The sequence below is a fragment of the Chlorocebus sabaeus genome, chromosome 20, assembly GCF_047675955.1.
Source record: "Chlorocebus sabaeus isolate Y175 chromosome 20, mChlSab1.0.hap1, whole genome shotgun sequence".
Taxonomy (NCBI): Eukaryota; Metazoa; Chordata; class Mammalia; order Primates; family Cercopithecidae; genus Chlorocebus; species Chlorocebus sabaeus.
The window spans coordinates 65,827,124-66,115,481 of NC_132923.1; the positions used below are offsets into that span (position 1 = coordinate 65,827,124).

Consider the following 288,358-nt stretch of genomic DNA (forward strand, 5'->3'; position numbering starts at 1 on the left):
AAACTTGCAAAGATTGTGCAGACAGTTCTCATATACACCCACCAAGTTTCTACAGTCATTAGCATCTTATATTGCCATGTATGTATATTTCTCAAAGCCAAAACCAACATTGGTATATTACTATTAATTACAGATTTTACTTGAATGTTACGATTTTTCCCCTTAAGGTATTCCTTAATCTAGAGTACCATCTTGTACTACTAATATCTTCCTATTCTCTTCTGTTCTATGACAGTTTTTCATTCTTTCCTCATTTTTGATGATTTTGATAATCTTAGTACTAGCCAGGTATCCTCTAGAATATCCACCACTGCATTCTGTATTTCACTGGATTTTCTCATGATTAGACTGGGACTATGGGGTTTTGCAGAGAATACCACAGAGGAAAAGTGTCTTTCTCGTCACTTCCTATGGAGGGTACATCATAACCTTGTGACTTCACTGGGATTGTTAACAGTAGTCATTTGGTTAAGGTAGGGTTTGCCCTGATTCACCATTGCAGTTACTATTTCTCCTTTTATCTACTCTTACTCTTTCAAATCAGGTTATACTAAGTGTAGCCCATCATCATAGTAAGTCGGGAGAATTAAGTTCCACATCCTTTTCGGGTTAAGTATGTACACAGTATTTGGAATTTTTCTATAAGAAAGAATTGTCTCCATTTCTTTTATATATCTACTCAGGTATATTTATTTTATACTTGTTATTTATTTTTTAAATTGAATTTTGTGACCTTTGGCAAGCCTTTATTCTCTGATAGAGGGGAAAGTAGATGGAGAGAGGGAGGGAAAAATTTTTGGAGAGGTATCAAATAGGAGAAAACGTGGGTTCTAGAGCTGTGGCAAGGCGGTGGGGGGTGCCTTCAACATTAAATGAGAACCTCCACAGTTAATTACAGTATGAGGAGGGATGGGTCCAGATTGCATTACAGCCAAGTTTGTAGTCATTGAGAGTGAGCAGTAAACACTTAACGGGTTTTTATTCCCCAGCCACATTGAACTACCTGGCTGCTTAAATAAGGGTGTTGTAACATTACACACAGATACAAAAAATAAACATGTAGTAATAGTTGTTAAATATTTGTTTAGCAAAATAAAAGGTGCCGGGGTAAGAAAAATGTTAACATTAACTTGGTAAATTCTAAATACTTCAGTGTGTGATTAAAATATATCTAAAAAGATTTTGAGGAAAGCTATACTATTTTATTCAGAGAAATAAAAATACCTGAATTTGAAGCTAAAAATGCATAGGACAACTCCTCCCCCTAACCTCAATTTAGTAGGAGAAAGGCTCTTATAAAATACAGTTGTACTTAAGTGTCTGTGGGGAATTGGTTCCAGGATCACCCACAGATACTAAAATTCAAGGATGCTTAAGTCCCTTACGTAAAACAGCATGGTATTTGCATGTAACCTGTGTATGTCCTCTCATATACTTTAAATCATCTCTAGAGTAACCCTAATACAATGCCATACGTTACTTCACGTAGATTCAGCATAACACCATGTGGCAAATTCAGGTATTGTCTTTGGAACTTTGTAGGGTTTTCTTTTCCCCTGAATATTTTTAATTTGCAGGTGTTGAATCCATGGATGATGGATACAGAACCCGTGAATACAGAGGGCCTATTGTTCTTCAAGTTAGAGATAAAGCCTCTGATAAAATAGGAACAGTTTTGCCTGAATAGAGGCAAACTCTTAACGAGTTGACATGCAGTCTTGAAGGACAAGTTTATAGATGAGTAAGGCAAACTAAGGTTATTCTCTTCGCAACACTGAATATTTTATTTTTTTAGGGAGCTCAAAATACGATGGCTGTGGGAAACCTCGGAGAAGGACAGGGAACTTTGTAGTAATGATGTCGGAATCAAACTGGACCACAGTGAATATTGACTACAGAATATTGATAATTTGAATACCTAAGTGTTGAACACAGAACAGTGGGATTTTGCACCTGTCCTAAAATGAAACATCTATAACCTGTTATTGGTGAGGTTATCACAAAGGCTAAGTACCTCCAACCTAAAAGTAATAGGAACTAAAGTTTACTTAATGGGTGTGATGCAGTGGTAGAGTTTTCACTGATACTTGGTTACTATCTGGTTCTTCTGCTGACTTCAGTTTAGTTCATGGTAACTGAGTGACTCGGGACATTCTTTATGCCTAAGTTGTTACACCTATAAAATGAAAATGACTGTTTCTACCTTGTGGGAATTATTATAAATAATAAAGTGGCACATATGTATACAACAAATATTGACAGTTTTTATCCCTTCTCCATGTTTACAGATATTTCATATATATACACATGCACGTATATATATATATGTACATATATGTATACATGTGCATGTGTGTGTATATATTCTCAGATGCCTATTTCCCACTTATTCTTTCTAGAGCACCAGATCCATGTATGTAGCTGCCTCCTGTGTATCTCTAATTTATTTATTTATTTTTTTTGTCAAGATGGGTCTTGCAGTGTTGGGCAGGCCGGTCTCGAATTCCTGGACTCAAGCGATATTCTTGTCTTGGCCTCCGACAGTGCTAGGATTATAGGTGTGAGCCACTATGCCTGGCCTGTATCTCCCTTCACATGTCATACAGGCAATTTTACTGCATTTAAATTTTCCCTAAATCCTCTATTGACCAGACCTGTGTCTCATGTTGTATCTCGTATTGATAAACAACTGAAGTAAGTGTATTGGGGTGCATCATTGGCAAAATAAGCAGCAAATCAAAAAGTAATTTACCTAACTGGGAGGAGCAGATGATAGAGTTCAAAATGCTTTGTTAGGTTAAAATAACTATGAACAGGCATATCATGTACTAGGTAGAACCAAATTTTATAAGTATAGTTAAAAAGCTTTCAGTACAAGAAAATATAAAATACATAATTGCTTGATAACTAGACCAATAGATTTTTACTGACAAATGGTTTGGACATTTATTTTGGCTTATATAATAACACTAACTGTTAATGAGCTATTTCTGTGATAAGTAATGAAATAAACACCTAAAACTCAAAACCAAAATGGAAGTGTTCAGTTTGGATGAAGCAAATCCAATTAATTATAGTCTATCCTCTTATCTATTAACTCTTAGTGACACTGTTACCCCTAATCTAGCTGTTGACTGTGAACCTGTCAAAAATGTTGCTTTTTCAGCAGCTATTTCCATGTATCAGAATTCTGATCAGGGAAAGCAAATTATCTGTATTCTTATAAGTTGAATAATGTATTAGAGCCTAAGAATTTTAATGTGGTATCAGCAAATGTGACATGAGAATAGGAAATATTTCCACCTTTGTAAATGGTGCAGTTAGAATTACAAGATTATGTTGCCCTATATCACACTCACAATTATGTCTCCTATTAATAGATGCCTTAGAATCACAAAAAGGGAAAGGTTAAGGAGAATGTAGTTAATTCTACCAGAAGAGACTGGTAAAGTCTACATCAGTAGACTCTGATGTAATGAAGACTACATCAGTATTCTCAGGCTGCACACACCGTGCCTGTGGCACTAAAACCCTGGGATAGAAGAGTGCTAAGAAGGAAGAAAATAGAATAAGGAAAGTTATGTTTTGTGTTTTTTCTTCAAATTAGTGTTAATGAAAATGTGTTTAAATTCAGGCCTCCCATAAAGTGTTGCATATCATGAAGTCTAAGGCAGGTACCTGACCGTGAAAAACTACATTTTGACGCACTGATGACTGATAAGAGAGACATAAAATGTGTAACCTGTAATTTTGGTGAAGCCATTGGAAATTAGCAAACCTACACTATGTTTTCTCTACTTTTGGAGACTATTCATCTGTTGGTAAAGATTAGGAGGGAAGGAGATGTCAGGGTTTATAGTTAATGTAGTGCAAAAGAAAGTCTTGTTCAAGGACTCCAAAGACATTTAACACTTACTATAAGTTAAACATTGATCATTTATTTTAGGCACCACTGCATTCTGGTACCATTGCTTAGTGCCCTTTTGATTATATTTTCTGGGGCTATTTGAATCAGTATGGTCTATTTTTGTAAAATCCTTAATTTTTTTTTATTAGAGGGTAAGTTAGCACAGCCCTTTCAATTTGAGAGTATCTGAAAAATTAGAATATTCACAGTATGAACATTTAAACATACTAATGCATTATATTACTGCATGTTAGGCAGTGAACTAATGTTAGATACCTTGATTGAAGCAAGGATAACAATTCTGATTGCTATGAAGGATATAAAAGGGGTAGGTATATACTGCTCTTAGGACAGTAAGTATAAGACCTTGGGGTCAGGCAAATTATACTTGGTAGCTGAATTCTTAAGAGTTCAGTGGCAGTGGGGCTAAGTCTGCTCCTGGATATGATGATAAGCCAGTAAATCGCTTGGGGAAAAAAAATGGTCTTAAGACAGAATTGTAGAGTTAGGAGCACCTGTCATGCAAGCCTAGTAAGCCATAGAAGGGAATTTACATTGTGCGCGAAGAACAGTTGGAAAATAGTGAACAGTTTGAAGTGACCTGGTTAGTTTTAATACGAATTGCCCACTGCTTGGAGAATAGATCCTAAAGAACCATACTGAATGGTAAGGGAATAGTAAAAAGTCTTACTTAAGCAAATTAAAGTTATTACAAATCTGTATGATCAAAACAGCACTAAATTTTAGGATAACTACGTGACAAAGACCAATAGTGTTTTAAGAAGTTTAAAATGTGGAAATAAAAGAAGTGGAAGTAGGTAATTTGAGCCATTGTGAGATTCATTCCTCAGTAAATGGTAAAAGTAGTATTTAAGGTAGACTCTAATAAGTCATGGAACCATATTTTAATCTCCATAACCACTGAGAGAATAATAAAGGCATAACAAGAAGTAGAAAGGAAAAGTTGGAGTAATGAAAATGATTAATACCAATTAGTTTTTTAAGAGACAATGACAAAATAGCAAGCCAATTAAACTGTTGTACCTAGAAGTGGATTTTACACTCCAATTAATCCAGAGTATCAGACAGGGTTAAGATAAATTGACAAAACCAATTGTGTATTTGTAATATGTATTTTCAGTTTGGAAATAATGGGAAAAGAAAAAGTTTGGAATTAAACATCCCTATGGATCAGCAAATAGCAGTGGGATTTTTTTGAATGAAAATACAATTTATCAGGCCAGGTACAGTGGCTTACGCCTGTAATCCCAGCACTTTAGAGGCCGAGGCGGATGATCACGAGGTCAGGAGATCGAGACCATCCTGGCTAACACGCTGAAACCCCATTTCTACTAAAAATACAAAAAAGCCAGGCGTGGTGGCCCGCACCAGTAGTCCCAGCTACTTGGGAGGCTGAGGCGGGAGAATCCCTTGAACCCGGGAGGTGGAAGTTTCAATGAGCCGAGGTCGCACCATTGCACTCCAGCCTTGGTGACAGAGCGAGACGCTGTCTCAAAAAATAAGAAAATACAATTTGTCAACACCTGTGAGATGCAGCTAAAGCAGTGCTTGGAATTGTGTGACTTTGAAAGCCTACACTAGAGAAAATTAAGTCTTTATCAAGAATACAGGAAAATACTGGCAGATCAAACATAATTCAGAGAAAAAAAGAGCAGAGAACTGCTTCAGGCCAAGATTTACCCTTCAACCCGTAACAAACTAGACAAAATGTATCCGGCAGCATTTTTCAGTACATTAAGTGGAGGAGAGGTACCTGAGAAAGGAAAACAAGGTGAGTCCTATTAATGCTTCCAGCTTGCTTGAGAGAATTTCTAGGACACGTCGCAGGGAGTTACCTGGATAGACCTCTGCAGTCTCCCTGAGTTAAGATGAAACAGGTGGGTAGAAAGCCCAAGGCCACTAAAGGTAATACAGAAAGTACCAGAGAGGAGAGGTTCACAGATGTCTCTGGAAATCTGCAGAAGTTCCTCTTGAAGTCCAGATGAGTACTATCTATAAGGAAATCATATGCCTTTGAGGAAACTACCACAAAGGCAACAAACTTGAAAAACCCTAAGCATAGGAAACATAAAGATGGGGAAGAAAAAGGCAGTGATACAATCTTAAGGCAACCGCGGGGGGTGGGGGTGGGGAATAAGGTACTGTATAGAGGAACAGTTCTAAGGATGACAACCGACTTGTCAGAAGCAGTGCAAGCCAAAGGGTGGTGCCACCTCAACGTACTGAAAGAAAAAACTACCAGTCTAATATTCTGTACTCAGTGAAAATATTTTTCAAAAATGTATGTGAACTACAAACAAGCTCTTCAAAATCTGAAAGAATTCACTAACAGATCTAATGCAGAAAATACTAGATTTTTTTGGCAGAAGAAAACGTATCAGCAATCTGGTCCTACACAAGGTGAGAGCACAGGAAATGCTATGTGGATAGATATATTTAGAGTTTCTTTGGAAGATAATTGACTACAGCAAATAGAGTAAATTGTGGAACTTAGTACAAGTAAAATATACAGCAGCAAGAGCACATAGGCCAAGGGGAGAAGTGGAAGTACACTATTGTAAGGTTGTTATACTATACACAGATTGGCACATCATCTTGAAGGGTACTGCAAATACTCCCAAAGTAGGGAGGAAAATGAAATAAATACTTGATCCAAAAGAAACCAGAAAAAGGAAATGAGCAAATTAGAGAAACCCTACCATACTCATAATTACACTAAATGTAATGATTAAACACCCCAGTTCCGAGACAGCATTGTCACACTGGAGGAAAGAAGCAAGACCTATATGCTCTTATAAGAAACCTACTGGAAACGTAAAGACACAAATAGGCTACAAATACATGGAAAATGTAAACCATGATAAAAAGATCTGAAGAAATTAGAAGAAACCTAGAGTGATTATATTAATTTTGGAAAAATTTGAGCATTGAGGTTACAAAGGTCCTTTCATACTGATGGAGTCTATCAATCTCAAACATATATATACCTACTAAGCTTCAAAATACATAAAGCAAAAACTAACGGAATTGCATGACAAAAATAGAGGAATCCACAATAATAGAGATTTCTACACTTTCAGAATTGATGTAAGCCGTAGAAAATAAGAAAATAGAATTGAAAACCAACTTGATTTCATTGACATTTAAAGAATAATCTACCTTTATGTAAATAAGGTAGAAATGTAAAATAAATTTCTACATTTAAAGAATAACAACATAATGTGTGGAGCACTTATGGAGGTCAGCCATACGGGACACACGAACAGGTACACGGTCTGATTCTGTTTATGTGAAGTTCAAAGACTGCAACATTTAGCTATTGTGGCTGAAGTCAAAACAGTGATTACCTCAGGTCATGGTGATTATTAGTTGGGTTGGGACACAAGGGACCTTCTGGTTGTTAGAATTGTATATAGACATCTGGATGGTAATTAACAATTGTGTGTACATATGTTTTAAAAAAAGTTAACATTTTTGCACTTTGGTGTATGAATTTTATGCCTCAAAACAATAGAAGAGTGCCCATCTATAAATCCAAGTAATCTAGTTAACTAAAATAAGGAAATAGAAAAAAATCCAGGCATTTACGGGAAGGTTACAAAGTTACTTAGCTCCCCTACACCTCTCATCCAGTTTCCCTATTGTTAATATCTTACTTTAGTATATTTGCGAAAAGCAAGAATCCAATATTTGCACATTGTTAACTGAATTGAGATTATATTTGAATTTCACCAACTTTTCCACTTAGGTCCTTTTTATTCCAGTACCCAGTCAAGGGTGCCACATTACATTTAGTTGTCTCCCCATTGTCATTTTTCATTTTCTCATTTTGTTTTCATGACCTTGATATTCTTGAGGAGTCCTGGCCTGGTATCCTGTAGAATGACCTCCATTCTTGGCTCATCATTTTCACAATTAGATTGGGATTCTGGATTTTTTTGGAAAGATTATTACAGGTGTCAAGTGACTTTTATCATCACACCATAATCAGGAGATGTATAATATCCATGACATCACTCTTTATGTTAACCTCTTGATTAAGATTTAGTTTGTGTTGCTGCTGGAAGGGAAACCTCTGGTGGTTTTTGAGGGTCTCTCTGTTGCCCAAGCTGGGGTGCAGTGGCATAAGCACAGCTCACTGCAACCTCAAGTTGGCAGACTCAGGTGATCCTCCCACCTCAGCCTCCCAAGGACTTGGGACCACAGGTGCGCACCAACACAACCAAATAATGTTTTGCGCTTTTTGTATAGATGAGGTTTTGCCACATTGCCCAGGCTGGTCTCAAACTTCTGGACTCAAGGGATCCACCTGCTTCGGCCTCCCAAAGTGCTGGAGTTACAGGTGTGAGCCAGTGTACTTGGCCTTTTTTTTTTTCTTTTGGGGCAGGGTCTTGCTTTCACCTAGGCAGGACTGCAGTAGCACACTGGTCTCGAACTCCTGGGCTCAAGAGCTTAGCCTACCTTGACTTCCCACGATGCTGGTGTTCCAGGAGAGGCCAGCTTGCCCATTCTGCCTTCCTTTCTTTTCCCTTCCCTTCCCTTCCCTTCCCTTCCCTTCCCTCCCCTCCCCTCCCCTCCCCTCCCTTCCCTTCCCTTCCCTCTTTTTCTTTTCTTTTCGTGTGTGTGTGTGTGTGTGTGTGTATGTGTGTGTGTATGACAGAGTTTTGCTCTTGTTGCCCAGGCTGGAGTGCAATGGTGCAATCTCAGCTCACTGCAAACTCCACTTCCCGAGTTCAAGCGATTTTCCTGCCTCAACCTCCCGAGTAGCTGGGATTACGGGCATACACCACCATGCCCGGCTAATTTAGTATTTTTAGAAGACATGGGGTTTCTACATGTTGGCCAGGCTGGTCTCGAACTCTTGACCTCAGGTGATCCAGCTGCCTCAGCCTTGCAAAGTGCCATCCTGCTTTTCTTATTTATCCTTTACTTCTGGAATCTTCAGGAGAAGGTGATGTGGACATAAGTTAGAGTAGATGTTTCTTTTAAGAGGCAAAGGCCATGGATGGACCTTCCTGGGCCTTCTGCTCTCCATGGGGCAGTGCTGGTCTCTCTTCATGTAAAGGGAAAGCTAAATTTGCACAAACTCTAGGGGTGCTGACAAAGCCAGTGATCCCAGATATGTCACCTACTTGTGCACACAGGTCTTGGAGCACCATAGTTGTAAACTTTCCCACAAGGAAGAACTTTCCCAGAATGGCCAGATTTTCTCCCAGCAGCCAACCCTATCATACATGTATTAATATGACTTTTTTTTTTAAGGAAAAAAATGTATTAATGTTATAATTTCACATACTGTATAATGCTATCCTTTCATTAGTGTTTAGTTTGATGGAAACTCCAAACCATTAAAGAAAATTCAGGCCAGCTGTGGTGGTGCCATGCCTGCGGTCCCAGCTACTAAGGAGGCTGAAATGAGAGGATCGCTCAAACCTGAGAGGTCAAGTGAGCTGTTACTGTGTCACTGCACTCCAGCCTGGGCTGTAACAGAGCAAGACCCCCATCTCTAAAACAGAAAAGGGAAAAAAATCGTATCAGGTGCTACATTTGCGCTGAGAAGAATCCACAAGCAGAGATGACTCTGAGAACAGTGGTGTCCTCACCAGCATCAGTTCCCACAGACTCCAGTGAATTGGGCATAAGTCAGAGTAGATGCATGTGCGCCATGGGGGGTCCAGAGTGCCTGGCCCCAGAACAGCCGCTGAGTGCAGGGATCCTAAGGATGGGGGGGGGGGGGTCTGGGTGACAAGGCCAGAAGAGTCCCTGACACCCCTCACCCACCCCGCGGGACACCACAGTTGACACCGTGTGCCAGCAAAGTTGGGACCTGATGGTTTGGGGAATGTAGGTCATTGAAAGTGGCCTGCAGCAGGAGTGCCTAGGACTTACCTGGCTGGAACCCACCCTTGAAAACCACCTGAGGAGGTGCCAGAGTGTGGCTGTGGGCTCCAGACCACGTCGGCTTCACCTGCCAGGAACCCAGCTGCCACCAGCACTGGCTGGGAACACAGGCTTGCTGTCTTCGGGTCTTGGGAAACCTGTACTTCTTAGGACTCATTCAGGATCAGCATGTCCCACCCAAGGACTTCTTCAGGAAAGGCACTCCCTGCCCACTAAAGGAAGGCTCCTCAAAGCAACCTGAGAAGCGCAGCCCATCCACCTCCTGCTGGGTGGCCCACAGACACATCAGGCTCCTGCTTGCCTGTATTTTCATGCCCCACTGTGAAAAACATGGTGGGTATTTCTTTCCAGTTATGTCCTGAGCCAAATGTTGAGTTTTTCTGCCCAGGAAGGGCAAAATTCTAGCACTGGCAGGAGTGCAACCCAAGGGGTGGCTGGGGTTCTCATGGCTCTTGGCCATGGGGCAGGCTGGTCTAGACAGCAGGAGGATGTTTTCAGGGTTGAAGTTTCCCCCCACCTAGTCCTGAACCCATTGGGTCCTGGAACACCTGTGTTCCTATGAGGCCAGTGTGGGCCACGCATGACTTCAAAAGGCCCTTGAAGCTTGACTAAGTGTGGCAGTTTCATTCTGAACATGCTACTCTAAAACACATCACTGTAGCCACAGAAGGATCACATACTGTGAGCTTCTGACCTGTTGACGCTCAAGAGTCAGGGCGTGCAGGGAAGACTCCAGAAGTCCTAACTCTTCCTAACCTTACCTCTGGGATTCTTACGCCCTCAGCTGAAGAACTTGATGAATTTCAACTTTGAAGGGGTTCTTCTAACACTTGGCCATTTCAACCAGGCTTTGCTAAAGTCCTCTGAAATTGAGGGACTGAAAACCAATTACTTAGATCACAGGTTGCCTCTGAAATCTGCAAGGACCTGCTGTCAGGGCTCATCAAACCCCAAAGTATGGCACCTTGGCATGCGGACTACTCTGACCCAGAGGAGACTGGAAGGTCTCAGAAGCCTAGTCTTTGTCCTTCCTTCCTGGTTCCTGTCCCCTTTTCTCCCGCAGAGTGAGTCACAGAAACCAGAATTTGTTTTCCCCAAGGCAAGTCATGGAAACTAGAAATCATCTCTCCCAAAGCTAGCCATAAAACCTAGCAAGGTCACTTTCTTCCTTCTCCCTGGAAGACCTTCATTCCCGAGGGGTCCTGCCCCATACCCAGGGCAAGGGAAATTATTCAAAACAGCCTTGCTGGGTTTCCCCACTCCGTCCATCACCATTAGGCCACATCCTTTGTGTCCAGTCATGTCCAGCCATGTTCTGCATGGCTGTTCATACATCAAACCTAAATATAAAAATAAAAGCTTTTCCTTGGGTTTTGGGTTAAAAAAAAAAAAAAAAAAGACTTCATTTGCCAGGTTTCTGCACTGTAAATTTACTGAAGTTACTATTTTTCCCATTGTATAGTAGATTCATTTGGCTTATTCAATACTACCTTATACCTTATATATTTTGTTGTTCAAATGATTCCACCTTTGGTCTTTGAAATTTTTTTCATGTTGGCTTCTTTGTCCTTTTGACATGTCCCCAAATTCTTCTGTCTTCTGAACACTTCTTTAATTTCTGGCACTACAAGATGCTCTAGGCTCAGCTTGTATTTTCTCAGCCATAGATGCAGAATCAGCCATTTTTCCAAAGAACCCTGTTTCCTTTTAAAGAAGAACTGTATTTAGACACCAAGATCTGGACACTGGACTAAATCGAAATTTAGTATATGATGAAATAGGGTTTCAGTTAAGAGGAGAATTATGATTTACTTAAATGATGTTAGCTGTCTATGTGATAATCTGTAAAAAAGTTAAACCACCTCATTACCATTTGCTAAAAAGTACAAATTTTAACATCCATTTAGATTGAAAACATGAATATTAAAGTAAGAATATTCCCAAGTGCAACTTGGATATAGGAATTAAAGAGAGACTTGCTTAAGCAGGAATCCTCAAAACCATAAATGAAAAGATCATTTTCCTGAATAAATTTCTTACATACAGTAATAGACATGATACAAAAAGTAAAAAGGCAAATGACAGGAAAATTAGAAACAGATGGTACCTCTATACAAAGAGTTGCTACAAATTAATAGCATAATGGTATTCCAATAATGTATATAATTAATAGAAGAGGATGTTATTTAGCTTCACTGGTAGTCAAATTAGCATAACAATATATCTGGCCCATTGGGTTGTAAACATTTTAAACATGAGTGAAAATATATTTGTATGATTATAGAATAAAGTATGAAAGAATACACCCCATCCTATTAATATTAGTTAATTTGGAAGTGAAAATAGAGGGATCAAGAGATTATTAACATTTAAAATATAATCTAAATGCTCACTAAACTTCAATTTGTTACAATAAACATAGTTTAAAATTATAAGGTCAAGGCAATTAGAAATCTATTGAGGGCCAGGCGTGGTGACTCAAAGCCTGTAATCCTAGCACTTTGGGAGGCCGAGGCAGATGGATCAGTTGAGGTCAGGAGTTCAAGACCAGCCTGGGCCACATGGCAAAACCCCATCTCTACTAAAAATACAAAACTTAGTGTATCATGGTGGCACACGCCTGTAATCTCAGGTACTCGGGAGGCTGAGGCACAAGAATGACTTGAACCCAGGAGGTGGAGGCTGCAGTGAGCTGAGATCACGCCACTGCACTCCAGCCTGGGCGACAGAGCGACACCTGTCTCAAAAAAAAAAAAAAAAAAAAAATTATTGTGTCCAGGCATGGTGGCTGACGCCTGTAATCCTAGCACTTTGGGAGGCTAAGGCAGGTGGATCACTTGAGATCAGGAGTTCGAGACCAGCCTGGCCAAAGTGGTGAAACCCCGTCTCTACTAAAAATACAAAAATTAGCCGGACGTGCTCGCTTGAGCCCAGGAGGTAGAGGTTGCAATGAGCCAAGATCATGCCACCGCACTCCAGCCTGGGAGACAGAGCGAAACTCTGTCTCTAAATAAATAAATATTGCAGTAAATTAGGCAAAAGATTGTGGTAACTTGAATCCGGGTGGTGACGGTGGAGATGGACACAAATGAGTGTATATGAGATATATTTTGGTATGAAGTTGAAGTTCAAAAGAGAAGTGTAGACTGCAGGTACAAATCTGAGAATCATCGGCACATAACAGTCCACTTCTAATGATTTACCATGTAAAAATAAATCCCACAAATACATATACCAATATGTACAAGAATGTTATTGACTCACTGTTTCATTTATCAAAAGTTACAGGTAACCAGACATTCAGAAAGAATTTAATTGTTTTTAGCAGAGCCTGAGGAAGAGCCTCCAAGGTCACACTCACAGGCCACATACTGTTATGCAGCTGAGAGCCTAACTGTGAAATTGAAGGGGAATGGCTTCTCGGGGTGGGGGACTGTGTGGTGGACTGTGTGGGGCTGAGGTGGTGAGATTGCTTGTGGCCAGGAGTTTGAAAACAGCCTGGGGAATATAGGATGACCCTGTCTCTACAAAAAATAAAATTGTAAAATTAGCCAGACATGGTTGCATGTGCCTGTAGCCCTAGCTACTCAGAAGGCTGAGGTGGGGGAATCACTTGAGCCCAGGAGTTCCAGGCATCATGAGCTAAAATCATGCTACTGCACTATAGCCTGGGTGACAGAGTGAGACTGTCTAAAACAAACAAACCAAAAAAACAATGTAATTTCTATGCCTACCAACTAAAACAGGTAATCACATGTTGTTCAATACAACAACAACAAAGCTGAAGGAGTACTTGCAGTAATGATAGAGGAGAAAGAGGTCACAAGGAAAAGTCCTCTTTTAATCTCGGAGGTTTCTAGTTTTAACAGGTACATTTAAGTCTATTAAATCTATTTTGTTTTGTGGTGTAAGGTCTATGTTCATTTTTATATCCATACAGATATCTAGTTTATCCAGCACCACTTGTAAAAAAGGCTGTTCTTTTGAATCACCTTAACACATTTGACAAAAATCTGTTGAATATGAATGTCTGCATATGTGTACACATATCTATATCTCTATCTGTCATACACATATGTGTATATATGATGCTCTCTATAATACTCTCATTGATCTGTAGATGTTGTGTGCTGCTATAACAATACTACAACTGGGTAATTTAGAAATGGAAATTTATTTCTCAACATTTTGCAGTTTGGGGATGTTCAAGAGCAAGGCGCCATCATCTGGTCTCTGGTGAAGGCCTTCTTGCCCTGTCCTCACATGTCAGGATGACAAGAAAGGGACCAAACTCCCTCTGTCAAGCCCTTTTATAAGAGCAGCTAATCCCATTCACTCAAGAGATGTCCTCATAGCCCAACCACCTCTTAAAGGCATCACCTCTTAATACCATCATATTAGCCATTAAGTTTCAACATGAATTTTGGAGGAGACACATTCCAACCATACCATGCCTATCTTTATGCCAGTATCACACTGCCCTGCATATAACAATAATAAAGTATGGTTAAATTTGTAAAAACAAGTATTTGAATTTTATTAAAGTATTACATTGGAAAGCAAAGGCATACAGAAATCATAGAAGAGAAAAAAAAGACCTGCAAATTAGAGGAGTAAAAATTGTGACTTACTGGTTTTGGGATCGAGGATCTTGCCCAATCTTCATGAGTATGGCTGTGGGAAATACTGTTAGAAAAAAAAAGAAATCATAACCTTACTGGCAACAAGTGCCAGAGACTGGAGTTAAGACTTGAAAAGCCACTGCAAATTTAAGTAGGAAATCTTGGGAATGAGAACCAGAGAAGAAATGCGATAGAACTGCCCAAATCCATGTCTCACAGCAAAACTCTGCATGAGTGAAGGAGACCCCATGAAGCCTGAGGAAAAAGCAAGCAAAGACCAGATAGAAATCTAGTCTTAAAAGACCACTATTCGGCCAGGCACGGTGGCTCACGTCTGTATTCCCATTCCCAGCACTTTGGGAGGCCCAGGCGGGAGAATCATGAGGTTAGGAGATGGAGACCATCCTGGCTAACATGATGAAACCCCGTCTCTACTAAAAATACAAAAAATTAGCCAGGCATGGTGACGGGTGCCTGTAGTCCCAGCTACTCGGGAGGCTGAGGCAGGAGAATGGTGTGAACCTGGGAAGCGGCGCTTGCAGTGAGCTGAGATTGCGCCACTGCATTCCAGCCTGGGCGACAGAGCAGGACTCTGTCTGAAAAAAAAACAAAAACAAAAAATTATTCGAGATGTATAAATGTAAATTATACCTCTACTTTGATGCTTTACTTAAGGGGATGTATTCCTCCCTGTGCTGTGTGTACTTTGAGTGACAGAAAGCTGAAACTTCAGAAACTTGGTATGTCAGGGAATAGTCCTAAGTTGCCAGAACAGCTGGAAATAAGAGGAGAATCCCTAGAATGGAGGAACCCACAAAGAAGGTGATCTCCATTGCTAACTGACCAGCAAATTACACAGGCATAGGGAAATCAATCTCTAGGGAGCCAAGCTAAAAGAACATGGAAAACCATGAAAATGAAGCAGAGATATCAATAGCAGCATGCCCCAGGGGAGGCAATATTGGCAGTTTGAATCCGGATAAGTTAACTGTCAAACAGAACAAACAAACATAAAATCAATAATACTCAGGGAAAAAAAAAAACCCAGGAGAATCCAGAGTCATTACAATATATTACAATGTCCAGCTTTCAATAAAAAATTAACAGGCATGTAAAGAATAGGAAGAAAAGACAGGAGAAAAGGCAGTCATAGCAAGGGACTCAAGTATATCCAGATATTTGATTTAGCAAAGACTTCTAAGCATTGCTCTTATTTTGACACAGTAATTATATTGATTGATGTTTAAATGTTAAGTCTATGTTGCATTGTACTTCCATGGCAATCATTCTGAGAAGATAAAAGCCATGGGATCAGTGTTCTTTCTTCTGTTATTTGGCACTTAAATTCAGTAATTTTGCACTAAAATATAAACCCCATAGATGTAGGGACTGTTATGTATTGCTTTGTTATCCCTAATGACTGAAACAGTGTCTGACATAGATTGGGTGCTCAATGAATAGTTATTGAATGAATGAATGACTAAAATATAAACTAAAATTACTGGTTGACTCCATGAAGAAAGACTTTCAGATAGTCTCCATCCATAGTGAGGCAATCAAGGGTTGATCATGTGACTAGTTATTAATCTTATTTTGTATCCATATTTAAGATTTTTAAATAGATGTTTAATAGAAGTAAATAGCAAAATAAATTCATCATCACTAGCTAAATATTGACATATCTGTCATTGCCATTGAACATAGCTATTCATCACCAGGTAAATATTACACATTTTAAACTGTAAGGTACAAAAGGGGAACAATTAAGTAATCTGTAAATTTAAAACACATCCAGGGTAGAATTTCATTGAAAACATAATAGGTGAATATATACTTTAAATTTTAAAAAATGAATATCTGGTCTTTCGGTTTAATCCTCTACTGGTTTATTGACTGTTAAACAAAGTTGCCAATTTGTAACCTCAAAGGAAAACAAAGTGACCATAATTATGTACTAATAAGTAGATCTCTAGGAAAGAAATCAGAGATCCCCTAAGCAAAGCATCCATTGGCCCTTTAGAAATTCTCTTTAAAACAGCATAAAGCATGTTATTAGCCTTTTGATCACCAGGGGGCAGTGTTGTTTCAGACCAACACAATTCACACTCTATCTGTAGCAACTGTCCAGGAAGTACCAACCAGAATCCAACTGCCAGCTTCACACTGTTACTCCACAAAACCTCACAGTCACTTGTTTACAAGGTGAATAGCTAAAGGCAGACAATATAGGATGAAGCGAAATGCTGAAAGAAGAGAAATGTTACCCAAATTATCTGAAATGCAACACATTTTGTTCATTGCTGTAGAGGTTAGTAAGAGGCTAACAATTCTTTACTAATACATACCCTGATGCTTACCATGCTTATCAAGTCCAATTGGCTACAGCAAGCACTTCAGAGGGAGAAGTAAAAGTTTCAAAGAAGTCAAATATTTGTAAATGAAAATAAGAATAGTTTTTGTTGTAACTGGAAAAAGATAAGCTTTGCTTCCTTTGCTGTGCGAATGGCGAAATGGTCTTAAATTTTAAATATTGAATTACACTAGAATTTTACTAACTGCAGAAGGTATAAATTTGATAGCCACTTTCATCCAAATGCTTTGGATAAAGCTTTGTCTAAGAATAACCTCAAATATTATTTTATTTTCAAATAATATTAGGCTAGAAAAATACTATCCCAAATACAGGTTTGAGATTCATTCAGAATAATAAGACAAAAGTTTGGAGAAGATTTTAGAATTAAATCATTTCACCCTTCCTAGCTGTTGTTCCCATTGGAAATGTGACATTTTAGTCAATAAAATGCAAAAGTGCAAAACATTTTTAAATAACAGCAAAACACAAAATGAAATTCATGTTGTGATTAATGCATGTTATTAGAATGGAATTTAAATTGCATTCTTGCTTTGCCTTCTTTAAAAAACATATAATGTTATAGTGATATGTTTTCAAACTCTCATACAGAATCAAGACCATCGAGAAAGCATGCAGAGGGACATATCCCATTCTTAGCTCTTAACAGCAATTTAAAAGTTAAGAACACCCACACAGAACATCAGCTAAGCTAGGAAAGGCAAAACTGATTGGGCTTGTTCTGAAAGTCGATCTGTGTCAATCAGAATAATGGTCTTTATAGTGCTATATGATTAAGTCTAATTTCTTAAATATGAGGAAAAATGAACTTGGCAATTATTTTTAAAAATCTTTTCATTTCTTAGCCAGTGTGAAAAGGCAAAAAACAAAACAAAAAACACAAGACTTTCCCAAGATTAGGGGGAAATGACCTCACTGTTAATATTCATCTGCTGAGAGCAGTTATGGGACCCATGTCAGGAGTACATGCTTCAAATAAGATGGGACTTGAGAATTGCTGAGAGACTTCAGGAACATTCTTTAACTTCATGAGGCCTCAGTTACCCCACCTTTAAGGGGAATAGTAATAGCAATAGTACCTTGGAGGATTTCTGTGATAAAATGAGAAATGTTTGTGAGAAATACACAAAATATTGGCTTACTGAAAGATGTTACGAGGCAAGCAAGTATGCCTATTTTCATTCAATGTTTATTATTTCAAAGGCAAAGTTTCCATATAGATTAAGGCCTTCCTAACATCTAAATACCTTTTCTAGTTCTTATTGTATGAAGATAAGAAGGATGGTTGGGAGCTATGTAAGGAATACCTTTCTCTTCTGCTCCCCCTCACTCCCTCCCGTAGGCTGGTAGCAGCTGATTTCACTACCTCAGATATGCAAATTGATGCCACCTTCCTGTAGCCATTTTTGCCATAGCTGACTTATTTGTTGGGTGGTGGGGAGGGGAGCGGGCAGGATTAGGCGAGGGGTAGTAGTTGGGATTTATTGGTCTTGGAATTCAACCATCCGATGTATTTGTTTTCCTGTGTCTACTCCCTTAAGTCTGCAGGCACTGTCTAGTAATTTTATAGTTTTCAGTGGCACCCCAGGGGACAGGACACCTTGGCCTTTTTATAATCACTCTAGAGTCCCAAAGCAGAAAGGAAAAAAGTTAACGATCAGCTATGCAAAGGCTTGTGGGGATTGCTCAAAGACAGCCGATTTTCACTTTACCGGAGTTACTAAAGGACTTCAGGAGAAGGATCCCGTCCCTGCAGGAGCGTTTGTGGTTGAAGAAGCAGGCGAGCGAGCGCTCAGGTGCGCCTCGGCAGCTTGACTGGGGTCCGCAAGCCCGGTGCGACTTATTAGCTGCTTGCCGCCTACTGACACTCTGGCGGAGAACTGGAGGAGGCGCCCAGTGGGCTCTGGGTTCGGCCCGGAGCAGGGCGTTTCAGAGGAGCCGGTTTGGGGTTTCCCAACTCAGGCGATCAGGATAGGCAACAGCCAAGAGAGGCGCTCAGTTGCTTTGCACCCTCCTCCCACCTCGGTTCTGTCCACACCCACGGGCGCCCCGCCCCCTTGGCCTTATAGAGGGGACTCGGCACCTCGGCGCGCCTCGGAGCCAGAGGTTTCCCGGAGAGGAAGGCGCGGCTGCCTCCGGGGCCAGTGAGCCCTGGCGCCGCCGCGGCCGCGGTCCCAGTAGCGGCATAGGGCGGCGGCTGCGCCCCGCACCATGGAAGGCAGCCCAGCCACAGCCGCGGTAGCCGCCGACCTCCGCCGCCGCCCGCGCCGCGTCTGCCCCCTCCCGCTGCGGCTCTCTGGACGCTATCCCCTCCTCACCTCGAAGCCAACATGAAGGAGACCCGGGGCTACGGAGGGGGTGCCCCCTTCTGCACCCGCCTCAATCACTCCTACACAGGCATGTGGGCGCCCGAGCGTTCCGCCGAGGCGCGGGGCAACCTCACGCGCCCTCCAGGATCCGGCGAGGATTGCGGATCGGTGTCGGTAGCCTTCCCGATCACCATGCTGCTCACCGGTTTCGTGGGCAACGCACTGGCCATGCTGCTAGTGTCGCGCAGCTACCGGCGCCGGGAGAGCAAGCGCAAGAAGTCCTTCCTGCTGTGCATCGGCTGGCTGGCGCTCACGGACCTGGTCGGGCAGCTTCTCACCACCCCGGTGGTCATCGTCGTGTACCTGTCCAAGCAGCGTTGGGAGCAGCTCGACCCGTCGGGGCGGCTCTGCACCTTCTTCGGACTGACCATGACTGTTTTCGGGCTCTCCTCGCTGTTCATCGCCAGCGCCATGGCCGTCGAGCGGGCGCTGGCCATTAGGGCGCCGCACTGGTACGCGAGCCACATGAAGACGCGTGCCACCCGCGCTGTGCTGCTCGGCGTGTGGCTGGCCGTGCTCGCCTTCGCCCTGCTGCCGGTGCTGGGCGTGGGCCAGTACACCGTCCAGTGGCCCGGGACGTGGTGCTTCATCAGCACCGGGCAAGGGGGCAACGGGACTAGCTCTTCGCATAACTGGGGCAACCTTTTCTTCGCCTCTGCCTTTGCCTTCCTGGGGCTCTTGGCGCTGACAGTTACCTTTGCCTGCAACCTGGCCACCATTAAGGCCCTGGTGTCCCGCTGCCGGGCCAAGGCCACGGCATCTCAGTCCAGTGCCCAGTGGGGCCGCATAACAACCGAGACGGCCATTCAGCTCATGGGGATCATGTGCGTGCTGTCAGTCTGCTGGTCTCCACTACTGGTAGGTAGTTTCAGGGTTGGGGAAAGTCAGGATGCGTGTGCGAGTAAGCGGGAACCTAAGACTTTTCTAAGTGCTAAGTGGCAGCACCTGCAGGGGTGTGTTTGCAACCGCGGAGCGCTGGAGTGGCCTCTCCTCCTAGAGTTGAGCTCCTCACTTAGCTGAGCGCCTTCGAAGAGCCAGGGTTCACAATACGCGCTGGTTATGAGCACATAGAGATCACAGGGCTGCTCACATTCTAGTCGGGGAGGAGACAGGATGTGTCACTGAAATGACACATATGCAGAGATAGAGGTTAGTCCTGGGTGCATTAAGAGCAGAATGGCTATGATAACTGCAGGCTGATACTGTGGGGGTTTTCTTTATTTCAAATACCTCTCTCACGTTAATGAGATTTTCAGTCTGCAACCCCAGACAGTCACAGCCCTCCTGAGACGTATGGGCAGCCTTCAAGGTTCATTTTTGATGATGTAGGAGAACGAAAGATGCGAGTTTCCTCCTCAACCCTTCCGCGTGGTGCTTGGCTCTCTAGGAAGTGCCTGAAGGATAGCCAATGGGATCCGGAAACCCAGCAGGCCAGCATTTACTTACCCTTGTAGCAATCAAGCAGGTTTTGCTAATCCTGAGAGAGGAGGTAGAGGTTTCTCCATGTCCTAGCTCCTCACACCAGAGCAATGCAAAGGAGCAACGGATGTTTGCAAAGGCTCTTTGTCCAACACTTGACCTTACATGATATTTTTGAGGTTTTTTGTCTGTGTTACTTTTAGCTAGAAATGTCCGTGTGTGTAACAGCTGTTTACTTATTCTTGAAGAATGGATGCTTACTTAGGCCCTGGGGAATCTGGGCTAATAGATGTTGCAGAAAGAACCATTTGCTCACTGTCAAAAAGGTATAAGCAAGTATATTTATTACACAATTGTGAAAAACCTTTGAAACACGTGAACACAGTTGTTTTTTTTTTTTTTTTTTTCTAATTGTGGTAAAATATACAATTCAGTATTTTAACCATTATTGTGTGTACGGTTCAGTGGCATTAGGCATGAAGTACGTTGACTTTCTTGTGTGCCATATATACTTTTAAATCCCTTGCATTTGAAAATAGAAATGTAATTTCTTTCACCTGGTTTGGTAGATTGGAGCATAAACCTTGGCTCCAAATCAGTGACATGAGGGGACAAGTAGAGTTATGTTGAGTCCTAACTGCCTACAAGTCGCTGTATGGTCACAGTTCTTTATTCCAGGAGTTGGAACTCAGGCTGATGTCATCACTACGGCTTTTCAAAACCAGCACCAGTTTTAGATATAGAGTATTTACTTTTATGACTCAGGAATGGGGTGTACAGGAGGCCAACTAGGAAGGAAGAAAGAGTTCTAAATAGTAAACACTTTACTAAAGTGTGGTAATTAATATAACTTTAAAGACAAAAGGGTATCTGAATTTTTCACAAGTGTCATTTGAGCCCCACATCGTTGAGTTTGCTGTATCACATGATTTATATCCTAGGGGAAAAAATGCAGTTAAATCAATTGAACAAAATACCCACACAGTTAATCAGACTTATAATTTATTGTTTGTGTATTTTGTTTTTAAGTCAAAGAGAAACCATGTAGTGTGTTTTTGATGTAGACACTTTAATTCTAGTACCATGAATATGGTGGCCTCAGAAAGAAAGTAGATCAATCTTGAAAACTGTAATTTAGGATGGCCAAACTCACTCTTTCAAGAAAGACTGTATTTGAAACTAGTCTTACTTAATTTCAATTTATTTTCATTCGGATAATACTAATGGATTTATAGCATTTTACTGCACACTTTATTAATTCAATTATACAAACATTAAACAAAATAAATTCAACATGTGATCATATCAAAAAGGAGATTTTTTTTTTTTTTTTTTTTGACACAGAGTCTTGCTCTGTCACCCAGACTGGAGTGCAGTGGTGACATCTCAGCTCTCTGCAGCCTCCACCTCCCAGGTGCAAGTGATTCTCCTGCCTTAGCCTCTGGAGTCACTGGGATTACAGGTGCCCGCCACCACACCCGGCTAATTTTTGTATTTTTAGTAGAGATGGGGTTTCACCATGTTGGCCAGGCTGGTCTCGAACTCCTGACCTGAGGTGATCTGCCCGCCTCAGCCACCCAAAGTGCTGGGATTACAGGCATGAGCCACTGTGCCCAGCCTAGGAGAAATTGGAACTTTTAAAAGAAAATCGTTCCATCAACTGGGCGCGGTGGCTCATGCCTGTAATCCCAGCACTTTGGGAGGCCGAGGTGGGTGGATCATTTGAGGTCAGCAGTTCGAGACCATCCTGGCCAACATGGCCAAACCCCGCCTCTACTAAAAATGCAAAAATTAGCGGGGCATAGTGGCATGTGCCTGTAATCCCAGTTACTAAGGAGGCTGAGGCAGGAGAATTACTTAGGCTGGGGAGGCAGAGGTTGCCGTGAGCCGAGATTGAGCCACTGCATTCTAGCCCGGGTGACAGAGCAAGACTCCATCTCAAAAAAAAAAAAAAAAAAAAAAAAAAACTCCAAATATCTTCAAAAAGATTTACTGTACAAAGTTGGAATTATTTCAAAGAAAAGAAACTGACAAAGCTGCTTTCTTAATAGAGAATTGTAAGAACGAAAACACTAGATTTTAGTGAATTGGATTTTCAGCATATTAGTGTTAAAATGAGATTAACACTGTTTTTTTCTAACTATGGGTATAATATAGATTTCCTGTTAGCATATGTTAAGTTGGGTATAGGATACTGTTCTAATTGTCCAAACTTCTTACTTGAAAGGACCCCGAGTATATCCTGGAAGACGATCATGACTGTAACAAATATTCAGTTGTTACTGCAGGAAAACTTGGTAGGACAGAAATACCATAATAAGAAAATGTCCCAACTGCTACAAGTTCCCGCTACATAAATACTTAAATAGAGGCTTATGTATCCTTAAATAAAAGCTTTGTTTCCTTTTTCTTTTTCTCAGAAACTTTGCAAAATACAATATAAAATGTGAAATTAAGAGAGTGCAGTGGAAAACGATGTCACTATGATAGATGATCTACAGTTTTTAGTTACTGGTTATTGAAGACATCACATTGTCATTCTGTTGCAATCAGCCAGTTGATTCAGCAATGCAATCTATTTGACTTTTATCATTATTGTTTTATATTTTATGAATGATGCTCACCATAGCTCAGTTGTTTGACATGATAGCTAAATTTCCAGAAATGGGAATAACCTTAGGATTTTGTTCAAAGGAAGCTGTGAGTACATTTTGTACTTTTATAACTTGGCACTCCCAAACAGGTATAATGTGGCTAATACTGTAAGCTATCTCAAAAACAGTAAATATAAAGCCAGCTATGAACATTGTGAAAAGTGAGGTATGAGCAACAGTTTCTCATCATCAATCTTGGAACTGGATAAAAGCAGCCTTAGAAACTTTTGCCTTTAATCTTGAACCAGTGAATTCCCTGCTCAGTATCCACAAATACAAACAGAGATTTTCAGTTCAAGAAGATGTTTCACAATGTATTTGTGATTTTTTTTGTTTTAGTTAAGAATCACTGATATATTTTGACACGTGAAATTTGCCTTTAATATACCACATGTGGTAGATATGTATGATGAATTATTTTCAGAAATAATGTTGTTTTATAGCATATAAAAGTATTATTCAATTGCTAATCTCTTCTGCCACTAACTTTCTGCCATATTCAGGATGTTGTTTCAGAGAAAGTGATTAAACCTATGAATCCACATTATAGGAAAAATATTCTACAGTTTTTCTCTTTTGAAAAAGGTGTGAAGGTCAACAAAATATTCTATGATTGTAGAACTGATTATATTATAATCTGTTCAGAAAAGCAGAATTTACACATTTATGAGTGAAATATTTAAAGAACCCTAATCCAAGACAGGATGTAATTAATGCCTTTGGCTCTCAGAAAAAAGTCAGTCTGAATTTGCCAGAGGAGATTTCCAGGAAGAGGTGAATTGGCATAACCTGACTTCATGACTTTATGACTGAGACCAAGTGTGTCCGCAAACCCAGCCCAATGAGAACAAAGGGTGCACACTAGATCAATGGGAATTACGTTTTTAAAATGTTCAAGAAAACAAATTTAGATGGTTAGTCCCTGAATGACAAGATGAGGACTTCACTCTTTTGAGTTTATCAGAAAGAGCCAAGAATTAAACACTTCTTAAGCCATCACCTTTGAAGAAATTCACATGGTCTGAAGTTGTAATATAATTTTGAGTCACTGACCCTTCTCTTTTGAACAAGCTGTGAAGGTCAGCAATTAAAATATAAAAGTTTCCGCAGGTTTAGTTTTCTGGGACTAACGCTCAGGAATATGTTACAGGCATCTGTAACAGACTATGATTCATCTGAGGGTGCAGAGGGGTGGTAGGTGAGGGATACTGGGTGCTAAGTTTCAGTTTTTAGTTCTACCCTTGCATTGCAGTAAAGAAATGCGGGGAAGTCCCCCCTAAAACTCTTTACATCTGTGTAACACTTTTGCAACCTACCAGTGTTCCACATTTATCTCATTCATGCCTCTCAATGCTAAGACCTACAACTGTAACATGTCAAATCCTTACTCTCCCATTTTTTCCAATTGCTTTACAAAAAGATAGGAAGGAAGTTTGTATTTCAACTCCTGCCAGCTGTGCTTCTTGAGAATCCATAGACAATCTCTCAAGTCCTCCTTTTCCTTAGAAAATTCCAACTTTCATAAAGATGGTAACCAATGAAGGAGCCTAATTTTGGAGGGGGGTTGCTCTTATATCTTGTCCCCTAAGTTTATGGCAACATTTTACTGTAAACATAGTACAGTCTCTGACCTACGATTTTTCAACCTCATGATGGTGTGAAAGGAATGCACATTCAGTAGAAACTATACTTGGAATTTGGAATGTCGATTTTTTATCGGGCTAGTGATACGCAATATGATACTTTTTGGTGATGAATGCACAGCTCCCAGTCAGCCACGCAAACACAAGGTAAGCAACCAATACTCTGCAGTGGACTGTGTTGCCAGATGATTTTGCCCACTTGTAGGCTAATGTAAGTGTTCTGAGCATGTTTAAGGTAGGCAAGGCTAAGCTATGATGCTCAGTAGGTTAGGTGTATTAAACATATTAAATGCATCTTTGACCTTACAATATATTCAACTTACAACATTTTCAACTGACAATGAGTTTACCCAGATGTAACCCTGTTGTAAGTTGAGGAACATCTGTAATTGATTCTTATACAGAAATGACAGTTGGACGGCATATGACTGAGATACATACAACGTGGAATTTCTCTGTGAATTCCTGCACCATGCTCTCTTTACACAGAACACATCTTTCTCCATTTTTCATTGCCACTTTACCCCTCAACCATTCAGCAATATCTGCCAAGCACCCACCTCTCTTGGATTGGCTAAGATCTCAAGTTAGAAGCCATTTTCTAGCGAAGCCTTCCTTCATCCTCTCTAGGCCGTGGTTGGGTGCCCTGACCTTTTGATCTCATGATACCCCGCATTTCCCTGTCACAGTCTGAGTCACACTTCATTGGAGATATTGGTTTATTATCTTTCTGTTCTTTTAGTTCTGCCAAGATCAAGTATCGTGTCTGTCTTGCACATTATTTTTTCCCTAGAATCTATCATAATTACTTGCCACATAAAGTCTGCCCAGTATGTGCTTATTGACTGAATACATTTTTTTTTCTTTTGAGACAGAGTCTCGCTGTTGCCCAGGCTGGAGTGCACTGGCACGATCTTGGGCTCACTGCAACTTCTGTCTCCTGGGTTCAAGTGATTCTCGTGCCTCAGCCTCCTGAGTAGCCGGGATTACAGGTGTGTGCCACCACTTGCCCAGCTAATTTTTGTATTTTTTTACTAGAGACAGGATTTCACCATGTTGGGCAGTTTGGTCTCAAACTCCTGTCCTCCTATGATCCGCCCGCCTCTGCCTCCCAAAGTGCTGTGGCATTACAGGCACTGCACGGGCCTTGACTGAATCCTTCAGCAACCAAATCAGAAGACAGGGTCTGGCCCCATGTAGATAAGCAATTAGTTTTTGGCCTTAGACAATTCACTTGATACTTTCATGAACCGTCCCCGCCCCTCCCCTCCCCTCCCTTCCTCTTTCTCTTTCTCTCTCTCTCTTTTTCCCTTCCTTCCTTCCTTCCTTCCTCCCTTTCTTCCCCTCCCCTCCCCTCCCCTCCCCTCTCTCTCTCTTTTCCTTCCTTCCTTCCTTCCTTCCTTCCTTCCTTCCTTCCTTCCTTCCTTCCTTCCTTCCTTCCCTTCCTTCCTTCCTTCCTTCCTTCCTTCCTTCCTTCCTTCCTTCCTTCCTTCCTTCCTTCCTTCTCTCTCTCTCTCTTTCTCTTGAAATAAAAATGCCTACCCAGCTCATTTCACAGTATTAGAATGAAAACCAACAAGATTAACATATGTGAAAATAATGGGGTAGTATACACTACTATGAAAATACTTTATTACTGAGTCCTTTTAGCAAGCTGGGAATATTCCTTCCATATGAGGAATACCACTGTGATGTTTTACTGGATAGTAATATTGACTGTTGTGTTGAGATAGACCTTTCTCCTAGAAAACTGGAGAAAAGAGGCAAGTAGTGTTTCACAGCTTGATTAGTTAGAGTTTACTGGGAAAAAAATGTGGTAGAGAATGCAACTTTCAAAAACAGAAAGAAAGAAAAATGGTAAACGAAGTGTGCCTAACTTTTTTTGTTTGTTTGTTTTTGAGACAGAGTCTCACTCTGTCCCCCAGGCTGGAGTGCAGTGATGCGATCTCGGCTCACTGCAAGCTCTGCCTCCCGGGTTCATTCCATTCTCCTGCCTCAGCCTCCTGAGTAACTGGGACTACAGGCGCCCGCCACCATGCCTGGCTACTTTTTTTGTATTTTTAGTAGAGACAGGGTTTCACCGTGTCAGCCAGGATGGTCTTGATCTCCTGACCTCGTGATCTGCCCGCCTCAGCCTCCCAAAGTGCTGGGATTACAGGGTGCCTAAATTTTTATGAGGTATTGTAATTCATCCCTCCTTCCCTTCCCCTGCCACCACCTCTCCTCTGCATTCTCTCAGCCCTGTAATCTATTCCCTTTTAGAGCTTCTAGTTAGCTCTCTAACTCCAAAACACACTGATCCCATTTCCCCTTTCCCTTACACCCGAGGGAGGAGTTAGTACCTTGTGTCCTGAAGACTTCTGTCACAGGTCTGGAATGCTCTTTTCTGCTCTGTGGCCCTGAGAAAGGGAGGACTCATCTGCAGTGAGCAGTTCCCCTCCCCACCTGAACAGTCATTCCTCTGTGTTGGAGTTAAATGTGGGTCTTGCTAGCACCCACAGCCTCCCGTGTGAGCTCTTTCCAGTCAGGGTCTTCTTCCTGTTATCCTATATGTGCACAAACCTGTTCTACGGAATCTTGAGTTGAACTAATTGTGCATCTAACTGTTGTCTAGGATTAAGTCATTCTGCAAATTTCTTGAGAGAGTCTCTCCCTCAGTTGTCTTCATCTTTTCACAGGCAGTTAGAAATGTTGGGGCTGAACAGAACCTCTGCTGCTGACTGACAGCCCCGAATTGAATTTACACAAGCCTTAAATCAGACCAAAGGGTGTGAATCATAGAGTGGTAAACTGCTTCACACAGTTTGACCAGGTCCTGACAACACATTAATATTATTTGCAGCCTGCAAATAGCACAATATGTTATTTTCCTATCCAGCGGCCTTCCAAGATATTCTCTGGGACGACATTTTTAAGGAGGACATTTCAGTGACTCATGTGGGTGCTTAAAATCCAAATATTATTTTAGTGAACTGATTTTATGATAGATATTTGAAGGATCATCAATCTAAAATGAAAAATGGTAGCAGAAATGAAAGAGGCTTGAGTATTCCCACTTTATATTAGAAAAAAGAAAACACCTACTAATTTAGGCAAAAGTTGTGCATTATAAATAAAAGATAAATTCTCCACCAAATACCGTTACTGTGTAAAAACTCTTGGTAATACAAAAACAAAAGGCCATGTTGGAACTGGAAGCCTATTTATTTCAAGCAATAATTGGTCCCCAAATATTAAGTGTAATTTAAAACATATACTTTCCACTAAGTTTTGTTATATCCTGAAAGTAAATTTGATTTGTATATCTTTTTGTCTCTCTTTCTGAATACATTATAAATGTCATTTTCTATGGTTGAGAATATGCTGATGTTGTGATTCATAAAAATTTGGAAAAAAAGAAGTATGTGATTAATGTTGAAAAAGATGAAAGAATGATTGTAAAAGATTAGATTCATTCTAAGACATTCACAAGACAGTGAAGTGGAGCACTGATTACTGTTTGATGTATGAAATTTCACTGGAAATGTCCTGCTATCAACGACCTTATTTGGGTCAGAACTTCTGGCAGATCACACACTTGCATATTTCCCCAAATAGAAGAATGCCTCGACAGCCAGCTCCTCAGCCACAGAGTAGCATCAGTGATTAAGTGACCCCTGACTTGTGAGGACTCCTCTCTGCTTCATAAGAACAGAAGAAAGTTATTAAAGAAGCAAGTGAGTGCCACAGAGAGAACAAGGCACTAGATGGCAAGAGACCCGGATGTGGTCATGGCCTTGCCATGTGATCTAAGTCACTTTATCTTGCCGGACTTCCCTTTTCTAATCGGTAAGAGAAAACGATTAACGACTCCAATCTTCCTTTCAGTTCTCACTTCCTGTAGCTCTAAGTAGATTAAATGGTCCCTATTGGACATACTATTTCAGATATTTGGGGGGAAATACCTAAAGACTTATTAGGAAGAAGCAGAGAAATGTATGCAAATGGACAAAATAGATCACACATTCTTTTATCCAATGAGTCTATAAATATTTATTGAGAGCTTGTTATGTGCCTGCCACTCTTATCACTCTGGCAATATGGCGGTGGCCAGCACTGATTCATTTAGCTATACAGGTTAAATAGTTACGTTGCTCAAGAGAGTGCTATTCACATTATATTGTAAGATAATGACAATCTTTGGAGTTGAGCAGTAGGCAATCTGTGCAGCTCTACGTGGTAGCCTCGAGGGTAAACCAAATGGAATGCTGTCTTCCTTCATATAGCTTTCAGTCTATTAAGGTAGACAGGCAGTAGATAATCAGTCATTCCAATAAGCAAATTTAACTAGTCTGATGGGTCTTACTGTGGTTGCCCTTACTACCACACATGAGATTGGCCTCATGTGGGCAGGACAATGCTGGTCCACTCCAGCGTGATGGCCCTAATGGAACATGCTTGGCCCCAAATGTACTGGGTCTGTGCTTGGACTCCATAATTAGGGAGCACATTAATTCACACCTATGACTCCAGCCGTAATGCTCAGCTGCAGTTCTCCAGAGCACAAACACTGCTAGAGCGAGTACATGGACTCAAAGGGCTGCTGACCTCAGACCACATGCTGCTCTAGAATCAGCCTTACCTCTTGGGTCATTAGGCTCTGGCTGATACTCAGATTATCTCCTGACAAATGTGTCTTTCCCTTTCTTTTATTTTTAATTTTTAATTAATTTATTTTATTTTGAGAGAGGGTCTTGCTATGTTGCCCAGGCTGTAGTACAGTGGTGTGATCATAGCTCAATGCAGCCTTGAACTACTTGGCTCAAGTGATCCTCCAGCCTCAGCCTCTGAGTAGTTGTAGTATTAGGTGTGCACCACAACACCCAGTTTTTCCCATTCAATAAGTTTGCTTTGAAGGCTTTTATGTCTTTTGCCTGTAGTTAATGTGGCCAAATCCACTCTGCTCCAAGTTTCTTAGCTTCAAATCTTGAGAGAAGAGGTTCAGTTTCTTAGTCTCCTCTTTCACAGAAGGCCCTGGGCCCCTGAAGCACTGTCTACCTCTTCCCAAGTGACCGGCAGAGTCTATACCACAGAGTGTTGTGTGGGTTTTCCTTTGTCATACCACACAATTTCCACTATGTGAAGCTAATGATTCTAAATTTACCAAAATAAGTAATTCTTCTGAAACTTCTGCTCCAATGTCATTTGCTCTGCCCACTTGACCAGAGAAGTGCAGATGGATGCTGGCATACTTTTTATACATCAAAAATGAGCACTTTATGGAGGCAAGAGAAAGATGATTTGGGAGAGTGTCAAAGATCTCCTATTGGTGTATTGGGGTTAGGGAGGGCATCTCTGAGAAAAAGGTCACTGATGATGAGTCTTACAAGATAAGACTTCAAGGAAGAAAGAGCAGCATGTGAAGGCGTCAGTGTAGGAATATACTGGAAGCATTGGAGGAACTGAAAGAAGGCCAGATGGATGGATTAGAGTGAGTAGAAAAGAGATTGCCTGCAAGGCCAGTTAGGGAGGGAGGCAGGGTCAGATAATTCAAAACCTTGACATTTTTGTTTGGGAGTTTAGATTTCTACCACAAGTACAATGAGAAACAACTGAAAGCTGTAGGCGAATGATTTGGTCTGCTTTATGTTTTAAGGAGACCACTTAAGGTTGCCTAATGGATTAGATGGGTAGAGCATCAGAGCCCTTGAGTACTGAGGACAGACGGAGATGTAGAGACATTAATATAAAGAAAAACTTTCTTCCTTAAATATTGCTTTAAAAGAAGAGTGGGAAGTAGCTTGGCCTAGAATTGGTGAGAGAGGGGAAGCAGCAGTGAGTCTGTGCAGGTGCACCACAGAAAACACTGAACAGGATGTGCTGGGAATGGTAAGCAGATCTGTTTTTGTAGAAGTACCTTTGAGAATGTCAAGAACTATAGATACAGTCAAATAGAGACCGAAGGGAAAGGGAGAAACACCTAAGTAGGTTGCTTAAGATTAGGAATGAGAATTCATATTTCATTTTGGGCAAGTTGTATTGATTTTCTATACTGCTCTATATTTGTAAAATAAGAGAGTGTGAATTATAAAACCTGAATTCACAAAGCCCATTTAGGTAAACAACTCATCTAATATTTGATATCTTTCTAGAATATTCTTAGTGAAATTGTTTCAGCTTTGTTTTTGCTTTGTTGAACACCCTTAATAATAGGAAATTTTTTACTTTTCAAGAGCTCTAGGAATTTTCTTAGAGCCAAGATTGTGCCAGGCTCTTTCTCACACATAGTTTTTAAAAAATTTCTCGCAATAACCCTATGAGATAGGCATTTTTGTCGCCAAAGTTATTGATAATGACAAAAACTAAAACTGAGAGGAATTGAGTGATTTGGTCAAGGTAGCAGAGCTATTAAGTGGACAGGCTGGGACTGAAAGGCCAATAAATTTTCAATAAAGAAACAAAGCTGAGAACCATTTAGAATTCATTTGTCCATGTTTCCTCCATGCCATGATGCCTTAGAATACCCCAATTCAACTTGAACTGTTCTTTCTATTAGAAAAATTCATTTCCCTTATATTGAGTGAGTCAGAATCTGTCCTCGCTTTTGATTTCACCCTTTGGTGCTAATACTAGCTCTTGGATTAGTTAGAACAATACTAAATTCATTTTTATTTTATTATTATGTTTTATCACAAAGAGGTTAAATTTTTTGCTGACAACTCAGTAACTGCATACATACTTTATTGCACAAGTTTTAAGTGGATCAACAATTATATTAGCAATGTAAACTCATGTTCATGTACATAAAAGGACTGCTCTAGATTCTGGTGCATTTTGTGCCAGGTACGTTAGTAAATATGGCAGACATAAAGGGACTTAGCTACTTCAATTTATGTGAACAGAAAATAGCATATATGTCATCTTATAAAATACCTGTTATGTCAAATCCAGGAAAATCAATAAATGACAAAAGGAACACTTTAAAAGAAAATTTAGCGATACAAATGTTAGATTAAAATATTAGGTTTAAAAAACTTAACAGTTGGGCTTAGGAGCAAGAAAGCATACACATGTTGGGAATTTTTAAGAAAAGATTCCCATATTCCACTTCAGAATTATGACCGTATTCCTAAAAAATAATTCTGGGTTTCTACAATGTCTTCCCTGCTAGTGTAAATCATTGTTTTGTAGTTATTAATATGGTAACTCACATAAATGAGTTTTAAAATAACATTCTTCTCACTCAAAATAAAATAAGATAAAACTAATATTACCTCAACCAAATTACAAAGAAATCCTATCAAAATGCTGGCCAGATGAATCCAGATACAGACACATCAGAACAATACTAAATTTACTTAAAGACATCTTTCATTTTTAAAGTTTTTAAAAATTTTTAAATATAAAAATACTATACCTAATGCTAGTTATATAGAATAGTATTACTAATGCAGCATTATATTATTAGGTAATGAGGAGATCTACTAAGCTTATAGGCAGAAAAATAACAAAAAATTACCTTGACCATGGCAGAGGGAGGAGCCAGGATTTATAATTTATTTAGGAGACACTTACTGAATACTGATTGCGTGTGAGGTAGTGCCACAATGACGTGACCCTTGTCCTCGAGGAATGTGTTGTCTTTAAAATGATTGCCTGGAGAAACTTGAAATTGACTCAAAAAAAAAAAAAAAAGCTGCAGCATTTTCCATCTTTAATTTTCAATAAAGAAACAAAGCTGAGAACCATTCAGTATTCATTTATCCATGCATGCAATCAATATTTGTTTATTGAGCCCATACAATGTGTCAGCCACAGTTCTAGGTGTCGGAAATATAGCAGTGAATTAGGCTAGTTTCATGCTCTTAGGGAATTAGCATTCTAGTGGAAGGAGAGAGGCAATAAATAAACTAGAAGTCTGGTGATTGTGATAAATACCATGAAGAAAAGGAAGCAGTGTGCCAGAATAAAACCAGAAGCATCCTTCTGGCAGCTGTGTGGAGCTGGATTGCAGAAAGGTATGAGTGGGAGCAGGGAGACCAGGTGGAAGGCTGTTGAAGGCATCCAGGTAAGAGGCGGTGACAACTGGGATTGGAGTGGAGAAGTGCACATATTCACATAGCGTTTTGGAGACAGAGTTTACCAGACATTTTGAAATTTCTCTAATCCCTGTCCTATGACTCTGACAAGGCATGGAACCTCTCTCTTCCTCTCCGAGCCTTTGGTTTTGAGGTGGCCAGCTATCTACATATGGCTTTCCATTTGGCTCCCCAAGAAGGAAGTGACTGCTCTAAGCTTACAAAACTAGGAAGGGACAGAATTTGGAGGTAAATTTGATCTAATAGATGTTATTTCCATTTTTCTGAGACGTGAATCAGAACAGTCACATAGAGACACAGAAGTTAGCAAAGTTTGCTTATAAAACAATAGAATGTCATAAGAATCGTGATCCCCAGAAGATCTGGAGTATGCTGATTTCCAGGCCAGGTCTCAGAAGAAACTTTCTGTTGTTGTTCTTTTTAAATGGGCTTTGGTTATTGTTGGCCTCTTTTTCTCCTAAATGGAGAGCAGTTCTCAAGTTAATACTCCCTACTTTTAAAATCAGGATTGTTTGGCTGCAAATGACTGAAAACTAATGCAAACTAGCTTGCGCAAATAAATAAATACATAAAAATAAACAGGTAGGGGGAGTTGCTTGATTCACGTAAACTGCAGGAGCGTGAAGAGTGGAGGTGGGCTTATAGAAGATTGAAGCCAGGACTGTCTCTTTCTGAGCTGCTAACTTCAGCTTCTTGCTGTGTATCACAATCTCCACTTCAAGGCTCTGCTCCTAAGGAACCAGCCTAAGCCATAGCTTTGCAGCTCCTTGGCTAGGCCTTGTGTTCTTTTTTTCAAAGCTTCAAGTTAAGAAGTTTATATTTGCGGTCTACATGTGAGATTTTAATTTTGCTTTTATAATAATACAATATTTTACTGAATACATCATCTTGAAGCACTGTTTAGACATCACTGATTTTTTTCTATTGTTTTGTTTTATAAATACAAGAAACAGTCATAGATGACAAAGTTCCATTTTCAAAGACTAGTATGAGTTTTCTAAGCTATGAGAAAAGATTCAGGCTCAGAGAATTGTCCAGAAGTAAGAGTATAATGAGAGGTATCATTATAAGATGAAAATCTCACAAATACTCCATTAACACCATAGTGAGATGACTAGAGAAGAAAAAAGAAGTTCTTTCTTGATTTTTCCATAAAGGATGAGCTGTGGTCTGGGTTTTATGTTAATCTGGCAGCCAGCTTTTTCTTTATAAATCAGTAGCTGTGCTAACGGCCAACATGCTGGGTGGCAGACTTTTGAATTTATTTAATGGTAGTAATTTTCTCCAAGAATAGACTAGGGATTTGCCTGGATCCAAAAGTAAATTTCTTAATACTAGCTTTTGCTCCATAGAAGACATTAGGGAACAGTTTGAAATTCTTTTCTCTAGCATCTATTTCTGATTAAATTTTGCTACAGATCAATATCAGGAAGCATGGAATGTCTTCTGACTTCAAAATTCTACCCTCTTCCTTAGACGTGATTCTGGGTTGCAGACAACCAACTGTGACTCCAAGTGCAAAGGGCCTATGTAGAAGGATTTCGGGAGCTCACAGAGTCCAGAGAAAGCTGGCAGGTCAGGTTTGGAAAACAGGCAGGACCCAGGATGTTCTTGATGATGAACTTCAGGCTGTACAGCCAAAGTCCTGCTGGAAAAATGTTTGCTGCATGCCACTGTGATGAATCCAATGTCTAAAAACCCCCTTCTTCTTTGTGTTATGCTTGTAAAATTCAAACTTCTATTGCCAGCCTGACTGCTCTAGCTTGGGTTATTTAGCCCCATGCTATAACAAAGGATGAAGGGTCAGGCACCTCCAGCACTTGGTTTATGACATATGTGCTGGGATATCTCTCCCACCCAGAATACAAAGAAACGGTTATCCAAAACTGGAATATTAATAATAAAAGGTGGAGGTTCATTTTTACCATCTATCTAATTTATTCTTAGAAACTTTATAATAGTAACATTTTTGAAGCTTTGTGCACATGTGTGTGTGTGCACGTGTGTGTGTGCGTGTGTGTGTGTTTTCTTGCCACGTATCTGTTGGGAAATTGGGGTAGCAGTGAGACTGGTGGAGCGCAAAGTGAAGAGAGCCACAAATAATAAAAGGACTTCTATTTACTGAATGCCTATTATGTGCAGGTACAAATTTGACAATTACCCTTTCCATATATTATCTAATTTAACCTTCACAACAATTTTTGAGTTTGTTACTTTTCATTCCCATGTTTCAGTTGCAAATGATAAGACAGAAAAGATTTGATAACTTTCCCTAATCATATTCCTAGTAATGGGTAGATCTTAGGCTTTTTTATGCTGTAATGCTATGTGTCACATTGTTTCTCTCTTTCTTATTAGTTTATAAAAATATTTTCAAGTCATTTCATTGAAAATATTGTACAAAAAAGAACAGATGGATTGAGAATAGTAAAAATTAAAAATCACAGAAATGATCTGGGTCATATAATGATGGTGATGATTTCCTGTAGAATATCTATTGATTCATCAACTGATTGACCTTTGTAGGAGCTTGAGTATCTAGGGAACATATTCTGAAAATCCCTGTAGAAGGTAACAGGAGCTTTCACTTGTCTGACAGTAACTTGTTAAATGATTCCATTCACCATGATACCTGCAATTTAGGAGGTGTTTTTTGTAAAGGTGTGGCATCAATTTTATCTACTTCTGTGTGTCTTTTAGACTTACAACATTCACATTCAGTGATAAAGTTTTACTAGGCAAACATTTTTCAGCTAGTACAAGTCACATATATTATTCTTTTCACTAAACTATTTATAAAACAAATAAAACTGTATATTGAGTTCTTCTTGCTTGGTGGGAAAGTGTTTGACCACAGTCAAAATTAGAAACTTTGTTTTGACAGCTCTAAAGCCTCCAGTATGATCCAGTGCGATTGGGATTCTTGCAAACCTGCTTTCATCTTTTTTTCCTTGTAGTTATGGAAAAGAGAAAGAGCCTTAGAGAACCTCAGTGTGACCACGGTGACTCTCTAACATGGAATTCAGGCATGTTACTGTAGTAGCCTCTCACCCAGATTAAAAGGCTTCAGATTCCTTAGTCCTCAAGATCTTGGATTCGGCCACATTCACCACCATACCATTTTTTTCCATCCCTACCCCAGCATCCTTACCTTCAGTGATAGTTTGTAGCTCTTACAATGATTCACTCAATTTCACACTCAGAAATATGAACTTTGTCTCAAATACCTACGAAGCATCTGCTGTTTTGGGAGACAGGAGTTCCTCTGAACCTAGAAACTTATTTATTTATTTATTTATTTATTTATTATTATTATTATTATTATTATTTATTTGAGATGGAGTCTCACTCTGTCACCCAGGCTGGAGTGCAGTGGCATGATCTCGGCTCAGTGCAACCTCCATCTCCCAGGTTCAGGTGATTCTCCTGCTTCAGCCTCCAGAGCAGCTGGGATTACAGGTGTGTTCCACCACACCCAGCTAATTTTTGTATGTTTAGTACAGATGGGGTTTCACCATGTTGGCCAGGCTGGTCTCGAACTCCTGACCTCAAGTGATCTTCCCACCCAGGCCTCCCAAAGTACTGGGATTACGGGTGTGAGCCACCACACCCGGCCACAGAAACTGATTTAAATGTCCTTCCTCTTTACTCCATAGTGCCTGTGCATACCCTTACACTTAATTATACGCAGTTATAATTATGACAATGAGGATGATTGGCCTCAACAGGCAAATGCTTATTTTATAATTTATGTGCATTGTATTTCACAGGTATAATTTCATTTTGTCCTATTGATGACAACTTGAGGAGATCCTGTCATCTTCGTTTTCAGAATAGGAAACTGGTTTTGAGATGTTAAGTAACTTTCCTGGGGTCAAATCCAGATCTGCCTGATTTTATTGCCTATGTAATTAGCCACTAAGCTTTATGGCCTCCCTCTTGTTAATATCTATTTGTCTGATTCGTTTAAATTATGAACTGCTTAAAAGCAGAGATCTTGCCTTATTTGTCAATAAATCTTCCTATCCCAAAGCAATCACTCAATAAATGATTGTGGAATGAATGAAGAAGGGAAGTGTAATTAAGTGAAAAGGACACTAGATTAGGAATAAGAAGATCAAGGTATAAATCCTAGCTTTAAGAGTTTTACATATATTAGATGTTTTTTAATCTTCACATAAATCTTGAAATGTAAGCGACATTAATTCCTGTTTTTTATTTTATTTTATTTTACTTTTTCACTAGCTGAGTACGCAACTGGCTTTAAGGCCACAGATGATAAATAGTGTTGAGTGAATCAAACTCAAATCTTTTTCATTCTAAAGCCGTTAATCCAACTTGAATCTACTGAATCATGGGTACTATTGATACAGTAAAATTTGTTAGTATTTAAGATAATAGTACATGTTTTTCTTTATTCTTTACTTTTATTGTTTCCACTTTGTTGTTAGTAATAAAAATTCTAGGGAAGATTTAAACATACCTTTAGGGTAGATAATTATAAGAGAGACAACATTGTTTTTATAATGGAAGAGAGAAGTTAATTGGAAGCAATGGGAAGGAGCACAAGAAAACAGTTGCTCTAATGCCTGGTGTTTAAAGACGGAAAAAATGAAAGGGATATTTGGAAAGGTGCCCCGGGGATAACAATTAAACATGAGGAATTTCAGCAACAATAGGGAAACATAGTAAAAAATAAAAAACAAAGGAAAAAACATAATGCTGCAAAGATGCTCAAGAGTCTCACTATATTTACGTTGCCCTCAGTCATTATTGGAGATGATGTAATATAGTGGTTTGGGAAAAAAAAAAAAAAACAAATCCAAAGTTAGGGCAGCCTTCAGAGTTGGTTAATCCCAAAGCTCAGCATCGTCCTCTAGGACCAAGGTTTGCCCCATCTCTCTTTCGCAGTACAATATTGGCCTCATCCTACGGCTTGTTCTCTGCAAGTGGTAGTAGAGATGCTAGTACGTGCTTCCTGGTTAACTTCTAGCAGGAGAGAGAAACTGTGTTTTTCTATGACTTTCTTTTAAAAATGAGAAAACTGTTGGATCTCATTAGCTAGTATGGGGTCACATGATTATCCCTAACCCCGGCACATTCCTGTAGCTAGGGATGGGGTCAGCCCTGAAGCACGTAGGTTTCAATGAAAATAACTATGTCAATAAGCAAGGGAGATGGAAGAATGGATGCTGGGTAGGTGACCAATAGTGGACGCTGCACTGATGATACCTATGCAGTTTAATTGACAGAATAAAGGTGGGAAACCCTCAAAAAGAATAAAACACTGAAGTTTCATCTATACAGCTTAGTAGCCACTAGCCTCATATGGTTATTTGCCTCTTAAAATGTGATTAATACAAATTGAGATACTTTAAATGTAAACTACACAGCAGAGTTTTGAGATTAAATACAAAAGGTAAAATGTAAAATATTGCATTAATAATTTTTATATTCACTACATGCTGATATAACATTTCAGATATATCGGATAAATTAAAATTCAAAATGTTTCTTTTTACTTTTAAAATAAATCTGGCTACTAGAAAATGCAAAAGCATACATGTGCTGCAGATTTGTGGCCTGAATTACATTTCTTTTGGATAGTGCTGCATTAGACTGATGATTTTCCAATTGTTTTAACCAGGGGAACTATGTCAATACATCTTTTTAAAGAAATAGATGAAAATAGAGCTGTTCTGGTTAAATGGAATGGGGAACTGGATAGTTCCAAGTCTCAATAGATCTATTTGCCAATTCCTGCAAAACCATTCTTGAAAATATCTACTTCGGCTTGGTGAGGTGGCATAAAATCTTTTGTTTTTAATTCCAATACTTTGGGAGGCCAAGGCAGGAGAATCACTTGAGGCTAGGAGTTCAAGACCAGCCTGAGCAATGTAGGGAGATGCCTGTCTCTACAAAAATTTAAAAAGAAAAAAATTAACCTGGCTTGGTGGCACATGCCTGGAGTCCTAGCTACTAGGGAGGAACCCTTGAGCCCAGGAGTTTGAGGCTACAGTGAGTAAATTATGATGGTGTTACTGCACTCCAGCCTGGGTGACAGTGAAACCCGGTCTCTTAAAAAATAATAATAACAAAAGAAACTTACATCAAATATAGGATTTTAGGTGAATTCACCAAAAGCATTTTCCCTATGATAGTTGTAGGAACTGTTTTATTATTACTTGTTTAAGATCTTCCCTAGAAAGGCAAGTAGTGCAGTAAGAATTGCTTTCACTGGGCTCACACGTTAAGGAGAGAGGGAGTCAATGGAGTTGGGATCTGTTTATCTTTTTATAGGAGCTTGGGAGCCTGTGATTCTCATAGGAGTTAAGCATTTGAGTCATGGTAGGAACAGGCTTCTTCCTCATATTTGCTTCCTTCTTGTTATTATTTACTTTGCTGTTGGACCAACACAGAATATAGAGAAAAAGTTATCCAAAATTGGGATATTAATAATAAAAGGTGGGGGTCCATTTTTATCATCTATCTAATTTATTCTTAGAAACACTATAATAGTGACATATTTTTGAAGCCATGTCCAACAGCCATGTCCATGACCAAAGTCCAACAGCAAAGTAAATAATAATATAGTATTAATCTAAATAATATAATATTAGTAATAATACAGTATTAATCCAAATAAATCAATAGATGAGACAAAAGCAGCATAAGGGGGTAAACATAGAAGATGAACACATTGTAATTTTCCATTTTCCTGCATCGCATACAATACTAATTGTGTCTTATTCAAGCTTCCTTCAAACCTGGTATAAAATTGTTAAGTGCTAACCATTATTTAAGTTAGATTTTAAAGTCTGATTTCCTGAAAAAGAAAAGAAACATTTTTTTCATAAGTTTTGGAAACTAAAGTTTACAATGAGTAATATAAATATCGCATGGCACTTGCTGGTTTTCAGCTGCCACCTATGTGTTGCTTCCGTTTGTAATACATAACATCCAAATAATAGCAAAACAGCAAGTAGTACTTACATAGCACTTATATAGGTCAGGGACTGTGAGTATTACTCAGTCCCTATTTACAGTCAACAGGACGAGAGTTAGCTGTAAAGAAAGCTGGTAAATTTAGCCATGGGTGTGTTTTGTGTTGGGAAAAAGAAAATGAATGAATATAATGTTAGGAAGTTCCTGATGCCAATACTGAGTACAAGCCTAAATCTGGCAGGGAATTTGGCAAGTGCTAAATTAAACTGTTACTGATGTGTTATCTCAGATTCTGAGGGATATTTTAAATATTTATTATAATATAAGCAAGAGCTGATTAATCACACAATGCCAGATTCACAACTCAAGGAGCTGAAAGTGTCACACAATAGCATTGCTTTTTCTGTAACATTAAGAACAGTCTGTGATTTCCTAATCATGACAGGAAGTTTGGCCTTCAATGCCTCAACCTTTCCAAAGAGAGCCATGTTAACTGGGCTTCACCCACAATTTTGCTGCTTGACTCTTGTGAAGGGAAAAAGTTGCAACCAAATATTTCTGGTGACTTTCTCTCCTCTTGGGGCTACCAAGTAGCAGCATTGAAGACATCCCTGCAACCCACTCACCTCACGGTGAGTCTCTTATAGTAAGTATAATATAAGCATTAGTTGCTGTTTTGTTATTATTATTCTTCAGATGTTAAGTATAAGATATGGTCTTATATTTTTGGGTAAAACTTCTATAAGCAAGGAGTGCTAGAATCATATATAACACTTTTACAGTAATAAAAGGACTTTTGACACTAAGTATTAAAAATTTAATGGTATCCTCATTAAAGACTGTGTTAATATGCATAATATCTTCTTTTTTTTCTTGGGCTATATTTTTAAATAAATGTTATTAGATAAATAGTTAATAAAATATCTTCTTATAGATTCAATATATTTTATTTTAAATACTTGGTTCTCCTTTCATTCTATAACCCCAACTTACCAGCCTCAGGGTTACTACTGGCTGTCATCTGAACACCAGAACATTCCACTTAAAATCATGAGTGATAAGAAGATGTGCTTATAGTCCATTAGCACCTAGTTTGAAGCTGTTATCCTGGCTAATTATAATAACAAGAAGAAATGAAAAAAAAAAGGAAGGAAGGAAGAAAGGAAGGAAAGAAAGAGGAAAGGAAAGAAGGAAGGAAGAAAGGAAGGAAGGAAGGAAAGAAGGAAGAAAGGAAGGAAGGAAAGAAGGAAGGAAGGAAGGAAGGAAGGAAGGAAGGAAGGAAGGAAGGAAGGAAGGAAGGAAAGAAGGAAGGAAGGAAAGAAGGAAGAAAGGAAGGAAGGAAAGAAGGAAGGAAGGAAGGAAGGAAGGAAGGAAGGAAGGAAGGAAGGGCCTGGAGTCTTGAAAAGGGTTGAATGTTGTTAGATTTGTCCATTAGATGAAAACTCTAGAATCTGTACCCCCAAACGGGCAGGATGCACTGTACCCTTGCTCTCATTCACTTAGTTGTTAATTCAAAAACTATTTATTAATCTGCTGGGCTTGGCCCTTGCTGTGATATACCTAGAATATAGCATAGAATTGATCCCTACTCTTGTAACAATGTTCGATTATTGAGAGAGACCAACAATTAAAAACAAGCAGCAATATAAAATGTAGAGAAGTAGAGAATTATGGGAATCCACATGAAGATTGTATTAAGGCTTGCTTTTGTCAAGGGAAATATCAAATAAATTGATGTTTCAAGACCGTGCACAAAAGACGTCAGAATTTTTCAAGTAGAGAAAAAGAGGATGAGAGTTTTAAGACTTCCAGAGATCTACATTCGTAAAGCCTCAAAAGCAAGAAAGAACTGTCACTTTTAAAGACCTGCAAGAAGTTCAAGGTAATTGGATTATTGATGCATGAGAACTTAGGCTAGAGAACACAGCAGGTACTCACCAAGTAAAGAGGAGCCTTGAGTTCAAGTGTTTGGACTTTATACTCAAGGCAATGTGTATAAATTAAGGACTTTTTAAAGTGGAATAAGAAGATTAAAATTTCATTTTACAAGCATCTTTTGTAAGCGGCAGCATGGGCCAGGCCAGATGGAGGCCAACAAATCATGTCATAGATGATTGTGATAGTTCAGACAAGAGATGATGGAGGCCTCAGTTTATGGTCAATTGGGGGTGTAAATGAGAGAAGTGATAGATTTAAAAAAAAAAAAAACATAAGAGGTTAATTGGAGACTTCGTGATTGATTGGATGTGAGGAATATGGTGAATGTGGTGGAAGGTGGAGAGAGACAGAGAGAAGTAGAGAAAGACACACACAAATGAATCAAGGGTAACTCCCAGGTTTCTATTTTAGAGATGAGGATTTACTGTGATAGGGAAGATTAATGTAGAAACACCTGTGAGGAAAAAGATAAGAATTTCCATTTTGAAAATGTTGAATTTGATGTAAGAAATTTAAATAAAGCCATGCAATAGCAGCTAAACTAATCCATTTGGAACTCAGAGAAAAGGTATGGCCTATAGCACATAAATGGGTTTTGAAGCCATTGAGATGAAAGACCTCACCTAGTCAGTTTATCCACAGTAAGAAGATGAGGCTCCCTAAGATACAATCCATAAATGCTAACATATTTTGAGAGAGAGAGAAACAGGAGCATATACAGGGGACTGTAGAGGAATACCCAGAAAGGTAGCAGGAAAATTAGTAATAAAATCAGAACAAATGGTGACCCAAATATTAGAAAAGGGAATGTTTCAAGAGACAGCTACATTCAATTAGGTCTGATGTTACAGACAAGTAAGACTGTAGTGTTGATTCTGCAACCTTGTTGGTGGTCTTGGGAACAGCCCTGTCTGAGGATTTGTGAACACAGAGGTCAGGCTGTAGCAGGTTTTGGAATAAGTTTAAAGATAAGGATGGTAGACACCTCTTTTGGGGAATGTGGCTGTAACTTCTGGAGCAGTCTATATGTAGGTAGGTGAGAATTCCACAGCAGGTTTTATTTTCTCAAGGTGGCAAAAATTTGGACATGTTAAAATGTGAATGAGGAAATGCCAAAAGTAGGAGAAGTTAACTATAAAAGAGAAAGGGAAAACCTGAGAGTATACGGTCTCTGAAATTCAGGATGGATAGGATCCAGGGGATAGATAGAGGGTGTGCCTTAGATAGACACGGCACCTTTTCCAGTCAAATAAGAGGAAGGAAAGAATGGATGGCTGCAGATGCCGAAGTTGGTGGCAAGAACGTGGGAGGCCTCCTGAACAGATTCTGTTTGTGTGTGTGTGTGTGTCTGTGTATATGTGTGTTTGTGTGTGTATGTATGAGAGAGAGAGAGCACTGACTAGAGAATGAATTAAGATTGGGTATCATACATTTAAGGACACCCCAATCTGCTCATATTCACCTGGTGTCCATCCCGAATATAAGATACATCTATTTTGGATTCTCCTCTGAGATGAAGTCTTCATAGATTTAAAAGGCAGTGTCATTTTGACATAGTGCAAAGTTTAATAATAATTTATCATATCAGATTAGAACCATATTCATTACTCTGCATTGTGTACTGACTATGGCATAGGAAGGGATTCTTTTGTATGTCATGGCTGTATTGTCCATGAAGTCCATCACTGAGGCCAATAATTTATCACTAAATTTAGTAAGCTATAATTAATTTGTTGATGAAGCTGAATGTTTTGATCAATTATAGAGTGTCAGACTGCTCACCTCCTGTTAAATTATGTACACATTGACCTCTTAAGAATTCAACTTAAAGTGACCACATTGTAGTTCTAGGATTGCAACACTAACACTTTACCAACACGTGGATAGATGATTGTTTACTCTAAATTTAATGCTTTTTAAAGTGTAAAAAATAGCATGTGTATTGTAAAGAATTTGGGAAAAAATACAGAGGAGAAAATAGATATTGCCCTAATTCTCACTCAGAGAAAACTACTTCTAGTATATTTTACTATAAATAAGAACAGTTATTTTTTAAAATTTGGATATACTGTGCAACATTTATTTTCACTTTTCACATTCTGAACATTTCTTCATGTTACTAAATATTCTTCATATTACTAATATTCAACAGCATGATTTTAAATGTCAGCATTAGAATACCTATAAATTATGCATGTGAAGAATGGTCCGTAGTTTAAACAGTGCTCTGTTGTCAGTCATCTAGGTTTTTCTAATTTTCTATTTTTATATTGAGGTGATTATCTCTGCACAAAAGTAATTCACATCTCTGATTTTTTTTCCTTTAAATATTTAGCTGTTTTTGGTTGTCACTAATACTCTGGTTCTCTGAATGGATGAGAGTACGATTGAACATTTGGGGTTTAAATGAAACTATATTTTTGGAGGAAAAATCTCTTAAATCTAAGCATTTTTAAGGATTAATGTACTTTAAGCCTTGACAATGACATATTATCTAGACTTTCTTTTGACACCTGAGATATAAGTGTTTGAAATATAGTAAAGATAACTCTTCTTACTTGTGTGTCACGCAGCTAATCCATCATCTATAATCCAAGAAATGAATCCTTGTATAGAATAGATTTTGCCTTCCCCCTTTCAGCCAGAATTTGAATACTTACTTAGATATTGACATTCTGTGACTGTTCTAATAGAAAGATAAACATTTATCTAGACATATGTCTTGAGCTATACTGAGCCAAGTCACACAGAATTTACAGTTTATACTAATTGAAAGGGAAATTCTTATGTAGCAAATAATGTAGTAGCGGGCTGCTGGCTTGTTTATAATTTTGATTTTCCATATCCAGTAACTGAATAATGATTCTGCATTACTTAACATTTTTAAAGTGCAAATTTGAGGTGAGTTTTCTAGAACTACTTTATTAGCTAGAAATTCAAGGAAAATAGACACAATACATTTATTTCCTTGCAGTATTCCCCTAAGCATTTTCTGTTCTGTTTGTGAATGTCAAGGCATTTTGTTCTGGAAGCATATGCAATAGTGTGAATGCCTGAGGCATGGGAAGAGGTATGCTATGTAAATTGAAGGTATTCATTATTCTTATCACATTTTAATTTTTGCAACTGCTCTACTAGATGGAGACAATACACAGTAAGTGTGTGTGAATCGTCTTTGAGAGAAGGAAGAAGTTAAGAACCAAAATTAGGTAACTAGTCTCCAAACTAGAAGCAGAACTGAGTCAGACTTATGGAAGTTCTTTAACTCTTGGTCAGTATGTTTGCCAGAATCTGCTATTTCTTTTAATAAAAATACCCCCACCCCACTACACACACACACACACAAACACACACACACACACACACTCTGCTGACATACACCAAAGCTTCATGAATCTAGTCCCTTGTTCTCATACACTGTCTTCTAACTGTGTAATTTTCCTCTTTCCTCCATTTACCCCTTGGAGTTCTTTTGAAGAGGAGTTTGACTTTTGTTTCACACCTATTTCCTGTAGGTTTTAATTCTTTGCCAAATGAAATCCTTTCATTTTCCAGCTTTGCCCCAAAGATCGTCAGAAAAAAAACTGTAGAAGTGTATGCAGAGGCCATCCAGTCCAGCCCCACTGCTTACTAGTAAATTTAATAAAGTTCAGAGATAAATGACTTTTCTGAAGTTGTAAATGATGGCAGAACCAGCAATATAATTTACTTGATTCTTAATCCATTGTTGTTTTAAAAAATCTTATAAAACGACATAGTAGTAAAGATGAAATGGCACAAATTCTAGTAATTTTTTTTAATGTTTATGAGCTGTTTATTTGTTATGTTTTCAGTTTAAATAAGGCAGGGAAAGCTTTTGAAACAGTAGTCTGGGATCCAGAGATGACTTGACAACTGGAGAACAGGTGTAACTAGATTGTAGAGATTTCAATTGTTTCTTAATCTGCAGTGAAGTTTCTTCCCATGCAAATCCTTCAAATTATGTAATTAACTAGTTTAAAGGGCCTAGACTCGTTTTAGTGTATTATGATGAAATACACTTATCAAATTATAGGGGGGAATTTCCAGTCGAGCAGGTTATTCTCCCATAGCCTAACAACAGAGAATTATGGAAAACAAAACATCACAGATAAAAATTGGCTTGTGAGGAAACTTCTCTTAAACACTTGCATTAGGAATAAACTGCAAATGCAGAAACACCCCGGAATTGAGCCTAAGGGCGGCTAACCAATTTATTTCCTCCCCCAGAAATTAATTTTTCTGGGCTTCCTCATTTATCATCTTTAATAGATATGTGCGGCCTACAACCCAAGGCACTTTTAAACCATGAAGTACTAAAAGATTTTTAAGTGTGTGATTATAAATCCTGCTGCAATAGAATAAAATCCAAGTATAGAATATTAAAACAGCCTTCGTGATTAATGCTTTGAACACTTAAAAGAACATTATCACTGGGGAAAGGGTAAATCATTTTTTTCCTTTAGGATGGAACAAGGTAATTGTACTTGACGGTAGGTAGGGATGGCGAATTTAGAGGTCACTGATGTAGTTGTGTTCCTAGTTATCTCAAGTACATAAATAGCTCTCTATATTCCTGCCGATAACCAAGGGAGAGCTCTGCTAGAGGGCCTGGGAGAGTCACGTGGAACCCAGGGAAGCAGCTGACAGAAGAGCTGCAGCTCTGTTCAGCTAGAATTGGCCTCACCACTCCTTTGACCAGATCATTTGTTGTATGAGGCTGTTTGAAAGGAGAAATAGTGCAGGGTATATGTGTGTTTGCTAAAACCAGTAAATAGCCTCTCTGTTAGCTGAGCATCCTGCTTTTTCTTCGTCTCCTCTCTCTTGTATGATAGAATTGACTAATAGGAATAATTAATTCTACCAGAAATCTACATATTCATGCCTAAGGTTTTCTCTCAAAGTCTAAACAGTCTGAAAAATATTTGCAAACACATACACGAAACTTAAAATCACTGTGTGGCTGCTTAAATATAAAGACTCAACAGATGGATGCTAAGTTGAATTTATGTTCAAAATTGGATGAAGAATTTGGAGCCCCACTTTCATCTCTGCTGCCATTTGGAAACGGCAGTAGCATGCTCACTGTTTCTAATTCCGATTATCTCTGTATTGCACATCTCATGATTTCTGGGAAAAGCTAGAGTGTCTCTCCTCATGTGCCAGCTACTGCTTATAGAGCTTGTTTTTATAATTTCATAATCATTGCATTCTCAGTAGGAAATTTTAGTGTACTAAACAATGTAAGGCATATGAAACCTATATTTGCCTCGTAACAATAATTTTAAATTATTAGCCTCACAAAAATTATTTTTCAAATAATCAAGGAAGACTGTGTAAAATGACTGAAGTATCATTTTAATAATTAATTTTGTGAATTTTCCTGATCATAAAAAGTTAGAGAAATCCAATTCTTTATTTTATAAAGAATATACAAACATAATTTAAGTGAGTTTTTAGATAATTCTAGACCAGGCCCAGAACACTTTCTAGAGGATGGTAAGTGGTTAAATATATTTAACTATTGGGTGGGGTAAAGCACTGAAAAAGAGAAGCAAAACTTTTCTAATAGTTTATAAAAAGAGGGGAAAGGGATTAATAAGCTTTTTTTTTTTTATCATAAAGCCAACTGAGTTGAAAATATTAATTGTATACGTTTTAGTCAAACACATTAACATCTAACTGATGCCGCTAGAATAACAGGCATTTGGTTTTGCATGTTGTAAATTTAGAAACTGAGATAATTTGAACAGGAGTTAGAATGAAGTTTACTTTTACTTTATTCATTTATTTTTAAGTTTCCTAAGAAAGTAAAATATTTAAACAAGCTTCCTAGGCTATTTTATCTATGAAAGTGAGAAAATCGTTTTCAAACTCATTCCTTCCATTCCTCTTAACATTGGTTGAGAGCTCAGTGTGTGGGCATATTTGTTTTCTACTGCTGCTGTAACAAATTATTGTAAGCTTGGTGGCTGTATTCGTCCACCTGAGACTTGCTGTAAAGAACTACCTGGGGCCAGGCGGTGGTGGCTCATGCCTGTAATCCCAGCACTTTGAAAGGTCGAGACAGGTGGATTCCCTGAGCCCAGGAGTTTGAGACCAGCCTGGCCAATATGGCGAAACCCCGTCTCTACTAAAATACATAAATTAGCCAGGCCTGGTGGCACGTGCCTGTGATCCCAGCTACTTGGGTGTCTGAGGCACAAGAATAACTTGAACCCGGGAAGTGAAGGTTGCAGTGAGCCAAGATTGCACCACTGCACTCCAGCCTGGGGAACAGAGCAAGACTGTCTCAAAAGCACATGGTTCTGCTGGCTATACAGGAAGCATAGCTGAGAGGCCTCAAGAAACCTGTGATCAGGGTGGAAGGCAAAGAGGAGGCAGACACACTTTCACATGGCGGAGCAGGAGAGAGAGCAGAGAGGAAAGTGCTATGCACTTTTAAACAAGCATATCTCATGAGAAGTCACTCACTATCATAAGAACAGCAAGGGGGAAGTCTGCCCCCATGATCCAGTCACCTCCCAACAGGCCCCTTCTCCAACACTGAGGTTAGAATTGGACATGAGATTTGGGCGGGGACACAGAGGTAAACCATATCAGTGACTTAAGAGCAACACACATTTCTCTCTCTCTCTCTTTTTTTTTTTTTTTTTTTAATTATACTTTAAGTTCTAGGGTACATGTGTACAACGTGCAGGTTTGTTACATATGTATACATGTGCCATGTTGGTGTGCTGCATCCATTAAGTCGTCAGCACCCATCAACTCGTCATTTACATCAGCTATAACTCCCAATGCCATCCCTCCCCACTCCCCCCTCCCCATAATAGGCCCCGGTATGTGATGTTCCCCTTCCCATGTCCAAGTGATCTCATTGTTCAGTTCCCACCTATGAGTGAGAAAACGTGGTGTTTGGTTTTCTGTTCTTGCCATAGTTTGCTGAGAATGATGGTTTCCAGCTGCATCCATGTCCCTACAAAGGACATGAACTCATCCTTTTTTATGGCTGCATAGTATTCCATGGTGTATATGTGCCACATTTTCTTAATCCAGTCTGTCATTGATGGACATTTGGGTTGATTCCAAGTCTTTGTTATTGTGAATAGTGCCGCAATAAACATACGTGTGCATGTGTCTTTATAGCAGCATGGTTTATAATCCTTTGGGTTTATACCCAGTAATGGGATGGCTGGGTCAAATGGTATTTCTAGTTCTAGATCCTTGAAGAATCGCCATACTGTTTTCTACAATGGTTGAACTAGTTTACAGTCCCACCAAACAGTGTAAAAGTGTTTCTATTTCTCCACATCCTCTCCAGCACCTGTTGTTTCCTGTCTTTTTAATGATCGCCATTCTAACTAGTGTGAGATGGTATCTCATTGTGGTTTTGATTTGCATTTCTCTGATGGCCAGTGATGACGAACATTTTTTCACGCTCGTGTGTCAGCAACACACATTTCTCTAACTGTTCTGTAGGCTGGAAGTCTGATGGATCTCACTGTGCTAAAGTAAAGGTGCCACAGGGCTGCATTACCTTTTGAGTCTCTGAGGGAGAAGTGTTTACTTGCCGTTTTCAGTTTTTAGAGGAGGCCATCCTCATTCCTTACCTCCTGCATCCCTTCCTCCACCTTCAAAGCCGGAAACACTGTCTATCTCCGACCATTCTTCTATAGTCATGTCTCCCTCTGGCCAGAGCTGGGAACAGTTCTCTGATTTTTAGGACCCTTGTTTTTACAATGGGTCTGCCCAGATAATCCAGGATTATCTCCCCACGTCTGGGTCCTTTACTTTAATCACATCTGCAGAGTCCTTTTTGTCTTGTGTGGTAATGTATTCACAGATTCCAGGGACCGAGAAATGGGTATCTTTGTGTGTGGCGGGAGGCGCATTATTCTGCCTACTATGATGGGAGGTAGTAGTCAGCTCATAGGATGATAAGCCGGGAGGCATCAGAATATATTAATGTAAATATATTTATTTTAAGTAAATTCGGTGTATAATAGTCCATATTTATCAAAGAAGGGAATAATCATCTGCTTTCTTTAAATAAAAGACTTTCATTAACATCATTTGAAATGTTTTATTTATTTATTTATTTATTTATTTTTTGAGATGGAGTCTTGCTCTGTCACCCAGGTTGGAGTGCAGTGGCATGATCTCGGCTCACTGCAAGCTCTGCCTCCCGGGTTCATGCCATTCTTCTGTCTCAGTCTCCCGAGTAGCTGGGACTACAGGTGCTGGTCACCACGCCGGGCTAATTTTTTGTATTTTTAGCAAAGACGGGGTTTCACCGTGTTAGCCAGGATGGTCTCGATCTGCTGACCTAATGATCCACCCGCCTCGGCCTCCCAAAGTGCTGGGATTACAGGTGTGAGCCACTGCACCTGGCCGAAACGTTTTTATATACATACAATTTTTTTTTTTTTTTTTTTTTTTTTTTTTTTTTTTTTTTTTTTTTTTTTTGAGCCCGAGTCTCACTCTGTCGCCCCGGCTGGAGTGCAGTGGCACAATCTTGGCTCACTGCAACATCCGCCTGCTGGGTTCAAGTAATTCTCCTGCCTCAGCCTCCCAAGTAGCTGGGATTACAGGCACACACCATCATGCCTGGCTAATATTTGTGTATTTAGTAGAGACAGGGTTTCACCATGTTGCCCAGGCTGGTCTCAAACTCCTGGGTTCAGGGGATCCATCCACCTCACCCTCCCGCAGTGCTGGGATTACAGGCGTGAGCTACCTGGCCTGTGTACATACAATTTTAAAATTAAATTATATTGTTTAAAATTAAATTATTGTTAAATAGCAATAATTCCATTGCCTTCCACAAGTCTGCATATTTTAAATAATATAACAACAAAACTTTATTTATAAAAGTATCATCTGTTCTGTTTTTTTCACTTAATACTTATATATACTATTTTTGAATTGTTGTTTTATTACGCTTTACACCTGATGTTGGAGATGTATGTGTTTACAATTTCTTGCTAGTATATATAATGCTCCTCTGGACATTTATTTATTGTATAGCTACTATTTGCTTTTATTGGATAAATCATTTGGAAAAATTCCTGTGAAAGAAATTCCACAGGAGGATTGCATGAAGCCAGGAGTTTGAGATCAACTTAGTTAACATAGTGAGACCCGTCTCTATAAAAAATAAAAATATTAGTTGAGTGTGGTGGCATATACTTTTAATCCCAGCATCTCGGGAGGCTGAGGCAGGAGGATCATTTGAGCCCAGGAGTTCAGGACTACAGTGAGCTATGATTGCACCACTACACTCAAGCCTTGGTGATAGAGTGAGACACTATCTCAAAAAACAAAACATGAGTCAAGCCCCAGAGCTTGAGTTTGCCTTATAAGACAAAACTGGAAATTCCCATTAGCTTTGCCAGGGATTTGTTTAAGAATAAAAACTGTGACCAAATAAGACAAAAGGGAAATGGTTGGAGACCAGTGTCACACAGCCTTGTAAGAATTTTGGTGTATTATTTCCTCTCTTTCTGTCTGTCTGCTTAACCTGCTCTACCTGCTTTTTTGTTATATACTTGTATTTTTGAAATAAAATTGAGTATACATGAGCAGAATTGGCAGTACCAGAAATCCTATGACTCAGCTCTCTTTTCCTGTTGACTTATCAATACTAGGACCGGTCGTTATCAGCTTGGTGGAAAAAGACACAGAAGATGGGGAATTAAAAGAATCAAATATTTACTTATTTCAAACTAATATAGCCAATTACATCTTTTATCTCACAATAGTAGTCCATTTTGCCAACAAGAGTAGATGTATGTGTTTATAATTTCTTGCTAGTATATAACAATTAATTGCTAGTTTACAATTTCTTGCTGATGGTTAAGTGTTCTTTTTCCCAAAGCAAATCGAATTCAGATATGTCAGTACTTCGTTCAATTGCTTGTAGTCAAGTTCAGTAACCTGGGAGCCAGGTTCCTACATGCTGATGTTATGTCCACTTTAAATTATAGAGACCCACCTTTTCTTCCCTCATACGTCCAAGTTTTTGAGGGACATGTGGATGCCTGCTAGTACTGTTTATCTGTTTATCTACTACAAATATGTGTTTATCTCTCTCTCTGTGTCTCTCTGTCTCTCTCTTTCTCACATACACACACACACACAATTGTAGGCCTTCAGAGGACAGTGTGAAAGACTCAGATGGTCCTGAAAGACATGGAAATCTCAGAAGTAGAAATGAATACTAGGATTAAAAGTATTCCAGAAGTAGAAAACAGAAAGAATAAAGGCCAAGAGGGAAGAAAGAATAAAGGGATATTCTAGACCAATGGACTATAGCTAGAGTTTGGAGTCTGTGTAGGCAGTTAGTGGGAGACAAAACTGGAAAGAATAGTTTGGACAGTATTGTAGAGGGCTTTGAACACCAGAGTTAAATTTCTGTTCGATGGACAATGGGAAGACATTGATGATTTTCTAGTTAGAGAGGATTTGATCACAGCTGGGATTGGAAGCTACACCTGTGATGGGCAGATATCTGTATATACCGTCTTAATCTGCTTGGGCTGCCATAACAAAGCTATAAACTTGATGGCTTAAACAGTGGACATTTATTTCTCACAGTTCAGGAAGTTGAAGATTCTAAGATCAAGGTGCCCTCAGATTCAGTTTCTGGTGAAGGCCCTTTTCCTGGCTTGTAGACTGCTGTCTTCTTGCTGTGCCCCACATGGCTGAAGGAGTTACCTGTGGGTTCTTCACCCTCTTCTTATAAGGATAATAATCCCATCATAGGAGCTTTCATGACCCTATCTAAACCTAATTACCTCCCATAGGCCTCACCTGCTAATACCATCACATAAAGGGTTGGGGCTTCCACATATAAACATTCAGTCCGTACGTGTACCATCTGGATGTCTGTTATAACCATAATTCAAATGAGAGGAAGATCTGAACAAGGATGAGAGTGAAGCAAGAGCAAAAGGCATTGCAGAGGATGAGGAAAAGAAGAGTTCTCAGACTCTGAAATATTGAGCCAGGGTGAGTATAACAAAATGCTATCACTGGAGTTGTGGTTAAGTGGTTAGGGATGTTTTGGATGCTCAGGGATGTTGAATTCAATTTAAGTGATGTGACCTGAGGGCAGAACGTACAGATAAGTGTAAGCCTCGAGAGAGAGATTAGGTTCAATAGAAATGTACCATGAGCAAAAAAAACACAAGCCACATATAATTTAAAGTTTTCTAGTAACTGCATTTTTAAAAAGTCAGGGCAAACAAGTGACATTAATTTGAATAATATATTTTTAACACAACATATGGAAATATTAGTCCATTGTGTAATCAACATATTCTAACATTTCAATGTGCTTTGGCTATATGTCAAGTACTCAATAGCTGTATAGGTCTAGAATGGGAAACTTAGGAGCCAGTGACAAAGTCAGCTAATTTCTTTGCTTGGGAATGCGAACCCACGTTTGAGTTGTTCCTGCTTTTTTTGCTGTTATGAAATAGTCATATACACAACTCTTGGTGCAAGAATTCTGGATAGTATATTCCTAGGAGTTGTACCTCTGGGAAGTAGCAGGTGAAATAGTGCCAATTTGGTTTTTTTCTTTCTTTCCTTTTTTTTTTTTTTTTTGAGACGGAGTTTCGCTCTTGTTGCCCAGGCTGGAGTACAATGGCACGATCTCGGCTCATTGCAACCTCCACCTCCCAGGTTCAAGCGATTCTCCTGCCTCAGCCTCCCGAGTAACTGGGATTGCAGACATGCACCACTATGACCAGCTAATTTTGTATTTTTAGTAGAGACAGGGTTTCTCCAAGTTGGTCAGGCTGGTCTTGAACTCCCGACCTCAGGTGATGCACCTGCTTCGGCCTCCCAAAGTCCTGGGATTACAGAAGTGAGCCACCGTGCCTGGCATGCCAATTTGTTTTCTAAGATGGTTGTTCCAGTTTACACACCCACTAGTAGTGTGTAAAAGAGTCCTCACCTTATTCCACATCCTCAGGAACAGTATAGTCACATTTCTTCATTTTGATCAATCTAGAGAGTATAAAATTGCTTTGCATTTGTTGTAATTTGAATGTTTTCTGATGATTAATAATTTTGAACATTTTTCATATGCATATGAACATCTTTTTCATTCAAATATAAATACATATTATGTAACTCATACACTGTCACTTGTGTGTTGTATTATATATTCCTTCAAATATAAAAATTTGTTATCTCACAAATACTTATTGAACATCTGCTATCTGCTACGTATTGATCTAGGCACTTGGGGAAAAAAATAGCCCCAAATTCCTGCAATCATGGAGTTTACATTGTGTAGTATATATTGGGTGGGGGCAAAGAAAAGTAAAATACTGTACATCATATGGTGTTAGTCTAGCTCATCCATTTCACCTCATTCAGTCTTGGGTTCTGCAAATGTAAGAAGGAAGTGATAATACTACCTGTTTTATGATGTTTATTAAATACATATGAAGGACTTGGCACCATATCCAATAAATAGTAAGGATTCTGAAAATGCTAGTGGCAATAATAATAATAATAATAACAACAACAACATTATTATTTCCTCCTTTCTTGCTTCTACTTTTTCTGCAGTATTTTTTTAATTAGAACTACTGAAAATTTAAGATTAACATGTTTTTGTTATTGTTGAAGTGTTGGCTCTCATTTGGGTGAACTTGTGGTGTTTTCTGCAACAAGACATGACTTTGGCTCATTTTGAGATGTGTTATTTTCAAGCTTCTTAAATTCCAAGAATCAACAGCCTGAAGACATGCATGTTTTAAAAAGCTACATCGTGTTGAATAGCCAAAAATGTGGAGAAATACCTAGAAATGTCTTGTATAATTCAGGACTGTGTTATCCGAGTATAAATGTTGCTTGAATTAATCATTTCAATCCAACAACCAGTTTATTGAAAACCGACTGCGTGCAACGTACAGTGTAGAGGAGATGCATATGACCTTATTAATCTTTGAAACAATTATTTGTCCCCCTTTCTTAGATAATGATGTTGAAAATGATCTTCAATCAGACATCAGTTGAGCACTGCAAGACACATACAGGGAAGCAGAAAGAATGCAACTTCTTCTTAATAGCTGTTCGCCTGGCTTCACTGAACCAGATCTTGGATCCTTGGGTTTACCTGCTGTTAAGAAAGATCCTTCTTCGAAAGTTTTGCCAGGTAGCAAATGCTGTCTCCAGCTGCTCTAATGATGGACAGAAAGGGCAGCCTATCTCATTATCTAATGAAATAATACAGACAGAAGCATGAAAGAAAACACTTAACTTGCATGTGCACAGCTTTTGGTAACAAATATCGCTAAACCTTACTGTGAATTTAGGCATCTCTGGCATGCCACTGTTTATGCATTGAAGTGAAATTTTTGGTATAAAGCTAAATGGTCTTAGAAGCATAGAAAATCCCTATGTGCCAAAAGTAGTGAAACACAAACAAAGGAAAATATATTAATAACAGTCTAGTGTTTTTGTTGAGTCTGCCATTTGTAGCTGAATATGTGATTAATTATGTGATGAAAACATTTTTTATAAATGATCTTGGTCTATTGGGGAGCGGGGATAGTTAATATTCCAGTACACTGAATACATGAGGAATTTAACCACATATATCATTGAAGACAAGGGATAGCAGTTTGTTTTTATTCAAAGACATTGCTGTGTTCTCTTTCATTGCCTCTCTCACTTTCTGTCACTTTTTTCCTCCTTACATTAAAAAAAGTTTAATTACAGTTAAAAATGTATAATGTGTTTATAATATTCATCAATACTGTTATTCAAATATTGCTCAATATAGCAAATTAACTCCTAACCTAACAAAGTTTAAGTTTAGTTGGATTGATAATTAGATTTACTTTTTATCTGAGTAAGAACCAATTCCATTTGTTTGAAATATGGAGTTTGTGACTACCCAAATTGCTAATTATTCTTTCTTTTGAATATATTTTACATTTCTATGAGCCTAAGGAAGATTCATAAAACTGACCTATGGGAGTTGTGAAGTGGTTTTTCAGAATGCTATGTAAGGACAGACTTGAGCACTAACTATAGGTACTCTGAATATATAATTTCCCTTGATTTTTCACCAAAAGTGTTCCCCAGTCTTTGACTCATTACATTCCAATACTGAGTCCAAAACAAATAAATATTTTGAAGAGTCAGTGAATACTTTCCATTGTTTGGCCTATTTATATAAGAAAATTAATAACATTGACCCTTCACAGCTCTTCTGCCTGCTCCCCAAAGTGGCTCTATCTAAATATTTATTACTAAAATGTTTTTCCTACAGTCCACATGAGTACAAACCTCAATAGCTAAGCCTGACATATTTGTGCACCAGTAGATCACTACATTAAGTTTTGGGAATTGCACTTCTTAGAAATGTCTCCCCACCAAACATAGTAATCCTGTAGTTTACGCCTGCACAAAGCTTGTCGTATTCTTTGGTGCATTCATTTTGTAAACCCATTAACTTTTTATTGCAAAGATTTTCATTTGCAGTTTCTCGTACTGCTTTTCTAGTTTTTTAAAAGCTTGAGATTTATTTATACTTCTTGTAGTAACTGCATATTTGTGTGTGTGTTTAGTGGTCATTTGGTAAAGAATTAATTTCGGTAGGTACAATATGTCTTATCAGATTGATATATACACCAGCCTATGTCATCGGGACTAATCATTTTATTTTTTTTTATTTTTTATTTTTTTTGAGCCGGAGTCTTGCTCTGTCGCCCAGGCTGGAGTGCAGTGGCCGGATCTCAGCTCACTGCAAGCTCCGCCTCCTGGGTTTACGCCATTCTCCTACAGGTGCCCGCCACCTCGCCCGGCTAGTTTTTTGTATTTTTTAGTAGAGACGGGGTTTCACCGTGTTAGCCAGGATGGTCTCGATCTCCTAACCTCGTGATCCGCCCGTCTCGGCCTCCCAAAGTGCTGGGATTATAGGCTTGAGCCACCGTGCCCGGCCTAATCATTTTAAATGATCATGTCAAATTGAATTTGGGGACAAAATCTGCTGAGAGTGCTTATGTAATTCATGATGGTTCTACTAATCTAAATTTTGGAAAAGATAAATAGACGATACTAAAACCTCTCTATGCCATAGAATTGGATTATCCCATGGGTCAACTCATTGAGTATAAGACAAAACTACCTACTTTTTTTCAAAAGTGCACTTAAATCACATAATAAAGAGGCTTTACCTCTTGGGTGGTCCTGTGACCCTAAGTTCTAATCAGATAGACACAGAGGCAGTGTAGATTTGAGTGGCATGAGAATGATTAAGTTATTCCTTCCAGCATCTAGTATAACACCTGGAATATAGAAATTGTCCAATAAATATTTATTCCGTGAATCAATGAGCAGAAGTTTGCCAGAACAGTACACATTGGCAAGGCACATACCATATGATTGAAGTGCTTCATGCCATTACAGTCCATCAGGCTGATAAAGTGAATTATTTCTTCTTATTTAATTACAGAAATATGAATTTACCTTCAAGGGTGCAGTGTCATATTGCTGTAAAACAAAGCGCTTTATTTATACTAATAATTTAGGAGACCGATACTTACAAATGATAGTGGACATTACTACCAAAAGAATATCACTTTTCATCTAACCACAAAAATACAGAAAGCCAAAAAGCCTGAAACTTATTCTTAACTGCAAAATAAATTCCTGCCCAGGAGATATATTTTAGGAGGGGATGAACGGCAGCTTTTGTGTTTTTTTAACATGCTTGAAAGGGAGGTGGAAAAGAAAGAAATTATGTAAATAGCATATGAGTTTTGTTATCTAGACATTCGTTAGTCCAGGGAAACCTGATAAAAAATGAAAATCCCAAATGATTTCAGCCTTTTTATGATGGCTGAGGTTAGATTTCAGAGATGTACAGAGACTAAGGCGGTGGTTAGAAAGAGGATATACGTAGTCACAGCAGAAAGATGTGTCTAAGTTTAATTTTATTGGCTTTCAAGTTCACTTGTGTATACTTAGTTTGTCCATACATATGTCTAATCAGGAAAAATGCATGTATAGATTATGACATTCCTGAACTTTGAAGTATTGGTTAAAAGACAATTAAAGGCCAAGAAAACCATTTTGGAAGAAGTAAGCGAATGAAATGTAGAAATATATGTAAAATTAGCAAGTGTCAATTTTACCAAGTAGTGTTTATTTTCCAAACAATGAATTTATATACTATGCTGAGTCATAGAAGAGAATGATCACATGTTACTTAATGAGAGCAGTTCACTTTTCAAATAAAATAGCTATGATGAATGTCTTAAAAGTATCTTGAAGTTGAAGAAACAAAAATGAGTTATCTCAATATTTACCAAATTAACCTAGTGCTGTATATATCCCAAGATATTTTAGGTAAATGTAAGTGTTTAATCATGCCAGATTTAAACTAGTCTGAAATACAAGGTATACATATATTTCCACTTACGTTTCTTTATTTTATGAAATATCTCTTGACTATGTTGCAGAAAATAATTGCAAAACCTCATGTAAGTTAACTATGAAAGATCTTGTGAGCACGTTGGGGTTGAGTGACAGACAAACTAAAAACTGGCAAACAGTATTTGAATAAGGGGGTCACTCTGTGGCAGTACTCTAATATTGGATTTTCAAGTAGATTAGGCTTTTTATTTATTCAATGCTTTTTATAATTTTGTTCTTTTTGACTCCAAATTATTGGTCAGCTTTCAACCTTCTCCACATCAGCAATCACTTAATAGTTCTTTTGGTTGAGATCAACTTAGAAAAAGAAAATAGAAAACTTTTGTTCTTTGAAATTTTAGACATGCATAATATCTATTTATTTTCATAATTTAACCCCGAAAGCTTCTCCTGCAATACACAGGATTCTAGGAGCTGAATGACATGGGGAGCCTACAGAGCATTTATTATTACAAACATGCAAAAAGCTTAACTTGAAGAATTAAAATTTCTATCTTTTATATATATAACAAGTACAAACCATCAACAATGAAAAAATTTAACAGCTGCTTGTTTATTGCTTGTTTTATATGTTTACATATCAAAATCTGTTAAAACGGAGGTCTAAAAAATGTACAGAATTGTGCAACTGTGGCTTAGTCCATAAGACTTTTCTGAGTTGCAATAAAGTGCTGACACAAAGTGACAGATGTCTGTGATGTTTCATGACATAGGTTATGATCGAGCCAATTTACAAAATTTAATAACCAACCTAAACTCACATACATATTTGTTAAGAAGCTGACATTAGTTCAGTATTGTAAGGAAACTAACTAGGTGGTGATGATGATAAAAGAATTAGGAGAAACATTTTATTTGATATGTTCTCTGTTTTGTAATTCCTAAAATGAAGATTCTATTTAAGGGTTATAATTTATACAAGTTTAGTCATATACCATTAGGTTATGATACCATAAGCAGAGTGCATTATGATTCTCTAGAAATATAATTCAATCAGATACGTATCATATTCATTTATATGTCACACATTTTCTTCACTGAGAATAAAAATTATCTTATTTTCAGAAGCTTTGTATCAATCAGTTTCATATAATAAGCAACCCAGATATCTACTAGATTACATATTTCTTCATTTGAAACTACACTGTTTTCTCCTAGTCCCCTTGACTCTACTGTGCTTATCCATTCTTTCACAGAAAGAAAGTAACAAACATATTTCCTGTTGGTGAGGCTGGGATTGTTTTTAAGAGAAGAGATCATAACTTCATATTTTTAAAGTGCCAGTACCCTAATATGTGAAACAGATCAGAATCTGTTGTGTAGTAAGTCTGCTTTGTTGAAGAATTTATTATGGGAGTAAAGATGAGAAGGAAAGAGATCACCATTAGAAACAAGTCAGCCTTTTCATGCTTTTTTGAGCATTTTGGAGATGATTCTACTTCTCAAGTTATTATCATTCATGCATCTCCTCAATACTATTGTTAAATGCTTTAGAATTAGATTATTTTAATCCTTTAATTAAAGTAAGCCAAACATCTGGCAAAAACAGCCAATCATCAAACTTTAATAGGAATTCAAATATAGATTCCTTATACAGTTTTCCATGTCTGTAGAAATCAAAGCTGTAATGTTAAGCAGGGGGAAATGCATATGATTTACTAACACACTTCAATGTTCTACTTTTGAAAGGATAGTCATGTGGGTGGGGCAGAAAACATAGAAAAAGATATGATGGAAAACCTGTCCATTTTCTACCTGTTAAACTTCATCATTTTGCGCCAGGCCCTGGAAGCAAAGAGAGGAAGGGGCTGACTCCATTTTTCTTTGAACACTTGAGCATCAGTAGGACAAACTACTGAGTGGCCAGGGGTCTTGTCTGTCAAAACAAATGATAAGTTCACTCAGGCCATTATTGGCTGCTGAACTCTCTTCCTTCCCAACTTTCTTCCTCGAAAGAGAAAAAAAATAGTTTGCCTTCTTGCTCTCCTTATCAAATATTTTTGTACAAATAGTATAAGCCTGTTTAAGCAAATCAATTAAAATAGGCACTGATTATTTTGATCTGTTTGTAACAAGTGGATGTAAGCACTATTTACATGGTGTGCCTAAGGAGGAGCTGAAATCGTTGGCACTCTAATCCATATTGTAAAGATCAGTATTGAAAGAATAGTGTTCTTCACCTCTCCTCCACAGCATCCATCCCTATATACTTGATTAAATGGAAAAGTCTATTTTATCACCTCTATGTAAAGTTTCATGGGTAGTTATTGTCAGTGTATTTAAATATATCTTCTAGTATGTTTTAAAGGCTGGTCTTCAATACTGTGGAGACAAAAAAATAAAGAGCCTCTGAAAATACATTAGACTTTTGTTGCCATTCAAGCCATAGCTAGTATGTGTATTTAATAAATGTGTGTTATTTATGTCGTGTTTGTCAATGGAAAATAAAGTTGAATGTTCTGAAATGTCCCTGTGTTTTCTTCCTGATGTAAACTCATGTCAGGAATATATTACTTATACCTATGTTAAGTATTTTGCTGAAATCATATTTGATGTGCTTTGTCATATAATAGCACAATGTAATGCAACAGCCCCATGCTATCTGGAAAAATTAGATCATTTTGTTTTATATTCCATAATCATGTATATAGCAAATTATTGTTGATTTAATATAAATCTGAGAGTTGCTCTTTTCCCTTTTTCAACATGATGTTCCTTTGTTTTATAATCTCAAGATTATTGTTCTTAACACAAAGTGCATTTATAAATTATTCTAAGCTTAGCTAGTCCCCTTTCTTGTGGATTTTGGTGTAATCTACAGGCAGCCAAAATAAGAACTGTCCTTGCTCGTAGTCCAACCATTTAATTGACTTGTGCCTGAGTATCGGTGGGAGCTGAGTATTGGTGGTTATGAATACTGTGCTCCCCAGCTATTTGTTCAAGTACTTATTGAGGTCACTATTGGTCTTCCTTCTTCAATGAAGGGAGAAACTCTGTGGAATGGAGACTGCAAAGTCAAGCTCATTAAAAGTATCGTTCTTTCTTCCTGAGAAAAGGTATCTAGGGAGAATTCTGTCCCTGGTTCCTCTCATGCGGGGGTTCTAGGCCTAGGACCAGATCTTATTGTCTCTACAATCTTGATTCTTTAGCATTTCAGGATAGGCAGAGATTCATTAAAGTAAACAAAAATCATAGCTAAATAAGAGAGATAAGAGAAATAAATTCTAGTGTTCTATACTCCTGTAGGATTACTATAGTTAATGCTAATATACAGTTTCAAATAGCTAGAAGGAGGCTATCGAATGTTCCCAATACAAAGAAATGATGAATGTTTGAGATGATGTTGATGTGCTAATCACCCTCATCTGATCACTATACATTATATGTATCAAAACATCGCTCTGTACCCTGTGACTGTGTACAATTATTATTATTAAAATAAATACTTAAATAAAATTTAAAAGTCATTATGACTAGTATGGCTATGGCTGAACCAAAATTTCCACCATCAAACCTACAGGCCATGGGGTGAGACATTCCCCAGTTTCATGTCCTCAGAGGGCATGGGGCCAAATGTCCTTGGGGCCAGTGTGCTTGTTAGTACTAGCCTTGAGTAAATTCATTCTGGATGGATGTTGGTCATGGAGAATTTAAGTCACTTCTCCAAGCTTGCTCTTTCCTTCAACATATATTTATTGCGTACTTATTATGTGCCAAGCTCTGGTAGGTACTAAGACCCAAGGATTAATAAAAACAGCAAGCTCTCAATGAATTTATAACCTGGTAGGGGAACAGGAAGTAATCAGAGCTGCAATTAGAGTAAGCACATGGTATCATGAGAATACATGGAAACGTAATGCTAACATGGGAAGTGTTCCTGTAGAAGGTGACATTTAATCTGCATTTTGGGGAAAGGAACAGGTGTTAACCTGTAATGAAAGGACATTGTAGGATATTTTTCACTTCAGTCTGTTCAAAGCATTACAATTTCCAAATCTGTCAAATGGGCTAAACTTTAGTGACCCTATGGGTAGTGTGGGTCTAAATAGAACCTATCTATATAACCTCTTATGGTCATCAAAGCGGCATGGCTTTAGGGCAGGGTTTCTCAACCTTGGCACTACTGACACATGGGATAGGTAATTCTCTGTCGTGAGGGTTGTCCTGTGCATTGTAGGTTATTTTGCAGTGTCCCTGACTTCTACCCATGAGATGCCAGCAATACTTCTCTAGTTGTGACAGTCAAAAATATTCACAGACATTGCCAAATATACTATGGGGGACATAATTGCCCTCAGTTGGAACCTTTCCTTAAAGGCAAGGGCCAGGGCCACTAAACAGGTGCTATGTAGCCAAGGGTTTGCGGGATGAGGTCATCTGTGAGACCTTGGTCCACATAGGCACTGACCTGGCATTTCCTGAGGCAGCAGGTACTAGAATGCCAGTTTGTGTCTGACTGCACAAAAATTCTAGCAGGTACTAGAATGCCAGTAGTGCTGCCACTACCACAATGCCTTGATCACCACAGGCCCTGATCAGCTTCCATCATCACATAAACCTATTCACAGATGATTAGGTACAATGTCTTAGAAAGCATCATCTTTCTATTGATGCCTCCAATCTCTATTCTCTTTTTGATAAGAGGCCTTAGAGTTTGTATGTCTCTCAAAGTGATATAGAAAGTGAATTCTTGTTTCCAAAGACCTTTAAAAAATCTGTTATAATTCTATATCATTAGGTACATATTTCCAGACAATTCTCTCAGAAGGGGAAAACTAATTTATCAAACTCTCCCCTTAAATTAGATGTTTGCATATTTAGTCTGTATAACAAAGCTGCAGAAGCTTCATTTTATCTGAAAGATGATTTTTATAGGGACAAATATTGGGCAATGTCTCTTGACGAGCCTGTGACTTTCTGAGTTCATGCCAGTCTTCAATTCCTCAGGTCTAGAGTTATTATCATACATTTTGATAACAGAGTTCAAGTCCTGATCTCTATAACTGACACTACTGAAACCTATTGTTTGTATAAAATGGGAAGATGGATTTACCTACCACACTGAAAACCAAAATCTGATTTAAAAAAAAATGCAATTAGAATGAGGGAGCTAATCTGTTAACTGTAAGTTTCTGAGGCCAAGTAACAAAAGACTATGGATAATCAGCGTTCATGCATAATATTCTTATGCATTTTTAAAAAGAAGGCTTTGAATATAACATACAAGGTTATTTGAATCTGATTTTGCAAAGAACATTGAGAGAAGATAATTCTGAAATCCACAATTGAGGCCGTTTTAAGTTATATTTAATTAGAAAGAACACTGGTTCTTAATCATTTTAGGATCAACAACCCTTCTGAGAAACTGATGATAGGTATGTGGTACTCCCACAAAAAGTGCAGAGGATTTTTGCACAGTGTCAGAAATTGTACGGGCCTGCCGAAGTCTATCTATAGACCTCTTGGGCATTTATGCACATAGGTTAAGAAATCCTTCTGTGAGAGTCTCTATGATTTAAGGAACTGCAAAGCTTTACATGTTTGGTTAGGAAGCTCAAACCTAAAACTGGAACTAAGTCAATGTAACTACTTCTCGGTGAATGCCAAAATTCCTTGATATCTGACTGTATATCCATAATAGTAAGTCAATGTAATTGGAGGTAGAATTATTATAAGGAACTGCAAAAATTTTTTTCTAAAAGTTGCTGTCGGGTGATGATAAGAAATAACACAATTCCGTCTGAGAGGAACAATATAAGTTACTCATCCCAGAACAGGTTGAAAAGTGAAAGACCCAATTCAAAAAAATTACAAGTTATCCAATGATGCATTTGCCTTACAATAAAGAGGTTGTTTTAGTTTTGCCTTGTGCTGGCCCAACAAGAGAGATTTATAATGTAGTTATTTAAAAAAATCAATTAAAAAGTCATCTACCCACCTTCATGGAAAAATGTAATCTCCTATACACAAGCAAGCTACATGGTTAAAATGTAACTTTATGATACTAGGATATATATGTGGACACATATCTATTTATACTTCTATAGGCATTAAATTTTTGCATTGCCATTCAGAGTGCAAGTGGCAGGGATGACCTTATTGACTGAACCTTTGAATAAGAAAACAAGGCATGCACTCACAGACCTTCTTATAAATGTATAATTAATAATGATTTAAGCCAACCTTTAAAGCTATTAGTAGAATGTCTTACTGATGTTTACGGTTTGCATTTCTCTGGAGGGAAAAATGCAGAGCAATTAATTACATGTATTTTTGCATTTATTTTTCCTTATTAAAGAAGAGGAAAATGGAATCTTAGGGCATTGAAGTATTTGTCAATCATAAACAGTTCTTTGATACCAAAGCATCCTGCATTCTGGATGTATGTGCATGAATTGGACAGGTACACAGTATGTGCATGACATTACGAACTGATTTGAATGAGTCAGCAGTGGTTCGTGAGTTGGAGTCTTCTCCTTAGAAGATACAGGAAGAGCTGTTTTTAGAGGAAAAGCAATTGTCCTTTGTTATTTTCAACATTTCTTGACCATTTAAATTTTTTCAACATTTCTTGACATTTTTATTTTAAGAGTTAAGGGGACAAAATGGGTTTTTACGTGAAATATTTTGGAGAAATAATATTGGCATATTACCAAGTGTAATCACTGCCTTAAATGTTCGGCAGCTCTAATTAGATATGTGTGACTCTAATCCCTGCCCCAGACTTTCTCACACCATTAGTAATTCAAAGCTGAACTAATTCATTTATTTTGGCCATGTGTAATTTTAAATATTTTAAAGTATATTTTAAATACAGTCATTTTACAAAAATGCTCTCTAAAGTTTTGTGTGTCATAATGAAAGAGAAAATGTTCTACATTGGACAAGGAGTCAGAACACCTTGGTCTAATTATTTGATTTGTTATTTACTGGTTACTTGCCCTTGACAATTCATTAAACCTCTCTGAATAAACTTGAATTTTCTTATCAGCGTAAGATTGTTAACAATTAAATGAGATAATTAAAATACAGACACCTTTTTTTTTTTTTTTTTTTAAGAGATAGGGTCTTACTCTGTCCCGAAGGCTGGAGTGCCATGGTGTGATCATGACTCATTGCAGCCTCCTGGGCTTAAGTAATCCTCCCACCTCAGCCTCCCCAGTGGCTAGGACTACAGGCCTGTGACACCTCACTAGGCTTATTTTTTTTAATTTTTTATTGTTTTTAGAAACAAGCCTCACTATGTTGCCCAGGCAGAACCGAAACTCCTGGCCTCAAGCAATCCTCCTGTCTTAGCCTCCCAAAGTGCTGGGATTACAGGTATCAGGCTTTGCACCCAGTAAAGACACCTGAAAGTGCTATGCAAGTGGTTAGTGTTACTTTATCTTCAATTCATTAATGGAACAATTTTAGAAAATTAATTGTGATTGTTCTCATCTCATGTATAATAAATACAGCCTTCCCAGTTTAGTATTGGGTAATTGCACATTCACCAGGACACACAAGTGACATTAGAAAACTGGTTCTTGTCACAGACAGGATGTGTGAACTTGGGAAAAATACACAGCGTCTTTTAGGCTTAGTACCTCATCTGTAAAATAAAGGGATGATGTTTCTATTTGGTATCTTCTCACTGAAAAACCATGATTCTCCTTTCTCTCTGGAAATGTCATGAAGGTGTTCTTGTCAGCTAAACACAGACAAGCTTTTTTCTTCTGAGTCCTGGAAAACAGCTCACAGGAAACCTCTAGGAGACAAAAATAGCAAGACTCAAAAGTGTAGGTTCTTTTTTTTTCTCCAAAAAGAAATTTCAGGTTCCCACTCTCTCTCCTGAATGAGACTGATTTCTTTTCTCAACCAAATTGCAAAATCCTCAAATACAGGTACCATGTCTTCCATTTGTTAAGATTTTCTGCCTCCTCTTGCTTTACTCCTCATCCTAACTACTAAATCCTATGCCTTCAGTTGTTAAATGATGGGTATTTATTTATTTATTATTATTATATTATTATTATTATTATTATTTGAGACAGAGTCTCGCTCTGTCGCCCAGGCTGGAGTGCAGTGGCACTATCTCGGCTCACTGCAAGCTCCGCCTCCCGGGTTCACGCCATTCTCCTGCCTCAACCTCCCGAGTAGCTGGGACTACAGGCGCCCGCCACCACGCCCAGCTAATTTTTTTGTATTTTTAGTAGAGACGGAGTTTCAGTGTTTGCCAGGATGGTCTCAATCTCCTGACGTCGTGATCCTCCCACCTCGGCCTTCCAAAGTGCTGGGATTACAGGCGTGAGCCACCGTGCCGGCCCGAGTATTTATTTATTTATTTATGGCTAAGGAACTATTGTAACAAAGAGTAAGCTACATAGATTTTTTATACACTTGTGCTTGTTTGTGTATATGTGAGGGAGCAAGAGAGATATCTGTTATACCTCACATGTGTATTTCTTTTCTTAAGTTTTTTCATAAGCTTTTATTAAAATATTATGTGCATCTCTTTAAAAAGTCAAATAGTGCTGAAAGGCTTCTCATGCATGAAACCCACAGTCCCCATTCTAACCCTAACCCTACACCACCTGCTTTCCAGTGGCTACTCCTTTCAGCTTATTTTTTCAACGTTTCTTTCTAGCATATGCCACCATACTTTTAACGAATATATTGTTATGTCACGCTTAATCAACTTTATAGACATTATATGCTGATTTTCTATTTTGCTGGATTTAGCTCTCTCCTCACCCATTCTCCCATTATAGTTTAACTGACTTTTATTAAATCAACATTCAATGTTTGCATTTTCATAATGATGAAAATATCCTTCACTGCTGAATCAGTAGTACTGTGATTATGTTTCTTTTCTTGAATACACTTCTCTTTTTTTTCTAGAGTTACGAACTCATCAAGTTTTAAATTTGCTTAACTTTGCTTTGGGACAATGGCTAAATCTTAACAGTCTTCCAAGTGCCCAAACGTATCTGATAATCTTTACCCACTTTGGGAGTCTAACATTTTTCTGGTTTTCTCTGCTATTCATCCTTTACCCTCTTTTTTCCTATTGATATCCATTTGTCTAGATCCCATGTCTTCCTCCTTCTTGAATTATTCACTCATTTTGACCGCCCCTGCTTTAAAATGAGCTTCTTAATAGTAAAAGATGTTAAGTAACCAAACTCCTAGAAATGGAAAGAGAATGCTTTCAAGGACACATGAACACTAACGGCATTTTAAAGAAACTTGAACTGGTGATAATGACAATAGTGGCAGATACCATTTTATGAGCACCTATACTTTTTGTATGTTATCAAATTCTCATGTCAACGACAGAAAGTATGTGTTATCAGCACTTTACAGATAAGGAAACTGGGGTTCATGGAAGACAAATGACTTCACCAAATCCACAAAAGTTAATGAGAAATAAAGCTGGGGTTCACACCTGATTTGGAGTTAGAATATAATCATTGTGTTATCCCTGAGCAAATAATTACTACTGTGATTAGTTTCAGAAGCTTCAAGTTTATCTTCGAGGGTTTGTCTAAAACCCCATGGAAGAAAGGCTTTGACTCTATTATTAATGTCTGGACATTTTCAAACCACCAGAAATAATTTTGGGGAGCAGAAATAATTTTGGGCAGCTTTTCTAAGAGTGCCAATTAGATTAAGCAAACAAGATTCTCAGCAAAAAAATGTGAAGGTCCATATGTTCAATCTAGGCATGTGCACATGACTGCAAATATTTAGATCCTTCCTTGTTTGATCCAGGACCACTTCTGCATTGGAGAGACTACTGGTCTCCTGGAGCAGATGGTTGTACAGAAAAACCACACTTCTGCTTCTACACAGGCCTGCGGTTTTTGCTAAAGCCAAGAGTTTATCACAATTTGGGTTACTAAGGATACATCTCTTTTGGCCCTATTGGCTTTTGTTTCTTTTTTTGTTTTTCCTTTTGCATGTCCTCTCTGACTTGTAACTTGGGAGAATGCTTACTGAAAAGCAGAAGGTACTTGTGCTTCCTAGTTACAGAGAAACTCCTAAGAGACTCTAGAAAATTCAGGACCTAGGGCAGACTAGTTGTCATCAGTGAAACTATTCTGATTATCATCTCTCCCTGCTTAATTTTGAAATTTGCTTTAGCTTCTTCTGGGAAAATACAATGCAATTTGAGGGGAGCATATTTTGTCTTTCAGAAAGAAAAATTCTTGCCCCCTGTTTCTGAGTTTTCCATCCCTTTTTGCTAAGAGGTGAAATCTATTTGGTGCATTTGATATTTTATTCATTCACCAGGTTTCTCTTCAACTGACTGCTCTCTAATTTCCACAGAACTGATCAGACTGATTAGAACAGTGCAAAACATTTTGTTCAAGGAAACAAAATCTCAGCGTCTCCAAACTTTAATTCTATTATTATCACTAAATGAATTCAGAACGCAACCTATCCATAGATATATAAACTTGAAAAATTTGTACATCTTGATGTTTATCTTTAGTCTTCACTGTGTACATTGCCTTTTGAATATTTCACTGTAAGTGTGACAATAGTCAACAGTTCTCAGGCATCTCTGGGGTCAATTGACATTTATTTGAATGAATTCAACCCAATTACATTATATATATAATATATACATCTTGCTCTGTCACCTGCCCAGGCTGGAGTGTAGTGGTGCAATCAGGGCTCACTACAGCCTCAACCTCTCAGGCTCAGGTGATTCTCCTACCTCAGCCTCCTGAGTAGCTAGGACTACAGGCATGTGTCACCATGCCCAGCTAATTTTTGTATTTTTTGTAGAAACAGGGTTTCACCATGATCCCAGGCTGGTCTCAAATTCCTGGGCTCAAGCGATCTGCCTGCCTCAGCCTCCCGAAGTGTTGAGATTACAGGTGTGAGACACTGTGACTGGCCGCAAATCTTTATTTATCTATTTATTTACTATCCCATAGGTTATTAAACCACACCAAATGAGTCACTGCTTAGGGCAAATGGTTGAGTACTAATTTCCTTTCTGCCTACCCATTTTTATATAATTTATCTTAGAAATGCAACTTGGAGATCTTCATAATGATTTGTTGTTAACATAATTTTTAAAATAATGTGGTAATTTATGAACTTCATTTTATAAAAGCAAGGTTTAATAAGAGAATGGGTTCAGAAAAAAAAAATTGAAATAGCAGTGAATGATGCCATCCACTTGAAGTTTATTAGTGGGAAGCACTGCTCCATTTCATTGAATGAAGGATAGTCCACTCAACCTTAAGGGATCATTCTCATTTGCCAAAAACAATCCTGTGGAAAGGAGAGAGGGATATCCTCAGAGAGAGACAAGGGGCAAGTCAGATGTGAAGTTAGGATCTCTTAGGGGATGATAAGTATCATGGTCAGATCACTTTTGGGGGTGTAAAAGTACATGTTTCAGAGTCACATCTGGGATCAAATTTTGGGTTAGTAGTAGTAGAACTTGAAATAAATTTCTTAAACTAAGATTTTTGTATCTATATATATGAAGAATTAGGATTTTTGCACTTACATTATAGGGGAGTTGTGAGGATTAAATGAGGATTAAATGTTTTTGGCAAATGAGAATGATTCCTTAAGGTTGAGTGGACTATCTTCATTCAATGAAATGGAGCAGTGCTTCCCATTAATAAACTTCAAGTTAATGTAATCATTCATTGCTATTTCAATTTTTTTCAAACCCATTCTCTTATTAAAACTTGCTTTTATAAAATGAAGTACATAATTTACTGCAGTATTTTAAATATGTGAATATTTAAAAATGTGAATATTTAAAATATTTGGATATTTCAGAAGAGTAATGGGTACAATAAATATGGAGAAGGCAGTGTTGTTGTTGATGGATTAGCAGTGGCAATTGCAGCTGCAACAACAATAGTAATTACCTGAGGAATCTGTAGCCCATATTGGTAATGTGAAAAAACATATCCTGACCTCCGTACTCATTCGTTAATACTATTTTGGGAGATTCAAACATAAAGCGTTTTGTTTGAGAGCATGGAACTTAAAATCAGACTAAATGCGATGGCATATCCTCATTCTGCTGATTTATTAGTTGGCTGACCTTAATCAAGTTAATTTTTTCTAAACCTCAATTTGTTCGGCTGTAAATCAAGATAATAATTTTACCTAAAAACATATTAGTTGCAAGCATCCAATGAAATAATGCATGCAAATGTTTATTTAGTGCCTGGTATGAAAGCACTCAATAAATTGTTATTATTATATTATTATAAATTGTTGTTATTATTTTGAGATGGAGTCTGGCTGTGTCACCCAGGCTGGAGTGCAGTGGCACGATCTCGTCTCGCTGCAACCTCTGCCTCCTGGGTTCTAGCGATTCTCCTGCCTCAGCCTCCCGAGTAGCTGTGACTATAGGCATGCACCACCAGGCCTGGCTAATTTTTGTACTTTTTTTTTTTTTTTTTTTTTTGAGACAGAGTCTTGCTCAGTCAACCAGGCTGGAGTGGCGCGATCTCGGCTCACTGCAAGCTCCGCCTCCCGGGCTCCCGCCATTCTCCTGCCTCAGCCTCCCAAGTAGCTGGGACTACAGGCATCCGCCGCCACGCCCGGCTATTTTTTTGCATTTTTAGTAGAGATGGGGTTTCACCATGTTAGCCAGGATGGTCTCGATCTCCTGACCTCGTGATCCGCCCACCTCAGCCTCCCAAAGTGCTGGGATTACAGGCGTGAGCCACCGCGCCCGGCCCTAATTTTTGTACTTTTTAGTAGAGATGGGGTTTCACCATATTGACCAGGTTGGTCTCGAACTCCTGACTTTGTAATCCACCCGCCTTGGCCTCCAAATATAAATTATTACTATTAATATTAAAATCAACTGCAGAAGACTTAAGTTGGCCCAGTTTCCAACTAAGGTTGAATGTCTTCACAAGCATACAAATTTTATCCAACCTCTCAAGACTTAGCATAAGAAGGCAAGGATGTGGTTCAACTCCAAAAAAAGTAGAAGAAAAAATAAGAAACAGCAAAATAAAGAAATTTAATTAAGTTCTTTTTATGGCTTAAATGTACAGTCTTTGTGAGATAGGAAAATGGTTATAGTAGCACAGAAGAGGTATTTTGAAAAGTTGCTATAACAATGTCGTTAAGTGGAACATTGGAAAAATAAATAATAAGGCATATGGGCAAAGAGGTGAATCTCAGGATGGTAGTTTCTGTCTGAAAAACAACAAATAAGATCTGGTTATATTGGTTAATTCTTTCTCACCACTATGTAATGTAGACTAGTGTAACATGTGCCCACCACCTCAGTTTCCTAATCTGTAAACACTTATTGGAATAAGTATTTCTAGCATATAGGGTGAATATAAATATTTGAAGAAGTAGTATATACAATGAACTTGGCATACACGGCAGGTTTTAAATATGATGCTTATCCACCATCATCAAAATAAGCACCATCATAGTTTCCTGTGCAAAATTTTCATAGATGTATCGAGATTCAAGCAGAACAATAACTTACTTCTGAGTACCTCAGTTCATCTCTAGCTGTAAAGTCACAAACAGAACTACCAGGGAATTTCTGGACTGTAATGTATTTGAGAAATACACATTAAAAGGGGCATTAAATCAATTTGAATTAGGATGGAAATGATTCTTTTCCTCTCAGTGCTTGGATTCACAGCAGTAACAGCTTGGTCTTTAGTGGAGCTGTTACTTCCCAAACGATGACTGTATCTCCGAGTAGATTTTGACCACCGTTTAAATGAATGATTTGTTGATTTATTGAGTCATATTCACATTTTTAATGAGCTTCTATCATGTGGGTCTAGGTCGTGGGGACATTGAGGTTTATCACTTGCAGATTTCAGATTTCAAATTCTCTCATTCTTCAAAGTGAAGTTCTCAGTTTTCACTGATTGCATTTAGGACTTAAATATCTTTCCCAAAGTGTAAATAGCTCTACATTTTCTTTCATTATAGTTAGAATATATATTCATGTATAAAATTTAAGCAATACAGGAAAGCACGAGGACCAAAGAAAAATTCCCTATACTTCACTACTCAAACTTAATCATTGTTATGGTTTTGATTAATATTCTTTCAAATATTTGTCTTTGTAAATTTCCCTTCAAACCTGACTGCATCTAAGAATCATGGTAGGATTCTCTCAAATGTGTGAAGGAGTGTCACATTAAATAGGGATTTATTTCATACGCCCTGAAGGCTGGACTAAGAAGCTACAAAAAAGGGGTCTGACTTAATCTGGAAAGGTGCTAAACCAGTGTGCCCTAAAGTGGCAGGGCTGGCCTTAGGCAATAATGAGTTTCCTGTCACTTCAAATATTCAAGCAAATACCAGAAAACCACTAGGGAGTTTGCTGTAGATGGATGGAATACAAATATCTTCTTCAAGCCTTCTTCCAACTCAGGATTTTATGATTCTATGTCTCAGAACAGTCATACTATGGCTACAATATTGGAATTGGTGTAAAAGAGAAAGGTTTGTCAGAATATAGCTGCTGAGCTTAGTGTTCTGCTTTCAACCTCTTCAGACGTGGCTTATATTCTGCTTTATGTGTCACTAAATGCATTGTTGTTGACCCTAATCTCAAAGCTAGAATTTCAAGATTTCTATGTTCACCTTATCAGTTGACAATTTTTTTTGGAAAACTTTACTCATAAAAGCAGCAAAAATGTTATTTAAAAAAGAGCTACAGCAATTACTTTCCAATAATTAAATAATAATATCTGGTGGCCATTAATAACAATTACAATTGGATTATTGGATTGACTTCATTGAATATGAAAGTCTGCCAACAATATGAATTTGGTCAAACTCTGCTTATTACCGATTCTGATCATTTTTTGCAATGCATAAAATATACGTATATTTCAGAAGAATAAATCTATCACGAATAACAATCACCAAATTTTTGTACAATATTATCCAACCTGTTATGTATATATTTTAAAGTTTCGTAACTAAGAGAAGAGACGTATACTTTATTTATTTATTTATTTTCTTTTTATTTTTTGGGAGAAAGAGTTTCCCTCTGTCACCCAGGCTGGAGTGCAGTAGTGCAATCTCTGCTCACTGCACCCTTCACCTCCCAGGTTCAAGCTATTCTCCTGCCTCAGCCTCCCAAGTAGCTGGGATTACAGGCATGCACCACCACGCTCAGCTAATTTTTGTGTTTTTAGTAGAGACGGGGTTTCATCATGTTTGCCAGTCTGGACTCGAACTCCCAACCTCAACTGATCTGCCCTCTTCAGCATCCCAAAGTGCTGGGATTACAGGCGTGAGCCACCACGCCCAGCCGAGAAATACACTTTAAAACATAGAAACAGGCCAGGCTCCGTGGCTCACGCCTGTAACCCCAGCACTTTGGGAGGCCGAGGCGGGCGGATCACGAGGTCAGGAGATCAAGACTATCCTGGCTAACACAGTGAAACCCCGTCTCTATTAAAAATACAAAAAAAGAATTAGCCAGGCATGGTGGTGGGCGCCTGTAGTTCCAGCTACTCGGGAGGCTGAGGCAGGAGAATGGCGTGAACCCGGGAGGCGGAGCTTGCAGTGAGCTGAGATCCCGCCACTGTACTCTCGCCTGGGCCACAGAGCGAGACTCTGTCTCAAAAAAAAAAAAAAAAAAAAAAAACAAACATAGAAACACATGATTCAGTAAATGTTAAACTTTAAAATAATTAAAAGGAACCGAAATCATTACATAAACAAGGAATTTTTTAAATCCTTTTTTTAAATCAACAATACGATTATTCTTAAAGATATTATTTTGTCTCAGAGAGTAGGATTGAATGGGTAATTTTTTTTTCAGGTAAGTCAAGCCTAATTACTACTTAAGTATTCAACATTAAATCGCTCCCTGAAGACATCATTTCTGTGTGCCACTGCAAACTCCAAGGTTTATAGCATCATCAATAAGGAAGGCAATGAGTAGCCTTATGGAAGGGATTTGGGGATTTAAAGATGTAAATTTGAAGTATAGTTCTTGACTTACCAGCTGTGTGACTGAATAGGTTTTAATCCCTTTCAGCCTCTGTTTACTTGTGTATAAATTGGAGATAAAAACACCTATTTCACAAGATAGCAAGGAAATGAGATATTATGTATATATAAAGCCCAGTAGGGACTCAATCATTTATAGACAATATTATCATCAAATAACACTAATTGCCTTTCCAGAAACATATTTAGGAATTACATTAGTTGAATTGTGATAACAATAAAATAGTATTAATAGTCAACACTTATAAAAGTATTTTATATTTTCTAAGGTAATTTAGCATCTGAATTTTTAGTTAGCTAGGGAGTATTGTTATTATTCCTATTTTATAAAAAATTAAGACTAAGACATATATCAAAACATCATGTTATTACTATAATTTTTACTTGTCAATTAAAATAATTCTAAAGTATTTTTAAAGAAAGACTCAGAGTAGGTGTAGTATTTGGATGCCAGAGTGAAACTTCAGCTCAAATATCACTTCTACACTTGCTTTAGAGTGAGTTTCTTACTCCTTCTAAGCTTCAGTTTTCTCATTTGAATAGTGGAGATAGTAGTGTCCTCGACTCTCTGTTTCAAGAGCAGAGACTTAGAGGGTCCTTTACTATTTCCCCAGTGCCCACTGTACAAAGCCCAAAAGATTTAATTTGTTCAAAGCTCTCAGTAAACCAATCCCAATCTACCATTCCAATTTTTTTCTGACTACACTGATCCCAGCCTTTTTTGAATCCTCTCCCCAAACACATTATGCACATTCACAATTCTGTTTCTAGTGTTTACTTTACTTAAATGTTAATTTCAATGAACACAATTCTACTCATTCATTAAAGCCCAGCTCAAAAGACACCTACCCTAAGAATTGTTTCCTTATGCCTGATTCAGAATTACTGATTCCCTCCTTTGTACATCCATAAGCACCTCATTTATGCCTCTTTGATTACTTCTCACTGCTCTACTTGTATTGCAGTGAGCTGTGCGTGCTTCTAGCTCCGCCACTGGATGGTCACCTTCTTGAATGAAAGACACATCATTTTAATCTTAGTGTCCCAGCCCCTCCCACTTCCTCTCCTCCCCAGACCTTCAGCTTCCAAGAATGTGAAGGCTTTGAAGTAGAGACATACAGTAGACATATAAATATTTATTAAATTGATTTTATGACCAAACAAAATAGTACAAATCAAAAAATGCAATGATGCCCAAGAAGAGGGTTTAGTTAAAAAAAATTAAGGTTTGGCTGGTCGCAGTGGTTCACGCCTGTAATCCCAGCACTTTAGGAGGCCGAGGCGGGTGGATCACAAGGTCAGGAGATGGAGAACATGTTGGCCAACATGGGGAAACCCTGTCTCTACTAAAAGTACAAAAATTAGCTGGGCGTGGTGGTGTGCACTTGTACTCCCAGCTACTCTGGAGGCTGCGGCAGGAGAATCACTTGAACCCGGGAGGCGGAGGTTGCAGTGGGCAGAGGTTGCACCACTGCACTCCAGTCTGGGTGACAAGAGCGAAACTCTGTCTAAAAAAAAAAAAAGTAAGGTTTACAGACTTACCACATTGATAGACACAGCATACACTACATGTTTCATATGTTACATGTTTCTGTTAATAGTTAACTATAATTAGGGACTGCAATTAGAGATAATGGTATCCAAACTTTTGGCATGCATGCTATTCAGAATGCCTCTTTTTCCATCCCAGTAAAGGTCCCTTGGTGTCACCATTGGAGAGAATATTAAATTGAATGAACTACGGGTCTTAGTGGGTGCAACACTTCTTACATTCTTATATTAAGTTTCTGAGGTGATGTGAAGGTAAGACAGTGTTTGCATTAATTCAGATGTCTGCAATGGCCCTAGCTGGAGAATGGCCAGGCTGAGAGATGAGCAGCCAGGCTAGAAGAGAGAAGAAGGGTAGATGTGGTTGGCAGGAGCAGAGAAACTGGCAAAGAACAGAGCAGCCTTTGGCCGCAGGGTCTAAACCCACATCCTTGCTTCCAGCCCTTTTGGTAACACAGCTATGAAGTCAGAGACTGATAAAGAGTGAAAAAACACTTTCCTTCCAAGAACCAAGAGCATTTCAAGAAAACTTCTGACCACCTCCTTTTGAGGCGCAAGGAAGTTGAACAGGATTTTGATCTGTTCACATTTAGAAATTTTGTTTTGCTTCCTGCCATGTGCTCATATCACTAGACTGCAGTTTCTCCATCAATTCTTCTTATTGTTCACTGCATCCCTTATTCCTTCACTCACTCAGTTTGCATTCAGCTTCTAATTTCTGCTTATTGCTATACTTAACCACAGTGCGGATGCAAATGCCCTTGAGGAGCAAAAATGCAAGCAACACATCTCAAAGACTGGAAAACTCCAAAGCACACCTGAGCAGCCTCCCAGTCATTCCTGAAAGTCTTTCTTCTGAGCTCTCCAGAGACTGTAGAGCTTCTTGTTATTAATGCTCTTCACCTACACCTCAGTTTTGTTAATGGGCTGCTGCAAAAGGAGAGCCTACCGTGGTTAGACATTTTAACCTAACTGTACAAAACGTAGACTTCTGCCCAAGACCAGTTCACTTTTCAATACTTGGTGAATTTCTCAGAAAATTAGTATAGCATGATTCCTCTAGCTTTTGGGGTGTCATAAGCTCTATTGCAGAGACATATTCACCCCTGTCCCACGTATACACATGCACTTTGCAAAGCAAACCAAAGACCCAGGAGTCTTCCACTGTCTCTCTAGAAGTTTTCCTTTTAACAAGGACACCATCTGTGATACATTCCGCTTTCTTAGTGGGGGATATGTAACAAATATAGGACAGTAATACTGAAAAACAAATGGTTTAAAGATGAATGTGTTCCACTAGGCAGAAAAAGAGAAGTGAGGTTCATAAGAGAATATCTGGAGGTAGGAAGAAAGTTAAGTATATCCAGATCTATATCTTGATATACTTGTTAGAAGAGGGGGGAATTTAACATTGAGGGACCTCATATCTAATTTTTTTGAAGAAGGAAAACAAGGTTAATTGAATCTATTTCCAAGTATCTAATGAAATTAATCTCAAAAAGTTCTACCTAGAGCAATGTTGTTGTTATACATGTTTTGGGTCTTAGTTATACTGTTGCTATAGTATTCAAATTAGCATGGATGGTCATTCATCAAACACTTCAAAAATGGTAGTCACTATGCTAAGTGCTTAGAAACTGCATTTCTCATCTCTGCTTCTCAGAGGGAAATGTGTAGTGTAGGGTGAGGCTTTAATTAGTATCTTTTATCTAGTTGAGCCCTGAAGGAAATCAAGTGAAATGATGAAATCGATGTCCTTGGTTGCTCAAGTGTTGCCTCTTTTCTGTCTCTAACACTAGGCCATTTCCTCCTGAGTGCATGGTAGAGAGGGGGGAGCATATTTTGAGACATGAAGCTGCTAGGTGTTTCCACACAATCGGTTACACAGGGTCCTATAGCTGAAAGAAGCAGTAGAGATCACTGAGTCAGAAGGAGTTCAACTGGTTCAACAGAGCACTATCTTTAGTAAGGGGTGAAGGGTTCAATTTTTGAACAATATGTGGGCAGCTCTAACAGCAGTCTAGGCTCAATATCTCTCTTTTATCTGTTGTGTATATCAGGCTTTTAATTAGGATTTCATTGAAAGAAATCGTTCTGGTTCCAAAAAAACAAGGCTATCAACCACAAATTCAGTTCACCTGAGAGAGTTTAAGTGGCTTGCTCAAAGTTGCATAGCTCCTTAGAGGCAGAGCCAGGTCTAGAACTCAAGCCTTCTGACTCCCAGACTAACTTCAGTCTTGACGCTGTTTTTGACAGGTATCTGGATGAATAAAGAGCAGGGATTCTGGAGCCAGACTACTTGGGTTCAAACCCCAGTTCATTTACTTACTAGCCATATGACTGAGGGTAAATTACTCACCCTCCTCGGGGCTCAGTATTTTCATTTGTAAAGGTATTAGTACTTTCCTCTGGGATTACTATGAACATCAAATGAGCTAAAATGTGTAAAACTTTTAGAAAAGTGCTTGATATTTAGTATAACCAATTCAATGTAGACTATTATTATTATTATTTAAAGGGTTTCCAAAAGCTTTCCTAACCCTATAGGATCTACCATAAGACCTATAATCTAAGAATTTTCATTTCTTTGAGCAAGGACACAAAAAGCCCATCTTAGAAAGTAAATGTATTATCTGGGTAATAACACAGTAAATCACTGTCACTCTCTCATATCTCATAAATAACTATTTCCCTTACCTGTAGTCACTTAGTAAGGCCATAGAGGAATGGGACATAGAAGAGTTAAGCCTTAATGATAAGTTAGAGTTAGGATTTCTTTGGAAAAACCTAGGAAAGACATGAAGGGCTGGAAGGGAGCAAATCTCAAGAGAAGACAGACACTTGAAGCTGTTGTAGACCCTTTCAAAATTATCTTCTGGGTCCACCTCAGAGACTGTGGCATGGAATGCATCTCCCTGCAGTTCCCTGCAGTTCAGAAAGGACTGGTGTCAGGGTCTCCATGTGCTCACTCCCTAGCAACCTTTCCTCCCTGTCTCATTCCACATATATTCTCTATACCCTAGCCTTCTGGCTCAGATAGTGTAATGGAAGTAGCAGTGGAAAATTAAAGAAAGAAAGCAGGCTTATAAGGGAAGACTGAGGGTTTGGAGAGGAGAGGATAAGAGAGGAAATATCTCGCCAGTCAGTCTCAGGGATAGTGGGCAGAGAGTGAGTAGGGTTTCCAAGAAAGGAGCAGTAAAACCAAAGTGTAATGTCCACAGGCCAGCTCCTCTTTCCCCATGTTTCCTTGGACTGTCAGAAGTGTGAGGGTAGGGCCAAGCCCTGAGTATATGTCCTTGTAGAGTGCCTCGTTTTTCTAGATTGTATTGGAGAGTGGGAGTTCTAATGGTATGTGTGTGTCTGAGAGAGAAGAATTGAGTGGAATTTAAGGTTAGGTGACTTTTATTATTAATCGAATGGAAGCCCAAGGTCAATGAGATGCACATGTGAAGGAAGCCTATGAAATGAATGACATTCAGAAGGCAGTTCTCGACAGTAAATTCAAATAACCTGCTTTCTTGTGAGCAAGAAATTAAATCTTCCCTTCACTATTTGTGAAATGGAATTTTAGCATTTTTCATTCTGCTCCAGGTAAACACAGATATTCTAGCATTTTTATTGCTATGAATATTAATCTCCATGTTATATGATTGTGGAGTGACACACACCAGTTAAATATTTTAGTTTCAGCCAGGTGCAGTTGCTCATACCTGTAATCTCAGCACTTAAGGAAGCCGAGGTGGGAAAACTGCTTGAGCCCAGAAATTCAAGAACAACCTGAGCAACACAGTGAAATCCGGTCTCTACAAACATAAAAATTAGCCAGGTGTGGTAGTGTGCACTTGTAGTACCAGGTACTTGGGAGGCTGTGATTATGCCACTACACTCCAGCCTAGGCAACAGAGCAAGACCCTGTCTCAAATATATATATATGTACATATATGTATTTATATGTATACATACATGTATATAAAATGCATGTGTGTATATATATTTTTCACATATATGTGAAAAATACATACATATACATACATGTATATCATGCCCAGAAGCTTGATGTGTATATACATGCATAAATATATGTATGTATATATTTTCACATATGTATTTTTACAAATACCTGTATATATGTGAAAATATATATGCGTGTGTGTGTGTGTGTGTGTGGGTTCCATGGATTGGTAATATGTTTTTGTTAATTCAGAAGGCATTTCAATATTTTCTAAGTCCAGGGGCATTTTTACACCACTGATGATTGGTCAATGCTATCAAAGTAAAATGCTGCCATGTGAAATGTCTGGATGCTTGATCCTGGGTTGAAGAAATTTTGCTACACATAGCGCTTAGATTTCAATCAGTAAGTGACATATTATAACTGCTCAGCCTTCTATAATCAGTTAATAAATTTATTTTTATTTTCAGTGTCAGTCCAAGTGCTTCTCAGCTAGTTTCAAAAGAAGCAGTTATGAGTTAGCCAAATACACATTCTCAATAATATTCTTTTAGCTAAAAAATTTGCATACGTGTAGCTCATGAAAACTCAGATATTATTATAAAATGTCTGCAGAACCATGAAAGTGAGAAGGTAGAGAAAATAAGTTAATGCAGGCAAAAAAAAGAGTCCCTTTTAAAAGGTAATTATTCCAGAAAACTGAAAACGGAGTGCCTCCCCCAGTGAAACATAAGTGAGCACCCAAATGATTTTAGTAACAACAATAACATTTAGACGTACATTTATTTTATTTGATTATCCCGAGTTCCTTGTGTAGAAAATGGAGCTGCTGTTATCATTATCCTTATATTATAGATAAGAAACCAAGCTTTATAAAATTTAAGCAACTTTCCAGGTCTATAGTGAGTTAAGCTTCAAGTATTCTGATTTCAGTTCTGAGCTCTTTCCAGTGCCATTATCTGTATTGTAAACCCAGTATGAGAGCAGAGCAGATTTTTATTACACAGTAGTATGATACTATGTCACCTCTCCACTTTAAGAATGTCAAAATATTGTACAAGTTTTGGGGAAATTACATGCAAACAATTTGAAATTATCATTGAACTTCTGGGCATGATACACAATAAAACCAGCCTCCTCATGTTAACTCCCAAAGCCTTGGTGACAGAACATTTTAGGTAATTAACTTCATTTTAGGCTAGCTATAATGAAAGCTCTTGGTTTCCTTTTATAAGTGTGGCTTCTCTTCACATTACTTTAAGTTTTATCTTGATAACTGCTCAGAATTTATTCTGGCTGATGGGATGACTTTATCAGTATGTTAGGTTTTGGTCAGCTTCAGAAAAAAACAAAAAATAAATAAAACAATGGTTAAAATAACACAGATGAGTATCTCTTTCCTATTTATATAAATTCTGGATATAGATAGTCCAGGGCTGATCCGGCTACTCCTGGTTATCAGAGATTGGAGCTATTTCTAGCTGTCATTCTTAGTGCACAGCCTCATAATCCAATATAGCTGCTTGAGCTCCAGCCATTATTCTGCCTTCTGGTCAGCAGGAAGGAGGAAAAGTAAATAAAGAAGGGTGTGCCTCTTTCCTTTAAGGAGAATTTTTAGAAGTCTCATCACTTCTGCTCACAAATAATGGGCTGGAATTTAGTCACGTTGCCACAGCTAACTGGGAGAGAGTCTGGAGATGCAGTGTTTTAGTTGGTACCCAGCTCACAATCAGGGCTCTGGCAGAAAGAGAGGAGAGTGGATGCTAGGAAGCAATTGGAGCCTCTGCCACAGTCTGAGAATGGTTCTTTGTTTTATGTACCCATATTGCATGACTTTTAAAACTTCCTTTGGGTTATTTTATGTCAAAGAATTTTTCAAGGTTTTGCTTGAAGATCACAGTTACTATATTACTAAGAATAAGAGAAGCTGAATGATAAGTAATTTGCTGTATTACTTCATATTTAAAATTAAACAACTGGGTTTTTAACCACTTTTATGTAAGATGCAGATTCCAAATGATCATATTGTGACTAATGGGGCTTTAGACACTTGTATTTTGATACTCCTATCACTTAGAGAAATGAGAATGCATTGCGAATTTAGGCGCTTCATAACCACTAACTACATACAATTTACACTACATAATGCGAGCTGTTTAACAACAAAATATTTTTATTGGGGAAGAGTCAAAGTTTTCTTTTAATGCCTAGCACAGTGTCTTACACATGAAAGATATGTAATGCATGAGGGCTAAATTGTATGACCTTCACTACTCAGTTGAATTTATTTATTGGATGTATAAAAGACCCTTGACAGCTTCTGCTAGTATCCAATAATTATTCTATGGCAGTGTCGCACTGGCTGTGATCTAATTTGATTGTATTGTGGTTATGCCTATGCACAGCTGGGACCACAGGGGACAAATCTCTTCTCAGCTGTGTTAAGTGTTTTGCCCCAGACAGTGACCACACCTGCAGCCTCAGGGACTAGGAAATCCTCCAGAATACTGAAGTGCATAGAGATCAATCAAATCAGCTCTTACTTGGAAAATAAAGATCGATTTATCGTGGAACTACTTAGTGCAATTACCGTATTTATGATAGACTTTAATCTTATTTAATCCTTCTCAACTATTGATGTGGTAATATACTAGAAGAGTACATTTAATCTTTCCTTTTTATCTGAGCTGAATTTCTTATAATTTACCTTGTAAAACTGTAGATAAAATTGCAATAAGACCCTTGATTGACTTCTATTACTGATGATACAACAAAACATAACTTACATGTTTTGTCAGACTTAATCTGTCTTTAGACATATATTCTTAACTTGTTTGGAATAGAATGGCCTTGTTTTATTAGTTATCTTTGACACCGTTTCCGTTTCCTTCCTGGTCACCTTTATAATACCTCAAACTGGAAAAGAAAAGGCTCATATTCACAGATTTATAAAGGGGAAAACCATAACCATATTTTTTTAGTGCCATTGATAGCTCTTTGGCTCTTAGAGTCTCTGTTTTGCTAATGGCCTGGGTGAAAATTATACAGTGTACAACGAGGCTGTAATACCATTACAGTAAATACTAATTGTAAAATTAATACAATTTTAGGTGCTTAAAGATATCTGTTTAAAATTTTTCTAGATAGAACAAAACTCTCAGGAGCAGGAGCTAGGAGGTAGAAGAGTAGGAGATAGGTTCTTGATCTTGCAGTTGAAGATATTTTGTCAATCCATTATTTTCTCATTTTGGATTAATTCAGTCTCTTTGAGGCAAATGTTGTCTTTCATGGTTTCTCCCAGCACACCCTTCCCTTAGCCAAGGTGGCATCTGTATGAAGGAGAAAGCTCACATGCCGTTGCGATAATGCAGGTAAGTGAAGGGAGGCAGCTTATCAAAAGCAGGTCCTGATCCTGCCCTTTGGGTCCTCCCTGAAATCCCCAGAATCAATTGTTGTCTTGCCTGGTTGCTAGACAGCCACTGGCATCCACCATTGATTTCAATGCTGGTGAAACCTGGGAACAGTTTCCTCAGCATGTTCTTGCCTTGTGGTCCTGCTTCCTTGACTTGGCCCCACTGTCATCTCAGTGGCACAGAAGACTCTTGAGGCACAGCCACTTCCTTCCTCTAGTCCATTGCCTTAGGCTCGTTCCCTCATAGGAACTGCTGTCTCTGCCATGGTGTTACGTTAAAGGGGTCCCGATCCGGATCCCAAAAGACGGTTCTTGGATCTCAGGCAAGAAAGACTTCAGGGTGAGTTTACAGAGTAAAGTGAAAGCAAGTTTATTAAGAAAGTAAAGGAATAAAAAATGGCTACTCCATAGACAGAGCAGCCCCGAGAGTTGCTTGTGGCCCATTTTTATGGTTATTTCTTGATGATATGCTAAACAAGGGGCTGAGTATTCATGCCTCCCCTTTTAGACCATATAGGGTAACTTCCTGTTGTTACCGTGGCATTTGTAAACTGTCATGGTTCTGCTGGGAGTGTAGCAGTGAGGATGACCAGAGATCACTCTTGTTGCCATCTTGGTTTTGGTGGGTTTTGGCCAACTTCTTTACCAAAAGTGTTTAGTCAGCAAGATCTTTATGACCTGTATCTTGCGCTGACCTCCCATCTCATCCTGTGACTTAGAATGCCTAACTGTCTGGGAATGCAGCCCAGTAGATTTCAGAGTTGCTCTGGTTCAAATGCCTCTAACAATGTCATCTTGGCCCTAATCATAGCTGTGACAGACTGCCACTGCTACTACTTGAGACCATCGCTATGACAGTTACTACTGTTACTGCCTGAGAAGGTCATTACAAGACTGAATAAAGTGACGAACATGGAAATGAAAACTTAAGACAAAAGTAACTATTTTAAGGAAGGGTCCAGGGGTAGAAGAGAACTCCCTGCTTTTAGTGAGCAAAGGCAGCCCTTTGTATTTATTGAGTAGAAAGAACACGGAGGAGGAGGTAATGACTGGTCAGCTGCTTAATTGATCACAGGTTCACATTATTACTAACAGGCTTCACATTTGCCTAATCACAAGAAACGCTTGTGCCTGGATTGTGACTGCCTTCCCGCAGTTCTTCTGGGTGGCATACAGTTTGTCAGTTTGCCAACATTCTGCATTTATGAGAAACAGTTTACTGTTTACTCACATAGCCTCCAGTAGTACACTGAGTTGATCACGACCCTCACTCTTTCGGCCTCCAACAATAGCAACTCCATGGCAGTCTCTATGGTGTACAGCTTTCCACTGCCTTCTATAATCCCCAGGGAGAATTCAGGGAGGCTGGAGGAGAGTCAGGGAATGGTAATTGGCTTTCTCCTTCATGTCCACACATACATGCGGTGACATCTCATCAGCCTGTATACTAAACAACTTGTGACCGTTTCTTCTTTCTCTGTGATGTTTCTGTTCTTTCTCCTGCTTCTGGATTTTGACTCTGAGGCCATTGTAATGGAGAAGTAAGGATGTTATCTCCTACTCCTCTTTCTATGCTCTCCCCTCTTCTAGCACTAGAAGGATTTTGTCTGCAAAGGACCTTCCTTGCAAAGGTTTCCTCCTGCTGCTCAAGTTGGCATTGGCTCTCCCTTTTCCCTAGGGCTATCATGATGGAAGGGTTTCCATGAGAGTGGAAAGGGGACAGAAGACAATATTATCACCAACTTAGGAAAATGTATTGGGAAGTTTTTGAAGATTTAGAGAACATTTTTATTGTTTCACCAAAATATCTCTTTAATTTTTCTGAATTGTGTAACTTTATCCTTAACTGTCTTTGAAACATACATATTTTTCTTTTTTTTTCCTTTAAATTATTAACTAAGTTAAAGGGCTTTCCTTATTGACTTAAATTTTTTTAAATTTTATTTCTAGAGACAGGGTCTCACTGTGTTGCCCAGGCTGGAGTGTAGTGCTACAATCATAGTTCACTGCATCTTCTAACTCCTGGGCACAAGGGATTCTCTCATCCTCCCACCTCAGCCTCCTGAGTAGCTGGGACTATAGGCTCACACAGCACACCTGACTAATTTAAAACTTTTTTTTGGTAGAGACAGATCTTGCTGTGTTGCCCGGGCTGGTCTCAAATTCCTGGCCTCAAGTGATCCTCCCACCTCGGTCTTGCAGAGTTACCCTTACTGTTTTATTAGTAGAGCAACTTTGAATAGTTAGAATAATTTTGTTAATTTAATGAATTTTTTTTTTTTTTTTTTTTTTTTTGAGACAGAGTCTCACTCTATTGCCCAGGCTGGAGTGCAGAGGTGTGATCTTGGCTCACTGCAACCTCCATCTCCCTGGTTCAAGTGATTCTTGTGCCTCAGCCTCCCAAGTAGCTGGGATTACAGGTGTGTGCCACCACACTTGGGTAATTTTTGTATTTTTAATAGAGACTGGGTTTCACCACATTGGTCAGGCTGGTCTCAAACCCCTGACCTCAGGTAATCCACACCCATTGGCCTCCCAAAGTGCCAGGATTACAGGCATGAGCCACTGCACCCAGCCTTGATGAACTTTAATAACATTACTATTTATATCGATTAGCAACATAGCAGATACAACAGCTAAGCCATACAGAACTGTTTATCTAGTAACAACAATTTCTGTACTCAACCCAATGGTTATGTGTACAATTCGTCTTCCGGACAGTCCTGGCTTTCCATGGCAATAAATCCCTGGGGACTAGGACTTTTCAGGAGGCAGCCTCTTGTTAAAGTCTGCTTCCAGGGATATGGCTGTTTCCTCATGGTTCTGAGAGCCAAGAGGTTCTATTTGTGGAACAAACCAACCAAATTCAGTGAATCAGAAAGTGACAAAGATAGTTCAGGGAAGGATTAGTCTCTAGACTACTGTATTTTTGATACCAATAATTGTTCTTCCTTTTGCTTGTTTTACCTTTACAGAGCTGGGAGCACATAAAAGATAAGGCAGGATGTGAATTTGACCAGGTGTTCATGTTTATCACCAGGCTGAAAGAAAAAAATTCTCCCTTTGGCATATAAAGAGCCTTCTAAATCAGACAGCAAATCATAACTAGTGTCACTCTGTGTCAGGCATTGTGCTGCGTTCTTTAGAGTTACAGAACACTTATGACACAGTCTCTGGTTTCAAAAAGATTGAGTCTTGTTGAAAAGATTATCCATTCATTCACTAAATATTTAATGAGTTCATACTATGGGATAGGCACTGTGATATGTGGGCATAGAGCAGAAACAAGGTAGATTTGAACCCTGCCTCAATGGAACTGATAATCAAGTGGTACTGAGAGTCAATAACTGACTCTGGATGTTTCCAAATATCCCCAGTTCTAGCCATAGAAAGTTCCTTTTTTTTTTTTTTTTTTAATTAATTAAAAGAACTCAAGCACATCCTGGGTGCCTTCATGAAATGCAGTCCCTCTCAAGCACTCTGATGGTTCCAGGGAGTGATTAGGTTCTGGCCGTCACTGACAGGCCTCTCTCTGGGCTGTGCTCTTGCATTTCCACAGGTCCCTTCAGGCTCTCTCTGATCTGTTTCTCTAGGTGGCTCTCCTGTCTCTACTGTGCTTCTAGTCAGTCTGGGAAGTCTCCTTTTTTCATTCTTCAAAGCTTCACCCTCATACAGCTCCTTATTCACGTATTTGTTTAGCTTCTTTTTAGAAATTTGTGATTTATTTTATTTTTAATTGACAAATAGTCACTGTATATGTTCTGTATTTATAGGGTATGATGTGATGTGTTGATATATGTTTATACTGTTCAATGATTAAGCCAATTAACAAATCTATCACTTCTTTATTAGTCTTTACTGAGACCTTCAACTGAGCCAAGGGTGAAGGGGGTAGGAGGAAGTGAAAACACAGTGGAATTTAAAAGCAGAGATAACTATTCCTAATGGTTATTGACTGCTCCTTTTCATAGATGTCCAAAAATGGACAGTACATATTTTAGCTCTGCTAATATGGAGTGGGAGAGAGAGAGGAATGATGGTGGAGAGGTGGACAGGACACTTGTGGCCCGTGAAGTAGATACTCATCTTTATCTTAAGGATAATAGGAAAAAAAGCAGCAATTTTACAAAGCATATATGTTGGGATGTCTGTGTATGTCTGTGTGTAATGAGCAGATTCTCTTTAGAAACAGTTGTGTGGAGAATGGCTTAGCTACCAATACTAGGTGGCATATGCTAGATGCTGGATGAGCAGGAGTAGTGTCATATACTGATCAATGTTTTCCCTCCCAAATCTGACGGTAGATCTGTCAGACATCAGGAATTTCTTCCCAACGGCCCGGGTGGCGGGGGGAGGTGGTGGAATTCTGCAGTCCAATCACAAATGATATTCCCAAAGTGGGAGGCAGCAGGTGTAAGACTGAGCTTATTTATGTAGCAGGTCTGTGTGATTACACACACTATTGTAAAATATACCTGGTAGAATAATTTCATGGAGAAAACATCCCTCTTGACCTGGTATCAGAAGTAGATGTACAGGGAAGTGAATGAAGCTGAAGTTTCAAAATCTCTCACTTGCACAGGCCTTTTCCTAGGGACCTAGTTTTATATTCATTTTATTAAAGAAAGTTTTATACTCTTCAGATGCCACAAAACCTGGATCCACCTCTGTCTAGTATAGTCTCCATGTATTCATGGAGAAAGTGGAATTTGAACTTGCCCTTCAAAGAAAATTAGCCTGTGCATGTCAAAAGGAATGGGAGCCTATTCTGAATGAGGATAACTGTGGGGGCAGCGTGGAGGGTGCACCGGAGGGCCATGAGTCAGTTAATTGATGGGTACCAGGGATCACTAAAGCAAGTGTTGGATACCCAAACCCATCACCTAAGGTGTTTGTGTTGGTTGGTTATTTACGTTCTTTGGGCCATAGGAAATAGATCACCACTTACATTAACTTAGGCAAGAGGAGGTTTATTGTAATAGAAACAGCATTATGAGCCATGCACAGTGGCTCCAAGGGATCATGGAATCCCTTGCCTATTGTCCACCATTATTGGACCCAGCTATTTTCTGCTTGTCATAATTGTGTTTCTATTAACAGTTGTCTATTTTTTTCTCTGTATTGTCAATATAATTTCCCAACACTTTGGGAGGTTGAGGCAGGAGGATCACTTGAGCTCAGGAGTTAGAGACCAGCCTAAGCAACATAGTGAGACCCTATCTCTACAAAAAAATAAAAACATTAGCAGGGTGTGGTGATGCATGCCTGTAGTCCCAGCGACTTGGAAGCCTGAGGTGGGAGGCTTGAGCCCAGGATGTCAGGTTATAATGAGCTGTGATTGTGCCACTGCACTCCAGCCTAGGTGACCAAGACAGAGTCTGTCTTGAAAGAAAGAGAGAGAGAGAGAGAGAGAAAGAGAGAGAGAGAGAGAAAGAGAAAGAAGAAAGAAAGAAAGAAAGAAAGAAAGAAAGAAAGAAAGAAAGAAAGAAAGAAAGAAAGAAAGAAAGAAAGAAAAAGAAAAAGAAAGAAAGAAAGAAAGAGAGAGAGAGAAAGGAAGGAAGGAAAGAAAAGAAAGGAAAGGAAGGAAAGGAAGAAAAGAAAGAAAAGAAAGAGGAGGGGAGGGGAGAGGAGGAGAGGAAAAGAAAAGAAAAATGAAACAACATTATGGCTTGGAGTGTGTAGGCTGGAGTTGGAGAGTAGATTAAGATCCCAAAAATCAACAACTGGAGGAAATGGAATCCCTTGCCTATTGTCCACCATTATTGGACCCAGCTATTTTCTGCTTGTCATAATTGTGTTTCTATTAACAGTTGTCTATTTTTTTCTCTGTATTGTCAATGTAATTTCTTAGCTTAATCATCTTCTTCCTCATGGCTCTGTTCCTGATACTAATCTTCCTTATTTTCTTGAGATTCTCAAGAAAAGAAGTCTCTTCCTTATAAGGTCACTCTTCCTTGACTGGCAAAGTCATAGATCAGTGGCTAACCTGTGGCTTGAGCTTGCACATCTTGTCCAATCAGGTATGCCTAAAATGTACAGAATCTTTGCACAAAATAGGTGACCTGTAGTTGCCCCTTCAGCAGAAGTTGTGGGACAGGGAATTTTCCTTACAAGAACCTGTAGGTGAGGCTAGCATAATAAATGGCCTGTCCGTTACGGCCGAAATAGGAATAGCTAATATTTTCTGAGTGCTTACTTTGTGTTATTGTGTCAGATTCTGTTCTAAGTGCTTAATATACATTAACCCCTTTTTAAAAAATTTAAGAATCAGGGTCTTGATCTGTCACCCAGGCTGGAGTGCATTGGTGCAATCATAGCTCAAATTCCTGGGCTCCCTCAAATTCCTGGGCTCCAAGAATCCTCCTGCCTAGGTCTCCCAAAGCACTGGGATTACAGACATAATGGGTGGTCTGCATTAACCCTTTAATCCCACCAACAATCTTATAGGGGTAAGTTACAACCTTTATTCCCATTCCACCAAGAAGGAAACTGAGGCCCAGCAAGTTGCAGTAACTTACCCAAGGTCATGCAGCTAATAACTGGTGGAACCAGGATTCCAGTTGGGCAGTATGTTCTAGAGTTTACCCTTCTCCCTGCCTAGGGCTTTTGGCTATCAATCTCCCCAAACTATGTCAAAGTTCCCACTTATTTGAAAGTGGTAACAGTTCTATTTCTCCAATTGCCATCCAGCCCTATCCAATCTTAGTCCAAAAGTGAAACATCCACAATAACCAGCTGTATTTGCTCACTGTGTTCCACTCTTGCTCATTTAGTCCTGTCTTTGTTAAATCCGTCCCCCGCTCCCTTCCAGTTCTTCTTTTCATGCTCTGCACCTCCTTATGAAAGCTTAACTCCCCTCAATTACTTTAGTATTTCCCCTTTCTCTGAATTCTTAAGGCTTCTACAGTCTGTACTATTGTGAGGAGACTAGTACAACTGCATTTAAGGTCTATTATCTTTAGAAAATATTTTGATGTTTTAGAAAGAAAAAAAACACAGAACCCCCTTAAAAGATGAAGATTCAGAAAGCAGTGCTAGATGTTACAAAGCCTAGTAACTGTACAATCTCTTTGGATAGTGAGACTGTAAAAACTCCAAAAGATAAAGTTAAATTGAGGAGACAGTTGTAAGGCATTAGAGGCTTTAATACAGTTTGAGTTGCTCAGCGTCTCATGAAGGGGTGTGAGAATGATCACTGGAAGGAGAGTCCCTGGCCTACCCACTTTGTTTCTCCAGGCAGTTTGAATTCTGAGAGGAAAGATAAGAAAGGAAGGAAACTTTGGAAAGTAAGTAGGGGAAACGGTTTATTTTTGTTGTTAGTGTGATATAGCAGGCCCCGGACTAGAAATGAAGGCTCACACCCAAAAGACCAGCAAGTAAATAATGACAGTAGATAACGTGCCAGCTATACCCATTTCCTCAGAATTCTGCTGAAGTGACAAATCTATCTGTATTCCCTGTACAGAATAACTAATAAATTTTTTTATGAAAGCTATCTTTTTACAACTAAATCGTGTATTAGACACCAAAAGCCTGGTTTCTAGTTCTGGTTCTAGGTCTAGATTTGAGCAAGTCAACTTCACTCAGCTTAAATTTTTTTTTCATCTATAAAATAGAAATAATATCTACTCACTTATAGACATTGTATATAAAAACATGTAGAAGAAATTGTTCATTCAAACACCACATAGTAATTAAACCACGTTGTAGCTGACTCTGGTTTAGTCATTGAGGTTCCATCAACAAACAGAAACATAAAAATCTCTGCTCTTGTGGGGCTCACTGAGTGGTGTAATTGGCCCAGCTCACATGTTTTAGTTTTTTAACCCTGCTCAGTTATCCACACTCTTATTTTTTTTTTTAAGAAACAAGCATTTGCTGAATAAGGTATGTTCTAGGGTATTTATGCGGGGATTAAATCTACAAATCTATTACTGGGCCTAGTGATAGAGCAGAAAGAGGAAGCTAGATTCCAGATAGGACTTTGCTGCAAGCTCATTTTTTGACTGTAAAAAAAGTGGCTTCATATCCTCATCCGTAAATAAGAGAGTTGGATTACATCATCTCCAAGGCTCCTTTTAGCTTTAAAATGTGCAGTTTCGTTTATGCCCACAGGGATCACTACTCTCTTGGTGGCATGGTGCCTAAGAAGAACTTGCCAATGCTCAGAATATAGGCTGTAAATTCTAACAAAGTAGATGATGGTGAACATCACCATCTTATGCTCTGGACTGTGACTATGTGCCATTTTCTATTATTTCTTGTTATTTCAATTCCTTCCCAGCTAGGGTATACACTGCTGCAAGCCAGGAATCAAGAAGTGCATTATACATATTATTATCTGGATCAGGAAAGACTCCTTTGACATCAGAAGCCTGGATTTGTATTTCTAAAATTATCTATATTTTCCCCCTTGAGTAGGTCAAATGCTTCTCCTACTACCTTATATGTTTTGCTTATTAATTTGACCAATTAACTCTATTTTATGTCACGAACAATACAAAATTTAGTTATACCCTTATCAGAATAATGTGTTCATTCCAGCTTAATGAAGTATCATTATACTTGCATAAAAAGCAGGGGGAGGTTTGTCAATTCTAGAACTTAATATGCAGTACAGGTATGTCTAGCCTGAGTACTACAATACCAGATGAGAGCATATACCAAAAGTTTCTAAGAGACTAGTTTTATTAGCACAGGAATGAAAAACAATTACAGAATTTGGAGGAAGTGAGGCAGTAGAGTGTGGTTAGGACCCGTGTTCCGGAACTAGACTCCTGGCATTTGAATTCAAACTCTGTCACTCACCTGGAGGTGACCCTAGGCAAGTTATTTTACCTATCTATGCCTCAGTTTCCGCATATCTCAAGTGAAGATGATAAGAGTACCAATTACAAATAATTAAATGAATTATTATTTCTAAAGTGTTTGAACAGTGCCTGACAAAGGGAGAGGACCTTCTAATTCTGGTCAGTTGTTTAGGAGGGAGTTAAAAGGAGAGGAATTAGGAGCATCTGACACTGTATGCCACTTTAAAAAGCTGGTGGTAAAGGTAGGCAAAACATTGGACTGCGCTTGTAGGAAGGAGTAGAGACAAACAGTCAAGCACAGGTGTTTGTGTGTATTGGTTTCCCAAGACAAGGGAAGCCTCCACATATCTGAAAGTGGATGGAAAGGAGCCAGTGGTCAGCAAGTTGGAAGAGGGAGGGGATAGCTATGGGAGTGGGATGACCTGTAACAAGGACTCAAGTAATCAGAGGTGAAGAGAGGGAATTCTCAGATAGTTTTCTCGTTGTTCCTTCAAAATCTAGCTAGCTTTATGCCATGTTACAAATCTGGCCTTGAAATTCTGAAGGTGATAGCACAGACCATCATAGTCCTCAGTTATTCAGGATCAAGCAGTGTGGATGGGGATAAATTAGTGAGCTGGTGTGGGTGAGCAGAGATAACTATTAACGACATGATGGAAAGTAGCTATAACCCTGTGGTACAGCTGGGTCACTCTGGAAGGAATGTTGCAGACAAACTAGCATAGTGTTCAGCCCACAGAGGCAACATGGCTCTGTGAATACAGGCATCAGGCATCCTCAGCTAAACCATAAACAGCCACAGAGTCTACAAATGAGCCATAGCAGAAGGCCAAACAAATGAGCTATGCTTGTGTAGTCTCCATTTGGTGTCTGTGGCGTCCACATTCACACATCAATCATCTTTCAGAATTGCCATAGGAAAACAATGTAGCCCAAGAGTTAAATTCAAATTGGAAGATCAACACCGAGCCTTCCTCCAAGTACACTGATAAATAGTCTGCACCACCTTAACTGAATTAGGGTTTAAGCATGAAATGAAATTAAAGGCAAAGGGGTTTGGCATCACCTGACATATGGTAGTCTTTATCTTTTAGAAATGAGAAACTTTCAAAGATATTTATGATTTGCCAAGATTTACCTTAGAAACAATATGAAAGACATGTTAAGGAGAAGGAACACTTGGGTCAGAAATAGTAGTAACAAGGCTATTAGTAGATCAAATCATATATAATCTCCAATATACAACAATTTTTAAAAATGGAATTTATTTTTTGGAGCAGTCCATAGCAGAATTGAGAATTACAGAGATTTTTCACAGACCCCCTGTCCCCACATATGCATAGCTTCCTCCATTATCAATGTCCCCTACCAGAGTGGTATATTTATTGCAGTTGATGAATCTACAGTGACACAGCATTATTACCCAAAGTCCATAGTTTACATTAGGGTTCACTGTTGCTGTTGTACATTCCATGGGTTTGGAAAAATGTATAATGACATGTCCACTATTATGGAATCATAGATTAGTTTCAGAGCCCTAAAAATCCTCTGTGCTCCACAGACCGTGCCTCTAGGGAAACATATGCTTCAGAACTCTTGGCTCTTGACAAATTACCTTGCAGTGCTTCTTCTTTTAGGTTTTTTTTTTTTTTTTTTTTTTAATCTCCTGCTATTTGCATTGTACAGGTATGTGATATCGAAATTCCTACAGCTGTAGTCTGCTTCTAAAGTTTAGCCAACAAATAATGCAAGCCCAAGGGCATTTCCTTAGTTAAAGCAGGACTCTAAATAAGAACCAAGCAACATAAAAGCAGGAAGAGGAACCTAGTGGTCAGCTAAGGTGAGAACTTATCCTAACCAGATCATTCCTTAGCAGATGGAGAATCTTCTCACGTAAGAGTACAAAGGGGGCTTTGAAAGTCTTGCAGAAAAAAAATGTTAAAAAACCCAAAAACCTGTTTTCCTTTCTCCTCCAAGTCTGACCACTCTTCCAGAATCATAAAATGTCTGTGCGAATTGCCACTAAATGTTTTCTGTTTGCTGTGGAATAGGTATTGGTCAAAGTGTAACTTCTGCTGCAAAGAAGACATGGCATTTTATGATTCTTCACACAGCACTGCCTGCCTAAAACAGAAATCATCCATTAGCTTAACACAGTTAAGAACTGGAAAACTATATGTCTGTCTGGACAGCTTGTGTAAGGCCATGCCACTTAAGATGGCCATGTTGCTTAAGATAATCTTAATTAAATTTTTGAGAGATAAAATAAAACCTTAAGAAGCCAATTTAAAAAGACTGAAGAAACATTGGATTTTATTTCTTTCTCCTTTCTCTTGTAACAAATTTTTATGAGGAATTAATTTTATTCTGTCTTTTTCTTAAAGACAATTACTGAGAAATTTATATATTAAAAAAAGGAATAGTTTTTTGGCTGTAACATCCAATGAATTTAGGAGATGTGTAACATGGAGAATGCTGTTGAAGGATGGGCCTCAGGACTGGCTGTGCAGCATTGTCCATTCAGGCCACAAATGCCTATCCACCATGATTTCTGTGCCAGGCACTGTGGTAGCTGCTGGAGACTCAGTGGTAAGCAAAACCAGGCATGGTTCCTGCTCTCATGAAGCTTATAGCTTAGGTACAATGACACATATTCAATAAATAATCACACACATAACTATACGTTTCATACAACATGAGTTCCTGAAAGAAAAAAATAGTAGATGTCGTATAGTGGGGGACCAGTCCTAGTCAACAGGATGTTCTCCAAGGAAGTGATTCTCCAAGTTGAGATCTATCAGATGAGTAGAAGTTAGCCAGGTGATGAAGAAATGGAAGCATACTCCAGGCAGAAGAAAGTGCAAATACAAAGACCCTGAGGTATAAAGGAGAATGACACTGTTCTTAATGTTCGAAGATGGCTAGTATAGCCTGAGCACAGAAGACCAAAAAGGCAAAAAGTTTGAAAACAGGCTGAAGTTGTGTCCTGAGGCCAGATAAAACAGCCTTTGATGTCATGTTAAGAATTCTAGTCTTTATCCCAGAGCAACGGGAAATCACGAAAAATAATCAGCTGGAGGGTGGTTGAATTAGCTTTCTCTTCAGCAGTCACTTGAGGTCAATGAGTTCTTATTCAGTGTTTAACAAGTGCTGTGATAACTTCCCCAGTCATATCAGACATGGTCTCGGCTCGCAAGTGGTATTTGATGTCTAAGTGTCGGAGGAAATAAGTATGAGTCAAAGCTTGGAAGTAGAAATGAGGTGATCCTAGGAAGGTGATATCTAAAACATCCTTATTCATCATAGCCAAAGTGGCTTTGATATGCACCTTTTGGTTTTGCTTTTCTTTCAAAATACTCAAAGAAGTGTGCTGTGAAATCCTCTGTCTGTTCACAGATCAGGTACCACACAAACAACTATGCATCCAGCTCCACCTCCTTACCCTGCCAGTGTTCCTCAACCTTGATGTGGAGTGACCATTTGGAAAGGTGAGATTTAGAAACTGCTGGGATTTACAGCATAGCCTCCTCCCATCTCTCTGTTCTAATCTGAGTTCATGCTACAAAGGCAGACTATCTCTGAGAATTAAAATGCAAATTAAACATATACATCTGATTAAGAGTACTAGATTCCTTAGAGGAATTGTTGTTTTTAAAACTCTACTTAAGTTTCCTCCAACCAAGAGGTTTTTGAAACTGGCTCGAGTCTGATCTTGTGACTGATCAAGTCTCTTGCCATGAAAGAATCTGCAAGTCACTGATTTTTTCATAGTAAGGACAGTTTCCAGGAGTATGTTAAGGCTAAGCTACTCCTATTTTAATTAGGCATCAGAATCCAGTGTGTTCGCCATATGGCTCATATGGCTAGCACACTCTTAGTTGAACTTTTGATTAGATCTATTTTGAATAAAACATGTACTTCAATGAATGAATACTCTAAAAGGCAGAAGAACTTAATCCCAAATGTCACGTATCACTCCAGCCCGGGCAATAGAGCAAGACTCCGTCTCAAAAAAAAAAAAAAAAAAAAAAAAAAATTTCGAGCTTTAGCTTCCTCCCTCAAGCACCTCTTTTTAATATTTCTATTAGTGGCTAATTGAGTGGAAAGTCTGCTGGGTATTATAGCATTGTGTGATTTTTTTTTTCTTTCTTTTTAAGAAAGACTGTGGAAAGGTTTATTTTTGCAGAGATAGCACACTTGACTTATCAAATGGGTTGAACTCTTCATTTTAGTGAAAAAGCGTGCTCATTTTATTTTATTCTCTGGGTAATGTCAGGTACAGTAACTCCTTTGCTCGGTACAAGTTGTTATAATGGATATGAACATTCAAGCAGCTCAGTTTGTTTAGACATTTATCCTCTCATGGTTGAGGGAACTGAGAGATAATCTCCTGTTTTTCAGAGGAAGAGATGAATGTGTTTTTTCAATAGAGATATATAGTGTGCCACTTAGAAGATAAGAATGAGCTGGTTGATTCTGGAAAATAGCTTTAAAAGCATGAGTTCAATACAATTTTTACTCAACTCACATTTATAATCCTATATCCTTCCCCACATCTATCTATCATCTATCTATCTATCTATCTATCTATCTATCTATCTATCTATCTATCTATCTATCTATAACACACACACACACATACATATGTGCACACTGGGTGCTGTTTTGCTATTAATACAGATTCCCCTAGAAAACGAATGAAGGGAAATGGAGAGAGACACCTTGTTTCCATCTCTTTTTTGGTAGGTTCACTCTAATTCCATTTTTAATTTTTTAAAGTAAATCTTATTATACTTTTGCTCAGTTATAAAAATAAGCCCTGTTCTCTATGGAAACTTTGGAAAATGATGAAAATTAGAAAGAAAAGCAGCTTACTAAACTTTAGTCTCACTAGTCAGTAAAAATTAAGTATCATATTAGTGTATGTTTTTCTATACTTTTTTCCCTACAGTTTTTAAATTTTGTTTTACACACTTATGTTAATATTATGATATACATTTTTTAATCTTGTTCTCATTTTATTTAGCATAAAATAAGCATTTCTCAGACTATTTGCAAATTGTGAAGCCATTTTAATATTTATATAATAGCCTATCTAAATAATACACTATAGTTTACTTAACCATATGGTCAATTTTGTGATCAAATTTGCCACACTGATGAAAATATTACTGTATCATTACCCAAGTACTGAAAGGCAGAGGTTTTAAAAAACTGTTTATGTATATATATTTTACCATAAGGAGACTTTATGGAATAAGTAATATGTAATATTTAATATTCTTTAAAGATACATGTAGTCAGACTGTTTGCTAAAATAATTAGAGAGATTTAAAATTTCATCGACCATGTGTGATAAAATTTGCTTTACTCTAATTGGCACTGTGTACTATCTTAAAAAAAAATGAACAGAATACTTTAATTTTTTTTTTTTTTTTTTTTTTTTTGAGACGGAATCTCTCTCTGTCACCAGGCTGGAGTGCAGTGGCCAGATCTCAGTTCACTGCAAGCTCCGCCTCCCAGATTCAAGCAAATCTCCTGCCTCAACCTCCCAAGTAGCTAGGACTATAGGCACGCGCCACCACGCCGAGCTAATTTTTGTATTAGTAGAGATGGGGTTTCACCATGTTGACCAGGATGGTCTTGGTCTCTTGACCTCATGATCCACTCACCTCGGCCTCCCAAACTGCTGGGATTAGAGGCATGAGCCACAGCGTCTGGCCTACTTTGATGTTTTGATAGGAAAATATTCTATTTCCTGGTTCTTTCAGCTTGTATTCTTCCTTATTTCTTTTTAGACTAGAGTTATATACTAATTGAAACTTATTTTTACAACAAGATTATTTGACCACTTATTGTGCCTACAATTGCTTTTTAAAAAATAAAACACATGTAATTACTTCAAATGAGAATGTTTTAAATGTTTAAAACAAACAAATTTATTACTTATATTTTACTCCTCACACCATACACAAAATTTAAAAAAAAAAAAATCCCCATCCGTGCTTATTGCCTCTTTCTCTCTCTATTCTAACAGACAATGAAAGAACGGAATCGGACATTTTATTGCAATTCCTGCTTCCCTGAATTTGCGTATTTCTTCCCACCTGAGAAGGAGAATTATGTATTTTGATTTGGATTATTTCTTCATTTTTATCTGTTTATTTTAATGATTGTTTTGTCGGTAATATCCATGGAGATCAACTTTATCCATGCCTCCGAATATTAGATTGGTTTCTTGAATGGGATTTTGAATATGCATTTAAGAAGTTGGGAAGAATTTCGCAGATGATCATTGGAGGAAAAGTGATGAAAAGAAAGACCTGTGTCCCACGAATTTTCTCCAGCTTCAAACCTTTACGTGAATCTTAACCAAAGTGGACATCTTTACATTTCATGACAGCTTGATTTCACAATATGAGTTTGAAAAATCAGTATAAGTTTACGATGGTGAAAAGTCAACATATTGAGAGCAATATTTCAATTAATAGACTATGAACTTAATGAGATATAAAAGCAAATGAGAGCAGGAGGGAATAGTGACAAAAATATTTGTGCCCAATTATGATTAATGTTTTAGAGATGTTGTGTCCTTGTGGGCTTAGCATGGAACTAAAAGTTTCTGAGTTTCAATTCTGGTTGTGTGTCATTTAGTAACTCAGGAATCTGCTTAATTGTTATTTCTAAGCTTTTGACGACAAAGGAGTGATGCAGCTAAGGGCATCCTTGAAGTGTCATAAAAAACAAATTTGAGATTGGATGATGAGCTGCACAGTTAGAGTGATAAAAATTCCAGGCATGCCTTCTGATTCACCACGATCAAGTCAGGATTTCTTAGTATTTCTTTGCTGGCAGCATATACAAAGGCAAAATTAATAAATAACATAGTTGTTGAATAACAAATTTTGTAACATTTTTATAAAACAAAAGAATCTATTTTGTCTGTATTAAAATAAAAAGCTCTGTGGACTTTTAAAAGATATACTTGAGTCATCTAATAGTTTTCAAATGATATGCTTACCTGCTTTTAAATTCAAGCAGCCTTTCTTCTTCTTGTCCTTTTTTTTCTCTTCCTCCCTTTCTTCTGTCCCCTCGTTTACTTAATTCACCATATATTTACTGAGTGTCTCCTCTGTAGGTACCATGCTAAGGGCCATACTTCACCTATACGACATCTTGGGAAGCGATGAAAACATGGTCTCAGAAGTTTTGCCATAGGATCGTATGCTGTTACTACAAATCATTCCTGCCAACTATAATGACTCAATAGTAGAGTCCTTCTTAAACAGCAGAACCAGTTGTGAATTAGCTATAAAAACCATAACTACTTTCTTCCAAATCTATATTTAAAATGGTCTTAACTAGCACAAAGCTGATGCTCTACACAATCCCTTTACTTAAGTTTAAATTCAGTAAATTTTACTGAGTACATAGTATTTGCCAACATCAGAAGAATGTCCATTCTTCTGTTACTGCTGTCTGTTCCTCATTCATCTGTGTGACTAGCTGTCATCTATTCACTGTTTTATTTTTACAAAAGATGGTACAGTTTATAGAGGGCTTAACCAATTTTTCATAACTAATATAAGTAAGAATTCAAATTCAGGTTCAAGTTTTTAAAATTCCAGGTGTACTGTTCCTTCTTACAGCACAATGGAATGAAAGATTTGCTGCAATTATATTCTGTTTACGAGACAAAGTGATGTGGTAACAGAGGTATGAGTTTTGGAATCAAACTTGGATTTAAATCTGGCTGTGCCACTCACAAGCTCTGTGACTCTGAGAAAGTTAGTTTCATTGCATCTCAGTAAATTAATCTATAAATTGAAGATAATAGTACTTACCTGTAGGGTAATTGTAATAACATGCATAAAATGAGTGTTACACGATAGATCCTCAGAAAGTATTTACTATGATTGATTCTTTACTCAGACTTATTCCTACTTATTTGATATGAATCTCAGATTCAACTATAAACTGGCTTCCTGACTGTGTGGGTTTAAATGTCATGAACAGAATCAACTCCAACCATCCTTTGGATGCTATTCTTGTTTATAAGACGTCATGATAATTTTTGTCCATGCAAAAACTACCCACCTCCCATATGTTCAGATCTCACCTTGTCCTTAGGTCTTGAATACTTTAAGTATTTTTGTTTTTTTCTTACCTCTGTCTGCAACTTTGAAGTTACGTAGTACCCATTTTGACTATTGTATTGTACTATTCCTTAAATATTTCCATTGTATATGTCTCTTCCTGTGTGACAAAACCGTAATTCATGGTGGACAGGACTCGTTTCTTAATTTTTTCCATAGGTCTCTTGGCACTAGTGTAGTGTTTGACACCTAGAAAGATGTTACTAATTAAGTAAATTGTCAGCAAAGGTAACATGTACAAGATTAACATAAGTGAACATGATAGCTTTTTGTTTTTATGTTATTGTTCATGTTATTGGTTGTTGTCATTTCACGTTAAACTTTCCTGGTTTAAAAATGTCTACATCCAGGGAGAATAATCACAAGAAGTGTTTTTTGTTTGTCTGTTTGTTTTTAAGACAGAGTCTTACTCTGTAGCCCAGGCTGGAGTGCAATGGCGTGATCTTGGGTCACTGCAACCTTGGTCTCCCCAGTTCAAGCAATTCTCCTGCCTCAGTCTCCTGAGTAGCTGGGATTACAGGCACCCACCACCACTCCCAGCTAATTTTTGTATTTTTAGTAGAGACGGGGTTTCACCATGTTGGCCAGGCTGGTCTCGAACCCCTAACCTTAAGTGATCCACTCACCTCAACCCCCCAAAGTGCTGGGATTACAAGTGTGAGCCACCATACCCAGCCCACATGAAGTTTTATATAACATGTTTATCAAAGGTTTTTTTTGTTAAAGTAATAAGTAATAAAATAATTAGAAAAGTTAGAAAAATAATGACTATTTGGCAAAGATATTTCTCATACAATGAGAAATTATCTTTGTCCAATTAGTTTAAAATCTAATGTAGAGAAACTATATATCTATATATACATATCAGTATATATGTGTGTATATATATATGATACTTTAAAAAATAGAGTTTAGTTTTTAGAGTAGTTTTAGTTTCACAGCAAAACTGAGCAGGTACAGAGAACATTTTTGTTTACAATCTGTACAAATGTATCCATTGTGTACTAAATTCATTGAAAATAATGTCATGCTACATGTGTACTCAAATACTCTGGGTTGTAATTCAGCAACCCAGACTTGGTTTTTAATACCAACTTGGTTTTTAATAAGTACCGTCATCTTCATTTTCAATAAACACAAATTCTCATCATTATGTAACAAGGTTATACTGAAGATAGAACTAACCCTCAAAATAAAGTAAGATCCTTAAGAACTTTGCCCCCCAAAAAAGTTACTTATGAAGAACTGATGCTTGATCTACAGTTTTATTGTAATTATAGTAACTACTGTAAAGCTCTGTCGGATACATATGTGAAACAAACATACAACATTAATATGCTTTAAGTGAGCTATGTAGACCTGAGTCCTGACTATACATATAATATATTCCATGTACTTTAAAACTTACAGCTTTTGCATTGGAAGAAATGAACTGCGGCCTACTCCAGCCCCCATCGTATTGCAGCATTAGTGCTTTCATTCGGCATCAGTGCAACCCAGCATAAAAGAAAACAAACAAACAAATAAAAAAAAAAAAAAACTCAGCTGTGCTGTTCCCAAGAGAGGTTGGACCAGGGTAATGTAAAGAGGCGTGCCAAGCTATGCCAAGATCTATTAGCCAGGAATAGGTAAGAGAACAGAGAATATTGTGTTTAGAAGGGCTTTGACTTCCATCAGAAGGTATATTTATCTAAGTTCTCCCAAGGAGGGAAGAGAAAAGTAGAGTCATTATCTTTTACATAATAAAATATATCCACAGAATATATGAAAATTCAAGCAGTGTTACCTTGGGTCTGTGTTTTTAGTATCTATAAGAATAATTTTCAAAAATTAAACAAAGGAAATCAGATGAACTAAGAGAAAAAGTTTTTCAACATCCTTAGTAATTGGAAGCACATTTCAAAGAAATCTGTTCTTAAGATAATTGTCACTATGCAGGTATCTTAAGGATCTGTATAAAATATACACTTCTCATTATATTTTTAGTTATGACTACAGAAGTGTTTAACTATCATCTTAAAAATATCTGTCCTCATATTTTTTATTAATACAGGCTTTTACGATCTTATAAATTCAAAATATTTCTAGGCTCATCCTAGATTTTCTACAGCTTTATTTTCATTATCTGAATTTTTTTTAATTTAAAAGAGTGTGTACAATAAATATTTTTAAAAACTTCTGTATTTTTATTTAAATACTCAAACACATTGTAAGCTATTGTGGCCAGGACTTAAAGCACCTACAGAGAACCTATAGAGTCTAGCACAGTCAGTACTAAGCACATAGAAATTGCTCAATAAAAATGTGATGAATAGTCTCAGTGGACCAGACTGTAATATAAATGAATGATGCCTAAGACAAGTAGGTGATATTACACTGTGAGTAATGGTGGCATTTAGTTGGCAGCTGATTCTCTATTTACATTTCTTTTTTGATATTATGCCATTTTGGTCAGTCTTTAAATTTAAGTAGTACAAGGAAGTCTTTTTTTAGACTTCTTGAAGAAAACAGCTGTATTTTTTTTAACATGGCATGACTGCTGTTAAGAAAAACTGTAAATTAGTTCAATCATTGTGGAAGACAGTATAGAGATTCCTCAAGGATCTAGAACCAGAAATACCACTTGTCCCAGTAATCCTATGACTGGGTATATACCCCCCAAAATAGAAATCATTCTACTATAAAGACACATGAACATGTATGATTATTGCAGCACTATTTAAAAAAGCAAAGACATGGAACCAACACAAATGCCCATCAGTGATAGACTGGATAAAGAAAATGTGATACATATACACCACGGAATACTATGCAGTCATAAAAGGGAATGAGATCATGTGCTTTGCAGGGACATGAATGAAGCTGGAAGCCATCATCCTCAGCAAACTAACACAGGAACAGAAAACCAAACACCACATGTTTTCACTCATAGGAACAGAAAACCAAACACCACATGTTCTCACTCGTAAGTGGGAGCTGAACATTGAGAACACATGGACACAGAGAGGGGAACAACATACACCAGGGACTGTTGGGGAGTCGGCGGTGAGGGGAGGGAACTCAGAGGACGGGTCAATAGGTGCAGCAAATCACCATGGCACATGTACACCTATGTAATAAACCTGCACATTCTGTGCATGTATTCTGTTTTTTTGTTTTTAGGAAGAAATAAAGAGCAAAATGTAAACAATGAAAAAAATAGATAAATACAAGCCTGCATATTGAATAACTTCTTTCTTTATATTCATTTTTTAGAATTTTTCATTTCTATAGGTTTTGGGGGATCAAGTGTTATTTGGTTACATGAGTAAGTTCTTTAGTGGTGATTCATGAGATTTTGGTGCACCCATCACCTGAGCAGTATACACTGAAATAACTTATTTTAGCCAGTTATCTAATTTCTTACCTTGGCAGAGGAGCTGAATTTTAACTTTACACCTACAGGCAGATGAAGGTATTGCAGAAGATATATAACCTGTACAATAAAATAAACATAATTTGCACACATGAGAACAGGAGAAAATATTTTATTACTTCTTTGAGCAAAGTATAGTTTTCTCTTTACAGAAATAAGTACACCAGGGCCTTAGTAAATGAATGACAGTTTTCAGTTTATTTCCAGATAAAAGTTGGTGATTTCTAATTATGGTTTTAATCAGTTTATTGATTTAACCTAAAACTCAGATGCTAAATCTCTTTGGATGCATTGGAATTACATAAGAAATATTTATGGAGCATTACTTTGAGAAAGTAGCAAAAAATAAATTCCAAGTGCATATCAAAAACCTGAGAACTTAAGTAACAAGCTCTGAAATCCTATGGTCCTGGAAGAACAGGAGAAAATACACACTAAACCACAGAACAATGAAAAATACAGGATAAAGCAAAAATAAAGCAGAGAGGAATGTAAATTTGTCACAAAACTGGACAAAGGATAATTTAGTAAGAGGTGCTCCATAAACACTTGCTGCTTGTTGTGGTGGTGGGAGGAAGATGCTGCTGGTAAAGAATAAGACATAGGTATTCAAGTAAAATTAGCTAAATGTCATACTAAGTATAGAGGGAATGGGGAAAAGATAGTATATAGTCTTAAATAAACTTTTGAAAAAGTAAGAAAAATACAAGATTGAGTTAATCTCCTTTCTCTGTATCTAATCATCCTGTAAGTTCCATTAGTTCTACAAGTATTTCTCAATTCTGCCCCTCCGTTTTCGTTGGCATGGTCTACATCTAGGTCTCCACCATTTCCTATCTGCATTGCTTCAGTAACAGGTGTCTTGCTTCTGATCTTGGCCCCTCCATCCATTTTCCACACCTGCTGCCAGAGTTATATTTTGTTAATAAAATGAAAATCTGTTTTATTTTCTTTTTTAAACATCTTTAATATTTTCCTGTGAGTTTCAGGATAAAGTTAAAACAACCAAACTTAGTCCACAGAGCTTTCTACAACCTAGTTCCTGCAAGGCTCTGATTTTTTTTTTTTTTTTTTTTTGTACGTCCACCTGGCTTTACAGCAATGCCTACCTGCTCTCTCATGTCTCTGTGCTTTGCATATGCTGTTCTATCTACACTGGATACTCCCTTCTCCCTTTCTCTCTGTGACTAACCCTCACTCATCTTTCATATTTCAACAGAAGTACCACTTCCTTCAAGAAATCTCCTTCCTTTAGAAAATATTTTTCTGTGTTTCATTTGTTGGTTTATTTGTCCATCTTCTTTGCTGTCGAAGATGGGAACCATATTTCTCACTTCCACGTCTAGTGTGTCTATCACAGTGTATGGCATAGAGCCGGTACAAACAAATTCTTGCTGGAGAAAGAAAGAACGGAAAGAAGAGATGCAACAATCAACTATGAAAGTTTGAGCAAAAATAATAATTCAAGTTAATTCAAGACTGAAACCATCCTTTTGTTACTTAAAATCAGTAATTAGTCACATTTTCTGAATGATCACTTGATATGGTTTGGCTGTGTCCCCACCCAAATCTCATCTTGAATTGTAGCTCCCATAATTCCCACCTGTCATGAGAGGGACCCACTGGGAAGTAATTGAATCATGGGAGTGGGTCTTTCCTGTCTGTTCTCCTGATAGTGAATACATCTAACAAGATCTGATGGCTTTACAAAGGGGAATTCACCTGCACATGCTGTCTTTCCTGCTGCCATGTAAGACATGACTTTGCTCCTCATTCACCTCCCACCATGATTGTGAGGCCTCCCCAGTTATGTGGAGCTGTGAGTCAATTAAACCTCTTTCCTTTATAGGTTGCCCGTTTTAGCTATGTTTTTGTTGGTAGCGTGGGAACAGACTGATACAGTAAATTGAGTGTTGCCATAAAGGGCACCTGAGAATGTGGAAACAACTTTGAAACTGGGTGATAGGTGGAGGTTGAAACAGGGTGCAGGGCTCAGAAGATAGGAAAATGTGGGAAAATTTGGAACTTCCTGGATAATTGGAGGGCTCAGAGGACAGAAAGATGTGGGAAAGTCTGGAACTTCCTAGAAACTTATTGAATGGCTTTGTTCAAAATGCTGGCAGTGATGTGGACAATAAAGTGCAGGCTGACATGGTCTCAGATGGAGATAAGGAACTTGTTGGGAACTGGAACAAAGGTGACTCTTGCTGTGCTTTAGCAAAGAGACTGGTGACTTTTAGCCTCTGCCCTAGATATATGTGGAACTTTGAACTTGAGAGAGATGCTTTGGGATATCTGGTGGAAGAAATTTCTAGGTAGCAAAACGTTCAAGAGGAAGTGAAGCATTAAAGTTTGGAAAATTTGCAGACTGACCATGCAATGGAAAAGAAAAACCCATTTTCTGGGGAGAAATTCAAGCCTGCCATAGAAATTTGCATAAGTAATCAGGAGCCCAATGTGAATCACCAAGACAATGGAAAAAATGTCTCCAAGGCATGTTGGAGACCTTCCTGGCAGCCCCTCCATTGCAGGCCTGGAGGATTAGGAGGGAAAAATGGATTCCTGGGCACCCCTGCTGTGTGCAGCCTAGGGGCTTGGTGCTCTGCGGCTGCTCCAGCCATGGCTAGAGGGAGCCAAGGTACTATTCAGGCAGTGGCTTCGGAGAGTGCTGGCCCTGAGCCTTGACAGCTTCCACACGGTGTTGGGCTTGCAGGTGCACAGAGGCCAGGAATTGAAGTTTGGGCGCCTCTTCCTGGATTTCAGAGAATGTGTGCAGATGCCTGGATATCCAGAGATTTGCTGCAGGGTCAGGGCCCTTGTGGAGAGCCTCTACTAAGGCAGTAAGGAGGGGAAATGTGAGGTTGGAACCCCCATGCAGAGTCCCCACTGAGACACTGGCTAGTAGAGTCATGGGAGGAGGGCTGCCATCCTGCAGACCCCAGGATGTGTATCTGCCAAAGGCTTGTGTGGTGCAGTGTGCCTGGAAAAACCTCAGATACTAAATGCCAGCCCATGAAATCAGTCAGGAGGGGGGCTGTACCCTGCAAAACCAGAGGGACAGAGCTGTCCCAGATTATGAGAACCCACCTCTTGCATCAGGGTGACCTGGATGTGAGACATGGAGTCAAAGGAGATCATTTTGGAGCTTTAAGATTTGACTGTCTCACTGAAATTCAGACTTGCATGCGGCCTGTAGCCCCTTCTTTTTGGTCAATTTCTCCCATTTGGAATAGCTGTATTTACCAAACGCCTGTACCCCTGTTGTATCTAGGAAGTAACTAACTTGGTTTTGATTTTACAGGCTCCTAGGCACAAGGGACTTGCCTTGTCTCAGATGAAACTTTGGACTGCAGACTTTTGAGTTAATGCTGAAATGAGTTAAGATTTTGGGAAAGTGTTGGGAAGGCATGATTGGTTTTGAAATGTGAGGGCATAGATTTGGGAGGGGTCAGGAGTGGAATGATATGATTTGGCTGTGTCCCCACCCAAATCTCATCTTGAGTTGTAGCTCCCATATTTCCCATGTGTTGTGAGAGGGACCTGAGGGGAGGTAATTGAATCATGGGGGCGGGTCTTTCCCATTCTGTTCTCATGATAGTGAATAAGTTTCATGAGATCTGATGGTTTTATAAAGGGGAGTTCCCTTGCACACACTGTCTTGCCTGCCACCATGTAAGACATGACTTTGCTCCTCATTCACCTTCCACCATGAAGTGTAAGGCTTCCCAGACATATGGAACTATGAGTCAATTGAACGTCTTTTTTTTTATGATTGCCCAGTCTCAGGTATGTCTTTGTTGGCAGTGAGGGAACAGACTAACACACTGCCCAGTTGATGGCTTTCCTGTAACAGATAGAACTAATTTTACATTTAGAATCAAAGCATGCAGAGTCCTGTTGAGATAGCAAACAAAACTAAAGATGAGTATTACAACCTTTTCTCACTTGGTAGAATTTAACACAATCTTGGAAACTCCAGGAAAAATAATAAATGAAAATGTTGCTCTCAAATCTGACCCTGCATTTCTTCAAAAGTAGAATAGAGTCATCTTGGAGGAGCAGCTCAGGCTTGTAAGTTGGGTAGTTGTGGGTTTGAACCCTGACTGATACTAGGCAGTTGTATAATCTTCAAGACTCTATATCTGATCTTGTTTCGCCTCGGTTTTCTTCTTTGTAAAACAGAGTAACATCTGCTTGCAGTGCTGCTGCAAAAATTAGAGCTAAAATGTGTCAGGTCACTATTTTTAGAATCATTACAAATCCCCAGAAGGCAAAGATGGTCCAAAGAAAGTCATTTACAGGATGCCTCAACTTTGAGTTTGTGGCTGGAATTTGGATCTAAGAGATAGGAATTATGTGTCCTCAAAAGCAGCAGATGGGCATGATAGGGCCCTAAGCAATTTTACTACAATCCTTTTGGAAACCTCTAATTGTTCTCTAAAGAGTTAACTTCAATTATCATTAGCCATCTGCTGAACCAATGGGATTTCCTCTGCAAGTGCCAGCAAGAATATTCCTGCCAGATAAAGAGAAAATGCTTTTGAAATAAAACTTGTAGAGCATAACTCACACCAAAGTTAAGAGGAAACAGCCTGAGGCTAGAGCCACCATTAATATTCAGAATGCATAAAATATGCATGTTGTATGCTAAGAAAGAGTGAAATGTAAGCAGAGTTACCAGTGAAGGCTACATCATCTGAGTCTGTTTCAGAGTGATCTCTGGACAACACCATGATACCAGGGCCAGTGGGATTAAGGAAGACTATCTCCCAAGGCACCTGTTCATAAAAAGAAAAGGCAGGGTACTGTGGTCAGCCAATGGGATCAGGAAATTCAAGATACAGAACCTAGTACTTGTGCTACCCTTAGCTAATCACATAGCTACTGCCATATTGCAGAATTCATTGGAACCAAGTGGAAAAATGACAGATGCTAAAAGAAGGGAATTTATAGAGATTTGGTGTAGCATTTTCCAGACTCGCCTAATCATATTAATCATGCAGGGATTGTTGAAATAGAAAATTCTAAGCATTTCCCAGAAGGTTGAGTCAGAAAGTCTGGCATGGGGCCGAAGATTTTGCATTTTTTAAACCTTTCAGGTGATTCTTCTCATCAGGCAGGTTTGACATTGATGTAGTCCAGTGGTTCTTAAAGTATTGCCCCCAGATCAGCAGTATCAGCGTTACCTGGGAACTTCTTAAAAATGCAAGCTATTGGGACCCCACTCCAGACCTATGAATTGGCAACTATGGGGTGGAGTGGGAAGAGGGGACAGCAATCTGTGTTTTCGAAGCCCTCTGGTGATTATCATACATACTAAAGTTTGAGATTTATATTTGTCAAATGTGGCCCAGAGAGCTGGAAGTGGGGAGTGTAGCCACTGATTAGGAAATTCTCCTGGCCCAAATTCTCCTAGGACTAAGAAGGTCATGATTTAAATCTAGATACTAACTGTTGCTTTTCCCTTGACTTCATTGTCTCTTTTTCTATTTTCTAAGGAGCAGTTTAATTGTGTGGCCCTTTTTAAATTTCCCGCTGATCAAGGTCAATCCCCTTTCTCCTTGATAGCAAGGATTCTTTATTATTTTTCTCCTTGATCCTCTTGCATTTTTTGCTCCCATCTTAAAGACATCACTAGAATGACATTGGTAGTATGGTTGAGGCTCACATTTCTGTCAAATGTGTTTTAATACTGGAATGTATCCAGAGATCTGCTGTAATATTTTTTAATGGGAAGTTTTAGCAAATCTTGTCCTCTTTACAAAGCCTCACTTTTATTTTTCACCGTTTGGAAGGGCAAGGCAATGCTTAAAGGCCATTTTTAAAATGGCCCTCATTTTGAAGGTTAGATGCTGGCATCAATGACATGCAAATATTCCCACTCAGTGTACAAAAGCAGAAATAAAAAGGGAGTCACTAATCAGCTAATGAGACAATTTTCTGGTACAACTCTGAAGAAAGTGTATTAGTGTTAATTTCTTTTGGTTGCCACCATGAAATACCATATGCTGAGTGGTTTAAGCAACAGAAATATAGTACCTCACAGTTCTGGAGGCCAGAAGTCCAGGAGTCCAGGATCAAGGTGTTGGCATTGTTGGTTTCTTCCATGAGCTGTGAGGGAAAAACCCGTTCCATCCCTTTCTTATAGCTTCTGGCGGTTTGCTAGCAAGCTTTGGAGTTTCTTGGCTTGTAGATGCATACCCATCTATGTCTTTAGGTTCACGAAGTGTCCTCCCTGAGTATGTGTGTTCCCACTTTTTAAAGAACACCAATCATATTGATTTAGGGGACCATCCTACCTCATCTTAACTAATTATATCTACAATGACCTTATTTTCAAATAAGGTCTCATTAGGCACCAGGAATTAGGACTTCAATATATGAATTTGAAAGGGGTGACAAAATCAACTCATATCAGGAAGGGTTGGTGGAGGGAGAAAACCAAATCTAAACTCCAAAATCCTAAAGACCTGACATGATGTTGTCTGTGGGACTTAAAGTGTTTAAAAATTGAATAAAAATCTCAATGACACATGTTGACCCTGGCTACAATTAAGAAATCTATAAAACATAGATGAAAAAAATTGAAGAGGGGCTGGGCATGGTGGCTCATGCCTGTAATCCCAGCACTTTGGGAGGCTGAGGCGGGTGTATCATTTGAGGTCAGGAGTTCAAAACCAACCTGGCCAATATAGTGAAACCCCGTCTCTACTAAAAGTACAAAAATTAGTCAAGCATTGTGGTGGGTGCCTGTAATCACAGCTACTCAGGAGGCTGAGGCAGGAGAATCGTTTGAGTCCAGGAGGTGGAGGTTTCAATGAGCCGAGATCTTGCCACTGCACTCCAGCAGCCTGGGTAACGGACTGAGACTCCATCTAAAAAAAGAAAAAAAAAAAAAATTGAAGAGGACACAAATAAATTGAAAGATATTCTCTGTTCATGGATTGGAAAAATTAATCATTAAAATTTCCAAATTACCCCAATCTGCAGATTCAATGCAATTCTTATCAAAATACTAGTGACATTCCTCACAGAAATAGAAAAAACAATTTTAAAATGTATATGGAACCACAGAAGACCCAGATAGCCACAGCAATTCTGAGCAAAAAAGACAAAGCTGGATGCATCACACTGTCTGACTTCAAAATATACTACAAAGCTCTAGTAACCAACACAGACTAATACTGGCATAAAAATGTACACATAGACCAATGGAAAAGAGAACCAAGAAATAAATCCATGCATTTACAGCCAACTGATTTTTGACAAAGATGCCAAGAACATACATTGGGGAAAGGATAATCTCTTCAATAAATGGTGCTGAAAAAAATGGATAGCCATATGCAGAAGCATGAAACTAGATCCCCATCTCTCACAATATACAAAAGTCAACTCTAAACAGATTAAAGACTTAAACATAAGATCCAAACTATGAAACTACTACGCAAAAGATAGAGGAAATGCTTCTTGAATTTGAGCTGGAAAAGGATTTTTTGAATAAAACTTCAAAAGCACTGGCAAAAAAAGCTAAAATAGACAAATAAGATTACATAAAATTAAAAAGCTACAAAACAGCAAAACAAAACAGCAAAGGAAATAATCAATGAAGTGAAAAGAAAATCTACAGAATGAGAAATATTTGCAAACTATGCATCTGATAATAAATTAATATCCAGATTATATATAAAACTCAAACAACTCAACAGCCAAAAACCAAAAAATCAGGTAAAAAATGGCAAAAGACTTGAATAGACATTTTTTCACAAGAATACATACAAATAACCAACAGATATATTTAAAAATGCAAAACTTCACTAATCACCTGAGGAATGCACATCAAAACCACAATGATATCACCTCACCGCAGTTAAAATAGCTTTTTTCAAAAAGACCAACAATGCTGGCAGAGAAAAGAGAACTCTCTCATATGATTGGCAGAAATACAAGGTACTACAGTCATTATGGAAAATTGTATAAAGGTTCCTTTAAAAACTAGAAATAGGCTACCATTTGGCATACATCAAAGAAAACGAAATCAGTGTGTTGATGATATACCTGCACACCCATGTTTATTATAGTGCTATTCACAGTAGTCAAGATATGGAATAAATCTAGATGATCATCTACAGATGAATGGATTAAAAAGAGTTACACACACACACACACACACACACACACACACACACACACACTAGAATACTATTTAACCATAACACAGAGTGAAATCATGTCATTTGAAGCAATGCAGATGAACCTGGGGGACATTATATTAAGTGAAATAAACTAGACACAGAAAGACAAACACTGCATAATTTCACTCATGTGAAATCTAAAAGCATTGGTTTCAAAGAAATAGAGAGTAGAATAGTGGCTACCAAAGGCTGGAATTGGGGGCAACAAAAGGTTGGTCAATTGCTACAATGTTAAATTATACAGGAAGAATAAGTTTTGGTGTTGTCTTACACAATATGGTGACTATAGAAAATAACATTGTACTACATATTCAAGATAGCTAGAAGATTTTGAAGGTTGTCACCACAAAGAAATGTCTAAAATGATGGATATAATAACTACTCCAATTTGATCATTACATTATGTATATGTGCCTCAAAACATCACATTGTATCCCAAAAATATGTAATATTATTGTGTCAATTATAAATTTAAAAATAAATTTTAAAAAGGAAGAGAATTCAAGTGGTCAGATTTCTGACCTTGTATTATCTGGAAGATTTTCCTGCAAAAAATAAATAGTACAAAGTTTTTAAAGCACATGGTGGGAAAAATATTTATGTTGTACATAACAGATTTTAAATGATCAAATTAAATGAAAGTGAAATTGTTCTATTTATATTGGAGAGGATGAAATGTTGTAGGAATGCCTGCAGTTACGTTATCAACTCAGGTTGACTTCACTGCTTTGAATAGTCAAATTTTTCCCTGGTAGTTTCCAAATCAGAGCAATATACTCATTTAGGGGTTGAAGTTTGAAAGTAAATCAGATGATGCCCATTTAAAAGATGATTAAGGTTTACATAATTCTTTGGACAAGGGGACATTCGAACAGATGTATGATGCTATTACTGAAAACAGAGGGTAATGGTGTCTCACTGTTGCCTTCTTGATTCAGACTTTCTTATTTGGGGATTTTAATTTACCTTTCTGTCCTGTATACAGACAAACCTTCAAAAGAGTATAACAAACAGCTTTACTTCTATTATTATTATTATTATTGTTAAGACAGAGTCTTGTTTTGCCACCTAGGCTGGAGTGCAGTGGCAAGATCTCAGCTCACAGCAACCTCCGACTCTCCGGCTCAAGCGATTCTCCTGCCTCGACCTCCCAAGTAGCTGGGATTACAGTCATGGGCCACCACACCTGCCTAATTTTTGTACTTTTTAGTTAAGATGGGGTTTCACCATGTTGGCCAGGCTGTTCTCGAACCCCTGGCCTCAAGTGATCTGCCCACTTCCGCTTCCCAAAGTGTTGGGATTACAGGTGTGAGTCACTGCGCCAGGCCTATATTTACTAACAAAAGTTTCACCTTGAGTTTGGGCCAATTGCCTCTGCTGGTCTCTTGACTCCATAGTCCAGCTGTTGGCACCAATTTATCTTGGTGCTTTGGAAGCCTGTAAAGGCAGTTCATGATCATTCAGAACATTCTTCAGTGTTGTTTCTAATGCATGTATTGTTAGTCTTATCCTGACCTTTACATTGTGCCAATAAAATTCCATTGATTGTAATTTTTTATCACTGTATTTGTGTACCCACGTCCCACTTTTTAAAGGAAAAATCATGATTGAAAGACATGTGCTTGTGTTCTAAGAAGTGATGCAACTGTTTTTGGAAAAAAAAAAAAATGGAACTTTAAGCATATTTCTAAAGTTCTTTTTGTATCAACACTTCTTGCTGTGTTTTCCCAGTCGCGGTGGTGTGTGACAAACACCCAGCTGACACTAATCTGGTACACAGCTGAACAAATCATTTTCTTCAAATGGTTCCCCCAAAAGGCTAATTATAAATATAAATGCCTGTAATTACTTAGATTACCTGTCTATATACAAATTACTGTAGGAAATATAGAGGGAACTGCATTTGTATGATCTACTCAACAACATTCACGATATTCTGTAATGAGTTCACACTTCAACTTCACTCAAACTTCACAATTATACAAGACATTAACTCTCTCTCATGGTGGAGATAGTTGCCCAAACCTGTAGTGGCTCTCCTTTGCAGTGAGGTTGGAAATAGCTACTTGAGATGCCATACACAGCCAAAGTCCAGTTAAGATCAATCCTAGACTGGGCGTTGAAAAATTTCTTTAGCTCTTTCAGTTTACATTAGGCATCTGATTGGTTGTCTTAAAAAAAATGTATAATTGTGCATAGTGATGGGATTAGTGGCCCTAGAATATATTTCTGTAACAATTCCACCCTTGAATGAATGATAAAATCAAATAGGGACAAATGTATTTCAAGCAAGAAGTTCTGCTTTAAGAACTAATGACCAATTTCTAGTGATATTATTAGAAGTGTTATAAAATTTTTTTTATTTCCTGTATTTCTATTGGGGAAAGAGGACAAGAGCAGGATGGATAACTCCAAGTGCTTCCAATCTCTACTAACGGAACAATATCAGATCATGCAGGAAGGAACATGTCTCCATCTGATTTTAGTATTGTTTTTCTTAGTAGGATTTTTACCCGCTCTCCCTTTCTCCTTGCCTTCCTTCCCTTCTTCCTTTCCTCCATCTTTCTTCTCTGTCTCTCACTTTCTCTCTTTGAATACTTACCAGGTGAATAAAATCCACTTGATTGTGCATTACCTGAGAATAAGAATCAGGTTATTTCTAGAATGATGAGACTCTATCTGATGCAAGGAGAAAAGGGAAGTAAACTTTTTTAAAGTTTACAATCTATAAGTGCTTTATATCCACTATGTCACGTAATAGCCAACACCTTTCTATGAGATTGTTATTATAAACTTTCATTTCAGAGATAAGAAGCTTGAGACTCATCTCTAAATTATGGCTTAATTAACTTACTTCCTCAAGGCCTATAGATTTATGTGGTGTTATTAGAATTTAAATCCAGGTTTGTCTGGCTACAAATTCTATATTTCCAATGTAAGTTTCAAAACATTTGACTGCAAATATCTTGATGTTAGAAATTATGTTAGCCATAAGAAAATAATTACAGTTTCTTAAAGAAATGATGAGACTAAAAGCTTTCTTCTCTAGTCTTTTCTTTTTTCATAAAGGTAGAGATTACAATTCTCTGAAACTGTGGGTATTATTTTTAGCCAGAAAACATGACAATATATAATACCTTACTTTAATTTCATTTTCAATAGTAAATTTGTAGTTTCTTTTTTTAACCGTCATGTGTTTTTTCTTCCTTTTAGTTGTTAAATGTAGAAAACAGAATTTAAAATTCCCAACTATATAACAAAAAAAAGAAATATTTGTATTACATGATAGCAAAATGCCATCAAGAGACACTATTGAATTTGCTTTCTCACACAGAGAAAAAGTAATAGTGAAATGGGAAAAATGGATATTAGACTTGAAATCAGAGCTACTGGTTTTGGAATATAGACTCTTCCATTTATCTTATACGTGAATTTGGGTAAATGATTTAAAACCTTTAAGCTTCAGTTCCATCATCTACGACAAAGGTCTTAATGCAGATTTGCAGGATTGCTGTGAGGATTAATATGAGAAGACTATGTTAAGACTGTCCGAACATTTTTAAGAGTAATGTAGACATACAGCACTAGTACTGCCAGTCCCCACTCCTGACCCCATGGAACATGCTGCCTAACTATGATGGTAGTCTTTCCAGCAGATCTGGACAGCTTCACGAAATGAAGCCTCATAAAAGTCTTTTATAAAGACTGCCCCAATAGACCTGCCTAGGTTAGTGGACCTAACAAGTGGACACAATTAAGCTAGATGGATCCTCTAGGCCAGCCTGTGTTCAGGTGAGAGATATCCGCTGCCTTTTTCCACCTAAGGCCTAAAATACTAAGTTGGAGCTTTAGCCCTTTAACTTAATTCCTGTTAAAAGGCAGCTATCTTAGTGAGTGATTTCTAGATACTTTGCTGGGAGCAGCATGTGACAGAGGAGTGGGAATGGGACAGGGAAATCATGAGTTGTACACAGAAGAGACAGAAAGGCATGCCTATGACTAGGAGAGGCTTGGTAGGCAGAACTGAGGGGATGAATGACAATGTTCTCCATTTCTACAGTCTCTTCAGATTCGGCCATGCCGATGTGGTTTATCTTTTGCTACACTTTCAGTCTATTTACCATTACCCCTCACAAAAATAGCTATTTTCATCGAACATCATCTGTGGTTTAGCATCCTGCTGGGAACTTTACATATTAAATTATAGCAAACTTATACTGTTATTACTGTTTTTCAGATGAGAAAAAGAAGACTCAGAGAGCAACTAAGTTGCAAAGATAGTATTAAAACTAGTTGCATTTGAATCCAAACCTCTTCACTTTCTGCCAACCGTACTGCTTGTCATATTCCCTTAAATTAAAAGTTTGTATTTTCCTTCCTATCAAGAATGTGAAGGAGCCTATCCCAGTCACAAAGATTACGATATATAGTAGCAGCAGCAACAACAACAACAAATCCCCAAATCTTAGCATTTAAAAATGGCAAAAGGTCTTTGACCCCATATAACATGTCTGTTGGGGATCAGCTGTGAGAACTTGGAAGCACATTGTCCTCATCAGAGACTCGGGCTATTGGAGGCTTCAAGCATCACTAGACCCCACAGCACACAGAAGGGAAGAGAATTGTATGGCAGCTTTTTTTTTTTTTTCTTTTTTTTTCTTTTTGAGACGGAGTCTCGCTCTGTCACCCAGGCTGTATGGCAGCTCTTAAATACTGCCAGAGCAAGTATTATGTGATGCCAAACTAAAGAAGTATGGTTGTTCCTCGGTATCCACAGGGGATTAGTTACATGACCACCTCCCCCATACCAAAATCCCAGGATGCTCAAATCCCTTATATATAGTAGTATTTGCATACAATTTATGCACATCCTCCTGTACATTTTAAATAATCTCTGGATTACTTATAATACCTAATACAATGTAAATGTTGTATAAATAGTGATTATACTGTATCACTTTTTTATTTGTATTATTTTTATTGTTGCATTGGTATTTTTTACTATTTTCTTTTCTCAATATTTTTGATCTGTGGTTAATCTGCAGTTTGCAGAAACCCCAGATACAGAGGCCAACTGCGCATTGTGAGCAGGTATAAACCTATCACGTACTGGAACAGAGGAGAAATGAGGTACTCGTGAGCAGCATTAATGTATACACCAGAATCTCAATAATAAAGACAGAATAACAGTGAAGAAAATAACTACAAGAGTGCTGCGTTTTAAAAAAGCTAACTCCTCCAGCTGAGTTTGTGACTCTAATCCCTGCTTATTTTGAGCACTTTCCATGTGTTGATTGACTTGGAAAGGTAAGAGATTACCAGCAAGCCAGACCATTTGGGCAAACATGGGCATATTTTTAGCAAAGCTGAACAAACTGGTTGGTCACTTAAACTACCCAATTTAGACTTATGGTAAGAATAGCACACGGTTCAGAATTGCCAAGACTGCTGCTTTAGTCAACAGAAAATTTTTCATATGCATGGTGGTAATGCAGTGCGTCTCTGGAAGAAATGCAAGAGTATTTTAACATTTGGTCCAGAAGAAATATGTAAAGGGTGTTTGTAGAATTTGGTGTCCTCCTCAGTGACTTGAGGTTATGGATTTGTGAACTGAAAATCTGTAATTTGTTCAGGTTATTAAAACACATTCTAATTCAAAATCATTAGAATGGCAAAAAACTTCCACTTTTAGGACTCTATGAAACCTACATTAACCTTAAAGTAACAAAGCTAGTAAGTGTGATGTAGTAGAAGGGGCTTTAAGGAAGGCAGGGTTCATAAACCCATCATGAAGTTACTTACTGCAAGAACTTTAATTAATTTCAAATCTTTCAGGCCATTTCTCATCTGTTATGTGAGAATATTAAGTAAATGTGGCAAGTACTGTTGATTCTACCTTCAAAATATATCTTGTACTATTCACTTCTCTCCATCTCTGAAACTCCTAATTCAGGCAAAACTCATTTCTCAGCTAGACCACCACACCTGTTCCTAATACATCTCCTCTTGCCCCCACCAGCCCACTCATGACTCAGCAGATAAGGATCTTTCCTGCCCCAGGTTCTTTGCACATGCTATCCCACTCTTTTCCCTACCTCCTGCATGCTACAGCTCTGTTTCTTCCTTTAACAGCTTAAGTACTTTCTCAAAGCATTTTTTCTTGCTATTCCTAACTACAGTAGATTTCTCTATTATTTACTATCTCAGTTCATTTGTTTCCTTCATGGTGCCTATCCTATGTAGTAATTTGTTTCTGTTCATGTGTTTACCTTTTGTTTTCTATATTAGAATATGAGTTTCCCAAGGGCAGAGACAGGCTTTGTCTTGTCTGTCCTTGAATCCACCAAGCAAAGTGCCTGGCACATTGGAGGTGCTGAGGAAACATTTGTGTAATGATTGAAGGAATTGCTGAGAAGAATATGTGAGTTAATTAAGTGTATCTTTAGGTACCTGGGTAGTGCTTGGTTAATATTGTTATTCTTTCCCTTTTCTTTACCAGTGCTGCCCAATCAATCTCCATTTCTTCTACTCCATACATTTCCCTGCTGAAGGTATACTAGCATGTTTCCCCATCATATGCAAATATCCTAGAAATCTAAACTAAAAGGCGAAGATATTGAAGTATAGAGAACAGAAGAAATTGCTCTTGACTTTGATACATTGTTCTTTTAATACATCTGTGTTTTTGTGAATTATGCACTGAAACTCTTACATGACCTTTCCTACACCAGATTTAGAGGTTTGTAATCAGCGGACAAATGTTTGTTTCTTATGATTTCTTTCCATAGGTTATACAGTATCTCTAAGTTTGTCTTGAACAATGCTGTTAAAAAATAATTTTAATACTTTATTGTTATTTTCTTTTATTATTCAAAAATCGGTGGAAAATGAAGATGCAAAAATGCAGAAAGTGGTTATAAAAAGTTAGCTAAGGAACAGTAGAGTTAAGACAAAGGTAAAAGGAATTAAGCATGCAATGGATGGTTACCCTTTAGTTTCTATTGGATACATTAAAATTAAACTGATTAATAGTGTCTTTATTTAAAAAGGAAGCAAGTAAGTTTAAAGAATAGCATGAAACGGGCCTGGCACAGTGTCTCACGCCCGTAATTCCAGCACTTTGGAGGCTGAGGCAGGCAGATCACTTGAGGTCAGGGTTTTTGACCAGCCTATTCAACATGGTGAAACCCCATCTCTACCAAACAACAACAACAACAAAAATGAAAATTAGCCGGGTGTGGTGGTGGGCTCCTGTAGTCCCAGCTACTCAGGAGGCTGAGGTGAGAGAATCGCTTGAACCTGGGAAGTGGAGGTTGCAGTGAGCCAAGATCGTTCTGTGTGACAGAGCGAGACTTTGTCTAAAAAAAAAAAAGAAAAAAAAAAAAAAAAGCATGAAATGCTAGAATTTATTGAGTATTATATCTAAAAGGAGAGCATATTTATGAAATTTAAATCAGTTTTTTTAGCTCTCTGTAGAACAAAATCTCCACTCTAAAATACATTATCTCTTGCATATTTGACTTTCTTATATGTTTTTAGTCTGATTTTGTTTGAAAGTAGTGAATTGCCAATACAGCTTGCTCCTTTTGTCCCCTGAAAGGTGAGCAAACCCACCCTGTCATTTACTTACGAGGAACTTAAGACTCAGTGAGGTGAAGGAATTAGTCCTTCTGGAATGCCTCCATTCTTTGTAATCAGTTGCCTGAATTATTTTAGAGTCTGTTTATTTTAAAGGAATCTTTCATAGTTCTGGCAAAAATTTATTTATAAGTGGCTTTCAGTTTGGGGTAGAAAATATTAACTATTACACAGCTGATCATTTTAGATGCACAAGAAGTAAGGCACTCAGGATGTCCTTAACTTTGTTTTCCTCTTGGTTGGTTAATCCCTCCATATGCAATAGGTTTTTTACTTCAATCTGTTTCTCGTTTAAGACCACTGAAAGTTAATCTATGGAGATCACACTCTGTACCTTCTGAAATAACTCTAACAAATCAAGTTTAAAATTTTCCTGACCCTTCTTCAAGTCTTCCTTCACTCCTTAACTCCTGCCAGTGTGTCCTGGGAATTTGCCTCTGGACTTTGACACATTTACTCTTTAGATTTGTTATGTCCCACATTCACTGAACTTTGCCATATTCTTAATGTTGATCTGGATTTGCAGAGGGGGTTTTGGAGTTCTGCCCATATTCCCAATGTCTAATCCCCAGCAAGCCTGTCTCTGTTTTCCTCCACTATCCACTGCCTTAAATTAAATTACCATTATGCTAGCTACATTTCAAGTTTTTGGTAGCCACATGTAACTACTGGTAATCATATTGGACAGAATAGAAAGTTGTATTGAACAGTGCTACCCTAGAGTATCGAGACCTTCACCTACCTGTGCCAGCGTCAGTATCTCTCTCTATAGATGAAATATCTGGGCAACACAAACTAGAATGCCTCAAGGGTCCATAAAATCATTTGGCAACTTAAGTCTCAGTAAAAATATCCTTGATGTTTTTTTCTTTGTAGTTAATGATGCATTTTCATTGCTTTCCAAACTCTTTCACAAGGCTTACAAAATCCATCATGACCTTTACCATTTGTCTAATTTCATTATTTCTCTTTCCCTTGAACAGTACTCTTTTGAACTATTTTACATTTCTTGACTCCAAGTCTAAACTTGCTATTCTTTCTGTCTAGAATATTCTTCCTTTCCTATTCAGTGTTTCAAGTATTCTCTGGTGCTATGGGACACTTTAAGAGGAGGAGTTTAATCCCTTTGGACAACTTAGAGATGTGGAATTAATTTAATGTTGCTTGATTATTTCTATCATTCAACATCAGAAAGCAATTTAGAGCACAGGCAATGTGAAACTGAATTTGGTACACAGAAAATTATGAAATACTAAACTTCTTAAGGGAGGAGTCCTTAACCTCAGAAACTTAGATTGTTCCTATTGTTTTATAAGAAACAAATCTTTTGCATATTTATCCATAGATGTGTATGTGTGTATGTAACTCCCTTCCCCCACATAAACTTTTCCCAACACTCCTTTACCCCACACCTGAACAGACAATGGAGGAGAGAATGGAGGAGCTCTGTGAATAAAATGCAAACTGTATTTGAATGTAGCCCAATATTTAACTCAAAGAAAATATTTTAATACTAGCCAGAATTTTTGAGAAGCATGCTCTAATTCATCCTTTCTTTTTCTTTATGACATCTGTCTAGAGGGAACATTTGTGGAAGAGACTCATCCACAGAGAGAGTAGGGTTGGCAGAAGCAGTGCAGCTCACAGATAGGCTGCGGTCCTTCCTGTAAGGCAGCACCTGACCTCTATCTAGTGAGAAACATTTAGAGAGAATAGGCTGACTTACAGCAAAGAATGACAAAGAGTTGGGGTATCCCCTTTGAAGATACTTCCTAGTATTATTATAACATCTTTTTTTTTTGAGACGGAGTTTCACTCTTGTTGCCCAGGCTGGAGTGCAATGGCATGATCTCAGCTTACCACAACCTCTGCCTCCCAGGTTCAAGCAGTTCTCCTGCCTCAGCCTCCCAAGTAGCTGGGATTACAGGCATGTGCCACCATGCCCCGCTAATTTTGTATTTTTAGTAGAGACGGGGTTTCTTCATGTTGGTCAGGCTGGTCTTGAACTCCCAACCTCAGGTGATCTGCCCGCCTCAGCCTCCCAAAGTGCTGGGATTACAGGTGTGAGTCACCGTGCCTAGCCTTATTATTATAATGTCTTAAGCTAATATATTTGAATGGATGACAAACATGGTCTGGCACTTCACCTGTATGCTTTTCCCTGTTCTTCCTTTTTCCATGTTTGGGGTGCAGAGACGAGGATAGAGATCTCTTCAGGAAATGTGTTTACTTAATGACAATAAGCTACAAGGAGCCTTTCCTGATACTTTGACTCAAGACTTGAGAATTGAACCTGATGCTATGCTTCAGACTAATAAGAAAATGAAAAGAAAATTTGTGAAGTTTTATAATATACCTATAGTTGCAATATCATCCTGAAAATGCAGTAACTATGATGAAGATTTCCCAAATTCCATTCAATAGATCTCAATTTGACCAAGATCAGAATATTCAATTAAACTTTCAGGCACTTAAAGCAAGAACTCATAATCTTCACCAAGCCAAAAATATACACCCACTTGAGAAACTATTCACAATTCAGATGAAATGTCTCTGGTCATTTTTCTTTTCAGTTATTGCAAAATCTGCTTCAGTGAAACATGCCCATCTGTTTCTGTATAATTAAAAAATATCTTGTACAAGTAATGAAGTACATGAAATCAAACACACTTGTTAAACTAATGGCATATGGAGTTATTATGCATGTGAGACTCAAGGCTCAGTGATTAGATTACGCCTCTCCACTTCCATTATGACTGCAAATTGGTATGCAGCCATTTTCAAATTAGTGACTGTATTAGTTAGTCCATGGGCTGCTGTAAAGATCTGCCTGAGACTGGGTAAATTATAAAGGAAAGAGGTTTAATCGACTCACAGTTCCACAGAACTTGGGAAGCCTCTGGAAACTTACAATTATGGTGGAAGGGGAAGCAAACACATCCTTATCCACATGGCAGCAGGAAAGAGAAGTGCAGAACAAAGAGGGGTGGGGAAAAGCCCCTTACAAAACCATCAGATCTCATGAGAACTCACTCACTATCATGAGACCAGCATGGAGGTAACCACCCCCATGATTCCATTACCTCCCACCGGCTCCCTACCATGTATAATTGAAGCTGAAATTTGGGTGGGGATACAGCCAAAGCATATCAGTGGCAACATATAAAGTCCAAGACTCATGTCTAGTTTTGCAGAGTGTTGGTTTTATATGATAGCAGTTACTGTCCCTATGCAGTGAAGTGTGATACAGGCTCTTCCTAAGGCATTGCAGGAAACCTCTATCATTTCATCACACTCACTATGCTAAAAGCCATGATGAAATCCATGACTGTGCTCTCTAGCACTTACTTATGTTTTGATTACTACAAATAATTTTTTTTACATTTTGTTTCTTAGGATTCCCAGGCACAAACACCCATGCATCCTATCAAAACAAAACAAACCATAGCAAATACATGTAAACACTTTTGGAATATGTACACATAGATAAACAAGTGTATAGAATGTAACAAAGTTTTTAAACCTTATCACATTGTTTATTTTAGTTGCCAGTACTCAACAATTATTCAAGAAATTCATACCCCAACAGCGTTAATGTCTCAGCAATGTAACCTGAAGCTCAGCAACCCAAGTCTCTATCAGTGGGAAAGCCTGAGTTTGTGCATTGTCCAAATGTGAAGGTTAATTTGAATTAGTTTTCTAGACATATGGAGCTCTCCTTTACTTTCAAAAAAGACAGAAAGAAAAAGTTGTTGCACACCTACCGTATTAGTCCGTTTTTACACTGCTGAAAAGGACCTACCCAACACTAGGAAGAAAAAGAAGTTTAATTGGACTTACAGTTCCACATGGCTGGGGAGGCATCAGAATTATGGTGGGAGCTGAAAGGCACTTCTTACATGGTGGTGGCAAGAGAAAATGAAGAAGAAGCAAAAGCAGAAACCCCTGATAAACCCATCATATCTTGTGAGGCTTATTCACTATCATGAGACTAGCACAGGAAAGACCAACTCCCATGATTCAATTACCTGCCACTGGGTCCCTCCCACAACATGTGGGAATTCTGGGAGATACAATTCAAGTTGAAATTTGGGTGGGGACACAGCCAAACTGTATCACCTACTTTAGCTTAAACATGGTATTAGATATATCCACAGAAGACACAATGTTTAATTCTAATAATGACCCTGAGAGTAAGAATTTTTATCTCTATTTTTACTGATAAGGAAAACTAAGGCATAGAGATCATTGACTTCCCCAAGAACACAGTGCTGAGGCTGAGATACAAACCTAGTCCTGGAACTCTTGAGTTTACTCCTTTTCTAATGTACCATGCTATCCCAGGTCAGTGAAAACCCACTTATGTAGTTACTATACCTGGAATTATGTAAGCCTGCTCAAGGACATGTAGGGGCAAATCAACCAGTGAAAATAAAGTACAGCAGAACTGGAAACATAAAACCTGTGAGCATGCATATTTGATTCCTGGAACACAAATAGTCAGGACCCCAGTCAAATGAGCTGAAGGTTAGTTCTGGGCCACAGTCCAATTGGAAATAGAAGTGTCAAATAGAAAACCTATAGCAGAAGTCCCGGTAGGCAAACTGTGCCAGTTGAGTGGACTATTGGAGATCATTTTGGTGTGGTGGGTCCATGAAAACCCAAGGCCTACCAGATACACCAGCTTTACAGCAACGGACTAACTAATTCCAGACACTGCAGACTGGCTTACTATATGCCTGCCTGTTATTGTGTACGATGTTTTATGCAGATTATCAATGAAACCTCACCACAGCCAGGAGGAAGCAAGATTATTTTATTACTTGCCATAGTTTAGCATGGCAGGTTGAGTAGTGGTAAAGGGCATGCACTGTAGAACTGTTTCCTGGGTCTGTCTTCCGGTTCTTATTGATTCTGTTATCATCTGTTTGGGGAAATTTACTTAACTCTGTCTGTTACCCACTTCATTTGTAAACTAGGAGTGAGATAGTTCTCAAGTTTTTAGCTTTCCAAGACTATAAAGAGCTTCAAATGGTGACTGCCTCAGGAAATTGCTAGGCAAGTATATGATAAATAAATAATAAAATTAAGTAACTTGCGTAAATTCATAAAAGTGGTATGTGGTGGGGCTGGGACTTAAATTCAGAGATATCTGACTCTGCAAGTGAGGGACCTCAGGGACTTCATCTGTGAGAGGACTAGGGAAAGCAGATATCAACACAAACCCAAGACTCCTCTTATTTTCTCTCTTATCCTGTATTGGCTACCATTTCGATGGACGTCATGAAATTACTAAAAGTAATTTCTGAATCTCCTTTGCATAAGGCCCTTTCCAATGTTCGCTGTGCACTTAAAATATTTAATTTTGCATGACTAAATCCACCTCCATCTTACTTCAATACTATTTCGCATTCTCTGGTTTCTGAGGAATTCACAATAATGGGCCCTAGGCAAAAATTTTAGATTAGAACATAAAGAACCCTATTGAGTTTAGGCACATCAGTAATGCCTTCTCCAAAATAAGAAATATACTTTCAATTTACATCATAAAATGAGATTTTTAAAAAAGTTAAAGGTTTTCTTGATGCATTTCCTTAAACTAGTATTTCAAAAGATAAAAATAGCTTTTCTCTGTTAAGAAGGAATGACTGCTTTATGAGTGCTTTCTTCTTAACTTGACATGAAGCAAATTTAAGCACTATTTAGCTAGATCTGTTCAGTCTCACCAATATATGAGAAAGTAGATTTTCATAAAAAAAAAAACCTTTACCTGTGCCAAATCAAGTCCTATTAGGTTATATAAGACCTGTTATTCCATGACTGAGTCCTTGGAATGCATCCCAGTTCAGTCTAGTAGAGTTTCTTTCTCTGGATTTCATATGCATAGACATACGCTTGGTAGACAGAGACACTGTGTGAATTTGAAAGCAGGTATTTTCAAGTAAAAGCCATGACCAACAGTTCTAAATGAGAGCAAAATCTCCTGTGTTCTTTTTCACAAAACTGCAAAACTGTAAGAACACCACGGGTGTGTTTTTGTGCATTTTCTTGGATCAGCTTTTGTCTCACTGTTACTAGTCTTCCCAAGTTCGAAGGGGTCATGTTTAGTTTGTTTTTCAACTCAGAAAATATAATAATTATATCGTGAAGTGATGCAATATGTATAATAGTAGGGAAATTAAGCAAAGATTTTGAAGTCAAGCCTCTTGGGGTTCGAATAGTTCCTCAGCCACTAGCTAACTAGAGGGCTTTAATCAAGTTATTTAAGCTCCCCAGTAGATTAGAGAAGAAACAAGCTGGAGACACGGAGACCTCTCAGGAGGCTACTGCACTGGTTCGGATGAGAAGTTCTCTTTAGAATGAAGATAATACAATGAAGAGGGAAAATCTGCTTAGGATTTGGCCTTTGGGAGGCAAATATTCTGATTGGCTCTGGTAGCAAGGACTCAAAACCCTTTTTACCTAATTTATCTGATGAAAATCCACTGATGATAGAGCATAGATTTGGTACTTCTGATGAAGAGGTAAGGCTACAAAAAGACATATCCACAAATGGCACGATAGGTAACATTTTTCATCTTCATTCAGCCTCAGCAGAAAGTCCTTGAGCACCCACTTGTTTCAGATACAGGGTTAGGCAGGCATTCAATTTGGTGCTGGGTATATATAATAAAAGTTCCCCAGCTCAAAGACATACAAAGAAATGCTGTCCATATTTATCTGGACTTTTTGTTTCAAGCAACAACAAAATTCACATTTAAAAAATGACATTTACTGATGAAATACCTGAAAACTCTAGGACTTCAGAAATGGATGGACCTTGGTGCTTAAATGATGTGCGAAGAATCTGGGTTTTTCTGTCTCTTGCTCTGACTTCTTCTGTACTGGTTTCATTCTCAAAGGTACTCTTTTCATGGTAGTAACATGGCAACCAGGAGCTTCAAGCTGTTGTCTTTACCATTTGAGAAACTTCAGTGGGAAAAAAATTGCTTTGACTTCTCAAAATTTCTCAGAAGTTCCAGCAAATATTGCTGATAGAGTTATTGACCTAGTTTAGGTTATATATCTCTATGTTCCTTCTTGAGCTAATTACCTTGCACTACGCTGGACCCTAATGAACCTTATAGACTAGAATAGAGGAAAGTGGATCCAAAAAAGATAATTGAATCATTATTACTAGCATCAAGGAAGAATGATTTGAGTGATTAAAAATTACATATGTCAACTGTACTATCTAATTGATTTAAGTAAGTACTCTTTTTTATTGCAAATGACAGAAATTCATTCCAACTTAACCCAAATGAAATTTGACATAAAAATGTCGTGGAACTCAAGAGCAAGTAGCGCCATAGGCCTCATAAGGAACTGAAATGAGAAAATGAAAATCAATTGGTATTACAATGCGCTCTCTCTCTCTTTCCACATCTATATTTAGGATATGTCTCTGTCTTCATTCAAATATCTCTCCTTCTCAATGCACATGATTACTCAACAATTCTGTTTCAGCCACTCAAAAGAGATCAAAATTAGTTTCCCTCATTCTCAATTCAAAATTTGTGGGAAAAAAATATTATTAGTCAAACTTGTATCTAGTGACCACTCTTGTCCAACCAAGTATGACATAGAGACTGAGTTAAACCAACTGCTTGGTTTGGGGGTAATTCTTGGAAAAATAAGGTTATTGTAATGTTGACAAAAATACCAAAAGCAGTCCACTGCAACATCACAACCAACCTTACTGACAGAAGATCTTGCTCCTGCTATAAAATACATTTTTATCTTCTGGACTTTAGTAAATCTGCAAAGGTATAGAATCTATACCTTTAAAAATGTCCACACAACAATACGAAAAATGGCAAGTCAATCTCCAATAATGAAATCTTGTATCAAAATCAGGCTACATGATTGTCACCCTGGCAATATATATGAAAAGAATCTAGACAACAAATAAAAACTCAAACTACTTGCTTATTTACTTGCTGTTAAGTTGCAAGTTGTGGAAAAGAAATTAATCCATTCTAATGAATATTTATCCATTTCTTATGAATTTCCAAATATGTCATCAGAAAAGGCAGCAGATTTGTAGACAGAGTCACTTTCCCTCAAAGACTGACAGACTAGTTGAGGAGACAGACAAGTAAATCACTGATTGAAAAATAGCAAAGATATTTGATAAATGGGGTACACTCAGGATGCTATAAAATTTCAGAGAAGAAAACATCCTACCTCAAGGGGTATATTAGTTTACCAGGATTTCCGTAACAAAATACCCGCAGACTGGGCAACTTAACAGAAATGTATATTCCCACAGTCCTGGAGGCGAAGAGTCTAAAATCAACATGTTGGCAGGTTTAGTTTTGTTTGTGGCTTCTCTCTTTGGCTTGCAGGTGAACACCTTCTCTTTGTGTCCTGTGCCTGCATATCCCTTGTCTCTCTCTGCATGTTCAACTGCCTTTTCTTATACGGATACCAGTCAAATTGGATTAAGGCCTACCCTGAAGACCTAATTTAACCTAATTACTTATTTAAAGCCCCTATCTGCAAGTACAGTCACATTCTAAGATACTGGGAGTTAGGTCTTCAACATACACATGGTGGGGTGAAGAGGTGTGCACAATCCACCCATAACAAGAGAAATTTTCCACAGTAGTGATGCTTGACCCAGCCTTAAAGGAGAGGGTATAACCCTGTTGACAGAACAGCAGAAACAAAGGTATAAATGCAAGAGTGTACATTGCTTATCTATGGAATTTTAAATGGTCTGGTAAGGCTGGAGCTTAGGATATAAATGAGGAATTGAAAATTGGCAAAATGTGAAGTTGGAAAGGTAATTATTGATTGAATTATAAAAGGTTTTATATTGAGATAGGCTAAATCATGGTTTAAAAAATGTCTCAAGATATAATAGTACAAACACAACAAAAGTTTATTTCTCTCTCAAGGAATAGTTCGGGGTTGGTGCTACAGGTCCACTAGCAACTCTCTTCCACAAAGTGATTCCAGGATCAGACTCCATTCATCTCAAGGCTCTCATCTGTGTGATCATGCCTGGGTGGCTATGCTCAAGACTTTCACTTTAAGGTCTGAACCAGTAAGTGGCACACTCACTCCTGCTGTCCTGCCATTAGTGAGTACTAGTCACATGACCTCTCCTGGTTGCTGGATTATGGGGATTATAACATAAGGGGGTGGCTGGATAATCCCTTCCCAGTTGTAATTCTATTATTATGAAAAGACAGAAAGGCATTTGGTACTAGGAGCTGTCATCATCACAGTCTTATAAGTCATAGTAAGGAGTTTGGGTTCTTACAAATTTGAGGATTTTTAAGGGGGAGGGTCGTGATTAAATTTTAATTTTAAAATGTAATGCTAGTAGCATTATAAAGAAAGAATTTGTGAGGCAATGTCAGAAGCACAGATACAATATGAAGGAAGCTGTTTTGGTAACTCTGGCAAGTGATTCTGAATTAAGGCAGTGCTAGTAGGAGTGTAGAAGACAAAACAGATTCCAGTGATATTTTAGAAATAGACTCATCATGACTCCTGACTGATTTCTTATGAGAAGGGAGGAAGAGGAAAATTCTAGTAACTCTTAATTCCTGGCTTGGGTGAATGATGAGATTTTGGTAACATTAAATGAGGAGGAGAGGGCTTGGGAAAGGCTCAGTTAAAAACATACTGAGGTTTGAGATATCTGTGGAATATCAAAGCAGAGGTATCCAGTAAGTCATACACACAAGACATATTTTCAGGGACTGAAAAAATACTTTTCATGTTTATTATAATAATGACAAAATGTAATTGGAATCACATGGGGATGAGGTCAACTGTAATAATCATAGATTTATATAATGACATAAGAATGGTGATTTCCAATTTTCATTTTATGCCCAAACAAAATAGGTCTTAGGCAAAACAAAAGAGTATAAATACTACCAAATTATGAAAGCAGTGGTTTAGCCATTTTATAAGTATTCAATGGCAAAACAAAAAACAGAAATTTTCCCTTAAAATTCATAGATTCATAGATTCAAATTCTATAGAAAGATAAGCATAAAACAGAAAATCATTACAAGTTAGAGGAGCTTTTGAACTTGACAACTCTTTATGTATGAGTATTGCATTAGATATGCACTGTCATTGAAGTAGACATTTGATTAATAACCCTATGCTCTTGCAAGTATCTATCAAGTATGTTGAAAAAACAAGAAGCAACCAATTTTATTCTTCCATCTATCTTGCTGGCAAATAACTAGCTCCCTTCTGAAAATGCTGAATCATTTCCATTTACATTTTCATTAACCTGCTCATTTTGTAGGATAGGCTCAAGGTAGTTACTACTAAATTAAAGATGATCATGTGACCATCAGTTAGTTAGAACATGAGTCAAAGACCCAAATGGAAGATCTTATAACATGACTGTTAAGAAAATGACAAACAACTAAGTAATACCCAGATGATGTGGTTTGTCCGTGTCCCCACTCAAACATCAACTTGAATTGTATCTCCCAGAATTCCCACATGTTGTGGGAGGGACCCAGGGAGAGGTAGTTGAATCATGGGGCAAGTTTTTCCAGTGCTATTCTCATGATGGTAAATAAGTCTCACAAGATCGTATGGGTTTATCAGTGGCTTCTGCTTTTGCTTCTTCCTCATTTTTCTCTTCCTGCCACCATGTGAGAAGTGTCTTTCACCTCCTGCCATGACTCCAAGGCCTCCCCAGCCATGTGGAACTGTAAGTCAAATTAAACCACTTTTTCTTCTCAGTCTCGGGTATGTCTTTATCAGCAGCATAAAAACAGCCTATATACAGTAAGGTGGTATCAGTAGAGTGGAGCATGGCTGAAAAGATACTCAAAAATGTGGAAGCAACTTTGGAACTAGGTAACAGCAAAGATTGGAACAGCCTGGGAGGACTCAGAAGAAGTCAGAAAAATGTGGGAAAGTTTGAAACTTCCTAGAGGCTTGTTGGATGACTTTGCCCCAAATGCTGATAGCAATATGGAAAATAAGATCCAGGCTGAGGAGGTCTCAGGTGGAGATGAGGAAGTTGTTGGGAACTGGAGTAAAGGCGACCCTTGTTATGTTTTAGCGAAGAAATTCGTGGCATTTTGCCTCTGCCCTAGGGATTTGTGAAACTTTGAACTTGAGAAAGGTGACTTAGGGTATCTGGCAGAAGAAATTTCTAAGCATCAAAGCATTCAAGAGGTGACTTGGATACTGTTAAAAGCTATTCAGTAATATAAGGGAAGCAGAGCATAAAAGTTTGGAAAATTTGCAGCCTGACTATGTGACAGAAAAGAAAAACCCATTTTCTGGAGAGAAACTCAAGCCAGCTAGAGAAATTTGCATAAGTAACAAGGAGCCGAATTTTAATCCCCAAGACAATGGGGAAAATGTCTCCAGGCCATGTGAGAGATCTTCATGGCAGCCACTCCTATCACAGGCCCAGAGGCCCAGGAGGAAAATCTGGTTTCACTGGACAAGCCCACAGTCCCTGTGCTGTGTGCAGCCTAGTGACTTGGTGTCCTATGTCCCAGCCACTCCAGCTGTGGCTAAAAATGGCCAACATACAGCCCAGTCTGTGGCTTTAGAGGACGGAAGCCCCAAGCCTTGGCAGCTTCCACGTGGTGTTGAACGTGTGGGTGCACAGAAGTCAATAACTGAGGTTAGGGAACCTCCACCTAGATTTCAGAGGATGTATGGAAATGCCTGGATGCCCAGGCAAAAGTTTGCTGCAGGGGAAGAGCACTGATGGAGAACCTCTGCTAGGGAAGTGCAGAAGGGAAATGTGGAGTCAGAGTCCCCATACAGAGGCCCTACTAGGGCACTGCCTAGTGGAGCTGTGAGAAGAGGGCCACCTTCCTCCAGAACCCAGAATGGTAGATCCACCGACAGCTTGCACCATGCTCCTGGAAAAGCTGCAGACACTCAACACTAGCCCATGACAGCAGCTAGGAGGGAAGCTGTACCCTGTAAAGCCACAGAAGTGGTGCTGTCCAAGACCATGGGAACCCACCTCTTGCATCAGCCTAACCTGGATGTGGAATGTGGAGTCAAAGGAGATCACTTTGGAGCTTTAAAATTTGACTGCCCCACTGGATTTTGGGCTTGCACGGTTCCCAAAACTCCTTTGTTTTGGCCAATTTCTCCCATTTGGAATGGCTATATTTACCTAATACCTGTACCCCTATTGTATCTAGGAAGTGACTAGTTGCCTTTGATTTTACAGGCTCATAGAGGGAAGGGACTTGTCTTGTCTCAGATGAGACTTTGAATTGTGGACTTTTGGGTTAATGCTGAAATTAGTTAAGACTTTGTGGGACAGTTGGGAAGGCATGATTGGTTTTGAAATGTGAGGACATGAGATTTGGAGGGGCCAGGGGTGGAATTTTCCATATGGTGTGGCCATGTCCCCACCCAAATCTGAACATGTATCTCCCAGAATTCCCACCTGTTGTGGAAGGAACGTAATGGGAGGTAACTGAATCACAGGGGCTGGTCTTTCCTGTGCTATTCTTGTGATAGTGAATAAATCTCATGAGATCTGATGGGTTTATCCGGGGTTTCTGTTGTTGCTTCTTCCTCATTTTTCTCTTGCCGCCACCATGAAAGAAGTGCCTTTCACCTCCCGCCATGATTCTGAAGCCTCCCCAGCCATGTGCAGCCACTTTTTCTTCCCAATCTCAGTTATGTCTTTATCAGCTGCGTGAAAACAGAATAATACACCAGATGTTCGAAAATATTTTAAATTTCTTAGATAATATTACTGAATTCAGGAAGTGAAAATGGAAAATATTTTTGAAGATACAGCATTATCATTGAGTTCTTCCCAAAATATTTAAATTCTTTTTCAGTGAGAACCATTATAGTAAATTTTATAAATCATCATAATTTTAGTAAAGATAATTTACAAATTATATTTGAGTTCATTGTACTGAAAAACTCCATGGCGATTTGCTATTTCCCTGTCTAGTCTGGTACTCAGGCTCAAGTGTGACGTTTGGGTATTGACTCTCGGGTACTGAATTTGATGTATTAGTTTTCTGATCCTCTTCTAGGTTCTGATTTTCTATTTTTATTTCTATAGCATGAAGCTTTTAAAATAAGACTTTTGCTAAAATTGACATTGATCTCCCCCAAAACACACACTCTGTTCTTTAAAGAGGAGAGTGTAAACAGTATTTCAAAATAGACATCTTATAATTTGGACTGTAGAGTCTTTCAGTTACAGAATTTGAGTTTGACTCCAAAATGTCATATTTCATCTCAAAATAAAGGCCAATATCCTGAATAAGAACTAACTCTTACCCATTTGGTGGGAATCAAATTATAAAATTACCTTTCTAATTTTTTTAATAAAAGTGAAATATGCTTAAAAAGCAAAATGAGTCAATTGCTTCAGATGATGCATAAACATAATAAACAATGATTAATTTTTATTTCTTTAAAAGGGTACTTTATTTTCATGTTTTATGTTTAATTAACCATTAAATACATGGTTGTAAGATGATAAAGAAACAGTATGTTTTTAAAAGGGATATAGAGAGTCACTACCCTATATAAATAGATTTTCTATGGGAGAGTGACCACTTTAAATGACTAACTCACAAGTTTCCTTGGGACTAATGATACCTAAAAGGCAGTTTCAAGTACATCCAAGTTCCAAATTCTCAGGATCTTCTTCACCTAACTATTCCTTTTGATGTTCCTCAGGGATTTATCCTGGTCCACATTGCATAGCGTACTTTATGGATTATGTGGCTTAAGTTCATATCCTCATGCTGATGATTCCCAAGTCTCTGTCCTGTTCAGACCTCCCGCCTGCACATTCAACAGCTGGCTGGACATCATATTCAATTTAACCCCCCACTTAGTGCCCACTAAATAAATGACGTCAATTAAATGGCTTATTGAGAATGTAAAATGCTTTACAAAAACACTGGATTATAGACATCTTTGGTGACACAAAATAAAAACATCAGCTTACAGCAATTTTCATCCCAAATTTTCAACTGCCACAAGTAATTTCCACCTGTTATCCCTCCCTCACCCAAAATTCACTATGCTTACAATCACAACATTCCCCTGTATCTTACTCTGAGACAAATTTCTAGATATGATCCTAATTTCCTTATGTCTTTAAATGGCACCAACCTTGTTTGGGGCCAAAGGAGCCCTATTCAAGTGTGCAAATTGGGAAAAATATATTTTGGGCAGGAACTCCTTCCACTTTTAGATGCTTTTTTTCTGCTATTGTCCCTTCATTCCCTTCTCCTCCTGTTGAAATATTGCTTTCCGCCAGTTGTCAATTTCTTTCTTGACTGGATTTTAATTGGTACAGTATTTACTCTCCTAGGGAACTGATGAAAAAAAACCTCAAAAGAATGACTCTGCAGTCGTGAAATTTTAAGGATTATGCTAAGGATAAAATAGATATACTTGTGGGGTGAGGTCTTTTCTGATAGCTTTCAAATAATACAGATTCTACTACATTGAAGTATGAATTTACAGGGAAGAAGACCTAAAAGTTATCTAAGCCACCTTTGTTCTCTTGTGTTACATAGTCTTACTGCCAACTTTCTAAAATCCTGTTTTATTTATGTTGCTGTCCAATTGAAGAACATACAAAGCCTCTTCCATTTTGTAGGCCATTGCAGTTTAAAATATCTGTCAGATCCTCAGTCTGATCTTCCCTTTACAGTCATTTTTTTCTTCACTATGTAAAGTATCCAGACTTTACACTTTTTGACTTTTGAAATTGTACTGCAAGATTAAAATCCCCATTCTATACTTGTTAAATTGTTTCATTAAGTGATGAATTAATAACTGAAATAATTAATAAATAAAATATTCCTGTGCCTGCTCCTTGCATGCCACTACTACTCTCACTCCAGCCTCTACACTTGTGTGTGTGCTATTCCTCACACCTGGAAAGCACACTTTCTACTTCTGAAACTATGACTGTAGTGTCCACCAAAATCACCTGGAAGGCTTAGCAAAGCACACAGTGCTTGGTCTCATCTTAGGCTGGAGCCCAAGGGTTTGCATTTAAGCAAGTTCCCAACAGATGTTAATGATGCTGATCCAAGGACCACACTTTGAAAACACAGTTTAGAGCTCATATTATCTAGAGTTCTGAGATCCACTTTGTATTATTTCACATGAATTTTTGTGGTGTCCTTTTTTCATACTAGAGGTTTTTCATACTTCTAGAAACTTGTTACGTATCGGTCCATTCTCCAAAAACTTGGTGCTCTCACAGCATTAGTCCTAACCATGCTGAACTTTTTACCTTCCCCTGAAAAGATCATGCATTTTTGTAATTTCCTGCTATTGCCTTTTCCCAGCTTACTTCCCATCCTTTCATCTTGGTAAAATCTAAGACCTAGTTCTACTCTCCTCTCTGTTATCAAGACTCCTTCAAATTTCTTGGAAATCTCCACCTATTCCCATCTCTTTGATCCCATGGATCTCTGTACTTGTCAAGACCACTGAGAATATCTTTGCATGCATATTCTAAATGCCTAAAAGGCAGAAAGCATAATACACACACACATACACACACACACATTTGTATCCTTCGTACCAACACAATGCCTCAATAGAAGTATTTTTAAAGTATCCTGATTATTTGTAAAATATTGTGTTAAGTAAAAGCAAAAACAAACAATAAAGGCAAACCAAAATATTGCAAAAGGAAAGTGAACTTACATACTGAGTTGTCATGCAGAGTATTGAAAATCAGATCAATTTAAATAGACTCTCCCATTAAGGCACAACCTCAGCTTCTATTCATGGCTAAAACATGCCAGATAGTATACTGATATATTTATTGCTATTTCTGTATATAAATAAAAACGGAGAAAAAAAGAGTAGGCAGAAGGAAGGAAAAAATACCTCTGCTTAGTCTAAACAAGACTGACTAGATGAAAATTAGAGGAGGTTAAAGAATATTTAGATTTGCTTGTATATTATAAAAATATATGAAAAAAGCATGCTTATGTCATTTACAGTGAGAACTTTCTGACAATAGTTCCTGTGACCTCTTATGAATTATTTCTGACTTTAATGTGCTTCTTCCCAAACATAGATTTGATTCTTTGCCTCAAGTCAACTAGATAATTTTTTGCACTTGATTTTAGGATCAAGGCATCTTGGTGGGCTCATTATGAGCTTATTTCTCTTTTTCTATCTCCAGAATAAAAACCACATGTAACTTCAACAATGCTTTGTATAAAATGGGTCTGTTTAGAACTGGTGATCAAAATGTATCTTGAAGGGCCCAAAGGGAAAGTTTAGAGCTGCTAGGTTAAACAAGGTCAATTTGAGGAAGTAATCATTTCGACAGCTGACATTATGTCTTATAATAAACTTGGCCAACTTTTTTTTGGGGAAATTTTATTGTTTCTGTTGTTACTGCTGCTTCTGTCAGGGAAGGTGATCTGGAGAGTGTTTTAGAAAGCATGCTTTTCACAATTGAAATGATAAATCATCTTATGTAACTATCACACTCATTTATATCTTCACATTGAGGAGGGCAAATCTTCGGAAAGTAATGTTGTGTGTGTGGCTTGTATTTATGTATCAATGGAGACATCCTAATTTCCCCCCCCCAGTTGATCCATGAGCATATTTATAATTTAGTATTTTAAAATCTATGTTAGTGATGGACAGGCCACTTTCACTGATATGGAAACTATGCAGTGAGAAACTGAGTTTCCCAAGCACAGAGTTAATGAGAAACTACAGAGTCAGAGGATATAGAAGATTAAAATAAGCTAGTGTTGCCAAACTCAGTTTCCTTAGCAGAAGTAGCTGAATTCCTGAAGCCGAGCCAGTCACTTTGAGACATGTGTTTTATTTATGCTGCGGCATCTTCGTGATGATGCATATTACTCATGTGTATACTCAGAGACACATGACTGTGAAAGAAAAAAACGAACAAGATGCGGTAGCCTGATGTTGTTGGGTGACTTCTCAAAGTCTTGGTTGGAGTTTCTGGTTGAGATTATTTTGCCTTGTGGGTAGTTTAGTGTGTGGTCTAATTTGTTCCCTTTTCCAGCTAATTACGAGTTTAGTTTTCTAATTTTGGGTTTACAATATTGTCAAGATAATTAAATAAGAATATATTGTGAAGAGACTAGTGTAAGGCTGACATATATACATTGTCAATAAATGGAGCTATTATTATAATTGTGAGAAAAATGAGATCTTTGAAGATTTTATTCTCAGGGAGAGGAGCCATCCTGTTCTTCCATGTGCATATTTACTTCAGCACTTAGAGCATACTTCAACTTTTCAATCAATTTCCATGAAAGAGTCTGCCTCACCTATTTCCAATGGCTGGCAGTATTGTCACCATTTGGGGGATAGGGTAATAAATATAAAAGTTAATGTTTCTCCCATTTCTGAGTTAAAAAAACTTCCATCACCCCTTCCAAAGTCATTATTTCTAAGGATACGTAGGCATTGGAAGAAAAAGTATAGAGTGATTCTAGCTATTAAAACTAGGTATTATAACTGCTTTCACTCCCAGTGTTTGCCAAAGGACAAATTATTGCCAACAGACGAACAAAGAAAATGGTCTTCTGCTTCTGAAGTAGTCACTTTCTCCCTTCACGTTCCCAGCAACTGTTTATTTGGTACCTCCTATGCGCTGAGCGTAGGCAAATAAAAATGAATCTGAGATCATCCCTGTGCTGCATAAAAACTTTGCCTTGTTTAATGATGTTTATTTGGGGAAAATATTTGGGAAATATATTAAATGATATCAGCAAACATTAAGTAGAACTTACTTTTTACAAAGCACAGTGACTTTGAGGGAAAAGATAATAAAAGAAGGTATGATCGTTTTTATGATAGGATAGAAGAAATGGAATTAAATCTAGGAAAGTCAGTGATAGCAGTCAGCCACAAGCAAGAAATAAAATGTTATGAGAACTCAGAGAGGACAGAGTTTATTCCTGTCTTAGATGAATCTGCAAGACTTCACAGAGGCAAGGGAAACTGATATAAGTCTTGAAGAATAATAACTTCATTCACTCTTCAATCAAGCAATTATTAAGCCATTACTAAATACTAGGTAGTATGGCAAATAAGTAAGATACAGAGAAGACACAGCTCCCTTTAGGAGCTCATGGTCTAGTTATAGAAGAGACAGGTATGTAATCAAATAATTATAACACAATAGACATATTAAAATATAACATATGATACTGATATAATTTAATATAGTTACTGAGAGAACCCCTCACTCTGCCTTCAGTCTACAGTTGTTTGTATATGTCTGTGTTTGTGTGTAGTACGTTTGTGTATCTCTATGTGTATATAGAAGGGAAATTTAGAAAGTCTTTCCAGAGGAGACATTTGAAGTAAATCTTGAGGAAGGGTAGAATTCAGCAAGCTTCCCCAAGAATTGGGGGCATAGGTGAAAGAGGGAGGCGATAAGGTTTGATTCTGTGTCCCCACCCAAATCTCATCTTGAATTGTACTCCCATAATTCCCATGTGTTGTGGGAGGGACCCGGTGGGAGATAATATAAATCATGGGTGCAGTTTTCCCGTACTGCTCTCCTGGCAGTGAATAAGTCTCATAACATCAGATGGTTTTATCAGGGGTTTTGCTTTTGCATCTTCCTAATTTTCTCTTGCTGCTACCATGTAAGAAGCACATTTCACCTCCTGTGATGATTCTGAGGCCTCCCCAGTCATGTAGCACTGTAAATTAAACCGCTTTTTCTTCCCAGTCTCAGATACATCTTTATCAGCAGTGTGAAAATGGACTAATACAGTAAATTGGTACCAGTAGAGTGTGGTATTGCTGAAAAGATACCCAAAAATGTGGAAGCGACTTTGGAACTGGGTAACAGGCAGAGGTTGGAGCAGTTTGGAGGGCTCAGAAGACAGGAAAATGTGGGAAAGTTTGGAACTTCCTAGAGACTTGTTGAATGGCTTTGGCAAAAATGCTGATAGTGATATGAATGATAAGGTCCAGGATGAGTGGTCTCAGATGGAGATGAGGAACTTGTTGGGAACTGCAGCAAAGGTGAACCTTGTTACGTTTTAGCAAAGCAACTGGTGGCATTTTGCCCTTGCCCTAGAGATTTGTGGAACTTTGAACTTGAGAGAGATAATTTAGTGTATTTGGTGGAAGAAATTTCTAAGCAGCAAAGCATTCAAGACATGACTTGGGTGCTGTTTAAAGCATTCTGTTTTAAAAGGGAAACAGAACATAAAAGTTCAGAAAAGTTGCAACTTAACAATGCAGTAGAAAAGAAAAACCCAGTTTTTGAGGAGAAATTCAAGCTGGCTGCAGAAATTTGTATGAGTAGCAAGGAGCTGAATGTTAATCCCCAAGACAATGGGGGAAATTGTACCCTGAGCATGTCATAGGTCTTTATGGCAGCCCCTCCCATCACAGACCGGGAAGTGTAGGAGGAAAAAATGGTTCTGTGGGCCAGGGCCAGCGTTCCCATGCTATATGCAGCCCAGGAACTTGGTGCCCTGCATCCAACTTGTTCCAGCCATTGCTAAAAGGAGCCAACATACAGCTGGGCCAAGGTTTCAGATGGTGCAGGCCCCAAACCTTGGCAGCTTCCACATGGTGTTGAGCCTGCAGGTACACAGAAGTCAGGAATTGAGGTTTGAGAACCTCCACCTAGATTTCAGAGGATATATAGAAATGCCTGGATGCCCAGGCAAAGTTTGCTGTAGGGTCAGGGCTCTCATGGAGAGCCTTTGCTAGGGCAGTGCAGAAGTGAAATGTGGAGTCTGAGCCCCCACACAGAGTCCGTACTCGGGCACTGCCTAGTGGGGTTGTGAGAAGAGGGCAGCTGTCCTCCAGACCCCAGAATGGTAAATCCACTGACAGCTTGGACTGTGCACCTGGAAAAGCTGCAGACATTCAATGCCAGCCTGTGAAAGCAGCCACAAGGGGGGCCGTACCCTGCAAAGTCACAGGGGTAGAGCTGCCCAAGACCATAGGAACCCACCTCTTGCATCAGGGTGACCTGGATATGAGACATGGAGTCAAAGGAGATCATTTTGGAGCTTTAAAATTTGACTGTCCTGCTGGATTTTGGACTTGCATGGGCCATGAAACCCCTTTGTTTTTGTTAATTTCTCCCATTTGAATGGCTGTATTTACCCAATACCTATATTGCCATTTTATCTAGGATATAACTAGCTTGCTTTTGATTTTACAGACTTGTAGGCTGAAGGTGCTTGCCTTGTCTTAGATGAGGCTTTGGAGTGTGAACTTTTGAGTTAATGCTGAAATGGGTTAAGACTTAGGGGAACTGTTGGGAAGGCATGATTGGTTTTGAAATGTGAGAACATGAAATTTGGTGGGGAAGGGGAAGATTGATATGGTTTGGATCTTTGTTCCCACCCAAATCTCATCTTTAATTGTACTCCCACAATTCCTATGTTCTGTGGGAAGGACCAGGTGAGAAAATTTGAACCATGGGGCGGTTTCCCTCATGTTGTTCTCATGGTAGTGAATAAGTATCATGAGATCTGATGGGTTTATCAGTGGTTTCTGCTTTTGCACCTTCCTCATTTTCTCTTGCCACTGCCATGTAATAAGTGCCTTTTGCCTCCCACTGTGATTCTGAGACCCCCCTAGCCATGTGAAACTGTAAGTCCAATTAACCCTCTTTTTTTTCCCAGTCTCAGGTATGTCTTGATCAGCAGCATGTAAATGGACTAATACAGGAGGAAACCAAATTTTCTCAGGAAACTGGAAAGAATGTGAGTGTATGAGTAGAGTGTAAGGAGATGAAAAGTGAGAGCTGGGAGTGGGAATCATAATGTCAATTATGGTTTAGATATGAGGGAGAAGAAACTAAAACTGAGGTAAGGACGAGATAATAACAGGCTTTGTACAAAACAACAGGGAATTTTTGAGGTGGCTGTGATTAGCCCCAGAGTGACTGACCCCTGCCACTGGGGAGTCTGGGTCAGTAGGACATACATAGTCTGCATTACCCATGCCCCAGTTTCAGTCACCTCTTGTTCCCAGTCCCAAACAGCTGTGTTACAAATATATGACCTCAATTTTAGGAGCCATGAAGCCAAAATCTATTGCTATTGTTTGAGATCCTTTGGGAACATGAAATAACACTTTACTTAGTTTGGAACTGTTAGCTTCATCTTTTGATATAAATGTAATTTAGGTCTGAAAATCAAGAGACACAAAACAGAGCAATATAAGAGGAAGCATTTTTAAGCTGATAAGAGATCTTATATTTTTTGAGTAATATAGTTCAGAATGATTTCTTCTACCTTGAGTTGCTCAGAATAGTTAATTTCCTTTGTCCTTGAAATAGAATATTTGCCCATATTTCATTCCCATTTAACTCATTTATCTCTCTCACTATAGAGGTTTCCCTGGAAATACTTTTTCTCCACTGGAGGCTTTGGGAATAAATAAAACATTGGAGATAAAATTGCAAGTTAAAACTATTGTTTATTTCTCCATCGTTTGTCCGTAACTTAAAGGGTAGCAGAGATAAGAGCTGTTCCTTGGGAACTTCTGGGAATTTGGTAAGGGATTATCTTTTCACCTGTTTTCCAGCTCATGAATATAAACACTGCTCAGAGAGACCTGTTTTAGGGTAAAAGTAAGGTCATTTTGTACACAGGGTGCTGTGTGTCACAAAGTATTTTATTAACCAGGGTGACCAGTAACAAAGTTAATTATTTAGTCAATATTTTACTAAGTGTTTCAGTCATTACCCATTTTATTTTTAAGTACTTACTTTTGCTATTCTCTCCATCTACACATCTGATGTTTTACATGAATGTATTTAAATTATTAAATCAACTGCAAAAGTTAGCCACAGATTAAATCATATTTTATCAGAAACTTGCACCTGGCAAGAAAAAAAAGACGTTTAGGAAAAGGACTACTAATTAAACATTTGAACTTCACTAAGTTCCTTTCAAATTGCTTTTTAAGATTAGCCCAATAACCAAGATGTTACAGCTGAATGATAGACAAGAACTCCACAGTTTTTACAGTTCGAAGGTAAATGGAGAAAATCTTTTTGAGGGTTAATGCCATAGGAAAAGTGAGGAATCAAAACACAACTGTATTTATTCATCTTTAGAGCTATTTTATTTCATAACTTTGGATTAGTCATTTAAAAATGCCACAGAAGTCATATGTTTTCTGTGACAGAAGAGAATAATACACACAAGGTCAATTTACAAAACTCTAGTTTGCAACTCTCCTAAGAAATGGAGTTCTGAAAAATCTCTGATCTAGAGGACTTAGTTCAAAGTAACAAGCAGAAATTTTGTTTAACTCAAGTCTTAGATTTGGGTTCCCTAGTTCCTAGGTTGTGAATATGTGTGTTTATATATGTGTGTATGTGTGTATATGTGTGTGTATCTGCAAATTCCTAGGATGGAAAAAGAGGCTAATGAAGCAATGTGAATTTCTGAAATTTTCTACTGAGTAGTTGTTTTTAAATTATAATTATTAGTAATGCATGCTAATTGTAACAAGTCAAACAATACAGAAGCATTTGAAGAAATTCCTTTTCCCAAGAATGGCAAGTCTCTTGTGCATATCCGTCGTTCTTTGTTTTGTTTTGAGACAGGGTTTCATTCTGTCACCCAGGCTAAAGTGTAGTGGCACTGCCATGGCTCAGTACAGCCTCAATCACTCAGGCTCAAGTGATCCTCCAACCTTAGTCCCCTGAGTAGCTGTGACTGTAAGCACATGCTACCATGCTTGGCTAATTTTTTATTTTTTGTATAGATGTTGCCCATGCTGGTCTCAAACTCCTGAGCTAAAGTGATCTTTCCCCCTTGGCTCCCAAAGAGTTGGGGTTGTAAGCATGAGTTCTTCCACCCTAACTTTTTTTTGTAACCAAAGGTATTTTAACCTCATTAACATGATTTATAATTTTGAATTTCTATATAAGGCAGTAGTTTTCAGCCCTACTTATGTCCCTCACACACATTTATGTGTACATATATGTTAAATATATATATGATTAATGGATTTCTTCATTGTTAACAGAAATGTTTCATAATTTATTTTTAAAGCCATAATCTTTAAACAGTACTTTTATCTACATGGTACCTGGTAGACAAAAGTTGCTCAGTATTTGTGGAATGAAAAATAATATCCATCTAACCATTAGAAATAGCTCTAGCACACTCCACGGCACAACTTAAAAATCATTAGATCAGTGGATATGGTAAACACAAGGAGCTAAGGCACTTGGTTTACAGGTTTGGGTTTTGCATAGCCCCTCTGTGTTTCAGTTACAATTTCTATTTTACTTGATGTATCTGGAGGCAGTTAACATTACTGGCCACTTGGCTTTTTCATATTTTCCTGTTCTCTTCTACACCCCTGAGTGTTTCTCCATTGCCTCCTTTATGGTGAATGACCGCTAGGAATCCAGTATAGCTCTCTTCTTCTTTTTGACTTAATATGCTCTTTTTTGAATGATCTCATCTACTTCTGTGGCCTTAGTTACCAACGTGTCGATGATATTTAGATCTTTATTTCCAGAGCCTGCCATTCTCCTGAGATCCAGAAAATATTTCTAAATGTGACTGAAGAAGCTCATTTTTATGTTATGTAGATGTTTCAAATTCTCCGATATATAATGCTATCCTCTCTATCATGATATTCCATAGGTATGCTTTCTTTTTTACTGTCTTCTCTATTTTGGATAATGGTATTGGTTGTTCAAGCTAGAAAATTAAAAGGCATCTTAAACAATTGTCACTTCTCTTACATATCATCAACTCCTGCAGGTTCTATCTCTTAAATAGTTCTTAAATACTCCACCTCATATAATTTGTCCCTACAACCACTATGTTGGGTCAGAACCTCAACATCTCTCACATGCATTGTCTCTCCTCTACAATGTTGATAACAATATTTTCTTTTTAAAACAGAAATATGAGCATTTCATTTCCCTACTAGAAAAGTATCAGTGATGTCCTTTGCCTAATTTGGTAGTCTCTGTGTAGCCCCAGGGGATACATTGAGATTCAAAAAGGCAATATTGAGATTTCTATTGTTATTCACTCTTTTTTAGTGCAATATTTAATATTCACTAAATAATGTAACATATATTTTATAAAGTACAATAATGAAATGAATGCCTGTGAACCCACTACTGACTTACATCCTAGAACATTGCCAGAACTGTTTCATCTACCTTCACTTTTACCTCTCTCCTCCTCATGCTTCCACTAACACAACCCCACTTAAGATAAATTTCATTTGTTATAATTTCCTTATTTTTCATGTATTTAAAACATATGTATTTATTTATAAATATTATGTTGTTTAGCTTGTTTTTGAAAGTTTGAAGATTTACTCTTATTTTTGCATGAAGCTGCAGTTCATTAATTTTTATTGCAGAATTCAATTTTATTCCATTAAGTGACTACATCAAAAATGATTTGTCTACTCTCTTTTTAATGGACACTCACCTCTTTATAAGTTTAGCTATTACATACAATGCTACAATGGATAATATTTTATATCTTCTTGTTACACATGTATGATTTTCAAGAATATATCTGGCAGTGCAAATATTGTATTATAGGATAGAGAAATGTTCAAAGCATAATATGTTAGTAGTGACACATGTACATAGCTTATTTTAAAATGTGTTAAAGGTATATTAAGAGTGAGTGCCTACCCGAGTGTGGTGGCTCAGGCCTATAATTCCAGCACTTTGGTAGGCTGAGGTGGGTGGATCAACTGAGGTCAGGAGTTCGAGATCAGACTGGCCAAAATGGCGAAATGACATGTCTACTAAAAATACAAAAATTAGCAAGGCACGATGGCAGGTAACTGTAATCCCAGTTACTCGGGAGGCTGAGGCAGGAGAATCGCTTAAATCTAGGGGGAGGAGGTTGCAGTGAGTGGAGAATGTGCCACCGCACTCCAGCCTGGGTGATAGAAACAATACTTTGCATCATTCAATCCAATCATGTTGACACTCAATATTAACCATCACAATAAGGTTTGGTTAAAACGGACAGATAACTAAACTAGGAATTATACCAGATTTGTCTCAGTTCATCTTTGGCTAGCCATATTGTTACAAGAAAGGAGACAGGATTCAGACACCAAGAGAGGGTTCTTGGATCTCATGCAAGAAAGAATTCAGGGTGAGTTCATGGATTAAAGTGAAAGCAAGTTTATTAGGAAAGTAAAGGAATAAAAGAATGTTTACTCCATAGACAGAACAGCCATTTAATTTAGAGCAGCTTAATTTAAGAAAATGTTTAGTAAGTTTCTCCTGAATTCCTACAAAAATAGTACTACAGCAATATATTCCACAAGAGTAAAGCAAAAGAAGTAGAATTTTCTCAAGTAAACAAAATTAGAAAGCTTTCCATGAACTGGGCAACTGTAGGAACTAAGCTAATATGGGGCTGTTAACTGATTCTAATGTGCCCACAATTAGAATACTCATCCAGATTTTTACATTACCCATCCCTCTTGTTTGTTCTGAGCAACAGTCAGAGATCACTGGTTGGTTCACAAGAATAAGTAGGGTTAGCCTAAATTGCAGAAACACGTTTAAAAACAACTGATGAGACTAAAATTTGATGACAAGTGTACCATAGTTCTTGGAACATAATTTCTCTTTCCAGTCTCCCATTTTTACTAAAGACAAATCATGGTAAGATTGATTTGCTTTATTATATTTGGCCTGATTATTTGTATAAAGTACAGCAAGAATAAGTATTTGCTATAAGCTTTTTAAAAATTGGCTTTGACGGAACTCTGCTCCATAGAAAAAATCTTAAATAAGACTTTTTTAAAAAGCCAAGTTCTACCATGGGTTTGCACCCTCAGATACCTACAAGTTGGGTAAATTCCTCTCCTTTTGAGGTCCCAAGATAACATGGGGATCCTGGACTTGTGACATTCTTTACTTACCACAGGTCAGGAACCTTGTACAGAGACAGTGTAGGCAAGGTGTGAGGCCAGTTCCCCAAGGCGTTTTATTGGCTCTACTAGTCAAATTTGATTTCTTAAAGAAAAGCATGCCATTCCAGTAAAAGCCTTGGTAAAATAATAAATTTCTCCAATTGTGTCCTGTTGCAAAAGAAAACAGATTTTTATTGCACTCATGCAAATAACTATGTTGCCATAAATTGAGAATATTCACAGATAGTTTCCAAATTCTGGACAAATCAGGTAGAGAGAAACAAATATGCTCCAAATTTTGTTCATAAGAGTATACTTTACTTGATTGCTACAAGCTGTAAATAGCTCAAAAGTTTTCCTGACTCTGAAAAACAAAACAAAGGATCAGTAATGTTTTCAGAAAAATTAAAAAGATTACTTTAGACTTCTATTAGTTTAGTCCATGCAGTTAACTTCTGTTTAATATTCATGAACATTTCAGCTTTCCATGAGTGTTTTTTTTCTTTTTTTTTTTTTGAGACGGAGTCTCGCTCTGTCACCCAGGCTGGAGTGCAGTGGCCGGATCTCAGCTCACTGCAAGCTCTGCCTCCTGGGTTTACGCCATTCTCCTGCCTCAGCCTCCCAAGTAGCTGGGACTACAGGTGCCGCCACCTCGCCTGGCTAGTTTTTTTTTGTATTTTTGTAGAGACGGGGTTTCACCGTGTTAGCCAGGATGGTCTCGATCTCCTGACCTCGTGATCCACCCGTCTCGGCCTCCCAAAGTGCTGGGATTACAGGCTTGAGCCACCGCACCTGGCCTCCATGAGTGTTCTGAAAGATTTTTCTCTATTCTAATGTAATAATCTCCAAAGTTATCAGAAACTTGCATTTAAGAACACCTGTTATAGTTGTACAGTTGACTATAAAATCATCTTCCAAAGAGGATCAAAACAGGACAAAAATTGTCTGTGGATGATAAAAAGTCTTAGGACAGCCACTATTAAAGTCACAATTGATAAGGAAATTTGGTTACTTCTGTGGCATATAGCAATCTCACATAACAATTATAACTATTAATAACATACATTAAGCCATATCAGAATTAGAGGGGTTTCCCATAATTTTGGAACATATACCAATAACACATTTATGCAAATACAGCCCAAAGAAAAACAAGCACCATCTTGTATTTGACAATGCTTCTTGTATGATTTTTATACCAAGTAAGCCAAATGTCACTGTCGTGTTAGTGCATTATTGATGTTAAACCCAATTCTTAATAAAACTTTATAGACAAATAAATTCAATCTTAACCAGTTTGACCATAGATAAGATTTTCATAAACCTTTTATAACCCTTTACAATTTGTCTTAGAGGTCAGATCATAAGCAGGTTTTTGCCCTAAGAAAACCTTGTTATGCTTTTATTTCAATGCTCAATTTACAGAAAAATGGAATAATAACCCTTTTAACTTTAGCCAGTGTGTTCACACAGAATTTCTTTTACAATTAATTTTTCATAAACCTTCCACAACTTGAATAACACTTCAGCTTTATTCTAACTTAAAACAATCTTTTAACCCTTTAATCTAGGCAGAAAATTTCATATTCCCTAGACTTCTCATTATTTTTTACACAAAACACAATTTACTTTCTTCACATGCCTTGTGTGTAGAACTGTTTTTTTAAGTAGTCTCAGATACATGTTATGGTGTTAACTCTTAGAAACTTTTTTTTTTTTTTTCGTGAAAATCTTGATAAGTAAGGGATTTTAATTATGTGCTAGTGTGGAGCCTAGGACCCAGACAGAAGTGCAAATAAGGGCTGGCTTTTTCTAGCACAGCTAGGGGGCATGGTTAACTCCACATGTCCCAGGATTTACCGAGCTGTAAAGCAGGGAAATTGTACAGTAGGAGTCATAGTGGCATTTTATGAAGAATTTAGGAGTCCAATCACCGTTAAATTGTACAATGTTTCTTGCATAAATTCCTTTTCATAAATTCTATCATGACTCATACAGACCAACTACAACATGCTTGGACTTTCTGACTTGTCATAAACCTTCCTGGTGTTAAACAACCAGTCAGTTTGCTTTAGCACAAGAATTTACCATAGAAGATCCTTTCTTATATAAAATCTCTTTCTTTATAACCTTCTTTGCATAGCTTCTAGTTATGCTTATTTCACATATCCCCAGGCCTTATCTAGAATCTGATGTCTCCAAGGAAGCTTAAATTGAACAAGTTTTAAAAGTCAAAGAAGCAGTTTATGACCTTAAAGCATTTAGCAAACTTAATATCTGACCCGTATAATTTAGACCTGTTTATATTTTTGAAAAAATTTTAATGTTACAAATAAAATTATCTTTATTTTAAAACTGTCTTTATTTCCCAAAGATTACTTAAGTCACATGAACTAAAAGGCATTACACGTTTTACTTTTCTGACAAAATATTTGATTTAGCACTTATTTTTAAGCCAATCAATCAAAGCTCTTTCATGTATAAGTATCACACAGATAATACATATAAATATATACAAGATAGAGAACTCATTTTCCAAGCCAGGAATTAAACCTTGAACCCGGGCTGCCATTGTGATGGCAGAGACCAAGAGAAAGTACTGCCACCTGGTTACAAGGTCAAGCTCCCAAGAACATAAAAGAGACAAGAAGGAAACTTCATCTAGTTTTTGTTTTTGTTTTTGTTTTTTTTCAGGGACCTGCAGCAAAGTTTATAACTGACCAGTTTGCTGGGCCATCTTGAAAAGCAGGTTTAGGGGTGTCCTAAGCCCATGTCCTATTGTAAAGTATGCCTTACTATGACAGAAAAATACAGAAAGACCCACAAAGCATGGCAGATTAACTACAGCCTGTGACTAGCCTCACAAATCCTTTTTTCCATTAATTAAAACTTCACAGAGATGATAAACAGTGATTTTTACCATTCATTCAACCAGTTTGCACAGAGAGAGAAAGGGAAGCATTGCCTGAAGTAAGATGGGGAAAGCAAGGAACTCAGGAAGGTCAGAGAAGACCCACCCTTTGCAGTGACACTGAAAAGTTCAGGCGGCCGCTTGTGGGTTCTCCCATTTTACATTAAGTGATATAAACTTATGTTTCTCTGAGTACATATCTATCTCTGCTACTAGATTGCAAACTCCTTGAGGGTGTACATTTTTCAAATTTTGTTTATTGCTGGTACTTAGTAAGTACAACATAATAGATTCTTAGCAACGCCACTCTTTTTTACTCATTTTTCAAAAATCACGTTGAGCACCTATTATGTTTATAATGTAAATGATGATATGAGTGAATGAGTATAAAGTACACAAAGGATTTTAACAGCGATACCACTGCATGTATCTAAACTTTACCAACTTCTTGAGTAGTCTTGTCTGTAATTAGTTTATTTGTAAGAGTAAGAGTTAGCCTTGTGTAGAATATGCATAGAGACAACAACATACAAAAATTGTGAGGATTCTTGATTTCCTCTTTAGTGCTTCTTGCCCTTCTTCATCTAACCACAACCACATTTCACAATCACTAATAAAATATGAACAACTGATGTCAAATTCAGGATCCTGTTTCAGAAGGGAAAACAGAAACATTTACCTTGTTCTTAGGACATGCTATGCTCTTTCACAGGGGTCTGTCCATCTTGACCACTGTTGCTGAAATGGTTTTCTTAATCAAATAATCTCAATCTCCAGCTTTGTAGCTATATCTAAAGTTCCCATATTACTTATACTTTGGGCTATAGACACTGATAACATAGGTCAACATGCAAACATAATCTAGAGAGGAAACAAAGTAAAAACCTTAATTAATCATTAATAACTTTGTTCAAATTGGTTTCTGAGATTTCTTTTAGTAAGCAGAACCCTAAAAAAGTGAAACCCCAGTCAAAATTATTTTGGAGCCCTGCTCAATCCCAGTGAGACCTTGAAGTGAAGTCCTGAACACCTAATTTACACAAGGGCTAGAAATCTCTCCAGTTCTTCATTTCTACAGCCTATTTAAAGGGTGACATTTTAACAAGAAATTAACCAAAAGTCTGGAAGGGCATGAATGATGAGCTTAGTCTGGATAAGAGAATGAATCTCCAACCTTAAGTGTTTTTAGAAACACTTAATTTGTTTCTTGAACATTCATTTCACCTTGTCACTCACATTCCTCATTTTACCTTGTCACCTATGTTCTTCTGAAAAGTTTGTGACAGTTTCTACATATAACAGACAAACTGAGACAATTGTCAGCATTAATTGGGCCTCAAACTCAGCCCCAGGAAATATCAGAATCAACAGAGTATTTGCAAAAGACAAGAAAATGAGCGTGAGTCAGCCTTGCCCCAGTAAAACCGAGAGCTCCTTTATAATTGGCAAGATATCTTACCTTAGGCTGGCGGAACTGAATACTTTTGGTAAGATGTTTCATTATCTCTTTACAACTGTAATAACTGGGTTCTCACCTCTATCCTCTTCAATTCTTTTTCTTATGAAAGCCTAGGACAACACAAATGGAACTCTCCCTGCAACTATTCTGGCTTCTAATGATTTTCCTCTCTACTGCACAGAGTATACAATAGTAATTCCATTAAATACAGATTCAGTAAGGAATGGCCATATCTTATATTCATCCTCTTTTATCCCCCAGTTATAGTAAAACCCAAAGTGAAAAAGAGATTTTCCTTCAGGAGAAGCAGAGATTACAAATGCCCGCTTACCTGACTGAATTTTAGTCACTGTGGGTTAGTCATCACAATATTTGCTACCTGAATTGAAATAATATTCAATATATTTAAATACAGACAAGTAGATGTACTAGATTGGTGCTTAAAATCTAAATGGAATTTTTTCTAGGTAAATATGCTTTGTAAGATATGCTTTCTATTTTGTGTTTACTGACCAGCTGTGTTCCCAGATTTTTCATCTCCTCTCAGGTCACTGGAAAGGAAAGATATCTCATGATGGGTTCTGAGAAATAGAAAATATCAAAGAACAAATTTTTGTGGCATAATCCAAAAGACCTCCATCTAAATGTACAGAGAGAAAGTTCCTTTTAAGAAAGGAAAGAACTGACAAAATTATTACTTTTTCATCATTTCAAAACTCAGGGTCTATTTGGATTGGGTTAGATGGCAACAGAATAAATTGCTGGACAAAGTTGGGTGGTGGTTTACATTATTAGAGAAATAATTTGCAATGGGCCTGGCAGGGGCAGAGGGATAAAAAAATATATAGAGCTCATGCTTTACAGATGGCCTACTTGAACCGAATGTAGTGTCATTTCAAATAAGCCCAGGCAGCAGTCCCAGGCTCTGTATCATTCACAGTTCTACTTCTTACTGCAAACTAGATACATACATGTCCAAGATAATACATGTCCAAGAAACTATAACTATTTCATTGAAATGGATATTGCAGGCTTAATGTAATAGCAAATTGTCCTAATTCTCTGCTTCATTTTTCTTAGGCATTTATATACCATGTATCAAATATACAGGGAGAGCTACCCATATATTAGCAATCATCATTTGCTTCAGGAACTCCAATAGAAGTACATCACAAATTGGAAAGCTATTTGTTCATGTTCAAAATTCAACTATAGAATCAACATGCTGGTGCTGTCAGGAGCTAGAGGATCACCCATTCTAATGTTTTCTGAGTTTTGGTGAGGAGAGAAAGGCCCAGATTGTGAAGACACTTGCTCAAGATCATACAGCAAGTTAGAAGGATAACCAGGTCCAGATTTGAGAATTCTGACCCCTATTTTCTGTGACTCAAGTCCAGAATGATCATTGCCTTGATTAAGATGTTCTAGAGAAAAGGTAGATTCTTGTTTGGGGAAAAAAGTGAACAGCTTCCAAATTAGATTGACTTTGTGGGTAGTCTCCACTTCATTGATTGTTTCCTTGACTGTGAAGAAGCTTTTTGGTTTGATGTAATCTCATTTGTGTATTTTTGATTTTGTTGCTGTCCTGTGCTTTTTAGATCTAAATCAAAAAAATTCTTGCCCTGCCCAATTTCATGAAGCATTTCTCCTGTTTTCTTCTAGTAGTTTCATATCTTCAGATTTTACATTTCAGTATTTAATCTATCTAGAATTGATTTTTGTATTTGGTGGAGAGATAGAGGTCTAGTTTCATTCTTCTGCATGTGGATATTCAGTTTTTCCAGCACCACTTATTGAACAGACTATCCTTTCCCCAGTATGTATTGTGGTGTTGGTGCCTTTGTTGAAAATCAGTTGACTGTAAATGCATGGATTTATTTTTGGGTTCTCTATTCTGTTCCATTGGTTTATGTGTGGTTTTATGCCAGTACCAAGCTGTTTAGTTACTATGGGAGAAGTATTTGCAAACTATACACCTGACTTGCAAACTATACACCTGACAAGGCATTAATATTCAGATTATATAAGGAACTCAAATAACTCAATAGCAAAAGAACTCAAATAATTCCATTTTAAAAATGGGCAAAAGAACCAAGTAGATAGTTATTGGAAGAAAATCCAAATGGCTGATAGATGTATGTAAAAATGTTCAACTTTACTAATTATCAGGAAATTGCAAATTAAACTACAATAAAATATCACCACACTCCAGTTAGAATAGCTATTATCAAAAAGGCAAAAAATAGCAAATGCTGGCAGAGAAAAAAGAACTCTTATACATGGTTGGTGGAAATGTAAATTAGTACAGCCATTATGGAAAACAATTTAGAGGTTCCTCAAAAAAAATAAAAATAGATCTATCATATAATCCAGCAATCTCTTTACTGGGTATATATCCAAAGAAAGTGAAATCAGTATGTCAGAGAGACATGTACACTCATATTTACTGCAGTGCTATTCACAATAGCCAAGATACGGAATCAGCCTAAATGCCATTCTATGGAATTGATTATATGTGTGTGTGTGTGTGTGTGTGTGTGTATGTGTGTGTATACACAATAAAATACTATTTAGCCATAAAACAGAATGAAATCCTGTCATTTGAAGCAACACAGATGAACCTGAAGGACATTATATTAAGTGAAATTAACCAGGCACAGAAAGACAAACAGCACATAATCTCTTGTATGTGAAATCTAAAAAAGCTGACTCTAAAAGCAGAATCTAAAATACCAGTTACCAGAGGTTGAGGAGAGAGGGGGAAAGTGGGGGTTGCAGGGGGACCAGGAAAGATTGGTCAATGTGTACAAAGTTACAATTAGACAGGAACAATGAGTTTTGGTGTTATATTACACAGTAGAGTGACTCTAGCAAATAACAACGTAGTGTATATTTCAAGATAACTAGAAGAGAGAAGATTTTGAATGTTGTCACGAAGAAATGATAAATCTTTATAGTGATGGGTAAGGTAATTACCGCAATTTGACCATTATATCATGTACACATGTATTGAAACATCACATTACATCCCATAAATATGTATAATTATGTGTCAGTTGTGAATTTAAAAGTCATATTAATATCCAAACAAATTTAGTTAGCTTTTTAAAATAAATTTTCAACTTTTACTTTAGGCTATATGTGCAGATTTTTTTTTATGGGTATATTGCAACCAGGTAGTGAGCACAGTACCTGGTAGGTAGTTTTCCAACCCACATTCCCCTCCTCCCCCATGCCCAGTTGTCTGCAGTATCTATTGTTCCCATGTTTATGTCCATGTGTACTCAATGTCCCACTTACAAGTGAGAACACACAGTATTTGGTTTTCTGTTCCTGTGTTAATTCTCTTAGGATTGTGACTTCAAGCTGCAACCATGTTGCTGCAAAGGAAATGATTTTTATTCTTTTTTATGGCTATGTAGTATCCCAAGGTATATATGTATCACATTTTCTTAATCCAGTCCACCACTGATGGGCACCTAGGTTGATTCTATGTCTTTGCTATTGTGAATGGCATGGAGATGAACATATGAGTGTATATGTCTTTTTGGTAGAATGATTTATTTTCCTTTGAGTATATATCCAGTAATGGGATTACTGGGTCGAATTGTAGCTCTATTTAAAGTTCTTTGAGAAATCTCCCAACTGCTTTCCATGGTGGTTGAACTAATCTACATTCCCACTCACATTGTATAATTGTTCCCCTTTTCTCTGCAGTCTCAGGAGCAACTGTTGTTTTTTGACTTTTTAATAGCCATTCTGAATGGTGTGAGATGGTATCTCATTGTGGTTTTGATTTACATTTATCTGATGATTAGTGGTGGTAAGCATTTTTTCATATGTTTGTTGGTTGCTTGTATATCTTCTTTTGAGAAGGTCTGTTCATGGTCTTTACCCATTCGTTTTTAATTGGGTTATTTGTTTTTTGCTTGTTGATTTAAGTTCCTTACAGATTCTGAATATTAGACCTTAGTTAGATGCACAGTTTGCACATATTTTCTCCCATTTTGTAGCTGGCTGTTTCCTCAGTTGATAGTCTGTTTTGCTGTGCAGAAACTTTAGTTTAATTAGGTCTCACTTCTCAGTTTTTGTTTTCGTTGCAATTGCTTCTGGGGACTTAGCCAAAATTTTTTTGCCAAGGCCAATTCTGAGAAACAGACACATAGACCAATGAAACAGAAAACTCAGGAAAAAAAAAAAGCTGCACATCTACAATCACCTAATCTCTGACAAGACCAACAAAGACAAGCAGTGGAGAAAGGACTCCCTAATCAATAAATGGTTTCGAGATAGCTTTAAATTTTGGTTGAAATTGGTTAAATGGACAATTATATTTGAGACACTTAATGACTGCTAACACATTTGGGAATTCCTCCACTGTCAAGTAAAGTTTATTGTGACTTTAAGATTGTTACCCAATTGGCAGAAGACAATCAGGCTCTCCAAACTATCTAAACAGATAACAATCTGACTTCAAATTCAGTGACCTTAACCAGTGTGCTCTGTTTGCATCCTCGTCTCTTCTTTTTCAGTTGTTTTATCGTCATCATTTTCATGATCTCTTTTAAGGTCTTTGTGATTCTTAGCCAGTCTCTTTCCTTTCCAAACTCTCCATGCATTAATGTGTTCATTCATTCATTTATTCAATAGGCACAGATAATTTAACACATTCCATGAAACAGATATATAACACAACTCTCCTCAGAATTCATAGCCTAGAGAGGGGGACATTGATTGTAACAGAAAATGAAAATTTAAAAAATCTAAGTTTGAAGCTCACATACCCATGGAAATAATCTATGTAGTTCTTGATTTTTTTTTCTAATGAAGCAGATTACAATGTACTGTTATGTAAACGCTTCTCATGCCAAGTTTATGAATTAGATAGAAAAAACAGAAGTCCCAAAGAGGTTAAAGCAAGGTCAGTAAGTCCCAGGAACCGTATGTGTCCTGTTTACCACTTGCACCTAGCATAGGTTCCCGGCATATATTTGGTGCTTAATAAATTTTTGACTGAATGACTGAACACAGCTAATAAATGTCTAAACTATGCCTTAAACACAGGTCTCCTAATCTTGATTCCAATATTATTCAATTGCATTCATTTTCAGTGTTCACTGTGATCATTACCTTACTTTACTCCTCAGAGCCACCTCTCTCATTTTCTTCAAGTTCCATCCACTTGATATAAATCATCCCAGTTAACTAATGCTTAGGAAGCTATTATTAAATATATTCACTAACTTAAAGACAGTCTCAGCTGAAGCAGAGGATGATTGACTCTCTAGGTATTGCACCTCAGTTGAGTAGATAATTTGGATCAGGAGGCCCATCAAACCCTATCAGAGATATAATCACAGACTGCTCTTTTGTAGAATCCCAGCCTTGGGAGTCCTGTGACAAGTTTTATGAGAAGAGTAAGGGGCCTGAGATGTGACATTTTTTAATGACAAACAGCTATAAATTTGTTTTTGAAATGCTCATATTTTTATTATTAAATGGTAGAAATTATGAAAATAGTTATGATGTCATTGATGGCAGGAATGAGGTTGACAATTATAAGAAAATATGACAACCATTTACTGAGATCCAACTCTGTTCCAGAAATGTGCCAAATGATTTACATATGTTATCGCAATCAAATCCTAGCAATTTCATGACTACATATCAACTGCAGTTTATAGGTAACGGAGGCACAATGGCTTACATTAACTCCGAATATTCAACAAACACAACTCATCCTTCAAATGATTCATCCCCAAATAGACGTACTGTTCTCATTTCCTCACAGCCACATTCATCCATTTCCCTCACTCACATATAATATTAGAATACAGATATTATGTATATGTACTATATATATATTATATATACTTATATATGCTATAAGAAAGGCCAAACTAGCAGTCAAGTAAACAAAATATTGAAGACCATAGAATACTTTTCAACTCATTCTATAAAGCTGGCATTACTCTGATACCAAAACTCAAAAAAGACATTACAAGAGGGCAAACTACATAACATTATCTTTCATGAACAAAGACACAAACATTTTTGTTAAATTAGTTAACCAAATCCAATAATATATATAAAGCATAACAAATCATGACTAAGTGGAATTATCCCAGAAAAACAAGGTTGTTTAACATTCAAAAATCAAGGTACTTCATCATATTAACAGACTCAAGAAGAAAAACCACGTAATTTTTGAATTACATGAAGAAAAAACATCTGAAAAAAATCTATTATTTATTCCCGATAAAATCTTTCAGCAAACTGGGAATTAAAGGGAACTTCCTTTTCCTAATAAAAGGCATGAATAATATTCTGTGTCTTAATATCATACACAGTGGTAAAAAACTGAATGTGTTCTTCTCAAGACTGAGAATGAGGCAAAGCTGTCTCCTTCGGTTCATGTTTACTGGAGATTCCAGTCAGGATAATAAGGCAAGAATAAGAAATAAAAGAAATACAGATCGGGCTTTTAAAAACGAAACTTTCTATTTACAGACAACTTCATCATCTATGTAAAAAGTCCTCAAGAATTATTAAAAAGCTGCTAGAACTGGCCAGGCACGGTGACTCACGCCTGTAATCCCAGCACTTTGGGAGACCGAGGTGGGTGGATCACAAGGTCAGGAGATCAAGACCATCCTGGCTAACACGGTGAAACCCCGTCTCTACTAAAAATACAAAAAATTACCCAGGCTTGGTGGCGGGCGCCTGTAGTCCCAGATGCTCGGGAGACTGAGGCAGGAGAATGGCGTGAACCCGGGAGGCAGAGCTTGCAGTGAGTCGAGATCGCGCCACTGCACTCCAGCCTGGGCCACAGAGTGAGACTTCGTCTCAAAAATTAAAAAAGAAAAAAAAAAAACCAAAAGCTGCTACAACTAACCAGTGAATGTAGCAAGGCTGTAGAATACATGGTTAAAATTTACCAATCAATTTCATTTCTATATGCTAGCAATGAACCACTAAAAATTTAGATGCAGAAGACAATACCATTTATAATAGCATCAACAATATGAAATATTAATAGGAATAAATTTCATAAAAGATTCACAAAAAAATAGGTACACTGAAAGCTACAAAACATTGCTGAGAAAAATTTAAAGGAGGCCTAAATAAGTGGAGACATATACTGTGTTCACAAAATGAAAAATTAAATATTGCTAAGATGGAAACCCTCTCAAAACTTATGTATAATTCAAGGCAATTCCAAACAAAATCCCAGCAGACGTTTTTTATAAGCTGATTATAAAATCCATAAGAAAATGTCAAAAAGGTAGATTAGCCAAAACTATTTTTCGAAAAAGAAGTCAAATTAAAGGACTTATACTACTTCACTCCAAAATTTATTATAACACTAAAGTTAAATAAAAAGTATTGTAATACTGATATAAAGATAGACATACAGATCAATGAAACTGAATAGGAATTAAGAAATAGTCTCACACTTATATGGTCAACTGATTTTCAATAAGAGTGCCAAAGCAATTCAATGGTAAAAGATCATATCTTCAACAAAGATGCTGGAACATAAATCTATAGAGGCTAGAAAATAAAAACAAAAACATGACAAAATAGAAGGGTTTTTGCATGTTCCAGACTGAGTGTAAGTCCTGTCCCATGAGGTTGAGGATGTAGCCTTTTTCAAAAGTCTCTACATGTACCTTTCATTTTGAGATTTAAAATAGTGGTTCCAACTCCTTCTGTTATGTGTATATGATAGTCAGTGGGGAAGAAAGAAAAGCAATGAAAAACAAATACTTTAATTTAACATAAACTGTACATTGAACTCATCACTTCTGTTATCATCCCACTGAACTGAGCCACAACAAATATAAACATATATGAAATTTCACTTGAACCAGTTCAATAAATTAGCTGTTGATTATGTTATAGTTTTTTTTCAAAGATCATAGACCAGAAACATTCTCTATTTTTTTTTTTTTTTTTCTGTATGTAAGATGCGAAGAGTTAGGCTTTAGATTGAGGAGAAAATGAATGGTATCCTAGATCCTGCAATCAGAGTTCAAAGCTGTGTGGACTTTGAGAAGATGGGAAAATTTAGTATAATTTTGTAACATTTTGTAATGATGTTATCTACTTAAGAACACCCAGTTACTGAAACTTCAAGTTCTTTGATCCATGGCCATGCAGGTTCACCAACATTTCTATGAGTCAGCACAAAATGCTTAGATCTCAATGAAACATGAGAGTAATTTTTGATGTCATTATCAGCTATTTTCTGGGGAGTGATTTTTTTCTTTGATCATGATGGTGAATACTTGGGATCATGAAAGTACTAAAAAATTTTATAGGTCTGCAACAAAATGTGGATCTCTTTTTCTCCCTGAATTTTTAAATAAAAGATTAAAGCAATGTGCTGAAAGTGAAAAATGATTATAAACATTTATCATCTGGGGCCTTTTTGTTCATTGTGGAGTTCAAAACAAACAAATACAATTTTTATTTCTAGTTACGTTGTAACACGATTTCCTCTGAGTTTTTCAGTCTCATGAAATCTAACTTTGTCTGAACTTTTAATAGAATTGGCTAAAACCTTTCATTTTATAAATTCCTATCTTCCTAGTTCCCCTCCTCTTAAAAAAATGTCGTCAGTTTTTGCCATCCTACATTTTTTGTCTTCTCCCACTTTTTTCCCTGTCTTCAGAGAACTCACACTTTCTGAGTACTTTGAATTTAAAGTTTAACACTTGCCATTTTTAGAGGGACAAGATCTGTATGAAGAGACAAAAAAACCCTATCTATAACTATCACCTGGGTACTACCAGATTTCTAGAATTTGGGGAGAAAATATTTCTTCAAGACAATGTGTTCTGTTGTTCTCATAAGAATATTTGATCTTATCAAAACATGTGCTGCAGTTTTTGGTTTGGAAAACAAAAATGTCACTGTAACTGTTGGGGGAGAAATTTCATGCGTTAGTATGACTGAGTACAAAAAAAGTCTGACAATGACTTTTGTCATTGAAGAAAAGGGTCTGTAATCCGGTTTGCTTGTTTGTCTCTCTGCAGTTCTACCAGTGTGATACTTCATTCAGATTAAGCACTTTTGGCTCTCAGTTTAGGATGGTAAATTTGACACCCATAACATCATTCATGTGTATGTATGGTGTTTGTTATGGTTAACTAGAATCTTTTTTTTTTTTTTTTAAGATGGAATATCGCACTGTCACCCAGGCTGGAGTGCAGTGGCGCAATCTCAGCTTACTGCAACTTCTGCCTCCCGGGTTCAAGCAATTCTCCTCCCTCAGCCTCCCGAGTAGCTGGAATTACAGGTGTGCCACCATGCCTGGATAATTTTTGTATTTTTTAGTAGAGACAGGGTTTCACCATGTTGATCAGGCTGGTCTCAAACTCCCGACCTCGTGATCCGCCTGCCTGGGCCTCCCAAAGTGCTGGGATTATAGGCGTGAGCCACGGCCCCGGCCGGTTAATTAGATTTTTACAACCAGAACGTTGCTCATTGACATTTTTTCTAACCAATGCTTGCTTAATTTGTTTCTTCTGTTTTGTAAATGTTGCCTCTTTGCAAGCATCTTCAGCAGAAAGGATGGTTGAGATAATTTTTTAACATAAAGTTAGGTTGAACAGTTTTTAGATCATTGTATTTCTGTAGGCAAAATTAATATTCTGAATTTTTAAAGGTACTCATTCAAAGCTACAGTCAGTGGCTCATACCTGTAATCCCAGTCACTTGGGAGACTGAGGTGAGAGAATCACTTGAGCCCAGATGTTTGAGGCTGCAGTTAGCCATAATTATGCCACTGCACTCCAGCCTGGATGACTGACAGAGTGAGACTACATTTCTAGAAAAATAAAATAAAATAAAAAATAAAGTCACAAACACCATCAGCCATGGTTCACCAACCTGAGTGTAATCGGTGGACCAGAGGTTATGGCACGTATGTTGAGGTTAACAGATTCCACAGCTGTCAGGCAGCCTTGTGGCTTTAGGCAGAACCTGGATGTCACTTAGGGTTTTGCTTCAGAGAAAGCCAATGAGATCATTTTGAATGGAGGGTTTTCTTTGGATTCAAACTGTAGACCTTCATTTTTCTAGAGAAGTACTTTCCGTTCACTGTTTTCAGTTCCTTACAATATCAGTAAGGTTGTGATCATGTTGCAGTTGCTATTTGTCAGCACTTATTAGCAATAGTAACATGTGATGATTACTGAGTGCCTGCTAATCCCAAGCAATGTATTATAGTAACTGCTTTGCATGAATGATCTCAATTGATCCTTATATTAATTCTATGAAGGTTGTATTCTTACAATATGTGTTTTACAGATGAATACATTGAACCCATAGTGGGTAAGCGATTAAGTAAGCATTTCAAATCAGTTCTTTCTGATTCTTAACCCTCTGAAGTGAGCGAGAGTGAAGAAAGCTAACACTCTTTATAGGAAGCCTTGAAATATTTTTCTTTTCCTTTCTTGTAATATCCCGTATGGCACACGTGGTCTTCAAAGGTATTATAAAGACTCCACAGAAAAATATTTTTGTCAAGTAACTATTAACAGGCCTGAGTATTTCAGTTCACTTGTGAGTTAATGCATCTACAAATTATCTTATCTCAACCTTCCTAGCCTCATTTCCTGCCAACTCTACACAACAAACTGTACAGTTACCCAATATCTTGTGAACTCTCACACTTATGGAGCTTCAAAAATACTGTTGGTGGGAGAGATCTTCTGCATTTACTCACACAGTATGTCCTTTTATGGGGCCTTGGGAGACTCTTCCAGGAAGAATGAATTACTCCTTCCATATATATTCACATATAGCTTGATTACACAGTATTTTTCATATGGCTTTTTGAAGAGTAATATATACTTACACTAAAACAATAAAAAATGGCTTTCAGTGTAAAGTATGTCTCCCTCTCATGCTCACCTCACAGGCTTCTCCTAAGGGAACAACCATTACCTGTGATGGTTAACACACGCAGAAATATACACCTACACATACCTCTTTGGGCTTTGCAAGATTGGAAGCCTGTGTAATTTGGTGTTCTGCACCTTTCATTTTTCACTTCATATCTTGAACTTCTTTCTCTATTAGTATATAAGCTTTATTTATAGCAGCTCTAAATATTTTATTATATGACATCCATAATTTATGTAACCATCCTTCTATTGACATTTGGATTGTTTCCAGCTGTAATAAACAATGCAGAAATAAGCATCCTCATGTGCATGGTTATACAGACAGTGAGTCGATGGGCCTTGAAAGCAGATTTCCAGGTTTTGAATCCTAGCTCTGCACTACTAGCTCCTGTACTCTTAAGTTGGTCAACCTCTATATGCTTCACTTTTCTCTTATGTAAAAACGGATATGTAATTGTAATTGCATAGGGCTTTCTGAGTATTAAGTGAGATATGACATGAAAAAAAACTTTAATGCCTAGTATATAGTAAGGACTTAATGATGTTTATTACTATTATTATAAAGATCATGCCTTTGGGAGCATTTGTGAGTACAACTTTAGGATAAATTCCTGGAAGTGGAACTCTTGGGGCAAAAGACATGTGTATTTGCTATTCTTATAGATACCTGACTTAATTGGGTTCACATAGAAGCAGATCTTGAGACAAGGATCTGAATACAAATAGGTTACTTAGGTGGCGGAGGAAAGTCCAACAGGGGAGTGGGGAAGTGAAGCGGGAAGGGAAAGTAGCCATTAATGGGTGCACTATTGAGTCAGTTATCACTTAGTGTACCTGGAGCTCAATCCTACCGAGGAAACTCTGAGAGCCAGTACAGACGCAAGCATCAGAGTTATCCTGCTCCAGGGGAGAAGGAGCTGGGCTATCAGTACACCGACTCCTGTCCTGGTTGGTCAGTCATTGGCTGAGAGCTGCTCCTAAGAGCAGTGGCATCCAGATTAGAGCACTGGGAAATCACTGCCTCAGGTTCTGGCAATAGTGGGATTGTGTAGATGATTTTAAAAGAGCAGAAACATTGACCAAAAATCATTCAGATGTTTATCATCATGATACGCTGGGAATTATCTACAGTCTTTGTTATAAAATACTCCTCCCCTCAGGGCACCCCAACTTGCCTCTCTGTATTCCACACCCTGGGAGGTACTCATTTCCAACACTTCCAGCCTATTGCACAAGCAGACAAAGCGGGTATCATTTGTCAGAGAAGGAAAGGAATGCAAGCACCAACCACTGAAAGTCTATCTTGCATGAACTGAAAAGAGAGACGATAGGGTCAGAGAATCAACAGTGAACCTGCTCCACTCACACTGTCTATACAAGCTGATGACCTGATGGATGTACTTCTGAAGCCCTGCCCACAGTAGTGAGAATTTCCCCTCACTACTTTCTTTCCTGGCCACCCTGGGTGGAGCTGTGTTGCACAAGCAGTCCACTTTCAGCTCATATGAAATATTGAGCCACCCATCTCTGAAACGGACCTGGGTTTTTCATCTTCTGATAACTGGTTATGGGAACTCTCTGTGATGTCTCAGGTGTGACCTGAGGGAGACACATTGGTTTAACAAGTATATGTGGAACTTAGTTGCCAATTTGTCTAATTTAGTTGTTCCCACTGGACATGCTCATGCCTGATCGCAAATGTACCATTCGTTGTATGATGTGTTACTGATGTGCCTGCCCAAACTACTGACTTGGAAGATCTGACAATAAAGAGCTCATGATGAGCAGCCCAGTCACACAATTACTTGATGTGCCATGAGCAGGCTCAATTTCTACTGGATCCAGTAGCATACCAAGAGCTGCTTTTTGAATGGCGAATGGTTCTTTGAAGGCTTCTGGCTTTCACATCATGTCCTGATTGATAGTCGATCTTGTCCATTTTTTTCTCTGTTACCTATGACACTAACAGCCACCAGCCGACGCTACTGTCCTTCTAATTCCCATTATTCCCTTATCTCTTATGTTCTGAAGATGTTTCATAAGCTAGTGTATGCCCTTCATCCTGTAACCCAACCCATTTCAGACTAACGAATGAAGATGAAAATGCTAGTTTGGACCCTGAAATGCCTTGCAAGGTAGAGATGATTTTCCATAGCTAAAACAGAAACAACAGCAAAAGCTGTTACCATATTGTTACCAATATTTGAACTTTTCTACCATTGGTGAGTGACATTTGGTCATTACAGGCACCTCACACTTAGTGAACTGATGTCTTGTGACTCTAATCTAATACACCTTGCTAAGACAGGAAACACTTGGCACTTCCCTGGGGCATTGATTAATGGGGAAACACTTGGTTTTACAGTTAATCTGAATTATGTAACCCCTGGGAACCTATTAAGTTTATGAGAAACTAGTTCTACATGATGATGACTGCATTTGTTAACATCTGTATTCATAACGCAAAAGCTACATTTGTAAATGAACTTACCTCAAATTAAGAAAATGCAATTTGGAGCCAATTTGTGGAAATGCATGTATGTGTCAAATGCTAACTCCCTCCCTCTCCCTTCTTTCCTTTTGTCTTTTCAATGGCTTTATAGATGTGAACAGAATGGGGAAAACCAAACTAGTTTGAACTTACTATCCCACTTTATACGCATTTAATTCAATCCTTACAACAGCATTATGAGTCAAGTATTATTATTCCTATTTTAAAGTAATTTGCGCAAGCTCACGCAATTTACAAAGTGCAAATTATAAAGTTACTATATGGAATTAATGCCTAGATCAATTGATGCCAGAGTTCATTTTTTCCCACTCCTGCAGGAGTTCTCAAAAATTGGCTGCAGTTATATGACGGATTTGGGATGCTTTTTAAAAATAATGATACTTGAGGCCTACTCCTAGAGATTCTGATTTAATAATTCTGTGGTAGAACGTAGGCATCTATGACTTTTTAAAGTTCCCAGGTGATACTAATATGCTGTTACATCTGTACCACTCTACTGCACCATTTCCCTTTACTCTTATAACTATAACTCACATTTTTCATTGTCCTTGCAGTTTTCAAAGTTTTGAAAAAATACACAGCTCATTATATTAGTCTGCTTTCATGCTGCTAATAAATACATAACAGACTGGGAAATTTACAAAAGAAAGAGGCTTAATGGGACTCACAGTTCCACATGGCTGCGGAGGCCTCAGAATCATGATGGAAGGCAAGGAAGAGCAAGTGACATCTTACATCGATGGTGGCAGGCAAAAAGAGAGCTTGTACAGGGAACTGCTATTTTTAAACCCATCAGACCTCATGAGATTCATTCACTATAATAGAACAGCACAGGAAAGAGCCGCCCCCATAATTTTATCACCTCCTACTGGGTTCTTCCCATGACATGTGGGAATTGTGGGAATTAACAATTCAAGATGAGATTTGAGTGGGGACAGAGTCAAACCATATCATTCCATTCCTGGCCCCTCCCAAATCTCATGTTCTCACATTTCAAAACCAATCATGCCTTCCCAACAGTCCCCCAAAGTCTTAACTCATTTCAGCATTAACTGAAAAGTCCACAGTCCAACGTCTCATCTGAGACAATGAGCCTATGAACCTGTAAAATCAAAAGCAAATTAGTTGCTTCCTAGATACAATGAGGGTACAGGTATTGGGTAGATATAGCCACTCCAAATGAAAGAAATTGACCAAAACAAAGAGGTTACAGGCCCCATACAAGTCCAAAATCCAGCAGGGCAGTCAAATCTTAAAGCTCCAAAGTGGTATCCTTTGACTCCATGTCTCACATTCAGGTCACCGTGATGCAAGAGGTAGGTTCCCACAGACATGGGCAGTTTTGCCCCTGTGGCTCTGCAGGGTACAGCCTCCCTCCCAGCTGCTTTCATGGGCTGGTGTTGAGTGTCAGACTTTTCCAGGTGCGTGGTGCAGGCTGTCAGTGGAGTTATTATTCTGGGGTCTGGAGGATGGTAGTCATCTTCTTATAGCTCTACTAGGCAGTGCCCCAGTAGGGACACCGTGTGGGTGCTCCGACCCCACATTTCCCTTCTGCACTGCAGAAAGTTCTCCATGAAGGCCCCACCCATGCAACAAACTTCTGCCTGGGCATCCAGGTGTTTCCATACATCTTCTGAAATCTAGGCAGAGGTTCACAAACCCCAATTCTTGACCTCTGTGCACTCCCAGACTCAACACCATGTGGAAGCTGCCAAGGCTTGGAGCTTGTACCCTCTGAAACCACAGCCTGAGCTCTATGTTAGTCCTTTTAAGTCACAACTGGAGCAGCTGAGACACAGGGCATCAAGTCCCTAGGTTGCACACAGCACAGGGACCCTAGTCCCAATCCAGGAAACCATGTTTTCCTCCGAGGCCTCCAGGCCTGTGATGAGAGGGGCTGCTATGAAGACCTCTGAGATGCTTTGGAGACATTTTCCCCATCGTCTTGGGGATTAACATTCACTCCTCATTACTTACACAAATTTCTGCAGCCAGCTTGAATTTGTCCTCAGAAAATGGGATTTTCTTTTCTATCAGATTGTCAGGTTGCAACTTTTCTGAACTTTTGTACTCTGCTTCCCTTATAAAACTGAATGCCTTTAACAGCACTCAAGTCACATCTTGAATGCTTTGCTGCTTAGAAATTTCTTCCACCAGATACCCCACATCGTATTCCTCAAGTACAAAGTTCCACAAATCTCTAGGGCAGGGGAAAAATGCAGCCAGTCTGTTTGCTAAAACATAACAAGAGTCACCTTTGCTCCAGTTCCCAAAAAGTTCCTCATCTCCATCTGAGACTACCTCAGCCTGGACCTTATTGTTCATATCACTATCAGCGTTTTTCTCAAAGCCATTTAAATAATCTCTAGGAAGTTCCACACTATTCCACATTTTCTGTCTTCTTCAGAGCCCTCCAAACTGTTCCAACCTCTCTGCCTATTACCCAGTTGCAAAGTCACTTCCACATTTTCAGATATCTTTTCAGCAACCCTACTGGTACCAATTTACTATATTAGTCTGTTTTCACACTACTGATAAAGACATACCGCTGATAAAGACATACAGACTGGGCAATTTACAAAATAAAGAGATTTAATTGATCTCACAGTTCCATGTGACTGGGGAGGCCTCAGAATCATGGTAGAAGGCAAAGAGGAGCAAGATCTTACATTATGGCAGGCAGACAAAGAGATAATGTGTGCAGGGAAACTCCAGTTTTTAAAACCATCAGATCTCATGAGACTCATTCACTATCACAGGAACAATGCAGGAAAGATCCACCCTCATAATTCAATCACCCCCCACTGTGTTCCTCCCACAACACATGGGAATTGTGGGAGTTACAATTCAAGATGAGTTTTGGATGGGAACACAGTCAAACCATATCACTCATCTCATCTTTAAACCAATCGAGGCAAGAATTTTTATGCTCATTTTACAGAAGAGAAAACTGAGATTCAAGGAGTTTGAAATCTTACCCAATATTACAAGAGTCAGTAGCTGAAACCCAGGATAATTTGAAAAGGGCTGTTTTTATCCTTAATTAGAATACCCTAAATGTGATCCCTTTTGGTTCCCTCTTTTTCCCTCTACCTCTGGTTTATTCCCCAGGCTGGGCCTGCAAAAGACTCTTGAATGCCATTTAAAGCTGTCAACCATGTATGGGTGGGAAAAGTGCTAGCTGTGAGGACTGATTCATTACCAAAGAAGGTTGGGTTCGTAGTGAAAACAGGGAGTTAGAGTTAGAGAGAGAAGTTTGAATTAACTTAAGAAAGTGATTTTATTTATTTGAAGGCGAGGTTCCTCAACAATAAGTGGAAAAAGAAACCATAATAGCTACCTCATTGTTTTGTCATGAGAATAAAATAAAATTATACGTACAAAGATTTGTAAATCGAAAGGCATTATATCTATGTTAGTCATTACTATCTCACTTATAATGATTAGTTTTGAGGTGCTATGTTGCTTTTCCAGGGCTGCTGTAACAAATTCCCATAACTTTGGTGACTTAAAACTACACAAAATTATTTTCTTTCAGTTCTGGAGACCAGAACTGGTGTCAGTGGGGGTCACACCCCCTTCTGAAGTCTCTAGAAGAGAATTTATTCCTTGCCTCTTCCAGCTTCTGCTGGCTGTTGGCATGCCTTGGTGTTCCTTGACTTGTAGTCACATTACTTCAGTTTCTGCCTTCATCTTCCCAACTCCTTCGCCTATGTGTCTGTCTCAAGTCTCTCTCTGCTTCTTTATAAAGGCACTTGTTACTGGATTTTGGACCCAGCTGAATAATCCTAGATGATCTTTTCATCTCAAGATCTTAACTATTATATATGCAAAGATTCTTTTTCCAAATAAGCTAACTTTTACAAGTTCTGGGAATTAGGACGTGAGGCATATCTTTTGGGAGGCCAGCATTCAACCCACTACAGGTATTATGGGTGTTTCTCTTTTCTTAGGCTCAATATGCCCCCCTCTGATTCACTAATTGCCACTTGCTAGTAGATTTGAGTTCCAAATCTTTGATTTGGTAAATAAGTTATCCAGTGTGTAAGTCAGCTCTACCTCTGCCCCTAACCAACTACACAGAACTTTCTGAATATCCCTTGTACTTTCCTACACTGTGCCATTCCTTTGATGCCTTTCCTCTCTTTCTGGAACTCAACACTGCTTTTCACCCTCTTCTGTGAAGTATTTCTAATCATTGAGAAAGACTGCTCTCTCTTTTCTCTCCAAATCTGTTAGATTTGGGGGCTTTCTGTCTTGATTCTAGCACTTATCACAGCCTGACCTTTACTGTTGTAGCTGGGAACCTGTCTGCTTCCCCATGAGACTGAGTGTTGTTTTTCTTATGTCTTCAAGATACAGATAGTGACTCATTCATCTTTGTACCACCTACTGCCTATGGTCAGTTGCCAGCCATGTGGTACATTTTCAGCAGAGGTTGGTGAACCTCATGGAACCGTGTGGAATTGCACGGCACCTGACAACCACCTCCCTCAGATTTCCCCGGTCTGCTACCCTGTGTGGCAGCTGAAATAAAAGCCATAGAGTCTTATTGCCTTTTCAGTGGTGCAAATTTTGTCTTATTCTTCCTATTTGGACATGTATTATTATTATTGTGGTGGCAGTAATTATTGTTATTTTTAAAAACTGACTTACAGGTATCTTTTCTTCCTTTATTCATTCTATAGTTTATTCAGTGGTAATTAATCTCTCTGTGTTTTAAGGTTTTCTTCTATGAAAATATATTATTTTTTCTGGTGGAGGGTCTATATCTTTATGTCAGTAATAACTGATATTTCTGATATCATCATACTTAGGTTAACTCTTGGTTGAGGTAGGGGAAAGTACAGAGAAGCTGTTTGAGTCTCTATTCTCTCCTCAAATCTCTGCCCTGTGCACTGATTTAGGTTGATATTTTAGAAGTTTAATAAATTGATTTTTCTCTTTATTTTCCCCCTATCCTTTTTGTAGTTAAATCCTTCTTCCATCTTATGTTGAAAATCCAAAATTAGGTTTGGGATAAACAGAAGATTGACTTTTGTCTCATTTCCTGAACATTACCAATGCTGCATGTGGTAGGTACACAGTTGCCTTCATGATTTTTCAAAAGCTTTTCCATTTGAAGTGAACACCTGTCTCAGAACCTCCTAGATTAAATCGCTATACTCACATATTCCTTAAACTGTAAATTCTTTGAAGGTAGGCACTGCCTTTGCTCTTCACAATAATCATGGTGCCAGTGTAGCATCTGGCACATAATTGGTATTCAAAAACATGGATAAATCAGTTAATACAAATATCTATTTTGGGAGTTGGCACAACATCGGTAGACAGTGGGTTCCTCTCATTTCTTATTTCTACTATAATACAACTTAATTTCATGGTAGTATGTTAATGGACATAATCTCCCTTTTTACCAACACAACATCCAGGGAAGCCCAAATAAACTCTTGGTTGAAACCAACATATTTCATAATTCCTGTTCTTCATGTGCAACTTCCACATAACAGCTGATGATTACATGTTTTCTTACAGCTCCTCTAGTCCTACTCGGCGAATTTAGGGACAGTTTAGATTTGTGGGCATTTGAGGAACAAGACAGAAGCCTGCCCCACTCCAAAAGCAGTCAACTTTAGTCCACATACACCAGTGTCCCAAGTTTCAGGCCTAGCACTTAAACCTCTAAACTCAGAATGGTATCTCTGGGGATCGAGACTAAGGGGTTTTCTCTTCCTGTTTTTCCTATGGGCTTGGACATCAGTCTAATCACATATGGCACAGTTTCTCCCAGGAGAAGTCCATTTGATCCTCACTAAACAATAATTCCTGGGTCATACCCTTGCAGTATATCTAAGACACTCCTATCTGTTTCCTCCTACTGGTACATCATACAAACTTGCAATAAATAATCAAATAGCAGAACAATCAAGTCCTGACCCTCACTGCTTTGTACCCTGGGCTTGGAGAGGTTTATCCAAGATAAATTGGTTCATGCATTATGAGCACCTGCCAGTGCAGGTATGACATTCTTCATGGAGTACACCAAGTTCTATATGATGGGGATGCCCTACAGAAGGCTGTGCTTTCCTCTCTCATTCCTCTTCTGCCTTCAAAATGAAATATAGAGCTGAAAGGCCACACCTGTCTTAATGGATGTGCCAAGCTGCATACATTACATTTTGTATCTCACCTTGGACAAGAAAGAAATAGTATCTTAAAATAAATGCTCAACACATGGTGTTTACAACCTCTTTCCTCTCTAAATTCATCATTTATATATTAATATAACTATGATATAAAATTGCCAACAAAAGAGATATAAAAGCATACTGAAGTAGTCTCTAGGAGTTCAATCTACATTTGCCATCACTCAGAGCCAGGGGCACTCAATCATTTGTTCCTGCATGTAAAAGAGGCTAACACTCAGAATGAGAATACAAAGCAGCTATCCTTCAAAGTCCAGCCCTATTGCATACGTAGCAGAGAATACCCCTTCTCCCCAACTCCACCAGCCTGACCACTGACAGAGTAGGAAACACGGGTCATGATAGGAGTTGGAGGCTTTGCAGTCACCCGGCAAAGAAATAGGGGCAGTTGTCGGTGAGATAATAAACTAAAGTTGAAACTGGCTTCGTATTAAAAAACAACAACATGCTGAAGAAAATAAGAAAGAAAATTGGTAGCTTTAGGTTTTTTAGTCCAAGCTTGCACCTCTATGGGAAAGGCTAGTGTCACTGAAGTGCGGCTAAGGTATTTTCAGAATCCTTATAACTCACAGGTTGTCTCTGAGATATTCAAAATTCCTACCATTACAGTTGTTGCATCTAGAAAGTCTAGTGAAGGACTGAAGAGTCTAATACTGAGTCATTGAAGGATATAGTACAATTATACCCTATGACAATTGATCTGAACTTTTATCTATTTTCTCTCCTAATCTCTTCATCAACCTTTTTATTTGCTTATGTCCCTTAGTTCCAGTACTTAGATTTTTATGGGGGTTATTGTAACAACCTTACAAACTGATTTCTGTTTCTGCTCTAATCCCTTGCAAGTTACCTTTCACATGACTACTAGTATAAAACCCAAATCTGGTTCTATTTGTTCCCTCCCTGAAACTCTTGAAAAGCTCCTTAAGAGTAAAATCCTGCATAGTAAAATCCAAGCAGAAGCATAAAACACCACATAATCTGGCTCATGCTGATCTCTTCTAACCGCTCACTCCCTCAGAATTCCTTGCAATTGCTTCAAAACACATTAGTGATTCATGCTTCTGTGTCTTCTCTCTTGAGATTTCCTGTTAGCCTGGGATACTCTTCTCCTCTTCCAAGGCTGATCAATTTTCATTCATGCCTTGAGACTCAGTCTGGGTGCCATTTCCTTTGGGAAGCCTTCTCCTGTTCCTGGAGTGAATTATATATATGCATGGCATGTTACCATAGTGTTTTTTTCCTCCCTCCAACACAACTCCTCACATTGTATTACAACCGTATGTGTTATTGTCTCCATTCCCCACTAGACAGTAAACAGTAGGAAAGCCATGGACTGAATCCCCAGCACCCAGTAACATAATGCTAGGAACAGAGCAGGTGTTTAATAAACATTCCTCTAATGAATCCACAAGCTGTTCCTGGGACAGATTCTACCTGGAGCATTTTCGCATATATTATGCCTTTTAATCTTTCAGCAACAAATCCAGTCCTTTCCTTTTGCATGAGAATAGTCCATTTCTTGGAGCATTCTTCAAGCATCAGGCTAAGGTACATGAGTATTATTACACCAGGCAATTGAAGGAAAGAGAGGATGTTCAGATGGGAGGTGACTGATGAAAGAGGCAATAGTTAAGAAAGAGGAACGTAAAACAGAGATCTTAAGGCATTACAACTTTGATGTTACAACAAAATTGTATCTCCTTATTTGAGATTTCAGAGGGAAAAGGAACATGAAATTGTATCACTGTGTATTATTAACTAGGTAATATGTTCACTATTGCTTTTATGCATTAACTCACTTAAGCCTCAAAAAACTGTAGAATATAAGTACTATTATTATCCTCATTTTACAGAGGAGAAAACTGAGAAACAGAGAAAGAACTAATTTGTCCAAGGTACATAGCTAGTAAGTGGCACAGTGATGATTATAAACCTGAGCAGTCTGAAACCAAGAGACTGTGCTCATAACCACTATACTATGTTCTTTCCACCTGATGCAGTTACAGTGCAGCGGGGTAAATATTTTAACAAGTTGTAGCAGCAGCACAGATGGAAGACTGGTGGTCAAGGAAGGCATTCAAGAGGAGATGAAGAATAATCAAGTCTTAGAGGAGTAGGAATTAACCAAAGGGCACGGAGTATAAGAGCATTTTAAGAAGAAGGAGTGATTGATGTCTGTGGAGATGAGCAGGCTGTGGAGAAGAATCTATCATCTTGGTCTGGAATTGTATTTATGGCTGAATACCAAGGAAAAGGGGAAAGGAGAAAAAGAGGAAGACAAAACTTGACATCAGTGTGTGTTACCCAATTCCATACTCAGTAGTATTGGCCTGGGTTGCCCAGCAGGGATGTGGGAGGAGTCTTCCTTAAGAAGACTACAGTCTCCCTCACATGAGGATGCTGGGCAACAAGCCTCAAATGGACAATTCCCAGAGCCAGCAAAGGACCAGGATGCATGGGAGATGCTAAATGCACACTATTAAGGTAAGAAATATCCATGGAGAGACTCTTTCCAATTACCCACTCCCCAATCCCCACTTTGTTTTTTTTTTTATCAATGAGGACCACATATTCAAACACATTAAGTGATATGTTCAAATAGATTAAGTAGTATAGCTCCTTGGCAGAAAGGTTGGGACTAGAAACAAGGAAATGCAGCTTTTTTCTTGGAAGAACTGATGATATTTTAGGGAGATACAAATCAAACAAAAACATGTTGATGTCAATAACAGCACAGCATCTCAATAAATGCAAAACAAACACACAAACAGGTATTTCAGAATTTAAGTTCTAGGTGCTGAAGGGTTGGCTGAGTAAAATGGGAAACCAGGAAACATTCCTGGAGCAGGTGAGCTTTTAACCAGGATCTTGTGAAGTGATGGACCTTGGCTGGAGGCAAAGAGGACTGGAAGAAATGAGCTCCTGAAGGGGAGACATGTCTTATGATACTATGATATGTACCAGTTTGGTGGGTTGTATGGGCAGGCAGCTTGATAGAGTGGAAAGAGCTGACATGTGGGAGTCATAAAGAACTGAGGTCAACTTGCTGACACTCATCAGCTGCAGGACCATCAGCTGTGGTTCAATTATTTGATCGCAAGTGTTCTCCTCTCTTCAACGAGGGTAGAGTTTCTCACCACTTAGTGGTTATTGTAGTTACAGAGTCATTTGGTGACAGCAGCAGCAGGGATTGATATCCTTAGAACTCCTCTTTTTTACTATTCATTGAATGAATTCACAAATGAATAAATGAGTGGATGGATTCCCGGTTAGATTTTCTTCAAGCTAAAGAACACTTCAACCCCCTCAAGCAATGGAAACATGACACTAACCAGTGCATCCTAGCATAATCAGATAAAACATACCTCACTGTCCCTAACCTCCTCTTACTAGCTTGCCTGGGAGGAGAAAAGAAAGGGAAATGGGCTTTCAAGATCACTGAGTAGTGGACTGTTCGATGATCCAAATCTAAAAAGGAAGAGGCATTCCACAGATCTCAGGCACCTATCCCTAAGCTTCTGAGAAACACCCTTCCTCATCGGATCCATGGGTGGACGCACATCGAACTCTTACATCCCATACAAGGAGCGTCTAGAGTTTTACTCCTACTCAAACTACAGGGAAAGAAATCAAGCATCCGCATTTAAAGTATCAAGCCATACTGTGGGATATTTTCTCAGGTCTGGGTCTGAAACACCTAAATGTTGTGCTTGTTTGTACTCTGCTATGTCAAGGAGAGTCTGAAAAGCTCCAGTCCTGGAGGAACACTAATGCCTAGTCAAAAAAAATTAGAAAAGAGGTCTCACACTGTAAAATATCATAAAATCTTAGAGTTGGATGGGACCTTGTGGCCACCCCTGTTAAGGGTTTTCAGACTCTGTGATTTTAAGAACTAGTAGAATTACAAAAAGCAAAATAAATAAAAACAGAAATAAGAATTTGATGTAAGAAGACTGTATTAGCTTCCTAGGGCTGCTGTAACAATTTACCACAAGCTAGGAGGCTGAATGGAAATTTACTGTCTCATAGCCCCAGAGGCTGGAAGTTTGAGATCAAGGAGTCAGTATGGCTCGTCTCTATGGAGAACTGGGAGGGATAATCTGTTCCATGCTTCTCTTAGCTTCTGGTAGTTTTCTGGCATTCTTAGGCATTTCTTGGCCTGTAGATGGCATTATCCCTGTGCGTTCACATCATCTTCCTCTTTGTATACATTTGTCTCTATGTCCAAATTTGATATGGACACCAGTCTTGAATTAAGGCCCACCCTAATATCCTCCTCTAAACTTGATCATTTGCAAAACCACTATTTCCAAATAAGGCCATATTCATAGATACTAGGATTAGGACTTCAATATCTGTTGTGGGGACACAAGTTAACTCTTAACAGTAGCCAACTAGTAATTTAATTAAGGACATTTTTTTAAAAAGAAAAAACATGCATCCTACTATCTTTATTATTTTGAAGAAAAGGTATTTTAACTCCTAAAATTTTAGGAATGTTATCATTTCACTGCAAAGGGCAGTCTTTCCCAGAAAGAGTAGCTGGAATCTTACACCAAACAACATGCACATATGCAATGCAGCGCTCTTCTTCCTAATCTTACTCCAGGTTGTCAGAGACATTGCCACCGACCACTAGGGATCTGTGAAAAACTTTTCTTTGTTTCTCCTGGTTTAGTACAACTGCTTGTCCACTGCTTAAACCTCTTTTGCAACCACTTTAGCCTGAGCTTTGAAACTACAGTTCTTATATGTGATAACAGATACAATCAAAGCAAGAGCTTATGCTGTTACGTTAACATCATACTTCTGTACCTAAAATTATGTCAGACCAAATTCATTTCCTGTTCTCTGAAATTTCTTCAGCAAGTATGCTATGGGTTGTTTCTGTGAAACCAAAACTTGTTTTTGTGAAATCTCACATCGGGGACTGAGCCAAACATTCTGAAACTTTTGTATTTCTTTTTATATTTTGCAGCATCTGAAGTCTGAATTTCAGCTCTGTGTCCATTCACTTGGTTTACAAAGTGATGCTGATTTCATTAGCCCTTACACTGGATTTTATGTAAATGATTTTATAGTTGTATATCATGAGAAGTAACCACTATTCAAAGGCAATGAGTAACCATAGGCAGCCACTTAAATTTTGGGACTACTTTTCTCTTATTTGTGGCCAAAGACAAGTTTCCTCAAGCTGGCAGAATACTAACCACATGAAGCTTGGATTGTTTGAGTTGCTATTCATGACCAGCAACTGACTTTGCCTTATAAATGCCCAGAAAGCCTGATACACACAGAGTGTGGACTATCACTTGTCAAATATTTTGAGAAAATAAGAAAAGAATGAGTAAAAATTGTGGCTTATACATTATTTGTAATTTTTCCTATTTGTCATTTATTTTGTGAAATGCTAATGCTCTGGCTCCTGGTGCTGGGGGGAACTCAGTATTGAGATGTCAATAATCAATTGAGATCAATAATCAATCGAGAGTCATTTGGTGACAGCAAAGATTGATATCCTTAGAACTCCGTTATATTTGGATCATCAAACAGCCCACCACTCAGTGAAATGTCAAGAGAAAACCTTTGAGAGAAAACTAAGGGAATACTAAGAAAGTCATGCTGTAAGTGAAAAGATTGGATTGTGGTGTCAGATATAGGTGGTTTAACCCCCCACCTTTGCCATTCAGCGTTGTGTGATTTCAGGCACAATACTTAAACTCCCTGAGTGTTAGTTTTATCTCCTATACAATGGAATTAACATCTACTCCTTAAGACAATGTTATAAGGATTCACATATCTCTACTGGAGACAGTAGTGGGATGAGTGGGGGGAGGACATTCAAGAAGCAAACAGTAAACTAAATATACTTTTGCCTAAAGGTGAGGCTTGATCAAATTCCACAGGAATTGTTATCCATAATAGCACTTCATTAAAATATTCTAATTTTCTTACATGAGTTGAATAATTATGTAACATCCTTTTTGGGAAAAAAAAAAAAGAATTTGCCTTCAAAAAGAGAAGAAAATCAAATACGCTTCATATCAGACAACCAGAGTGTTCTGAAATATAATAAACTATTCAAGGTCATGTAGAAAACTAGGCATTCAATGTAGTTTTCTGGCAGACTTGCAGGCTCAAAATGCTATTTCCTAGTTGGCAGAGTTAAACTGATGATTGTCATAAAACTTCATAAGAAAACAAATTTATCAGGCACTTTTTTTTTTTTTTTTTTTTTTTTTTTTTTTGAGATGAGGTTTTGCTCTTGTTGCCCAGGCTGGAGTGCAATGGCGCGATCTAGGCTCACTACAACCTCCGCCCACCAGGTTCAAGCGATTCTCCTGCCTCAGCCTCCCAAGTAGCTGGGATTACAGGTGCCCACCACCACGCCTGGCTAATATTTTGTATTTTTAGTAGACATGGAGTTTCACCATGTTGGCCAGGCTGGTCTCGAAATCCTGACCTTAGGTGATCCACCCACCTTGGTCTCCCAAAGAGCTGGGATTACCGGGGTGAGCCACCACACTCCACCTATCAGGCACTCTAAAAGATTATTTTTCATTCTGACCAAAAGCAAAATGTGGTTCTTGACATTTAATAATTATTTTGTAATAAGGTTGTTACATATAGATCAAATTTTTTATTTTATTTTTAATAAATATTGTTGGATTTCAGAAAATGTTGAATGGGGTATGGAGGATATAGAAGATGTAATTAAAATATCAAGGAAGCAACCAACAAATGAATTTTCTCTGTTGCTTTTATTCTTAGCATCAATAGACTTTGGAACATTTGGATAATTTCATCTTGGCAGTAGTTTTCAAAGGAATTTGAAAACTATAAATTCCCAGAAAAATTCATGAGTAAAAGTTGTGGCTTATGTATTATTTGTAATTTCTGACTGACTATATTATTTGTATTTCCCTGACTTTTCAGGGAAGAGTTCTTACTCATGTAAAAGGCATTTCACATTTCTGCATGAACACTCACACACAAACTTAAAAGCTAGAATTTAACTTAAACAGTGGTTTGTCTGTGATCTTGTCACCTACTTGGATAAGGTGGATGCTGGGGAAAGTCTTGGTGACGTAGCCTCCTCAGGAATCACAAGGAAAGACATGCAGAAGAAAGACCCTACTACCATTCCCAGCACATTGGCCTTGTCCTGACGTCTTTCTCCACGCCACAGTCCTATAGCTGAAACAAGAGGCAGTGTTCCATGGCAGGAGGCAGCAGGATGTTGCAGAATTAAATCCAAGCACTGGCACTTAGCTGCATGACTTTAGGCAAGTGTCTCGGACTCTTTAAGCATCAGCTTCTCATCTGTACCATGGAGATATCAGTATCTACCCCACATGGATTATTAGAAAATTAGGCTTGGTGGTATAAGGTGCCTGGCACATAATGGGTAAATTACCAGCTTCTAACCTCAAACCACACAGTTACTGCATACTGCATGAGGAGAACGAGGATCTGAGAAAAGCTGATAAACTAGATTCCACTTATTCCTTGCTTAGTTCTAGTTTGTACTCAATAGTAATGAAACATTTTTTTTAGCTGGACACTTCTGCTTTCCAAGAGGCAATCACCTACTCACAGAAAGCACATAGATCCGATATTATTTAATATGTATTACAGGATCTACTGTAGATGCAGTATTATTTTATGTGCTAGGAAGATATGAAGGTGAAGTAAGAACTGCTTCTACTCTTTTTTTTTTTTTTTTTTTTTTTTTTTTTTTTTTTTTTTGAGATGGAGTCTTGCTCTGTCACCCAGGCTGGAGTGCAATGGCACAATCTTGGCTCACTGCAACCTCCGCCTCCTGGGGTCAAGCGATTCTCCTGCCTCAGCCTCCCGAGTAGCTGAGACTACAAGTATGCGCCACCACACCCGGCTACCTTTTGTATTTTTAGTAGAGACAGGGTTTCACCATGTTGGCCAGGCTGGTCTCAAACTCCTGACCTCAAATGATCCACCCACCTCAGTCTCCCAAAGTGCTGGGATTACAGGTGTGAGCCACCTCCTAAGGAGGTTACAGTTTGTAGAGGAAGAGGACAGAGGATGAGGACATGAACAGTTTTTCTGTATATGCTTCTCATTTGACACTGGTCATACCTGGTGCCAGCTGTGTTAAATACATGTCAACAGATGGCAGTCACCTTTTACTATTCATTCTGTGCCAGGCACTGTGCTGAGCACTTTGAACACCTTATCTTGTTTAAACCTTAGAAGGAACCTGTGAGGTAGGGTTTTCTTCAACATTTGACATGAGGAAACTCAGGCTCAGAGACTTTAAAGAATATGCCCCCAAAGCAACAGCTCATAAGTGATAGAATTGGGTTTGAAATGCAGGTCTGTCTTCCTCCAAAGCTTTTTTTTCCCCTGAAACTCCATATTTTACAACCTCACCTCTGCGTATCTTTCACAAGAGGTTACATAATAGGTGTCCCAAAGTATTTATTCCTAGATAATTATAAAGAGGTAAGTAGCTGGTCTAGGAAGTCCTTTCAACATTAACTCATCCCTGCTGTGGATTTCCCCTTTCAGCTGAGTGAGATTTCATAGTGAAGATTTTGTTTCCATATAGCATTACTACTTCTAAGTGCAATTTCAAATGTCTTTTCCTAAGAGTTGTGGCACATGTCTCTCTTACGGGGTTTTCCATATTATATAAATCATTTGTTAGGACCTTTTAAGATCTCCATCAATGATCTTAAATTGGCATAATTTTGTAATCTTTCCTTCCTTAGCTTATGACTAAGATTACAAGAAAGTCCATGCTATTTTTATGATTGTTGTTAGAGAAGAATGCTATGCAAGCCTACAAGCTCTAAAACAAGCAGACTGTATCAAGAACACAGTTCCTGCCCTAGAGGGTATCTGATCTAAAACCACAAATGGGTGTATTATATGACACTGACCATTTCCATACCCTTGGGGCAGCAGTAAAGATCATTTGATGTCCTCCTGTTTTAAAAATGGAGAAATTTTTCTTTTCTTTTTTTTAAGATAGACTTTTATCAATTATAGTGAATGAGGGAGAGAATAGAGTAGCAGAGCAGTGATAGGAGTGTTGAGCCTTTAAAATTCATTGAAATGTTTCTAGCTGCTTTATTAATATCTAACTGTAGGTCTGAGGGTGGCATCTGCAGTTAGTGAGTGGGTGTGTTTATATCAAACGGGAATTCAGGAAATGTATTCCAAAATCAAATAGAAATAACTTGGAAACTATTGTGTCTTTATTTTTTCATTAAACAATCCTTAAATGAGTGCCCATGTAATGAATGTTAGTCCCTGCGCTGGAAGCTCATGGTCTAAGGCCAGGGACAACAAAGGCACTGCAGGTTGACCCAGAATGGGATGACTTTTATGACAGTGGAATTGAAGGTTATACTTGAAATCCAAAGGAGTGTCACTTAACACAGCCAGGTAGCGTGTGAGTCAGGAAAACCCAGCCTGGAGAAGGTGAAGCAGAGTTTTGCAAGTTGAGTGAAAGCAACTGCACTCAAGAATCAGGTTCCAGAGAGGACAGCGTGTCAATAGGTATGGAGAAAGTAAGAGGGCTTATTATGTTTAAGGTACTTAAGGAACAAAACAAACAAAAATTCCTATGAATATATAACTGGGTGCTCCTGCAGGTAACTCTAGAGATAAAACCAGAAGGAAAAACCATAGCAATATCTTGAAGCGCTTTTTATGCCAGCCTAAGGAGTTTGGACTTTGTCCTAAGAAGAGTGATTAAAAGGTTTTTAATATAAACATGATAAAAAAAAATTTATCTCATAGTACCATGAAGGATAGGTCAGGGAGGACTGTGTGTGAGAACAGGCTGTTACAGTAAGAAAAACACAGTGTCTGTGGAAATAAATATTTAAATGCTAAAACTGATAAGACAAAGTAACTGGTTAGGATAAGATTAGACAAACCATGGCAGCTGAGTGGATGATTGTGTCATTTACCAAGATAATGTACACAAGAGAGAATTTGGAAGGGGTGATACTTACGGTAGATTGTAGCATAAGTTAATGGACCAGTATATTGTATTAGAGTTGTTTTGATGTCCACTTTTTTTTTTAAATCATCCTCCACTAGTTTCCAGGGGTTAGAAGATAGATTTGGGGGTCATTTCAAATTTCACGTCACTTACTGGCTTTCTGATCTTAAGAGGACCACTTAATTCTATAAGCCTCAGTGCTCTCAGTGGCAAAATGGTAAGAATCCTTATGTTACAGGGGTGTCAGAAATAAGGGTTAAAAGAGAAAATGAATATAGAGTCCTGAAACAAAATGCGTGTTGTTAAATAAATGGCAGCTGTTGTTATTACTTTTGTTGCTGTCTGTTGAATGCTCACTGAGTGGAGGGTCTATGCTTCCTTCACTCTGTTGTTTCTGCAGGACCTTATCTAGTGGTCTGTGTATAAAAGACTAAGCTGTAATCACTGAATTGAGGTGAACTGAAGTGGTACAACATGGAAATGCCAAATGAAGTTGCTGAAAGACATGAAGCATTTATGCATGTTTCATGTACTTTAGTTAAATAAGTCACCCAGAAAGAGTCAAGAGTAACATTTGGAGATGAAGGACAGGAAAAGAGCAATGATACTAATTAGGTAAGATGGAAAGTGGCTTCTAACAGTAGAAAAAAGTAAATTGACCCAAGGGAAGAAGCCTAAGAACAAGTCCTCACAGACACGTGGGGCCTTCAAGAGAAGTCAGCGATCTGATGGTTCTCCTTAGCTCAAGGTTTTACCGAGATGTTGTATCAGCAATTATCTAACATATTGATCACCACAAGAAGAAAACTACAGATCATAAGCCATATGAAAAGAATTAAACACTATCCTAGTATAGAAACCTAATCTGAACATTGATGTATTGTCCAATTGTCATCACGATTCTTATTTTATTTTTCTTTTGGTCATTTAATTTTCTCTGAATGTGAGTCACGTTAATATTTATATGTAATTTTAGGTTGCCTTTGCATTTTATACTAAACTTGTCCAACAGATAAATAAAAATTATATTTATCATTAACATAAATTAAATAAAATACAAGACAACAAAAACATAGCACAATCTTTTTTTTTTTTGAGACAGAGTCTCGCTCTGTTGCCCAGGCTGGAGTGCAGTGGCATGATCTCAGCTCACTGCCAGCTCTGCCTCCCGAGTTCACACCATTCTCCTGCCTCAGCCTCCCTAGTAGCTGGGACTACAGGCACCCGCCACCACGACCGGGTAATTTTTTGTATTTTTAGTAGAGACGGGGTTTCACCGTATTAGCCAGGATGGTCTTGATCTGACCTTGCAACCCGCCCCCCTCGGCCTCCCAACAGAGCACTATCTTAAGTGGAAATCCGATTGAGGTACTGGTACTGGATTTAAATTTGAGGGGTTAATTTGCCTGTCCCTAAAGAGCTAGTTAGCATATATCTAGGTATAGTAGGTAAATCTAAGCCAATGGGGCATGAAAAGGGGGGAAATCTTTAACACCACATATATTCAGCTGTTCTTACGCACTTTCTTTTCTCAAAAACCTACCACACTCCTGCTGTGCACTATGGCCCACCCTATCTCGGGGCTGCTGCAAATTGCTACGCACATTATTCATACCAGCAGGGTGCCAAGCAGAGGAGAGGGAAGGTGAATCCCAAAGAAACAAGCATCTTTTTCTAATTTGCGTAAATCTATGGCTAAACAACAGCACAACTACATCCTATGCCCCACAGTCTTTTCCATCAGAAAAAAAAAAAAAAAGATCCCCAAATTCACAAACCAAAGCCTAGTTTCATAGCATAGATTGTGCTTTTTTTCACATCTCGGATGAATTTAAAAGCCTGAGATGGGATGGAGAACAGGGAGACGTAGGTTAAAGGGAACATAGTTGCTATTATGTAGGATAAATAAGTCTAGAGATCTAAATTATAGCATGAGGACTATGGTTAATGATATCGTATACTGGAAATTTGCTAAGACAGATTTTAGGTGCTCTTAAAAAACACACACACAAAGATAACTATGTGAAATGATAGATACATTAATTTGCTTGAATGTAGTAGTTATTTTACTATGCAAATGTATATCCAAACATCACGTTGTATACCTTAAGTACATACAATTTTTAAAATGCCTGGGAGGCTGAAAAAATAGGATCTACATAGATACATTTTGGTGGTTCCTGAACTTCCCTAACCCTCTCTTTAATTGTCTCCAGAAGCCTATTATTTATCCTTTAAACTGTGGTTTTTCAGGGTCTTTGGATCTGCCCGAATTCATAAAAGGCCATCACTTTGATGCCCCTTCATGATTGTGAGGTGCCTATTGCAACACGACCATGACTGCTACTTCTGCTAGGAGGGCTAGTTGGGGCTGTTCTCTGCTCCTGGAAACTCAGCTTAGAGAAAGGCCAGGAGAAATCTTGCTAGTGTACGTAGAACTCTTATGCTGATTTTCAAACAGTCAACTCCCACAGCTTTGCACGCTTTAACACCAAAATGAAAGACAGAAACAGTGTTATTGCTTCCTTTCTCTCCAGTCAGGAACAAATACAGATGAAGCTGCCTTTACCCATACCTATTTTGAGTTACTCAGAAAGATCGAAATAGAATCTTGTATCCAAACATAATGGAAGACAGAAAATAGTTTTCTACTTTTTGCTCTTGTTTATATTCTGGTCTACAGTTTGTGTCTGAATATGAGTTTTGGAATATTATGAAACAGCATAACCACTCAGCTAGAAAATAACAGCTAGTATAAATCAGCCAGCTCACAAGCAAAAGAGATTTTTTAAAATCTGCTTTATATTCTCTAATGCACCACAGAGAAGATGTCAAGAATTTAAAATTTAAATACAGAGAAAAATTATTTAGAGACTTTGTTGAAAAATAAGCCTAGATAGGAGTAATAAACAAATCTATCATATTGGAACCTAGAATTGCACTGAAAAGAAGCAATTTCAATATTTCCCATGCCATAAAAAAATATCAAATACTATAGATTTAGAAACCTGAGCCTTCCTCATGCTACCAAAAATGGGGGATGCGGGAATGTTACCAATAGGACAAATTACACACATTTGGGTTGAAAGAAGAGAAAGAATTGTAATAAGCATAACCAGCAACATGCAGAAAATCAGCAAAAGAGCTTGGAGATCAAAGCAGACCATAACCTAAAGCTAAAGCCTTTTACAGACTATACCAAGTCATGCATGAAAAGTGCCAGGAAGGAATATATTTACTAAATTCTCCACTTAGTCCCTTTGAGATGCAGTATTCTGTAGAATTTCAGTGGAAATGCAACAAGATCCGAAGTGTTATTAGAGTCCATATAAATGCCCTTTCCCCTCTCACTGGTCTCAAGCCCTCATCATTAGTACTTTGAAGGGCTCTTAACCCCACTCAGTAAGGTTTTTCTTCATGGCCAAAGGAAAAATATAGACTTCTCTTCCAAGACTTCCAGATGTTTCATTATTGGTCTCAAACTGAAACCAAAGTTTCATCTTCAGGACCCTCCTTCTCACATCCCCTATGTTGCAACTTATCTGTCTCTAGTGTTAACTTATTCTTCCTTCTAAGCAGTAAGGAGAAGTATTTAAGAACTGGGTCAATGGGGTCAAACAAATCTTGATCCAAGGACCAGCTCCGCCATATACCAACAGTATGACCTTGGCAAGCCATTTCATTCATTCACTCATGAATTCAACCATATTTGTTGAGCATCCAGTGTGTGCCGGGATCTGTGCTTAGCGTTGGAGATAAAGAACAGTACAAAAACTCCTGTCCTCATGAGACCCTTATTCTAGTTAGGGGAGATAGAAAATGTCTAATAATTGCCATGATAAAAACTAAAGCAGAGTAAAGATGCAGAGAGTGATGGGGGAGTGAAGAGAAGAGAGAAAGGAGAGAGGTTGTGCTTTTGACAGGTTGATCAAGGAAAGCTTTTCTGATAAGATGACATTTAGATGGAAACCTGAATGAATGCGGAAGTGAGTCTTGTGGTATCGGGGAGATGGTGTCCCAGGCAGAGGGATGATGAGTTTGTGGTCCAATGATTTCAGTCTCTTCTTTAGGAACTACTCCCCATTGGTATTGTATCCCTGTTTTGGTCAGTTTGGGAAGCTATAACAAGATATCACAGACTAGGTGGCTGAAACAACAGAAATTTGTTTCACACAGTTCTGGAGGCTGGCAAGTTCAGGATCAGGGTGCCAGCAGATTTGGTGTCTGGTGAGTCCCTCTTTTTGGTTTGCAGATATCAGTCTTCTCATTGTATCCTCAAATGGTGGAGAAAACAGAGAAAGGAAGCAAACTCTCTCTTGTCTCTTCTTAAAAGGGCATTAATCCCATTATGTGGGTCCCACCTTCATGACCCACCTTCATGACCTCCCAAAGCTCTATCTCCAAATATTATCACACTGGAGATTAGGGTTTCAACATATGAATTTGGTGGGTAGGTATGGGGGAGACAAATATGCAGTCTTTAGCAATCTCTGATCACATGAAGTTGTTGTGAAGATCATATGTGGTTTATTAGTATAAAAGTGGTTAGGGCCATTATTGGAGCATAAGAAATGGTCACAAAAAGACAGTATTATTTTTTCTATCAGGTTCAGCAAGAATATCCCCTTTGAAAGCTCCTTTGCCATATGCTTCCTCCCATCCTCATTGCCAGCATTATTCCCCTCTCCATTTGTTTTGCATGGCATGTTGTACACTGTACAACATGTAAACTGTACAACATGTACAGCACTGTACAACACTGTACAACATGTAAACACTGTAATAGCATTTATCATATGTTATATCTTTATTCTTTTCTTTTCCCTTTTTTTGGTTTCCTCAGTTAGACTGTGAGCTTGATGAAGGGAGTGACTGCACCTTATTCTTGGGCCCTCAGAGCCTAGCACAGTGCCTGACGCATTAAAGTTTCTAAATTCATGCTTGTTGAATGAATAAATGAATGAGCTTAAAACACTTCTTGTTCCACGAAGTTTTTAAACTTACTCTCATCTCTATCTCCACTTACATTTTGTATCAGTCATATTACATAATATATGTATCACTTAACCCGTATTATTTTGTATGCAAAATTTTTTGCATCTATATCTTGTTTCCAACTAGATCATAAAGTCTTATGGAACAGAAATGGTATATTTTATTCTTTGTATCCTTCTTAGAGTGTTATGTACATACATGGGTTAATTATCATTGTACTGTTAAAAGCTTAATGAATAAATGCACAGATGGACTTAAAAGCCATTTGATGGAGTATTACACTTTTTTTATGGATGGAGTGAGTAATGATGTTAGAATATGACTACTATTGCTTCAGAGCAACCACAGAGAACCTCCGAAGTCCAACCCAGAGAAGCTTTAGAATGCTCTCATAATGAAGTGGAGCAATAAAAATCTCAATATTATTTCAAAACTCAGAATTTATTCCTGGTCACTAAAATAAGTAAAAAGAGTCTAACTCTTCAGAATTAGACAAATTTTGGCTCTGTGTTTTCAGGAAAATTATCTTGGAATAGTTAGACAAAGGACAAAAAATATACAGAATTCAATGGGATGTGATTTTAGTATCTAGAAGAGTTGTGTTCCAAATAAAGGAAGCATACAACAAATATAGAGGATTCCCCTCGTGCTCCTATTTACGATAATCTAGAAACATAATGGAGTTCTTTTACATAGAAAGACACCTAAATATCTCAGCCAGAAAATGATGCAAAATTCTGTAGCAGCCTGTATGTGGTTTCCAATCTCTGTAAGTGGACAGAATTCTACATGTATCCACTGAATTTAAGGGGCCCGGATGATAAGACCACCCCAGTTAGAGAGTGTATTAATTTTCTATTGCTTCCTAGCAAATCACCACAAATTTAGTGATGTAAAGCAACACAGGTTTACTATCTCACAATTTCTCTGTGGGAATCTGGGTATGCATTAGCTTGGTCTTCAACTCAGGGTCTCACTAGGCTGAGTGTCAGCCAGAGCTGTGGTCTCAACTGAGGCTTGAGATCATCTTCTAAGGTCAGCAGGAAAGTGGTGATGCTGCTGCTGCTGTTGCTCCTGCTTGTCTCTTTTGTCTCTTTTAAGGTTTTGCCAGATTAAGTCAAACCCTCCCAGGAATTTTCCTTTTTAATTAACTCAAAATCAATTGACTAGCAGACTTGATTGCATCTGGAAAATACCTTTGGCAATATAATGTAACATAATCATGGGAGTTATAACCCATGATATTCCCAGCTTCTGATCACACTCCAGGGGAGATGATCACACAGCTTGTGTACACCAGGGGGTGGATATCTTGGAGGTTATCAGAATTTTGTCTAATTCAGAGGGCACTGAGACAGATAAATAAGAATCAGGGTGTCCCAAACAACAGCATTACACATAAGTGTCTCAAAATTACTTAGGATGGTAAAATTACTGGGGATGATATAATTGTGTTCTGATCTTTTTTTTTTTTTCTTTTTTTTTTTTCTTTTTTTTTAATGGAGTCTTGCTCTGTCACCCAGGCTGGAATGCAGTGGAGCAATTTCTGTTCACTGCAAACTTCACCTCCTGGGTTCAAGTGATTCTCCTGCCTCAGCCTCCCAAGTAGCTGGAATTGCAGGCATGCACCAAAATGCCTGGCTAATTTTTGCATTTTTAGTAGAGATGAGGTTTCGCCATGTTTGCCAGGCTGGTCTTGAACACCTGACCTCAAGTAACCCACCCACCTTGGCCTCCCAACGTGCTGGGATTAGAGGTATGAGTCAATGTGCCTGGCCATGTTCTGATCTTTTAATGATGGCAACATTTAGTATTATAGAGCATGAAAATGTCAAAGTCACAACTCTAAAATGTTTTTATTTAGAAATATGTGCCTATTAGAATTTTAGTTACTAGTATTATTTAAGAAAATTGGACTTTTTATAATAACAGGTCAACATTGTAATTCCAAGCTAAAATGAGTGAGTAATTGCTTTAGGCTTGTAATTTCAGATTAAAATCTTACTTGGAACATTTAAGAGAACTTCAGATTCATCATATCTATAAATTTAATTTATTAGGCTTATAAGAGTGACTTAAGTTCTTGGGAACTTTCTTAAGTTGCCTAACTGGTATACTTAAAAAGAAAATAAAAATATATTACACTAATAAATGTGCTTAAATATTTAAGGAATTTAATTAAGTAGTGAAATCTTCCTTCAAAGTAATTATAAAATTTGCTATATTTATGAATGTATTAATAAGATTTATAAACTAACATAAAACCTTAAGAACAAGAGTTTAAATAAATTGAACACTAATTTTGCACCAAAGTTACGTTAAATAGGTTTTTTTCTAGGCATAAAAACTGCCCTCAGGAACATAAAAATACTCACGTTCAACAAGTTTCAACTGTGCTATTTTGTATGACCTTTGTCAAGTTACTTAACTTCTCTTAGCTTCAGTTTCCTCATCTACAAAATGGGTATCATCATATTAACTTTTAGGGTTGCTGGAAGGGTTGAGATATTTTGCATAAAGTGGTTGGAACATGTAAGGCCCTCAATAATGAGAACTCAAAGAAAAAGTGATTAGAGAGCCCAAGATGATAGATTAGAAGCCACTCAGGTGTGCTGCTCTCAGAGAGGGAACAAAAGGGCTAGTGAACACTGACCCTGCAGGCCAAACATCTGAGAAACCACATTGGGATCCATCAAGGCAGCAGGGGGCACATAGCAGAAAAAAGCAAAGCTGGACACCAGCCTATCTTGGCTTACTGTGAAACCAGGAGAACCTCTCCCACATAGTAGAGGGTGAGTGAGTGAGAGCCCCCTAGAAGATTCGCACTCTCCACAGGGACCAGTGCAAGACTGGGAATGGGAGAATCCCTCTGGTCCCCCACACTCCCATCTGTGATAATAAAATGAGGTAGAGAGCCACCTGGTCATTTTGCAGAGGCAACTCTTGAGTCCAAGAGGGCCTCTACAAGCCTTTGGCCCCAAAGCAGACCAGCACTGGCACCATAGCTCCAATAGAGGCCACAGTTGCAGTGTCTGGGAGAAATAAGATTGATCTATCCTCACCTCATTGGACAGTACCAGCTTCCAGCCCAGTGGTGCTGTTTCTTCCTGAACTTGGCCAGCAGCCATAGCCTCCTGCTGTCCCAGGAAGCACCCAGATAGCAGAACAAGCAATCCCACCCATCCCCACCACTGAACCAGGTGGAGAAAGCCTGCTAGAGCTTCCAGCCCAACAGTCCCACTTCCGTGTAAACTCAGCCAAGGGTGCAGCATTCTATTGTCCTGAGAAATACCCAGACAGTAGGGTGGGTGATACCACACACCCATGCCAGTGGTAGCCAAGGGGGGCAATGCCTGCTAGATCGTCAAGCCCAGAAAACCCTCTTCTGCCTGAACTCAGCTAGCAGGCAAAGCCTTCCATTGTCCTGAGAAGCACTGAGATGGCAAGATGGGTGACCCTACGAACCCCTAACACTGGAAGCCAAGTGGGTAATGCTTGCCAGAGTTTCCAATTCAGAGGTTCCACTTCTGTCTAAATTTGTTGGGGGTGCAGCTTCCTGTTGCCCTGGAAACACCCAGATGGTAGGGTGGGCAACCCCACCTACCCCTGCCTCTCATAGCAAGATAGGCCACACCTGCTAGAGCTTCCAGCTCAGTGGTTCTGCTTTTGCCTAAACTCTGTAGACAGATGAAACCTTGTGTTTCCCTGAGAAACACTCAAACAACATATTAGGGCCAACCCAGCAAGGAAATAGCTTGTCTGCTAACTGCATACTCTGCCTAAGGAAGTCCTGTGGACAAGAACACCCAACAAAAGAAACACAATCATAGAGACAGTAATTGGAGGGGTCTCTTCTAAGACCCAGGAGCAGACTATAATTGAAGCCAGTTGTCTAATCTCACCAAGAACCACAGTCAAACCCTCAAGGGCACCAAAAAAGGTAAAAGCAAAAAGCCCATCCAAAGGACTGCAACTTTAAAGACTGAAGAAACATCAGCCCACATCGATGAGAAAAAAACAGTGCAAGAACCCTGACAACAACAACAACAAAAGGCAAAAATGTCTTCTTACTTCCAAATGACCACACTAGTTCCCCAGCAAAGGTGGTTAACCAGGCTGCAGTGACCAAAATGTCAGAACTAGCATTCAGAATATGGATAGAAATGAAGATCATTGATATTTAGAATAAAATTGTATCCTAATCCATGAAATCTAACGAAAATAATAAAACAATACAGGAGATGAAATATAAAATGGCCATTTTAAGAAAGAATCAAACTGAACTAATAAGAGTTGAAAAACTCACTTTAAGAATTTCATAATACAACAAGTATTAACAGCAGAATCAACCAAGCTGAGGAAAGAATCTCAGAGCTTGAGAGATTGCTTCTCTGAAATAACTCCATCAGACAAAAATAAAGCAAAAACCATAAAGAATGGATCAAACCTCTGAGAAATATGGGATTATGTAAAGACACCAAGAGATCAAATCTATAATTCATTGGCATCCCAAGGAAAGGGAGAGAAAGCAAGCAACTTGGAAAACATATTTGAGGTTATCATCCATAAAATTTTTCCCAGTCTCACTAGAGAGGCCAACATTTAAATCCAGGAAATGCAGAGAACCCCTGCAAGACACTATATAAGACAACCATCCCCAAGACACATAGTCATCAGATTCTCCAACGTTGAAATGAAGGAAAAAATGTTAAAGGCAGCTAGAGAGAAGGGGCAGGTCACCTACAAAGGGAATCCCATTAAGCTAACAGTGGAACTTTCAGCAGAAACTCTACAAGCCAGAAGAGACTTGGGGGTCTATATTCAGAATTTTTTTTTTTTTTTTTTTTTTTTTTGACAGAGTCTTGCTCTTTCACTCAGGCTGGAGTGAAGTGGCATGATCTCAGCTCTCTGCAACGTCCACCTCCTGGGTTCAAAAGATTCTCCTGCCTCAGCCTCCTGAATGGCTGGGATTACAGGTGCCCGGCAGCATGCCTGGCTAATTTTTTTATTTTTAGTAGAGATGGGGTTTCACCGTGTCGGCCAAGCTGGTCTCGAACTCTTGACCTCAGGTGATTCACCCACCTTGGCCTCCCAAAGTGCTAGGGTTACAGGCGTGAGCTACCTCTCCCAACTTCAGCATTCTTGAAAAACAAAAAAAAAGAAATTCTAACCAAGAATTTCATATCTAGCCAAATTAAGTTTCAAAAGCAAAGGAAAAATAATATCATTTTCAGACAAGCAAATGCTAAGGGAATTTGTTACTGCCTTGCACTGTCACTAAGGGAGTACTAAATATGGAGAGGAAAGACTGTTACCAGCCATCACAAAAGCACACTTGAGTATATAGGCCATTGACACTATAAAGCAACCACACAATCAAGTCTGCATAATAACCAGCTAACAATATGATTACAGGATGAAACCTACACATATCAATTTTTTTTTTTTTTTTTTTTAAGAGGGAGTCTCACTGTCGCCAGGCTGGAGTGCAGTGGTGCAATCTTGGCTCACTTCAACTTCTGCCTCCCAGGTTCAAGTATTCTCCTGCCTTAGCCTCCCAAGTAGCTGGGACTACAGGTATGCACCACCACACCCCCAAGTAGCTGGGACTACAGGTGTGCACCACCACACCCAGCTAATTTTTGTATTTTTAGTAGAGACAAGGTTCCTCCATGTTGGCCAGGATGGTCTTGATTTCTTGACCTCATGATCTGCCCGTTCGGCCTCCCAAAGTGCTGGGATTGCAAATGTGAGCTACTGTGCCTGGCCACACATATCAATATTAACCTTAAATGCAAACAGAATAAATACCTCAATTAAAAGGCACAGAGTGGCAAGTTGAATAAGAAAGCAAAACCCAACTGTATGCTGTCTTCAAGAGATCCATCTCACAGAGAACTACACCCATAGATTCAAAGTAAAGGAACAGAGAATAATTTACCAAGCAAATGGAAAACAGAAAATAGCAGAGGTAACTGTTTTAATTTCAGACAAAAGAGACATTAAACCAACAATGATCAAAAAACAAAGAAGGAGGCTAGACGTGGTGTCTCACCCCTATAATCCCAGCACTTTAGGAGGCTAAGGTGGGAGGATCATCAGAGTTTGGGAGTTCAACACCAGCCTAGCCAACATGGTAAAACTCCATCTGTACTAAAAATACAAAATTTAGCCAGGTGCTATGGCTTACACTTATAATCCAAGCTACTCAGGAAACTGAGGCATAAGAATAGCTTGAACCTGGGAGGCAGAGGTGGCAGTGAGCTGAGATCATGCCACTGCACTCCAGCCTAGGTGACAGAGTGAGAGTCTGTCTCAAAACAAAACAAAACAAAAAAAGAAGGACAGAAGGGCATTACATAATTATAAAGTGTTCAATCCAAAAAGAAGATCTTACTATCCTACATATATATCCACCCAACACAGGTGCACCCAAATTCATAAGGCAAGTACTTACAGACCTATGAAGAGATTTAGATAACCACACAACAATACTAGGAAACTTTAACACCCCATGACTATATTAACCATATCATTGAGGCAAAAATACTAACCAAAATATTCAAGACATGGACGCAACATTTGACCAAATGGACTGAACAGACATCTACAGAACACTCTACCCCAAAACAGAATATACATTCTTCCTATCTGCACATAGTGCATACTCTAAAATCAACCACTCAATAGGACATAAAGCAATTCTCAACAAACTAAAAAACAAACAGAAATCATACCAACCACACTCATGGACTACAGTACAATAAAAATAGAAATCAATACTAAGAAAATCACTCAAAACAATACAATTGTATGGAAATTAAACAACCTGCTTCTGAATGACTTTTGTATAAATAATGAAAGGAAGGTAGAGATGAAGAAATTCTTTGAAAGTAATAAGACCAAAGAAACAAAATACATAACTAAGGAAGTGTTAAGGGGGAAGTTTATGGCATTAAATACTCACATAAAAATGTTACAAAGATCTCAAATTAATAACTACCATCACAATTAGAGAAACTAGAGAAACAAGACCAAACCAATCCCAAATCCAGCAAAGGACAAGAAATAACCAAAATTAGAGCAAAATAAAAGGAAATTGAGATGCAAAATAAAATACACAAAAGATCAATGACTCCAGGAGTTGGTCTTTTGAAAAAATCATTAAGATAGACCATGAGCTAGACTAATAAAGAAAAAAGGAAAGAAGATTCAAATAAACATAATCAGTACCCCTGGTCCCATGGAAACACAAAAACACCTCAAAGATTACTAGGAACACCTCTATGAATGCAAACGAGAAAAATCTAGAAGAAATGTATGAATTCCTGGAAACATATAACTTTCCAAGATTGAACCAGGAAGAAACTGAATCCCTGAACAGACCAATAACATGTTTGGAAATTGAATCAGTAATAAAAAGGCTACCAACAGGAAGAAGCCCAGAACCGGATGGATTCACAGCCAGAACCAGACTTGCAAACCTATGACCTCCATAGGTTTGTAATGAAGAACTCGTACCAATTCTATAGAACTATTCCAAAAAACTGAGGGGGAGGGACTCCTCCCTAATTCATTCTATGAGGCCAACATGATCCTAATACCAAAACCTGGCAGACACACAACAAAAAAAGAAAACTTCAGGCCAGTGCCTTGATGAACATAGATACAAACATCTTCAATGAAATACTAGCAAACCAAATCCAGCAGCACAACAAAGCTTAATCTACCATGATGTAGTAGACTTTATCCCTGGGATGCAAGGTTAGTTAAACATACACAAATAAAAAAAGTGATTTATCACATAAAAAGAGCTAAAACCAAAAACAACATGATCATCTTAATAGGTACAAAAAAGCTCTCCATAAAAGTCAGCATCCCTTCATGCTAAAAACCCTCAACAAACTTGACATTGGAGGAACATATCTCAAAATAATAAGAGCCATCTATGACAAACGCATAGCCAGCACCATATTCAATGGACAAAAGCTGGAAACATTTCCCTTGAGAACTGGAACAAGACAAAGATATCTACTCTCACCACCCCTATTTAAGATAGCACTGGAAGTCCTAGACAGAGCAATCAGGCAAGATAGAAATATAAGGCATCCAAATAGGAAGAGAAGAAGTCAAACTATATCTGTTTGTAGATGATATGATTCTATACCTAAAAAAACCCATAGTCTCTGCCCAAGAGCTCTTAAATCTGATAAACAACTTCAGCAAAGTTTCGGGATACAAAATCAATGTACAGAAACCAGTAGCATTTCTGTACACCAACAACGTCCAAGCTGAGAGCCAAATCAAGAATGCAATCCCATTCACAACATCACAAAAAGAATAATATATCTAGGAACACAGCTAACCAGGGAGTGAAAGATCTCCATAATGAGAATTACAAAGCACTGCTCAAAGAAATCAGAGAAGACACAAACAAATGGAAAAACATTCCATGCTCATGGATAGGGAGAATCAATATTGTCAAAATGACCACACTTCCCAAAGCAACTTACAGATTCAGTGCAATTTCTATCAAACTACCAATGAAATTATTCACAGTATTGGAAAAAAGTGTTTCAAAATTCGTATGGAACCAAAAAAGAACTTGAATGGCCAAGACCATCCTAAGCAAAAAGTACAAAGCTGGAGGCATCACATTACCCGACTTTAAACTATGCTACAAGATTACAGTAACCAAAAGGGCAGGGTGCTGATACAAAAACAGACACATAGACCAATGGAACAGAATAGAAAGCCCGGAATTAAAGCCACAGACCTACAGGCATCTTGTTTTTGACAAAGTTGACAAAAACAAATAATAGGGAAAGGACTCCCTATTCAATAAATGGTGCTGGGATAACTTGCTAGCCATATGCAGATGATTGAAGGTGGACCCCATCTTTATACCATATACAAAAATCAACTCAAGATGGATTAAAGGCTTAAATATAAAATCCACAACATGAAAACCCTGGAAGATAACCTAGGAAACACCATTCTGGACATAGGCTCTGGCAAATAGTTTATGAAGACACCAAAAACAATTGCAGCAAAAACAAAACTGGACAAATATTTTCTCCCATTCTCTAGTTTATCTGTTCACTCAATTGATAGCTTCTCACAGCAAAAGAAACTATCAATTGACTAAACAGACAACCTAGAAAATGGGAGAAAATGTTTGCAAACTACACAGCTAACAAAGGTCTAATATCTAGAATCTATAGGGAACTTAAACACATTAATAAGCAAAAAACAACCCCATTAAAAAGCAGGCAAAGGACATGAACACTCTTTTCAAAAGAAGACATACACATGGCCAACAAGCATATTATAAAATGCTCAACATCACTAACTAGCAGAGAAATGCAAATCAAAACCACAATGAAATACCATCTATACCAGTTAGAATGGCTATTATTAAAATGTCAAAAAACAACAGATGCTGGCAAGGTTGTAGAGAAAAGGAAATGTTTATATACTCCTGGTGGGAATGTAAATTAGTTTAGCCATTGTGGAAAGCACTGCAATGATTCCCCAAAGAACTTAAAACAGAATTATCATTCAACCCAGCAATCCCATTATTGAGTATGTGCCCAAAGGAATATAAATCATAAAGACTCATGGGTGCTTATGTCTATTGTAGCACTATATACAGTAGCAAAGACATGGAATCAACCTAAATGCCCATGGATGGATATACAACATGGAATACTACATAGCCATAAAAAGAACTAGATCATGTCGTTTACAGCAATATGGATAAAGCTGGAGGCCATAATCCTAAGCAAACTAATGCAGAAAAAGAAACCTGAATGCCACATTCTAACTTACAAGTGGGAGCTAAACATTGAGTATACATGACCATAAAGAAAAGAACAACAAGCACTTTGTCCTACTTGAGGTTGGAGGGTGGGAGGAAGGAGAGATTTGAAAAATTCCCTATCAGGTACTCTGCTGATTATCTGGATGAAGAAATAAACTGTACACCAAACCTCTGTGATGTGCAATTTACCTCTATAACAAACCTACACATGTACCTCTACACCTAAAATAAAATTAAAAAATAAAAAGAAGAAAAAAGAAATTGTATTCTTTTCCTAAAACAAGGACACACGCCATTTTTACAGTCTACCCATGCCACTTTAAAAGTTCAGTCTTCCATATACTTTCCTAAGTACTGATTAGTTTGTTACCTTTCTAGGCACAAATGATGTTTAGAGAATTTGGATGTCAACAGCAGGAGAGTAACCTGTCAAACCCTAGGGATATTGATCACACCCTTCAGATCTTAACCAGAAAGTGGCTGAAGGAAAACAATTGAAAACCCATGTCTCATTTTAGTCCTTAAAATTGAGACATAGAAGGCAGAAAGTCAGCATCAGTCTCCAAAGACTTTTTGCAACCAGTATTTCTGTGCCAACATCTTAGGCCAAATTATTGGAATGAGGTTTAAAACACTAGGGGAAGGGAGAAGCTGAGTATTCCCTCTAGGCTAATAGTTGCCTGGTGAAATGTCACTGCATTTGTGTCAGAATGTACAGAGGAATGCAATCCTGTCTGGGCAGAAGGCAAATAGAAAACTCAAAGGAGAGCTGATTCAATCACTCTGTATGATTTAAAATGTGTTATGGGCAGCAGAGATACTGATCCACTTTTCCCAAGTTCCTATATTTGGGGACTACAACTGCTGTTTCAAAGAAAAAGAAAAACATAAAATGAATTATTCTGAACACTTATACAAATCTTTTAGTGTGCTCAATTTCTCCTGAGAAAATGCAGTGATTTGATGACAGCTCTGGAAGGGAACAAGCAGAAGTATAGAAAGGGGTATGCGGAAGTGTCAGAGAGAAAAAGAGACAGAGGGAGAGATATAAAGAGATAGAAAGGAGGAATATAGAAACAAAGAGAGTCTCAAAGAAAGAAAAAAAGAAGGACAGATTCGGAGACAAGTTGTGAGGCAAGACCCAGACAGAGAAAACAAACACAAAGAAGTAATATTTAGAACACAGAGAGGCCTAATACTGAAAACCAATGACATAAAAACAAATGAAACACTGAAAATATATATATAATTTTTAAAAACCCAAGGAACCAGCCAGAGAAGCTGGGGAGGGAAAAGAGAGAAAGGAAGATAACCCATGGCAACACGCAATTGAGTCAATATTTATTGAGTGCCCACAGAGAGCATGGCAACCTACTGGAACTTAAATAGAAATAAATTCAATTCTCTCCAGTCCTGAAGGGTGGGGAAGCTCAGGTCTGCCGTGCTGCCTAGGGGCTGAGGAAGTGTGAGTACATGCAGATCCGCACTGAGCTCTGCTTGCTGCAGTTTGGCCCCAGCTCCACTTCCTTGGTCTGACCTGCAACCTTCTTCCCCAAATTCCATCGAAGAAAAACAAATTGAAGAGACACAAGTTTTTTGTGTGTTTTTTTTTTGCTTTGTTTTGTTTTGTTTTGTTTTCGTATTTGTAACATCAGGTCTAAAACAAGTACTATTGTTAGTAGCAATGCCATATTTCTTTATGAAACATAAAAATCTGGAAACTAGATGTTTTCAAAAGAGAAAAGTTGAAATTTTAAGAAAAGATCAAACAAGAGACCACTTTCATTAGGTATCTCCCCTCCCAGGTCCTGACATATATAATAATACATAGTATTTTAAAAGCACCAAAAGCCCAGCCTGGCCAATATGGTGAAATCCTCTCTCTACTAAAGATACAAAAAATTAGCCATGCGTGGTGGCACGTGCCTGTAATCCCAGCTACTCAGGAGGCTGAGGCAAGAGAATCACTTGAACTCGGGAGGCAGAGGTCGCAGTGAGCCGAGATAGAGCCATTGCCCTCCAGCCTGGGTGACAGGGGGAGACTCCATCTCAAAAAAAAAAAAAAAAAAAGCACCAAATCAAAACCTCACAAATCACCACTAAAGAACTTATCCTTGTAACTAAACACCACTTGTTCCAAAAAAAACCTATGAAAAATTAAAATAAAATAAAACAAATCTCTCTTATTTTATACAATTTCGTCTAGAAAGTAGGTTGTAAGAATATCAGAGTACACAGACACATGTCTGATCAAAATGTCTCCAAAAAACCTACAGAAAAGGAAATGTAGTCTGTTATATGACTCACCATGTCCATGAAATAAAAATAAACCATGATTTATAAGAAATACAACCATTTCCGGCAGTGGGTACTAGAAAATAGATTTGCAAGGAAAAGACACAATAATCAAAGCTCATTATGCTCCATCAATGGACCATCCCCATTCAGACCAAACGATCTGGTAAACCTAAAGAAAGAAGGCACATAGCAGAATAATTTGTGGAATATTAGCTTATTAATTCTTCCTTTATTTTCCTATCTCACAACTGGAATTTTAGAACTGCTCAGCCTCTAGGATTTTTAGAGTGGAAAACCACTTAAAAGAGATTTTCATTGTTGTTGTCATTTGAGAACTTCTTGAAGAAACTATACTACTATTATCCTGAGCATGCAGGACAGAGAGAATAACTTCAGAAGCTTGGGAAGAGGGAGCTATGTCTCCTGAACCAAAAAGAGGGTCAAAGTCAAGGGCCCAGGCATTTCTCGGTAGCAGAATACCACCCCAGGGAGATGGTATATGGTAGTGGAAAGGATCACACAGTCTGGAACAGATTCTCAGTGGTACCCAATGGACCAAGGACCAATGACTACATCTCAGATGATGTGGCACTCCCTATAACTAACTTTAGGAATTCAGCACAACTCTATGGTGTGGCAAGTCCCAGCAGTGACTTCAGTTGAAATCTCCACCACTCTAGCAAAATAGACTATGAGAACAATTTTAGTTAATTTTATTAAAAATGAGCTATTTCATATATACTTGAGTTTGTGATCTAGATGCCATATATGCTGCACAAACTTTGGCATCAAATAGAATGAGGTCTGAGTTAACTTTTGGTCATCTTACTTAATTTCTCCAAGTCTTACTTCTGTCATCTGTAAATGGAGACCAAAGGTAGAATTTTATTCATTTGTTATTATAAGCAGTGAGCAATAGGTGTATGCTCAGTGCTTAGTCCAGTACCTGGAACATAGTTAGTGTTCAGTAATGGTTGTTATTTTTATTCAGTTTGAAAAATGTCTCACTCTACTAAGAAGTCAAGTGAAATTTTAACACAAAGCTTATACGTAATTATTACGGAGGGAAACACTATCATTTATGTACAACTGTTTACAAGATTTAAAAATAGAGACTATTAATAGTTCTTCAAGAGAAATACCCCTAACCATTACAGGAAGAACAATATGAACATACAACCAAGAAAAACACCAACCGTCTCCCACAACTTTCTCAACATGGGGCCATGCCCATTCAGATCAACGTGTCCAATAAACCTCAAACTCATGGGAAAGAAAAATTTAAAAAGCAATTCAAACCATAATATGGCAATGGCTTTTAAAAAGTCAACTGTCGGCCGGGTGCGGTGGCTCAAGCCTGCAATCCCAGCACTTTGGGAGGCCAAGACAGGCGGATCACGAGGTCAGGAGATCGAGACCATCCTGGCTAACACGGTGAAACCCCGTCTCTACTAAAAAATACAAAAAAACTAGCCGGGCGAGGTGGCGGGCGCCTGTAGTCCCAGCTACTCGGGAGGCTGAGGCAGGAGAATGGCGTAAACCCAGGAGACTGAGCTTGCGGTGAGCTGAGATCCGGCCACTGCACTCCAGCCTGGGAGACAGAGTGAGACTCCGTCTCAAAAAAAAAAAAAAAAAATCACCTGTCAAACTGTCACCTTTCTTTTCCTTTTTTTCCCTCCCTTCCCGCAACACAATCATGTTTGAGGCCAAAGCTATTTATAATTCTTGGAGTGACTGACTTTAAAAGGCTTTTGACAAACAGTCTAGTGACCTTGATGAAAGTATCTTAATCTCACAGATATACTTCTCAAATGGAATGTGGGAGGGGAGGGCATACATTAACTTTTGGTAAGCTAAAATAGCACCTTGAAAATTGAATGACCCTAGATATGGATCTAATAGTTGTACCCATTTCAGGTTATAAAAGTCCTAAGATTAAAAAAATTTGCAAGTTCAGCTCAGGATAGAAGAAGGTTGATATTTCTGTATCTAATGTATGCCTCTAGCTCATTAGGTAATAAAGTTTGCATTCACATTAAAATTCTTAGTGTGGTTTCAGGTTCTCCTCATTCTTGCTTTCCTCTACCCTTCTGAAATGATTTGGCACTAATCATTGGTTTCGGTTCTCTCACCAAGGGGCCCATGGCAAAAAAATCATGACTTAACAATTCAACAAGCATATCTTGAACGTTTGTTATGAACTCAATGCCAGGGATACCAACATGGACAGTCTCTGCTGTCAGCCCTATCTCAAAACTCTGACAGAGGCTTCTCCAGTTATATAGTTTGGATATTTGTCCCTGCCCAAATCTCATGTTGAATTGCAATCTCCAGTGTTGGAGATGGGGCCTGGTGGGAGGTGTTTGGTTCATCCAGACAGATTCATCATGGCTTGGTGCTGTCCTCATGATGGTGAGCAAGTTCTCATGAGATCTGGTTGTTGTAAAGTGGGGCAACTCTACATCCCCTAGTGTCTCTCTTGCTCCTGCTTTCGTTATGCCAAGTGCCTCCTCCCACTTCATCTTCCACCATGAGTAAAACCTCCCTAAGGTCTCTCCACAACCCAAACAGATACCAGAACCATGCTTGTATGACCTGCAGAACCGTAGACCAACTGAACCTTTTTTAAAAATAAATTACCCAGTCTCGGATATTTCTTTAGAGTAATGCAACAATGGCCTAATACAGAAAATTGATATTTAGAAGTGAGGCATTGCTATAAAGATAGATACCCAAAAATGTGGAAGCAGCTTTGGAACTAGGTGACAGGAAGATGTTAGAAGAGTTTGGACATCTCAGAAGAAGACAGAAAGATGAGGTAAACTTTGCAAATTTTCAGAAACCCATTAAATGGTTGTGACCAAAATGCCAATAGTGATATGGACAATAAAATCCAGGCTGAGAAGGTTTCAGGCTGAAATGAGGAATTATTGGGAACTGGAGCAAAGGTCACCCTTTTATTCCTTAGCAAAGAATTTGGCTGTATTGTATCCATGCCTTAGGAATCTGTGGAAGTTTGGACTTGAGAGTGACAACCTAAGGTATCTAGATTGAAGGAAGGAAGATATTTTTAAGCAGCAAAGTGTTCAAGATGTGGTCTGAGTGCTTCTAACAGCCTATGTTCAGATACCAGAGCACAGAAATGACTTAAAATTGAATTTATATTTAAAAGGAAAGCAGAGCATACATGTTTAGAAGATTTCTCAGCTTGGCCATGTGTCAGGGAAAGAAAAAGCATTTTTCTGGAGAGGAATCTAAGAGGCTGCAGATAAACCACTTGCTAGAGAAATTTGCATAAATTAAAGGGAGCCAAGTGCTAATAGCCAAGACAATAGGAAAACAATTTTAAAAGCATTTCAGAGATTTTTGAGATAGCCCATCACAGGATCAAATACCTAGGAAGGAAGAATGATTTCATGGGCCAGGCCCAGGGCTCTGCTGCCCTGCACAACCTCAGTACAATGCTCCTTGCATCCTGGCTGCTCCAGCACTAGCCATAGCTCAAAGGGGCCCAGGAGTAGCTCAGGAAGCAGCTCCAGATGGTGCAAGCCATAAGTATCGGTGGCTTCCGCATGGTGTTAAGCCTTCAGGTATACAGAGTGCAAGAGTGGTGGAGGCTTGGCACCCTCCACCTAGATTTCAGGAAACATATGGAAAATCCTGGGTGTCTAAGCTGCTTATCAGGGCGAGCCCTCACAGAGAACCTCTATTCGAGTAGTGCAGAGAGGAAATGTGGCATTGGAGTCCCCACACAGAATCCCCACTAGGATATTGCCTAGTGCAACTGTGGGAAGAGGACCACCATCCTCCAGACCGAAGAATGGTAGAACCACTGGCAGTTTGCACCCTCAGTGTAGAAGAGCCACAGACATGCAACTCCAACCCATGAGAGCAGCCACAGGGACCGAACCCTGCAAAGCTACAGACCAGAGCTGGCCAAAGGCCTTGGGAGCCCACACCTTGTACCACTGTGTCCAGAATGTGGGGTATGGAGTCAAAGGAGACTATTTTGGAGCTATAAGATTTATTGACTGCCCTGCTGGGTTTCAAACTTGCGTAGAGCCTGTAGCCTTTTTCTTTTGGCCAATTTTTCCCTTTTGGAATGGGAATGTTTACTCAATGCTTGTACTCACATTGTATCTTGGAAGTAAATAAATAGTTTTGACTTTCCAGGCTTATAGTTGGAAGGAACTTATCTCCAGATGAAACTTTGGACTTAGATTTCAGATTTGGAACTTTTGAATTAATGCCAGGGCAAGTTAAGATTTGGGGGTACTAAAGAAAGCATGATTGTATTTCACAGCATGAGAAGGGTGTGAGATTTGAGGGGTGGAGAAGAGGAGTGGAATGATATAGTTTGGGTATTTGTCCATGCCCAAATCTCACGTTGAATTGTAATCCCCAATGTTGGAGATGGGGCTTGATGTGAGGTGTTTGGGTCATGCATGGAGGCAGGTCCCCAGGGCTTGGTGCAGTTCTCATGATAGTGAGTGAGATCTGGCAAAATTTCGTTGTTGTAAACGAAATTTTACAACATTGGGGTGGTGTGACACTACCCCCGCCCCAACACACATATGCTCTATCTTGCTCTTGCTTTCACCCTATGAAGTGCCTTCTGTTTTGCCTTCCATATGAGTAAAGAATGTACAAGCATGGCACTGGAATGTACTTCAGGCTGTAATCTGTGAGACTGGCTCATTTATTTAAAAAAAGAAAAAAAAAACGAAAAGGAGATATAATTGGTTCATGGTTCGGCAGGCTTTAAAACATGACACTGGCATCTGCTTGGCTTCTGGGGAACTAGCTTCTGGGAAGCATGAATGGCCTAATATGCCCAGCTTCTTACAGCTGGGCCCATTCAGTCTTGTCTACCACCCAATCTACTGAGCCACTTCCTGTGGCTCCAACAACCTCCCACTATGACATGGTATTTTTTCTTTCCTGTATGGTTACAGAGCAGTTATAATTCAAGATTTATGAACTTTTGAAGTTCATTCTTCTGATGATGATTGGAACACATGCATGAGTTTCCACTAATGTTCCATTTTGTAGAATAGGACTTCTATTTTTATTTTGACTTCCATTTTCATTCTTGTTCTAGAAGTCTTCATGATTTTCTAGACCCTTCCTAGGAAGAGTTTCCTTTGACTCAGACTGTCCTGCTTCTCTGGAGATGAGGCATTATTATCCAGAGCACAGTCTTAGTGTCTGTGATCTTTCTACCTGCACACAAGCTTCCCTAATGACATCTGTTTGGATTTCTATGTTCTATTTGTACATTACTTTGTGCCCACCTCCAGGGGAACTCAGCTACTAGAAGTTAAACCAACCAAACCCATGGATGAATATTTTGGTAAAAAGTACTTGCTGAATGAAGGAATAAAACATTTATTTATTATTTACAACATGTGAACTTGTAAATAATAAACAGACATTGCATCATATTCTAAAGCTATGGAGATAAGACACAGAACCTACAATCAACAACTAGAGTCTCAAAGGGAAAACAGTAAGGAAACAGACAATTATAGTGATTTATAACTATAAGTATCAGAAGTATTCAGAAACACCACAAGCATAGAGAGGAAAAGCTCAAGTCTTCTTATGAAAGTGAGGGTGGGCATCACAGAGGAGGTGAGGTTCGAGTGAAACTGTAAAGGTGACTTAGGAGTATACTAGATGAACTCAATGGTTGCTGGGAAAAACAGGACTGGGTGAAGGTACACAGATTGGAGGCAGTGGGAACAGTGTTTGTAAAAGCCTGGGATATACAACAGCCTGGTATATCTAAGGTATAATAACCCTGAATGTTTTGCCTTGGAGTTTGACTTTTACCTTGTAGGCCAAAAACAGCAAATAAAGTTAATCTGGAGGGCCTGCAGACCCCTGCCTCTCATGATATTTAGTAATGTATATTGTGGATGAGGAAGACAGGACTGTGAATCAAATGCCGTCTGTTTGCAATCTAAGCATAGATAAATTTGAGCCACTGAAGGATTTTATTAATCTGTAAATAATGTACCTGCAAGTTTCTGTCTTGCCACTCCAAGTAGGAGAGCTTCCTTAAGATCTAGGCTGGCCTCATGGGCATATTTAGTGACTATGTCAGGACCTTTATCTTTTCAGACTTTTTTTTTTTTTTTTTTTTTTTGACAAAGTCTCACTCTGTCACCCAGGCTGGAGTGCATTGGCACCATCTCAGCACTGCAACCTCTACCTCCTAGGTTCGAGAGATTCTCCCACCTCAGCCTCCCAAGTAGCTGGGACTACAGGCACCCGCCATCACATCTGGCTAATTTGTTTTTGTAGTTTTAGTAGAGATGGGGCGTCATCATTTTGGCCAGGCTGGTCTCAAACTCCTGACCTCAAGTGATCCGCCCCGTCGACCTCCCAACATGCTGGGATTACATGTGTGAGCCACCACACCTGGCCCAGACATTTTTAATTGCAAGAAATCAGCCTGTAGATTTCCTTGAAGATTTTGATACTTGCCCTCGAAGAATATTAAATTATGGAAGAGTAATAAGTAAAAAAATAAATATGAATAGTGTGATAAGCCATAATAGAGGTACATTCTTAAAAGCCTGAAACACAGAGCAGAGAGAAAAAAACTCTACCTGGATGATTAGAGAACTCTTTATCAAGTAAATAATACAAGAGCCTTGCATGACAAGTTAGAACTCTTAGAGGTGGAGAAGGGAATTTGCAGAAGACGAAACAGCCTGAGCTAAGAGCACTAGCGTGGGTGCGTCTGTGGTCTATTCAGGAAACAGCAGAGAGTTTTGTATTGACAGGGGGGTGGTGAACCAGGACTGGTGGCAGATATACAACTGTAAATGCAGGTTGAGGCAATTGTGAAAAACTTATATAGCATGCTTTGAGCAGAACTGTTTCTTGGACACACCTCTGATGTGGTAAGGAGAACAGGCTGTAAGGTAGCATGGAGACAGAGAGAGTAGTTTCAAATCAGTTAAGGCAATCAGAGCAGAGAAGCTGATCCAGAAGTAAGAGCATGCACCCTCTATCCTGCTGCCTGAGAAAAATGCAGAAGTCCGGGTTGGAGTTATAGTTCCATCGCAAACAGCCTACGATTCAGACTGCGGGAACACCTCAAGCAATCTCAGCCTGATAGAGCTGCCAGTGCCCTCTGACGGTGGCCCGTTTGATGGCCAGAAATCAAGGCACCATCTAATTCCTCTTCCCTATCCCAAAGTCTTACCAAATGCTTGTCTGCTGTGATAACTGCTGGAGCCACAGATCTTCAAGACATTGGTCTTTCAATCGAAAAGCTCATAGTCTCGTCATCCTGATGTAAGACACAGAGATGAGCCCATCATTATAACATGTTTGGTCTGTGCAATAAGAAAAATATGCATAAGACAGTTTGTATAGAAGGATGATTAACTCAGGACTCGGGGGCTTTGTTGGTGGTTTGATCTCTAGGTTGGTAGTGAAAATATACTCATAGAAGATGTAATTGGCCTCTGAAATAAGATTAGGACTTCAGAAAGTAATTAATAGGAAGGCTTTCATTAAGACCAACATGGATTATTTGGAAAACTGAAAGTAAGTCTGTGTTCTAGAAGCATCAACAGTTGGCACAGATTTTGCAGTGGCTCTTCTGTGGAAGTCTTAATGATACTCAATGTTTCCTATAGTGCTTCACTCAGCAAATGTGTATTAAGCATCTTCTACAGGCCAAGCCCTCTGGTCAGCAATGTGGTCTGGGACCCCCAAGGTGCTTACGGCCAAGCGTTAAGACAGGCGTTCAGACAGAAGGATATGAAGGGGTACTTTCTTTAAAGTTCAAGTTGTACACAAGTAGCAGTTGGCAGCAAAGGGAAACAGGCTTTACATGGAAGGGGGCAGTCAAGGAACACTTCCCAGAGAAGGAAGTGCTTCAGTTGAACTTTGAAGAACAAATGAGTAGGAATTCCCCAGATGACAGTCCAGGAAAGGTGTGGCATCTTTGTTTCTGTGATGTGGCTCCAGATGAGTGTCTTCCTGCCTCTATGGTCATGTCATCTCTGCTCTTCTCTTCCGGCTCCTCTTCTTCCCACCCCTGCTGTGATTGATCCTTCAAGGTTCTGTGCTCAGTCCTTCCATTAGTTCTCGAATTTGTCCTTTCCCTCCATGTCTTCATTCACATCCATGACTTCCACTAACACTTGTGAGCTTCAAACTTCTTAGTAAGTAAAGACCCCACATTGTCAAGTACAGGACATTTTACCTAGGAAGTCAGCCTATCTCTAATGAAACATGCTCCAAAAATAACTTACTGTCTTTCATCTCTGTTGTCCCACCCCTCTTTTTGTGGCCTGATTTTATAAGTCAAGAACCTTGAAGAGATCCTTAGCTTGCTTCCTTTCTATTCCCAACATCTAGTGCCTCTCCAAGTTCTGCAGTGCTCTTAAATTCTTCTTTCTGTGTCCACTACTAATGCCTTAAATGGGTCCCTCATAATCTCCTGCCTGGCTGATTGCAGTCACCTCCTAATCTGTCTCTCTATTTCCAGCTCATGCTCTAAACCTATCCTTCCTCACTACTGCTAAGGTGGTATTTCTAATCAGCAAGTCTGATTTTGGATCATATCCCACTTCACCACACCCCTACTGCTTATGATATTCCTGTATTTGTGATAACCTTTGGAATTAGGTTAGAGTGGTAGACAAACCTCTCCTGCTGACCTCACCAGTAGCTTTATCTGTTGTCTTCTCCCTCCAGGAATTCTAAATGGATTGTAGATCTCCCAAAACATCGTGTTGTTTCATACTTTCTTGCCTTGAAATGCTATCACCTAGAATGTTTTCCCTATCACTCTTTCCACATGACACTGTCGCATCCCCTTCCTTGACTCTCCCTTCTGGATAGATGGCCACTTTCTTTTCTGGACTGCTTCTGGACCAAGTATTCTGAACTGCTTCTGGACCAGGTATTCTGAACTATCTATTATAATGCCACTTTGCAAAAATCAAAGAAGCAATATGGCATAGTAGCAACCAAATCCCAGTTCTGACACTTACTGGTGTGAACTTAAGCAAGTTATTTAATCTCTCCTTGGCTTAATTTCTATAAAACTCACCTATAAAATGGGAATGATAATAGTATCTGCCTCATAAAGTTATTGTCCAGTTAATGTATATAAAGTGCTTTAAACAAAAAAGTACTTGGCTTATAGTAAGAGTTACATAAGAATTTGCTGATTGCCAACTGTGAGCATCTCGATTTGAGGAAATTATATCTTATTCATCTCCATGTTCCCAGGGCCCAGCACCAGTGCCTTACATAGAGTGTATGTGGAACAAATGTTTGTTTACAGAGCAATGACTGAATCTCTGGCTTTTCCTTTCCCTTGGTGTAAGACCTAGTAAATCCCTGAGTCATGCTGATTTTCCTTTGATTTCTTTTTTCCTATGGTAACTGTCACAGCTCCTTCATTCATTCAGCAAAAAGTTATTAGTCAACAGTGTGCAAGGCACCCTAATTGCTAGAGATAACTGCTGTAAACAAGACAGATTCCTTCTGCTTATGGACATTGCATTCTAACAGAGGACACAAATGTGAAATAACAGCACTTTAATTACCTGATCAAAAGAGTGATATATATATATAATAGGAGTCTTGGGGAGGTCAAAAAATTTCTCTTAGATAAAAACTTTGATTAATATATTAAAAACAAAAACTAGAAGTAAATAGTTAGAATAAGGTGGTAAAAGCTGTGGTGGAGAGTGACCGAGGCAAAGAGAATGGCATGTGTAAAGCTCTGAGGTAGGAAGAAATTTGACATGTAGATTTTTAGTTCCCCAGGTCTGGATTGTTGCTACAACTGCTACCTGATTTCTGTAAAGAATGATCCTCCCCACTGCTCTCATATTAAACTTTCCCTCATGTAGATTCCCTGCTCAAGAACCTTCCATGATTCTCCTTTGCCTACTGAATGACATACTAATTCCTGAGTTGTTTTTCATGTCCCAATATAATAAGGGTTTCAGTGATTATCTACTTTTATCTTCCACAAATCATCTACATCTATACTCACCATAGCCATCATGAACTACTTGATATTCTCCACACGTTCTTTATGTTTTCCTACCTTTCCACCTTCGTTCAGATTGTTATTGCTACCAAAATGCCTTTCTTCTCTGCTCCCATCCATGCTTGTTTCACAAAAAAAAAATCCATTTGTTATATATGTGATATGCTTTGATATTTTCTATTCTAGTCTATTACATTCTAGTTCAGTTTTTAAGACAAGTAAGCAAGATGTAACCCACAGAAGTGATTTCATAACTCACGAATGGATCTTGACCCAGGATTGAAAACATTGTCCTAAACAGCTTTAAAGATTTTTTTCATGATCTATGAATCTTGAAGAGGGTTGGCTTTAGTAGAGTCAAAATTTTCTTCTAGCAGTAGAACCCTCTAACCAGCTACATCTGGGTTATTAGGCATCTGTATTCTCTGAAGACAGGACAGTCTCCAGAGAATTTGGCCTGAATGCATGATCAATGGGGAAGCTAATCATACAGATCCAAAGCACTCTGAGGATGCTTAGTAATACATCTTAATTTATAGGTGATATCACACTTTGCTATTTCAGTCCTGCCAATGATCTGAAGTTGCTAATTGTATTGAACTGTTCCGGATCACATATTGGGCAAAGATGAACATGGGAGAGTATTTGTCCCAGCTGAAACTGAGAAAAAAAAATCCTGTTTTAGCAAATAAATCCATAGCAACTAGATGCAGCTGTAGCTCATGTTATGCCCCATCATCTCTTTCTCTAAGACAGAGAACCTGGGCATCGGCCCCCCTTCTTTAAATAAACTACCACCAAGCCTCTTGACTTTACATCCTACAAGTGTCTCCGATCTGTCATCCTCTCTCCAACTTTCCTGCCTCTCCTGGAGTTCAAGCCTCCTAAATGTTTATTTTGCGAACTTTCTTAGTGTTTCACACAGTGAAAGATCTATTGTGCTATCCTCCTGCTAAGAACCATTCAGTTATCCACTATTTGTTCCCTTAGGAGAGGGTCCAGTGGATAGTACATAAAATTGCTTGCAAAGCCCTTCCTGATCCATCCTCAGTAAGCTCTCCTGTCTCATTCTTACTCCCTTCTTTCCTCTTCTTCTCCTCCTTGTCTTCTCTCCCTCCCTTCATCTTCTGCCTTCTGATCATTAAAAACAAAAAGCTTTGTGCCTCAAACACTTCATGTTTGTTTTCTTTGGTTTGGTTTTCTGGTCTAGAACATTCCATTCTTTATTAGACAACTCTTATCCTTTCTTCAAAACACATCTTGGATATTTCATTCCTTGGGCCTTCTAAGTCAAAGCTATGAGACTCTCTCCTGTCCTCCCTTAATTCCCTATATAGTTCACCATTACACTATATCGAAATTATCCATTCACTTCACTTCAACAGTGTGAAAGCAGGACTTTTTCAGCACAATATCTCTATTGCCTATCACGTAATAGGAGGACCCTGCAGTGTCCAGCTAAGCTGGTGACTTGGAGATAAATCTGCCTAACCCTGGGATGAAGTATCTGTGAACTATTTTGACAGCAGATGTAAGTCATGATCTCTAAAGAACTTACCAGTTACTATTAATATTTTTTTTAACTAGTATGTTTAAATCTCCATTTGTTTTATGTATCTCATTTCATAAGTTCAAGAGTGGGTGAAAAAAAGAGGTGCTAATTTTGGTTCCCTAAAATTCCAATATTTCAGGGTAATCTCTCTTAGACACTAAATTTTACTTCTTACCAGGCCCACCCTGCCAATATGTAAATCCTCAGATGAATGGGGCTTTCACAACAGTTTTATTCATTTATTCTCAATCATCCACTTTTCATTGATTAAACAACTACTAAGTGCTAGATACTGGAAATTCTAGATGATTAATATGTCATCCCTCCCCTCAAGACCTAGTCCCTGAGCTCCAAGGAGGGAAGGGAACAAACAGGTAAGCTATTATGAAATAGAAGTTCTTATGTCAACTTTAACAGCCAAAGAGTTCCACAGAAGCATAAAAATGTTAAGAAATGAGAGTTTGCTTTCTGGAAGAAAAAAAACAAGTAAGTTTTATGAATGATAAATATTCTGAGAGAAAAACACACAGCAAGCTGCAGATACCATACAGAGAAGTTTGTTTTTGTTTCTTTGCTAATGGAACCATGGAGATTCTCATTGCATCAGCTCACATTTAGTCGGTGCTATTTCAGTTAATTCTAATTGATTCTTTTCTCTGTAAGTTTTATTTATGTTTGATTGACACACAATGATTGCACAAATTTATGGAGTAAAATGTAAATGTTTCCCTTTATAACTGAAAAGCGAGTAGCCTAGCAAAGTCTACGCATTTCTTCAAAGGCATAAAAGCAAACATAGCCAAGGTGATGCAGCATTTAGTCACGGGTGGTCAACACTTACAGGTTGTGCTGATTATTAAACTTTGAATGTTAATGTGGAGGCTGCTAATGCTAACACCAGAAAATTAGAAATGCATTCTGAAGGATTTTTTACTTAAGCAAAATTAGAAATGAGCAAAACCTTTCTGGACAGAATGATTCTACAATTTTAACAAGCCAAAAATTCTTCAAAACACATCTCTAAGGCTTTTGCATAAGTATTTAGGACCTCTTTGAATTTCTTGCTATTCCTTTAACATGTTTGCTTTATAATACGTTATCCCTTTGCAGTTCTTTCTAGATGGAATAACTCCCTGCCCTTCAGGTCCCCCGTAAACTTAATTGTCACCTCTGTGAAGCATTATAACAAGATCAGTGGGGATCCCTTAGGCTGAATTAATAACTCCCCACTCCTAGTGGCCATACACTATGTGACTTTCCTTTTAAATTGTTCTTACTCCATTATAGTATTCTTTGTAGAAGTGTCTCTGTTCCCTAACAGACTGTATAAGTTACTCAATAATTCCTTAGCTACAGGACCCAACAGTGCCTTATATAAATTTCCATATAGGCAGGTTTAATGGGTGAATCATTCTACATTTTTCTTGGCCTCTTCTGTGTCACCATAGTACTAAGTCTCTGTTCTCTTTCATGGTCTTTTCTTCTCTAGTTTGAAAAACTTTATGATATACAATAAGGTCTCACATAACATCATTGGTCGATTCTTGAAAACTGCAACTTTAAGTGAAACAATGACTATTGAAGTCAATTTTACCATAGGGTAATTAATATAAAAAAGAGACAAATATTTATGGAGTATTTCTGCTCACAAAAATGTCACCAAACTTCTAAATAAAAAACAACACCCTTCTAACCTTAAAACTTCAGATAAATGTAAGCTATACATTCATTTAAGAAAGATTAATACAAGCAAGAAAGATAATTATTTACCCTATTATTTCAGTTCACGGTCCCAGGTGGCCAAAGTCCTTCCCAGCATCTCAGGTAGCCAAGCAGAAACCCACTCTGGACATAACAATGTGCAAACTCCACACAGACAGTAGCCCCAATGGGGAATCACATTTTTTTTCTTATCAATGTTATTAAGAAGCAAAGTTGAATAAAATGACATTGAATAAAATATTGAGTGCCTGTTGTACATTATTAAAAAATTCTAATCTCACAATTAGAATATATACTATTTTCAATTAGTTACAAAATTATCTTAGAAAAAAGTAGGAGTTCTAGTTGTAAGAGCCATTTTTGTTAGTTTGGGACAATCACTTTACTTGTCTTGACTTCAGTTTTCTCATCCAAATAATGAGGACATTACCAAATGATCTGAAAATCCAGCGCCCACTCCCCCCCGCCCACTCTAATACTACGGTCCCATACTCTTCCTGAATTCATGAAAAACGGATAGTCTAGGTCACATAATTGTACACTTAATTAACAGTTGTATTATCTTGTATTATCATGACTCATTTCTTCTTTCTCTGTTCTTCCTCAAAAACACATAACCAAATTGTAAGTTCTTTGAGGTCTGAAGAACTCGGAAAGTCAAACCAATACAGATTCAAGTCCTGACTCTGCCATGCGAAACGTCTTTCTTGGCAACTTCCTCAACATGGCTAAGGTTCAGTTTCTCATGAGTAAAATGGGAATAATAATAATAGTACTTTTTAAATACAGTCATAGCTAGCCTCCTTCTACATTCGTTACAAGTTCCTGCAATTGGCATTTGTGTAAGAATGCAAGGTCTTAATAACACAAATACGTTCACTAGTGAATTAATCACTAGCCTGTGTTTTCGTCCATTATGTCAAAGCATTTTTATCTGTTTCTTGCTGATTACCAGATACTGTAAATACCTAATAATACAATAAAATTACAGTGCCAAGTACATATAATGCCAACTAAAATTGTAAATCTTACAATATATGCAAATCTTCATGAAGTTGATAAAAAGAGCCAAATAATATTAAGGCACACAGGTGAAGCCATTGACAAATTGAAAGAAAGAAAAGTAATGAGAATATGACAGACTAGGCACCATAAAGACACTGAATGGAAAATGGTAATTAAATAGATACAAGACTCCAGCATTTTTCACAAAACTAAAATGGTGGCAAATCTTTCAAAAGGATATTGTTTTGTATTGTTATGTAAATGCTCAAAATTAATTATTTAATTCATTCTTTGCTCTTTCTAAGGAATAATTTATGGAAGTAAAGAGCAAAAGGATGAAATTCAGCATGAGAATAGGAACATCTCACAGTTGGCACTGCAGAGAAAGCAGGGGACAGTGAGAAGCAACAAAGGCAGCCCACTCCTCATTCTCAGTTCTGACACAGGCCGACTCTGGTGCCCACCCTTAGCAGCGAAATGAGAAAGCAGAGGGGAAAAACTCAAGGCAGATCATTGGACTCTGCGTGTCTGACGCTTAACACCTTATTGAAGTTTCAACCTAAGCAAGTCTATTCAAATATACAAAAAAAAAAACCTAATAATTTTTAAACTTCCATAAAACCTTAGTGAACATTATTTATATATCATTTTGCAATAAATAAACGTAATTTTATTGCTTTTTGTTCAACGAATAACTCTGTGAGGTAGTTAGAACAGATATTACCTCTATTTTACTGCTGAAAAACCAAATGTTGGTAGGAGCTTACTCAGGTACTCAGAGAAAGAATACAGGCCCGGGACTCTAGGGCATATTGATAAAAATGTTTTATGTCATTTCCATCTGACCAGTAATGTAGTTCAAATTCTCATTATAATCTTTTTAGGGTATATTTTGTTGGTCCCAATTTTCTGAAAGATAAGAAATCTGAGGTTTGAAGACATTCAATAAACTGGCCCAGACTCAGTGGTAAATGTCAGTTTCCTAATTCCACAGTCCCTGCTTTTTCCAGGACACTCTCCCCTTTCATTATGTCAGGTTGTTTGCTAAAACTCAGGATCAAATGTCTTTATTAATAATAGGAAAACTATACCCACAGAAATGAGGTTTTCAGAGAATAATCGAATTTTAGAAAGTTCGTCTTAGAAAAAGTGACTGCAGTTCATACCTCAATTATAATTACTGGTACATTTAGGAGCTAAAGTTTAAAAGTGATGCATTTGTTTCAACGTTGTTTCCTTTTTCTGTGTGCTTTCTATAGATGATACTAAAGAGCAATGAAATAACCAAAAGCTATGTCATGCCAAAAACAAACAGAAAGAATCTGTGTTTTGTATTAATTCCTGAGCTCAGTAGATCATTGCCTCTATCATCCCATTTTACCAACTGAGATGTGAACTATAAAGAGATTAAGTGAACTTTCTAGGATCACAGAGTTCAAAATCGGCTGAGCAAATATACCAATGGTTCTTGAGACATTCACTGTATTTTATGTATTTTATGGCTATCTTTTCTCTAAGAATATTGTAGTAAAAATATAAAATTTTGTTTAATAAAGCTATAAAGCAGAATACATAAGCAGAAATTATCCCCAGCAAACTGGCCTCAATTTATGTGCTGTGAATGATGAGTATGTTTCTACTACTATTGCAACTGTAGTCATGAATTATTTGTGAACAAGGGCCAAGAATATATAGTTTAGGTTATATTAAAATTGCACTTAAGAAAATATTTTCCTTTGGGAGGCTGAGGTGGATCACAAGGTCAGGAGATCAAGACCATCCTGGCTAACATGGTGAAACCTCGTTTCTAGTAAAAATACAAAAAATTAGCTAGGTGTGGTGGCAGGCGCCTGTAGTCCCAGCTACTCGGGAGGCTGAGGCAGGAGAATGGTGTGAACCCAGGAGGCGGAGCTTGCAGTGAGCCGAGATCACGCCACTACACTCGAGCCTGGGTGACAGAGTGAGACTCTATCTCAATAAATAAATAAATAAATAAATAAATAAATAAAAGTGAGATCCAAACACAAGAAATCCATGCTAATCCATATCAAAATAAAAAGAAGACTAAGAACAAAAAATCTTGAAAGCACCAAGAAATAAATGACACCTTAACTATCAGGGGAAAAAACAATTTGAGTGACAGTGGATTTCTCATCAGAATTCACAATGATCAGAAGGAAATGGTACAACAAATTTCAAGTCCTGAAAGAAAAGAACTGTCAAACCCAAATTTTGTATCTGGCAACATTTTCCTTCAGAAATGAAAAAGAAATAAATGCATTTTCAGATTAATGAAAATTAAGAGAAGTTTTCACAAGCCACATACATTAAAACAATGGCTAAAGAAACCCCTTGAAAGCGAATGGAAATGATTAAAGAAGGAATCTTAAAACATCAAGAACAACAAATATAAGTAATACAAAAGACGTTCCTTCTGCTCTTGTGTGTTCTAAATTTAGTTTAGTAGTCAAAGCTAAAAGTACAATATTTTCCGATATGAATCTAAATGTATGTAGAGAAAATATTTAAGACAACAATATTATAAATGGGTTGGGGAGATGGGTACAGAGACTTAAAAGAAGGCAAGTTTTCTACATTGGACATAAATTGGTAAAATATTAACACCAACAAATCTTTGTGGTGGTGGAAGAATTCCATATCTTGCTTCTAGCAGTTGTTACAGGAATGCATATATATACAAAAATGGCATAGAACTATACACCACATTGTACCAATGTCAATTTCCCGGTTTTGACATTGTACTATCGTTAATATAAGATGTAACCCCTGGGAGAAAGTGAGTGAAGGGTGCCCAAGAACTATCCATTTTGCAAATTATGAATCCACAACTATTTCAAAATAAAAAGTAAAAAAAAAAGCTTTTAAAAAATTCTTATTAAGTCACTTTCTGAAACACCTCCTAACCTTAAAAAACCGAAAAACAAAAACCATAATAAAGAGTTGGTATAAAATTACAGAGCAAATGTCTTCAGTAATTGTTTTGCTTCAGTTAAGTTTTGGATCATCATTTGTGACCTACTTGAATTGGGGAAATGCAATTCTATTTTGATGCTGATGTTACTATCAATGTCTGTTTTTTTCTTTTTTGTTAGATGGAGTTTCGCTTTTGTTGCCCAGGTTGGAGGGCAATGGCGCAATATCGACTCACTGCAACTTCCACCTCAGCGACTCAAGTGATTCTCCTGCCTCAGCCGACCAAGTAGCTGGGATTACAGGCGCCTGCCACCACACCCAGCTAATTTTTTTGTAGCTTTTTTATGTCTTCAATAATCTCATTGTATAAAAGCTAATGAGTTATCTTGGCTAGGTCATAAAGATAACTGACAACTTTGTTAACAGCTCCTAAATAAAAATATTATTTGTAATCTTCAGCTATCAGGGTATAGTGATAAATACCATGGAAGTCTACAAGCATTTTTTCTCTTTCAAAGAAGTGAAAAAACTAGCATAAGAGTCTCTGGATCTCTTAGTGGCACAACTAGATAGTGGCATCAAGCTGTGAAACATCCAGGCCGTATTACCAAACTTTTTGACCCACCGTGAAAATCCTTCTTGTCCTTTTAATCGGTAGTAAACATTTTTTTGGAAACTCTGAAAGCCCATATCGCTTCTCTCAGAACAGACCACACATCCTCAATGCAACTCTATTTGGATTATACAATCTCCACTGGTCTCATTGGACTAATTAATATGATTGTCTCTCCAGATAATTGAGAATTATGACCCATAGAATCAAACTGGGTAAACTTAAGGTTCTATGTTGCCAATTGGCTACTGTTACTACTTTCGGATTTTAACAATGATGAGATATTCCAAATATACAGAAAACACAAGTTTGCTCCCTTCCTTGAATGAACAGATATTAATACTCTGTCATAATTGTTTCAAATTTTTTTCCCTAAAAATTATAAAAACTTTGATATAGACACAAAATTAAAGTAGTACTAGATATACCAATCACCAAGATAAAACAGTTATCAAGATTTTGTCACATTCACAGAACCTATTTATTTTTAAAATTATAATAGAAAACACATTTTAACATAACATGTTTAACATTAAAATTATCTTGACCATTTCTAAGTGTATAGTTCAATAGTGTTAACAACAGTCAAATTGTTGTGCAGTAGATCTCTAAAAACTTTTCATGTTGCAAAACTGAAACTCTATACCCATTGAGAAACAACTCTCTATTTCCCCTTCCTCACAGCCCCTGACATCCACAATTCTGCTTTCTATTAGTTGGACCAATTTAGATGCCTTATACAGGTGGAATCATACAGTGTTGGTCTTTTTGTGATTGGCTTATTTTACTTAGTATAATGTCTTCAGGGTTCATCAATGTTATAGCACATGACAAAATTTCCTTCTCTTTTTAGGCTAACATTCCACTGTATCTATATACTCCATTCTCTGTATCCATTTATATGTCAATGGACATTTGGGTTGCTTTCACCTCTTGGCTATTGTGAATAATGCTATAATGAACATGGATATGAAAATACATCATCAAGAGTCTGTCTTCAATTCTATACTGGATATGTACCCAGAAGTGGGATTTCTGAAACATATGGTAACTGCATTTTTTTAGTTCCTTGAGGAAACTCTATACTGTTTTTCATAGTGGCTGCACTGTCAGTTCCCATTGACAGTGCACAAGAATTGCAATTTCTCCTTATTCCAATACCACTTGCTATTTTCTGTTTTTGTAACAGTGGCCGTGTGTATTAGTCCATTTTCACACTGCTATAAAGAACTACATGAGACTGGGTAATTGAAGAAAAGAGGTTTGACTCACAGTTCCATAGGCTGTACAGAAGCATGTTTGGGAGGCTTCAGGAAATTTACAATTATGTCAGAATGCAAAGGGGAAGCAAGCACGTTTTACCATGGTGCAGCAGGATAGAGACAGAGAGAAGGGGCACGTGTGCCACACAACATTAAACCATCAGATCTCATAAGACCACACTATCACGAGAACAGCAAGGGGGAAATCTGCCCCCATGAGCCAATCACCTCCCACAAGGTCCTTCCTCTGATATGTGGGGATTACAATTTGGCATGAGATTTGGGTGGGGACACAGAATCAAACCATATCACCACCTTAATGGGTGATATCTCAACATAGTTCTGATTTGCATTTCTCTAATGGTTAGTGACATTGAATATCTTGTCACTTGTTAGCCATTTATAAATCTTTGGAGAAATACCTGTTTGAGGCTTTTACCTATTATTTTTAACTAGGTTATTTGCTTGTCGTTAAATTATAGGCATTCTTTGTATACTCTGAATATAACTCCTTATCAGATATATGATTTAGAAATATTTTCTCCCATCTAGTAGGTTACTTTTTCACTCTACTGATTGTTTCCTTTCAGGTGCAAAAGGGTTTAAGTTTGATGTACTCTCATTTGTCTATTTTTGCTTTTGTTGCCTGTGGTTTTGGTGTCATATCCCAGAAAACATTGCCAAATCCACTGTTATAAAATTTTTCTCCTGTGTTCTTATTGTAGTTTTATATTTTAAGGTCTTATGCTTAGGTCTTTAATTCATTTTGAGTTTATTTTTGTATATTGTGTAAAGTAAGGATCTGACTTCATTCTTTTACATGTGGATATCCAGTTTTCTTAACACCGTTTGTTAACAGTACTACCCTTTAAGACCATTGTATGGTTTTGGCACTCTTGTCAAAGATTGATTGATGGATTGATTGTGTGCACAAGGGTTTATCTGGGACCTCTATTCTATTCTATTGATCCATATGTCTGTCCTTTTGTCAGTACCATACTGTTTAGATTACTATAACTTGGGATCACTTAACCTATTTTTTAAAACATGTTTTTTCTTTTTCTTATTTGAAGTATTTTTCAGCAAATATCAGATGATATTATTTTACCCCATCATAATTCAGTATAACTCTAAAAATTATGATCCACTACAAAACCACAATATTATCACTCATAATGTTTCTTTGGCATAATCTTATACCTGGTCTTAACCAAATGTATGGATTTTCTCAAAACTGTGTTTTTGGTTAATTTGAATTAAAATCTAAACAAGGTCCACATTTTAATATGTTTGTTTTTTAGGTCACTCTTAATTTAGAGTAGTTCTTCCTCTGCCCCCTTTTCCTCCAGCCATTGACTTATAGAAATTAGTTTAGTTGTTCCATAGAATGCCTCCCATTCTGGATTTCTCTAATTCTTTATTATGTCATTTAACACTAAATGGAAATTAGCTAGTGGCTTAATTGTGTGGTCATTTAATTATAAATTTAAATTAACCTAGAACCATCATCTTTTCATGTCTGCAAGCAGTTTTTAAATCTTATTTGCAAATTGAAGATTCTGAGGACTTTTCCCAGTTTCACTGGGCATTCTCACACGTCTTCCCATGTTTCCACCCAAGGAATATAGGATCTTCTTCTTTTAGTAGATGTTTGTAGAAAATTTTTTTATACCCCAAGTTTGTGGTATACATAGGTTGTCCCTATTCATTTTTCAGTATTCTTGCCACACAACTTCGTTCTTGTTCTTGTTATACTGCTGTAAGTGATTTACCACTCCTGTTCATAATCTGAAATTTATGAGAATTTATTGCCTTCGACTTTTATTTAAGACATTAACAGTGCATTTATTCTTGGCTATCCTAATTGATATGTTTGTTTTCCAGGAGGAATTGTGGGGAAATTAAAACCTGCCTTTCTGCCAGGATCACATCACTGGATGCTCCATGACTCTCTTTTTGTAAAAGAAAAAAAAAAAAAAAAATCACAGAAACACCCCCGCTCCCAAGCTATTCTCTTTTACTTCTTCCCCCAAGCCCATCCCCAAATATAACTGTTATCCAGAAGCTGTTATGTACTGTTTCCATACATGTTTTTGTACTTTTACTATATCTATATACATCAATTAAATTTATGTCCTATTGTTTTGTGAATTTATATTTGCATATACATTTTCATATTATATGTATAGTTTGCATTTTTGTTTTTTTATTCAAAATTATGTTTCTTGAGATTTATCCATATTGAAACATGGAGCTCTAAATTGTTAATTTTAACTGCTATAGAGTATTCCATAATTTGAATAAAGCATAATTTGTTTGTACAATCTCCCACCAAGAGAAAATTATTTCCACTCTCATCATGACAGGGAACACTGCAAAAACAAAAATTACATTCATACATGTTTGCCTGCACCCATCTGCCTGATTTTCTCTAAAATAAATATCTAGGAGTGGAAGTGCCAGGTCAAAGGGCATATGCTCTTCTTATGCCCACATATATGAGAGTTTCCCCAAGTATATCTACATCAACATCTATGATGTTTTAATTTTCTACATCCTTGTCTGTATTCATTTGTTTTCATGCTGCTATGAAGAAATACCCAAAACTGTGTCGTTTATAAAGGCAAGAGGATTAATTGACTTACAGTTTCACATGGCTGGGGAGGTTTCATGAAACTTACAATCATGGTGGAAGGGGGAGGAGACACGCCCTTCTTCACATGGTGGCAGAAGAGAGAAATGCCAAGCAAAAGCGGGAAAAGCCCCTTATAAAACCATCAGATCTTGTGAGAATGAACTCACCATCATGAGATCAGCATGAGTATAACTGCCCCCATGATTAAATGACCCCCCACTGAGTTCCTCCTATGACAAGTAGGAATTATGGGAACTAAAATTAAAGGCGAAATTTGGGTGGGGACACGGAGCCAAATCATATCATTGTCAATGTGAAATAGTACTTTATTGTTACTCTATTATATATTTTATTGAACGAAATGTGAGGTTGAGAGCCTTTACAAGTCCTATTAATAACTTTATCTTCTTTTTCTGTGTATGGTCTGTTTATAAAATTGATAATCTCTTGGGTTTTATGTAAATATCTTAATGATTTGTGAGGGTTTAAAAATATATTCTAGATAATGATTCTTTTTGATATTTATTAAATATAATGTATTCTTATAAAATCATCCTCCCTTCCCCCTCTCCATTCCCTTCCTCTGCCTTCATCTCTATCTCTACATCTACCTCTACCTCTAGCTCTATCTCTAGTTATAGCTCTAGTTCTAGCTCTATCCCTATCCTTATCCCTATCCTTAACTCTATCTCTAGCTCTAGCTCTACCTTTATCTCTACATGACCTCTACCTCTACGTCTATGCCTACCTCCACCTCTAGTACTGGTACCAGCTCTAGCTCTACTTCTATCTGTACCTCTACCTCATCTCTATCCCTGGCTCTCTAGCTCTACCTGTAGTTCTACCTCTAGCTCTAGCTATACTTACATCTCTACCTCATCTCTATATCTAGCTCTAGTTCTAGCTCTACCTCTACATCTAACTGTAGCTCTAGCTCTACCTATCTCAATCTCTATCTCCATAACCATTTCTCTCCCTACAGTTCAGATTTTGTTCTTGGAAACAGCCTGGGAAACAGGAAGTTTACTATAATTTCCATTTTCCCAAATCTCCATCTCTAACCACACCTCACCCCTACTACCACCACACAGATTTCTTCATGGAACATCCCTTGTTTGTGAAGCATTGATACTTATGCAAACAGGTATTAAAAGTACAAGTGTCTGGCCAGGCGTGGTGGCTCATGCCTGTAATTCCAGCACTTTGGGATATGGATCACAAGGTCAGGAGATCGAGACAATGCTGGCTAACACAGTGAAACCCTGTCTCTACTAAAAACACAAAAAATTAGCCGGGCATGGTGGCAAGCACCTGTAGTCCCAGCTACTCCGGAAGCTGAGGCAGGAGAATCGCTTGAACCCGGGAGACAGAGGTTGCAGTGAGCCATGATCACCACTGCACTCCAGCTTGGATGACAGAGCAAGACTCTATCTCAAAAACAAAACAAAACAAAACAAAAAACAGTAGAAATGTCCTGCCTTTATGGACAACCTGTTTGTCAAATATGATCACATTCCATAAATTAGTTTTAAGTTCAGCTGTGGTTTCCCTCCTTTCAGCATGCATATTATCTCTTCCCCTCCTCTGGACTTTTCCTATCCATGACTTTACTAGGATTATTACATATCTGGTGAGTGCTGTAAACAAAATGTTATGTGTGCAATTAATGCTAATTTGGATGATAGGAAACAGAAATGTTAATTCTAATTACTTTTCAAACATAGCTCATGCATTAATAAGAGAATCTGATGTCACTTCAAGATGATTTGGTTGAGATGATAATGCTAATTTATTGAAATGAGTGGGTGTCATAATCAGTTTGGAAAAAAAGAAAAACATTTCTAAGACATACCAGATCATATTAATACATCACCTCCACACACAAAATTGGTGTTAACATACAAATTCCTCTGGACATTTAAGAAGCAATGCCTCCTTAAATATTGAAATCTAGTGAATGCACCTTTTAAAACTGTAATATATAGGTCAGAAGGTTTTTTGTTTGTTTTGTTTTCCTATCGTTCTCTTTGGCTTTTCTCTTAACATAGACTAGAGAAATAGAGGCACATGCAAATGCATAGATTTATTTAGATTTCAATTGAAATTTTTCATTATGCTTATTATTTTTAAACACAGGCATCTGCTTGGCTTCATGGGCAAAGCCCTGAATTTCATTCTCTTCTTACTGAAGTTCTTGAAATGAAAGTAATACTTTAATATTCAATAATAATAGCCCAAGAAGGATGGTAACATATAAGTGTAAGTATTATACATCAAAGAATAAATTTTTTACAGGGAAATGCATTATATTAAGAATCATAGTTTTCACTCATAATAACAAATATGGAAGAAAAAATAGCTTGCAATAAACATACCCAGTCCATATTTGTATCCAATATATATTTTTTCAGAATTATAATTTCAGAAAAAGCGGAATTACAACATAAAAACAAAATTTAGATTCCAAATGGTATATCATATCAGAGAGAAAAATAGTAGCAAATGAACAGTTTAAAACTGTCCAAAAATATCAGTAATTTTATTTGAAAAATGGCAAGCATTTTTCAAAGTTCTAGGCCACCCAATTATTTCAATAAAACAAATTGTCTTGGAGAAAGGCTCATAAACTCTGAGCCATTCATTAGTTTATTTTTGTATAATCAGGGAGTTTGCCTGGGGAATTGGCAAAATCCTATCTTGCTTGAAAAGTAAATCCTTGGATTAGGGTTCTGTGCAACAAAAAATGCAAAACGCTAATAATTTTACTTAAAAATTGTATGATTATTAATTTTCATTCTGTCAGCCTACATCACAATTAAAAGAAATAAACCATTTTGGTGGTTTGTGCCTGATTTTTCCCAAATTTCTTTGTTTTCTTGCTTTTTTTTTATATTAAGCATAATATTTCTATTAGCTTCAGTGTGCACTCTTTACTACAAATTCTTAATGTCTGGATTTACTAAGTAATTAAAACCATTCTTGCAAATGTCCAATATAAGAGTGAGTAGGTAAAATTCTTGCTTCATACCTTTTCCCAAAAGCTTTTATTTTCAAGTAAAATTGATTCTTATTTGCTTTTAATTTACCAGCCACAAGCTTAATATCATTTAATTAGCTAGTTAATAAAGCTTTGTATTAAATGTTTGTATACACAATGATTTATTTGGGACTTACATTTTGAATTCTTTCCTCCTTAAATTAATAAAATTTTGAGTTTCTGTTTTAATCTTCAAATATTTCAATTTGTTTTTTAAACAAACAAGCCTGAATTAAAGGAATGACTGAAATAAATGCAATTTTTTTCTCTCACATGATCATACTATTAAAACTACAAAGTTTACACATCAAAATAAAAAGATAACTAAAGACAAAATAAAAAATTGTCAAAGCACCAATAAATAAATGACGTCTTACCTATCAGGGGAAAAATCTTATGGACTCTCCATAAGAAAGAGTAGTAGCTCCTCCAAGTTCCCTGAAGGATAATAATCTGTGACACTACAGTAGATACGCAGATATAAAGTAGTTCCAAAAACAAAGACTATTGTCTGTCAAGAGCTGCTTATTTTCATGACAGCCAGGAATATATTCAAAAGGTATATTTGTAATACATTAGCCACAATCTAATTGTGCTACCACTGGAGAGCTGCTCAGTGTCTAGTTCATCACATAGTAGGGAATTGAAGTTGAGTTCATTCTTTTTGAAAGTTGATACGGTTTGGCTGTGTCCTCACCCAAATCTCATCTCCAGTTCCTACATGTTGTGGGAGGAATCCCATGGGAGGCAACTGAATCATGGGGGCAAGTCTTTCCTATGCTGTTCTCATGATAGTAAGTCTCATGAGATCTGATGGTTTTAAAAATGAGAGTTCCCTGCACAAGCTCTCTTTGCCTGCTGCCATCCATGTGAAACATGACTTGTTCCTCCTTGCCTTCTGCCATGATTGTGAGGCTTCCCTAGCTACATGGAACTGTAAGTCCAGTAAACCTCTTTCTTTTGCCCAGTCTCGGGTATGTCTTTATCAGCAGTGTGAAAGCGGACTAATACAAAGGTCTAATCAGAGTTGGATTTGTGTTGCTTTTGTTTGTAATACTCTGCTAAGACTGAACACAAGGAGGTCCAGTTTTTTCCATGTTACTAGCTTTTTCACCTCTTTTCCACAATAGCACAAATTCATGCTAGGAAGTTAACTGTGTGGCCATGAGAGCTTGTCTATACCATGATCTCCAAAAAACTGACTTTAATTCTTCTTATCTTTCCTACCAATATACCTGCCATTGCTTTCCTCTTCAAACCTCAACTATTTAGTCAGTGGATTCAGCTTTAACCTTGTCACCTTATATGTACAGAGACATTTTTACATGTTTTACGTGAAACATGTAGAGCATGAGTTAAGTAAATAAGTGTGTGTGTATGATGCACATGTGTATGCAGAAAACTGTAATCTCAATGTACTATTATTATCTAGGGCAATTAGAAAGGTGGTCAAGCACAGGTAACAAAAAGGTTTAACAGAAAACAGAAAACATATGTCTTTAGGGAAGAAAGGATTACAAATTTCACACTGGTCAAAATTGAAATTTCATAGCATAAACATCTGCAGTTTATGCTAAAAGTTGCATGAAAGGGTTAGAATATGATATTATTATAGGTAGATTTCAACCTTTGGTTGCAGCCAGCTGAGGGGGCTGCTGGCAACAGCTGTTATTTGGGTGCCCCAGCTGACTGCTCCCAGAAGTTACAGGCCGGGAGGAGGAGGCAGGTGCTATCAGATGACTGCTCAGGAATGTGCCCTAAAGGGAACACTATTTAGCATGCAGGAGACTTGTCACGTGACTTTCTTTGGAGGGTGATTTTAAAGAGTTGTCTGCAACTAATGATGTCTGTGATCTGTACAGAGGTCATCTTCAATAACTTCTCTTCCTGTAAACAGGAAAAGGAATGCTGGGAAATGGGTAAGAGAGAAAACAAGAGGGAGCCCCAGTCACTTTTGGACCTAGTAGCCAATGTGGCACTGCTTGCTATCCCTGGAGCTGAGTTTTAGTAATCCTTAGATATCGTCAGTCTACTTTGTTTAGAAATTGAACTTCAACACAATGAACACTAGTGAGGTTGGGTGCTGCAGCCAAAAAGCTTAGGATTTGAAGGTATCCTAAGAATCTATCTTCACTACTTCACAGCTTTGAGACACTGATCTCATCATATAACTTACCTACATGTTATTATCCCAATTGGCAAAATGGTGATTATAATAACTGCCTCAATACATTAATGTAAAGATGAAATAAGAAAACATGTAAGGTGTCTGGCATATATTAGATGCTCAGTATTTATGGTTCCTTTTTCATCATGTTGTAGGGTAATTGAACCCAATCTTTCTACCCTCAAAGACTGAGTTGGGTATTAGAAGACATTCACTTGTTTATGTTAGGAATCAATTCACTCCATCCACAATGGCCATCCATGCTGTTCCTTAAACATGGTAGGCATTATTCTACCTTATGGCAATGGATCTGGCTGTTCCCTCCTCTGAACCTTCTCCCAAGTATGCATACGAACTGACTCACTTCCTTCAACTCTTCACTTAAAGGTATTCTTCTCATTGAGGTTTACCCTGACAACCCACTTAATATTGTAACCTGTACATGGCCCTCTTCACTGCTCCCTCAGTGCCATACTCCTGAGTCTCCTTACCATGCTCCTTTACTTTTTTTTTTTTAAATACATTTATTGCCTTCTAGCACTTAATAAAATTTTAAAATTACATTTACTGATTATTCTTTGTTTTTCCCCAGAAGACTGTTGTATTAGTCTGTTTTCATGCTGCTGATAAAGACATACCCAAGGCTGGGAGGAAAAAGAGGTTTAATTGGACATACAGTTCCACATGGCTGAGGAGGCCTCAGGATCACGGCAGGAGGTGAAAGGCACTTCTTACATGTAGGTGGCAAGAAAAAGATAAGAAGGATGCAAAAGCAGAAAGCCCTGATAAGACCATCAGATCCTGTGAGACCTATTCACTGCCATGAGAACAGTATAAGGGAAACTGCCCCCATCACCCAAATGATCTCCCACGGAGTCCCTACAACAACATGGAGGAATTATGGGAGCACAATTCAAGATGAGATGTGGGTGGGGACGCAGAGCCAAACCATATCATTCTATCCCTGGCCCCTCCAAATCTTATGTCCTCACATTTCAACACCAATCATGCCTTCCCAATAGTCTGCCAAACTCTTAATTCATTTCAGCATTAACCCAAAAGTCCACAGTCCAAAGTCTTATCTGAGACAAGCAAGTCGCTTCCGCCTACAACTCTGTAAAATCAAAAGCAAGCTAGTTATTCCCTAGATACAATAGAAGTACAGGTATTGGGTAAATACAGCTACAGCCATTCCAAATGGGAGAAATTAGCCAAAACAAAGGTGTCACAGGGCCCATGCAAGTCCAAAATCCAATGGGGAAGTCAAATTCTAAAGCTCCAAAATGATCTCCTTTGACTTCATGTCTCACATTCAGGTCATGCTGATGCAAGAAGTAGGTTCTCATAGTCTTGAGCAGCTCTGCCCCAGTGGCTTTGCAGGGTATATACCCTCTTCGGGCTGCTTTCATGGGCTGGAGCTGAGTGTCTGTGGTTTCTCCAGGCACACAGTGCAAGCTGTTGTTGGATCTACCATTCTGGGGTCTGGAGGACAGTGGCCCTCTTCTCACAGCCCCACGAGGCAGTGCCCCAGTAGGGACTCTATGTGGGGGCTCTGACACATTTCCCTTCTGTACTGCCCTAGCAGAGGTTCTCCATGAGGGCCCCACTCCTGCAGCAAGCTTTTGCCTGGGCATCCAGGCATTTCCATACATCTTCTGAAATCTAAGTGGAGGTTCCCAAACCTCAATTCTTGACTTCTGTGCACCTGCAGGCTCAACATCAGATGGAAGCTGTCAAGGTTTGGGGCTTGCACCCTCTGAAACTATGGGCCGAGCTGTACCTTGGCCTCTTTTAGCATTGGCTAGAGGGGCTTGGATGCAGAGCACCAAGTCCCTTGGCTGCACATAGCACAGGACCCTGGGCCTGGCTCACAAAACCGTTTTTACCTCCCAGGCTTCTGGATCTGTGATTGGAGAGGCTACCATGAAGACCTGTGACATGGCTTAGAGATATTTTCCACATTGTCTTAGGGATTAACATTCAGCTCCTTGTTACTTATGTAAATTTCTGCAGACAGTTTGAATTTCTTCTCAAAAAATGGGTTTTTCTTTTCTACTGCATCATCATACTGAAAATTTTCTGAACTGTTATGCTCTGTTTCCCTTTTAAAATGGAATGCTTTTAACAGCACCCAAGTCACCTCCTAAATGCTTTGATGCTTAGAAATTTCTTCTAACAGATACCTTAAATCATCTCTCTCTAGTTCAAAGTTCCACAAATCTCTAAGGCAGGGGCAAAATGCTGCGAGTCTCTTTGCTGAAACATAACAAGAGTCACCTTTGTTCCAGTTCCCAACAAGTTCCTCATCTCCATCTGAGACCATCTCAACCTGAACCTTATCATTCATATCACTATCAGCATTTTTGTCAAAGTCATTCAACAAGTCTCTCGGAAGTTCCAAACTTTCCCACATTTTCCTGTCTTCTTCTGAGCCCTCTAAATTGTTCCAACCTCTGCCTGATACCAGTTCCAAGTCACTTCCACATTTTTGGGTGTCTTTTCGGCAATGCCCCATTCTACTGGTACCAATTTACTGTATTAGTCTGTTTTCATGCTGCTGAAGACAAATGTAAGACTGGGAAGAAAAAGAGGTTCAATTGGACTTATAGTTCCACATGTCTGGGGAGGCTTCAGAATCATAGTGGGAAGTGAAAGGCACTTCTTACATGGCAGCAGCAAGAAAAAAAATTAGGAGGATACAAAAGCAGAAACCCCTGATAAAACCATCAGATCTCACGAGATTTATTCACTACCATGGGAACAGTGTGGGGGAAACCACCCCCATGATTCAAGTTATCTACCACCGGGTCCCTCCCACAACACATGGGAATCATGGGAGTACAATTCAAGATGAGATTTAGGTGGAGGCACAGAGCCAAACCATATCAACTGTATACTCCATAAGGGTTTAAAATCTTTATTCACTTCACGGATGTCTCCCAAGCACCTGTTTCCTTGTAGGTAGTTAGGGCAGAATAAATATTTTTTCATGAATGAACGCACTGAGGCATTTCAGAAACCATCAATCTATAGTGTTTAGGAATTGACTATGACCTGAATTAACATGCTTTGTTCACCTCCCATCCCCAGATACTGGAGTATAGTAAGTATGACATGTACAGTAGAATGAATAAAAAAATAATGGATTCAGGCACAACACAGCTTCCCATGAGGCTAGGGAATTACCCAGACTCAGGCAAAATTCATTACCATCATTCTCTTCTTTATGAACCTGACAACCAAACATACTGGTTTAGGAATTTTTTCTGTTAAATATATTTGATTGATGTTATACCCAGAAGGTCAAGATAATGTGGAAAATATTATCTACTGCCCTTAAGTCAAGGAATCTGATGTATATGATGGTGAATATTTATGCTTACTATGTCATTTCAAGTTTGAAAGTTGACATTTAAATTACAATAATGTCCCTCATTTTTGTAACACAAGAGCAATAGAAAGAAGGTCAGTTGTACCTTATCAGTGGAGAGTGCTACCTTGCTCCCGTGTCATTTTGAGCTTTGCTGAGCAGGAAACTGGCTTCTAATCTCATGGAGTGATCCTATGTATTTCACCCAGTTGAAGAAACACAACTGATTAAGCCTTTCCTAAAAAGCTATTCTTTGTTCTTGAAAGTTTCTGCTCTACATAGTAGCAAGGCGGCATTATCTAGTAACAACCTTAAGAAAACACACCTTCTCAACACTCAAGATGAAAATACTCAGAGGATTTGTATACAGTCAAATCCAAAGTGAAAAATACTTTATAGTCATGTTATTTGGGGGAGTAGAGACAATAAGACATAAAATAAGGAGGGCTAAATGTTATAAAAACAAGATAGAAAGTTTACAGTAATCTTAGTAAATTTCTGTCAGGAGAGCTGCAATTCATATATGCTGCATTCTCATTCGACCTTTATTTACCTCTACTCCCAGTCATTAAAATGATGGGCTTTCTCCTGAGATGTTCTATAATGGAACTTTGGGACATATTAATCTGATTTCACACAATTGTTGTGTTCAGTCATCTGTACTCAATGTGTCATATATGCCTGAACAACCAGACATCAAACAAAGGCTTTATGTGATGCTAGTATGTGGTCTTGCCTTGTAACAATGCATTTATGTGCCTTTGTCTTTTCTCCTGGAATTAAGACAGCTAAAGATTTCACAAGTGGCACCTAAGAATGATACCCTAGGGAAGCACTGGACCTGTTTATATTCCACCTCATCATGAACACAGTCATTCACGTATTTGATCACACAGGGTAAAGGAGATATGCAATACTTTTCTGAAACAATGTGAAGACAGGAGAATAAATTGAACATTCTGGTAAACAATTCATGTCCTCAAAAACATGTTTTAATGTGTGCAACTGTCTTTAAGTGCTCCAAACCCAGACATCTTACTTTAGAGTCAGAGCTCCCAAATGGCAGACAAAAGCACCAACTTGCTCCTGATTCATTCTAACCTTTTCACATAAAACTGGAAGTAGGAACCACAGTCAAGGAATAAGAAAGCTGATCCAGAATTTACCACTGTAAATTATTCAGCTAAAAAATATTACATAAATGCATGCAGAAGTCAGGAAGAATAAATCAAAACATAAGATCATAATCCCAGTAGTATGCTGTCAAACATGAATGAACAAAGATTGTTGGTTCTATGTAGAGTTACTATATTGAATGGAAGACGTGAAAAGCTGTCTGCTCCCAAGACTCTGATAACATAAGTGTCAAAGAATGAGAAATGGACTGGATGATTAGTGCTAAAAGGAACTTTTAATACCATCTAATGCAAACCCAGTAATTTTACGGAGGCTTTAAATAGATTTGGAAAAGTTGAATAATGTGCTCTCAATCCATAATTAGTTGATACTGGTGAATATACCAGAAAAACAGAACAAACCATCTTTGCCACTGAAGTGTATCTGTCTTATTAGGTTTGACTAATATATTCAGACATCAGGTCATGTGATACCTAATGCTTGAACTGGTCAGGTGTTGCACTTCGTTCCCAGAATTGATAGATGGTTGTTATTGCATTCTGCCATTGCCTTTGTTATCATAGTAATTATAATGCCCTATTTACTTCAGCTAGAGGATTAATGTTTCAGGATATCTTTTCTTCTGTCTAGACATAGATTATTTGTATAAATACTCTATAAAATGGAGTTCCCAGGTTTTGTTCCTATTCAGTTATTCTGCTTTCTGTCTTGCAATTAACTACAAAAAGGTGAATACATAGCACTGAGAATGAGGCAAACCAAGGGCCTGCCATCAGGTGATTTTAAACATTGAGCATTGGCACAGTAATTAAACTCAACCAACTGTAGAGTTAATAAAAATACAGATCCAGATTGCTAGTCAACTATTTCAGATGCATGGTTCTGGTTACACAGTGAAAACCTAGGAATCTTAAGGACACTATAGAGGTTACTGCAGCCAGTTTAGTCAACACCTTACAAATCACTACAGCTGAAAGGGCTGAGAGTGATCTAGTAGACAATTCTCACTCAAGGTCAGAAAGATAATTAATGACTGGACCAGAACAACTACCAAGAATTTCTCACACTAGACCAGGAATCTCTCCAAACAACGCTAACCTTGAAGATAATGTAACTTTGAAAGAAATTTGTACCTAGTTGGTCTTAGTTCTGTGCAATATTTAAGTGGCCCCACATAATTTCAAATAAATCCTGGTTGAAGTTGCCTGTATCTTGATTTGTTTTGAACCTACAGGTTATTTACAAGTTTTAAAACTACTGAGTTAGGTTTTCTTTTGTATGTTTATTTAAGTTAATGGAGAACAAATAGCCCCAAACTTCAAACTGTTCATGCTGAATAATTGGACATTATATATTAAGGACACAGGAGGTATGAGAATTCCTCAGCTACAGTCAGTAGCAAATGTGTTGGACTAGCTGAAAGGTTTAGAACTAAGTACAAGGCAAGAGAGAGAGAGGATAAGGAAGGAAAGCTAAGGAAGTAAATTTTTCTTACAAAACTCCTCTAAAGTACTCTTTTTATAACAGGTCTTGCCAGAACTTAGATAAACCAGAATGACTAAGTTATTCTTCCAGAAAACTGTTTATGAATCAGTCTGCTACTTTCTACCCCACCAAAAAGAAAAAAAACAAAAACAAAAAAATCACAGTACTTCAGCACTGAGGGGATTAGTGGCTGAGCAATCTCCTTCAGAGTGCTGCTCACTTAATTTGTTAAAGGACAAAGTAGTTGAATCATCTTACTCGCTGAATCTAGAGGAAAAATACTGTCACTTCTTTATTGTTGTCATTTTGCAGTGTTTATTATGTCATAAAATGTTAGGCTTTGAAGTCCCAATCTGACAGTTTAGAGCAGGGATCTCCTGCCAACTGCATGATGTCATCAAATAAGCAAACATAATAAACATAATTAACAGAGCAAATATTTATCAAGTCACTGGAATTTAAAAGTTGTTTGTTATAGCTACTAGTGTTACTTACTCTGACTTATGCACAAAGGAAAATAGCTTCATTTCAAATAGGTAGTTTTTTTCCCAAATAGCCGTACATATTTTTACCAATATTTTATTCTCTTCTTCTGTATACCTAGAGAATGTGATTATTGTCTTCCTTGAAATTGAATAAAGTATTGTGACTAGATCTAGCCAATAAATTGTAAATGAAAATTATTAGGTTGGTGCAAAAATAATTGTGTTTTTTTTCTGTCACTTTTAATATGTGTGACTATGATTGTGGATATCTCATGTTCAATTATCCAGGCTTTCTTTTGGTAATTGAGACAGTTTCATGTTCTAAATGTTGCAGCTACCACATAGTAAAGCCCCTGCTGATCTGGGTTTCTGAGTGACTCTAGAGTTGAGTCCCATGTCAACCAAAAATAGTTACATAATTTGAGTAGAAAATAAGGTTATATTGTGTTAAGCTGCTGAGATTTTCAGTTTGTTATCATAGTGTAACCTACCCTATCCAATATATATGACACATGGGATAAAAAGTATATATGTATATATTTGCATGTGTTTATATATGTATATAAGCATCTATGTGTATATGTATATATGTACATGTGTATATATGTACATATGTATGCATATACACATGCATATACATATATGTACAAACATACATAAGTTTATGTAGTGTATGTACATAGACACATAAGTACATATAAAAGTATATTAGTCAGAATATGCAAGTATATACATATGCATACATGTACATATATGATTACTAAATTGTTGCATAAAGAATTCTGATAATATATTAGTGCTTTATTTTACAGAAACGTTTCTTAATTATGTCTTTAGAAGAAAACAGTTTTCAACAATTTAGGTTACCTTTTATAACATGATACCAAAAAGCAAGCAAACCATAGCCTAGATGGCAATCTCTGCTGGAGGTTCTACAGGTGCTAATTATACCCCTTGATCTTTTTACATTTTAACTAGTATGAAAATAAACACAAAAAATATGTGGAATTGTGAGTCTCAAAATATTAGCTTTTCACCCTAAACGTGAGTTTTTCTACTTTGTACTACCTAATATGAACTGACTCATCCTTCTACTTACAGGGAGATCCGCTGGAGGACTGCGGGCTTCCCTCCGCAGAGCTAAAAACGCTCTGCTCTAGTGAGTTGACTGCGTGGAGGAGTAAGCAGAGGAAAACAGGCACCGCTTGAGGACATGTTGGAGTGGGAGCAAGAGGCTGCTGCTTGCACCACAATGATACTGACCTCATCTCATCCTTAGGAGAAGTAGAAAACAGGGCAATCAGGAAGACAGACTCCTGGGGTTCTTCCAATATTGTTTCCTCCTGGAGAGACTCAGAAATTCCTTTTTTAGCTATGAAATTTTAAGAAGTTGATTAATGTGCTTTCTCTTCCACCCACAACAACCTTGTATGAGTCTTCTACATCTTTGCCATTATTACTATTCAACATTAAAAACTGTGTCCTCTGACTAAACAGACATGATGACTAGGTGTTTGTGTTGTTCTGAATTGGATACTGAAACAGAAAAAGAACACGAGTAGGAAAACGGATAAAATTTTAACAAAATCTGAAGTTTAGTTGATAGGAATGTGCTGATGTTAATTTCTTAGTTTTGATAAATATACCATGGTTATATAAAATGTTAACATTTGGGGACACTGGATGAAGGATATGTAAAAACTCTGTACTACTTTTGCAACTCTTCTGTAAATCTAAAATTATTTCAAAACAAAAGTTTAAAAGAAAAATATTTTTATTTTACAGGATGGGGAGCACAATCATTAGAAGTTTATCTTAGGAATAGAAAAGTCATGGCAAAGGCTGCCTTTGTAATATTACTTAATATTACTTCAACAAAAAGTAATATTGTTTGGTAAACAAAGGCAAAGTGAATTAGGTGGGATGAACCTAAAGAGATATTTTGGAGCTCCTCTTTTAATATTCTGACTTAAGTATAATAATAATACACTTCTTGTAATGCTCTGTGACTCTGAATATAATAGGAGGCAGTTTTGCCCTAAGCAGTATCCAGCTTGAGATTTCCTTAGTGATTTTGGAGGTCCAAGATGTTTTCTTTTCACAGTTCAATGAATAAGAAAAGGAGCAAATATATAAAAAAGCTGACCTACTGTATGTGGCTGACTTCTCATAATTTTGTGAATCCTAAAAGGCATTCTTTCTTACTTTGTTCCCAGCTTCCTTTCATCTGAGAAAGTTCTTAAATACCTAGTATCCAAGAGTCTTATCTACCCTTCTCAACTTCTAGATGAAGGGGGGATCTTAAAGTTTCATCCTCACCATTCCTTCGTGGGGGGGGGGGTCTATAGACACATGCAGTTACCCTGGCTGGATGAAGCACTGGGTATTAACTCAGTTAACCTCAATTAACCTCAGTGTTCTGCACTGCAATTAACCTCAGTGTTCATGTAATAGATATGGGTTGGTCATTTAATTTCAATAACAAACAACCTCGTGAAAGTCAAAACACGAGGAAAAAATGGTTAACAGCTCTGGAATTAGAAAGAACTAGATTTAAATAGCAGATGTGTCACTTTCTAGTCAGCTTCTATTAAGCAAAAAATTTTATCAGATTCTGAGTCTGTTTGTCTGTAAGACTGCAATAGCCCATCTACAAGGTTGTTGTGAGATTTAAATGACACAGGATGTGTAAAATAGTTCCTGGGATTAAGTAGGGTATCTCAATATATTGGTTCTACAATAAATTGTAGAAGGATAGTATGATATATGATAGTAGGACAGCTTGAAAGTATGACCGTCAAGTTGGAGGGAGGAATAAAATGTCAGTGCAAGAAGTCTAGGCATACAACTGCATGGTGGCTTTACTGAAAGATTGTACAGTGCTTCACAATTATATAAATGTTGGATTATAGTCACAAGTATAGCTTAAGCACCTTTTGATCTATTTTCACCCTCATGCCACTGCTCATGGCATCATGTAAAGATGTACAAGATGCATGCCCTGGCAGTATCAAGATTCACTGAAAGACACAACTCAGCTGCTTCTAAATGGCTACTTCTTTTTATGTTAATTGCATAATAAAGACTATTCAGTCAAAATGAGTTTACCAGTTGTCACTTTAAGACTTTCAGTACTCCCATTTGGAACAGAACGAATTTTAAAATAAGATTGATGCAAAATGGTGCTCATTTGCATGAATAGAAGGTTTTTGCCCCACTGGATCAAAGCGCATTAGTGGATTTTGAGCTCAAATTTCAGGTAATTTGCAACTGTGTACCTGACAATTCACAGATCAGAAATAATTTTATGAACATTGATCATAGTGAAAATAGCTGTAATACAAACAAGTGCTCTTAGTAAATGGTTTCAAGGCCTTATAAAACCAACTAATGATGTAATGATGTTTTGTTCTGCTTAATTACAAGTCATAATGCAATGTGATTAAACCCAGTGGCAGGAGGATAACAGTACCAAGATGCAGACAATTAAGTTAACTACAACATATGTAAGATATATTTATGTACCAGATAAATCTTCTGACAGGAAGGATCTAGATCTTCCTTAATTAAAATAAGCATTTTTCTTGCATTTGCACATAATAAAAAAATACAGTTTCCATATTCTCAGCAGTAGGATAAACAGTCAATGACTGATGTTTAAGAAGCATGTTTAAAAACCCGAATTTAAGAGTCTAAGAATGACTTTTTCTAATTCAGATGTTTAGAGAAATCCTGTATGAAGGGGGAAAAAGTAATATTGTTTGGTAAACATAATTGTCCCTTTTAAAAAATTGATTTGCAGTTTATTACACTTTCTGAGTAATAATTATTTGCTATGTATATATTGCAAATATCTACTCCCAGACCTGTAACTTTTTTTACCTTTATCGTATCTTTTGAAATACAAATTTTTACATTTTAATTTTGACATATTTATCAATCTTTCTTATATGGCTTGTGCTTTTGTGCCTTATTTAAAAATATCTTTGCAACCATATGGCAGCATATATTCTCCCACATTTTCTTCTAATAATTTTTTTGTAGCTATGTTTTTTGTTTCTCTGAAGTTAATGTTTGTGTTTTGGGTGAAATTGGGGGCAATTTCACTGTGGTAATGGAAATCCATTAATTCCAACACCATTTTCTTATTTTGTTCAATTGAGACAAGCTAGCTATTTTATTTTTCACCAGCACCATTTTTTGAATAGGCTATCATTTTTTTTTACTGTTTTATAACATCATTTCTATCATTTCTGTCAAATCTTTATATATTTATGTATGTATTATGGGATTCTCCACTCCATTACATATCTCTATTCCTATACTAATATATAATTATTTTAATTTTTATAACGTTGTAATAAATCTTGGTATCTAGCAGCCCTCACTCAAATAAGTCTTGACTTTTCTTACTCCTTCAGTCTTCCATATTAATTTTAGAATTCTCTTCCCATGTTCCACGAAAAATAATTGCCTTTTTTATGATATTGAGTCTTCCATATACATGGCATAAATCTCCATTTATTCAGATTTTTACATGACCTTTAATAATACTTTAAAATTGCCACCATAAAATTCATGAAATTGTTATATTGATCAATTCCAATGAAATTCATAATTTTGGACACTTTTTAGTAGGATATTTTTTCTCTTATGTTTTCTAATTGGTTGAAGAGCAGGAGTAGGCATCCTTGTTTTTGACTTCAATGAGAATTCTTCTAAATAGTAACAAATATTTAAGAAGTGTTTAACCAGTAGACTGCAAGCTCCATGACAACAAGGTCTTGATTCTTTTTATTGCTATGTCACCAATGTTTAAGACAAGTATCTGATAAAAGTGGGTATAAAATAAATATTTGTAATCTGAATAAACAAAGATATGATGCAGGTTTTTTGGTAGTAATCTTTTATCTTTGTAATCAAGTTTTCTTCTCTTGCCAGTTGTTTTAAAAAATCATGAACTACTGTTGAATTTTGTAATTTATATTTTATATACTCATAAAATCGTATGAGTTTTTGTCCCAGAATTGCTATTGTTTTGAACTGGTGACTTCCCTAATATATAACTATCTTTACTAGTGATGAGGCATTACATTTTTGTATACTGTAGGATTTGTGTTGCTGATATTTTAATATATTTCCATCTCTTTCAAAAGTTATATTGCTCTATACTTTTGCTGAGTCTGATTATGTGTCTTTTCTAGATAATGTATAGTAAGACCATGTTTTATTAATTCATTTTGCCAACTTGTGCTTTTGAGTAGAGTATTTAATTCTTTTACATTTTAATATAATTACTGATAAGGTAGGATTTATACCTGCCATTTTGCTTTTTTTCCTATATATCTTATACCTTTCTAGCTCTTCTAATCTTCTGTTGTGCCCTTCTTCTGTGTTAAATAGATTTTTCACTTTACCTGTATTAGTCCATTTTCACACTGCTGATACAGACATACTCAAGACTGGGCAATTTACAAAAGAAAGAGGTTTAATTTGACTTTCAGTTCTACATGGCTGGGGAAAGTTCACAATCATGGCATAATGCAAGGAGGAGCAAGTCACATCTTACATGGATGGCAGCAAGCAAAGAGACATGTGCAGGAAAACTCCACCTTATAATAACTATAAGAACTCATAAGACTTATTCACTATCACAAGAACAGCATGAGAAAGACCTGCCCCCATGATTCAATTACCTCCCACTGGGTACCTCCCACAACATGTGGGAACTAAAGATGAAGTTTGGGTGGGGACACAGAGCCAAACCAAATCTTTCAGCCCCGGCCCCTCCCAAATCTCATGTCCTCACATTTCAAAAGTAATCACGCCCTCCTAATAGTCCCCCAAAGTCTTAACTCATTTCAGAATTAACTCAAAAGTCCACAGTCCAAAGTCTCATCTGAGACAAGGCAAGTCCCTTCCACCTATGAGCCTGTAAAATCAAAAGCAAGTTAGTTACTTCCTAGATACAATGGGGGTACAGGCATTGGATAAATACAGCTATTCCAAATGGGAGATATTGGCCAAAAAAAGCGGGCTACAGGCGCCATGCAAGTCTAAAATCCAGCAGGGCAGTCAAATCTTAAAGCTCCTAAATGATTTTCTTTGACTCCATATCTTACATCCAGATCACACTGATGCAAGAGGTGGGTTCCCATGGTCTTGGGCAGCTCTGCCCTGGTGGCTTTGCAGGGTATAGCCCCCCTCCTGGTGTCTTTCATGGGATGATATTGAGTGTCTGTGGCTTTTCTAGGTGCACAGTGCAAGCCATAAGTGGACCTGCCATTCCGGGGTCTGGAGGATGGTGGCCCTCTTCTCACAGTTCCACTAGGTAGTGCCCCAGTAGGGAGTCTCTGTGGGGGCTCCAACCCCACATTACCCTTTCACACTGTCCTAGCAGAGATTCATGAGGGCCCTACCCCTGCAGCAAAGTTTGGGCATCCAGGCATTTCCATACATCTGAAAACTAGGCAAAGCTTCACAACCCTCAATTCTTGACTTCTCTGCACCTGTAGCTCAACGTCACATGTAAGCAGCCAAGGCTAGGGGTAACCACCCTCTGAAGCAACAGCCCAAGCTGTACCTTGACCACTTTTAGTCATGGCTGGAGTGGCTGGGACCCAGGGCACCAAGTTCCCAGATGGCACACAGCACAGGGACCCTGGGAGCACGAAATCATTTTCTCTTAGGTCACCACACTCAGGCCTGTCCTTTGGAGGGGCCGCTGTGAAAACCTCTGACATGCCCTGGAGACATCTTCCCCATTGTCTTGGGGATTAACATTTGACTCGTTATTACATATGCAAATTTATGCAAGCACTTGAATTTCTCCTCAGAAAATGGATTTTCTTTTCTATTACATTGTCAGGCTGCCAATTTTCTGAACTTTTATGCTCTGCTTCCCTTATAAAACTGAATGCCTTTAACAGCACCCAAGTCACCTTTAGAATGCTTTGCTGCTTAGAAATTTCTTCCGACAGATACCCTAAACCACCTCTCAAGTTCAAAGTTCCCCAAATCTCTAGGGCAGGGGTAAAATGCTGCCAGTCTCTTTGCTAAAACATACCAAGGGTCACCTTTGCTTCAGCCCAACAAGTTCCTCATCTTCATTTGAGACCACCTCAGGCTGGACTTTATTGTCCATATCACTATCAGACTTTTGTTCAAAGCCATTCAACAAGTCTCTAAGGAGTTCCCAACTTTCCCACATTTTCTTGCCTTTTTCTGAACCCTCCAAACTGTTCCAACTTCTGCCTGTTACCCAGTTCCAAAGTTGCTTCCACACTTTCAGGTATCTTTTCAGCAGCTTCCCACTCTACTGGTAGCACTTTTCTGTATTAGTCTGTTTTTATGCTGCTGACAAAGACATACCCAAGACTGGGCAATTTACAAAAGAAAGAAGTTTAATGGGACTTACGTTCCACATCACTGGGGAAGCCTCATAATCATGGTGGAAGGCAAGGAGGAGCAAGTTATGTCTTACATGGATGGCAGCAAGCAAAGAGAGCTTGTGCAGGAAAACTCCTCCTTATAATAACCATCAGATCTCATGAGACTTACTCACTTTCATGAGAACAGCATGGGAAAGACCTGCCTCCATGATTTAATTACCACCCACCAAGTCCCTCATACAACATGTGGGAATTCAAGATGAGATTTGGGTAGGGACACAGCCAAACCCTATCAGTACTATTTTAGTGCTATCATTGTTTCTTTAATTATATATTTTTGTGTTATTTTCTCAGTGGTTGCCTGGGGACTCCAATTAGCATCTTAACTTAAAACAACATGATTTGGATTAGTAACAACTTAATTGCTATAGTATATAAACATTTTGGTCCAATATGCTTCCATTTGTTTTTGTTCTCTGTGTTATTGTTATGCAAATTATATCTTTATATATAATATGCCTTTAAACATGTTTTATAATTATTGTGTTATACAGTTGTCCTTTAACAACCATATTGTTTCCTTTATGAGTGCTATTTCTTTCTTCATGTGGATTCAAGTTAATGTCTACTGTCATTTTATTTCAGCCTAAAGGACTTCCCTTAGTATTTCTTGTAGCACAAGTCTGCTAACAACAACCTTTCTTAGTTTTCGTTTCTCTGCGAATGTTTTAATTTATCCTTCAGTTTTGAAGGATATCTGAATATAGAACTCTTGGGTAATAGTCTTTTTCCTTTGGCAGTTTAAATATATCATCCCACTGCCTTCTGATCATCATGGTTTCTGATGTAAATCAGTTTTAATCTTATTGAGGATCCCTTATACGTGATAAGATATTTCCCTCTGCTGTTTTCAGGATTCTTTGTCTTTTAATAGTTTGATTATAGCATGTCTAGAAACAGATCTTATTAAGGTTCTCACCTTTGAATTTTTTAAAATTCCTGGATCAATGTTTTTCACCAAATTGGAAGAAGTTTTCAACCATTAATTCTTCAAATATTCTTTCTACCTCTGTCTCTCTTCTTCTTCTTCAGAAACTCCCATTGAGTGTATGTTGGTAAGCTTGATGGTGTGCACAGGTCTCTGTTAATTATTCTTGATTATCTTTTCCCTGTACCCCAGACTGGGCCATCTCAATTGATCTATCTTCAATTTTACAGTTTTTTTTTTTTGGAGTGGAGGGTGCTATCTTAAATCAGTTTTTGAGCTTCTCTAGTGAGTATTCTCTTTTAATTACTGTAGTTTTAAACTTTATATATATATATAAAATGTGTAGTATTATATATAATTTCTGTCTCTTTATTGATATTCACTATTTAGTGAGATAGTCTTATATCATACTTTCCTTTTTAAAAAATACATGGCTTCTTTTAGTTCTTTGAGCATATTTACAATGGATTATTTAAAGTCTTTTTCTAGTAAGTCCTAATCTGGACTTATTCAAGAACAGTTTCTACTGATAAGTTTTTTTTTTCTGTATATGAGCCATACTTTCTTTTTTGCATGTCTTTTTTTTTTGGGTGTCAACTCAACATTTTAAATATTATTGAGTAACTTTTGAAATTACCTTAACCTTCTTTCCAGTGTTTGTTGTTTTTGGCTAAATGTTGTTTTGATTATGATTGTTGTGGTTGTTTTTTCTCTGTTTATTTAGTAACTTTTCTGATTATGTAAATTCTGACTTTTTTGGCTGATTATAATACTGGACTTCAGTGAATTCTTCAGGACAGAGACTATGTTCTGTATCAATGATGCCTCAGATATTTCTGGCCATGTTAGAAGCTCAATACATTTTTTATGTAAAAGATGAATAATAGTATCAATAACGCTTTTCTCTGATGTGGATAATGAGGAGATGGAAATAATAGTATACAATTTGGGTATTGCCATTTATGTGGTACTTAGTACAAATTGATACATACACTATAATAATTTTAAATACAAACACTGAGTTGTGATTTAGCAATGTTTTAATTTTGAATTTTCTTATTCTGCTTTAATAAAATGTTTGACTATCATCATTTAATATTTGAAAGCTGAAGTTTGTATGCAGCTTTCGGTCACCAGCAATTAAAATGCCCCTTGCTATTTGTCTCTATTTGCTTTTAAAATTAAACCAATTTAAATCAGTATCTATGGAATACCTTTTACTCCCAAGAGGACTTGAAAGTCTCAACATTTTCTGTTATTTGCACTTGGAGAAATGAACTTGTGTTGCATGCAGCTAGCATCAACTGCCACAAGAGAGGTGATGGATACACATTCACATCTCTAACAGACCTTCTAGGACAAGGAGTTACCAATTAGAGGTTTCTCAGGAGCTAAATTTTACCCCAACAGCTAATTGACAAAAGAGACCATGGTTTCCCTAGTAATAGCTGCAGACTTAGAAATTTAACCAGACTTACAACTCTGCATCAGATATACCAGCTTATTAAATAGGTTGTATATTTAGCAAGACTTAAAAACTTTAAAAAAAATCTGAATATTTACCTTTTTCAAGTGAAAATATTGAAAGTTTTTAATAGCCTCTGAGCAATCAAAAGTGATCATGAAATCATAAAATCTAGCATGTAATCTGTCCAATATATTGAAGTGTGTCAATTATTTTGGAATAAGACAAAGTACACATAAATATATACATATACCATGAGAAAGGCAGATAACTGTGGTAGAGCAGAAACAATTGGATATAACTCATGATGAGAAGTCGGAGCTATCAGCCTGGAGGGGAGCTAGAATAACTATGAATGCTTAGCTGTAAAGAACACAAAGAAGACAATCATTTGAAAGAGTTTCAAATTTGCAAACCCCAATGTGAATCAGGGAACCAATTAATTTTTCATTAATCCAGTCTGATATCTTGTGTGATACTGACAATTGCTTCTGCATTCTGTGTTAATTTAATAAAGTCATCTTGAAGAACCTGCATTGACTATTTACAACACTCAACATTCCCCTTAATCCTTAGATCCTCATAAATGTGGCTTTTGCCTTCTCTGCTTATTTATGATTAGATGTAACATTACAAAATTTAAAATTTATCCTTCTCCCTCAGAAAGAAATAGAAGTCACAGATATCAGCGTTCCCTACACTTGCCAGCTACATGGGAGCTCTAGAGTAAAGGCAAAGGGACAACACAGTTCAGAAAGCAATTGCTTTGCTGAAAGAGCTGACTATAGGTTAAGGCACAGCTCAGCAATGAGAAAAAGAATAAAAATTATGTTTTTGTATTCACTGTTGTCAAGTTCTGAAAATTAAAACCCACTTCCATTCTTATTTTCTAAATAGTATTTCAAAGTTTTGATTCTCATAAAAAGGAAATATTATAAATCTTTAATTGTATTAATGAATAATGAATGACTATGTTCCAATTAATACTAAATCATAAAGTTCTTCATGTCATTATTAGTACCAACATGCTTGAGATAATTACAAGTTTACCTTCAGACAGTGTGGTTTTTATTGCATCACATGAATAATCTTGTCTAATCCCCACCAACTCCCTACAATAAAATAAATTCCTAAATAGCTGAAATTCCCACTTATCAAAGTCTCTCTTTATGAAGCAAACATTGATGTACCTAGAAGTTTCTTGTTCAAATATCAATAAACTGAAAGCAGGGTATATCAAGACTTAGAACTCTTTAATACTTTAGTGTGGATAGCTCATCAGTGTCTTTTTCTTTTCTTCTGAGAAACTGGGAAGAGAAAATTCTAAGGTTCATAAATGGCCTGGGCAGTTAGAGTTTCACCAGATAACTCACAATCAACTATTAGCTAGTAGCAGTTCAGAAGAAGTGAGACAGACTGGAAAGGCATTCTTGATGAAGTAGAAGAGGGAGAGATAGGTCCATAGCTTCTCAGGCACACTAACCTCTAGGTTTTTAAATCTTCTCCTCTACTAAAACTCTCTACTCCTCTGTCCCAACCCCACCTCTCTACCTGGCTAAGTACCTCACCTTTGGGTCTTAGCATAAGTGTCATTTCCTCAGGCAAGAGTTCTCTGGCTCTTAAGATTAGGATGCTCTCACAGGGTACTTAAAATCTCTGGTTTTGCTTATATCAAATACCAATTAATTCTCTGTCTAATTATGTTTTAATATCATCTTTCCAACTGCACTGTAAGAAACACCATGACAGAGCCACGGCTATTTTACTCATGATTCTTTCCCAGCCCCTGAAACAAAGTAATAACCTAAAAATATCTGTGGACTGATTTTTGGGTGCAACGCAAATGCACGCAGTATGCTTGGCAGCAAGTTCTACATGGCAAGAGGGGGATAGAAATCTGGGTGGTTGTGCAAGCCTTGGAAGGTTATGATTAGAAATGGAAGGGAAAGAGAAGAGACAAGGAGAGAATATTTTCAGCTTCGCAATTTGCCTAAACTTTGTTCATGCTATTTCCTATTGGCCCCCACTTTTTCTATTTCTTGTGGCCTCCTCTGTGTGTTTTGGTAGGAACAACACTAAAATTACATAAAAACTTACATAGTGCTCGCCAGGTGCCAAGCACTGTTCTAAATGCTGCACATATTAACTCATTTGGTCATAATAGTAACCCTTATAGAAAAATACCTTTGTTATCTCCATTTGCAGTTGAGGAAACTGAAGCATTGAGAGGTTAAGTAATTTCCCAAATTCACACACATAGAATATTGTGGACCTAGAGTTGGAACTCAGCACTCTGACTTTAGAACGCATGCTCCTTCAAGACCATCCTGGCTAACACGGTGAAACCCCGTCTCTACCAAAAATACAAAAAAAATTAGCCGGGCGTGGTGGCGGGCGCTCAGCTACGCAGGAGGCTGAGGCCGGAGAATGCCCTGAACCCGGGAGGCGGAGCTTAAAGTGAGCCAAGATCGCGCCACTGCACTTCAGCCTGGGCGACAGAGCGAGAATGCATGCTCTTAAATGCTTTGCTAAGATTATGCGGAAAGATAGTGTCGATGACATCCCTGCTTAATTAACATCTGTTTCCAAACTTCTTTTCCCTTGCCCATATTCTTTATAGGAAAAGTTAAATTTGATTCTTTCCCAGTCTCTTGCATATTATGGTGGCTGTTCATGCCAGTTCTGATATATATGGCACAAATAGATGTCTTTTGAAGAGAGAATATTTCTGGAAAAGCAACTGCTTTTCAGAAAACACAATGGGATAAATGTGGGTGGTGCCACATTTTCCTTTGTTTCCTATCTGGAACACAGATATGAAGCCTGGAGTTCTAGTAGCCATTTTGTATCCATGAAGGAAAACCAAAGAATCATAGAGGTCATAGCCAAAACCTTGATAATATTGAGGAAATGAACCAATGTCAGCATCTAACCATATAACCTGTCCTTATTATGTCATTAAAAATAAACTTCAGTTTGTTTACTCAAACTTGGTAGTGTTTTCTGTTAGTTTGTATTTGAAGACAAGTTGAAATCATACAAGCAACAAAAAACATTATCAAGAGTGACAAATAAATTGAGATTTCTTTTTTTATTAACTTCATAACCAAAAGAATGGAGACCCAAGGGACTTCTGAAAAAATACCAAATTATAATGATAATTTATAAAGGAATATATTGTGAAGGGTTAGAATTATACCACACTAGTCAGAATCTCAGCAGAGAATAGCTCAAACATTCAGAAGGACCTAACGGAAGACAGTGTAAATAGATCATTTATGGAGCGATTGACAGGGTCAAGGAAACCAACAACAGATGTTGAAACACCCAGAATCAAGCAATGATCAGGAAGCTGGGCCTGATAAGGCTAACAATGGAGAAGAGTTACCAGAGGCCAGAAACACCTGGAGTTGTGAAAGCGGCTTTACCACAAGGGAGTTTTGTCTGTAGAAATACTTAGTCCCTGGCAGAACCACAGTAGTCAGGACTGGAGAAGGGGGTAGGCACATAACTACGTCAATACTTTTCCCTTCTGACTGCTGCAGGAGGCCTCCCGTGGGTAAGCCCAAATAGAAGTCAGAGAACAGGAGACTCTGGGAGATCTAAGTGGTAGAGATTGGCCTCCTGGGCACTGAGAGGGCAGGGAAGGACTGAGAATAGATCTGGAGGTAGGTAAGTGGGTGGAAGGCATACAAATGGAGAAAAATAATCAAGCTTGCTCTGGCACAGACAGCAAATAGACTTCCTTCGTCTCTTTGTCTTCTTTTCTTTTATAGATATCCCAGAAATTAAAGTAGAATATTTGATAAAAAATAATAAAGTAATCAGTTCTACCCCCTACAAACTGTGTGACCTGGGGCAAGTTACTAGCCACTGTCTCAATGCATCCAAAGCATGCTCCATATCCTGGTGGCTTCGGTGTTCTAAAAAATGGCTCATCCGATGCTCTAGTTATTTGCTTTCTTGATTGACTCAATGACCTTCATTCACTCACACTCATGACTACACTTTGGACCTTGTTTTCATTGGGAACTGCTCCACTATTGAAAGTCTAAACAAAAACAACCCACAATCGGCAATGTTGTGGTAGGTTGAATAAAGCACCCCCATCCCCCAAAACATTCACATCCTAAAGCCTGGAACCTATAATCTATTACCTTATATGGCAAATAAAAGTTAAAGATATAATTAAGGATCTTGAGATAGGGAAGTCATCGTGGATTATCCAGGTGGGACCAGTAACATAATGACAGGCATCCTTTTAAGATAGTTACTACTGCAGAAGAGGAAGCAGCAATGTGATGATGGAAGCAGATTGGAGTGATGTAGACACCAGGAGTTACAAGATAAAAGACAGTTTCTCCCCGGATCCTCCAGAAGGAACTAGCCATGAAGACACCTTGATTTTAGGCCTGTAAACTCTTCAAAGGTCTAGTCTCCTAAACTGTAAGAGAATAAACTTCTATTATTTTAACCCACTATGTTTGTAGTAATTTGTTAAAGCAGCACTAGGAACCTGACACAAATGTCTCTTTTAAAGCTCCCCATACTTTCAGTTCCTCAGAAATGCTCATCAGTGCTTTTATTTTCCCCCAGTCATGTGTTCCTGTCCTTACTCCATCTCTACTTGCACGCTCACCTGAATACGCCTCCCATCAACATCATCATTTCTCAAGCACCACCTCCTTCTCCTCACACCCACTCAGCAGACACCAACTCTGGGGTCAGTCCTTGTACCTGTCTTCTCCATTGCTACACCCAGAATTCCAAGAACTTCTGAAGAAAATGTCACCATCTCAGGAAAAATCTATGTTCTCCCACCTAGTTCGGGAGAGCTTTGTTCTCTAATTTTCCTAAACATCCATGTCAGTTCTTTCCCACTCTTCGTTATCCCCTCCCCCAATCTCCTTCTATTATATCGCAGCAGATAACCTCATCTATTTCATGCAGAAAACTGAAACCATCAATCATGAAAAACAAGGATTTTTTTTGGTATTTTCTTTCTAAATACCTATTTACATCTTTTTCCACCTTTACCTCTTTTTGTTCAAATTTCTGTTTCCTGCCTACATGCTTAGAAGTAATATGAAAAGATATACACATAAATGCAGAGATAAATATAAACAAAAGCAAAATGACAGCAGCAGACTATTGCCACCAACAGCAGTAAGGAAGGCAAAAGTCTGGTACATTTCTTAAAAACTGCACTAACTGTAGTAGGCTCTTTGGAGTCTAAGACTCTCATGCAACCTATTGGCAAAAGCAAATATTTAAATGAATACATTGTGATACACTGTGCAAGTGTAATAGATGATGTGGGTATGGATAGGGGGGAAGCAGAGAGGAAGGAGTGAGCAACTCTGCTAGAACAGTTAGGAAAAGAAGCCCAACATTGGCCAGAGGCTTCATGGGGACTATTATGATGGAGCAGAACCTTAAAGGTGGAGTGCCAAAGAAAGCATTCCCCAAAGACAGACTAGTACATCCAAGAGCTGGAGGCATTGAAATGCATAGTGTTTCCAGGGAACAGTCAGAGGACTGGAATTGCTGGAACGTTCCACTGGTGTTAGGAACTGGAAGGAGAGATTCTGGAGACATAGTCAGGGCCCAGGTTCTGCAGGCCGAGGCTAAGGAATTTCAATATTAATCTGAGGCTAATTTTCCCAAATTAACCTGATCAAAAGAATCACATAAAATATTTGTTAAAAATAAACATTTTCAGGACCTTTTTCTGAAGATCCTGACTTAAGTATAGGATTAAGTATTGCCCCCAGGAATCTGTATTGTAATGAAATGTAGGAACGGAAAGAAGGAAACATTTTAGAAATTAATTTTAATTTTGCCACCTATTAAATATAAAATCTTTAGATAAACATATAACTTCCTTGAGTTTCATCTTTGAAAAGTGGAAAAGGACCCCTACTTTGCAGAACTACTATGGGAAGAAGAAGGGATGTAGTAAAGTGCCTGGCATACAGTGGAGAGGCCAAAGTAATAGCTATTACTCTTACTTCTGCCATTATTATGTCCCCTGTTATTCATGAGTTCAGGTCCTCTCTTTTTCTGGACTATTATAACAACTTTCCAACAAGTCTTCTTGCCTCCAGTGTCACCTGAACAAGCAGCAAGAGACTGTGCAGGCACAGGAATTAAAGGCTGGGATGAAAGATAAGGGGTAGGGGCCAAAAGAAAGACTGGGCAAAATAAGCCAGACACAGAAAGACAAAAACTGTATGATCTCACTTGTATGTGGAATTTAAAACTCAAACTTATGGAAGCAGAGTGGTTGACAAGGATTTGGGGGGAAGAGAAAATGAGTTTCTGGTCAAAGGCTACAAATTTCCAGTTATAAATACAGTAAGTTCTGAGGATCTAATATATAACATGGTGACTACAGTTAATAATACTCTATTGTTTACTTGAAATTTGTTAAGAAGGCAGATTTTAAGTGTCCTCACCCTCCCTCCGAAACAAACACAAACAATGGTATCTACGGGTAGTGATAGATGTGCTAATTAATTTGACTATGGTAAGTAACACACATACAGTGTATACATATATCAAATCATCATGTTGCACACTTTGAATATACACAATTTTTATTTGTCCATTAATTATTTTAAAAGACAGAAACAAACAAAAGACTAAGCTAAGCCATAGCTCTCATATCAGGCAGTCAAACTCTGAAGATTTCACATCTGCTTCTAAGAACAGTGTCAGGAAGAGTGACCACCAACAGACAGATGTGGAGTTTTAACTTGTACAATACTATGGTTTACAAACATCCAAGAGGTATAGAACCTTCCCAAGGTGTTCTTCAGAGGAAGAAAAGGAGATTTAATTTAGCACCATTGAAGGCAGAGATTCTGAAAAAAAATCTAAAACCATTTTAGGTGTATGCCCCTTCAATTTCAGACTGTTCAAGAATTTGGTAAGAGGACTGATGCTATCGAAGATGACATGCAGGTCTCTGGCCTGGGATAGTAGGTGAATAGCAGTGCTGTGACATGAGGTGGAAATATAGCAGCCTAGGTCTGGGCATAGAGATTTGCAAGTTGAGTGACCGAAAATGTTAGTGAAAGCATCACTGGGGATGTGATGACGTGGGCAGAGTAGAATGAAGGGGATCCAAGAACAAAATCATAGGAAGTCTTACATTTAAGAGGCAGTCAAAAGAAAAGTAGTCAATGAAGGCACCAGAGAAGAGACAGGAGAATACACAAAGGGGAGACTATGGCTCTTGAACCCAATTTCACTTCCACAATTGTGCCAAGGGCCAGACTAGTTGAGCAAGCTGTGCTTTTCTCATTGCCTCCAGGAAGACAAAGGGTTTTGTGTTTCAAGAAAGTTCTGAGATGTGTACTAAAGGTAGGTAACATGTGCTTGTCATTTTCTTTGGCTTAGAACTCTAGTTAGGTTCATTGGTCAGTAAAATAAATGCCCAAGAGAGAAAACACATGATGTATTGTTCGCTCAAAGATTTGGGTACATCAAGCACCAATTATAATATGTTGCCTCAGGTAGCGTGATGCCTCCAGCTTTGTTCTTTTGGCTTGGGATTGTCTTGGCAATGCGGGCTCTTTTTTGGTTCCATATGAACTTTAAAGTAGTTTTTTTCAATTCTGTGAAGAAAATAGTTGGTAGCTTAATGGGGATGCCATTGAATCTATAAATTACCTTGGGCAGTATGGTCATTTTAACAATATTGATTCTTCCTATCCATGAGCATGGAATGTTCTTCCATTTGTTTGTGTCCTCTTTTATTTCATTGAGCCATGGTTTGTAATTCTCCTTGAAGAGGTCCTTCACATCCCTTGTAAGTTGGATTCCTAGTTATTTTATTCTCTTTGAAGCAATTGTGAATGGGGGTTCACTCATGATTTGGCTTTTTGTCTGCTATTGGTGTATAAGAATGCTTGTGATTTTTGCACATTGATTTTGTATCCTGACACTTTGCTGAAGTTGCTTATCAGCTTAAGGGGATTTTGGGCTGAGATGATGGGGTTTTCTAAATATACAGTCATGTCATCTGCAAACAGGGACAATTTAACTTCTTCTTTTCCTAACTGAATACCCTTTATTTCTTTCTCCTGCCTGATTGCCCTGTCCAGAACTTCCAACACTATGTTGAATAGGAGTGCTGAGAGAGGGCATCCCTGTCTTGTGCCAGTTTTCAAAGGGAATGCTTCCAGTTTTTGCCCATTCAGTATGATATTGGCTGTGGGTCTGTCATAAGTAACTCTTATTATTTTGAGATACGTTCCATCAATACCGAATATATTGAGAGTTTTTAGCATGAAGGGCTGTTGAATTTTGTCAAAGGCCTTTTCTGCATCTATTGAGATAACCATGTGGTTTTTGTCTTTGGTTCTGTTTATATGCTGGATTACGTTTATTGATTTGCAACCTTGCATCCCAGGGATGAAGCCCACTCTATCATGGTGGATAAACTTTTTGATGTGCTACTGGATTCCGTTTGCCAGTATTTCATTGAGGATTTTTGTATCGACGTTCATCAGGGATATTGGTCTAAAATTCTCTTTTTTTGTTGTGTCTCTGCCAGGCTTTCGTATCAGGATGATGTTGGCCTCATAAAATGAGTTAGGGCGGATTCCCTCTTTTTCTACTGATTGGAGTAGTTTCGGAAGGAATGGTACCAGCTCCTCCTTGTACCTCTGGTAGAATTCGGCTGTGAATCCGTCTGGTCCTGGACTTTTTTTGGTTGGTAGGCTATTAATTCTTGCCTCAATTTCAGACCCTGTTATTGGTCTATTCAGGGATTCAACTTCTTCCTGGTTTAGTCTTGAGAGAGTGTATGTGTCCAGGAATTTATCCATTTCTACTAGGTTTTCTAGTTTATTTGCATAGAGGTGTTTATAGTATTCTCTGATGATAGTTTGTATTTCTGTGAGGTCGGTGGTGATATTCCCTTTATCATTTTTTATTGCATCTATTTGATTCTTCTTTCTTTTCTTCTTCATTAGTCTTGCTAGTGGTCTATCAATTTTGTTGATCTTTCCAAAAAGCCAGCTCCTGGATTCATTGATTTTTTGAAGGGCTTTTTGTGTCTCTATCTCCTTCCGTTCTGCTCTGATCTTAGTTATTTCTTGCCTCCTACTAGCTTTTGAATGTGTTTGCTCTTGCTTCTCTAGCTCTTTTGTGATGTTAGGGTGTCAATTTTAGATCTTTCCTGCTTTTTCTTGTGGGCATTTAGTGCTATAAATTTCCCTCTACACACTGCTTTAAATGTGTCCCAGAGATTCTGCTGTGTTGTATCTTTGTCTTCATCAGTTTCAAAGAACATCTTTATTTCTGCCTTCATTTCATTATGTACCCAGTAGTCATTCAGGAGCAGGTTGTTCAGTTTCCATGTAGTTGAGCTGACTTCAAACTATACTACAAGGCTACAGTAACCAAGACAGCATGGTACTGCTACCAAAACAGAGATATATACCAATGGAACAGAACAGAGTCCTCAGAAATAATACCACACATCTATAACCATCTGATCTTTGACACACCTGACAAAAACAAGAAATGGGGAAAGGATTCCCTATTTAATAAATGGTACTAGGAAAACTGGCTAGCTATATGTAGAAAGCTGAAACGGGATCCTTTCCTTACACCTTATTTCACTCATTTAGAAATAAGATAGTCTCTAATAAGATAGATTAGAGACTTAAATGTTAGACCTAAAACTCATTTCAAGATAGATTAGAGACTTAAATGTTAGACCTAAAACCATAAAAACCCTATAAGAAAACCTAGGCAATACCATTCAGGACATAGGCATGGGCAAGGACTTCATGTCTAAAACACCAAAAGCAATGGCAAAAAAAGCCAAAATTGACAAATGGGATCTAATTAAACTAAAGAACTTCTGCACAGCAAAAGAAACTACCATCAGAGTGAACAGGCAACCTACAGAATGGGAGAAAATTTTTGCAATCTACTCATCTGACAAAGGGCTAATATCCAGGACCTACAAAGAACTCAAACAACTTTACAAGAAAAAAACAATCTCATCAAAAAGTGGGTGAAGGATATGAACAGACACTTCTCAAAAGAAGACATTTATGCAGCCAACAGACACATGAAAAAATGCTCATCATCACTGGCCATCAGAGAAATGCAAATCAAAACCACAATGAGATACCATCTCACACCAGTTAGACTGGTGATCATCAAAGTCAGGAAACAACAGATGCTGGAGAGGATGTGGAGAAATAGGAACACTTTTACACTGTTGTTGGGACTGTAAACTAGTTCAACCATTATGAAAGACAGTGTGTGTAGCGATTCCTCAAGGATCTGGAAGTAGAAATACCATTTGACCCAGTCATCGCATTACTGGGTATATACCCAAAGGATTATAAATCATGCTGCTATAAAGACACATGCACATGTATGTTTATTGTGGCACTATTCACAATAGCAAAGACTTGGAACCAACCCAAATGTCAATCAATGACAGACTGGATTAAGAAAATGTGGCACATATACACCATGGAATACTATGCAGCCATAAAAAAGGATGAATTCACGTCTTTTGTAGGGACATGGATGCAGCTGGAAACCATCATTCTCAGCAAACTATCACAAGAACAGAAAAACAAACACCTCATGTTCTCACTCATAAGTGGGAATCGAACACTGAGAACACCTGGACACAGGAAGGGGAACATGATATACCAGGGCCTGTCATAGGGTGGCGGGGTTGGGGGAGGGATAGCATTAAGAGATATACCTAATGTAAATGACGAATTAATAAGTGCAGCACACCAATATGGCACATGCATACATATGTAACATACCTGCACGTTGTGCACATGTACCCTAGAACTTAAGGTGTAATAAAAAATTTTAAAAAATTAAAAAATAGTGATAATATATTGCCTCTTCACATACTGCACTGACCCTAGAGTCATAATTCCATAGTCAGGAAAAAGGGTAGCTAGAGTAAAAAAAAAAAATGCACTTGTCATGAGTTATAAAATGTTCTCAATTTGAGAACTCCAGATTGTGAACTGGTAGCCAGATTTAGTGCTTCTTCTAGATCACATGTCCTTCTGTCCAACTCACAGGAGAATGTAAATAAAATATATTCAAGATATATTTATCATGAACAAAGGTCAGTTAGAGCTACAGAGGAGGAGAATATCTGGTGGCATGCAGACAAATGTCCCAGGTGCTGTGGGAACCCTGGCATGTTAGCAAGTGCCCTGCAATGGAGGTTTTGTCACTGGTGATGGTAGGTACATAGGTATGTGGTGGGGACTGCACCATCTGATCATTCTTGTTTTAGCAAATTGGCTGTTAAGATTTCTCTCAAATCCTGCCAATTCTAATTCTCCATGCTTCCTAGATTTCTGTGAGCTATGAATGCTTTCTCTTCCTAAGTTAACCAGATCTAATTATATACTTTTTTTTTTTTTTTGGCAACAAAGGGCCCAAACTAGTACAGCACTACTTTGGACTCAGCCTTCCTGGCAATTTGCCTTCAGGGAGCTAGTTCTATAGGGCTTTCGGATAAAACATAAGACTTGTGGGATGGGAAGCTTAGTAAATATCTATGGTATCTGTTTGCCTAGTATTTCTTTTCCTGTGTTTCTACTAAGGTACACTCTTACTCTGGTGTTCATATAGACACATGACCTAAACTTGATCAGACAATTATTTATCATTACTGTGTGTCATAGTGATATAAAACGATGTACACTTACAGGGCGAGTGTAACCTAAGGCTTGACAATCAGACTTGAGTCTAGAATTGCTTTGTTGAGAGAGAGAGGTAAGAGTAAGAAAGAGTGGTAGGAAGGAAGAGAAGATGTAGTAGATGGTGTTCATACCTAACCACTTTCTCATAAATCTCCTTACCATTTTCATACACCCGCACCGCTTGGTTGGAGGATTGCCCACAGGATATGAGATTCACTTTGTATGTGCACATATTTAGCTGAAAGATCTTAGAAATTTATCATTCCCTGGAAGCAGCTCTTAACTAATGACTAGTATTTGGTTATCGGGACAAAGCTGAGGGGAAATCTCCATTTTGGAGTCCTCATGGGGGATTGAGCCAAGGGGATTCACTTGATTTCACACCTGTGCACCTTAGTTTGTCTGCCTTTCCTTCTCTGGCCCCATCTCTACTCCCTTACCAGATTTTCCCAGAAACACTTCCTAATAAATTCCTTTCAAGATCTGCTTCTGTATAATTTAATCTAACATACCAGAGAAGCCAGAAGTTGTCCCTATTTCCCCATGGATAACAATGCTTAAGAAAATAAAGCCAACAAGCAGAGAGATAAATCAAATCTGCTTCCAATCACTCCAGGCTTTCCAACAGATGGAATGATAAATTCCCTTTTATGCCTAAGCTAAATTGAGTTTGATTTCTGTCACTTGCAATCAAAAGCTATAATTCATCAGGGTGATGCAGAGTGACTCCTTTCCTTGCTTAATCCAACAGCAGATCTCATAGATAAGATGTACATGATATCACTATGAAGGGAAATAAATCAGTAGTGTTTTCTGAACAAAGTAATTAGAAGGCCACTGTCATATTTACTATGCCTTGGATGTCGTGTGTCCAATTTATGATTTGTGATTTATGTATCTTTTGTTAGAGCTTATTGAGCTGTTTCCAAACTTTTCCATAGTATAATCAGATTTAAACGTTCAGTCTATCCTGATATATTCCATAACACATATCTTGCATATGTTAGGAAAGAAAAAAAGAATAAAGAGCAAAATCTTTCTGAAATGCAAATCTGATCATGTCAGACCAAGTTTAAGGACCTTGAATATCTCATTCTTGTCCTCAAGATGAGGTTCATACTCCTTAAAGTGGCCTCAAAATTCTTCATTATGTGGGGTCTGTTGCAATCTCTGCCCACAGTTTTCCCATCCACCCCACATTCTACTCACAATGAAAACTCTTCATTCCTTGAATGACATGCTCTTTCTTGGCCCTGAACCTTTGTCCTTCCCCTTTCTCAATATGCCCACACACTCAGATTCTCAATTCACTGAGATTATCGCATTTTAGGTTTCAGAACTTAACCAAGGTGCTACTTCTTCCAGGAAGCCCTCTTTGATGTCCTGCCTTCCCCCAGATTCAGATTAAGGTTTCCTCCTAGGTGCTCCCATTATTCCTTTTACTTTCCTATAATTGTATATGTCACTATTTATTGTGAATAAATAGTGTTTGAATTAAGAATATATGGCCTTTGACAGAAGATTGTGTCTGTCTGTCTAATGCTATATTTCTGGAGTTTAGCACAGTGTCTGTCTCACGGAGTCACAATAGTATTGAATGAATGAATGAGAGATGTTGAAAGAGAAGAAATATCTTTTTGAACACCAGCATAGCTGGTCATTAAATTCCAAGCAGGAAGTATCTTCTTAGAGGAAATGTACTGATGGGAAATAGATGACTACATCTATTCCTCCCCAGCATATGCCTCCCTGGGTATCAGCTCTTTACAAGAGCTAAAGTTAATAACCATAAAATGTGTGCTCAGCAACAAGATAACTCCTGTGATTTAACAACAGGACCTAGAGTCATTTAGCCATGATACCTGGCTTCCCTCCCAGAATAAGATACTCAAGTTCTCTTTGAAAAAAAAAAAAAAAAAGCAGCTGAGATAAATGTACCCACAGATGAGAGACTTAGGTTGATCACTTAACCTCTTTATTATTATATTAATTTATGGATTCATGTCCAGAGGCAGCTAACTATAAAGACTGCTCTTCAGAATAATTTCATTTTTAAACTCGTCTCATCTAGTAGTCAGATAGATTAAGGAATAAGGAGACTCTGATTTACAGAGCAAAGTGTAAGAATGGAAATCAGAAGTTCACAAACTATGAAGAAAATTGTAGTCTATTGTTTCTTAGCAGAAGAAAGACTAGACAGCACTTGTGTATCAGATTGAAGAACAGCATTTATTGAGAGAAAAGTTACTATACACACAAATGGAAAACACACATAACATGATGACCTTCACCATGAGGTACAGGCAGCCAAAGAAATAGAAGGCACTGCCTATGTATGTTCTTTTCTATCTAGTGAAGTAAGACACTTACCCTCTCTCAACACAGATTTGTTTCTTGATTTGTTTTAAGCTGTCAGGTTTGCCCTGACCAGGATCACTATGCTGGATGTTATATACTCAAACAATAGACTAACCAATCTCAGAAATGGAAGCTATGGCTAGTACTGCCCTCCTCCATGCGGTATCCTTGATTGTTTTGCTGGATGTCAGTCATCATTTCTTAAGAGTATTAATCCAAAATTGGCATAACTGAGGAAAAACACCAAAATGAAGTTCCTTCCAATCCTCAAAAATTTTCATTAGAAAAGAATAGAATGAGGAGAAAAAGTATTCCAAGTCTGAGGATTGACAGTGGCACGAGTCATAATGCATACTTATGAATGATTGGGTAAAAGGCCAGTTAGGTTGAACTGAAGAGCTTGTATAATGGGGTACCGAGGTAAAAATGCTGTAGGTTGAAAGCCTTTTTAAAAAAGTGTGGTTATAGGGTAGAGGTTTGCCAAACTTGTGCTTTATTACTAAGAATCTGGAAATGTTGTACAGGATAGATGGCAGGATGGAGAGCACAGGCAAGTCATATGTAGTATTCTATGCAAGAATCATGATGGTAAGAAAAAAATATGTTAAGGGTACAGAGACATTTCAAGCAGATGTAACAAATGCTTACAGCATGGATTGTGAAATGCAGGGATGTGATTTAAAGATGATAAATGAAAGTGGATGACTTGTCCTTTGAAGTGAATTACTTATTTAACCCAAACACATATGAATACATAATTCCGGAAACATTTGCTGTCATTGTTCTATTTATAGGTCATGACTTGCAAGAATAAAATGAGGCTTCTTGCACAAATAGCTTTTTCTGACAAAACTTATTGAACAAGAGATTGTCAGATATAAAGAGTTTAGTTATTACAGATGGAAATGTGAGCTGTACTGCTAAGACTCTGACTTATTTATCTCATTTATTGGCAGTTTCCTAAAAGGGAAGACAGAGATATATTAAGGTTTACTTATGTTTCTTCCCTTTGTGCAATCTAGTTCACCCTCAGCCTGATTCCAGGGAGGCAGCATTATGGTCAGATTAATCATATATTTAGAAAAAAAAATGTTCGCCGGGCGCGGTGGCTCACGCCTGTAATCCCAGCACTTTGGGAGGCCGAGGCGGGCGGATCACAAGGTCAGGAGATCGAGACCATGGTGAAACCCCGTCTCTACTAAAAATAGAAAAAAATTAGCCGGGCGCAGTGGCGGGCGCCTGTAGTCCCAGCTACTCGGGAGGCTGAGGTAGGAGAATGGCGTGAACCCGGGAGGCGGAGCTTGCAGTGAGCCGAGATTGCGCCACTGCACTCCAGCGTGGGCGACAGAGGGAGACTCCGTCTCAAAAAAAAAAAAAAAAAAATGTTCTCTAGGTTACTTAACATTGAAAAAGTTATATTGTTGTATTAAATTCTTGAACTCAGATCACTTAAACCCAAAAAGAATGAGCTTGAAATGCAGGAAACACATCCAGGTGTAATTCTGATGGGATTGCTAAACTTTTCATCCTGGGCATAGAGCAGATAAAAATGATGCTTCTCTCATTTAACAAAAGAGTACCAGATGTAAGACATCTGCTGATGAAAGGTGCAAGTATTTTGACTTAAGGGGGTCCCTTTATAATGCCTGTATGGAAACTGTGATACACTTCAGTTCTGGATCTTATCACCTTTGAAGGTGTGCAGTCTCCTCCAAAATGAAGTGATTATTCTGTTTCTATGGAAAGATAATGCACTGGTTTAATAAAAGCTGAATGCCAAAGACATCAATAGTATAATGATAGTAAACTTGCCATCTCTGCCCTTTAGTTACTGAGAGAAAAAGTGCGTTGTACATATTTAGGACATAATAAATTCCAAGTGCTTTGATAGGCACATTCACATACTTTTCTTATTTTAACCTCACAACAGATTTGAAAGTATTATCATTATTATTTTTACAGATGAAGAACTGTTCCTCATATCACATAGTAAGGATCAGGCCTAGAATTTGAACACAGGTCTGTAGTTTTCTAAGCTATCTTCTATTAACAAACAGTGATAAAGCGTGATGCTTGAGAGTGTGGTCTCTAACAGTCACTCACTGTGGATACTGGGAAAGAGTTCTCTTTGTTTGAAGTAAAAAGAGTCATAGTTCAACAGAACATTGAGGCTCAGAGGAAAGCTTAGAGTTGCTACTGTGATCTCCCTAGATCCTGTGGGAAGTGAGAGCACTTGAGAAACTTTCCCAGCTGACCCCACATTTCCACACATGTCAGGAAACAGTACCTGACAGAATGTGGGTTAGAATTAAATACTAGTGATGATGGTGGAGTTGGAATTTCTCTAACAAAACCAGATGGAGGTTACCCTCATACCTCTGAGTTTTTGAAATTAAGCCCTTGATTATTTTTTTCTTTCTGTCCCTCTCTCCCTGTCCCTCCCACCTGCCCTTTTCCCTCCCTCCCTCCCCCTCTTCCTCCTCCTCCTCCTTCTTCTTCCTTTTCTTCTCTCTCTCTCTTTCTTTTGCTGCTTGGTAACTCCCAAGAAATTTTAGCTCAGAAAACACTTATTTGATACATTTGTGTGTGATCTTTACTTCCCTTCTGTTCTTTCTTTTCTCTCTTCCTTCTTGTAAGTTTTGCCCGTTTCAAAGGCAGAATCAAATAGAAAACGATTACCCTTCATGAAGCTGGTCTTAAAAAAGAGACTGCTGGGACTCTATTGAAGTGGAAGACTTTTTTAACCAAAATGACAAGGAAAACATTGCTAAAGACAGAATCAAAATCAAAGCAGTGTTCAAGAGGGCACATTCCCATGAATCTGGGAAGTTGATGTGGATGGTCAATTCTGAAAAGTGAGGTGAGGATGAAAATAGGAGGATGAAAAGCTCTGGGAGTATCAAGAGTAAGACAACGAATGTTACAGGAATAAGTCAGGACAAGCTAAAGTTCTGGAAAGAAGAGCGTGCTGAAGCTCTAACTTTTATGTGGCATTTGGTATACAGTGTAGGTGATTATGCAAAGAAATTTTATAGGACTAGGTATTTGTTTCGTATTGTGTCAAATATCTTGTGCATCAAAAAGCTTCTTATGAATTCTACTTATAACATATTGAACCTTTCTTTATTGTTGTTTAGACTTTGACAAATATTTGACCTACTCATAAAGAAAATATATTGACAGTTATTTTTTCCCCTGGAGGGAGTATATGTGTATGAACCAGCAAGAGTGAAGTCATAATTTTGGGCCTAATCTCAGAAATACCATGATGTGCCATTTCTCTGACTTCTAAAATTGAAGCCAAAGAGAGATGCAGGATCATTTTCTACTCTTTGGCAAAAGGTACGATAGAAATACAGAGTATTGGCCTATCATTTACACAGTCTTGAACTGTGCTGGCCTCAGAATACAAAACAGAAAAGTGCAGTTGGAGGCTATTGCAGCTGGCTTCCTCTGATTCATGAATAATTTCCATTCAACTCAAATAGCAGAAATAACCCTCAATAAGAAAGAGACACCTGATAGCTCCACCTATCAATCCATGCAGGTGAACATAAAACTACCAACTTTTACATGGACAGATGTGATTTTTTATCTCCATCCCAGTGGAAAAATAAAATCAAATTTATACTTTACCGTGCTTAAGAAGACACTGACTCATGGTTAATCACTGTGATTCGTTCCTAAGTCATTGCTCTTCCTTCAAAGCTGAAGCTTGACCTAGTCAGATTCACTACTAATTCATGCAGCAGCCACATTTACAATTGAAATGCAAGGGTGGGGGCTCAAGATGAGGTGAAGGTGGAGAGGAGGGGAGGGGAAGAGGAAGTAGCTCTAGGAAATATCAGATGATTATCTATTTATCTAGTTATCAGATGATTATCTGTTATCTAGTTAAGAGAAAAGTGATAGGTAACCAAAGAGATTAAACATAAAACACTTATTTGTAATTATAAGTTACAATTTGTAATTGCTATTTGTTATTTGTAATTGTAGGTCAATTCAGAAATGGAGATAATTCCTGGCTGCATACATCCACATAATGTAAATTACTGCATAGATTATTAACTGTGTAGTTCACTGCAGTAAACTACAATAATTTATAATAAACATGTTTTTCCAAAAGCATCAAGTTATATTTTTGTTGTTGTCTAAATGTGCATGGTATATAAATGGAACAACATTGCTCTAAGTAGAATTGTTTCTTTAAAAGTAAGATCTGGGAAACATGCACAACTACTCTGCATCTCCATTAGAATAGTAAGGGTGCAGAACATCTCAGCTAAAGGGTGTCTAGTCCCCAGCATGATGACCTGGCAGTAAATGAAGGATGAGCCTTCACTACTTCAAGTCATTTCATCTAGAATGCTTCAGTGAGTTTTTATGGAGAAATCATTTTCCCCTCTTTCTTAAGATCATTTATCGTTTAGTTATATAAACTGATATTTACAACTGTCCCAAATGCTTAACCCTATCCCAGAGCATATTAAGGGAAACTTGTGGAATATTTATGTGTTATGTGTGTACAAAAAGAGGTTGTCTACAAAACCTCTATAAAAGACAAGCTGCCATTTCCCATACCTTGGGGGAATAGTAGAAGCTCCTTTCTCTTCTCCCCTATGCTGAATGTACTGCCATTTTCTTGCCTTCTTTATAGGAAACTCTACCTTTCATGTATTTTAAACACTGCTAGGTGTTTGTGGAAAAGAGAAGGAGAAACTTGCTACTTTCTAATTTTTGTTGTTGAGAAAACACAATAATATGGTATTTTATAGTTAGGGTTGTCAAAAGCAAATCTGTGCTTCGCCACATAACAGCAAGACCTTTGGAAAATTATTTGACTATTCTAAATGCCAGTTCCCTGTGTGTAAAATGGAAATACAACAGCATTGAGGTCTCAAAGTTGCTGTGTATGAAATAATGTACAGGAAGCACATTGTACATTGTCTCATTTAATTCTCAAACTACTCCATGAAGTGAAACTGTTATTATTTCTCATTCACAGATTTGCTCATTAAATTTCCCAAGTTCACTCTGTTAACTAGTAGTGGATATGGTATTCAAACCCAGCTCTGCCTGACTCTAGGGCCTGAACTTCTTATCACTGCATGAGACTCCTCCCTAGGTACTTCACTAGTTTCTAGTGAGGAAGGATTTAAGTCACTGTCAGAGCTCTGCTATATAATCAGTCCTTGTATTTGTGATATATGTAATTTGGTCTAGCCTCATTGTATAGAAACCTGTTGTATTAGTCCATTCCCATGCTGCTATTAAGAAGTACCCGAGACTGGGTAATTTATAAAGAAAAGTGGTTTAATTGACTCACAGTTCCTCATGGCTGAGGAGGCTTCAGGAAACTTACAATCATAGCAGAAGATACCTCTTCACAGGCCGGCAGAAAAGAGAATGAGTGCAAGTAGGGAAAATGTCAGATGCTTATAAAATCATCAGATCTCATGAGACTCACTATCACGAGAACAGCATGGGGGAACCACCCCCAGGATTCAATTGCCTCCACCTGTTTCTGCCCTTAACCTGTGAGGTTTTTGGTGATTATAATTCAAGATGAGATTTTGGGTGAGGATACAGCCAAACCACATCACCTGTCTCCAGTTTTCATACCATATAACAGTTACAGCCATTTCACATCCAGTCATTGGTTATTGTTTTAAAATCACATATCTAAAAATCTCCTCAAGCATTGCTCTAGTTTGACATCTAACAGGTAACTCCCAAAGGTTAGCTGCAGTGAAGGTTCTGGGGCACAGGGTAGACAGAGCAACTCAGCAACTGGAATAAAATGGGCTCTTCTCCAGGCGTCCTGCAGGTTTTACTCATATTGACAAACGTTAATCCAGCTGCTACCTATTTGAAATTGCTAATAGAGTTAGAATAGATTATCTTTCCTCAAGTCAATACCAGAAAATTCAAAGCTGAGACAAAATTAGTCCTGCAGGTACTGGCAGCTTAATAATAGCTTATCCCTGAGGATCTCAATCTTTGTGGTCTCAGGACCCCATGTGCTCATAAAAAGTACTGAAGATCCAAAAGTAGTTATGTGTGTCACTTATGTATTGCTAGGCTCCATATTAAAAATTAAAACTGATACTTTTTATTTGAAATAACAATAATTATCCCATTACATGTTAGTATAAATTAATGTTACATAAATATCTTTACATAAAAAATATATTTTTCAAAACAAAATTAGTGAGGAGCAAGCATTGTTTAATAGTTTTGCAAAACTCTTTTATGGCTTAATAAAAGATAACTGGATTTTTACATCTGCTTCTGCATTCAATCTGTCACAATATTACACTTCCTGTAGAGTCTGGAAAATGTCATTCTTCACTCATGAAGGAATAAGAAAGAAAGAAAAAAAATAACATTTTAGAATGATTATTAAGATAGTTTTGACCTTACAGAATCTCTGAAAGGATCTTGAGGACATACAAGAGTCTCCAGCCCACACTTTGAGAACCACTAGCTAGAAGTATACTTGATATAGCTAGAAATAAACTTGATGCCATAAGGAATGTCCTACTGATGCAGTTGGTTTAATTGATAGTACAATAATATTCATGACTAAAATCATTCAAGCTTTAAAAAGTAAACTATTTAGTAACATAAGGTTTCAATTTGTGAGTTCTGAAACTTTTACACAAGTAGTAGGAAGGTCCCGGACCTTTGTCATTATAGCTTTTGCAGATGTGAGAAATAATAATATTTCTTTCCTATGATCTTTGTTCACTTAGAGTGGGATCTGACTGGTGTCATAAGTCACTTAAAAGAGTGGTTGTGAGATTCAAATATATATTCCTTCCAGTAAAGGTGTATTTACTGGACAGTGAGGTATCCATCTTCAAAGGATCCATCAGGCATGTGGTGTGTAAACAAGTCTGTGGTGGCCCAGTTGGCTTTCTCTTCCACAGGTTCCGAGAGAGTCCAAATCTCCCCCTTTTTTCCACTGTGTCCTTAGCAGACCACTTCAGCACACATAGCCTGGTTCTTCCGCACTGTGACAGGCCCACAGAGTCTCTGGGCACTTACGCTTTCCTGCTTCTGAGCATATTCCTTATAGTTTCCATGGTTACATTGGTGACGCTCCAAGTAGTCCAGATGGCTGCAGAACACAGTTCTCTGATTACCTCTCCTCAGAGTACCCACCTGCTTTCTTCCGTCCCATTTGGTTTTCTTTCATCCTTGGCCCAAGGAGATCTTTAACAGCCTGCAGTTCCTAGTGATCTTGTTAATTTGTGAAGCTCATTCCGAACAGTCTCCGTTAGTAATATTCAGCTAACTCTGCAGTTAGTCAGGCATATAATAAACCTTGAAAATAAGTCTGATACCAATGTTATCAATATTCATAAGATTTTCTTAAATCTTATAAAATCATTATTATTGCTGCTATGTACAAGTTCTTAAAATTTAACATACTCATATCATGCATCTTGCAATTTGTAGCACTTTCTTAGAACTACTGTGATATAAATCATAATATAAAATATCAGTTATGATGTATCAATAAGTGATAAGCTAACATATTTATAACTATTTTCAGTTTAAAAAAATCCTTTCATAGACAGTAATTCATGTAATCCCCAAGAAATGCTCTTTCAGATAGCTACCTCTTATGCCTATTCTACAAATGAGAAAAAGAAATGAGGCAATGGGAGGTTAATTAACTTGTTTGAGTAATCAACAAGCTGTTTTCCAATTGTAAGTGTTCAGATTAAAAACTTAGCTCCCTTTCTGTTGTACTGGTGTTTTGTGTATTTAAGGTATTTTCATATTATTTGCCATATCCATGTGCTTGACTTTGCCATATCAAATAAAGTTATTTAATTCTAGCTGGAAACTGTTGCCTACTAAAAAAAAATAAAAACTTAAGGCCCTATATATCCACTGTTAGAAGGCAAAAACAGCATGAGGTTGAGAAGTTGTTAAAGTCATACCAATACCAAACTGTGACTTTCTCTTTTAAGAACTGAAAGGAAATTGAATAAGGAATAACTTTAGCAATACACTACGTATAATCATTTTAATACCCGCTCATGCTTGCTCATTGAATTTTGAGCACTGTCTTCAATCATTCTGAATCCCTTTCCTCAATGAGTTCCAAGTCTCCCGTAAAGCAGGTGATCAACCAAAATCTATTAAAACTGTTTGAAAGTGGAGACCCCTCCCAAAAGGAAATCAATATGTGACTTTCAGCATAAATTACAGCATGGCATATTTGAAAAATTAACAGAAGTAAAACACATTTAGTTAGTGATGAGGGTCAAGTTTATAATAGAAGTAATTGTTGAGAATGTCACCCACCCAAAAATTCACTGTAATTGTCTAGGAGGAAGGAAGTGGAGACAACATACAGCTGATTGAGGTCTCATTTCAAAGGGCTTCTTTATAGGAAAGAAACATGTATATCAAGTTAGGATTCCAGTTAGGAAAAAAAGGTAGGATGAGCCCATGTTTCCCAATCTGTTCTGTGAGAGAACACCATAATACTGGATAAACATAAAGAGGCTGCGGTAGCTGTGAGAACTTCCTTAGAGGCTAAGAGTTCCTGAGAGCCAGAGTCTGGGGGATCAACATCTCTGGAAACTTGCACATCACTTGTGGCTCACCAGGCTACAGCAGCACATTTGTGGGAAGCTCTGCTGTAGGAAACTGATGAGAGGACTATGAATAAGAAGAAAAAAGCATAGCCCCTGACAACAAAGAATTAATCCTTTCTTCCAGAAAAAAAAAAAAAAAAAAAATGTATAAAGCATTGATGGTGGCAGTGGCCTGTCTGGAGCAGCCACTGTGAGGACAACAGCTGTAGCAGGGGAGTCAGGGCCAGGGCTGCATGCTCCGTGGAGCTGGCAGGGGCAGGGCACAGGTGATCCCAGTGAGAGCCCCACACCCTACAGAGATGGCGAGGTGGCAGCCCACACTCCTGGGTGCAGGTGCAGTCACTCAGCCGTGGCTCTGGACCTGGGCATCCCCTGTGCTCTCAGGGACCCAGGAAGCTTCCTGCCCCTGCAGGCTTGGAACTGCTTCTCCCGTTCCCTGGCCTCTCCCTACTGCCAGCACCCACTATGGATGTGTCTCAATAGCCAAGCCCAGGCACTGTTGTGACCCGGCTGGGTGCACGCACACTCAGGATGGTGCTGACACGCCAGCCCCCTGCTTCCTCGGCTCCCCCCAAAAATAACCCCTAAGGCTGAAACTTTGGGTGTCAATGAGCACAGGAGGGAGGCTGGGGGACTGAGGGTGGCTGAATGCAGGCCTGCAGGTGCCTCTCGGTGCAGACAGCCTGTGCACCATGGATGGCATGTTGATGGTGGCAAAAGGCAGACAGGTTCCTAGGCAGCAAGGGGTGGGTCCCCAGTGAAACCTCACCTTCAAGCCAGGGATTGCCTAAAGTCTGGGGGCTGGACTGCCAGTTCCAGGTAAAGAACAAGACCCTGAGTGAGAATTTTCTTGATGCCTTTCGGCCAATCGGATGGTACTTCTTCCAGGCCTGCCCACGGCCACTCATGGATCATTCAGCATGCCCTTCCACCCAAGAACTAGTCAGCATGCACATCCTTCATTCTGAGCCCATAAAAACTCCACACATAGCCAGACTCACACACTCATTGGGACTACCTGCCTGTGGATAGAAACTTCCCACTTTAGGTTTCCTCTACACTCCTTGGGACTATGTGCCGGTGGATAGGATCTAATCACTTTAGGTCTACTCTCCACTGAGAGCTGTTCTGTCACTCAATAAATCACCTCTTCACCTTGTTCACCCTCCAGTTGTCCATGTAACTTCATTCTTCCTGGATTCTGGACAAGAACTCAAGACCTGCTGAACAGAGGGAGTGAAAGGAGCTGTAACACATTCCTGGCTGGCTTGCTGAGCTGCAGGGATAACATGCTCCCAGACTGTGGTGGTGAAGAATGGTGGCCCTTCTGGGGGTCCAGACCTCAGGATTTCCCCAACCAGAGCTGCTGTAACACTATAGTCCTCCTGTCCTCCACCAGAAGCAGGCAGCCACCCATGGAATGGGAAGCAGCAGCAGAGCTGGGCCTGCACAGGAGTCACGGGCCGGAGAGGGGTAGTGGGACTGAAAGAGTGGTAACACAAACAGGCTGAAACATACCCGCCTTCCATTTGCCCTTCCATTTGCTGTGCGGAGGGTGACAAGGAGAGAAGAGCTGTGGCCCTTCTGGGAGTCCAGACCTCAGGGCTCCCTGAGCCAGGGCTGTGACATGCTGTAACGCCCTTTTGGGGGCTCTGCAGTTCCTGGTGTCTCCAAGCTTTTGATCACTACCATGTTCTCCTCACCAGTCACTGGTGCCCTCAATGGAAACCGCTTACAGTACATCTGGCCCAGTTGCAGCCTCATACAAAGCTGGTGCCTGTGCCAGCGCCTGAAGCTGCCTGCCCTGCTGCAGCAACCAGCATGCCTGGCTGTCCGCAGTGGCCAGACCCCGCACTCACACACCATTTGCTGCACCACACCTGGCTTGCTCTTGAGAGGTGTAGAAATGCAGCATCTCAGGTTGCTGCCTGTGGAGTGAGCTAAGCACATTGAGCACCTACAACTTGTGACATGCAGTGACAGACATTTTAAATTTCTCAGAGCTTAGAAGTATTTAAGAAATTACTACTATATATTTCTACTACTATATATTACTACTATATATTTCGCTGCCAAATTAAATTTCTTTTCCACACTCAAGTTTTACATAATTTACAGTCATTAATTTCATGGTATGCATTTTACTTCTTCCAATTGCCTCATCAAGTAATATATAAACACTTTAATCTAAACTTATTTCTCTCTTTCCAGGAAAACAAAGTTTATTGAGTACTAATAATATAAGAGGTGTTGCACTTGTGCCTTATATAAACTATCTTAAACTTACATCAACCCCACAAAACTGGAATAATCACCCAATTTTACAGATGGGAACATTTTGGTCAAAGAAAAAAAAGTAAATAATAAATAATAACCCAGCATTAAATTGGAGGCATTTCTGACTTAAAAGCCAATCCCTTTTCACTACCACATGTTGCAGTTTTGGAATCTATCTCTATTAATCTTTGTATTGAGTTAACAAAACAAATATAGAAAATTATCCACTGTTAGACTTATGTTTTTCCTCTATTTACTTCACAGAGTGACAGATTGATAGTCACATACATATACCTATACGTATGTGTATTAGTGCCTTTTCATGCTGCTAATAAAGACATACCTAAGACTGAGCAATTTACAAAAGAAAGAGGTTTAATGGACTTACAGTTCCACATGGCTGGGGAGGTTTCACAATCCTGGTGGATGGAAGGCAAAGAGGAGCAAGTCACATCTTACATGGATGGCAGCAAGCAAAGAGGGAGCATGTGCAGGGAAACTCCCATTTTTAAAAACATCGGATGTCATGAGACTCATTTACTATCACAAGAACAGCATGGGAAAGACCCATCCCCATAATTCAATCACCTCCCACCAGGTTCCTTCCACAACATGTAGGAACTGTGGGAGTTACAATTCAAAATGAGATTTGGGTAGGGACCCAGCCAAACCATATCATTCAACCCTGGCCCCTCTACAAATTTCATGTTCTCACATTTCCAAACCAATCCTGCCTTCCCAACAGTCCCCGAAAGTCTTAACTCATTTCAAAAGTCCATAGTCCAAAGTCTCATGTGAGACAAGGTATGTCCCTTGCACCTATGAACCTGTAAAATCAAAAACAAGTTAGCTACTTCCTAGACACAATGGGGGTATAGGCATTGGGTAAATACAGCAGTTCCAAATGTGAAAAATTGGCCAAAACAAAAGTGCTACAGGTCCCAAGAAAGTCTGAAATCCAGCAGGGCAGTTAAATTTTAAAGCTCCAAAACGATCTCTTTTGACTCCATGTCCTGGATCCAGGTCACATTTATGCAAGAAGTAGGTTCCCATGGTCTTGGGCAGCTCAGCCCCTGTGGCTTTGCAGGGTACAGCCTCCCTCCTGCCTGCCTTCATGGGCTGGCATTAAGTGTCTGCAGCTTTTCCAGGCCTAAGGTGCAAGCTGTCAGTGGATCTGCCATTCTGGGGTCGGGAGGAAGGTGGCCCTCTTCTTACAGTTCCACTAGGCAGTGCCCTAGTAGGGACTCTGTATGGAGGCTCCAACCCCACATTTCCCTTCCACACTGCCTTAGCAGAGGTTCTTCATGAGCACCCTGCCCCTACAGCAAACTTTAGCCTGGACATCCAAGTGTTTCCATATATCCTCTGAAATCTAGGCAGAGGTTCCCAAACCTCAATTCTTGACTTCTGTGCATCTGCAGGGTCAACACCACATGGAAGCTCCCAAGGCTTGTGGCTTGTATCCTCTGAAGCCATGGCTCGAGTTGTACCTTGGCCCCTTTTAGTCATGACTAGAGCGGCAGGGCACCAAATCACTAGACTGCACACAGCAGAGGGACCCTGGGCCAGGCCCATGAAACCATTTTTTCTTCATGGCCAGTGATGGGAAGGGCTGCCATGAAGACCTTTAGCATGCCCTGGAGACATTTTCCCCATTGTCTTGGGGATTAACATTCAGCTCCTCATTACTTACAAATATTTCTGCAGCCTGCTAGAATTTCTCCTCAGAAACGAGATTCTCTTTTCTATTGTGTTGTAAGGCTGAAAATTTTCCAAGTTTTTATGTTGTTTACCTTTTAAAACTGAATACTTTTAACAGCACCCAAGTCACCTCTTGACTGTTTTGCTGCTTAGAAATTTCTTCTGACAGATACCCTAAATCATCTTTCTCAAGCTCAAAGTTCCACGGATCTCTAGAGCAGGGGCAAAATGCAACCAATCTCTTTGCTACAATATAACAAGAGCCACCTTTGCTCCAGTTCCTAACAAGTTCTTCATCTCCATCTGAGACCACCTCAGCCTGGACCTTATTGTCTATATCACTATCAGCATTTTGGTCAAAGCCATTCAACAAGTCTCTAGGGAGTTGCAAACTTTCCTATATTTTCCTGTTTTCTTCTGAACCCTCCAAACTGTTCCAGCCTCTACCTGTTACCCAGTGCCAAAGTCGCTTCCACATTTTCAGGTATCTACACCAGCACCCTACTTTATTGGTACCAATTTACTGTGTTAGTCTGTTTTCATGCTGCTGATAAAGACATACCTAAGACTGTGCAATTTACAAAAGAAAGAGGTTTAGTGAACTTACAGTTCCACATGGCTGGGGAGGTCTCACAATTATGGTGGAAGGCAAGGAGAAGCAAGTCACATCTTACATGGATGGCAGCAGGCAAAGAGAGAGCGTGTGCAGGGAAACTCCCACTTTTAAAACCATCAGATCATGTAAGACTCATTCACTATCACAGGAACAGCACAGGAAAGACCCACCCCCATAATTTAATCACCTCCCACCAGTTTCCTCCCATGACTTTTGGGAATTGTGGGAGTTACAATTCAAGATGAGATTTGGGTGGAGACAGAACCAAACCATATCAACATGTTAAGAATACAACTTTTAATAATATACTTTGAAAATATAAAATCATCTTTTCATAAAATGTTAATTTTTGGGGCAATAGGAGTAGATCTATAAAAACTCTTTAATTATTAAGCAACAAATATTTATAGGATCCCAATAAAATCCTTGTCTGATGTATTGAAAGTCACGCATTGTTTCCTTTTGGGAGATCTCCACTTTCAAACAGCTTTAATAGATTTTGCTTGTGTACTTGCTTTATGGGACACTCTGAACTCAAGATTCAGAATGATTGAGGATAGTGCTCAAAATTCATTGAACAAGTTCTTACTTAGTAGATTTGAGGTAAGCCCTAAAATGCTGCATCTATAATAAGCTCACAGGTGAGGCTAAAACTGCTGGTCCTGGCACCAGGCTCTGAGGAGTAGGGGTCCAGGACATACCTATTAAAGTATGGTCCACAGACCAGTGCTAGTCAGGAAACCATTGGTTCCTTATCTGCAGTGAGTTTACAGTAGAGACTGAAGGTAAGCATTTAGACAATTTTAGCACTTTGAGGAGTAATTTTATGTTTGTTGAATTTAGTAAAATAAAAAAATTGGGGCTTGCTTCTATTTTGTATGACTCTTTTAAAAATTTCATCTTTCTAGTAATTATTTTTATTACATTTTATAAAAATATTGGCTTGTGATAGATTGGAGATTATATATATAACTAGTTATATATAATTAATAATATGTATATTTATTACATATATTACTATGTATTATATATTAGTTATATATAATTAATTGCATATAGCTATTATATATAACTTGCTACATATGTAATTATATATAGCTGGTTTTAGATATAATTATATATAATATATAACATAAATATATATTTACTATAACTAGCTATATAATTAATATATAGAACACATACAACTAGTTTTATATATAACATACATATATTATATATAAATATATAAAATACATATAAAACTAGTTACCTTTGTGGTGAAGTACTACTATATGTATACAGTAGTCCTATATGTATATATATGTACTTTATGTATATAGTAATCCTTCAAAAATGTGTTAATACATACATAACATAGAAAACTATGCAGTCATAAAAAAGAATGAAATCATCTGTGGTGAAGGGTTAGTCATATATATATATAAAACTAGTCCTTCACCACAAATGATTTAAGAAGCATGAGTCTTTGGGCAGTATGGCCATTTTCACGATATTGATTCTTCCTATCCATGAGCATGGAATGTTCTTCCATTTGTTTGTGTCCTCTTTTATTTCATTGAGCAGTGATTTGTAGTTCTCCTTGAGGAGGTCCTTCACCTCCCTTGTAAGTTGGATTCCTAGGTATTTTATTCTACTTGAAACAATTGTGAATGGGAGTTCACTCAAGTTTTGGCTCTCTGTTTGTCTGTTATTGGTGTATAAGAATGTGATTTTTGCACATTGATTTTGTATCCTGAGACTTTGCTGAAGTTGCTTATCATCAGCTTAAAGATTTTGGGCTGAGACGATGGGGTTTTCTAAATATACAATCCTGTCATCTGCAAACAGGGACAATTTGACTTCCTCTTTTCCTAATTGAATACCCTTTATTTCTTTCTCCTGCCTGATTGCCCTGGCCAGAACTTCCAACACTATGTTGAATAGGAGTGGTGAGAGAGGGCATCCCTGTCTTGTGCCAGTTTTCAAAGGGAATGCTTCCAGTTTTTGCCCATTAGTGTGATATTGGCTAGTTCTTGTCATAAATAGCTCTTATCATTTTGAGATACATTCTATCAATACCGAATTTATTGAGAGTTTTTAGCATGAAGGGTTGTTGAATTTTGTCAAAGGCCTTTTCTTCATCTATTGAGATAATCATGTGGTTTTTGTCTTTGGTTCTGTTTATATGCTGGGTTACATTTATTAATTTGCGTATGCTGAACCAGCCTTGTAATTTATAGATCCAGTGCCATCCCCATTAAGCTACCAATGACTTTCTTCACATAATTGGAAAAAACTACTTTAAAGCTCATATGGAACCAAAAAAGAGTCCACATTGCCAAGACAATCCTAAGCCAAAAGAACAAAGCTGGAAGCATCATGCTACATGACTTCAAACTATACTACAAGGCTACAATAACCAAAACAGCATGGTAGTGATACCAAAACAGATATATAGACCAATGGAACAGAACAGAGGCCTCAGAAATAATGCCACACATCTACCACCATCTGATCTTCAGCAAACCTGACAAAGACAAGCGATGGGGAAAGGATACCCTTTTTAATCAATGGTGCTGGGAAAACTGGCTAGCCATATGCAGAAAACTGAAACTGGACCCCGTCCTTACACCTTATACAAAAATTGACTCAAGATGGATTAAAGATATAACCATAAAACCTGAAAGCATAAAAATCCTAGAAGAAAACTAGGCAATACCATTCAGGACCTAGGCATGGGCAAAAACTTCATGACTAAAATACTAAAAGCAATGTCAACAAAAGCCAGAATTGACAAATGGGATCTAATTAAACTAAAGAGTTTCTGCACAGCAAAAGAAACTATCATCAGAGTGAACAGCGAACCTACAGAATGGGAGAAAATTTTTGCAATCTATCCATCTGACAAATGGTTAATATCCAGAATCTACAAGGAACTTAAACAAATTTACAAGAAAAAGACAAACAACCCCATCAAAAAGTGGGCAAAGGATATGAACAGACACTTCTCAAAAAACGCGGCCAACAAACATATGAAAAAACCTCATCTTCACTGATCATTAGAGAAACGTAAATCAAAACCACAATGAGGTAACATCTCATGCCAGTTAGAATCACGATTATTCAAAGGTCAGGAAACAAGAGATACTGGAGAGGATGTAGGGAAATAGGAATGCTTTTACACTGTTGCTGGGAGTATAAATTAGTTCAACCATTGAGGAAGACAGTGGCAATTCCTCAAGGATCTAAAACCAGAAATACCATTTGACCCAGCAATCCCATTACTGGGTATATACCCAAAGGACTATACATCATTGTACTATAAAGACACACGCACATGTATGTTTATTGTGGCACTGTTCACAATAGCAAAGACTTGGAACCAACCCAAATGCCCATCAATGATAGGCTGGATAAAGAAAATGTGGCACATATACACCATGGAATACTATGCAGCCATAAAAAAGAATGAGTTCATATCCTTCAAAGGGACATTAATGAAGCTGGAAACCATCATTCTCAGCAAACTAATACAAGAACAGAAAACCAAACACTGTATGTTCTCACTCATAAGTGGGAGTTGAACAATGAGAACACAAGGACACAGGGAGGGGAACATCACACACTGGGGCTTGTTGGGAGTGGGGGGCAAGGGGGGGGAGAGCATTAGGACAAATAACTAATGCATGTGGGGCTTAAAACCTAGATGATGGGTTGATGATTGCAGCAAACTACCATGGCACATATATACCACTGTAACAAACCTGCACATTCTGCACATGTATCCCAGAACTTAAAGTATAATAAAAAAGATAATAATAGCCATAATGACTGGTATGAGATGGTGTTTCATTGTGGTTTTGATTTGCATTTATCTGATGATTAGTAATGTTGAGCACTTTTTCATGTGTCTGATGGCCACTTGTATGTCCTTGTTTTGAGAAGTGTCTGTTCATGCCTTTTGTCCACTTTTTAATGGGATTGTTTTTTGCTTGTTGATTTAAGTTTCTTACAGATTCTGGATATTAAACCTTTGTCAGATGCACAGCGTGTGAATATTTTCTGCCATTCTGTAGGTTATCTGTTTACTCTGTTGTTAGTTTCTGTTGTGGTGCAGAAGCTCTTTGATTTACTTAGATTCCACTTGTCAATTTTTATTTATGTTGAAATTGCTTTGGGGAACTTATTAATAAATTCTTTCCCAAAGCCAATGTCCACAAAGGTGTTTCCTAGGTTGTTTTCTTCTAGAATTCTTTTTTTTTTTTTTTTTTTTTTTTTTTTTTTTTGAGATGGAGTCTCACTCTGTCACCCAGGCTGGAGCGCAGTGGCACAATCTCAATTCACTCCAACCTCCTCCTCCCAGGTTCAAGTGATTCTCCTGCCTCAGCCTCCCAAGTAGCTGGGATTACAGGCATATGCCACCATGCCCAGCTAATTTTTGTATTTCTAGTACAGATGGGGTTTCACCATGTTGGCCAGGTGGGTCCCGAACTCCTGACCTCAGGTGATCCACCCACCATGGCCTCCCAAAGTGCTGGGATTACAGATGTGAGCCACCATGCCTAGCTTCTTCAAGGATTCTTATAGTTTGAGGTCTTATATTTAAATGTTTAATCTGTATTGAGTTAATTTTTGTATATGGTGAGGGGGTCCAGTTTCATTCTTTTGCATATGTCCAGCCAGCAATCTCAGCACCAATTACTGAATAGGGAGTCCTTTCCCCATTGCAAAACTTTGTCAAAGATCAGATGGCTGTAGGGGTGGAGCTTTACTTCTGGGCTCTCTACTCTGTTCCATTGGTTTATTTGTCTGTTTTTATACTGGTACCATGCTGTTTGGGCTACTTAGCCTTATCATATAGTTTGAAGTCGAGGAATGTAATGTGATACTTACAGCTTTGTTTTTGTTCTTGTGCGTTTTTTTTGTTTTTACTTAGGATTGGTTTGGTTATCCAGTCTCTTTTTCAGTTCTATATGAATTTTAAAATAGTAGGATTTTTTTAATTCTGTGAACAGTAACATTGGTAGTTTAATGGGAATAGTGTTGAATCTGTAGCTTGCTTCGGTAAATATGGACATTTTAATAATATTAATTCTTCTTATCCACGAGCATGGAATGTTTTTTGTTTGTTTGTGTCATCTTGATTTCTTTTAGCAGTGTTTTGTAGTTCTCCTTGTAGAGGTCTTTCTCCTCCTTTGTTGAATGTATTCCTTGGTATATTATTTGTGGGAGGGCTATTGTAAATGGAATTGCATTCTTGATTTGGCTCTCAGCTTGAATGTTATTAGCATATAAAAATGCTGATTTTTATACATTGATTTTGTTTCCTGAAACTTTACTGAAGTAATTCATCAGTTCCAGGAGGCTCTTGGTGGAATAATAGAGTAATATTGTTAGTGAAGAGAGATAGTTCAACAACTTCTTTTTCTATTTGGATGCCTTTTATTTATTCCTCTTGCCTGTTTGCTCTGGCAAAGAAATAAGGGGATATTTTGGGTACAGACACACATACAAGGAGAATACTATGTGAAGTTGAAGGCAGATTTCAAGGTAATACAAGAGAAGCCAAGGAATGCCAAAGATGGCCAGCAAATCACTAGAAGCTAGGAGAGAGTCATGGGATGGATTTTCCCTCATAGACCTTAGAAGGAATGGACCCTGCTGACACCTTGATCTCTGATTTCTAGCCCCCAGAACTCTGAGACAATAAATTGCTGTTATTTAAGCAAACGTTAACAATTTCTAGAAGAAATATTTCAGCCATTAAATTGAAAAATATCCCTACATGTGGAGCAGAATTTAAAAAAAAAAAAAAATCACCCAGTATTATCAAAGTAGCATGGCAGAACATCAAAGGTAATGAGAAAAATTTAAAAATTGATATAAATTGTATGTTTTGTGTATTTTGCCACAACTTTTAAAAACTGCAAAAAATGATCAGAAAGGAAAGATAGAAGAGAACATGTGAGTTTAACCCTAGGGTGATTTTATAGGGTCTGAGAAAGGTGTGGAAGCAAGAGCAAAGGGCATCTGCTTTTCAAATATTGGCAATATCTCCATCTCGACTTCATCTTCATTGGATTCTGGCTGCACAGTAGCTGGTGAAGCTCTTGTTTGGCCACAGAAAGCAAATGTAGGACTAGAAAACTAAGGGAATGTCACGGCTGTGTGTGTACACATGTAGGGAAAACTCCTCTTTCCATATTTAGTAGTTCCTGGGTATGTTGGAAAGAATAAAGCTCAATATATCAGTATATATTCAGTCAGTCTTATATATATTAAATACCTCATACAAGCCAGGCACTACCCTAGGTTTATACACACAAGGACAAATATGATGGAGTTTTTTCCTTCATTCATGGGTAATCTCACTCTGTTGTAGTATTTATTACAGTTACAGAAACAAGATACAATTTTTGAAGGTAATCTATTCAACATAAACATTCCATTCAAATAGCTTTAAGGATATTTAGTGGAACCTTTATTGAATGTAGATCTTCTTTTCTAGAACTTTGCTACATGCCTTTCCACTCCATCTTGATAAGATGGTTAAGGAAAAACACATAAATAAGCAGATCCACATGCTTATCATTTAGGTATCAATATTATCGCCTCAATTTTTTCTAAACACTTTAAGGAGGTAGATAAAGATGATTTACACACTGAATACCCTTGAGTATCGGTGTAAAAATTCAATATGAAGGCATTACTAAATTTACTTTCTACTAAATGTGTTTTCAAATTAAGTTGAAGCAACTGCAGAGAAAGTCAAATATTTGCTCTCATTAATAACATATTGGTACTAAAAAGAAGAATGATAATGACAATCTCATAAAGGTTTTCTTTAAAATCTCTAAAAGATTACTAATTATACTTTATTCATCCTTATCACAATTTGTTTTTGCAGACTACTTTATTAGATTTATTTCATGGAAATTTGTCTCAAGTTTCAGCAATTGGCTAAACATCAGTACTTTAGCTATCCAAGAAAAGTTTCCTGAGGAGGAAGAAATTTCTTCTTGAATAACCTTTTCTTCAGGGGAGCACCCATCACAGATGAAGAACCAGGCCACGCTGCAAGTCAAGTCCCACTAAACCTTGAAATTTCTTTATTTTATGTTTGTTTGTTTTGTTTTGTTTTTTGAGACAGTCTTACTCTGTTGGTTGGGCTGGGATGTAGTGGTGCGATTTTGGCTCACTGCAACCTCTGCTTTCCCAGTTCAAGTGATTCTTTTGCCTCAGACACCAAGTAGCTGGGATTACAGGTATGTGCCACCACGCTTGGCTGAGTTTTTATTTTTAGTAGAGACGAGGTTTCACCACGTTGGCCAGGCCAGTCTTGAACACTTAACCTCAGGTGATCCGCCCTCCTCAGCCTCCCAAAATGCTGAATTCAGGGAGTGAGCCACAGCTCTGGGGCTAAAACTTCTTAAATAGAGAGCTGTGTCACACAGAAAACACCCCAGGGGAGCAAGTCGTGTTTCTGGGAGGCTTTCTTAGGTGATAATCGCCCGATATTGATGGCATGCTTTTTTGTTGTTGTTAGCATCCAGAAGAAAAAATAAATAAATCTACAAGAGGGATTGAGCAAAGGGACCTGAATGCAGGAAAATTAAGTGTAAGAACGCATAAAATTTAAAGTAAGTTTTACTGATGCTTTTGTTCTCAGAGAGATATGTGTGGGCAGATTCCTTCTCAAAGCCAAACATTATCTCCTAATTATGACCTTAACAAATAATACTGGTATATAACAACAATGACAAGTTAAAAAAAGACCTAATTTATTTTGAGATCTATAGCCACAAACTAGTCCTATTTAGTGCCAACAGGACAAGCAATGTTGTCTACAATTTGTGAAGGGAGGCTCTAATAATGCTACTTTTATTTTTTTTAAATGGTGATAGAGGAATGCTAAGCATTTCATGCCTATAAACAAGGCACTGAAAATGAAAGGTAAGATAATGTAAGAAGTTAATTAAGAATGGCTTTTGATCTTTTCTTCGATTTTTCTTTTCTTTTCCTTTAACCTTAAAAAATTCCAAACTATAACAAACAGAGGAAAAAGCCAGCAGGAGAGGAAGAGGGACTCACTATGATAGAGTATCAACGTTGGAAGAGTGAGAAGAACAGACGGGTTGGAAATCAGAAGATATGGCACTTACTTCCTGGGCACAGAGATTTTGTGGAAGGATGCTTACTGTCTTTGTATGCCCATTTTTTTAGCTGTAATATATAAATAACAATATCAGATGGTGTGATGAAAGCCCTTGTAAACTGTCATACACTATACAAACAGCAGTTATCATTATTCACACACATAGAGCCCTTGTAAACTGTTACACACTATACAGACCGCAGTTATCATTATTCACACACCTGGAGTGAACACAGGGAAAAACCTTTGCCTTAAGGGAAGTGGGTTAGAGCCTCTACCACGTCACTGGTCCACATCACCCAGCCGCAGATAAACAACCAGGCCACTCTGCAGGTTGTCCTAGAGAAGCTTCTAAAATAGAGATGTGTCACACAGGAAATGCCCCAGGGGCTGCAAGGCATGTTGCTGGGAGGCTTTCTTAGGTAATAATTGGGCAAATATTTTATGTTACTTTTAACACCCAGAAAAAAATTTACAAGGGAGATTGAGTAACAAGATCTGAAGACAGGAAAATTAAGAGTGCCTTGTATGTAGAGTCTAAAAAGAGAACACTGTAGATAAGAAATTGAGAAATATAACAAAATGCCCACAGGGTACAAGGGACACTCCCTTTTCACCTCCCATCTGAGCCTCAATGCCCATCCAAGTGCTGAATACTGACTGGAAATAAGGCATGGTGATACATCATTCTGTTAGATGTGCAGCCTCCCTGGTTTTGTCCACTTTCCTCACCAAAATACTGATTTCAAATGCCACTTGTCCTTTTAGTCTTAATATCTATTTATAACTATACCTGGAGAAGTTCTCTAATTCAGACATCTGAAATCATATTTTCTCCATCTTAATTCTCTCTCTCTTCTTCCCACAAGAATATAAGAATCAAGAAGCCATGCATTTTATCTGTCTCATTAGGGAATGTATCTCTACTGCCTAGAACAGTGACGTAGGCATTGAAGAAATGTGTTGATGAGTGAATAAATGAAGAAAGTGATGAAAGACTTAGTTACTAAGCAGTTATGAATAATTTACAAAAAGGAAATATGATCTTATGATTTCCAGCATACATAGATTCAAATGATATAAAACATTTGTTTTCCCAAAAAGTCCCTACTAATATGTCTTGGTGGATAGTTAGTAGTCTCTTTGAAGTCTGGTCTCCAGTCTTTTCCTCCATCTCTTCCTCCTCCCATCTTCCCTTTGATCTTTTATTCCCTTCTGCTCTTCCCTGCTTCACCACCTAATCTGCAGTCAGTCTCAGTTCTGTCCTGGATAGGAGCTCCATCTTAGATGGTAGGTTTTACTGTCCACCTAGGAGTAGATTCAAGTTTTCAAAGTCTTAAGGGAGGAACATCTATAAGAAAAGCAACTCTTGCTAAATCAATTATACTTCCATAGCAGAGTTTCCATAGCATATTATGCTAACGAAGTCTCTATTGCTTTTGTTTTCCTGTCATAGATGAGGAAGACAAGGGGAAAAAGACAAGGCTAGAAACTAGTGCAGAAAATTCCATTGTGCAACAAGAGCTCATCTCATGGAGATGTCAACTCACGAACTCTACAAAGTTTTCTAAAACTGCTTCTCAAACTTTAATGCACACAACAATTACCTGAGATCTCGTTAGCAATTTTTGTTTCAGTAGTTCTGGGGTGAAGCTTCAAGTTCTGCATTTCTAATAAACAACCAGGTGGTCCATGGGTCCACACCTTAAATAGTCAATCTCTAAAATAAAACTTTTCATTTTGGACCTCTACTTTACAGTCCACTGGAAGTAGTCTACTTTACATTATGGTCTACTGAAAATGCACTATGTAAGAGAAAGAGCAAGAGGATTTGGGGTCATCTAGGACTGGGTTTGAAATCTGGCTCTACTATTCCTTAAGAGACACTGGGCAAGGATTATTTTTTAAAATATAAATTTCCTAAGTTTCAGTATAATCTGAAATATGGCTATAATACTATCTGTCTTAAAGGGTTGCTATAAAAATTAACCTTTTTAAAGGCACTTTAGCATAGGGCAAAGCTTGATCCCTTCCCCTTTCTTTTCCCATTTCAAATTCTTCAAAATGGCCTGATTCAGCTTCAAATTCTGTTTCAAACCTCGTCTGTTTCTACTCTTGAAAACTGAAAGCATATGCACCCAGACAGTTTACTATCTATATTAACACAATTTAACTTTTCAACCTGTGCACTAACCTGACTTAATTATTCCAGGAAATCATTGCCCAGGAAGATGAAGTTGCAAATAACTGTTTATTTCAGAATCTCCTGAATTTATTTATCTGAAAAATCAATTCATTCTCTTTAAGTAAATAGCCTCTTCTCAAAACAATAGATTATTAAGCTGGGTTCAACAAATGATTGTTTACTCTTAAAGACTCTCCAGTGTATTCCCTTTACTGTGTCCATTAATTATACACTATTATATTACAACATCTTTCAGTACCAATCAGACCACTTCACTGAAAGACATGCCTTAAAGTAGACTCCAAATCCTTACAAATGCCAGTTTTGACTCTTCCCTTGCAAAACACCACTAAGACTCTGCCGAGGTAGTCACTGGCTTCCCTTACTACAGTGAGAAATAAACTTGTCTTTGCTTGATCAAACATGATTTTGCTGGTATTTTGAGAGTTGGCAGTTGATAATCTCTTCTAATAAAATTATCAACCAGACAAACATACTTAATTACTTATTTCCTGGAGGTGTCATGCTTTTTAATATTCCATGCTTTTGCACAATCAATTTCTTTTTTCCTGTAATATCATCTCTTTTTATTTAACCTTCAAGACTCATACTAAATGTTGGTTCCTCTGTGAAATATTTACTGAAATCCTTTAGCAATATATATTTTTCATGTTTCTCTTCTCCCATAGCATTGAGTAGGCCTTTTCCATCATACCCTATTATTTCCTGATAGCTTGGTCACACATTTTTCTTTCCCAAACATAGTGTGCTCTTTAAAAATAGGGGCTGTGCCTTATCACCTCTGTCATCAATGTCTTAAAGAATTTATTTAAAAAACTATTAGTTGATCAACAAATATTTGTTGAATGTTGAATGAAACACAGCCTGGATATTTAGAGGAAGAAAAATGGGTAAATAAATATTTGTTAAAAGAAATTTGAGCTTCTTTTCATAAGGATTTCCTTTGTAGCCTCTTATTCTTTTTGTTTTAGGTAATCCTGAGAAATATTACCTCTGAAGGCTACAACCCCTGAAGTAGTAGCTCTCTGAGCCAGCAAAATAGGACCTTTTTGACTTCTCAAATCCTGTCAAAAAGGTGATTTCTCCTTTCTTTCTCATCTAGTAATTATTGATGGCAAGTATGAGCGTGCAGTTGCGCCACTTCTATCAGGGTAGCAGATTTTTTAGCCCAATCAAGGCTGGGCATTTTGTTTAGCCCAATCAAGGCTGGTAGAAGGGCAAAATTTTATAATGTAAAATGTATGACCCTGTAATGGCTGATAAAAACAATCCCTGGCATAGTTATGCTTCTATTTACGTGTTAATTATCCCTATGCGCAGTGTGTACTCTTTTTGATAGCCATAATTCAACACTTAGACTATTAAAGGCAGATTTATGCTATAGCAATAGAATATTTTTTATTTCCATCTAAACTGAAATCTAGAAGTTCCATAAAAGTATAAGAGCTCATGTCATGACTAACAGGTTTTGACAGAAGCTAAGTTAAAGTTTGTAGCAGTAAACCATTTCCTGGTTGACAGTTTGTTGAGACATCAGAGAAGTCGCTGAGGAGAAAAATTAAGTAAATCTAAATGGTACATTTGACAAACTATAAGCCTGGACTGACATTTTACTCTAGCAAAAGTACACTGTTTGGAAAAGAGTGCAAAATTATATGTATCATATCTCAGTTTCTGATCATTTTAGGTCATTTGGAGGTATAAATATTTAATAAATATGTTTAATGTTCAGCAGTATGTGAGCACTCCTTTCATTTCTCTCTCTTTTTGGCTGTCATCTAAAATTGAAAGAAATAATCTTTATTATAACGTAAGCTAGTTAGCCCTCTGAGTAGTCCATGTAACATTCGCTCCATACCATAATAACAATAAGCATTATAACATATTTGTGTGAAGTCCCAATGATCTTGATTTCTGTGAGGATTGTATTAATCAGATTTTTTCAGGAATGTAGGTAGCAACTATAATATTTCATTACAAGTTTATTGCAATTTTTGCCATTAACATGCATGACCTGCGTGATCCTTAAATACTCCTGTGAAGTATTCATGTACCCATTTTACAGGGGAGAAAGAGACCCAAACAGAAGACGTGCCTTTTCATAGGTCACACAGAACATGGCAGAGCTAGAGCCAGAACTCAGAACTCCTGTCTCCCAGAAACAGTCCCCTTTGTTCTACAATACGCAGATCTCTGTTAATATACTTTAAAATGATTATAGAAGAGATGTTACAGACCCTTTACATAGAATTTGATCAATGTTTATTTTGAGGCAAGTGAACTAAGACAGCATTAATTTTAATCGCATTCTCTATTTGAGAATAGTAATCATAAAAAGAAATTAAAAGACTGAGTTCAAGATTGATTTTCCAGTCTTTGTAGCAACCCCTGAAGCTTCAAAAAGCTTGCAGAAAGACTATTTCCAGAGACTGTTTGGACTTCCTCATATTAGACTATTAACGACCATACTTAGTACTCAGTAGAATATTAATAATACTGGGCTTGAACTGAGACTTTTTTTCTGTGGGTGCTTCTACATTTTGAAGAGTATCAGGGCAAATACATTACCATGCAGGGCATAAATTGATGAAGTGGATTGATAGTTTTCAAGCACTAGCATGTGCCAGGAACTATGCTGGACACTTATTTTCTATATAATTTTTCAATTAATGTTCATAACAATCCTACATCCATTTTATAGGTATAAAAACAGATTCAGCGGAGTTAAGGAACTTGTCAAAATTCACAAGATGTTACATAACTGAGTCAAGATTTGAACCCAGGTCTATCCAATTTCAAAAATTCCACTTCAGTATGATGTTTAGTTCTTTTCAAACTCACAACAAAGGAAAAAATCTTTACTTAGTCAGATGGGGCCTACATTTAACCTGGATAACCTACATTGGGAAAGTGGGGGCAATGCAATTGTTTTCAGTTTCTCTGTTCTCTCTTCCACATCTCTTTCCACATTTGCTGGCTGCTGTTTCTCACTCTTTCACCCCTTCCAGAGACTGACCAGAAGAAAGAAGGCATTAGAGAAAAAGAACACAGTTGTACTTGCCCAACACAATTGCAGTCCAGTATAAGAGGCTCCCTTGGATTTGACTGATGTCCAGAGCTGACCTGTTCTACCATGGGACTCTTCAATCGTTCCCTGTAGATCTGTCCAGTGGGAGTCTTTTCTATACCATCCTAGATAGAGACAATGTCTCCCTGCTGCCAGCCACTTACCCCCCGACCATCAGCCCTCAGGCTTTCAGTGGTCCAGAAGCTAATGGATCTTCCTTGACTCTCCAGCCAGTCCTCTCAAAAGCTTCTTTTCTTGGAGTCCTCTTTTGATTTCCAAGAAACACACACACAGCTTTGCTCCTAGTTTGCTCTGCCTGGTGAAAATGCAGCTCGTTCTCAATGCAACCATTTTTGCCCTGTTGTCAGCAGACGCAGCTGCAGCCACAGCCTCTTGTCTTTCATTTTCCTCTCAGGCTTCAGATGCTATTGAATTGATTTTGTGGCTTTTTTCCTTTGTCCCATTGTTAAATACATTACATAAGTAGAATTTTTAATGTTAATTTTCTGTATATGAGGAATAAATTCTACCTGTTTTTCATGTGGTTTTTTTTAAAGAACCTATTTGCTAATATCTCATTTTGTAGCTTTATGTCTCTGCTTATAATTAGAGAATAATTGATTAGTACTATTTTTTTGGTTAGATTTTGCTAACTTTCTAAAATTATGTAACAGTGATCCCATCTGGTCTCATACTCTGGAAAATTTCTATAAAATGGAAGTCAACATCTCCTTGGATATTTGAAACACTTTCTCAAAAAACTCACTATGTTAAGTGTGATCAATAGCCATTAATACTATAATTCTTAGTGTTGCTCTTTGTATTATTAAATCTACTTAATTTCTATTGCTTGATTTATCAGTTTTTAAAGATACATCTGATTCCCAGTTACTGAAACAGACGAGGCAGCAATAACAATAATGGAATGTAATCTATTGTTATGTACTCTGATAATCCAATAATGTCAAACTAACAAGTAAATGGAAGCAGAGGGAGGAGACAAAAGGAAAAGCAGAGAAAATAGGAATTAGTCAAACAAACACACAAAAAACATGTCCAACATCGTTAGTAATCTGAAAAGTACAAAACAAACTCACAATGAGATAGTATTTTATATGCATCAAATTGGAAAATCCGAAAATATCTGATAATACTATGTTAGGCCAGGCACAGTGGCATGCACCTGTAGCTGCTTCAGAGGCTAAAGCAAGAAAATGACTTGAGCCCGGGAGTTCACGGCTATTGTGCACTATGATCATGTCTATGAGTAGCCACTGCACTCTAGCCTGGACAACACAATGAGACTCTGCCTCTAAAAGAAATAAAAAATAAAAATAAAAATACATAGTGTTGGCATGGATATGAAACAACTAGACATCTATGTCTTTGGGTAAAAATGTAAGTTGGTATGACTTTGTACCAGTACTTAAGTCTTTTTGTGGGGATGTAAATCAATATACAATGATAACAATCACTTATTTTTTTAAATTAAAAATGCACTCATTCTATGACACAGGGATTAAGCTCCCACAACTATTCCATAGAGAAACTCTTGCATATATATACAGATAGAAATGCCAAATACACAATATTCAAAGCAACATACTTTGTAATATCACAAAACTAGTGATATAGTTTGGATGTCTGTCTCCTCCAAATCACATGTTGAAATGGCACTCCTGTTGTTGAAGGTGGGGCCCAGTAGGAGGTGTTTGGGTGAGGGGAGTGGATCCCTCATGAATTGCTTAGTGCCCTCCCTGCAGTAATGTGTGAGTTTTCACTCTATTCATGAGAGTTGGTGGTTTAAAATGAGCCTGGCTCTCCTCCTCCTCTCTTGTGCTTTCTTTCTTGCCATGTGACACACCTGCTCCCCCTTCACCTTCCACTATGATTGGAAGCTTCCTGAGGCCCTAACCAGAAGCAGATGCTGGTGCAATGTTTCTTGTATGGTCTGCAGAACCATGAACCAAATAAATATATTTTCTTTAGAAATTACCCAGCTTTAGGTATTCCTGTATAGCAATGCAAAATGGACTAATATAAGTAGAAACAACTCAAATGTTAATTAATGGTAGAAAGGCTAAAAAATGTTGCATATAACGCTGTATATTATACGTTGTTCTTTAACAGTGAAAATGAATGAAATACAACTATATAGAAAAACAAGCTTACATCTCCTAATGTTGAGTACAAAAGAGATTTGGTGTATGTGTGAAAGTTTGTGTACAGTATGAGATCACTCATACAGTTTTTTAAAATACAAAAATAAGTACTATGTTATTTGACATAGAAATGCATGTGGTAATATGCTAAAGTAAGAAAGTGATAAACTTGGCTGGGTGCGGTGGCTCACGCCTATAATCCCAGCGCTTTGGGAGGCCGAGGTGGGCAGATCACTTGAGGTCGGGAGTTCAAGACCAGCCTGGCCAACATAGTGAAACCCTGTCACTACTAAAAAATACAAAATTAGCTGGGTGTGGTGGTGGGTGCCTGTAATCCCAGCTACTCAGGAGACTGAGGAAGGGGAATCAATTGAACCCAGGAGGTGGAGGTTGCAGGGAGCAATCGAATTTCCACTTAAGATTGTGCTCTGTTGGGAGGCTGAGGCGGGCCGATCACGAGGTCAGATCAAGACCATCCTGGCTAATACGGTGAAACCCCACCTCTACTAAAAATACAAAAAATTACCCGGTTGTGGTGGCGGGGGCCTGTAGTCCCAGCTACTCGGGAGGCTGAGGCAGGAGAATGGCGTGAACTCGGGAGGCGGAGCTTGCAGTGAGCCAAGATCATCCCACTGCACTCCAGCCTGGGCGACAGAGCGAGACTCTGTCTCAAAAAAAAAAAAAAAAATAGAAAAGAAAAGAAAAGAAAGGAAAATGATAAACTCAAAGTTGAGAATAGTACTTTCTTTGGAGGGGGAAGGATATACTAAAGTACACAGAGGTTTGAAAGGTAATAAAAGTATTTATTTCTTAAGATGGGTGATGGGCTTTTGGAGCTTATGTTCTTTTTATTCTTTTTAAAGATTTTATACATTATTTAAATTTATTTAACTGTCTTAGTCCTTTGAGCTGCTGTAACAGAGTACCATAGATTGGGTGGTTTATAAGCAACAGCCACTTCTGGAGGCTAGGAAGTTCAAGACCAAGGTGCTAGCAGATTCATTGTCTGCTGAGAACCTGTATCCTGGTTCATAGACAGTGTCTTCTTGCTGCATCCTCACATGGTGGAAGGGACAAGGGACAAGGGCACTTCTGTCATCTCTTTTATAAAGGTGCTAATCACATTTATGAGGGCTTTGCCTTCATGACCTAATCATCTTCTAAAAGCCTCAACTTCAAATTGGGAATTAGGTCACAACACATGAATTTGGCAGGGTATAAACTTTCAGTCTACATTTAGCTTTAAATGTAAATGATATACCAATTCATTAAAAACACAAAAGTCTTCAAACTTATTGGTAAAAAAATGCAAATGAAATATATGTGTTTTAACTTCCATCAGCACAGATTAACCAAAAGTATGATGATGTTTGCAAGTGTAGTTGAAAATAATTCTTTTCTACACTGCTAGTGAAAAAGGAAATCAATTATTTGAGAGGAAGCAATTTCAGAATATCTTTTGACTCAGAAAGTCTTCTTTAAGAATATTAACTAAACAAATAAGCAGAGCCACACATACAAATTTATATTAAAGATATTCAGTATAGTAGAAAGATAGTGAACCCAAGCTAAATGTACTATAGTAGAGGATTGCATCAATTACAGGACTGTGTCTGGAACATAATAGGTGCTTAGTAAACAATTGCTAAATGAACTAATGAATAAACATACATACATATATATATATGTGCACAAAATGTTAACAGCGATTATATTTGGGAGAAGAGCTTATGAGTGACTTTTTAAACTTTACTTTTCTATGTTTTTCAAAAATTTTTGCTATGAAGACATAGTACTCTAGGAAGCAGAAAAAAATATGTTAAGTTCTTGCTTGCTTCAAAGCGAAATTTGCCCCTGTATCTTCTATCTTCTGGAAATGTACCACATCTAACACCACCCTTTCCACATAAATTTATTTTAATACATCAAATTTTAATACATCTTTCTCTTCCTGACATTCCCTTCCCCGCCATAGTCCCAACATCATTGCTTGAATATTTAAAATTCATGTTTCTTCATTATCATGATTGCGTTTGTTAATCTCTTTTGTTTCTGTTGCATACTTTTGCATACTTTTGTTGTATACTTGTGTTTTGTTGCATACTTAACACATTTTCTTCAATGTCTCAGGCATCACACACTCATGTGTTCAAAACTGAATTCATGATTTCTACCCAAAACCACTTGGTTTAGTACATTTTGACAAACAGAATAAAGGATAGACAGAAACCAAATACGACTGCTCGGCATTCTGATGAGGTTAAGGTCAGTAGGTTCTCTCATCTTAACAGCAAGTTGAAAACCAGGGAACTACTTAGTTCTTTTCATTTCAGTAGGAACACACTGCCCTGTGGTATTGTGTACTCACTTTCCCCATATCCTCGCTATATACACAAATACCTAGGTGCTTGCTTACTGGTTTACCCTCAACTTGCTTGTAATTTGGAGCTGTCTCTTTATGAAAGATAAACTGTAGAATCTAAAGTTTAGGTCTTTTAGGAAAGCGTTTGTTTACTTTATGTATTTTTAAACATTCTTATTTTTCTCTGTTTAGGTCACAGCATACGGATATGAATCAATTAAGGAATATGGAGTTCATTTGTTTCAATTTATATTCAGTATCACTATTTGGAATAAATGGATTCACCTGCAGCTAAAATAGAATTACAGTGAAGTTTTAAAAAGGTAAATGGAAATATTACTTGGTTTCTCTCCATGCATGCATAAATAAAAATACTGTTTTGTATGTTTTGAAAGTAAAGTCTTTTTTTTACAGTTTTTTTCTAAGTACTTAGTTAAATAGGATCATCAAAAGTTAAAACCTTCCTGGATTCAAAATATCTTTTCCAATGAAAGAAATGTGGTTGGGGTAGGAGACAGGGTTTATATATCCTTTCTATATATGAATTTATATCTCTATAGATCTTTCCCATGAATTGTGTATTTATATGTCCACCTGCATACTTAACATATTTTCTTCAATGTCTCAGGCATCACACACTCATGTATTCAAAACTGAATTCATGATTTCCACCCGAAACCACTTGGTTCCTCCTCTTTTGTTTTGTACATTTTGAGAAATAGAATAAAGAAAGGATAGATGGAAACCAAATATGGCTGCTTGGCATTCTGAGGAATCCAAGCTGCCAGGCTTCCATATTTTGTTATGATGTCGTCTGTGTCCTTCTCAGCTGCCTGGCAGAAAACAACCTTCAGAATCTTGTGTCTTTGGTGCTTCTACCAAGAGGTAAAAAGCATCACTTCTGCTCATATGTTATTGTCCAAAGTGAAGTCCCATGGACATGCCTAATTTCAGGGAGCCATATGCCCAGAAAGAAGGAGGAATGGGGAATCGTATGATCACTTCCACAAGCAGCAACTTAGATAATCTCATTCTGTTTACTTGGTTTAGTCCAATGTACTTTCATTCTCCCCACACTTACTATCTTCTTCCCAATTCCCACTCTGAGCCAAGGCCTAAGAGATGATATATGTTGAGGCAAAAGGGGGCCCAGGTAACATCTTCACCTGGTTTTACCCTTTTTCAATCTTTCTCCAGGTCCTTGCACAGCCCTGAAAGGACTTTTTTGTCTTCTTCATGGGGCTGGAACTTTGGTGATTCTATTGAGGAATACAGTCCTCCCTGTTCTATAGTTTATGCTCTCATCAATCCTCTAAGCTCTAGTCTCTGATACTTAAAGGAAAATGTTTAGGATTCAGAAAATCTGTTTTTTAAGTAAAACTAGCTTTCAGGACTACTGCTCTAAACGTACTTAGAAGTCTAATTTGAAATTCAAACTCAAGTAATGATCCCTTTGTTACAGGCAAGAACTGCATTCTTTCTGAATAAAATGAATGTTATTCTTTTAATGTGTGAGAAGTTTCAGGACAATAAAATTTATAGAGAGTTGAGAAGACAACAGAAACAGTTTTTTAAAAAATGATATTTCTGCTGCCCCTGTCTCTCCTACTGAGCTAAAAGATTCATGAGGGCAGAAATCAAATTGTTTGGCTTGAAATTGTTTAGCCAAAATATTATTTGAATAAAGAGAGAGATGAATGAACAAAGCCGTAGCTCCATAGGATTGCTACTTACATAAGTACGTTAGTAATTTTGGATAAAACAGAGAAGAAAACACTTAAACTTACAATATAATCTAAGGTTCTAAAGTGAGTCCCAATATATAAAAGACTGACAAAGTGCCCTGGATAAGCATGAAACTCACTGTGGTGAAGATAGAATGGAGGCACAAGAAGCACAATTGGGACACTGGGTGCAAGATCAGAGGGGAGGGATTCTTTCCAACGAGACACAGTAAAAACCATTGAAATATTTTCTGACCCAGCATTGGGGATTCTTCCTAGGTTCCTTGAGAGGGATGTTGCAAAATATAAAACAGCAGCTTGCTTACCAGTATCCCCCTAGAGAGATGCACTCTCTGCAACCAGTCATGCGGACCCTGGCTTAGAGATGCTTCCTCGGTTTTAGGGCCATAAGGCATTAGCAGCAGAGCACAACAGTCATGGATGGAGAATGGTGATGACCAAGACAACAGCCATATTGTTCCTACCACACTTTTGAGGTCAAGAATTGAATCTTACTCATTTTTCATCAATGAGTAAGTCCCACTAGATTCTGTACGGGAAATGCAGAGAGATTTGGAATCTCTCTGCGAGGAGTTCAGGGGCCAGGGATCATCAAGATTATTATCCACACTTTAAATTGTCCCCAAGGCTTGAGAGACCTCAGCAAGCAAAGGTCACACATCGAAGCAAATTGCTACATCTTAGCAAATCTCTCACACACTGCATAATTCAGATGAACAAATAGGTCCCCTTGTGAGAGGGAAATTTTATAAAACTTTTTCAGACTGTCCTGAGAAAGGGCCATATGACTGCTCACTGGGATTTGGAATGAATTTCTCAGGCTTCATCTCTTATCAGCTACCAGAAGATCATCTATAAGCATTAAAACTTTGAGAGTATGAATCTGGCACTGTCCAAAATCAGCATGGGAGAAATTTCAAATTTCGATCTATCCCTACATGATAAAGATTTCATTTGAAGCCCCAAATATCTAGGACTCTGTTGTGACATCATTGGTAAAAACTGTCCAGGATTTGAAATTGGAAGTTTCATTGTGTCTAAATGGTCATGGGCATTAAAACTTTAACCAGCTGTTTCCAATCATGAAGTTAAAATTTCTCTCTCTGGTTCCCAGAAGTCTATACTGGCATGTTTATTTCATGCTTGCCTATGAAGAATTAAGCTTTATTTTTATGCAAGTTAATTTTCTCCTTATGGAGTTATCATTAATATAAATAGCAATATAAATGGCAATTTATATTAATGATAACTCCATAAGGAGAAAAAGTATAAAAGTGGTTACATTCAGTAACTTTCTAATCTACAAATTTGTCATCTCTTTAAAATAATAAACAAGTACCAGAAGATGTCTGAAAAGTGTCCCAGAATATAATTTTTTGAAGGGTAATTAAGTATCATAAGTAACTATAAAGGTGATTATAATCAGTTCATTTGGATTTGAGTTGCCAGATTTAACAAATAAAAATATAGGATGACCAGTTAAATGTGTATGTTGTACATGTACATTCAACATGGAGCTCTGTCATTGGAGGTGCCCCTGGCAATTTTTCTAGGTCCACCTACAAGGGCCAAGACTGACTAAGAACATCCTTTCACTTAAAAAAA

The 288,358-nt window shown here is 38.0% G+C and overlaps 1 protein-coding gene across 3 annotated transcripts; it reads left to right on the forward strand.

The window, feature by feature from the left end:
• Positions 1-18,739: 18,739 nt before the first annotated feature.
• On the forward strand, positions 18,740-218,028 carry PTGER3 (prostaglandin E receptor 3). Of its 3 annotated transcripts, XM_038001691.2 has the most exons (4): positions 18,746-20,049; positions 54,881-55,060; positions 95,456-95,547; positions 98,097-99,041. In XM_038001691.2, exons 1-4 carry the CDS (start codon positions 19,153-19,155, stop codon positions 98,101-98,103), a joined length of 1,176 nt encoding a protein of 391 aa, XP_037857619.1. In that variant the 5' UTR covers positions 18,746-19,152; the 3' UTR covers positions 98,104-99,041. The 3 variants fall into 3 exon arrangements, with proteins under 3 accessions (XP_007976491.1, XP_072863311.1, XP_037857619.1); XM_007978300.3 differs by lacking the exon at positions 95,456-95,547 and having other exon boundaries at positions 18,740-20,049; XM_073007210.1 differs by lacking the exons at positions 95,456-95,547; positions 98,097-99,041 and adding an exon at positions 217,512-218,028 and having other exon boundaries at positions 18,741-20,049.
• Positions 218,029-288,358: the final 70,330 nt, after the last annotated feature.

Coding starts and splice junctions, on each gene's coding strand:
- PTGER3 (XM_038001691.2), top strand. CDS start 19,153: ATGAAGGAGACCCGGGGCTACGGAGGGGGTGCCCCCTTCTGCACCCGC. Junction 20,050..54,880: donor TCTGCTGGTCTCCACTACTG/GTAGGTAGTTTC, acceptor CCCCTTTCTTAG/ATAATGATGTTGAAAATGAT. Junction 55,061..95,455: donor TTCTTCGAAAGTTTTGCCAG/GTAGCAAATGCT, acceptor GTCTGTTCACAG/ATCAGGTACCACACAAACAA.